Source organism: Gambusia affinis, linkage group LG09 (genome assembly GCF_019740435.1).
Source record: "Gambusia affinis linkage group LG09, SWU_Gaff_1.0, whole genome shotgun sequence".
In the NCBI taxonomy this organism is placed as follows: Eukaryota; Metazoa; Chordata; class Actinopteri; order Cyprinodontiformes; family Poeciliidae; genus Gambusia; species Gambusia affinis.
Genome location: NC_057876.1, coordinates 16,599,487 through 16,865,128, shown reverse-complemented (window position 1 = coordinate 16,865,128; position 265,642 = coordinate 16,599,487). Strand labels below are relative to the sequence as shown.

At 38.1% G+C, this 265,642-nt stretch overlaps 4 protein-coding genes and 2 long non-coding RNA genes across 16 annotated transcripts; all 6 read right to left on the bottom strand.

The window, feature by feature from the left end:
• Positions 1-5,992: 5,992 nt before the first annotated feature.
• f8 (coagulation factor VIII, procoagulant component) lies at positions 5,993-23,069 on the bottom strand. The gene is made up of 27 exons (XM_044126930.1): positions 22,844-23,069; positions 22,615-22,715; positions 21,772-21,894; positions 20,470-20,682; positions 20,152-20,334; positions 19,933-20,036; positions 18,389-18,509; positions 18,059-18,299; positions 17,810-17,975; positions 17,627-17,714; positions 16,269-16,486; positions 16,038-16,182; positions 15,718-15,927; positions 14,404-15,068; positions 14,179-14,321; positions 13,812-13,977; positions 13,402-13,632; positions 13,078-13,321; positions 12,811-12,993; positions 12,071-12,187; positions 11,188-11,259; positions 10,926-11,011; positions 10,678-10,833; positions 9,298-9,442; positions 9,059-9,207; positions 7,507-7,689; positions 5,993-6,548 (listed from the first exon to the last, which is right to left on the bottom strand). Exons 1-27 carry the CDS (start codon positions 22,996-22,998, stop codon positions 6,378-6,380), a joined length of 4,779 nt encoding a protein of 1,592 aa, XP_043982865.1. The 5' UTR covers positions 22,999-23,069; the 3' UTR covers positions 5,993-6,377.
• A 1,333-nt stretch (positions 23,070-24,402) lies between these two features.
• On the bottom strand, positions 24,403-43,217 carry zgc:152774 (uncharacterized protein LOC553526 homolog). Of its 3 annotated transcripts, none has more exons than XM_044126921.1 (17): positions 42,925-43,217; positions 42,726-42,798; positions 40,622-40,754; positions 40,165-40,385; positions 38,056-38,203; positions 37,335-37,488; positions 35,008-35,136; positions 34,343-34,462; positions 34,125-34,228; positions 33,885-34,007; positions 32,090-32,206; positions 31,773-31,850; positions 28,081-28,120; positions 27,687-28,003; positions 27,015-27,486; positions 26,568-26,683; positions 24,403-25,648 (listed from the first exon to the last, which is right to left on the bottom strand). In XM_044126921.1, exons 1-17 carry the CDS (start codon positions 43,099-43,101, stop codon positions 25,492-25,494), a joined length of 2,679 nt encoding a protein of 892 aa, XP_043982856.1. In that variant the 5' UTR covers positions 43,102-43,217; the 3' UTR covers positions 24,403-25,491. The 3 variants fall into 3 exon arrangements, with proteins under 3 accessions (XP_043982856.1, XP_043982855.1, XP_043982857.1); XM_044126920.1 differs by having other exon boundaries at positions 24,856-25,648; positions 26,568-26,686; XM_044126922.1 differs by having other exon boundaries at positions 24,856-25,648; positions 26,568-26,686; positions 40,165-40,371; positions 42,925-43,057.
• A 3,019-nt stretch (positions 43,218-46,236) lies between these two features.
• pmt (phosphoethanolamine methyltransferase) lies at positions 46,237-54,830 on the bottom strand. Of its 5 annotated transcripts, none has more exons than XM_044126928.1 (13): positions 54,421-54,572; positions 53,423-53,594; positions 52,832-52,987; positions 52,338-52,474; positions 52,109-52,260; positions 51,818-52,006; positions 51,109-51,198; positions 50,923-51,012; positions 50,665-50,787; positions 50,385-50,516; positions 48,187-48,303; positions 47,938-48,063; positions 46,237-47,398 (listed from the first exon to the last, which is right to left on the bottom strand). In XM_044126928.1, the coding sequence occupies exons 1-12, from the start codon at positions 54,428-54,430 to the stop codon at positions 47,953-47,955; spliced, it is 1,479 nt and encodes a 492-aa protein (XP_043982863.1). In that variant the 5' UTR covers positions 54,431-54,572; the 3' UTR covers positions 46,237-47,398; positions 47,938-47,952. The 5 variants fall into 5 exon arrangements, with proteins under 5 accessions (XP_043982863.1, XP_043982861.1, XP_043982864.1 ...); XM_044126926.1 differs by having other exon boundaries at positions 53,423-53,621; positions 54,421-54,571; XM_044126929.1 differs by lacking the exons at positions 46,237-47,398; positions 54,421-54,572 and adding an exon at positions 54,815-54,830 and having other exon boundaries at positions 47,436-48,063.
• Positions 54,831-91,419: 36,589 nt separating this feature from the next.
• mid2 (midline 2) lies at positions 91,420-250,320 on the bottom strand. Of its 5 annotated transcripts, none has more exons than XM_044126916.1 (11): positions 249,845-250,320; positions 169,726-170,612; positions 136,607-136,672; positions 133,977-134,072; positions 123,502-123,609; positions 118,437-118,585; positions 116,499-116,626; positions 115,615-115,758; positions 108,478-108,639; positions 95,404-95,611; positions 91,426-95,113 (listed from the first exon to the last, which is right to left on the bottom strand). In XM_044126916.1, exons 2-11 carry the CDS (start codon positions 170,554-170,556, stop codon positions 94,690-94,692), a joined length of 2,316 nt encoding a protein of 771 aa, XP_043982851.1. In that variant the 5' UTR covers positions 170,557-170,612; positions 249,845-250,320; the 3' UTR covers positions 91,426-94,689. The 5 variants fall into 5 exon arrangements, with proteins under 5 accessions (XP_043982854.1, XP_043982851.1, XP_043982850.1 ...); XM_044126915.1 differs by lacking the exon at positions 249,845-250,320 and adding an exon at positions 199,609-199,879; XM_044126917.1 differs by lacking the exon at positions 249,845-250,320 and adding an exon at positions 199,367-199,500.
• LOC122836931 lies at positions 161,844-162,356 on the bottom strand. The gene is made up of 2 exons (XR_006371669.1): positions 162,240-162,356; positions 161,844-162,146 (listed from the first exon to the last, which is right to left on the bottom strand). It is a non-coding gene; the product is annotated as an uncharacterized LOC122836931 (long non-coding RNA).
• LOC122836933 lies at positions 166,809-167,373 on the bottom strand. The gene is made up of 2 exons (XR_006371670.1): positions 167,205-167,373; positions 166,809-167,111 (listed from the first exon to the last, which is right to left on the bottom strand). It is a non-coding gene; the product is annotated as an uncharacterized LOC122836933 (long non-coding RNA).
• Positions 250,321-265,642: the final 15,322 nt, after the last annotated feature.

Below are 265,642 nucleotides of genomic sequence, written 5' to 3'. Positions count from 1 at the left end.
GCTCCAGAAGGGGCCTGTGGAAAAGACCTCAGTCTCCCCAAGCATTTGCACATCCGAATGGCTATCCTGGGAGATTCAAGAATTAGAAAGACTCGAGGTGGAACAAACATGATATCATGTGGGTATATTTTGTTGAGAGAATAACCTTGTTACATGATATAAAGCTAAAAAATTTTTTTGATTTTGCAAACCCTCTTTGAATGTAGCTCTCTTTTCCAAATTCTGCACAAAATACTCCATAATGAGAAAGCGGAACAGTTGGAAATTTTGAAAGGTTTACCCAACAAAAAGAAAGAAAAACATACATTTTCACAGTCTTTACAAAATACTTTGTTTAAGCTACTTTGGTAACAGTTAAAGCCTCGTCTTTGCCACAAATGTTGATCATCACCTGTTCTTTCCAGAACCTGTCCTGGTCCATCAGGTTAGATGTAGAGCATTACCGTATTGTAAGTTTCAGATCACCAGAAATGTTCACTCAGGTTAAAGTTTTGGGTTCTACCACAAAACGATGTTGGATCTTGCCTGGTTTCCTCCAGACATGCCATGAAGCTTGGCATCCAGACCAAAGTGTTCAGTTTCCCATTCATCAAACCAGGCAGTTTAGTTCCTCTTTGAAAACCTCCAGGTCATTCACTTATTACTGGGACGGGAGTTTCTGTCTGACTACTCTGCGATTCAGGCTTAATTGGTGAATTGGTGCAGAAATGGTTGTCCTTCTGGAAAATTCTCCTCTTTCCAAACAGCAACGTTGGTTCTCTGTGAGGACGACAGAAAACTAGAGGCGAGTCTTTCTACATCATGTCCAGGCATCTGAATATGCCAGAGGTGGGCTCAAGTCAAGTTTGAATCAGTGGACGTAGCTCAAGTTTCCGTGTTTTAATCCATTGTCAAAGGTTGTGAAAACGTACAATATGTATAATACGTGGGATTTTTAGTTTTTGTCGCTAATTAAATGACTAAATTATCAGATTTTTCTCTTGTAGAATTCATTGCAATGTCTTTGGAAATAAGGCTGCAACATAAAAACATGAAAACCTGAAGTGCTCTAATTGTTCTCAGGAATGACTTATACATTTTTCCAAAGACTAATTCAAACTTCTGCTCTGCTTCAGATGCATGGTGAATGTGCGGTCAGATGTATAATCTGCTCATTACCACCACAGTAACATGGCTGAGTTCATTCAAGCATTAATTCCTTCCTCAACTTCTGGTTCCCCTCAGCGTTTCACACCCAGGCGTCCAATCCTATTGACTCGTGGAGAGCACGCCTCAGTGCATCGGCTCCTGAAAGCAGAGCTCTTTATGTACACACAGGCGGCTATTGTACACGACTCACAAGTAAGGAACAAGGAGCCCAGAAAACAAAGTTTACAGCATATAAAAACAGCATCTATGAAGCCTGTGTCTTTAAAGTTCAACAATTGTTCCTCTGTTACTCTATACCTTCCTCCTCTACTTTGAAGAAACTTCTGTTGCCTTACATAATTAATTATATGTGTCAACTGTTGCTGCAGATTAAAGTTTAAAATGCTAAACATGATTAAACATGTAGCTAGAGGAGTTTAAAACGTTAGACGTGGGACCTTCAAAACTCAATGTGAAGCATTGTCTCCTGTTTCAAATACCACTGATTTATTCTTAGGTTCATTTAACATTTGAACAAGTCACTTGATAAAATAGCAAGAAAACATGTCCATTTTTAATTAAGAGAAATTAATGAGCAATTGTTACTAACATAACAGTTTTACTGAATTTCTCATATTCTACTTTATTTGTCTTTCTTCAAAAAAGATACATTTCTGCTTATGAATGCGGAACAAGTACATGTATTATAAAAATAAATATTCTATATGAGTGTTGTTTTTCAGCTGCAGGTCTCGATTTTCCCTAACAAATAATAATGAAAAAAAAAAGTAAAAAAAAAAAAGTAAAAAAAAAAGTCAGATTTTTGTAATACTCCTGAATGTCCAGTAGGGGTCATTCCTTTCATGTTTTTTGAAGATTTTGCACTTTAAGTTGTCCAAGGTGAAAACAAAACAAAATCTGCGGATTACATTTGTGCTACTGCTTATTTATAATTTAACAAATAAATTAAATTATAATTAATAAATTATTTAAATCATTTATTTAAATAAATAAATAATGATGTACTAATTCAAATTTTATATTACACTGAAGAAAATGAGAAAAAAAAACAACAACCTTAAATTTATTCTGTGGCGGGGAGGGGAAAAAAAAAAATCCTACGTTAAGAAAAAAAATATACATTTTCTTAAAATGCACAGCATAATGCTTATTGACTCTCCTGCTGTTGTTGCTTTACTGCATTTTCTATTATCCAGGAACTAACTCTCTTTTTGGTCATCCATTTAGCCAAATGTTGTGCATCATTATGCTACAGAAAGAAGCAGCAATTACGCTTTTTTTTTTTTTTACCCAGATTTTACTGTGGTCAGGTATTTAGAGTTTGCAATGCAATGCTTTCTAACATTGTTTCAATGGTCTTTTGAAGAGAAACGGAAACCACAGCATTACAGATCCTCTGGCATACTTAACAATAGCCATGAGGTGTTTTTTTAAAATTCCCATTCTTAGTCTCATTTGACCAGACTACATGAGTTTAGTTAAAATTCCTGTAGCATTGTTCAGCTCCACGTTTATCTCGGCATGCCTCTCAAACATCTGGTTGCAATGTAGCATCTGGACTCGGTGACCTCCACATGCCACTATTTTCTGCATGTTGAGAAAATAGTGGCATTCTCTAACCTAAAGACCTGAATGAATATCAGCATATGATGCACGTCTATTCCATTTAATCAGAATCTTATGTGATTTCCACATTTATCACAAGTTCTTTTTTTTGTTCTGTTAAATTTCATGTAAAACTACAAGGTTTCTATTTCTAGGGGTTTCTTAAGTTAACTGGTGTCATCACTGTGGAAACTCGGAGAATCAGTCATGAACCACCTCGAGTCTTTCTAATCGGAAAATACAAAAAATACAAGAGTGATTCATCTTTTATGCTGAAAGCTCATTTCTTGCAAATTCTAAAAGTCCTCTTTGAGTTACAGTTTGATTTCCTGAAAACAACACGTCAGCGTTTAACTTTAAAAATCAGTAGGAGGCAGATAAAATGAAATTTTGACATCTACCACATTGCTGATGCAGGAAGTGATGAAAGGCATTTTGAACAGCTTCCGAGCATTATTTTTCATAGTTTCATTCCATGCCAAACAGCACATAAAGAAGAATTTTTCTCAACCTCTGGTTGAACAGCTCTGCGTGGAAATCAGGTCCAAATTCACAAACCAGAGTCCCTGAAGCATCACCTCATCGACTGATCATGCTTGGAAAGTTAAGAGTTGCACCAAAAAGAAACAAACAGATACCGACAGAACCTAAATCCTTCAGACCAGGAACTTTACTATTGGAAATATTTGAAAAAATGTTCTGGCAAAGCCACGTCCTTCCAACTGTTTACTGCCACCCAAGTGAATCAAGCGTAACACCTGAGCGTTTGTTGTTCATTTCTGCTAATACCAATTAGAAGAAGAAGAAAGCAGAAGCTGAATTCCTTAAGAAACATTTGTGGTTTATTGTGATGTTCTCTGGTAAGCCACAAACTTACTGAAACTTAAACGTTTCAAAAGAAATAATTTTGTATTCTTAGGAAATCAGTGACTACTGAGGAGTATATTTGCTGAACAAGAAACATGTGGTTGGTGGATTAGTAAGAGGGTGCAGCTGTGACAGAAGGCAAAGCTGGCAGGCTGAGGGAAAGCAGGAAGATGAAATGATGTTAATAAATCTCCTTTCAGATGCCTTCATTTTAGTATCACTCTGTAGTGGAAACTGAGTCAAATTACTCCTTGATAAAACTGAAAAACTGTTAAAATGTGCTTTTATTTTTGTATGTTTTTTAGCCAAAGAGCCTCTTGCTGCATGTCGCAGACCTCTGCTCTAGACCAGTGGCCCCCAACCACCGGGCCGTGGACCGGTACCGGTTCGTGGACCAATTGGTACCGGGCCGCGCAAGAAATAATTAAATATGTCCGTTCTATGTATTGAGTCTGGAGGAGCTTTTATTTTGAAAATCCTAAACCGGAAGCTGTCGGTTACGTCTTGCGGGCCAACATGAAGCAGAATGAGTAAGAAACAACGACATCGGTCTCGAGCCTCACAACGTGCAACTCCTCCCTCTCCCTTTCCCCCTCCGCAGAAAATTAGGGGTTGATCGATCCGCTGTACTAAAAAGGTTGGGGACCACTGCTCCAGACAATAATGAACACATAAAAATGAACACAATATGGATACACTATAAACATATGAACAAGCCACAAGAAAAAAGGATGGAGCTAAAACAAAACCCAAATACTTAAAAGAATCTGATAATTACTAAATTAAAGCCATGTTGGCCTATTGTTGAGCTTAATTTAAGGTATGCTACATGGCACAGTCTATCCCTTGTAAATTACCCTAGACTCGGGAAAAAAGTTTTCTTAACATTCTTCCAACGCTGTGTTTATTGTACCTTGTTTTTAAACCAAAACTTTTTCCTTCCACTCAACTTTCTATAAATATGCTTATCTACAGTTGTCCTTGAACTTGACAGTGAGAGTCTTTTGGTCCAGTTGATATGTGTTGGATGGCTGTCAGAGCAGCTGTGGTCTCTGTTCCTGTTAAATTAATCATTAAAAATCATGTTAAATTCATTTTACTGACCTTAATCAAGACTTCAATTTTCCTCAGTTTTTCTTAGCAATAAGCTACATCAGTAACAGTAACAGATATAATAGCTTGTAATGCATTCCACTTTGTGGAATTAATACAAATCTCCTATTTTAATTTGGAAAATTTTTTAAAAGAACATTTTAGATCTGGATTTAAAGGGACGCATGTTTTTTCGAACATTTGCTGGTAATTTTAGCAACATTACAGTGACATTAGTTTAATCGGTTTATTATAGTACAAATGCACACCACACTGATCAGATGTGGTAAATGTGGGGAAGCTAAAGTTTGCCAATGCATTTCCAATGCTGTGTAATGAAAATGATGTAATTCCCAGTGCTAAAATGTGAGACTGGTCTGTGTTTGTTGTTGCTGCTGCTTTCACACGCTGGGAGCAGCAGCGCGGATCCAGATAAGTGATCGCATCTAGGCGACAGCCTCTGATTTGCTCTGATTCATCTGCTTTCCTTCTTGTGGCACAGCCAGCGATGAATACAGATGCCGTTTGCGTTTTTGAGAGCAGTCGGTGTTTTCAGAGAGATAAAGCGTGACAACCAGGTACAATGTGCTCCTGCCACATGCCTGCCGACGCAGGTCCTGTCTGCTCTTAACCTCCAAACTAAACACAACACCTCCCGCCTGCCTGGAAACTTCCTGACAGATAATGAGGTGACACATTTTGGTCAGGTCTTATGGTACAAACACTCTCACACACCGTATCGATCTGACCAGTTGCCTTCCAGTCCCGCAACCCAATTATCGTGTCAATGAACATACTCGTACTTCCTCTGGGCAACAGAACTGCATAGTTTAACTTATAACAGAACAATGTTGGAACTCAACCGTCTCATTGTTTCTGCCAGAAGGGCCTCTCGGAGGTGGATAAGAAAAAACAACATTTCAGGACTGAATGAAGAGCGTGGGAAAAAAAGGGGGAAAAACATGTGAAGGCTTCTGGCAAGAAGAAAAGAAAAACGAAAATAAGCAGTGGTGTGCAGGTGATTGAGTGGGGGGAAAAAAGAGCAACTTGTGCCACAAGTGGGATTTTGTTTTTTTACAGGAACAGCTATGACTTAATATCTATAAATCTATTAATAATCAATAGCCGTATGTTATTGTTTGGCGACGGATAGTGCACTATTAAAAAAAAACAAAAAAAGATTTCAGAAGGGCTCTTTTTTGTGCAGAAGAAACAGAGCAGGTACTCTAGCACCTCCTAGTGTCTATCTGTGTATGTTTCTGACAATAAGTGACACATGTTGAAGGTGTCGTGGAACTCATAGTTTAATATCTCAAATAAAGCAGAAAAAATAACCCTTTTTCAATGATACACAAGTAGTCAAACAGTAAACGGCAACCTAAGTCTGAAATATTTACACCTGATTACATTCAAAATGTTTATTTTAGCACAATCAAAATCAAGTGTTCCAAAAACACCTACTTCCCTATGAACTTAGCATAAGTGTGCCATTCATCAAATATCACAGTGTCAAAAAGAAAACAAGTGAAAATGTAAACAATGTTCTGGCTACAGAGGGAATAGCTTCAAATTGTAACTTAAGTGCTCTACATTATCTCATACTCCAGCAAAATTCACAGAAAAAAAAAGGTCCAGTTAAATCCATAAAGCTGATGCTGCAGTTTTTACTGCCGGGGCAGTTCGACCCCCCGCTGGGTGTCACAGCCCAACACCTCCAGGCGGAGGGCGATGTCATTGACCCAGCCCCGAGGATGGATACGGAGGTAGCGGGCAAACAAAGGAGGCTCAAAAACTGTGAAAACTTCCTCATCCGGATCGTTGTTGCCTGTGAAGATCTGATGAGGAAAGGGAAGAGTAAGAAGTCAGGAAACAGCACAGAAAGATGGCATTTATCATGTCAGTACATGCAGTTCCTCAGAAAAATACTCTCAGCTCTTTAAGTTTCTCACATTTTGTCTCATTACAGACACAGAACAGAAAAACATGAAACAGTGCATCACTGTGAAACTGAAGGACAATGATGAAGCTGCACATTGTTTTCAGGTATCCTGAGTCAATGTTTGTAATAATTTTTACTTCTTTGGGAAATAGCTCAAACTTAAACAGATTGGATGGAAATTGTTTTTGAACATACAATTTTCAAGTCCCAGCACATATTTTCTATTTGATCCAGGTCTGGACTCTAACACATGAATATGGATTGATGTAAAAAAAGAAAAAAAGAAATTGCATTGTATTTCTGGGTGGCTGTTTAGGTTTGTTGCACAGGTTGTAGATGAGATGTGACATTTTAGTTTTCCACCACAAATAGTAATTTGCTCGCAGAACAAAATATTCAATTTTGGCATCGTCTTTCACATGTTTGCTGTGACCCCTGCATGACCTCTCTTCACACGTTTCAAATTTAAATCCACGTATAATTTTCCTTCCACTCCACTACTTTGTGTTTGTCTAAAATCCCAATGAAATGCAAAATGTTTCTGCTTGTAAAGTCGTAGAAGAGCCTGTGGTATTAATACTTATACATGACACTGTATATTAACTTAATCCCAAAGACCAAATCATGTGGAAATAATCTCTATTTTTTCTTTCGCCAAAGATGTAGTTCAACATTTTTCAAGACCCACACTAACGCTGCAAAAAAACTGTGTTGACTCACTTACCGGCAGTCTCAGCTCTGATTCACCGAATAACTGAATAAATATTAGAGTTGAGAAACCTGCAGAGTCTGCCTGGCAGCTGTGACGCAGGCTTGAGTGTAAATGGAAACCGTTTGTGAATTTTTCTGCACACCTTTTCTCTCCGGGAGTTCTCCTCCAACACGCTGCTCCAGGAATGTCGGTCCTGACTGAATGTGACCGAGAACTCTGTTACCATCATCTGGGTCAGCATCGACCGTGCGCCTTGCGTGATGATGCCTGTGATCCGTTTGACCTTCCCCAAATCCACCTGCAGCCACTCGTGGGGGTTGTTGTTCTGAGGCAAACAAGATATTGAAGCATCTTCAGATTTCAAGAGGATATTCACTGTGTAGCTCAGTGTATGATCAACAAAACCTGGTGTTTTTAACAAAATTTGTTTTCAAAAAACGCAATGACTTTCCACAATCTGTGAAACCATCAATTTTGTTCCTGAGCATTCTTGGTAAAATGCTTTCCTGACATTGGTTTGTGGCTTTAAATTTAAGTTCTCCTGGTTTATGTAGTGGGATAATGATCCACATCATAATAAAAAGCCCAGTGACTAATAGGTCACCAAAACAAATCAAGGTTTTTAGATGGTCTAATCCAAGTCTGGAGATAAATTTTAAGAAGCAGTGGTATGAACTTAAAAAACAAGTTGTGTATTCTGGAAAACCTTCCAATGTGGCTGAATGGGATAAAACCCATTAGTTATTACAAACACTTTATGGCAGCTGGCGCCCAGGATGGCACAATCATTGGGGTGATTACTTTTCCATATAGATCCAGATTGGCTAAGACATGAAAAAAATGATTATGTGTTTATTCAAATTGTCTTGGCTTGATATAAAAATGTGTTTTTAGATCAAACAAAAACTTTGTTTTATTTGGAAACTTGTTGACAAAAAAGGCAAATAAAGAAGAAACACTTCTTCTCTATTTTCCTGCACAAACTCCAGAAAGATTAAAATACATATCTTCACTCAACTAGTGTTGTATAATTATTTGTCTTGAAATATAAAAAAAATAATTCGCTCACATATTTCTTTTAAAAAAAACAGCAACAAACTAATTTACTCTTAAGTTTAGAATATGGTTGTTGAGACACTGAAACACAGAAAAACAATGTTTCATCTGTGCATCATTTATTTCACTACTTTTCACTGGCACGATGTGGAAACCGGTTGTGGCCAAAAGTTTCAGCTTCAGTTCCTTCACTGTTGAAATTCTTTTGGTTTTATGCAACATTTTTGCTGTTTGTTCATCTTAGCCTAGAACTATCTTATAACCAAAGGTCGGCGCAGAGAGATTGACCTCTGTTGTTCTCCGGTGCCACAGCAGCTCAATGAGCTGCCACGAGGACAAGTCACACGCCTGCAGTTCACTTCTGGAAAGTGTTAAAACGATAAGCTGAAGAGGAGAGGAAACAGAAGCTGAAGCCAAACATGATAACGGAGTGTGAAGAGAGAAAGGTTAATGGTCCGCTATGAGAGCTTCACTGCTTCTTTGCCATTTGATGGAGACCAAATGTCACAGATAATGCAGACAAAAGGTTATTGATGGATTAAATGTCTTGAGTGTTGTCATTGATTAATTTCTTTATGCAGCGTGCAGTCGGCATGGTAATCAGTATATATACTTGCACTCGCAAAAAGTGAACACACCTTTGGCCTCCAGGCGTTGGCTCCACCGCTCTGGTGCAGGCGTGCGAGGAAGGGGCTCCAGCTTCTCAGGAAAGACGACTGAAATGATGAGGCGTTAAAGCTGCTGTCAGGAATTCTCCCCTTCTCAAGTCCCAAAGGCAGAGAGCAGCCTGCTCACACACACAGACACACATAAAACATACAGTCTGAGTCATTTCTCACTTTCTCCAAGTACTAAAAAAAGAGTTGAATCAACTCACTGTTCAGATCGCATCCCAGCAGCTCCAGACGGAGAGCGGGTTTCTGCTTGTAGTCGTGTGGATGAATCCTGATGTAGCGAGCCACTAATGGCGGAGAGAATCTGTTTTCCTTTGTCTTGGAGCTGTCCAGGTTGCCACGAAACTTCTGCAGCACAGTTAGAGTAGTTTTGGATTTTTCATTGTTTCATTAGTTTTATTTAGTTGTGACTTTTTGATGGTCTAATTCAGTTTGTTTTTTCATTAGTTTTACAGTGGATTTGCTAGTTTTTATTAATTATAATTAGTGTAGATATTAGTTTCAGTTAAATTTTTATTAGCTATGTTGGTAGTTTTAATTTTTTCATTCTTTGGTTAATTTTTAGGTGGAAAATTCAAAAAGGTCAAAGTATAGTGTTGTCATAACTATGCTTGTCCTTAAACATCAGCTGGGTAATGTATACTCAACAGATGATACAATTTTCTAAAAATTAATTAAATTATTGTCAAACAACCAATTGTCAAATATCCCAACTTTTGCAGTCCTTAAAATGATGACTAGGAGTATCGTAATTTGATTACAGCTGACGTAAACTGCATGTGCGAAAAAATATCAATTTTACATCAAACCGAAAGGCTAATAAATAGATTAATTACACAAAACAAGGATTGCTATAGCTCTAATTTCAGTATGTTTTAGTTAGTTTTATAAACACATGATATAGTTTGCCTTAGTTTTTGTGTTTTCCCCATTAATTACCGTTTTTATTTATTTTAGTTAACAAGTGACACAATTCCTTTTTTTGACGTAATGACACCCAGGCCATTTGGATATCCGATACGTATCTGACCTTTTCAAATGTGACCTGAAGCTCAAGGTCAGGTCGCGTTCATTCGACGTTAACGTCAGTGATTCTCAGCAAATATCGCTATTCTGCGTCCTGAAACTCGCAAGCGGGAAGAAAAACAACAATCATGACGGACTATAATGAGGATGAAGTTGCTAGTATGGTGGCTGCAGTCGGACAACAACTTCAAATGTGTATGCTATGCTCCACCGTTAGCATTCATGTTTACTTCTGCAAACTCTGAGCACTACTTCTTTTTTATGGCGGTTGGCAAAACACTATGCGCGACGTTATTGCGCCCTCTACTGCGCATGCGGGACACTTTCAGGCCGTTTGGCATTCTTATGTGGAAGTATGAACTATGGCAAAAAAAAAAATCCGCTTAGACAAAAAATCTGACTCGGCTCACTTCATGTTGCAGTGTGAACCTAGCCTTAAGTTCAGCTTTTTTATTTTGTTCATTTTGGTTTACTATAATAACCTGTTAGAGAACAGTTCAGACTAAAGGGACTATGAAGATTATCACACAGCTGTTTAGCCTTTGCTGTGGACGCACCCTGGTGTTAATGGAGCTCTTTCCCCTGTAAGTGGTCCAAGTCTCTTGGTTGAGGCTGTAAGACACTTTGAAGGTGGCGGTGTAGTGGTCCCTCAGCTTCGAGCTCACCCCCTGTGTCTGGATGCCATGCAGCAGGGTGGGCCTCAGAAGATCAACCTGAAACCACAAATTATTTTACACTGACTGTTTCACAACAATACCTGAGCTTTGGCTTTATGTGTCAGGTGTAAATGCTCAGAACGTCTTACCTGCAACCACGACTTGATGCCTTTTCCCATCCAGGCGTTGTAAAAACCAGTCATATCGAGTCTTGCCAGCCTTGGCTCCCAGTTACCTGGAAACAGAAACATAAACCAACATAAAGACTATAACCCCATCTTACTTCCTGATGTTTGTATTTCATAAAGCTGAGGTATTTTCTTTAGATTGACTGATTATTGTGCTAATTCTTTTGGTACTGTCACTTTAAAAAGCCTGTTGCATATAAAAGAAAAACCCAGCTGGTCTTACCACTGTGATCTGATGCTGTAATCTGGGAGTCTTCAATCCGCCCTGATTTCATTCCCAGAGGTAAAACACACTCTGCATGTCACAACATCGAAAGAAAAGTTTAGTAAAGTGTGTCAGTGTTCCTAAAATATAAAATACACACAAAAACACATTTAAAGCAAACAGCTTTAAAGCAAACAGCTTTAAATGTGCGGTATTTAAATTTCAGTTGTGAAATGTGTTTCAGCATTTTGACCTTTTCTGTAACTGATGAAACTTTAGATATTACCCTGAGAAATGAGGGGATTCTGGCATAACTCAACTCTGAAATTAGAGTGGACATTGATGAAGGCCATGACTCAAATATTGTAATGAAACGCTTTCTGATTCATATATTCAGCTTATTGTTCCATCCTTTTTATTTCTAAGAAATACAAAATTATTTTTTAATTAGTAATAAGCGTAAAACTCTTATTACCATTTCCTGAACTAACTATCAGTCTGGAAAATATGGCCTATCAATTCAAATGTTACACACTGTGATATATAGCAAATCAGGCATTTATTCCTGATAAATGCCTCACTTATCAGGCAGTTCCCAGAAAATTTTAATTTTATCTAAGCCTGATGAAAAAGACAGGACCTCCAACAACAGACTAAAGTTGTTCTAACTTTAGTCTAGTTAGAACAATTCTGACATCTATGGCACAAACAGAACCATAGATGTCAGCATAAAAATATCAAGGATTCAAAAAAACTGATGACAAATCTCAAAAACAATCCAAAAGTTTGGGGAGTTTTTCTTATAGATATGCATGTCCCAGGATAGACCCAGTAACACAGAACAATTCAAAAGCATCCAATTCAATCAGTACTTCTATCAGTAGGACATGTGTGCACCTACGTGGATCATAGACCAAGAGTCTGGCTCTCATCCCAGCCAGCTGGTATTCGCCGATGGTGCACTCCACTAACCATGTCCCAACCGTGGCAGGTTTCATCTCCACCGTCCCAAAAACCCCTTCAGGAATGAGAACAGAGCAATGAGTGAGACAGAGAAAGTTATGGAAAATTCATGTTACATAAAAATGTATTTATTTCTTAATAATTAATTAATGTTGCTTATTAGTTTTTACAGACCAGATGTTTTATTGTTTTTTTTTTCTTTAGACTTTGATTGATTGATATTATGCTACTGTTTATTTATAAGTTAGCATTCAGTGCTTGCCAAAATAGTTTAAGACAGTTTGGATGGTTTGGACAGCAGCAAGAGTCGGTAACATCTGAACAACCACAGTAAGTACAGAACAGGTGCACCACAAGGTGGGTTGGTGCCGATATGCAGAAGTCATTGGGCATGTGCTTGGGTACAGTCTGGACAGGACGCCTGTCCATCAGAGGCCAACACAGAAACAAAAAGGCTAAACAACCAAAGGACAATTTAGAGAGACCAGTTAACTTTACTGTCAGGCTTTTGGACTATGTGAGTTCTCTCTAGGAGCCCCTAGAGAGAACTCACAAATGCATGGGGACAACAACAGAACTCCAGACTATCACTATTAATTATAAAAAGACATCAAGGGAAGACATTTCCCTTCTAGGGAAAGTATGGATACAAATGTGTGTTTGAGTGTGTGTTTTTACCTGGAAACAGGTTGAAGACACCCATACGATGTTCTTGTTTAGAATGGACAGTGAAAGGCAAACCATGGAAGTGGACGGCATGGTACTCTCTGTCGCCTCCAACATTAAGAAGGTGCCACCTCACTGGCTGATGCTGGGCCACAACCAAACCGGGAAGAGTCTCGGCCACATAGCCATTTATGGCTAAGGAAAAATATTTGTTGCTTTTGTTAATGGACTCATTATCGAGCAGAAAAAGCAAGCTTTACAAGAAACACAATGAATCACCTGCAAACTTATTGCTGGTGTGGTACCAGGGATCCTGTGTGTTGGCCTGGCAGGGGGGAGAGCAGTACCTCAGCAGGTTCTCCTCATGGTACCAGCTTTTAGTTTCATCAAAGGTGTGGAAGAGCAGGGAGAAATCCTGGATGTCTGGTTGCATATTGAGGTTATTCTGCCATTTGTAAGTCTGCAAGGTTCCAGGCTTACAGATCACAAGTGGACCAATCAGACCAGAGTGAAGGTCCCTCTCCTGTATGAGACAAAGAAATTAATCGAGAATGTTTGCTACATGAATCAGTTTTTGAATGTGTCAGTAACACAGCAGCAGACCTTGTCCACAGTGGAGTAGTAAGCTCCAGTCTTGCAGTTAAACTCAGGATCAGAGGGTCCTTGTTTCTCAATAATTTTCCAGTTGTAAGTCCGGATCTGTCCCGGAGGAACAGGTTCTCCAGGAATACCAAAGGACGCACTGCTCTGTCCGGGGCTAACATGCTGGCTGCGGTAATACACTCCATGAAGATGAAGGGAGTAGGGTCTCTTGGCATTGTTCTTAAAGGTCACCTGAGTTAGGACACGGCATAAATGAGAAACATTAGATTTGACTTCATAATCAGAGGTATTTATACTCTGGTCATTAACAAACTTGACCTATTTTCTATGACAGATCACAAACAAGCAGGAAGAAGAGGAACAGAAAACACTTTTCTTATACTTCTTTCCATTCAGAGGAAGAAACTCACTGTGAGGAGATCGTTAACTTCAGTTCTGATGACAGGTCCCAGGATTCCCAAGTGTTCCTCAAGCTCTCCTCTGTTGATGGGCTCTTTGAAGTCTTTATCCACGTAAGCACGATACACCACCTTCGTATAATAAGGAAGGAACTTCCTCATCCCCCGACGCATGTCTCTGATTCGAGGAAAATCAAGTATTAAGAACTGCTCTTTCAGTGAGTGAGAAGAATCACTGTTTGTACTCTTGTAGAACCACTTTTCACAACAATTTCAATTGCAAGTCTGCAAAGTTATGTCTCTACTAGCTTAACAATTCTAGACATTCATACGCTACTTTGCAAAAATAGCCCAAGTTTGGTCAGACTTTTATTCCCACCTGGGTTTAATGAGTTGATTTGGTGTTTTGATGCCATAATCCCATGTGATTTCATCTGCGGCGATGTAGTAATTACGGGGTTTGGTTTCTCCAGTGCGCGGAACAACTAAACCGGTGCCAAATATTTCTGATGAACCGTTCACCTGTTGAAACAATTAAATATTTATAGCAGTGAAGCAGAAGGTTTTTATTCTCCTGAATAAGACAAAAACTAAACATGTGTACCTCACTGTTGTAGTCATCATACTCAAAGGACAGATTGACCTCTGTTGTGTTGTCATCAGTGAAGTTATATTCCAGATCCAACAGATCATCTAAAAGACCCTCATATTCAGAATAGTTGTAGTTTTCATCCATCTCCTCCACTGGAGAGATTAAGTTTTCAGAGTGGACCTGTTGACTTTCTGATGCATCGCCATTTAGTGTGATGTCATTGTTTTCTGTCCAGTTCCCAGCTGCCTCTCGTTTCTGTCTCCCACCTCTGTTTAGTTCTGCTTCAGTCAGATTTTCAGGAGTTGCCCAGCCCCCATCTCTCTCTACTTCTTCCAGGACATCTTCTGGGATTCCCACCTCTGAGGGAACTTGTTCCCTTTTTACTGACGCCACCCGCACTCTCTTCAGCTGACACACGCCATGTGCATCTTCTCCCAAAGTTACATTTTGATCAATTGTGTTGTTGGCGACAGGTTTTTTGCACACTCGAACCAACATTGTGCCATTCTGAGGTCTCAACCCCCTCGGTTGCAAAAGTGCGTTGTCCATATATTCAGAGATATCTTCATCATCATCACGGTCGACCAGAGAAAACTCTCTGCAGACACGGACAGTGTAGCGGATGGTCATTCCTCGACTTCTAAGCTTGCTGTCAAAGGCACTTATCTCCCACTCACCTGGAAGAGAAAGTCAGGATGTAGTGCCAAATAGCTGGTTTAGATCAAAGCATACTGATGTGACAGAATGGCCCAGTCAAAGTACAGACGTAAATCCAATTGAGAATTTGCAGTAAGACAAGGACATTAATGCTCACAAACACTTTCCGTTTGCACATGTAACCTCTACATGTGCAGAGGCTACATGAACTCTGCACATGTACAGTTCAGACTCTACATGTGCAAAGCTGCAGCTGTAACCACAGCAGATTATCGTTCTACAAAGTATGGACTCAGGTGACTATATAAAAACGCCTGCTCCCAGTTTATGATTGCTAAAGATTATTTTCCATTTCTCAGTTATGTGTTACTTTGTCTTGAATTATCGCTTAAAATCCCAAAGAAATACATTAACGGTTATGGTTATAACTGATAAACCTGTATAAAAATTGTTGATAAGAACTGATAAATGACTCCATGTTGTCCAAACCTTATATTTCAATCCACGCCTTATGAAATGAAGAGTATTTAGGAATATTGTGTTGGTCATGGGAATCATCTGAATGGCAACTCCCATCACTTCAAATACATTTATGTATCGCCAATTAAACTAGAATCTCTGAACACGTTCATGTTAGGAACGGGGTGTAAATGTGAGCTTTTCCCTCACCGATCACTTCTGCCTCCATGGGAATAGTTACAGCCGTCATGGGGAAAAGGGTGAGAACAGACTGGTAGACGCCTTGGTACTGAAACAGGTTTCCAGTGAAATAGACGGAGAGGAATTCACTCTGGGTTCCCACGTTGGCCACGTGCCAGAAGGGAACATCCGTGTGGCACATGACAAACTGACGCCCGCTAAACATGGTGCCGTTTATACCTGCAGGGGGAGGCACATTCAAAGTACATGTTTTTGTTTTCACACTATCCACTAAAAAGGCTGTAAAAATCTACAGAGACAAAAAACAAATGCAAACATGTTGAACTCACTGTAGATGACATTGGACTCATAGAACTCAGGGTCTGAGGTGTTGTAGGAGCTTTGAGTTGACCTCTTCATGTTTTCCTGAAAGTACCAACTTCTGTTCTCATCAAACACAGCAAAAATGAGACTTTGCTTCTGGTCGGGGCCCAGCTTCAAGGAAAGAGCAAACAAAAAAGCGTTAAAGCCACTAGCACACACTAAGGAGAGTATATGTCTGATGTGTTTTTTCATCTCACCAGATTTCCTCTGCGGTCAATAGCGTTGGGCTTGCAGATGAGTAGCGTCCCCACCAACCCAGAGGCCAGGTCCTGCTCTGGGGAGATGGTGCTTTGATACAGCTGAGTCAGGCACTGGGGGTCTCCATCCAAAGGTCCGTCATCTGAAGTTAGCTTCCAAATGTAGACAAACGTCCTGTTGGGTGGGACTCCCAATGTACGCAGGTCACGCAAAGCAGCTGTTTAGAGAGATTTGAGCAGGTTGGAGAAAAACTGATACTAGTGAGAAGATCTTCAAAGATTTATGAGGTTCTGCTAATTTTACTGAGCTGTTCAGGATTTTACATGAAAGATGAATGCATAGGTGAGGCGGAAGGACAGTAAGACGGAGTTACAAAAAAAAATATATTCTAAATAAAAATTTGAAAGATTTTTTTTTGCTTTTGAATTCCAGACTCGTTTGTTTTAATATAATTTTTTTTTTTTTATAAAAACTGCCTTTGGAAGCAAGTCATATGTAGAGATAACCTTTCTTAGAAATTTTAAATGATCAAAACTTTATTCAAAGTTAAGCTTCTTGGTTGGTGTTCACTTGTTTATTTTAAAAGTAAATGTTTACTATATAAACCAGACAATCATGGATTTGCAGAAATAATTGAATAATTTACAAATCAGCAGTCATCTGTCAGTAACTACGATTTACTACTAAAATAAACAGATATCTACTTAACATTAATGAATATGTATATGGTTATATGATTTGTTGAAGGCAATGTCATAAAAGCAAAAACAAGTCACAAATGAAAAGACAGGGAGCTCAAAGAGATATTATTTTAACAGGGATTAGCACTTAAAATTATTTTACTGAAAATTGGGGACAGATTTAATTTAGAGCTTATTGATTTATGGCACAGCCAAATAACATTTTTTAAATGATATTTCGGGTCTCATCTGATTTTCTCCATTGATATACTGCATTGTAAATAGTCTATCTTTTTTACTGTTCAATATACATGCAATGCATGTTATTGTTATTGCTGTTAATCTTGCTTCTTATGTATTGTTTTCTTTAACACTTTGACTTTTGGTGTGACCGATTATATCTGTTGCTTCTGTTACACTTGAATTCCACAATAAAGGCTGATTCTATTCTATTCTATTCTATTCTATTCTAAATTCCCCCTCGACTTGCCCCTGTGAGAATGTGCCACTCTGGTGGTTTCTGTGATTGCAGGAGATTCACACTTCCTCCTTTTCCTTGTTGCGTTACTGCTAACACAAACTTGCATCAGCACCAAGCGGACATCCAGAGCCTGAAGACATCTCTGTTATTCTCCACTAACACAATGAATGCAGATTTCTTTAGAGCTTAGGCTTACCATGATTGTATCCCGGTCCTGGAACGATCTCGGTCAGGCCATTGGGGTAGATATTGAAAGGGCGACTGGCTAAGTTTCTAAAAACAATCTGGAACAAATCAACAAAAGGCAGATAAATAAAAATAAAACAAACAAACAAACAAACAGAGCAGATTGTTAGCATGCAATCTTCAAACAACTCACAGAGATTTGATCATTGACTCTTCCTTTCAGTAGGGGACCCAGCAGAGTCCGAGAGGGATTCTTCCTCACAGTGAAGGAGCCATCTGTGTATTCAACATACACAACCTTCTTATATGTGTAACCAAGGTGATGGGGAGAAGCAGGCAAATATCTGGACTGTAATTCACTGATAAGAAGAAAAAGAAGGGAAACAATTAGTTTAGCAATAAATATTTATGCTTTTTCCTTTTTCCTTCCACATTTCCTCACCTGTCTGTGGGTTTCAGATGAGGAGCGTAGTTCCAGGTGACTTCCTCAGCAGCAATATAGTGGGTTAAGAACTGGAGGCTCGGTCCTCCGCCAGATCTGGGTTGGACTTGTGGTTTTTTTGTTGGAGATAGCTGTATGTCGAACTCATAATCATGGTCAATTTCATCTTCTTTAACCTTGCGCAGTTCCTTGGTGACAGGCTCTGGGCATTTCTCCACCGTAAACAATGCATTCATGCCATCTATGGAACAGTTAATGTTGGTTATTCCAAACTTCAGGAGTTGTGATTATATTCTAATAAGGTAAACTAATTTCTTTTTTGTTCTTTACCATATCGATGAGCGTGGATCTGACAGCTGATGAGAAACTGGCCCTTGGTTGCCGGTCTCATTTCTGCAGTGATGAATGTCATTGGAGTCACTTCTACTGTGACTTTACGATGGGTCAGTACCTGGAAATGAACAATTCATAATACATAGATTTCATTTAGATATTAGACTCAACTAACTGTTAGAATAAAAACTTTAGACAAAATTATAAAAAACTACTTTCCAGATAACCTTTTAGCCAAATGTGTTTAAGCTTGATACCACCTGTTAACCTCAGAAGTTCTGGAGCCCAAGCCGGCTTTATGTAAATGTTGCTGGATGTTTGTAGTTCTGATTTCCACAAATTTAAAAGCAAAAACCTGCCTAATGAATAAGGAATAACTTGTGTAGTATTAACCCATTTTTTTACCTTAAAAATGTTTTTGTGTGTAAAAATGAGACATAAGAAATAAAAAATTGTCAGTCTGAATCAGATAGATAGTTTTTACCATGTTTATTTACAATAAAAATTGGAGCAATGAGTATGTATTGCTTTGAACTGATGCCTCAAAATAAAATTTGGTGCAACATTTTCATAAAACCCAAATAACTTTTTTTATTGGAGAAAAAGTTAAATTTCTTCCTTCCATTTCACATTAACTTTTCATAATATGTGAAAAAACTTAAGTGGTTTGAATGTTTTTCCAAAGAACCATAAATGTGATTGTATATTGTCCCTCCAGGCAGCCATCCATAGCAGGTCCAGCCTGTTCCAGGAGTTCACAAGCCAATTCAAACATGACCTGGTATAAATTAAGTTGCCCCAGCAGACTGAGTTCTTTTGAACAAAAGCTAAGGAGGAGTTTATCATGCAGTATAACTTCTGTTTATAAATGCAATTAATCAATATCTGTTTGGAAATCCGAACATCATGTTTAAATTTGCAAAGTCTCTATAGATACGTGATAAAATGGGCACACAACACCAATAAGCAAACGCAGAGTCTGAAGTTTCAACCGTCTTTAAGATTTAAGGACGAAAACTAATTAATATCTAATTCTCATGAAAAATTAGATCGGATCCATAAGTGCAATAAAATTGTCTGTTCTATTTTAAAGCAAACCAATCCTCATGTTATCCTATTTTAACATATGTTACAGACAAGAGTGGTAATGATGAACTGATTAGACAGTAAAATAATTTAAGGATTCATCCTTTATGGAAAACACCTTGCTTTATTATTATTATTATTTTTTTTCACATTTAAAAGCTGCCTGTAGAAAGAACAGCTCCACTGTTTTCAGAGTTCTCGGGTTTGTATGTGCAGCCAACAAAGATGCTGTTATGCTCTTGGATGAACAAACACAATCTCACATATAAAGGTCATCTTTCTCTAGTAACTTTGGCTGTATCATGCAGTTCTTGACAGAAATGCCAGAAGGAGATCTGCTAGACCTCCAACACTGCAGACCTGAAGCATTTCCTGAGCGCCCTGCAAGCATCTTATCTGGCAGAAATCCCTGACCGGTCTGCTGTGACTGACTCTTATCTGAAGTCTTTGTTTACCTGCAGTGTGTGACCCTGGAAGCGAATGGAGTGGATTTCTGGACTAGTGCCCAACCCGATCATATGCCAAGACACCGGGTCATTACCCTGACACATTGTTAAACCTGCACATAGACAGAGAGAGATTCAGTGGAATCACTGAGCAAAGCGTTGGACGTGCTTAACATTTCAGCATGCATGTAAGCAGCAACGTCTTCTACGGTGTGTTAAGCAGCTTACCAGGCAAAGTGGCGTTGACGTATCCATTGATGGTGTGGTATTCCTTCCTGCCGTCGCTTCTCCTGAACTTCTCCCTGCCCGTCCTCTGCCCCACCTCTCCATACCAGCTTTTAGTCTCATCGAACACGGCAAACAGAAGGACAAATGCTGGGAATCTCCTCTGGCCGTCCTCTGTGAAAGCTCCTGATGCAGGATTTTAAAGTTAAATGACTTATTTGGTGAAATATCCAGGTTTTAAATTTCTTTCTAAACTACCAGCTTCTGTGAATCAGGAGTACTTTATGTATTTTTATGAATCATTTCCAGCAGCTCACTGACTTGATTTACAGATGAGCAGGGCGCCGATGAGTCCGGAGTTCATGTCTCGCACCGTGTCCACCTGGGAGGAGTATGAGTATGTGAGGCAGTCAGGGTCACTGATGGTCGGGCCGTCACTGAGGCTGATGTCCCAGATGTACTCATAATATCCGCCGGGCTGGACGGCATCATCCTCCTTCTCCTGCCCAGTGGTGGAGTCATCATATCCAGCTCCTGGAAGGAGAGGATATTGCATGAGTTGTTTTAGCTACCAAGGTGGATCAAAAGAGTCAAAGCTGCTCCCACTAAAAGCCTAAAGATAGGAAAAAGGTCAGGAAGTATTTAAAGTTCTTTGGGAAGCAGTGACTCACAGCAAAAACATTAATCAGACAAATGGACATCAAAACAGCTGAAAATGTTCTTTTTTCCCATCAACTTTAAAATGATCCACTTGTTCGTGCTGGTCTTTCAGATGAAATCTAAATAAAATGTGTTACATTTTGCAGTTGTGATGTGATAAAATATGTAAATAGTAAAGGCAGAATGCTTCTGAATAGGCTAAACCCCGAACGTGACAAAAGCAGCTTTTCAGATTATAAAGTCAGTTATTGGGATCGAGCTGTTTGCAGGAAGTGATGCTTCGGGACGTTTAGCAGCATTAGACTCTAATCCAGTGCTGTCTGTGAATGGGATTAGCTATGAAGCACCACACGTGGGTAGAAGAATCTCATAAGAGCCAGAGAGATGAGCAGTTTGGCTCCCGCAACCCGCAAAAGATCTGCACACATGAGATAATAGTGACCGTTGTTCTCTGGCACTTCTTGAGAATCAAGAAGTTGTTTTTTTATGGGGGTTCCTGTTCATTGAAAGCATTTTTTTTTTTACAGTTTATTGATAATAATGTTATAAAAACTGCCTCATTTATTACATGTCAAGTTCCTTAACCCTTTAACTGCCATGAGGACGCCGGTGTCACCACTGACCCATTGACCTGCATGTGACATTATTTGGGGTGACAGTTAAAGGGTTGAAAAAGGAAACTACTACGCAGTGACTCAAACATTTAAATAATCCCACTTGGTAATGTAACTCACTGAAACAGTAAGCAGTCAGTTTGCAGCTAGTTCTGTCTGAATTTTCCATTTCCTCATCTGCACTGCAACAGGTCTTTAAATCTTACCATGAGTCAACCATCTGAGTCAATTTCTTGCTCATTATTTGACCAAGGAGAGGGGAATGCTGCTCACTGATGTTTTACCCATGTTGCTGTGTTCCAGGAGCAACTTTGAGGACAAAAAAATGCTGGGTATTTTGGTGGCTGACCTTCAGACTGCTTCCAGTAGGTGATCCCCACGGGGCTGATACTGTAGGGCTGAGACGCCAGGTTTTTGAAGTGGACCACCACTCTCTCCCCAGCCTGGGCCACAATCACTGGGCCCTGAATACCTGCCATCACATAATATGAGATGATAGAATATTAACATTTTCAAACAGATATGATGTTTGTTAATGAGAAAAAGTACGTTTATGCTAGATACAGTGACAGCGTATGAGGAGGGACGATCTTCTTCATATTATTATTACTTGTATTATTATTGCAGTAATATATAGTATAATCATATATTGTTTGAATGTATGAGAGGAAATAAGAAATATTGATGAATTGCAGCATTTATTGCTTTATAATTAATAGAATATTAAAATGCTTTATTGTTGTCTCTTGATAAGAGTTTTCCTCCCTCGTTTTTTGGCTCCAAGCCTTCAAGTAATATCAGACGTACACGATAATGTTAGGAGAGTGGCAGAATTTTAAAATGTCTGACTTTTGGGAAATTTAAAAAAATACACATATATGTGTGTCAGCATATTGAAATCAACTGCTTTGTATGAAGATGTGTACCTACTGATTATTAAGTTCTCTTTTAAATAATTAGATAATTAAAAAAAGTAAAATCTAACCACATTTTCATTTTCACAGTCAATTTAATAAAATTCCTGAAATTCTGCGATAGGGTGTGACACCACAGAATTATTAATGCTTTTCCATTCACAAAGCTTTCAAGAGGCACTGCTTGCTATTCATTCATTCATTCATTCATTCATTATGTTACTGACAAGTTTCCTGCCGTCATTAAGTAAGTGTAAATGAAAGTGTGCACCACCCACCTGTCCAGGCTGGTCTGGGTCTGGGCACAGTGAATGTAGCATCTGTGTACTCCCTGTAAACTGCCTTGATGTATTTTTGAGGAATGGTTTTGAGGTTTCCTCTAAAGAAAATTAAGAATTAGTTAGCCACAAGACCAACTTAGGATCAAGGTACAGTACTACACTTTTCTCTGATCATTTAGATGAAACTGACCGCACATTTAAAGCAACTGCAGTCGGAGTTGCTTACCTTTGCTCGGATGCGCGGCCCCCATCGTCCAGGTGGATGTAGTCCCATCCGATCTCCACCACTGCTATGAAGTATTCTCTAACCGCGTCCTGTTGGGCCTCCCCGGCGGAGCAGCGGAGGAGGAGCGGCAGCAGGAGCAGCAGCTGTGTCCTCATCCCTTCAGTGTGCGCACCTGTTAGCTTCACTTCAATGTCCCGGTGTGAAACACTAACCAGGCTCTGCTGCGCCTCCTCTGGGCTCCGATATTTAAGGGAGGAGGGAGGAGAGGAAGGTCAAGAAGACGGTGAAGGGAGAGCACGTGGGCGAGGAGCACGCAGTCGTGACATCACATTAGTTTCTCTGGAAGATGAGTTTGTGTTGGAGACGCCTTAGCAACTCTGCACTCTGACCATTAAAATGACGGGGTCATAGCTGGAGGTTGGCATCATTGTAAAGGTTTAACAATTTAAAAGAAGTTATCAATGAATAAATGAGAAGCTATTTATGAAATAAAACATAAATAAGATGTGTATTTATCTATGTATGAAGTTACTTATCCACTCAGAAAAAAGGCTTCACATTAAAATGTTATTGTTAACTGAGTTTTTTTTTTATTACAAACAAACATAATTGAAATTAGGCAAAAAAAAAAGAAAAAAAAAAGAAGAGAAGTCATAATAGGCAGCAACATTAAAATAAATTAAGCCCTTCAGGACTCCATTTGAGCATCTTTGATCGTTCAAAACATGGTTTACTTACACTTACTTGAGATTTTTTAAAAACAAACTTTGACATGAAAGACATCTAAATCTAAAAACACATTTTAAGTAGAAGTGTGAAAAGTGCAGTACATAGACTGGGTTAGCCAGGGCTTAATTATTTTTAAATGTCTGTTCATTTGGGAAACCTTTATGTTTCATGTAAAACAAAGGTGTAATGATGTTAAGGAGGATTTTATGCAGTGGAAACATTATTTCTCAGAACATTTAGAATGTTTCTGACATCTTGGATGGTTCCACAATTACAGTGATGAGAGTATGAATGCCATGCAATGGGTAGCAATCAAAATCCACAAAGAAGAAATGTTTTAATTTGTGTTTTAATATGCAGAAAAGTCATTTTTATCTAACAATAGTTTAATAAAGCTTTATGTCAGTTTTGAATCTCTGCTTGGCTTTCAAACTACATCAAACTATTGAGTTGAAGTCTAAAGTGACTCATTTTTAATCAAACTGGCCGGATCAATACAACTATAAACCAAAAATATATCGTTTTGTTCCAAATATCGTTCTTTTGGCCTAGTTTTCTAATTTTCCTGCATTTGTGAATTTTGCATAACAGCCAATAAAATAAAGGATTTTTTGTGGAACCTGCTCTCATCAGTGCCTCCTCATTAGGACGTGAGAGAAAAATATTTTACCTCAAAGCTTTGCTGCCACCCTGTGGCAAAACTACACCACTACAGCACTCCCAAAGCCGTTTTTCAATCCGGAATACAGGCACTGCGCTGTAAAATAACACAGTGCTTGCATAAAATAAAATACCGTAACATAAAATAAAAATAGAGACGGAACACAATAAATGGTTTCAATATTTACTTCAAACACACAGCTTTCAGTTTTGACACATAAAAACAAACTCATTTACAGAGCTCCATGACAAATAGATGTTTCAGGTTTTAAAAGTATATGTAAAACAAATAGGCCAAACACAAACATTAAAATATGGCATGCAGTTTTAGGTAAAAAAGAAAAACCTTTTTACAGTAGATGGGCTATGAACAGGGAGTCCACAATATTTAAAGTAACATTTCCACAGGTTGCAGTTAAATAAGTAATACAATTGTACACAAAAGTTCAATAAGTAGAGTAGACTTTAATCTATGTGAAGAAAAACAGACATTACACTACAGCAGGGGTGGGCACTCCTGGTCCTGGAGGACCGGTGTCCTGCAACTCTTAGACGTCTCCCTGGTCCAACACACCTGAATCCAACAGCTGAATCACCTCCTAAGTGCAGTCAGGTTCTCCAGAGTCCTGCTGATGACCTCATTATTTGACTCGGGAGTGTTGAAGTAGAGACACATCTAAAAGTTGCAGGACACCGGCCCACGAGGACCAGGAGTGCCCAACCCTGCACTACAGTGATTTTTGCAAGAGAGCGTTTTATGTAATTTGTCCCTGCTTTCAACAGAAATATTTCCATCAGAAAGATTCCCTATGAACGGCTACAAAGAAACCTTGTTGCAGCTCCAGTAATCCGTATTGTACAGTGACGGTATTTATATGCAACAATGTATAACTCTGTATGATCACTTTTAGTTTCGACGAGGAATAGCATCATCTTAATAAGCTTATGCTGCAACACGACCTTCTTTCCCTCCTGTGTTGAATGGTTAAGGAGTTGGAGAAGAGCGCAAAGTCTATTGGAACAAATTCCTAAATACATCATGTAGTTTAGATTCTGAACTCTTTGGTTTTTCACATATGAGACACTGTCTACTCCACCATGAGATGCTTCTTTTCAATAATCCGGTGGATTCGGGAATCTTCAAACGAGCTGACGCCATGAGGTAAGAAAATAAATGGTATGAAGGAAAAACCTGGGTGTTTAGAGCATTCCTTTGCAGGACACACAGGAGAACCATCTTGTGCAGGACTTCGAGGCGCTCATAGTTTCAGTGAGTTGACCTCTATGATCTGCTGCAGGATGTTGTCCACGTCTGCTGTCTCTAAGCTGATACCGGCCAGGTCCAGCTGGGGCAGCAGGGCTGTGAGGAGCACCACAACGTTATTACGGATGTCACGCAGATTCTGCTGAGACGATCTGATGGGAGAAAAGACAAATAGTCATTAAAGGTTGAATTGCCAACACTTTAAAAAATCAGTTTTAAGCATCAACTTAAATTTAAAATTGAGAGACTTTTTTAACAGGGGTTTCCAAAATATTTTGTTACAAGCTCAAACTTCAAACTGTTTGATTTGGATTGTCATAGATCGACACAAAGTAGCACAAAGTTGTGAAGCTATAAAAAGGTCTCTTCTAAGAAAACAATAAACATTTAAAAAATTCTGCCTCCCTTATTTGGAAATCTCTAAATAAAATCCACTATTGCTAAATGCTCTTAGAAGTCTGATTAAGGTCTCTGGTTTGTTAGAAGCCATTAATGAAAAAACACAAAGCTGCAGGTTTTCTGGGTTATGGCTGCCAGCTGCTGTCCATCCTTTTTAAGGTCAGACGGTTTGGAGTATCTGAGACAATCAGTTTTCAAGTCCTTTCTCAGATTCTCAATTGGATTTAGGTCTGGATTTTGACTGGACCGTTCCAGATCATGATTATTCCTTACTGTAAATCACTTCATTTCTTGTGTGTTCAGTCTCATTGTTCTGACGGATGGTGAACCTTTTCGCCAGTTTTTTGAAGCTTCTTACAAGTTTTTTCTTCCAGATACGGCATGTTTTTACCTCCATCCATCACCTGATCAACTTTGACTAGTTTCTTTGTCTCAACTAAAGGAATGTCTCACCACATAGAACCTGTAAATGTATTTATTACTTAGACTGAATTATACACGCCAAAGCTTTCAGATTTGAATAAAAACAACACAAAACAAAAAGCTCTAAAAGCTACCTTTTTTGGTATGCCATATAAAATCCCAGAAAACACAAAGATGAGGAGGTAGAATGGTCCATGTCTATTTTGTGTGTGTGTGTTACTGCGCTGTCAGAATATCTTGAATCCTTACCTGCTGTCGTCACAGGTGTCACCATCACTTGCTCTCACTCTGCTCTGACCTTCACTTCTTTCCTTCCTCGGTCTGCTCTCCAGCGCTGCAGCCACGTCCGGCACTGAGGTGGAGCACTGCTGGACACAGAGCATTTACAGGTTGCTGCATGAGGCTTCCACGTTCCAGTTTAATACTTTCCCAATTAGCTTTTTAATTGACACTACTTTTCTTCTTGTCTAAATTTGAAAAACAGATTTTCTGGAGTCAAATTACAACATAAGCACAAGGAAAATGTATTTCCTTTAGATCTGCTAATGATACCGGATTGGTTAAGTGGGTTTGCTCAGCCATTCTGAAACAACAAAAGAGTAAATCAAAGGAATGACATGTTCAAAGAATAACTGAACACACCAAACTGACTACATAGATAAAATTGTAAACATATTTCTAATAATCTGTGCGGACCTCAACCATGACTGTTTGGCAGCTGACGTCCTTGCTGGTTGTGGATGCTGTAGGTCTCCCTATCCCTTCTTTCTCAACAACGCCATCAGCTGTCGTCATGGTGCCTTGCGTTGTCTTGGAGACCTCCAGCCCGAGAAGGCTCCGTAGTCGCTCAGCTTCCCTCTCCAACGCGGCCAGCTTCTGCACTTTAGCTTCCCGCTCGCCCAGCTCTGGAGGCAGCACCTTGCTCTGCGGCCGTTCTGTCCTCAGCGGAGACACCATCACAGTCTGGGTGGCCAGCGGCAAGTAGGTCCAGGTGTTGGACGGGGTTTGCTGCAAAGCGTTTGACTTCTCCACTTGGCTGTTGCTGTCCTTTTTGAATGTGTTCGTTTGTTTCCCAGTAGGAAAATCCTCCGTGGGGTTTCCTGACTGCTCTGGTCTCCAGCGCTTTTTCGACATGTAGGTGAAAATAGGTCCAGACTTTCTTTTGCGACTAAAGAACATAAAGAATACTTGGTTACTGTTGCTGTGTTTGTAAATTTATACACACATTTGATCTTTTCTTCAAACTCAACCTGAGCACTGTTCATAAATCTATAAATCAAATCATAAATCAATCTACATTTAATTACCTGACTTAACATGTTTTTTCATGAAAACAGCACCCCCTTGTGGTGATTCAGTTTTTCCCACCTGAAAGTGTCTGTGTGCTCCTCTTCATTCTCCACCGTCTCCTTCTTTTTCTCGTCCTCCTTTTCTTCAAGCCTCTGATCATTTTCCTCTTCATTCTTCTCTTTAATGACTGTATCTCTTCCAGAAGCCTTCTCTTCTGTGTGTGTTTCCGACTGAATCTTTGCATCGCTTGTGTGAGTGTCTTTATGCAAATCCGCCTCGTCCTGTTCCAGTCTCTGTTCATGCGTACTGTGCTCAGGTCTGTGTATGGACGGGGAACAAGGCTGCTTTGATGAAATACTTTCATCCTTCGCCACTTGTTCCTCCGAGTGCCACGCCTGCAACACAACCAGGTATGCTCATAAAACCTTACAAATGCAGTTTGGGAAAAACTGTTGCTAAAAATATCACGCACCTCTTGTGATTTTTCTCGTTTTCTGCTTTTGGAGTGCTCTCTGGGAGGAAACAAAAGCACAGTGAGACACTGGAAGCACGGTGAGTTTATGCATCATGGTTACATGCAAACAGAGATGTTCACAAGCCAATTTTCCCAAGAGTCTGAAACAAGCTTTTTCTTAACAACTGTGCACCATTTAGTTTGCTTATGACACATAATTGCTGTAGGTTAGGAATTCAAATCCTTTCCTTGTCCTTAGTACTGTTGTAGTCAAGACCACTTAACCTCTGTTTTGGTCTTCTAAGATTTGTTTCAGCATGCAAAACGTTTTGAGGAGCAGCAAATTAACCTGAAAATTAAATTAAAGTCTAATATTTATCCCATTAGAAACCCAAATGGACAGTTTTGTTCAAAGAAAGTAATTTAGGATAACAGTCGGTGTTCAGGTCTTTGTTGTTAAAGCAAGATAATAAGTATAGCCTTTATTTATTAACCTTAATAGTCAAAATATTATTTTGGAAATAGTAGGTGGTTTTAGGTCTTCTGTTGCATATAAAAGAATTTAATCTTGTTTTTTACACTATCTTTCATCCAATGGGAAATTCATACCAGGTCAACTTTACTCTACTTATGCTGAGCCACTGCTAGGCAGTTTCTCAGCTCTAATAAAAAATCCTAAGATTGTAAGAATCATGTGAAAACCACTGATATTCCCTCCAATTACGGACAAAAGAGCTGCGATTTTATCTGTATCTAAAAGTGAAACACAGCAGAAGTTATGTGAATGTGCTAAAATATGGAGATGTTTCTCTGAGTCTAAAAGACTGCTGCCATATTTTCTCACTGTCCTGTGACAGGAGGCTCCATCTGCAGAGCGTGCAGATCAGGACGTGCAGGTACACCGAGCTAGCAAGAGACAGCCTGTCTGGTACCTCCGACTTACATGGCTGCAAGGCATCCACTCCTGTTCTCATTATGCAACTTTCACCATGTAGTGGAAGGATCAACTTTTGACTTTATATTTCTTTTTCCGCCTGTGATGGTTAATCAGTATGTAAAACTATACCTTTGCCGGTATCTAAGATATCAAACGAAGGGGTGTAACTCGGAGCCTTGCTCCAACTGTTGGTAGGTGAAGGTCATCTTGAGGAGTGGAACTTGGAAGAGGATGCATGGTTTCAAAAACAGGGTGCAAATTTTGTGTCTGCCTGCGAGCAACCAGAGGAAAGTTGCTTGTAAGACATTTCTCTCCTTAGATTTAATTTAACTCTCAAAGACGAAAGATTCAGTTTCCATCGCCTCTCACCTAAAGGAGATATAGATTTGTCCTAAAGGCCTACAGATTTGCTATTTCTGATTAGATAAAAATAAAAAATACTGCAATATAACACAAATCTCAAATGGCTTGCAAGTCAAACCATGGCAATCTGTTCTGTTCCGAAGTAAAATATCTAACTGGATCAAAGCCAGCAAAGGCAGGATAAGGCATGATCATTTTTAAATTGTTTTCTGTTAGCCCCACTAAGTTATCCTATTCCTACGTGGTGTTTCAGGGTGCAAGAACGTAACCGTTCAGTAGACAACAATCTAGCTTTGCTTTTCTGTACTTCTTATGCTGTGGCAAATATGACCTAATCTCAAGCAAAGCAAAAGAGGCAGATTTATTAAAGCATGACCAAAGTTGGGTAATTTTCAGCACACAAACTCAAAAATCCAATCTGTTTTCGGTGAGTGAACGCACCATCTCTAAGCCCCATAGCAATACTTATCTGTGTGAAGTTGTTAGACAGGCAAAAGACTAAATAGTAGTTGGTTATTTTCTTGTGTTAGTAAAGTGTATAAAACCAAAGTCAGAGGAAACAGATATAAAAGGGTAATTTGAAAGAAAACAGAATTTTCTGAAACGCATCTAGAAATACCTCAATAAGGTTGCAGGAGAACCAGAGAGAGCCAGACTATCAATACACACATATTACAGCAAAATTATTCTGATTAAAATGTTTGAGCTTTCATCCTGTATTTTATGAAACATGCAAGTTTGAGAACATTCTTTTCACTCTTGTTATTAAGAGAAATGACCAAAAAGAGATCTAAACTAAAGTATGATAAACATGTTATGAAGGTAAAGCTATGCCATGCTCAACACCGCCATGAGGGACTTTCTGAGAAATGCTAAATTATCTTTGGTCAATTCAGCCAAATGGAATAAATTTTGGCGGAATTGTGAGGCATGTGTAAACATTTTGGTGTGGAGTTTTGACTCCATGGACGAAACTAATTTTCAAGAAGGAAACAAAGGATCCAACTCTGGAATTTGACCTCAGGAAACAGGCTGAAACACAGTCTGAGCATGCTGAGCCTGTCCTGCAATGTTGTTATCTTATCGGGTTTCTCACACCACTCCGTGACCTCCTGAGCCCCACGCACCTCCAAATATGGTCAGTTCTGCTCATCTCACATCCCTTACCTAAATGTTGAGGCTTAAAAACATGAGGCCACAAAACCACTAGAGTGGGTTACAGCGGCAAAGCGCATTTCCCATCCACACTATGGAACGTATGCTTCTTATGCACGTATGTTAAAATTGAGACACTTTTGGAAGGAAAGCCACAAACATACGGAAAGTCTGAATAAATCACAGTCTGTGTGAGGATTTGAGTTTTTCGGTGTGTTTATTTTAGGTTCCTGTGTCTCTTGAGTCTCTGTGTTTTCCTGTCTACCCCTTGATTGTTCCCAGGTGTGTCTCTTTCCCTGATTTCCCTCTGTGTATTTAATGCCACCTTTGTTTCTGTGTCTTTGTCGGGTCCTTGTTGATTCTGTCTCGTTCCTGTCGCGTCTTGGTTTTTGTTACCAGTACTACCAGTGCTGAGCCTCTTCCTGCTCAAGCTGTGCTGCCTGGACTTTGAGATTATTTGTGCATTCTTCACCATTAAACCGTCATCATTTCTTTCAACAACTGGTTCCACTATGTCTGCCTCATCACCTCACACCGCAGTTTCATGACAGTCTGCATTTCATTTAAAGCAGATTAATCATTTTAAAACCCACTATTGTGGAAATAAAATATACTTTTTGCACCATTCCCACTAAAACAGGAAGTTACTACCATATATGGAGGATGACCTTATGTCCTCTATGATGTCATGTTTAAGGTTATGCCCTTCTGTTGCTATAAATGGAATATGATCTTTTGTCTGGACTAAACATGCTTTTTAAACAGTAATATGTCCAGTGTTTGTGAACGGATGGAGAACTAGAGCTACAAACACTATTTATGCAGCAAACACAGGTGAGATCAGTGGATGTAAGGATCATTTTTTTGTTGTTTGAACACTGTGTTATGCATCAACACTAGATTATTTTCTTCAGAATGTAACATTGTAGCTCTCTGACAACCTTTGGCAGCAAAAAACATGAAAATATTTGCCTATTAGCGCAGAGATAAGCGATATTCACTCCACCACTTACATGTTGTGTATGATGAACTCACTGAGTCACACTTCAGTCAAATCTCACAGCGAAAAAAAAAAAAAAAGCTTTTCTGTCTATCAGATGCATGTCCTGTCACATGGAGAGCCTAGCCTTCACTTTTAAGAGCAAGAAACCGAAAAATGGAAACCGCAAGATAGTACACGCATGCATGCAGGAGCACAGGAAGGCAAGTCGTGTGAAAAGGTCTGTGTGAGAGGTCTTATGAAAAAGGAATTTACAGTTTCTTGTGGCTTTTCTGGTAGCTGGGTGTTAACTGTTCCCCGCTCTCCTCAGCTTCCTCTGGCGATGAGCAGCTTCTGCAAAACCATGAGGCCCAACACAACATCAGTCACTGCTAAAATACAGCTTGGCTGAAAGTCACCAAAATAAAAAACAAACAAAACAAACAAACAAAAAAAACCACTGGCTGTCAAAACATCACATGCAAAGCAGCAGAAGTTGCATTCACTTTTTAAATTAAGTGGATTAAAAGAAAACAACAAAAAGTCTAATAAAAGTGACTATTCCCACTGGAAGCAATGTAAAAATGCTCCACCTGTAACGTGGATTGGGATTCTGGCTGCAGGTCCAGTTTTCTGGCATCACCTTGTAATGGTATGGTGGGACACTTCGCCATTTCAGACATTCCTCACACTGCAGCCACACAGGACCCCTGCGAAGACAAGCAAAGCTGGTGGTTAGCTGAAGAATTATGATTATAAATATTATAGCTCAGTATTATGGTGGAACAGCCACAAAGTCTTTTTTTTGTTGAATTTCCAGTGTGTTTCCCAATATTAAACTGGTCCTTTCATCCTTCGTTTTCAAGCAGAAACCTGGAGGTTTTGGGACAAAACTGACCAGGATGGATTCAGCCAATGGATGGACAGACGGAGACACTTTCAAGAGTCCCCTCTTATTTAAGATCATTTAAAGTTTTTCATTAACCATATCTCACAATCTCCATTTGGGAAATTTGGGATATAGGTCGAAAAACAAGAATATAAATTTTTCATTTGCTTATAGAGTTGACATGTTAGCAAAAATGTCACAGGTAATAAACATAATCAATACACTGAACTTGAAGAAAAAGAACTTGCACACAATCTTATCAGAAATTCTAGACAGATAAAGAGATAAAGAGATGCATAAAAGTTTAAAGAGAATAACTTAATAAATAAGCAAATTTTGTTATTGTAACTAGAAAAAATAAAGAACTGAATTTATGTAGATGAGATTACATAAATAAATGAGTGTCTGACCGTTTGGTGCTTCATATGTAATGATTAATATTTTAAAGAAAATTCTGAACTCAGAAGGAAGGCAGTGTGATGAATATAAAACACATTCTCTCTTGTTTCAACTCATTAACATGGAAACAGAAATCTGTAGGAGTTGTGAATGAGAGGCTTTGTCTAGTTTAGTAAATAAGGCAAAGGAAGTTTATTTGCATAGCGTCACTCCTGCACAAGCCAAATCATAGAGCTTTGGAGTAGATCGCATGAAATACATTAAAATAACAACTTTGCTTAGAAAAAATCTCCGTACGTTAAACATTTAAAAGCGTTGACTTACGTTATACAAATATTAGAACACATTAGTTTGTTCTCACACTTACAAGATATGTCACTGATCAGGCAAACAGTTAATTCTCAGATTCTTTGATTGAAGCACCAGAACGTCCTAAGCTCTGATTTAAAGGAACCAACAATTTCTGCCCTTCTCAGGTTTTCAGAGAGTTTGCTCCAGAACAGAGAGCATTAAAGCTAAATGCCTCATTGTCCTGGAAACCATGAGTAAGCAGCTCTTTAAAGACCAGAAGGCTCAAAATGGTTCACACTTGACAAGCAACTTGGTGATCTTGGCCCAACACCTTTCAGTCGCTTTTAGACCAATAGCAGCATTTACCCTTTTTCAAAATGGGAGTTAGTCCATTGATTTAAGAACGGATGTAACATGATCCAGTTTCCTGTTAGTAAGGACTCTAGCAGCACCATTTTGGGTGAAATGCAGCTTCCTGGCTGACAAGCATGCACTAGTTTCCTGTCTTATTTTGACAAAAAGCCAAAAGATAACAATCAGTCACTCCAGTCAAGCCAATTCTGTAACTTTTTAAAATGCTGTGGCTTAAAAGACAAATGAAACCAAATGAAAAATGGGAAGAAATTTAATCAAAAGTCTGAATAATGTCTGCTTTAGAGGGTAATAAGATCAAAATAACAATGGAGTGAGAATAGAGTCTTGAATGTTGATGAGTCCAGAGCTCACAGGTGTTGTCAGCAGTGACGTAATAAAAATGAGGTCAGACATATTTCCACCTGCTACACAGAAGAGGTAAACCAAAGACTCACACGTCCGCCTCCTCTTCGCTGCCTTCTTTGTCTAGAGCCTGAAACTCTCGCTCCCTGGCCCTCTTCTCTGTGACTTCCCTCCAGTAGTCGTTAAGTTTAAGACCCAGAGCACCAAGGGTGAGTCTTGACAGCAGAAAGAAAACAAAGTCACCTATTTAACATTTTTTTCCCCCCAATTTGCTAAAAACAAAAACACAGAGTAAAAGCAGATAAGGCAAACTAAGCTTTGTTTTAATGTACCTGTATTCTTTAGTGTACTCAAAGTCCTGCTTGTTGTGAGCAGGTTTGAGAAAATTACACTCAATGATGCCGATCACCCCGATGCCTACCCTTTGACCCGAGGCCTGCATAAAAAAACAAACAAACAACAATGAGGTAGAATAACACTTAGCACAACATAACATCCATTCATCTATTCATAACATGCCAAGTATATAAAGTATTATAATTTTTGTCACCTTTAGCTGGCAGCCCACTTTCTCGTAGGCCTTAATGAGTCGGTTCCTGTGGTACATCATGATGCCATAGTGCTCCTTCTTCTTAGGGTTTACGCCAAAAGTCACCTTCACTTTCTCTTTCTGATGAACACCAGTTAGGGAGAAACAGCACTACGCATGGGCACGCTTCAGATTTTTAAAATAAAAAAACAAAAACATGATTAAACTCACATATCTTTGCTCACTAAGTAGATGTAGGGCAATGCAGAACTCAGTGCTTCGTTAAAATTGATCAGTCTGGATTATTCATTTTCTAACCCTTTTCAGCCTCTTTGTATTGAATAGAGAACATTACCCCAGCAAAGTGCCTTAAAATCATTAAAGGAAGGCAGAGTGTTGATTATAAAACACTCTAAACAGAATTAAATATTTTTATTCACTGAAGAAAACTATACCATTATTAAGGAAACAATTGTGACTTCCATCATTAATAATAATAATAATAATAATGTTATTAATCTAAGCCTTTTTTTAAATGAAAATTTTCCCTTTTCAGCTGTATCAGTTCATTTTGTAATCCATGGTTCCCTGTTAATAAATATAAATGATGTGATTAAATACTTGAGGCCAAGCGCTTCCGACTTCTGGTTAGTTTGAGAATACATATGCAGATAACACGAGGATACGCTAAACTGAGGTTTGTAGACGTCATGTTCGATGTGAGTCAGACTCTTGGACACCAACTTGGCCAGGACTTTCTTCCCTCTTAGAATGACCTGCGTCCGTGGCTTCAGGTACAAGATACTGAGGTAGGCCTGAGAAAAACAAGCAAACAAGAGAAAATACAAATACTGACATATTTCAAATTGATTTTTTTCAGGGTGATAAGTTGTTTTGATTGAGAGCAAAAAAAAAAAAAAAATTTTTTTAACAAACTTTAAAGTTGTTTCAGAAATCTAAATCCAACACGATTCTTGCAATTTAAAACAGGTAAAGCAGAGCTGTATTAGTTAAACCCTCCAGGCTGCTTCAAAACGGAACTGGGGCAGGCTTACTAGAAAACCGCAGATGTCTTTGGTGGTGGAGAGGTTCTTGGTTTTGACTGGAGCTCAAAATGCTACACTTACCCTTTACTCCCTCATGTGCATTGGGCTCACCTTCACCTGAACCACAACCACTGCACCTGTTTCAGTCTGAGCCTGCTCAAAACTCAGTCCTCAACTCAGCTTTGTGAGCCACCCAGGGCTGTGAAGAGGCATTGCCCTCTTACAAATTTCTTCTGTTTTTGATTTTTTGTCAAACTCTTGTCAAATGTTAGGGTTCATTTTCATAGGAACCCCCTGCCATTAAAACCAGCCTGGCCTATGAAGCCTGTTCCACCAAACCAGTCCAAACAGCTGGTCACCAGTTCTTTGGATTTCTAACATGCCAAGCTTTAGCTCTGGTCTGGTCCTAGTGCCAATCCAGGACAAGTTTGCTGCTGAACCAATTAGTGGAATCAAAAAAAAAAAAGAAAAGAAATTAGTGACTTAAAAAATCTCTGAGCATCTGAAGTTGTGTTTTTGCTGTGATATTTTTGTCTGATATGAATTAGTTTCACACCCCGAATCACTTAATGTGTATTTGTTTTTCTTTGAAACAATTGACACTGTTTTGTAATTAACACAATTTGATGCAAAGTGAGTTGTCAAGATAACCAAGTTGGCCAGAGCTGCTTCATTAAGCTCACTTTCTGTCCATAATAAGAACAAGAGAGAGTGCTGAAAATAAACAAAGCAGGCTAAAGCGCTTGCTAGCTGAGCAGAAACCAAGGGGTCTTAGAGAAGAGCAACCCTCACCCCTAGCTGCTGCAGGAGAATAAAACCTGCCTATTTAAGTGTGAGAACATTCGAGTAGTTAAACACAGCTGGACAGGGACGGGTTGAGTGTTACCTAGCAACCGGGCGCTATTTTTGTGAAGGCCAGAACATTCGGAAGCAAGATGAGGAAGTGCAGCAGATTGCTTCAGAAATATCTCCAGCAAAAACTTGACGATCTCCATGTATGATTTGATACATGAGCAAAGCAGCAGCCCCCTCCTTTCCCTTCACTCCTGTTTCTGTCCTTTTATTCTTCCAGGTTTTTAACTTTGAGTCGTATTTGATGTTATGTTGAAACTGAGCTAAACTGAAACAGGAAATTACTGTGGCAGAAGCCGAGGGGTCTTTTCAGTCAGGATGTACGTAATCCTTACACTTACTAAGAGGAAGTCCACAGAACGCCGTTAAAAGCAGCCAGCTCATCCAAAAACAAGAGTCCTGATGAAAATTAAAAACAGATCACATTTCTCCTGCTTTAGCTTCCCTTCATTGGCTCCCTGCTAAATCCAAACACAATTTAAAATCCACCATCTTACATGCAAAGCCCTTAATAATCAGGTTTCATCACACATCAGATAACTGATTGGGCCAGTGATTATCTTGATCTGTCTCGAGTTATGCTGCTATAAGTTTAGGCTCCTGGAGGACAAACTCACACTGCTACTTTCTTCTTCTTCTACTCTCAAATTTGCATTATCTGCTGTTATTTCAACTGTTACATTTATGTTTCTGTGTGTTTTTCTCTTCATAGAAGCTAAAACTGGCTTGGCGCTCTGAGATTCTGCTTTAAGTAGACTATTCCAACTTTTCAAAAATCTAAAGAACACTAATAAGAAACCCAGTTTAAGTACAGCTTTAGGTTAAACATGCTGCTTATTTACTTTGTTGTTTGGGGGGCAGTGAGTAACTCCTATTCTTAGCCAAAAATGCAAGGTTGTTGAGCTATGAGCAGTATTGTACTTAAGATTTTATCTGCTCAGTGAAATGCTGTTTTTTGTGCCAAAGATTGAACAGCCGTAATGGGTTTCACAGCTGTAACATGGTCAGTTTGTTCTGAAATGACTCTTGATGTGCTCACACCACGGTAAAATAAACACAATGCTCCAACAAAGGCTAAACTACTAATTCTTAAAATAAGCAAACGGCTGGCTCACCCTTAGGCTGTAATACATTTCTGGGATGTTTTGCTCAGGTCTCAGGGACCCGTTGTTCCTCAGGCCCTGCTTCAGGTCCTCGAAGTCGATCTCAGGCAAACGAAAGTCGGTTGAATCGGTGTCAAACTCAATCTCAGTTTTACCATCTTTGGCTCTTCAGGGACACAAAACAAAGTAAGTGTTAGAAAATGTTTCCAGCTCTGAAGCTGCTTTAAATGAGCAAAGAAGGATCTGATATTTGAAGTTAAACGACTGTAAAATCAAGTTTGAATTACAGAATCAACTTTTACTTAAAACTCTGTCTAAATATCACATGGCCATTTTTTCTAATCTGGGGTGTCTACATGTCTGAGGACAGCGAATATGATCAAGAGGAAGCGAAAAACCATGAGAAACTTAAACAAATAATTTGATTACCATCTTTTTTTTTTTTTCAAGATATTTCACAGGAAGTGAAAAAAAAAGACTTGTACTGCTTGTGTCCCAGTAAATGGAGGCTTGTGATAAAGTTTATCATCATCCTTTAAATTAAACAAGCCTATACACATCTGCTTCTGTATGTATCTGAGTAAATTAGTTATTCACAATAAAATGCATTTAAGCTTCATTTGAAACAAACATCTAACACTCAAGTGAACCCGAATCAAAGAAACAATTGTGACAATCTACGATAATGCACATATTTCCCTAAAAACAACACAGAAATGTGTCTGTTTCTGACCTGCGGATATTCCATATCAGTATCTTGGTGCCTTTTTTTGAAGGAATGGAGTCGAAGTGGGTGAGTATCTCCTCCTGGGACTTGATGATGGAGTGTTGCAAAATGGCTGCCAGGCTGGCCTCTGAGTCTTCAGTCACAACCAGAGACCATAGTGCTGAGTTAAGGTTCGATCATGTGTTCAAGTTTACATCTGAACAAGTGGTGGCTTTTGATAAAGGCAACACGGCTTCCCGCCCAGGGCAGACCTAACTATGGGGCGCCCTGATTGGGATTTCTGCTGTCTTGTATTAACCATAAAATAATAATAAAAAATGTTTCCTCTAAATAATTGTCACTCTTACTTACCAAGCAGTAGCTAATATTCACACCTTATTAATTCTAGCAAGAATGAGAACAGGAAGCTGGCATGTCACACGTACACACGGTCCGCTCTGACTACAGAAAGAGTCACAAGCTTTTTAACACCAGCATTATCACTGAGGGTTACCAAACACACCAGAAGTCTGGGATCCAACATCTGGCTGGGATCAGAACCACTGTAACCTTTCAGTCAGGATGCTGACAAAGCCTGAACCTCGAACCCAGAGGAGCGCTCTACCCTTATCTATGTGGTACCGCCGGGTTTCCCTAGAACCTCCTGCATGGGAGGAAAAACACAATAGGATCACACTTAATCTGGCTGCTGCTGGGGCAGGTGGGGTGAATACTTTCATTCAAACCTGAGTGCAATTACACCAGTCATGTCTACACCAGATTGCAAAATCCATTTGGCAGAACTTGTCTGACAACATGAAGTAGGTCAAAAAGAACATCATGTCCTGATCTAAAATCTGACTGAGCCAAGATAATTTGTGATAAAACACAGGACCCGGGAGTGGGAGAAGTTAGTTTTTCTTTTACTTGCAGGTTGTCTTGCCCTTAATGAATGAAATCATCTTGATTAAACTTTGAGAAAGTCTGTTTTCTCAACAGTTTGCATAGTTTAGGATTCACTTTATTATCGAACAACTGAAGTTCTGGTTGTCAATTCCTGTATTTATAAATGTCAAACCTAAATATCTAAGGAAGAAAAAGTCAGGTTCTGGCTTTTTTATCAACTTTTGATGAAGTAACAATCGCAGCCTCCCAGACCTTACTATGAAAGATTTACTGTTTTCCTTCAAAATAATCTCCCTTACACAGGGGGCCACAAGAGAGCTATTGCCAAATGAGGAAGGGGACCATGTCTATTTTGTAACAATAAGGCTCTCACTGGCAACTCCTGCATGCACTGGACGTTGTCCTGCGTAATAAAAGGCAACGTCTTCTTAATAGAAACAGACTTTTTTCTGTATCAGTGTTTGAAGAAGATGTCTTCTAAAACATTTTGTTTGGATTTAGAGAGATCAACACATGGTTCATCAATCAGAGCATAACAAAATTGGAGAGTATGTTTTCAGATATTTCTTAACCCAGCTTTGATGTTTCAACATTTTTGTCCTGTTCATGTGTGGTCGAGTTTTAAACTCCCTAACCTTGGCCATGTCTCTGAGCCCTGAACACCTTGGATACAACAGAACTGGAAGAAAATGGGTTTGTGGTGGCTTTTCTCAAATCTTTGTCAGTTCATTTACATTTGTTTTCAATGTGTCATCTGACCCTGTTGCATATTTTTAACAAGATATTTGATGGTTCAGTGATCGCACCCCAATATCTTTGCAATTTCAACAGTTCTGCATCCTTGTGAAACATTTCTATCAATTTTGGACTTTTCAGAGCCTGTCAGGTCTAATTTTGTGGTTTGTTTTGCCTGAGGACTAGTAGCAGCCTGATAATTATGATTTAAGGTGTTGATCTCTTCAGACCACAACCTCAATATACGAGCCCATACAAGTTGGTGAAAACTTGGCATAAGTTACAAAATGATCAAATTTCTCCCTTGCTTCATAACTACGCAACAGCATACTTTATTACACATTTACATGCACGATGGGCCCCATGGTGGTATTTATGCTAGAGCTATCGCTATAAGTAGATGAGAAAAAAATCAAATAAAGCACACGTATTGTTACTAATCATAACCAACAAACACAGAGTGTGTTGCATCTTAGGTGTTTTTAAAAAGGATATTGGTCTGTTGATTGAAGGGGACTATGGGAACAATGACTGCCTGCGCTTTGATGTTTTGCAGGTAGGTCTGAGAGAGCAGACCCACAGTCTGACAGCCGCCATTTTTGGTGAAGATGAGCGCATCCCGGCCCAGACGCATGGAGCCGGACTTGAAGCCGTTTCCATACAAGCCGATGGCCTGCTGGCTGGCTTTACCTGAGCCTTTTTCTGTGAACCCAAAGCTGGAATGAAACGGGACGACAATACTGATGACACACAATATTTAATCATTCAATTATCAATCAGTAATGTATTAGTACGTTATTGTTATTATTTTTTAATTGATGTTTAGATATGCTATGGATTCTTGTGCTTTCAACAAAAGTTAAAAAAATAAATAAAAAGAGCCTTTTACTGTGTCTGGAAACACACGATATCACACTCATTCACCACATACACGTCTTGTTTCAATTCTCACCTCAGCATCTTGTGCAGCTTATTAGGTGTCATCCCGCTGCCATTGTCTGTGAAAGTCAGACAAAGCTGATCGTCGATTTTAACTACGTCTATCCAGATCTGTTTGGCACACACACCGGGGTCTGATGCATTGTCTGGAGGACAGAAAAGGAGAAATTGCAAAACTTAGAAAAGAAAGAAACACACAGGAAGGGGAGGACTGAGATTACAGAGAAACAACTGATAAAAGAGTAACTTCTCCTGCAGATGCTGACAGAGGAGCACAGTTTGGCAACTGATAGGTTGTCCTGTAGTGTTTATAAACAGTGTTTATGTGGCCAGAAAAATCCTGCAACTCTTAACCAGATGGGAGTCCTACGGGGTGCACAATCAATCAACATTTAGATCTAATCTGCACATGTAAAAAATGTGCAGATTAATTCTGCAAAATGTTAAAATCCAGGGAATAGCTTCCTAACAGCATAATCAAAAACTACTAATGCAGGTGCATGTCAATCGGAGCCTCCAGATGAAAAGAAAATCTACAGATAGATTGGTTTGTTCATCCTTTTGAACTTTCAGTTGTCCTGCACAAGACTTTCGAATGAGTCTTTCAGATCTCATCAGGTAAGAAAAGCAGCCATATGACGTGAATATCTGTTTTAAAATCTGTTTAAAATCTGATTTAGCAATCAGTGATTATTTATAGTAACATTCTGTAATGCACTCAAAGTCTCAGACACAAAACTCTGGCTATGTGACTTAGACATATAATATTTATCAATAGAAAGTCAGACAGTTTCTTTTGGCTAAACATCTATCCCCAAAAGAGATCAATGTTATAATACACACTTTTGTTTTTTAGCAAAATGTTTATTATAATATTTTCTAAATGTAATATTCTGTTAAAATTAAATTGATGTGTTATTTGACCAATTTTTATAATTATTTGCTTTCCAAATTTGTTATAATACTTAACAACAAACTGATATATTCACCAATCAAAGAGCAGTCATAACTAAGAACAACCATTTTCTGTCTTCTTGTAAATTTATTCACATAAATCGTTATAATGGGCCAGATTTGGCCCGGGGGCCTTGAGTTTTACACATGAGGCTTAACAGTTTGTTGCAATATGTCATTAAATGTGACAACAGTTTAAGAATCAATACAGCAGCACGAACACTTTGACACTTTTGAGACTGTAGTTGTTTTAAGACGGTACAAGTCTGCTCTAGTTTTGGCATGATTCAGTCTAAATATCGGTTCTAGCCTCAGGGAACAACAAATCTGGATTTATATTAAATCAACATGTCAAGAGATTTGTCTAATTCAGGTAAGATACTAACGCCTCATAAACTCTCAACAGAGCCTCAGCTCAAAAATCCTGAACTGTCCCTTTAAATGTGTGCAGATAAAACGTGGGGGATGTAGTTTTGAAGGGAAAACGGGTTGGAAGGCAGTTCAATACGTATACTGTACCAAATATTTACAGATGATTTGAGCACATCTGGACTGCAGGGGGGTTAGGTTTAGCTCAACGACACTTTGCAATGTAAAGCCGTCCTATAGCTCCCGACCGGACGATGCATTACCTAATAATGACACACAGCACTGATGCAAAGTTTACTGATCTAACAGGACGTCTTAGCTGCAGCCCTGTCACAGTTCCTGTTAAATGCCCTGCAGCCAAATAATGGCGGTTGGGTCTTAGCCAATGAGAGCACACAGAGTGGAGGCATGACAGCCCAGAGAGACGCTACAAAGTCACGTTGCACCCCAACAACCGCGTTTATGCTTAAAACTCCTGAAAGAATAACACCAAACTGTTCAGAAAACATTCCTCCAGCAGGGAAAGGTTGCTGAATTCACATTATTTTGAACGTTCGCAGATGTACACACTCGAAAATAAAAGAAAGCGTGGTTAGACTGATGAAGTCTGGAGTCAATAAGAGGAAGTCCATCGCTCCAATTTAGAACAAAGTTTGCGAAACGCGCAGCTTTCAGTGTGCGACGGCGGAAGAGAGAGCAAAATGAAACCAAGAAATGTTGCAACAGCATAATAATACAGAGTGCAGGTGCGCTGTCCTATAAAGTTTCTATGTAATCGTGTCATTGCAGTTTACCTATTAACTCTGCCACCGCGCTGAACGGCCAGGTATGACTGGTGGAGTTGCTGTTTAGAAAGGAAGGGCTCATCTGGAAAAACAAAACACAACAAAAAAACAACATAACAATCAGCCAGTAACGTTTCTTCTGTTGTTCTTAAATCAACGTGATTCTTTGGAGCAGAAATACATGTTTGTAATGTTTGAAAAAACTTACGGAACTGAGGCGAATCCCCTGCTCGCTTAACCTCGCCATGTTTTCTCTGTGATAATATTGCTTCTGAGAGCAGGTACGTAACTTCACACGGCAGAGTGGGTGCGTCCTGTGGGTCGCAGACAGAGGAAGTGCCGCATTTAAACATTTAAACCGACTTCGAACGAACTCACGACACATCGTTCACGTCCGAGTGCATCTTTTCTTTTAGGTGTCGTAACGGATGAATCACATTGCAGATCTTTTCGCTCCCCGTTTGCAGTTATCGTGTCAAGCTAGGGCATGCTTGTGGTTTGGTGAGTGCTCTTATTTTCCTATCTGTTGCAAAGTGAGTCTGAACTGCATGCAGCTGGACACTAACAAATCCACAAAACTGATAACAAAAAAAAAATCTTGCTTTACCTCTTGGATTAAAATGAAACAATCTAGTTTCAAAAATAGAATATTGTAACAACTTTGGTCTGTGTAGTATATTTTAGAAATGCACCAAGAAATAACTTTTTTTAAATAATAAAATGAAATCAAGAAAAACCCAAACAGATTGAGCAACAAAAGGTTCAAAATACTATAAAAATAATTACTACCTCCTGTAGATAGATAGATAGATAGATAGATAGATAGATAGATAGATAGATAGATAGACAGACAGACAGACAGACAGACAGACAGACAGACAGACAGACAGACAGACAGACAGACAGACAGACAGACAGACAGACAGATGGATAGAGTGCTGTAACCTGCCATATTACCAGAAAGTTAAGTGGAAGGAGAAAATGTGGGAAATGTTACATCTCAGCCTTGGAAAAATTGCAAATCCCCAAACTTACTCAAGAGGTAATAGTCTCAAGGTGTGGGTTGTGGGTGAAGTCAATGTTTTAAGATTCTCCAAACACAAACACTTCAAAGCCATAAACTACAACTATTTTATAGCTTATGTTAAGTCTTTCCAGGAAAAAAGAGAATAGCAGAACCGTCTCACCTTTGCTAAGGAGAAAAAGGATTGGATTTTTGCTCAGAGTTGCATAGTGATCTTTACATTTCATTTGGAAATCAAAGTCCCAGCTTGGCAAAGTCCAAGTTGATTAAGGTCCTGTGTGAAAAGTGTACGTTCAGGGATGAATAGAGTCGTTTTCTAAAGTCTACTGTCAGTGTAGGAAATTTAAGAACACTGAGTTTCCTGTTGACTAACAAGCTTTTCAGAGACAGAGGTTTTCTTTTTCCACAGGACTTGTCACCTGCCTGCATGGCCAAAAGCACAGATACTTTGTTTGTTCTCCACAGAGTCAGTGAACTTGACTGGCCAGCAAACCCTCATGACCTAAACCACCTGGAGAATTTAAAGCTGAACTAATGGGTTTCATCAACTATAACAAATAGTTATAAAAATTATATATAAATATGTCACGCGGTGTGTTATTAATATATGCATCTACATTATACATCTCATTTTCTAAATTAAGTTATTGAATCGAATCAGCTTTCCGTAATGTTATATTTCAGCAGTAGTGCAGTGCAGTTGGAGATGTAACAAAGAAACAAATACTGTGCATAAATAAAAATACTGTCCTAATACTGTGCATAAATTCAAGGTCAACAGATTAGGCTTGTGTCTCCAGATTACCTCTGCCTGGACAGGAGAGATTAAAGAGCAGTTTGCAAATGATGTCTGCCAACTTTAATCTATAGGAATAAATACAATCATTCTTATGTGCAACTTGATGAACCAGCCATAAAAAGAAGATAAATACCTTAAGACTGGAGTCTCTAAAGGCTCACAGGCCTTTGGATTGCAAAGGCCTGTGAGCCACTCATAGAGCAAATCTGTCCCTCCAGCAATGCAGAGGAACATGTTTTATATTTTTTATTATGAGATTTTCAATTACAAATTTGTATCTTCTTAGAAGGAAAGTGATAGGGGAGAAACAAAACAATTTTCTTTTATTTGGCTTTATAATAATTTTTTTTTTCATTTTAAAATCATTAGAAGGGCCATACAGCAGCTCATTACAGAAAAACAAACTAGGTCACACCTATTCATTACACTTTGTTACACACAGCAAATGTTTTTGTAGAAAGTTCTCTTATTTGCTGGGAATAAACTAAAAATTAATTCTAGGCTAACAAAATAAAAGAAAACGTGAACAAAAAGGTTTGGAAGCTGTCTGGGGACTTTTTATAAACATTTAATAATTTGTTCTTGCTGTAACAAAATATTGCATGTTTGATTGTTTACAGTGATGCACATGTAATGTTTTAGTTATGATCAATTCATTTGTCTTTACCATAGGGAAAGTCAACGTCCCTCAGCAATCAAACTTTCCTCATAGACAAAAATCAAGTTATGGCAATCTTACAAGTGTCATACAAAAAAAACCTAAACAAAGTTTTATTTATTTCATGAGTCCTACTTTTCATCAACTCAAATCCAGATCATTCAAACTGCACAACAGAAAACAGTGATACTGAATATTGTAAACACACATAACATCTTTGGTCCTTCCCTTGTTGTTGTGTATTCATTGGTGGTTTTCTCTTGAAGAAATAGCTTGAGGATTTATAACATACATTATCAATTCTTTTCAGAGAAGCCTAAGTTGTTTACCTATGAAAGTCAAGTAAGTCGATACGTCTGCTCAAATGACTTACTGTGGACAACTAAAATGAGATCAAGTTGAATTATTTGTGCTCCTAAAAAAATCATACCGTCTAAACAAGTTATTGCTCAGGCTAAGATTTTCTTGCCCTTTAGTGCTGCTTTTAAGAACCTGATAAACCTCATGCCTCAAATGCTAAGGAATGTGCCATCAACATCCAAAGAGAAGATTTTCACCAGCTTTCTCTAAAATTCAACTGTAAGGACATACTTTTCTTATCCTAATTCACATCCACCAAACACATTATTAGATAAATATAGCAAGTAATGAGGACTTTGTGACGTGGTGGATTATCCCGCTGCAAGTTAGTTTCTTCTGTGGAACCAGATCCCAGATTAAATTGATTTTCACAGGGCACCTTTCCAAGTACAACATTTATAAGAAAAACCTTTGCACTGGAGGATTGATCAGAACGTTAATATAACCTAAGTCCTGCTTTTGTCTGTCTGTCTGTCTGTCTTTTTCTTTGTTTCTCTTTATTTTCTTTGCAAGACTAAATACTTGGCTGTTGTGGAAAACTGCCTCATACTCAGAACATTACTCAGCAGCTAGGCGACTTATACTTGGCTCTTGTTAGACTTAGCAGTTATCCAAGTGGCTTATTATTATTATTATTATTATTATTATTATTATTATTATTATTATTATTATTATTATTATTTCATTCTATTCAATCTAAGCTGTCTCTTTGTCTCTCTCTATTGCGTACCTCCTTTTGGTCGTGATGTTCCTCTAGTTAACCCAGAAGTGCAAATGCACACCACATCTTCTCAGAAATGTCATTTGTGAAACTGCTCAACTGCTTGTTATTAAAACTACTTTCATATAAAATCCAGATGAAACATACAACACAATAGATTTTGTAGTTCACTGAAGAAAGATCAATGGATTGGAAATATTTTCAGGTACTGGAAGCAATGACATGTCAACGTGTGGATAGAAACGAGGTTTCATTTGAGGGATGATTGTTATGATTCAGCATGGTCAACTATTTTAATAAAGAACGTTAACAAGAGCTATATGCTATGCCTGGTAGTTTCTCTCTAGGTTGTGAATTTTATGCTTTTAATAATTTCTTAGCTGTTTTTATATGTTGTATAAATGTATATATGTGAAATGAGGTTTTATGTAATGCTGTTAATGTTTTTTGGTACATATTTCATTGATAAAACTTTAAAAAAATGTACATTCAACTTAGTTTCAATAACTCAGCCTTGTGAATTGATCCACAAGCTAAAACACACACACACACACACACACACACACACAAATAATCAGCTTCATGGATCTAGGTGACTCCCTGCAACAAAGAAAGCTTTGAGACTGCTCTTGTTCAGCCAGACAGGTACTTGTGGATTTCCCTGGAATCATGTCCTGTCTGGGCCTTTGCCTTCTGGTTGCTTTTGGACGGGTTAGACAGTTGTATTTTGAGTCCATTATGACGTAAATAATTTAAAATTAAAATAAAATAAATGATGGTTTTCAGCCAGGCGTAATGACTTTCCCTGTAATTTACTCTTTTGTCTGTTAAGTGTGCATTACATAATCCTTCATAGTGATCATTATCTGTAACAGAGTCATTTATTTCCTGGTACAATAATCAACAACAACACTGCAATGTTTGACATTCTAACATTCAAATTTAGTTTGTTCAAGTCAAACTGGCTGAGCGGCTTCTTGCAATGAAAGATGTTTCTGTTACGAGCAGCAACTGGTGGGTTACTGCTTGGACATACGTGTTGGAAATAGCGCTGATGTGAGAGGGTGGGGCCTTGGAGGTTGAAGTACAAGACTGACAAGCTTTCACCAATTCTGCTGTGCTGGAAGACAGGATTACACAAAAAAAATCACACGTACTTTAAACTAACCAAATATTTATTAATCCTGCTTTGGTAAAGTTCTGAGAAGATTTGAGAAAACCTTGAGTAAATCATGCAAACTGATGATTTGTTGCTCTGAACATCACAGTTCAGAGCAACAAACGGATCACAGAATTACATTTTGTCTCCAGATTTGTACAGTTCTTCAACTAGAGGAACACTCATGCTTGTCAAAAATTAGCATGCTAACAAATACATGTTCAAGAGGCAAATTGAAAGAGTTACTGATGCCTTCATGCATCATAATAAAGCAAGGGCAAATATTGCCCAGACTTGAGTCTTGCACTAAAAAACGGCAGGATTTAACATTGCCTGGTTTGTATTTTGATCAAAAATGTTTTTTTATTTTAAATTTATTTTGCAAACCATTAAAATCGAAAGAAGATATAAAGTTTTAAAAATGTTTTTCATAAATTAACATGTTGCTAGACTTTTCAAAAAAGCAGCCTTAATTTGTATCCTTTCACTATCTCCTTCACTTTTTGAGAAGTCACTCAGTTCCTTGTTGCATGAAAGAGTCCCCATCGCTGGTCTCCACTTTTAGAGCGATCCAGCTTTTCCCGCCATCCGTTAACTATTGCAGAATAGTCCTCCTCGGAAAATTCCTGCAAAGTAAGTAACAGACCGAAGGGTATTAGTTAAGTCCTCCAAAATTAAAAAAAACTTGCGCAAGTAAGTAAATCACCTCTCCGTAAAAATGTAGTTTTCAAGCTGCTCTGCAAACTAACCTGGATAAATTCCTCTTTAATGTCTTCTGCTCTCTGCAGCTCAGTCTGGATCACTTGGATGAACTGGGCTGTTCGGTCTTCTACTCGAACATTGCAGAAACCAGCTTCCTGAATGAACTGCATCAGAGAGAGAGAGAGAGAGAGAGAGAGAGCGGTGAGTAAGAGTGGAAACAGCACCGCCTCCTGGATAACTGTAGCATAACGTCAGGTAGAGAATGAGCAAAACTGTTTTTCATTAGAGTCAAGCAAAAGTCCCGTAACACATCTGTATAAAATGTCTTTCGGAGGATCTAAAACGTATTTGTAGGTTTGATGTTGTTGTAAGTTGTTTAGGTCTGATCCAACGTTGCCTTTAGGCAGCAGTGTATCTAGCTGGAGATTAGTCTGTACAAGAATTTCACCAAAACTGACAGATAGTGGTTTTTGCTTCAGTAGCGCCCTGGGCAAGCTTCTCCTCCTGCCACCCCCAGAGTCTACTGTAGCACAGCTGGTGAAAACACAATAAAACACTGTTTCTTCACTTTTCTTGGTTTGACGTAGATAAAGGTAAGACACAAGGTAGCTGGTGCCACAACAGAACCTGATCCATTAATTCTCAGGAAGTGGGACTGCCTGCTCATATGACACATAAATAAGTAGTTTTTTTAAAAAATATGATGCATTCCCTATTTTTGTGGCACTCTGGGTAATTGCCCATATATCCTGGTTCAGAAACTCCCACTGCATGTAGGAGAAGCACAGCTTTAATATTTCAGCTGAAACATGAGTTTGGAGGCGATAGAAACTGAGAAAACTGAAAGAGTTAAAAAAAAACAACAACCCTGAAATGCTTGTTGTAGTGAAAGCCATATATGCACCAGCTTTGATCCACACCTGGTTAGTGAGGCTGAACGAGAAACTGTGGATGTAAAATATTATATCCAGACAGAACAGTCAGACAGTGTAATCATCACATTTGTCTTGTTTGTGTTTAAGTTTATTGCTTTTTTTATTTTTAGCAATTTTGTGGGATTTAATAGTTTTTAAAATTAATATGAAAGAAAAATCTGTTTGTTACATTGTTGACATAAACAATGAAATAAAGCGTCTAAATTATGCCAAATATCTTTTAATTTCTATGATAAATATTGGTAAATCATGTAAATGTCTATTTTTCAATACAACTAGTATTCACATGGATCTTATTTTGATGCCTAAACTTTCCTGCAGATTATTACCGCATACAGATATGGTAACTCTGACCCTATAGAGGCAAAATCAGATCTCAACAAACTGATTGGTCTCTATTTTTAATGACTGTAAGCATAAAAAATAAGACTCCCACTCTGCTCTACTTTTTAAAAGTTATTATTATTATTATTTAGAGAAATCATATGCACCAGTACATGGACTGTGTCCCATTTTTTCATTCAAATACATGCAAATATTATATTTTGTTGGGATGAAAATAGTTTGACAATTTTACATTTTCATATTTCTGTAATAAGTAGTAGTAGTGGTGGTAGATCACTTTTTTTCCTACAGTTTCCTACAATGACATGTGATGACTGGTGCAGGATTTTGAATAACAGGAAAGTTTCTATTCTATTCTATTCTATTCTATTCTATTCTATTCTATTCTATTCTATTCTATTTCTTCATAGCAAAAAGGCCTAATATTTATTCATTGCCCTTTAGACATTAATGCTGTCACTGTTAGAACAATGAAGCTCATCCTTCAGTCATGAGGATGAGAAGTGCATCTTCTTATCTTGATCAAATCTAAACAAAATAAACTGAAGACATAGGTTAAGATGTTGAGTGAACTGGCACTCAACAAAATTTGAGGATTTTTATTTAGATTTCCTTGAGAGTAAAAATACATCAAAATTTTAATCATTACTGTTTAAAATGCTAACATGACATTATTGCAGCGTTGCAACCTTGGAGGGAGTCTCAGGGGTTGATGGAGATAATGTGTCTTGAACTTTGTCTTTATTGCTCTTTCTTTGCTGATGATTAATAGATTCACTTCATTTGAAATGTATCATCTTATTTTTCCAGAGTTTTTATTATTGCAGCAAGAATCTAATCAACCACTGATATCTCAGAATGACTAGTTTTAAAATGTGCTAGTATGTCATAAAGGATAGCTCTTCTTATATTGAACTAAACTACACATCGGTGGGAAGTGCTAATATATAAACCCTCTGGTTTACCTTGCCATACTCTGACGGTGTGTAGAGGATGTAACCTCTCTGTTTGACGTAGGCCTCAAATACTGGAGTCCACGGCTTCTCCCCGCAGCAGTAGTCGCTGATTAGCAGCTGACCTCCCGGCTTTAACCAGGACTGGATGCAAAGAAGCAGAAAAGTTACTGATCATATGGCAAAAGGAATAAAGGAACAATTGTCACATAAACTTAAAAATTTTTTCACATGTTTCTCTCACAAACAAATCAATCTAAATATAAAATAAGAAAATGATTAAAATTCTTACATGGAAGCGTTTGAAGAGATCCAGTTTGTCATCTATGTGCAAAATTGTGTCTCTGCTGTAGATGACGTCAAATGAACCTTCTGGAAATGTCCTCTTAGTAGCGTCTGCCACCTCAAACTGCACCTAAGGAAATGCCAACAGCTTAGAGATATTTTGTTTTATGGTTGTATAGTGGTACACCGTTATAACAAAGGAGCTCCAGAGGCGACGCTCTGATTTTTAATATGAAAAGTAAAAGGAAATAAACATGGTTCATACTGATGGGAGCTTCTCTGCTCTCGCTCTTTCAATGGCAATGTCAACCATGTTATCGGACAAATCCAAGCCAAGCACTTCCACCCCAAACATCTGCAGAATAACATAACATTTGCCTTCCTTTTAGTTCTTGTAATCATTTTTGATGATACAGTGGGCTGATACTTCTCCTGGTCGTGTTGGTCTTACCTTTGCCATGTAGAAATCTCCTCCTCCAATTCCACAGCCTACATCCAGAACCTTCTGTCCACGCTTCAGGTTCAGCAGGTCCACAAACTCCTGTTGGGAAAATTATTAAATCTTAAATTTGCTGAAATTTAAGAATATGTGATATATACTTTTATTGGTAGTGTGATCATCAGCATAACCAGAAAGCTACAGATTTCTTTAGAACTGTTGAAAAAGGATATCAGTTCTGTAACTCAGCTGTAGCACACATATACACCACCACTATAAAATTTACAACAATGCTATATGGCGATGACAATAACTCAATTATAATGCTTACTCTCAAGAATACTGATAAAGTTTAACTCATCTCATTTGTCCACTCATGGACACTCAAAGACCTAGACGGGGTGGTCAGGTTTAATTTCAGGAAAAGATCAATACTCTCTGAATGCTCAACGTTCATCCAAAAATTTATTAATTTACATTAACAAAGAATAAATCAGATATGACAAAACTTGTTTTTATTACTACTATCTACAACATTAATATCCCTTCCAGTAAGAAGAAACAGGTTGGGAAAATTCACAGATTACTTTCAATCTAAATCTGCCAGAGGTATGAATAATCTTGGCTTTAACTGCATCATCAGTTTTACACGTTTTGATTTCTTCCAGCATTTTGCCTTCTTTCTGAAATTGCCTTATTTATTTATTTATTTATTTTTTACCTTGGTTGTGCTGGGTCCACCTGTGCTGACATAACCAGCCCCAAACATCTTTTCATAGCGCATGATGCCTCGTCTGGTGTACTGCTGGTTGTCCAGGAACTGCTGGAATGTGCTAAAACCACTCTGGGAATTTGAGGAGCGAGGAAGCTTCTGCAGAAGCCAACACATCTGGTTCGGATTGTTTTTCATCTGAGACAGCAGAAGGATGAAAGCAAGAGAAGACGATGAAAGGAATACATATCTTTGTCTAAGTATCACAGGAATTATCTGGAAATAAAGACTTAGCAATACCTCAATATAAGTCTGAACTCTCTTTTTAAAGACAATATCGAAACCAAAGTTTTGGCCTCCCTCCGATGCCTCCACCTGGACCGAGGTGGCCAGGTGCGTGTACTGTGCCTCACTGCGGTAGCAGGTGGGATCGAAATCTCTCTTGCAGTCCCCTTTAAAGAATAAAAAGGAATTGTAATTATTTCTGTTGAATAAAAAAATTCTGGAACGTTTCCTGTTCACTCAGTACCTGAGCGGTAGTTGCAGGACTCTCTGAAGAAGAGAAAGCCACCAGGCTGCAGCCAGTTCAGCATTTTCTTCATGAAGGACTTCAGCTCTTCGTCACTCAGATACATCAACAGCCAATTGGAGAAGATAAAGTCGATACTGAGGAAGTAGTTATATTAGTAACTCCAAAATGTACAGCTTGGCAGGAAAGATATTCTATACAGGAAAGATATTAATGAGCATCGGTCATGGAAAGTATGTATGACCTCCAAGAGGCACTTTAAGGCACTTTTTATGAAATTTTTGTTGAAAAATGAACTCAAGTCAGTGAGACTTAGTCACAGTTTGCATTTCACCAAAAACTGTAGGTATAAGCATCATCTAATTGTGTAACAGCAATAGTCAGAAGACCATTTCTGTTGGTGCCTCTTGTTTCACAACTGATTCACGAATGAGTCGAGATTTCTTTGAGCTATTCTGCCTAACTTTCAACAAGTCTGTACTCTTCACCCCTACCTGTGCTGGGGGATGTCCAGCTTTGTGACGTCAGCTTGGACGAAGCTGACGTTGCTATGGTGACCATTGTTCTGCCTGTTCTTGTCCACAAAGCTTTGCATGAAGTCCACTGCGGTCACATGGGCTGCCTTGGTCAGCAGGTGGCTGGTGAAGCGGCTGTAGAGGAACATGACAGTTTTTTTTAATGAAACATAAATTAAGTTTGATTCAAACAACTTTCACTATAAAAATGGAGCATTTATAATATTTCTGCAGCAAAGATTTATTTTACATGCTTAACAAAGCTCTGCAATCTGTTTATAGAGACAAACTTGTTTTTCAGATAAAAATCACTTCATTGCTTTGTGTTTTATTTGTATCCTGGACTAAATACTTTTCAAGGTTGATAGATAAGTTTTAACCGTGTAGACATGCAGGTCATCAATGCACCATTTATTCAATGTTTCCCGGAACAGAACTGAAGAAGACAAGGTACCATTTAATATTCTTCCTTCTACTATTTACAATATTCCTTCAGATAAGGGCTTCAGCGCCCTCATCTAAAGGGCTCAGTTACTCCCTTTACAGAGAGCAACTGAGCTTTATGCTCACCCAATCCCAGCTCCCAGCTCCAGCACTCTGCGTCCCTCCAGGGCAGGCAGCATGGACAGGATCTCGGGCAGCTCATGCTCAGTCAGCTCTTTGGCTCGAGAATCCAGCATCATCTCCTCCACGGTGGCGGCTTTGGAGTGCTCCTTCCAAAACTCTGTCATGTTGCAACGAACTGTTGAGCAGACTGCGTGAGTTGAAACTGAGGATTGGAAAAATTGTTAGTCAAATGAAAAGACAAACTTCAGTCAGATGAAAAGGCATTTATTGCCACATCAATATTAAGTTGTTGTGTAATTTGAACTATTGAACTCTTTCGTGAGTCACCTTTCACCAGTTCTTGTGTTAGTGTTCAGTTTAGTGATTGTATTTAAAACAGGCGGTTCTTGTAAAATGTTTGAGCTAATGTCTTTTAAACATAAATCCACACTAACTCCCTGTGCAGCGCACAGATTAACCTTTAATTGAATGGATTAGGCAATCTGAAAACAGGACAGTGATTTTCTGATTATGTGGAAAAAAAGTCATTTTAGATTTTCTTTTTTCGTGGTTTCTAAAAACAATTTCTGAAAAATAGTATATGTGCCAAAGGAAAAAAAAATGGAGGATTTTAACCAAATTTATAAGATTTATAGACTTTTAGTAACAAAAAATTCAAAATGTATCACAAAGGAATTAAAAATAGTCATAATTTATTCTCTTTTGATCATCATTTGTTTAATATATATAAAAAAAAACTTGATTCATTACAATTAATTTAAAAAAAGAACAATATTATCCGTAGAACTGGGATAACTACATGTTAACTCCTGACAAAGCTTCAGGGATGTTTTGACAGTCCAGTACTCCCAGTAGAATTACTTCCATCAGCGGAGTGAATAATTACAACAAAACCACACAAGGCAACAACTCCAGCTGGATCCAAACTTTGGTTTCATAATTTCAAGAAGACTTTCTGAAATCTTCCCAAAGAAAGCAAGACTTGTCTGTTCTCCTCATACCTTTTTCCATGGTGGTCTCTGGTTGATTAGCGCAGTAGAAAATAACAGGAATTAATCTCCAATGTCCATTAAATATGACAAGTAATGATAAGACTTTTTTTTACAACGTGTAGCCCCTCCCAGACAAAGTGCAGATATCAGCTTCTGTGGTCGCTCTTTAAGTAAAAAGGTCAAAGTGGCGCGGTTAGGAGGTGGTCTACATGTAGGCACCTGACCATTAGGAGGCGTCCAGTGCAATGGCGGGGGAGGGTGTGCACATGAACAATCAAACAAGGACACGACTCACCACAGGGTGAGAGGCTCAGACTTCCCACCATCAAAAAAAAAAACAAAAAAAGCACCTGTGATAGCTGTCAGCCTACGGCAAGATAGAGGCTGGGTGATGCACACTTACTTGTCAATTTGAACAACGGTCGGTCTATGTGATGTTTCCCAGCGACGGTCTGCCTCACTGGTTTTGTCTCACCTCATCAGGGTTGTGCTGACACCATAGGAAATGTCTCGTGGCATGTGCGAATTACGCAATGTTGCCTCATCCAGTTCAGGCTCAAAGCCAGGACAGCTGCACCGAGCCGTGTGAGGTTAAAGCTGCAGAATTTGCTAGAAAGTTCAGAGTTTTTCTCTTTGGATTTCTTATAAAATAAGAAACAAATCAACAAGAACAAAGCAAGTTTTTCACTGTTTTGTTCAATCTGTTGATATGGACTAACCTAGAGTTATCAGAGTTAAACAAACAAACAAACAACAACAACAACAATAATAATAATAATAATAATAATAATAATAATAATAATAATAATAATAATAATAATAATAATAATAATAATAATAATAATAGTTTCATTGAATCTTCCTCAGGGGTAGGAGATTAGAAGGGGCAGAAGCACTCCACACTTTTCAGATTTATATTTGTAAAGAGAATTAAAAACCAGTGTCTATTTATTTTGTGTTGGTCACATACATTTTCAAAACATGTTTGTGTTTGTAATATCACAAAATGTGGAAGAGTTCAAACTATGTTCATAAATACTTCATTGTGTCTGAGTTTGGAAAAACTAGGAACGTTTGGATGCAGCGATGAGTGAAGAAGGCATTTTATCTGCAGTGCAGGTGGTGTGATAATTTTTCTCCCAGCTCACAGTTGTTTGTTCGGACGTAGCTGTAAATGTTTCACATTTATAGACGTATTATTATCTATCTGTGCTTTAATTTCAACTCTTTTTTTTTTTTTGCCTTGTCATGTGTGACGTTTTCACTGTGATATAAGTCTAGTTTGAACTTTGACCCACTGAAAGTGAGTGTGGCTTTGAACTTTGTCATTGTTGTCTTTCTGTCATGTTTTGTTGAGAACAGATCAGACAGTCATACCATGGGACGTGTTCTGGCCTATTTCTAAGATTTTTGTTAATGCTTCAGAACAAAAATGTGTATCAACTATTTTTTTCCTAATGTGGATGATACGACACATACAGAGTGACTCTGCCAGCATGTGATTCATTGCTAGAGGATCTTTAGTCATGCTGGCTATTGATGATGCAACATTTTCAGAAATAGTGAAAACTAATGTCATCTAATCATTTATCTTCTTGTTGTACACAAGTTGAAAATGAATACAGTACCCAACTTTTAAAGTGTTCATTGACATTCACAACAGCATCTTTTCTAACTTCCTTTTGTGCCTAACTTTACTGCAGTGTTAACATAAACCACTGCTTAAACAGGAACAATAGATTTGTGCTCTTGATTACTTGTGCTCTTTTTATTCCCTTTTATGGAAATTAAGGATAAAAATGGATTAGTGGGGCGTGCTCCGGTGGCATAGAGGCTAGCGCGCCCCACGCTCGGAGGCCCTCAGTCCTCGACGCGGCCATCGTGGGTTCGATTCCCGGACCCGACGACATTTGCCGCATGCCTTCTCCTCTCTCCTTACCCCCTTCCTGTCAGCCTACTGTTGAGTAAGGGACACCAGAGCCCACAAAAAGACCCACTGGTGGGGAAAAAAAAATGGATTAGTACTTGAATTCTTTTTTTCAGAAACTTAACTTTTTAAGTGTAAAGTTTTTGTTTATTTAGGTTCCCGTGTCCCTGAGCCTGGAATAAATTAATACTATGAATATTTTGTCTAAGAAATTTGAATTTATTGATATTACAAAACATTATTTTCATCCTTTTCACTTTTAGGCAGCAAAAGTGAAACTGTAAAATTATACACTGCAAAATGTCAGATTTTACAGTGTACAGTTTGTTTCCACAAGTTTATAATCTGACCATTTGTCTTGTAGTGAGGAATCATGAATTGTGGAGTTTATAGCTTATGACCTCCTAGATAACGTATGTAACTGTTTGTTTTAGCGCAGCGAGAGCTCACTGTACCAACATGTTAGCTCCGGTTAAATTCAGACTGATGGTCATTCAGGGGTCACTGCTTGTATTTCTAGGAAAAGATGACTGATGAGAAGAAATTTGATCAATACTTAATTCGGTTTTGACCTACTCTCACAGCACATATTATGTTTGAACTCACTGAATGAGTAACATAAGTGTAAGATTTAAATTTAAAGTTTCATGCATGAGTTTATGAGCAATCCTACAATCTCTATCAATGAATGCTGTATTCAAATAAGTAATTTATTATAATTCATGACATCCCGCAGAATTCAAAACATTCTGCGGGTGCTAATGATGAATGTTATAAATTCTTACACCCACTTAAATGTTGCCCAATGCTGACTGTCTAGACTTTGTTTTTGATATTTCCTCCCAAAGTACTGATACTTTGCATCTAGCTGTTTCTCTTTCCTAATATAGTAATTTGCTAAACAAATGTCTGATCTATTCATAGTGGTTGATTGTGGAAGATAAGCACTCAAACTAAACCTGGTTCTGCTGGAAGTTACTTCATGCTACCAGAGGGTGGTTCCTCCCCACTGTTGCCCCATGCTTACTCAGGATCAGCTCAGCTGCTTTGATGAATTTGACTATATTGTGTTATAATTAGGATCAACTTGGCAAGAAAAAAATGATATATACAGATATATAATGAGAGAGGTGCATTGGAATTACTGCTAATATACCAGTCAAACCTAGATTTAAAAAAATGAGAAAAGAAAATCAATGATACATTACAAATTGGTTAAAATCCAGACATTACTTAAAATTAAACAAAAATGTGTGTAGTTCAATATAAAAATCTGTATGACTGGAGTAGTTTGAAAATATGGATTGACTGTGTTAAAGATTTCTATTTCTTCTTAGTATGACTAATGATGATGAGAAAACTTATTGTACTTCAGCCAGAACTTTGAACTGCGTCTGTTCAAAAATTCCCAATATTCTTTCTGCACTGCTGTCTGTGTGTGTGTGCGTGTGTGTGTGTGTAGGCTGATAAGCTCAGATGACCTTCAATGCTTGCAACTTCTCAAGATGGTTCAGAGTTATCATGTTGGGATTTTTATCAGGAAACCTCAGAGACAGAAACCATGTATCCTCTTTACTGGAACCTGCCACTTCTCTCAGCTTGAAAGCTTAAATAACACTGACGTATTTATTTTTTATTTATTTTAATCAATGAAGAGAAACAGTAACAGTCTGCAACAATCCGAATACATTTTAGATTTAGTTAAGTGTGCTTTTTTATTTTCATTTGTTTTTAACCACTCAATTTCATTAAACAAAACTGAATTAAACTTCCAAGAAGAAAATCTATGGTATCTACAAGGCACATCCTTTTTATATATTTTCTTTAACTAAAAAAAATAAACATAAATTTATATGTTCTTTGCATCTAAAATCACACAAACAGACCAATGCCGAAACCTTATTAAATTTTTTTCTGACATAATTTGAGGTATTCAATTTAGAGCAGTCTCATCTTAATCCACTAGATGTCAGTATATCTCTTGAACATGTAAACAAATTGTAGGTTAAGATGCTGAAGCATCGTTAAGCAAAATTATTGCATTTCAGAAATCAGACATTATTGAGCTTTATATATAACATATTATTTATACACTTAAAAAAAAGCATTTTCCTGGCAGATGAAAGCAATGCTGATTGATAGAGCTTCATAATAAGTTTTTCATAATTTATGTCATAAATCATGCTTGAATGAAGACAAATTAACTAAACTTCAGTTTAGGAACATTTAAACCAAATAATAATGCGACTTTAAAACCCCCCCACATTTATTCAACATTTCTCATTTTTTTTGTTCCTGCTTTGGTTAAGTAGCAAACATCATACATACATTTATTGCAAAATGATAAATAAATAAATAGATAAAGAAACACATCAACAAAAGAAGATATTCAATATTTTTTGTATTTTAACAAGACAGCACCAGTGTCATAGCTGCTGTTGAGAGAAAAATAATTGACATATTAAAGATGAAATTGAGCAGATCTGTGATTTATGGAGCTGCAGCAACATTTGCAGACTGAAACAAGGTGTGATGATAATAACAGTCCAAGGTACAACTCTCATAAATATTCACAAGGCCTTTGATGTAGAGATGTTTTGTTTAGAGAGCTCCAAAATTAGTATGTCTTGGGACAGAAGAGCATCTTTGTTCGTTTTTCTTACGGCTGCTGCTAACAGAGAGAGACAGGTGCTGCTGCTATTACACATGCAGAGCTGAATAAAGAAAACATTTGCATTTCCCCGTGAAAAATGGAAAATTACCTGAGACGTATTGGATGTGCTCGGTCCCCAGGAGACAATCAAGTAATTGCTCTTCATTTGGACGTGAGTGCTCAGAAGTCATCATCGGAGAGAGGCAGAGAAAAAGTATTTTAGCTTTAAAGATTCATTGGAAACCTCACAAACTGCCTTTAGACGTTCCACATTTGCAGATTCTTCAGGGAAAAATCTTGGAAAACATTCAAGATTTCATACTACATATAATGTGTTAGATGTATGTCTTTTCTGAAACATTTCTTCTGTCTGTACATCCATTTCTTCTTCTTCCATCTCCATCTGAATCCTACTTAACACTGACTGAATTCTCTGCACAGCTTCATTGAATCCAACATTTTTCTCTCCTGTCAAGTACCAGTAGTTGTGTCAAGACACAGAGGTTGTAAACAGATCCTGCAGAACCACAACACCTTTCAGAGAATGTGTCAGTATGTTCATTTATGAAAGGAAAAAAACAAGATTTTTCTATTATGTTGGTTTCCTTTGAATACAGTGAGTTTAAAATGGACAGAAATAACATTAAGTACTGATGAATGCTTGATCTTGGGATTATGATGGATCAGCAGAATGGAGACTTGAGTTATATTTTTCAAATTATATTAATGTGTGTCACTTGGAAGGTTATAATAATAGATCCGTCTCTTGTCATCTTCTCTTTTTATGACTTGATGCAATCTGCTCCTTACAAAGATAACTCATTGGCGTTAGAAGGCCAACTGACTCTAATTGTTCTCTCTCCCATGTGAGCAAAAATGTTCAAACAAAAAGTTTCATTGTAACAATCATTTTTACATGCAATAAACTAAGTATATAATATTTTTTAAAACAAATTGGTCTGATTTTTGTACAAAGTGCATCTCTAAATCACGGCAGAGCTGAATGCTGAAAATCATATGTGCAGTATTACATGAAAGGCAATGTTCTAAATATTTACTTTTTCTTTGTCTAGAAATGGCTTTTTGTTAATTAAGCAACAAGAACAAGATATGGGTCAACCTTTCTTCAAAATTCTTGCAGTATTCAGTAAGTTGAATAAGTTAGAAACTTCCAAGATAGCTTTTTTATTATTCAATTGATGTCACTGGAAAGCAAAACACACGTTAATAAAACATGAACACATTGTGTTGTACTTGGGATTTCATATTTTAAGAAGAGTTTGTTTGTGCTTTTTAAGGCTCACATATGTGAAAATATTAAACTAAAATTGTTTAAACAGTGTTGATTTGAATAAAATGCCTGCACTGGCAGGTCATCATCTTTGATGTGTAGTCATTGGCTCCACTAATTTTTAGGAGTTAAGAATTTGTTGAGAGATAAATACATAAATAATAGTTCAGCAAGAACATTTCCAAAAACTTGAGAAAACTGACAGAAACCAAATATTAAGCTTTTAAAAAATCCTTTGTAAGAGAAGGAAGCAGTACTTCTAGACTTGGTCCACAGGTCTTGGTTATTATTTGATTTCTCTTTGAGAGTTTCATCTTTCATGTGTAAAAAATAAGTTTTTTTTCCCCTGAAGATGCTAGTAGGATTGCTAACCACAGCACTGCAACCATTAAAACATATCAGCTGTAATTTGTAACTTCCAGCTTTTTAAATATTCTAGCAAAACAGGAAGATCTGTTTACATTTAAAAAAAAATCTAATTTTATAAGATGTTAAAACATGAAATAGCTTTGTAAATGACCAATAAATAATGTATGCTAAAAGTAAAATGTCAAAAACAGAAAACCCTCTCTGAATGAGGTAAACATGAATTCCCTGAGTGTGTGCGTAGTTTCTGAATTTTAGAATCAAAACATCTGAGCTCAGGAAGAATGCCCTTTTGGCTCAAACAAACAGAACATGCAGAACGCTGAAGTATTCATAATTAAACCTGAAACCATGTTAGTCCATCATCTGACCTTTATGAAGCATTGCTGCACCCAACAAAGACTTCAGGTTTGGTCCCTCTCCTCAGACACTGGAGACATGCTGAATAGAAAATATAAATCATTCAGAACACCTATGGCAATGTAGGAGGAAAAACTTAGAAAAATGCAACAACAACAAAAAAACCATCTCTGGTGTAAATTTTATGAATCTGCGGCTGAGACACCTGAAAAATGAATGCTGAAGCCACCTGAGAGGTACCATCGAAGCGTGTGAGGTTGTTAAGAAATCACGGTGACAAAAGGTTCATGTTATACAGCAGAGGAAAGTTGCAGGACTTTCCCCCCGTCCCTCAGGAAGCCGATACGCTATGTGAGCATGAACCGATACAAAGAGCATGTAGTTGTGCTGGCAGATCCTGCAGAGAAAGTTATAGAGACAGAGAGATGGCACAGCCGTAATCAAAAGAAACAGCAGAGCTCAAACCAGCAAATAATACTATTCATTCTGCACTCAAAAATATCAACGATCTGCAGTAAATGTCTCTGTATGATAGTGAATTTGGCAAGAATTGTTTTAGCAGTAGTTATTTTTAACGACAGACTAATAAAATAAAAAAACACCCAGGGCTAAAACCATTCAGGTGAAAATGTAAGATGTAAGTTTTTTTTGGAAATTATGGGTTTATAAAATAAATATTTGCTTTTTTTGTGTGATGTTGTTAATTTACCAAAAATAAAGTGAAAGGGAATCTTACTGTACTCTGTTGGAGAGTTCTAGATAGTTTCTGGATTATCAGTTTATTCTTTTTTATATGTTGAACATATTTTGTATGTTAGGCTCACCAAAATTAGTCCTTTACACACCATCGCCAGATGATGAGAGAAACCCTTTTGATTGTATTATCATACCTGTTGTTTAGAAGTTCATTGATAATGACAACATTACACAATTAAATAGTTTGGGAAAGCTAAGAAGTTAATGTACAATTCTTGATGTATTTTGCAAAGGATAGAATACACCGCTTCCTTGTATGAAACCAGGGCGAAGCTAAAATAAATCTGGAAGAAACATTGTGAATATTATGTTAAATCTGCAGGAAAACAGAAGTGGCAGTGTCATGCTGTGGGCTGGTTCATTGTGGGAGCCTTTAACTAAATAAGTTGAATCATGGGAAAAGAATAAAGGATATTGAAGCACCATCTCAAAATATGTGGTGGGAAGTTAATGGGTTTCAAGCTAAACCTGAGCATATCACCAACTCAACTGCAAAGCGGTTTAAAAACAATGAAGTCATTGTTTTAGTGGTCATTACAAAGCCTGAGTCACATGGAAAACGTGTGAGCAGAGCTGAGAAGGTGTGTGTGTGTGAAGAAGTCAGCCTTTCTTACTACAATTCTTGCAGAAGAGAATGAGCTACTATTGTGAAAAGTTGATGGAAGGACACAGAAAATCGAGTGCAAGTCGTAGAAATTAAAAAGCCGTTCAACCAGATACTGTAGAAATAAATGCAAAATTACTTTAGGATTTATGAGCTTTAGCTATTTATTATGTCATCCTATATAATTTATGCAAATATGTGGTTTAGCACACATCAACCGCAATATGTCTTTACCAAATTACATTTGCCCACACATATAAGTTTTACTTTGGTTTGATACTTTGGCATCGGTGTAATCTTCAAGGAGTAAGTCAATGTGAAAACCTTTCAGCCTCAAACACAACACATACAGTACAGAACATGCTCTGTTCTCCACAGGAGGATATATATATATATATATATATATATATATATATATATATATATATATATATATATATATAGACAAGGAAAACTGTACAATAAATATTGAATGAATTAATAAGTAAGATACACACTACTGTACAACAGATGGCAGTATGGACCTCTTAAACTAAGCTGTATGATGTATCTGAAATACAGAATTGCCCGAGGTATTTACTTCTCAGAATGAACCAGTTATTAAATATGTTATAAAGGTTTTCTTCCTTTTCTCTTTTAATCTCTGCGGGAGTAACTGCATCAGCAACATCCCCTGTTTTACTGAAAGATGAGTTTATCTGTCCTCCTGAGAGGAGAGTCATCTGATAGTGGAGTTTCACCCTGATATAAGAGCTACTCAAATTAGATCAGTCATCTCAATTTCCGTTAAAAGTTTAGTAAGGTCAGAAGCAAAGTAAATGATAAAAATTAGTTTTTTTGTAATTTATCTTTCCCTTGAAATTGCTAGATTTCTATCAAAGGAGACTCTTCTTTTGTGCTTTTAAAATAATAATAATAAAGTATTCCAAGAAGAACATATGAAAAGATAAAGCTTCAGCTGATTTCACTTATGTACTCTGGTGGTCCTTGAATATTTCCTTTGTTTCTGGATCTGCTGAGCATTTGGAAAACAAATCAGATATTTTTGTCCTAAAGTGCCTGAGGGCACAACATGCCTGAAGCAAAAACTGATACAGACAAGGATGACAACAAATGAGCTAATTAGTAAAGTTAAAAAAAAAGAGTGTTATTAAGCCATGTCTGTAGAAATGTAGATACCAGTCTTAAAAAGCATGCAACATATTTTTCAGAGTATTTACAGAGATGCATCAGCTACCAAAGCAGGAAGTAAATCTAACACTTATTCCCTAAAAACATTCTTCAATTTTTTCTCAGAAGTGACAATATTAGTGGCCAGGTAAGCCTGAAAAATGGGAAAAACATTGTAATATATGATAAATTGGTATTAATTTTCAGAAAATTTGGTGTGTTTTCATAACTATGAATTGTTCCAACTATATCTCCTAAAAAAGAAAATTGTGCCAAAAAAGTACAATTTTGAAAGTCAACTCAAAATATTTTAGCTTACATGGAATATTAACTCAATAGTGCTTAACCCTGATGCTAAAGTTCACTAAGTTCAATAAAAAAAAATACTTGCACAGTTTACTTTGGCTTGACTGTATATAGGAGTACACAGTCATTTTCTATTTTGTTGGTAACAGCTAAAGAGAAATTCTCATGCCCTGTGGCTCACTAACCCCACACACAACCCAGTTAATAACTTTAACAAGCTATTAAGACTAACAAATCTATAAATTAGAGAAATTCCCTCGGATGATTATATAATCAATATTTTATTCTGTTTTGTAACTGACTAGGGAAAATAATTTGTTTTCAAACTTCCCTTGTTATTATTCTGCCAGGAAGTTGACTTTTGTTCTCCTCATTTTTCCCTGTCAGTATTCCTTGTCTGTCTCTTCCTCTCTGTGCTGCTGCAGGTGTGGCCTCTAAATCCCAACAGATCCTGCTGACAAGCTTGATCCTTATCAGACTCATTAGCAAGCAGTAAATCTTCTGAGGATTTTTTCTTGACTTTCGCCAAGATTCTTGCATTCACCAGCTGTGTAGGTCTCAGACCAAAGCCTTGTTTAATGCTAGTCCGTGCTAGTTGTGTTTTTAAACCTTATTATTTACATTTTCTTAGATCAAGCTGTCCTGCTTGTCAATTTGCTATTAAGTCTATGTTCAGCAACACCCTGACCACCAATGAATTGATTTCCCAGATAATTTAGCAATGCCACAAAGTTGAATTATTGAAAAGCAAGCAAAACTGTGATGCATTAGACACACAACCCACAAACTTGTACCTAAAACAAGACATATATAAATTTTTGCTTCAGAACTTTATTACAGCATGTGATCAATGAGGTTTTTAAAGCCCTGAGCTAAAACGAGTCTTACTTGTACTTTTCATTCCACCTCTACCATTACCTTTAGTAAAACGGGACATAACCTCAGGGACATAACCTTTTTTTCCCCACTGGGTGCAACTCAAACTTGAATCTATATTCATATTGCATCTAATCGTAAAAGTCAGCTGCGACCAATTTTGCACAAACACTACAAATCTGGATCTGCAATTACCAGCTTTAAAACTTCAAAATCTCTTTTACAGGCCAGGGCCACTGGGGCAAAAGTAATTACACAATCTGTGGAGGTGTCATCAGCACATAATTTCTGTGGTCGCTCAGACATGAAGGGGACCTTGAGAGGTGTGTGTGTGTGTGTGTGTGTGTGTGGCTGTCTGTGTGGAAGAGGATTTGTGTGTCCCTGCACCCCTCATAGGGCTTTGCAAGCGGCTGACTGTCAAAGTGTGGAAATGTGATCGGTAATGAGAGACGCTGTTCTTAACATGATGGATTTCAGATGCCCTTGCAAACAATAACAGTCAACAACAAACTGATGTATGAAAGAATGATGGTGGAGTGGATGAGATTTGACAATTTACTGAAGCCGCTCTTATTGACTCAGAAAACACTGTGTAGAAAAACAATGGAAACAGGAAGCATGCTGGATGGGAATGAACAAACCTCATAATATGGCAAATGCTTGTAAGAATAACGACAAGTAAGCCTTGTAGTAGCAAAACTAAAAGGAGATGTTTGTCGTTTACTTTCAAAGTGAGTGCATTTTACCATTGGTATATTTGATGGTTGTTTGAAACACATAGTAAAAGACAGGTTTACATTAAAATATATTGCAAAAGAATGACTCAAAGCACAAAAATGCAGTTGAAAGTTTATAGTCATGCTGATTTATATCTATATTTAATTTAACTTCCAGAGCTCAGAAATTAATTCAGGAGCATAAAGTTTCTTGTGATACCAAGAGTTTCAATTTTCCAAAATTTTAAATGTAGTTTTCATGATGAGAAACTTTATAGATTTATATTTCAATAAAACCAAAATATGTCCTTGTTGTAACAGTAAAACTGCAACACAACACGGGATATTTGAGTGTCAACAAGATGGGGGATAAGAGGGAGACCCTTTATGACTTAATGAAGTCATAATGTGTCACAGGAATGTATTTTAATATCTTGTTAAAGAGAGAATACTTCTCATTATGAAGAGATACTGCTTCTGAATTTATTTCTCAACTCTTGCAGTTAAATGTGTTACATTGCTGGGAAAATGTATAATTTTTTTTTAGATCTTCAGATGTGAAAAGCTGGGAGAAACAAACTCCAAAAGACTTACAGCTGTACCCTCAGAGAAAGGTTATTTTACAAAATGTTCACTCGGGGACTGAATATAACTGTATGTCAGCCAAATTAAATTACATTGATGCTCAGAATAGTCTCATCATTATCAGAAAAACCAAATAATGTTGGGTGGAACACATATTTGATGTAACAATTGTGTCATATAACTAAATTTACACACTTATTTTTAGACTTTTGACAATCTAGCTGGCTGCAGCTGACCAAATGCTTTTCATTATCGTCTTACTTTCAATATAAAAGTTTTTCTGCACCATCAGCTCCCCGTGGTTCAGCGCTTATATTCCCAGCCTTGTCTCATACAGCTCTATATACTTATCTCAATAACATTGGGAGAAATATATATATATCTATATTTCGTCTTTTTTAACCACAGTTTCAAAAGCTTTGGTACTCAGACAAATGTAAAACCATGTTTGATTGATTTCCCATTTTTGAAACGGTAGACCACACTCAATCTCTTGTTTTATGTGAAAGATCAATCTTTGGAGTGTATGAAAGCTTTCAGGATTTATTAGACTGCATTGTAATCACTTCTTCTCCCAAAAGACTACTGAATTACAAGGCTTTATAATAATTTATGGCCCTAGCTCTTAAGGAACCTTTATCCATTCCAAGAGTTGGAAGTATAGAGTAAGGCAGAGGTTTTAGCCGCAGTGGTTACACTGAGAAAGAACAATCTTTTAAAAACTGTTTCTGCCTCTATAGTCACATAGATTAAGATAAACTGAGGCCAGTGTTGCTAAAATTCATTACTGAATGAAAGAACCAAATATCCACTCAAAAAAATTGCACATAGTTAGAGGAGACATAGTAACCAGTCTTTTGCATCGTATTTCCATGTCGTTTTACGTCCAGATGAACATATGTGATGTGTTTTTTTTTTTTTTCTTTTTTAAACTTTAGCTGATTTTTTTATTTTTTATTTTTTAGTTTTCTGGTATATCAGAACCCAGGTCTATTGCAATGGAAACCTTTACACAAACATAGGAATCATTCACAGAAAGATCCACTTTATGATAATAAAAGACATGCAAGCTCTGAAAAAGTATTTTAACGTATGTTTATTATTATTGTTACAAAACTTACAATTCACTTGTGCTTGGACATGTAGCCCACAGTACTATTCATTTCATGTCCTCAGTTAAAATAAACATAGTGATACGTAAATTTAATCTTTCTACAGTAAACAGAAAACAGCAGGGAACTTGACTGGAAGCAACCAAGGAATAATGATGTGACATTTGAAACCCAATAGTTGGACACTAATAAATTCAAATAAGCCCACTTACAATAAAATTAGTGATGGCAAATTCTCCAGCTGAATATCTCACTATCTGGTGAATTATTTAGTGAGGGGGAGAAAGAAACCCTGCCTAAGAACAGTACGTTTGATGGCTAATATTAAAAGTTATTTTGTTGTCAATAAAATATTTTTCTCTTCACCTCCAGGAACAGTAGTAGGGTTCCAGATGGCATGGCCATATATTACATCAGCATCTAACATCCCTTTGAGAGGACTGGGATCCAAGTCAAGTTTTTAGTTCATTCAAAACAGGATAATGTTCTGACTTTAATATGAATCAAATGAGATATTTATTTGTTTTGGATGTCAGACTTACTATGTGTCGTCTTAGATTATGTACAGGCTACTGAAGAACTGACTATCAAACAACAGACAGTGAGCACACAAATATTTAAATTGATGTATATCTCTTCCACATTCAGATTGTTTTCCTAAGAATTAAGGAGAAAAGATTGAAACTGGCTGAAAACCTTTAACTGTTCATCCATTTCAAAGCTAATTTAGCTTGATACTAAGTTTCTTCTATTAACCTTACATTTACTGCAACTACAGCTCAATGGTTTAAAAAGAGGCGGTGGTAAAAACGTAAGTGCTCAACAAGTTCATGTAGAGCTCAATGATATTTTTTAAGCATTGAAAGCCGAAGCTTGGAAGACAGGTGGAGTTTGTGCTTCTCCTCCCTGACACAATACACCGGAGCTTTTCTTCACGCCTAAGCTGACACCTGCAGACTTAGGCCAGGGGATAATGGCACACTGAATCAGACACTGAAGCACCGTAAAGGCATGCCCTCAAGCCTGCCTGTCAGTGTAAATCAAAAACCCCTGAGTAATTATTTTTATTCTTCCATCAGCTCAGATATTAGTACCCTTGAGGGGGCTTCCTGTCTGCCTCCTCTGCTCAACCAACAACAGATCTACAATCTGGCCTGTTTTCACTCTGACATTTCAAACAACAAATCCTGGTCAGGGCCTCCCATGGCTGATGGAAATGACAGTTTAGTATAAATCAGAGGGGCTCATCTGAGAGTTATATAAACATCAAAACAGGCTGAAGCATCTTAGAAACATGTCAAAACATACCAGGATTAACTTCTTGTCATGTGGGCAGCGAGTACTTTAAACAGGATTTTAACTAGAACGCAGAGCAATCTTAGCGAATCTATTAAGTTGGGAGGACAGCTGTGTCTGCACAGAGTAATGGGTGTAAGGACTTGCACTGCCTTTTTACTGCAAGACAGTGTGTTCACTCTGTCTGGTGTTCAGATCATTTTAAAATGACTCAAAGCAAACTCTGGTCATAAACTCACATCAGCTCTGCTTCTGTCCATTTTGTTGCCAAACCGGAGCTGCTTTCAGGTCTCTGTGCACAGTGCAACAGCATTGCAGCAAGGCCTGTAAATCACTTAGAGCTTCTTAAAAAAATCATAATTGGACAGCACCATAAAAACCTTCATCATCACTTTGCCTCAAACGTAACATTTCATCTGAAGCTTTTTTACGATGAGACCATTTTCCTCCCAGCAGCCAGAGTGTTTTAGAAAACTGCATCTATACCTCTGTAACCTTTTTATACACTGTTGTATATCAGCAAAACAGAAACACACGGTTGGTGTCAAGCAATATGTGTGTTTCAGCTGAAGATTGCAGTTCAAACATAAGAACCCTCAAGAATTATTGCCACCACTGGTAAATGTGGATAAAAAGCATTAAAATATTTAATACGTTTAAGTTTTCTGACACTTAAAACCTTACAAAAATATCCAACCTTTAATTTGAAAACATGCATTTTGAACCCAGGACTAGAGCTTTGGTGGCTCCTTTAGATCAGGATGGAACTGATCTAAAGGAGTAGATCAGTTCTGTCTTGAATTGAAAGCCAAGAAACCATATATTTTGAAAACATTCCTTCTCCTAAAAACTGATTATTTTCAGAACATATTTTCCACAGCTGAAATCCAAAATAATTCCTGCTTACTTTAAGTTCAAAACAAGGTTGTTGTCTTGCCGCAAGTGTTGCAAGTTCTTAGCATCCTTTTGAGTGTTTTATTAGAAATCCAAACAATCTCAGTGGCATCTGCGGCAAGATTTCCTATGATTTTGGGAATTTGCAGGCATGTTCAAAAAGGGACAGTAGCAGAGTAACAAGCACGCAGCCCTGTGGTGCTCCTGTGGTATTACTAGAGGAATGCTAGCTCATTTTTCACCATGTGTATTGGAGCCCAGCTCAAAAACATAATTCCTTGAGCATTGTGGGACCTCAGTGCTCATAGAATCATCAAGGAATAATTAGCCTATCAACATTTCCAAGTCCTTACTCCTAATTCATTCATCAATCGACTGGCATCACATCATTCGTTCTCAGCTAAGAGCCCAATCTTTCTATGAGCTTGTTTGTTAACAGAATATTGTCTAAAAAAGATTGGTTGTCTTTGTGGAAAACCTGGGCAAACAAACAGTGTACATGAATATTCAGCCTCATTTCTCTGACATCCCTTTATCACCCAAATGTTGCCTTATTTGCTGGTTGACGAGATGCTTGTTCATGTGTCGTTGCTGTGATATGATCATCTGCTTGTTATAGTTTGATGAACCACAAAATGGTGACATGCTGCAGTTCAGAACCACTGCATTAGAGTTGCCTGAGAATTAAACCGTGAGAGATAATTGAAGCATACAACATGACCTTTACCACAGTCATCTGAGCTCATTTAATGTTCACGCCACAGAGTAAACAGAATTCAATTAGCCAGTGTGGCAGTGTGTAATTTAAGATAAAAATATGATGAAAAATTAAAGCATGTAGTTAGATAATAAATAAATTGCTATGTGTTTTCTAAGAGTTTTGTGTGATTTGTTTTTAAGCATTTCTTTTCATTTCATTTAAAGCTTTAAGCTGGATTTCTTATGCAGAAGTCAACACTCTCTAAGAGATGATGGAAGGAAACGAAAATATTTTGAAATCTCACGTTCCCAATAATTACCACTTCCCTTCTGTCTTCTGAATAAAAGAGTCTACTCGAAACGCAACCACCAAATGTCTCTGTGACTGAGGTGATGTAGAGAGTTATTTTCTGTCCCACACGATGTTAAAAACTATAGAAAACCTCCTTCTGTGTGTTTGCTGCAGCTTCATATGACCGTTAACAAGCTTTAAACAAGGTTTCTATCAGTTTTCTTTTAAAAGTTACTTTTTGTCTTGCGACTTTTCCAGAAAAGTCAGATTTGTGTAGTCCAAAACAAATGGCTGTCCTGTCAGCTGACTCTGTCCCACTTGAACGGTGGATCTCGGCAGCGTCTCCAGATCGTCCATGGAGTGAGCTGTTTCTCAGAGTAAAGCTGCCCTTGCCTGGTCTGTAAGTTTCAGTACACAGGAGTATTCACAGACTTCAGATATTCGTTGGCAGTTGTGATTTCTAGCCTCCATGAATACTGGGATCCTCTGAATAATACATTGTTTGTTGTTGTAATGCGACAAAAATGCACATATTTTAAGAAAATGTTTGCGAAGGACTTTAGAGAAGATGACAAAGAGATAAATATTTGTCCTATGTGTTTTGGATTATTTTGGTTAGTGTTTTGTTGCTCTTTTTTCCATAATTCTTTTCTACCACTGTCATTTCTATCTCCCATTTGCTCTGTGTGCGTTTTTCCCTTTTCCATATGATGCATGATAGATTGCAATAATCATCTGCTTAAGGAAGATGGTGATACTGTATACGTCTTCTGGCCTGTGGCAAACTCCACGCCTGGACAACTATGGTTAAAAATGCAGTTTTTCTATCTGACATGTGCTGCTCACAAGCGAGACAGAACATCGATAAGCCCAAGGCATGGATACACAACACACACACACAAACACACACACGCTGGGGACACGCAATGGTTCAAAAAGCTTTCATAAATGTCTCATAAATTAAACAATAATTGCTCAGTGATGCATTAATTGTTTGTAGCTTGTGACAAGCCACGATAATTTTATAACTGATGGAAAATAAATAAATAAAAAGCAGTTGATTTAATCTGGATCAAACAAACAAATCACTAAAGCCCCCAGTTTTTCAGCCATGCTTGCAGATGTTTGCAGAGTGTTTCAATAAATCATTATTTGAGGCTTCTGGAGCAAAAATAAACTGTTATTGTCCAAACTAATGTTGCGTGCTGTCTGTGTTTTCCAGACTCATTTATCAGTTTCTCCTTTATTTTGTGTCTTAGGGAGGGAGTGGGATATAGTGCTGAAATTACACAACAGACACATGCCTGCACATAAAAGTAGTCTTGTTTACATAGATGTTTTCCATATACCTCTGACTTTGTTCTTGAAAGGTGATCAGTAATAACAACATTTTGAATCACTGTGACATATGTAGAATAAAAAATTTCAACTATCCTAGTTTAATTCAGGGAATTGAAATCAGACAAGGCTGATGCTACACAATATGTCAACTTAATTATAGCCTAAAGAGCAAAACATCTATTTTAAGCTGTATAATATATTCACAGAGGGACCTTCCCTGGATGCAATCCTCTATGCAGCCATGTGAAAAGCTTAGAAATTCCTACAATAATATGTATAATATCCATTCATCCAATCCAACATATTTGGACATACTAACATTAATTTTTACTTTTTTTTTTCAGAAAAAAATGTAAACAATATAAACATCAGAAAATACAGTTTTAATGTTTTTGGTAAAGTTCAACTGCTAGAGAACAATAAATTGGGACATCCCACCACTTACAATTGCTAACATACATACCTGTATAACATCTGGGAGACACGAAGGGAAGGAAACCACCCAGCATTTTGAAAGAGATTGGACCATGACCTTGTTAGTGTATTTTATAAACAAGTTACCAAGTTTTGTTTTAGTGCGATAGGAGTTGTGGTTTTTTTGGACATGTATGAAATGCAAAGATATGTAATTTCATTTCATACTGGTTTTTCAGCAATTCACCATCTATGGTGCATTATATTTGGCTGCCATCAACCTGTCCAGGAACAGCTGGTGAAAATTAGCTGTTTTTTTGCTACAACCTGGTACCATACACCTTTCTTTAAAAAAGGTCACTGAAATGTTTTACATTGTCTCTGTATAAAAAAATAAACATGCTCTTAAGGTCAGATATATTTTTCCTTAAGACTATTTGTTGCATTGAGTTTTATTATATGTAAGTATGCAAGTGTTTCTTTGAAGAGGCATGGTTTCATTTTATGCAGATGCTGTCAGTTTACTTGACACGGAATCAGTAATTTATTTTGATAAATTAAGTGCATCTGAATCTGCAATGTTTTAAAATAGCCCAGCTCAAAAGCACTGACTGATATCTTGTTACGTTAGATTACTGCATCATTACATAAACAACAGATGTACATGAATACACACAAGGATGAATCTGAATGGCATCAGACTAGGCGGCAGAGATAAGTCTATTGACAGAAATAGATATTAAATAGAAATTAATTTTAACACAAACTATTCATGAATGCACAGAGCTAATTTTTCCTGGTCAGGTGTGATGTAAAATTACGTAAGCACAGATTATTGTTGCCTAAAAAAATTAAATACAAAAATAAAAAAATTTTGTTTGACGCAGAAATTTTTGTGTCACTTTAAACTTTCTTTTTCAAAAAAATTTTGATTTGCTTTTCTAACTTTCTGCCCACTTCTAAACTAAAAAAGGATGATGGAAAATTAAAGAATGACAGTTCATTTGTGTACATTTTGTCAGAGGGGATGTCAGTTTCACATCATATTAACATCAATCATAAAGAACTTATGAAATCAAATTGAGAGACTAACATGAAGTTCTCCATCCTCAGGCTTTGCTGCTCTGAAATAATTAGTTCCAATGTTTTTAAGTATAGCACTAAAATGTTTCCAATTTTCCAAACTGATTAAATGTTTAAAGATGTTTCTTTATTTATCTTCATGTTTGTTCTCAAAAAGCATTTTAAAAGTATTCAAACCCCTTTTCACACTTTTTATAATTTGTCAATTTGTAACTACAAACCTTAACACATTTCATTTGAATTTTATTTGATAGACCAACACAAAGTCTTGAATAAGTTTGAAGTGCAAGGAGAAAACTGCATATTTTTTCTCAATTTTTTAGAACCCATAATCTGGAAAGTGTTTTTTGGTACTTAGCCTGTCTGAGTTATTTCTTTGTAGAGTCATATTTCACAGCCATTGGTGAATATGTTTTCATTGCAAGTCACTGTATGTTTATAGTCACTGGCATAGAATGTGAACAACTATCCCAATTCTTCTGCAGCCTCTAATACAGGGGTGGGCAATCCTGGTCCTTGAGGGCCGGTGTCCTGCAACTCTTAGATGTCTCCCTGGTCCAACACACCTGAATCCAACAGCTGAATCTCCTCCTCAGTGCAGTCAGATTCTCCACAGTTCTGCTAATGACCTCATTATTTGACTCAGGTGTGTTGAAGTAGAGATACATCTAAAAGTTGCAGGAGACCGGCCCTCGAGGCCTGGAGTTACCCACCCCTGCTCTAATAGCTGCCCCACAGAGCATTGTATTTAACTTCATAATTCAGACCATCTTCCTAGTTCCTGCTCAAAAAGTGCTTCCTCGCAGCAGAATACTGTAAAAGCTTGCAGTCAGATGAAGAAACCATGGAGCTTAAATAATGTGATGTGATGAGTGATATGGAAACCAGGTGAACATAATCAACAGATTGCAGAGCAGATGGGATGGGAATCTAAGCATGAAACCAAGTGAAAGATTGATAATGGGCGCAGGAGAAAATGAATGGAAACAGAGGATCTGACTAACCAAACGCTAAGGCTAACATATGAAATCAAAATGTACAGAGCAGGACACAAGAAAGAACTTAGAGACTCATCTAAACTAATGATTAAATATGGAGAAACACCACTGAAAAGATCAAAATACAAACACAGGTGAAAATCAAACCACAAACAGATGGGAACTGTGACAATCCCTTCATAAAAATTAAATGCTTCATGTGGTTGAAAAATGTAAAAAACGCTAAATTCCCAATTTGTTGTTGAAATGGGCGACCCAGTAAATATTTTGCATGTCTGACTTATTGTCGTTTTGTAAGGCTTGTCCATCAAATAAATGAATGAAAACTAAAATACCACGTTTAAATATTCTCGTTGACCGTATCTGTACTTAAAGGGAGGATTTTCTCTGGCAATGTCAACACTGTAGTGTATTTCCATGACTGAAAAAGATGTTTCTTCTTTCCCCAGCTTTCATGAACTCATCATCACAAACCCCTTCAGAAATTTTGTCTCCTTGTGGACTTGCCTTACCTCTGATCTATTTTGAAATGGCTTTTACATCTGGTTGATGTGTGTGCAGAGAGCTGCATAGACCCAGAGCCTTACATAGCTAGTCTGCATAATGCATCATAATGTACAGTGGGGTTTGAATACCCCTGTCCTTTTAAAAGGACATCTGTTACTTTGCTTTTAAAAGAAGGAGGAATAATACACTTATACACACATCAGTGCAGACATTAACATGAGCATACATATGGATACATACATAAACTATATAAACACAGTAGCTTAAAGTCACGAACAAGCAGCACATGATCTCTGGTAGTGGTGCTTGCAGTTAGAAACTCTGTGCAATACCTGCTCAGCCAGCTGCAATGCACAAAATAAAGTAGGATTTTCAATTAGACATACGCAGCATAATGTAGGTGTGACAATATGAGCCAGTAATGTTGTTGTCTGCTGTGATAAAAGGTATCTTAATTAGCCAGAGTTGGCAGAGGTAAACTAAATGCTCCAAAAAGCCTTGGTGAATGAGAGTTTGTGTGTGCCCCATGTTAAATAGGAAAGGACTGGTGCATCATTTGAGTTTCTTGAAAGGGAAAAGGAGAGATGCAGAGCACATAAAGTATGTGTAGATATTATTAACTGATGATATATTACTTGTTTATTTAAATGTAATTCTTTTGAAAAGATCAACTTTTCTTAAGAACAAAGGTCTAAATCATGTTTTCTGATTAGCAAAGGGATTATCTCAGGTTATCATTCCTTAGAAAATCATACTTTTTGGTCTTGTGTCTATTTCCTTCTTGTTTGGTTATATTCTTATTGATTTAATAATAGTGTGACAGAGGAACCATCACAAGCTGGGAGTAGTTCTACAGTAAAATCTGTGTCGACATACAATCACACAGAAGACAAACATGCACATCCGACATGACTTACTTTTTGCTTTCAGCTCAAACTGGCGCAGTTCGTTGTGAATTAACATGCGATGTTCTTGCCTCAGTTGTCATATCCATGCTCGCTTGTAATTTTCACTGTCAAACATTTTCCCGGTTCAGATATTCAAAAAAATGAAGGTACTGCTGTTTTTTTTACCTGCCTGGATGTCCATTTTAAATATGCTGCACAGCTTTTTCAACATTTTCCACAATAAAACCATCTAAAATGAACTATGGCATTGGCCTGTTATGTTTCTGTCCAAGTCATGATAGAACCCCGCCACAAATAAAAATATCAGTCTTCAAAAATTATTTTCTAAATGCTGATGCATCTCAATAATCAAGAATGCAATTAAAAACTCTTATGATTACTGTTATGATTCTATTTCTAAAGTCAAACTCAGGTGCATAGATTTATCTCACACAGTGATGCAGTTCAAGTGTTCGTTCCTTTTGTTTTTGACGCTTGTGACTAATAACTATGATTATAGCAACCCAAATTGATTTAGTCACTGTTTATCCGTTTTCCCTTCTATCTTTAGTTTGATGAACTTCACAGTAGAGAACGGATGGTCCAGTTGCAGTTATGCCAGACTATGAGACAAAACCTAAACTTGAATTGCAAAATCTCACATGGTGACATTTCAATTTTGGCAGCTGTGAAATGTCAGTTAACTGAGTAAAGCTGCGAGTGTTCAGGCCTGTGACTGCAAATCCAACAGCAGGAGATGATATATTCATTGTAACTACAACTATAAGAAATGCTACCTGTTAATCCTACTCTGATAAGGTATTCTCCCACTGAGGCAGTGTTCTGAAAGGAGCTGCCCACCGTTTTTCTGCCCTGTCCAAGTCAGCCTACAGACAAAGATGCAGCAGGCGGGAAACATCTTCAATCCCAGGTTCATTATCACAGAGAAAGGTTTATCTATTTATAGAACATCAAAGGCAGATGGGAGATATTGATGCATAGCTCCATGGAGCGTTGCAGCCTCCAGGATAACAATATCATCCCCTCTCCCAGGGATCCTGCTGTTCATGCCTCGGAAGAGATGGAGAGGATAAAAACAGGGCGAGGGCCTCATAGAGCAACACTACCAGCAAGGATAAGGATTTTATAAAAGTTTTGGACCATCCATGAGATCTGTGATTCACTTGCCAATGTAACATGACCAGGGATGAATCACCATGCTGTTTGAAAAGAGGCAGCTGGCCAAAAGATCTTGGATGCCTGTAGAAATAAACTGGCAAATGCTGAATTTTGTTAGCAACAGCCTGTGGAAACATCAACAGAAAAACAAACAGTATCAACATCATGCAAGTCAATTCTCTTCTTTATGACATGTTTGTGGGGTTTTAAGCAACCAGAAAGGCTGAATTGTTCTCTAGCAAAGCTTGTTTGATCTCCTAACAAGGTATGTTTTGTAGAAAACTCACTGTTGATCTTAGATCAAAAATAAAGGGAAAACAAAAAAAGGACGTATTTATTGAACCACTTTGTGATTTTGTCATGAGAATTACAACAGACGTTCAGGCAAAAGATTGTTAAAGTCAGCTTGCAATCTTCTCAGGAATCAAATGAGAATGGTCAGGAATTGATGTGAAATGTTTCAAACTGCTGAAAACTCAGAGACAAGGTCATGCATTTCCCTCAAGGCCCCAGTCTCCAGTAATTGATATGTAATTAGTTTTGTTGTGAAAGCAGAACTGCTGGAAGCCACAGACATGCAAAAGTGGGATTTTTGTCATGTGAATTGCCATGGAAGTTCAAGCAAACAGCTGTTCATAGGTATTTACAAGGTTCTCAGAAATTTGACGGAAATGGTCAGGCATTAACATTTAATTTGGGTTTCAATAGTTTGAAATTTTACACACAATGGTAGGTATTCCCCTCACCTTTCCTTCTCCAGCCTGTTGTGTAATTGGTGAAGTGCAACAGTTGGAATCCTTAGACTTGAAAATCTGAATCTTAAGGGCTTTCACTCAACGCTGCTGCTTCAGAGTTTGATCTCACCCTGCCCACTTCTAAATCCTTACTATTGATGTGACTACTGTCACCTTTTCTGCTGTGCTGCTTAGTTGACCGGTGGATGTTAACCACACATCATTCACCAATGTGCTCTACGGGTTGATAACAGACGGAGCAAGAAGTGGCAATTCCATGCAAACTTGTACTGGCTTTAAAAAAAATCTTTCTGGGTGGAAATGAAGCCTTCAAAACTCTTGGTGTTACATGCTTGGATGCAGTGACTTTTGAAATAATATAAATCCCCACCTTACATAGACGTGCAGCTCTTGATTCATATGGAGGAAGTTACGCTATTATATGAAGAGTTTGGATGTAATGGCAAAACTCTGTTATCAGGTTACCTTCAAGTATATTGTTATGTATTTATGATTCTGTCTTATATCTCTTTTATCTCAATATTTCTTCTATCTTTTATGTGCTCACATGCACCCTTAAGGTGTTCTGACTGGAGTCCAGCGCTGGACGGTGAACGTCACGCTGTATCTGTTTGTTTTGTATGACTTGTAACATTTGATCATTCTTGGCAATGAAGCATGTTTTATATTTAACCAAATCCTATTATATTTCAAGGTAATGACCCTAAGGGGTTTTGGTCGGGTCTCGAAACTATAAAACAGACTTGGGTGGTCCACACAGGGGAAAATAGGTGCAGCACAACAATACATTGTCAGCATTTCACCACTATCAAATGCATTCGCAATCATCGGCTTAAATGGGGGCAGTGGCACCACTAAAGTGACAAGTCTTTCTGCTGACATCATAATGCTTTACATCATACATATCAGTTGAATAATTATGTGTTAAATGCCAACCATGTGTGGACTTAAGATGCTTTCAAATTCTGCTCCAAATCCAGATGCTCATGCAGACAAAAGGCCACTACATCTTCTAGTTTTCAACTGCCTGGGCTTAGTCACCCTATTACACACACATTCAGTTATGTAATCTATTATTGTGGTTTGTGGTTGTTCTTTGATATTATTAGATACCCATAGGACTTTGTATATTACTTTTTGTTTGATGTTAGATGTTGAAATCAAAAAGGGCTCAACCCAAAGGACCCACCAATTGTTACCCAATGAGTGCCTAATGAAAATGTATTGTGGTTAAAGATATTTGCAATCTATCAAAATCTGTAATATGTTAGTGTACTGGCTTATTCAGGATGATTTAGTTAACTAATTCATTTCCTCAGTAATGCATTTTTTTTTTATTTTTTTTTTTTTGCTTTTTACAATTATTTTTATTTGTTACGCGTTTATTTTGAAATACATATTTAAAATTTTGACTGGCACCAAATGGCACGCCTTGCCATTTGGTGGCGGTAGTGCGCCATTAAGCTGTTTACCAACTACAAATAACTACCATGAAAAGAAAAGAAAAGCCACTCCAAAGAAGCGCTTTGAATTCACCATCAAATAGTTGCCACTGGTTTTTCCTAACTTGCAGAACCAGTTTTGCTACACATAAAGCTGCATGGCTTTTGGGATATTTCTCTACCAGCTTCCTGAACACATGGAGACCTTTCTTCTTTGGCGCATTCCCAGTCAGATGCAAATAAACGACCCGCTCATTCTCTCCTTGGGTTGGTTGAGTCTTTTGAGTTGCTTATATAATTACTTCGGAATGAGTTTCAAAACTGGGTTTTAGAAAATCTTGAAATGCGTAGACCACAACATTCCCTTGAGGTCATCATTGTTTTTCTCTTTCAACGAAGATGGCTCCGTTCACCTCTTTCAAACCATTTCTTCTCTCTGTCCAGATTCTGGGCATCATTGTCCTCTTTTGCTCTCTATGTGCAGAGATATAGCTAAGTCTTGCCGGTGGAATTGACAAAGGCTATTGGATACGACTCTCCCGGGAAAAGGAAAAAGTTCTGTTGCCTTTGATTGTTGCTTGTTATTCTATATAGGACTTTGATGACACAGATTACACAAACATGCATAATTTCACCCATTATTCTTTGAAAGCCAATAACAGACAAAATGAACATAGTCAAATGCAATTTTAACTTTTGAGCTAGATTTTAAATTGGCTATAGATCTGGACTTTGAGTAGGCCATTTTAATATATGCCTCCATCAAAACTATTCCAATGAAGCTCAAAGTACATGTTTAGAATAACTCATCTTTTGTTAGGTGAACCTCTACCCCAATCTTAAGTTTACTGCAGCCTCCTAAAGGTTGTCCTTTTATTTAGTCCCAACCATTTTCTCATCAACTCTGATTGCTTTCCAGTCTCTGCTGAAGAAAAACATGCCGCTGCCACCACCTTTTACTGTAAGGACACTCTATTTGGGATGTTATACTCGTTTTTTCCTTCAAGTTTTTTTCTTCTGCCACTCTTTCATGAAACTCTGATCTCTGAAGGAAAAAACTCACAACTCTGTCTCAGCCACAAAAAAGGACTGAGACAGTTTGCAATGAGCAACCAGGTCTGCAGAGAGGATCTTCAACTCTAGTCTTCCCACCATTCAAGAGTCCAAAGGGCTAGGGTCAGGAAATGGGCCATAAATATGTCATCTGATCCCACACATCCTGTAAACAAACTGTTCAGATTTCTGCCCTCAGAAGGAGCTACAGAGCCATTTGCAGAAACCAGAGACAGACAGCTTATTTCACAATGCTGTCTCTCACATGAACACCTCAACCAGATTAAGTCATGCAGATTACTGCCTTCAAAATGGGTGAATTGTCATGTTGACAAATTCTCTCACCTGAACTGCAAACCCTTGTGACTCCTCCACAGTTGCCTTGGGCCTCCAGGCTGCTTCAGTTATTCCTTTTGACGCTGCTAAGCCATTTGTTTTTGTTGTTATGCAGGCCTTTGTTTAGGCCTCTGTTTATTTCTTCGTGAAACTACATCTTGATCTTCCAGCTGTAGGTGTAATATAGTCTTTTAGTTGCTTTATTTTGTCAAGGACCTTCAGAGACGTTTCAAGCCAGTTTTCAGAAGTGGGAGTAAATAAAACAGAATAAAAACTCTTTTGTGTTCCCTGGCATTTCCATGCACAGCAAAACCCTGAAAGAAAGGTGTTATTTTTTTGGCTATATAATTAAAAAGTATTTTTTCAGGTCACAACAAGCACAGGCATAATTATACAAAATATTTGCTATGCAAATGCAATCAGAGTGCTATTGCAACAAGATAAAGTAAGAGTTTGTCAGTAATGACCTTCCCCTTCCAGGAAATGTACAGAAATTCATAATTTGTGCATTTCCCTTTACTTGCTGGTAGAAAATTAAGATTTGCAAAAAATCAGGCAGGATCAAAATGAGGAACTTAAGTTCAATGAATCAAATATATGTGATACAGGAGTAGGAATCGTTTCTTAAAGGACTATTAGAATAAGAGCTATTTTGTACTACTGTCACATTTTATTGGTTTGATGCCATATTAAAAAAAGTACCAAAAGAAATTTCAAGGGAAAAAACATACTTCACACCTGTAATGAAGAGATCTTCATTTACATATGTCACTTTATAGCATTTTAAAAGCATTTTTTCCACTTTATTAACAAGCACTTTATTTAACACTGCACTTAAAGCATAGATTTGCACATCAATAACAATTTGCACACAAGAAGTTTTAATTGTATTTATTGAGTATTTTAGTGATTAGCATGTTCCCTCTGTGTGGGGAGCTATTCTAGAGTAACTCACCTGTCTTTTGTGTGTCTTATCCAGGGTGTTTGGACAAATACTGCCCCAGGGGTCCAGGTACTATATATAGTTTCTGGGAGAGGACATTGAAAAGTGGGGTGGGGGGAATTGTTTATGGGTTTTGTGGTGTCTCATTATGGTGTAGTGATAAAATCTAAAATATTTATAAAAAGTAAATGGAAATGTTTGTATTTAATAAAAGGTATTTTCTGTAAATAGGTGGAGATTGATGAAGGTGTGATTAAATGTGGTTTGGTCCGTCACAGCTGGGACTATTTAAGGCTGCAGTTTCACCTGTGAAGTGTTGTTGATTTTTGTGAAGAATAAACCACTGGTGTTTTCCACCTGACTCAAAGCTTCATCCTCACTGTAAAATCCAACCGCAAAAGGTCGTCTTGTTACAACACCAAAGTCATTTTTTCATGTTTTCAAAAACTGACATTAAAATTGGCATCAATACCAAGAACAGTATTAATAAGATGCTATGAATCCATTTAAGGCAATACATGAGAAGCTTTCCAAAGACAAACATCACATAGTAACATCTCATTTTGGAGAGCAGAATTCTTCTGTAATATGAATTAGAAATTGTTCATATTTGTAAACATCTAACTGGACCAAGGTTTGCACATGAAGCGTTCTTCAATTCAATTGTTCTCCCGTGCTGCTGCACTGCTGTTCAACACTTTGTTCACATGAAGATTAGCAACTGTTCTCCAACAGCAGAATTAACCTTACATAACATCAGATGAATACAGTAGCAGCTGGTGGATCCATTTATAGCCTCACAGTAAGAAATTTGGAGAAAATGTTACCTGTCAGACCCTGTCAGAGCTGAAACATGTTAAAAATGGCGAGTCTGGGGAAAACACCTTAAAGCCAGACATTTTTTCATTCATTTGAAATGAGTGTTTGTGAGATTTGATTTTTATTGACATTTTTATTAACATTGATTTAACAAAATCAATGTTTTATTTAGAAAGCCACAACATTCATAGAAGGTAACAGATTTATTGTAAGATGACGTTCTTTCCATTTGCAGATTACGTATTGTCATTGGGACATTATACAAAAGTATAACTATACTTTTAAATAGTTTGATATGTTTTCTGACAGCAAGAAAGACAATACTTACAATACTCTATTTTTATCAGAAACCAACTAATATTAATTGATATTTATAGGAAGGAAATTTCCTTCTGACAGATTTCAGCTGCCTTCATTGCTTTTTATGGCTTCTTTGTGCCATAAAAAGTGCTTTCAAAACATATTCTTTTTACAGTGCCACTTAATTTTTTTAATTTTACATACAATCTAATTTATTATAGAAAAATGCAGGTTTCTCTGAAGTTTTTAATTGTTTTTACATTAAAAAAAAATCAAAAACTTTTGCAAGATTATAAAATCTGAAAGAAAAGCAGATCATACTGGAAAAATGGCAAAAGTATGAAATTAAATTTTGTTTTATCTCACAACGGTGTAATTGTTGAGAGTTTTATTCCTCGTCTCACTGCACTTCCTTGTCTGTGATCATCTCTCACACACACGAGTGAATCATGAGCACCAAGAACAGCTGTCATGTCCTCTAGCTAATGAAGTCAACATGTCAAGCTGTGAACCTCTACATGTAAAGAGTTTCCATCGGTATGAATGATACCTTAATAAATAAGATACAGACGGCTGGATATTAATGAAAACAGAATGCATCATTTAAATGGTGAATGTTCTTTGCCTCCTCCATCAACCATGTGTGCCTCAAAGTGTTATCACGGTTCACTAAACAAAATTATTAAGGTGCTTTTATCATCTCTCCCGGGGAAAGAGTCATGTTGATGGCTTGGATAATAAATAAGCAGCCACTTATGCTCTGTTGCCTGTTTATAGCACTTATATGTCTACAGGGAGGTTCTCCACATTACCTTCTCCCTGCAATGCCTGTTTCTGCACCAGACTTTTTGATGTCAGTTCACATTTTCTGGTCCTACCACAATGGTTGCGGATATTATAAATAAAAAGATTGTTTGCAACTGCCTCCGAGTTTCTGTCACTTTCAGTTGGAGTATAGCATAAACTACTTGAACACGAATAGCTGTATTACACTTCTGCTATATGCATTTGGGTTAATATACTGGAATAAGTGCACAAGTACTGATTCTCTTTTTCTCCCACCATTAGTTTTAAAGTGTGTTAAAAGCAACTTTGGACTGTTAGAAAGTCCTGAGGGTATTTATTTGCTTTATTAACAGGTAAAAGTGAGTGTGTGTGTGTGTGTGTGGGGGGAGGGGGGCGGGGGGGGGGGGGGGTGATTAAAACTCTCGTACTCTCACATTCTCACTTCAATCTCTGAACACCAGCATGTGTTTTAGACAAATATTCATGGAACAAGGATTAAGAAGTTGGATAAGTGAAAGCTTCTATCTGATTCATTCACTGAGCCCTTTAAATACTGTGGCATGCAGAAGTATGGATTCTTCAATAGTTAAAGTAGAGCACCTGTAAACATCAAAACTCAAGACTAGCTGCAGATTTACAGTTGGATTATGTTCTGCACATTTTTATGCAAGAATATACTTTGACTTTAATTGGGCCACCATGTTTCTTGCTGGGGATGGTCTGGTCTGGTCTGATGTAAAGTGTTTGTTTCCAGCACCACATTGTGTTTGCACACAGACCAAAATGTTTAGTTTTGGTTTCATCCGGCCAGCGCGTCGATATGTCTGTAACGTGAATTGTTACAAACTGCAGCAATGGTTTTGATGGTTTCATCATGAATGTTTTTGTTTTTTCTCTGCCATAACAGTCAGATTTGTGGAGTGCATGACTCACTACACACCCATAAACATCTGTGCTGCTGATCCTTGTGTTATATTATGGTTTTATTTATAGATAATATACACTGGCAAATGTCATTTTTAATGACTATGTGAACTTAAAGTCATTTGATTATATGACTTAAATAATAGAAAACAGAATTTAAACAAGACAAATCATAGCAAAGCCTTGAGTTAATTAAGTTGGTTTATGAATTAAATATCAGCTGCATTTGGGAATATGTCAGTAGGAACCTGTTCCTTTAATGTTTCAGATGGATCTGATCAATAAATTTTTGGAAATGTCTGTTTTAAATGGTTCTTTCTCAAAATCAACTTCCCAGTTGTTATTTAGCCAATTAGGGTCAAGATGTATGATTCAAAATCATGTTAAGATTTCTGGACAGAATGCATGCTTGTGACAGAAGACTGTCAGTGTTAGATAACTCAAAGAAAGGTGAAACTCTAATCCAGTCCAAGTTTTCTTTAGATTTACAGCCAACACTGTTGAGAAGCACCTGTAATGATATCTCTACAAAACTAACAGCCTGTCTCCTTCAGGAGTTCAGATAGAAAGATTTAGATTTCAGCAGATATTCCTCTGAAGCACCAGGACGTATCGCTTTCATTCAGGAGGACAGCCAAACCACCAGCGTTCCTTGAAATGACAGCGGGGAGCGGTGATTGATTCCACCTCTAGAGGTTCATCTAGATAGTGATGGAGTGGAGTGTGAGAGCAAAGAGTCGGAGAGACAGATCTGATAGAAGCAGAGGCAGTGGGGTTGGGTGGTCCACAACCTGCATGGATCCTCATTTCCTCAGGATCATCACTCCTCTGTCAAGCTGTCAAGGGATTGCACACATTTCTCTGTGACGAGCTATGCATCTTCATTACGTAGATTAAAATAGCCACTGTCTGTCTCAGCAGGTCGTAAAGCAACGAGTACATGTGATATCAGTTTGAACTGCTACTTCTAACGTTCACATGGTTTGTTTGTTCAGTAAAAAGTTTCTGAGCAAAGGTGAAGCAGCTGAAAATGAAGTAGGGAAAATAAAAACAACCTTATTATCAAACACAAGCAGCCACCCACAGACAAGCAGGCGCCACAGAATTAGACTAAGGAGTTGGCACACTTCAACTCCCACTCTCTCTGTCAAACTCTCCCATGCGAGAACAGATCAGTCTCTAAATCAGCCAGATTTAAATAGAGTGGCTGCCTCTCTGCTAAGCAGATCGTAATGAAATTACCACCTTTTGCGCGGATATCAGTAAACCTTGAAAGGTGCTTTGGGAGCAACAAGACCAGGTGTGTGTGTGACGGTGAATCTGTGCTCAGGGCTTCATGCAGATTTTTGCTTCATTACGTCCAGCTGCACAGTTTTAGCAGTGACAAACCTGCACCCCAACGACACAAATCTGACACACAGATGGCCACTCACAGAGGCTGACATATCTCACTGCGTTTCATCAAGGGGTTGGGATTAACTGAATGCATATATCACATTTCAACACTGAAAATAAAGAGCTGGCTTCCTGAAAATGATGCAGTACTTGGGGCGATTTGCATTAAGATCAGCCAAGGGAGTTGTGCATCAAAAAAATTAGGAAAGTAATACAAAATGCTAATCAAGACTTCTTGACTGTGGGTGTGTATTAGCTTTGCTAATTATTGTTTGTACAATTTATTGGGTTATTAGTGGGAATGCTGGTAGGATTAATGCTGCAGAAATGGTGTGTGATCTATATTTGTGTTATTTACAGAGCTACTAGACGAAAAGCTTCCATGAACAGTTAAACATTGATGGCAGAAGTCAAACAAAAAAGGTGGAACGTTGGAAATTATATTATTTTCGTGCAATTTTATGAGGTTAAGAGTAAAATGTGAAAAAGCAGCTGGTGCTTTCTCACAAACCCTTTTTATTGGTGTGGTAACTGGAACTTACTGCTTTAATTACATTCTGCTGGATTCACAGAATCCTGATCACAATAATGAAAGAAAATAAAAATATTGTTATTTGTTTACACCACAATAGTTTGGCACAATTACTGTCTTACTGTAAATCTCTGGAAAGGTGCCCATAAGTGAAAAGCATCCTTCACTCTATTTTCTTTATGACTTGCTTTTGAATACTGTGTGAAGATATGTGGTTTTATGTATAAAATGCATAAAACCAAATGTGTAGACTCTGTTCTACACATTTGACACTGCAGGATACACAACCTGACCTCCAGATGAATTAAGGTGCTTTAATATCAGTAATGCAGATGTTATGTAAATTTTATGGAAATGTCATAACAAGGTTAAAGAAGTAACCCTTAAGCTTGTGCTGCTCTATGCACATGCTCTGTCTACACATAGGAAGATTAATTTACCCTGTCTTGCTGAATTCTTAAAGTGGCTCCAACTGAGAGCAGCTCAACCTATTTTCTGATTAATTCGGAAGGTAATTGCTTGGTTTCTTGGGGCCACTAAAATCCTTAGTATGGACCATTTAATGTTCATCCCCAGATCATTAGGCATGGAAGGAGAATAAATAAAAGTCATTAATCTCACAACAAAACTAATCTAGTCTTTCCTGTTGCAGGAGCAGACTGTATTTTGAACAATTTAAAATTAGTACACTGATGTTGCTCATGTTTTGCAAAATGCAAAACACGAGCAACACACATGCATAATTGTGACAGGATTTCATAAAAAAAGTGTTTAATGTCTTCATTTTTCCATTTATGTAAATGTACTTTTACCTTCACCAAGATAAGAAAGAGTGCAGCATTAACAATCATAACTGCTAGTTGTCTTCAAATATTTTCATATTCATATTTTACACTATTTTGACATAAACAGTTTTAAGTAGTTTTTATAACTTTGCTTAAACTGTACTTTTCAAAAGATTTGATCACTCTAAATATTAATATAATTTATCATCTTTAGTCACAGATGTTCAAGGCCATATCTTTAAAAACAAAGCTTATGGCCCTGCAGTCTGACGTAGTCTGTAAATCTCAACATAAGAAGAGAATGCATTTTTACTTCTTGATTATTTTTCGGTTCTTGTATTGAACACATTACAGTACAACTATATAATTCAGACACTTGCAATTATCTTTTGTTTTTGACGCTGAATGTTCTTTTATCCACAACGGTTTTACCAAGCACTTTATGGGTGTTTCTTTGAAATAAGCTTTCAGGAGTAGGAGGCTAGATTGATCCGTCCATTAGAGGAAACGACTCAGTGTCACCACCACAGATTTGTTTTGTACCTTGTTTTTTTTTTTGTTTGTTTGTTTTTTCTGTGATTTGAAAATCACATTTTGCCTCAACTCCTACCTTCTTCGTCCCATTCATAAAAACCCCTAAGACTTCAAACTGGCGAGTTAAAGGACAGGATTGTCTATTTTTTCACAAAAACACAAAACACGTTTGGATGCAGAGTTGCATGTAAACTACAATAACTGCACACATTAGAGTTTGTGTGTTTTAACTGTAAATAAGACACAATAAATCAAATCAACAAACATTTTTAAAACACTGGAAAACTGTAACCAGATACTCAGTCACTGACTCTTGTGAGGTGGCACATCTACATAATATATATCCAAACCATGGATGTAAAGAAATAAATAATTGAATAAAGATGTCAAAGATTATCCACCTATAGCTGCATTTGTAATTAAGGTCTTGATGTGAGCCAAGTTGACAGTTTTGGTGACAAATGACTTAATGAGCTACACAGGGAGTCCTAATTATTCTGCAATTAGAAATGTAATTACGAGTTACTTCAACAGCCTGCTTGCTAGCTGGCTAGCTATGTAAGGAAGCAGATGCAGTGTGAGTATCACACTTCACTGCCAGCTAATCTGCTACACATGGAAAGGTAGACAAGGCTCCAATCACAGGCCCGCCACTAAAAATAAGTCTAATGAACTGGATGGAGGAGACCTACTCAGGCTCGTATTCCCTCAAAGAAAATCAAAGCTGTCTGTAAGGTGGTATGGAGCCAGAATATTCTGTATGTCATCTAATCTTTGTGGATGTATTTACCAGGCTGTGAAGAAGAAAGTTATGGCTATAAAAATGCATAGCTCTTTTCTAAGTAAATGCTATTACTGTGTGTTGAAGTTTATGTCTAGTTTTATTATTTTCGCTCCATTGTGGCATATTATTTTTGTTTTTTTCCCTCTATGTTGTAGGTTACTACTGTTTCTTTTACCTCAGCATTTCAGTTTCCCATGTTCAGCTATTTTCAACCTGCTGATTTACTTCTTTGTGTGACATTCAGTAATAAAAGTCAGTAGTATAAATACTCCTTGGTTCATTTACTCCATGTCAGATCTTTTGTTGTCCTTGTGCTCTTTCTTTGGTTTGCTCTGTTTATTAAATTATCCTTTTCAATATACTACCACTTTCCTCATCTCTGCATTTGGATTCCCACCAACAACAAAACATAATAAACACACACACACACACGCACACACACACACACACAAAAAGACATTTAAATGCTTAATGCTGATCTTGGTATCAAAAAGTTCACATGTGATGTGAATAGTACTCATGGCAAGTTTCTCGATTGACCATTAACTGTAGTGATACATTGAGTGAACTAAATGAGGAAAACAAGGGCTCCCCCCTGACACCCGCAGACTTTGTCCTTTATTGAAAGAAGGGTGTAAAATCTTTATAATTTTAAAAGTTTAAAACTCCAGGGCCCGATGGTGTATGGTAAGGTGCTAAAAATGTGTGCTGAGCATAATTGCTCAGCACAACAAAAGAGGGTTTCTAAGGTATGAAAAAAGTAAATTATTGCTCCAATTTCAAATACTATAAGCCCTGCATCACTAAATGAGCATAAGCCCTCTCCTTTAACATCTCTAGAGAAGAAGTCATTTGAAAAGCCCATTAGGAAAGATATTCTGCTGCAAGTCGAAACGTTTATTGATCTGCTGCAATTTGCATGCCGGCCTTGCAGGACCGTTGAAGATGTTGTGGTCACTTTACTAATTTTCCTCTAATGTATTGACTTTTCTTCAGCTTTTAATACTACACAATCACATCTTTTATCTGATAAGCTTCTCAACCAATTAAAACTTGCTTTAATTTTGTCGGTTGGCTTTCAACTGATAGATCCCAGTGTGTGAGAGTCAATGGCTCTTTATCCAGCCAGCTAATTTCTTCTGCTGCTTCACCACAGGGGTCTCTCTCCCCTATTCCTATTCAATATTTTACATACTAATGACTATCGTTGTTCACGGTATAACATTAAATATGATGATGATCCAGTCGTTGGAAGTCTTCTTCATGGTGAATCGTCTGTTGTGGATGAGTTTGTTTCATGGAGTCGTAAGTCATTTGTAAAGACCGACACTGAAAACTAAGGACATGGTAAATGACTTTATGAAGTCAGTGCCCCATGATGCAATGACAGTAGTAAATGGTGCTGTCGCTGAACAGGTGGATAATCATTAGTAGGATCTTAGAAATGAGCGAATACAACACAAACAATGGAGGGAAAAACTAGGGAATACTTTCAGGAATTCCATGAAATATTTCTTAAAAAAAAACAAAAAAAAAACAAACTCTTTCAGCAAAAGCAGAACCAGATAATTGAATTCTGTAGCACAGGATCACAAAGGTCACATACCTCTTAAATATTTGACCCCTATATAAACCACATGGGACATCCGTCTGTCTGCAGACTGATTTTATGTTTCAGCAGCAGCGCAGTCCGTTGCACAACAGTTCCCTTGTAGCTGCATTAGGATTGTTGTAGGGGGCATAAATAAAGGGCATCATTGCTGCAGGATTGGACTCATCCTCACAGCCCCATCATTTTGGTAATAACCAGTCATCAAATATCTGCAAAAGCTAAAATCATTCTTCTGGACCACTCTGGCGTTTGTCAGCCAGCAGCAGTTATAGCAGCAGCTGTGTCACGAGATGCCAAATTAATTCACTTTTTTTTTCATTCTCTGTGCAAAATCATTCTGCTGTCTGCTAAACATGTAATAGAGTTAATTTAAATTCCAGCATCTGCAAGTAAAATACGTTTTTAAGCACAGATCTTATGAGGCTTTTATCAGGCATTTATTATTTGTAGATAGCTTCTAATTCATTGTTGAAATATGCTGTAATACATTATTTTGCCTGTGTTGTTGATCTGTGGTTGAAGTTTGCTGCTGCTAGCTGTAAAAAAATTCTGTATTTTTGAAAGCATTACCTGCCAGGATACAGGATACTGTAAGACTCTTCAGCAAACAAACTACACACTTCGATCTTTGCAAAAACCTTGTTTAGAGGATCAAATCAAAAACATTGCATTTCTGAAAATCGTTATGCAGCTAGAATATGTTTGATTCCTCTGGATAAATTAATGCATATTAACTGCAAAAAAGGGAGCATATTGGTTATCAATGTCACTGTGTTCCACGCCTGCAGGCACTGTTGGGAATCAGGCCGTATAGAGTGATGGCTGATGACGAGTAAGCAGATATATCCCCTCTAACTCAACCTCGAGCTTTAGATGACCTGCCAGAAGCTGGCAACCTGGTGGCCTTCAAACTCTGTGCTTTGAAACATTTAAACTTATCAATGGCATCACAGGAGTTACCATATAAGAAATGTGTTTGTGAGTGAAACGCAGCTCATTTTCTATCACCCGAGTCTTTAAAATGATTTCAAATCACTTTAAAAATATTAAGTACTGATCAGTTACTCAGTACTTGAGAAGCCTTTTTATGAAATACTTTTTTACTCGTGAATAATTTCTTGAACAATTAGTTTTTCCTTTTAGTTGAGTAAAAAAAATATGCTGAAGTTGTGCAACTCTAGTTGAGTACAGTGTTTGGGTTCTCTACCCATCTCTGCACACAAGTAGTAAATCCGGTCCACCTGTGTGTAATTATGTATTACAGATATTCTGTAAATTTCCCAGAGGCTTGTTTGTAGAACATAAGTGAAAAACGGGTTTTAAATGCAAAACAAAACGTGAAAAGGAACACAAGCACTGGACATCAGCATAAATACATCTACATGGCTAAGCATGGCAGGATCTTAACGGACTTTTCTTTACTAGGAAGGAAAAAAAAAAATCAATAACTTAAAAATTAGGTGCTACTTTGTGTTACTCTATAACACAAAATCACAACAAACACACAGCAGAAGTCGTGATAGTATGTGACAGGGATAAACAGTTGATGCATTGTAGATTTTTAGCTCCAGCGATTAGTATTCTACAGAAATACTTTATAATTTGTCTTGCTTATGATTAAATATGAAAATATTGTGCTTAGGGAACACTGTTTTTGTTAATAAGACTCAACATAAAAGACAAAAGACAAGAAGAGTTTTGGGATCAGACTTTTTATTGGACTCAAATTCACATAAATAACATTGGTTCATATATATTTTGTACATTATACAACTTTATATAATATATATTTCCCCCTCTGATTTACATTCCTCTCTGGCTAAAAGTATTTCAGTTATATCTATGGAAACAGAAAGCATTGCATGAAGGCAAAGCCATTCTGTTTGTGCTGCTTTTTAAGGTCCCAGTGCCATGAAGGAGAGGAGCACTTTTCTTTTCCATTGTATAAAAGAAAAAACAAAAAATGTCCCAAAGCTACTGAAAAGGAAAGCAAAAAGAAGAATCTATTGCATTGTTTCTAGGGTATAAACACGGCACTACAAGGAGTGGGAAGCTATTGAAAGTCATTCACCGTAAATATATTTTACTGTACTGACTTGTGACACAAAAAAGAAGCACTGCAAACAATCTGATATGCACGGCGATGACAGCTTTGTGTAGTTGTCTCGTTTCTTTCTACCTTAAAAACAAAAAATAACAATAAACAAAGATTGAATGTTTGATTTGATAGAAAAACTTTTCTGAACCTTCAACAAGGTCACATATTCATGCAGTAACCTGGCCAAGTACACACACTGAGCTCGTCCTCCCAAATCAATGCGCGGTCAAGTCTGTGAAAAGACATTATTTAACAAGACTGATGGATATTTGAAAATCAAAAGAAACTTAGCAGAAGCCTGACAGAATTCCCACTCTGCTGTATGTATAGTGGGTCGACTCTAACCATCAAGGCATTCTTTAAATGATCGCTCATTCGGAGCAATTCTGACAACTCTTGAACAGCTGGTTGGTAAACTGCTGGATGTTTGTGGTTCCATAAAATCAACTAAAACCCTTTTAAATACATGAGATGGGAAAACATTTAAACCAATGTTTAAATGGTTTAAATGTCTTAAACCATTCAAGCTTTTAAATGTCTGCGACATTTAAAAGCTTGATGTCTCAGACTTTCGGACACAATGACATCAAAAGTTGCCAGAATAGAAATGATTTATGAGAGTCAATGCAAAATTCTCATATGGTCTCATATCAGTTTTAAAAGACTACATACATATATATATTTTTTCATTTACCCAACATCCAGTGTCAGTTTTTTGTCAGCTTTTTCCTCCGTGCAACCTCTTTAATCTGCCTAAACTACAGTATAATACACATTGATTGTCTGGGTCAGCACTGCTACCTGAATGTCAAACCAGAGGAAACAGTCACCCACACTAAGCCTTGAAACCTAACCATACAATGAAACAAACAAAAAAAATAAATAAAAAAAAAACAACTTATGAACACCTTGAGTTATAACTAAATGTGAATAGCGAAGAATAACTGGAGTTAATCTGCTGTACGATGACCAATGAAACTACATGTAGTGAACTTCCCAGTGAGCTCCTGTGATCTGATAATGCTGCATGCACTGTTTGTGACTCAGAGCGTTATGTGGTGTTAAAATGTGCACATATGCGGAGGAAAACACAGTCATGCCGTGACACTGCAACAAATAGCAAGTGTTAACCCTCTTCAGCCCTGAAAACTTAATATCAGAATAAAACAAAAGTTGTTAATTTATCACCATTTAGATAAAAATCACATCCCTTTTCCAAAGAAAGCTAACTTTACTGTATGCTGTTTCAAAGTGCAATGAGGAATTAAACATTTTTTTATTGTTATGTTTTGCCCTGGGCAACAATAAGAGTTGCCTGCAAAGTTGTCAGCATTTTGCTGCACCATACTCATTTTAATAATAGATATAATTTAACACAGTGTTTTCTTTCACTTATCCTCCCCATTATAACCTGCCACTCACTTCTAGCTCTACTTTACAACACAGAGGGCAAATAATGTCAAGTTCAAAAAGTGCATCATGAATATTTTGTAAAGTTAAAATAAAGTTAAACCATCTTCCTTTCTATAAATACTACTTTTATTTTCTTGTGTCCAATAAGTCTCTTGTCTTACAACTAGAGTAGTCACATGATGCAAATCTGCTCCCTGTGATGTTGTAGAAACAAAATCTGGGAGCAACGTTAAAGCTTCCTGGAACCTGGAAGTTTGAACCCACTCACACAAACAGGGCTGGTGGGATAAATCTAAGAGGAAGAACAAGGAGAAGGGTTTAGGAAAGCTAAGTTACAGCTACCAAGGACACAGAAAACAAGTATTTACAAGTAAATTGCAATCACTTCTTCAAATCAGTGTTATAAATTTGCATCCAAATCCTGTATTACCAAAACAAACAAACAAAAAAGGTAATCTTTTTGTGTGTGGAAGAATATGCTTATTTTCTGGAAGCTGTACTATACAGGTGTGTCACAGTGAATTATAACATCAGTGTTGTAATTGATGTTGGAGAATTTATTCCGGTAATTAAAAACTAAAAAATAAAAAACCTGAAATCAGACGTTTTACTGAGGTCATCTCTAAAGCTCCACAGTGATGATTTGGTGGCTGAGCAAACTTTGAAATCCATACGACTTAATTACTGTTGGCTTTAGGTTTAGAGGAAGATGATAAATATCAGGCCCAACAAATCAGATGAGCTGAGTTCAAATATGCATTACAATGCATTTCTTCTCAGGAGGCCAAAAATATATATTTATTAAAGCTATTAAAGATTATCTACAGTAATGAGAGAAAATGGGCAGAATGAGAATGGGGAAGAAATCTGCAGCCATCCATTTCATGCCGCTCACTGCTCCAGGAGGAGGCGGCAGACATTTATGTTTCTAGAATTATTTTAACTTTTTAAAGTGTGGTGTTATAATTTACTAAGATGCACCTGTTTGTGGTATGATGCTATATTTGCTCCTGTTGCACAAAACTTCACAATTTAAAAATAAAACTTTTCATGATTAAATTCATGAGACTTAATCCCGCTAGTTCTATCCTGCAACTTTAAACTTGAACGATTTTCACCTTGATCTCCTGCCCAGGGGTCAAAAGAAGAAAAGTAAATAAAAACAGACGGACCTAAAATGGTTCTGAAAACCAGGAATCCCGCCCTGCTCAAGTTGCCTTTGACAGTGACTGCAGGGCATTTGATGAACTTAAAATGCATTGATCTTTTCAGTCAAACAGACCTTTCCTATAAGCTAAATGAATATGCAAAACACAGAGTGGCTACAAACTAACAGGAGCAACATTTTCCAACGCTTTCAAACAGTAACCGATTCCTTCTTGAGGATCAGAGCAAAGCTCAGTCAAGCCGTCAGTGTCTGTCAGGTCCTAATCCACTCTTCTGTCACAAGCTTAGTCAGTGGCAGGTTTTCATCCCCGTCAAGTACGGCGATTCCTGTCGACACAGACCCATTTGCTGCTGCTGCTGCTCTTGGAGATCTGTAGCCACCCCATCGACAAAATCTGGGACAGGTAGTCCTGAGAGAATCATGACTGACTTGTTCCAGATCATAAAAGTGGGTACAACAGGCAGGAGGAAGGAGATTTCGAAAGTATGAATGTGCTGGGAATTCATGGCGTCGTAGAAGGACAGCGAATTGTTGTCGTAGTCCAGGAGGACGCCGAGCCGCCGCAGCTGCAGGCTCGCCTCCACCAGCATCTCCTTACCATCGTGCCGCACCATGAAGTTGTTGTTGCAGCGCGAGAACACCCACGAGGACGAGTTCTTGCCGCTCCACTCATTTTTCGGAGCTGATTTGTAAGCAACGCCGATGGCATACCTGGAAGAAAGGTTTCTTTTTAATTTTAAAACAGATTAGAATTAAGTGGTTTCCCTTTACTGACTTGCACTTAATCTCAGGACCTTGAACATAGGAAAGACTCTTCACTGAGACCTTTCCTTTACAGCCAATTAGCGAGCGATGCAGATATTTACAAGAGCTTGTGTTAGGCTCTGTTTGTGAGTGAGGAGTTTGCATAACAGACTAGATTTAAACTCCCCAAAGATGCCTGAGTTTACTGAGCCTACTTGCAGGCTTATATAACGCTCTCGTGCCAGAGCGTGTCTCACCATGTGGATGCTCCCAGCAGCACCTCCCAGTAGTGGCAACCGCTGTCAATGAAGACGTTCCCGGCAGCTCCATACGAGCCGGTGCCGCTGAACCGTTCTGGCGTGTGGCTCTTCTTCAGCGAGCTCTCGTCCTTCTCCATGGTCAGGCAGTCGTTGGACAGGCGAAGCTTCTTGTGGGCGGTCTTCGGGTCTAACTTGAAAGGCTGACCTGGAGACACAGAGACGCTGCTCAGTAAAAGGGTTGTTACAGAACAAAAACAAGACGACCCAGAATATTTCAGCAAAAATAAGTACAAATCGTTTATTAAATGATCAGGATTGTGACAATATGTGGTAAAAGATTTGATTCCAATTTTTTTGCCACATCTTTTTAGATTAGCTTTAGTATTTTTATGTTTATTTATTCCTTCTATTTTCACTCTATTTGCAAATTTATATTGACTTCAACTTATATTTTCTAATCTGGTTTATAGATTTTACAATCCAATGAAGACAAGTTGCTTAAAGTTAGTAAAAACAACAACAACAACAAAAAACAATTAGGATTTTAATAAATAAGGTTGAAAAATAAATGCATGCAATTTCCATTAAAGTTCTAATACACATGTTGAAATCATAAATAATACTCATAATGCTTCAGTACAAATTTATTTGAGCATTAATTGCCCCTTGGTTTTATTTTGGTGATCAAAATTTTATTTGATTTGTGTAAATAAGCCTAATCCAAAATATTACTATATAGTGCCTTCTTTGCAAAAGCCTCAACATAACTGGAAGCAACAACATCAGAGGTAAAGCGTGCTGAGTGCACTGTTCAGAGCTTTTTTAAAAGAAATATTAGAAAGTCATGAATCATTGCCTTTCCACTTTATAAATATGCATTACTTTGCTCTTGGCTATCACATAAAATCCCAGTAAAATACACAGACATTTTCTCATTGTAAATAAAAATAAAATATGTCGACTGTTAATGATACAACAAAAGCACCGTCAGCAGCTGAAATTATTTGATTAAAGTGCACTATTGAAAAAGCAACTTTAATGACAGACAGAAGCACAATGTCATCAGATATATCCAGTGCCTCGTCCCAGAGGAGGACAGTTCTCGTTTTCTTGACCATTTCTGTCAGCTGCACTGTATCAGTAGCACTTGGGATAGGTGGAAACAACCAGACATCCTTCCTGTTGATTTTCTTTGTTACAAGGGAGACTTCCAAATGCTTTAAAAGGGAGCAAGACAGGAGCTGACAGAGCTTCTCTGAGGAATTCAGAGGTCTTCAAACAAAAGCAGTACAAGAAGCTTAGAAAAAGCTTTGAAGGATGTTAAATACAGCATGAACTGTGTACCTAGAGTCTTTTAGTCTTTTAGTTATGAAGGAACTCAAAAGAAATGCAATATTTAGTATATAGAAAGACAGACAAGAAAAAAGTAATGTTGGGCCACTGGGCTAAATATTAGTCTACAAATTAGTACAGTGATCAAAAGTCCCTTTGAAAGCATGCATGAGAGAATTTTAAGCAAATAATACATCTACAAAATGCATTTATGCTGTACAACTCCATCTGTTCTTACACAGACAATACTAAAATTGTGTACATTTCTCAGATGTTGATTATAGACATTTTTAGGTACTTATGAAATGTTTTTACCTTTGTGCTCTTTATATTTTAGATAGTTCTGGTCATTCTGTCCCTTTGGCAGATCATAACTGCACAGTTTTGTACTTTCTTGGATTCATAATAGTGCTGTCGACAGCTGGATGTTTCATATGAAACATGCATTAGTTACTATCTCTTTTGACAATCAATAATTCAAAGTAATATACTGTTATCTATTGGAGATTTGGCTCCAATAAATAATAATAATAGACAAAATCCTGTAAAATTGTGAACTGGCAAAAAGAGAGGATAACCTACACTTGGCTAAGACCAAAGAGAAATTGTTTTGAAGCCGATGTGTTTCAAAGTAGTAGTAGTTACTAGTTAACAGTAGTAATAGCAGTGGTTAACTTTTCAGAAATTACTTTTCTGATCCCTTTAACGCAATAACGCATCAAACTCCTTCAGTTCTTGTACTTTAATTATTTTGTGTCTGCTCTTTTAAGTACCAGGTCGCCCAAGATTGTAGAGTTAAAAAGGACCAGAAAGAGAAAGAGCCATGAACCAAAATAGAAACAAGAAGAGGAATTTAAGTTTGAGCAGCAGCGCCAGCAGCAGAAGTGAATAAACAAAAAGTAGGGTGAGAAGTGCTTGCAGAGAACTCACAGGGAGAAACAGAAGAGGAGCCTGTTTGAATTACAAGGGCGAGAGAGTCGAAACTTCAAAGGCCCGCTCTGCCTTTGGTGAAAACATTTCATAACAGTGAAGGAAGTCACCCGGCATCTCCCTCTGTTCCTCCAATCACACAGACTTGGAAATTAACTGAAGGAAATGGCCTTTACTTCCACCACAGTTGGTAGGAACTGCTGCAATTCAGTGGAAACGCTTCTATCCGGCTGTAAGTATTCAGTTTGCAATGACACCAGTAATTTGGGTGTAATGGGTGGAAAAATTGAGGGGGCCAAACTAGGTGAGTGGCAGAGAAAAGGAGACTAAAGAGTGAGGGAGAGGGAGGAAGCTGAGGGGATAATAGGAGTCTGTAGAAGCGACAGAGGAGCCCCACCGAGGTACCTCTGGGTGTCCGTGTCAGTGTGTGTATGTGGCTTCAACTAAGTCAGTCACATCCCTACCAGACCTGACATTTAACTCTGACACCTCTCGCCTCATCTCTCAGCCTCTCAGAGTCTCCCATGGCTTAATGAGCAACACAATGAGGACCCCGACTCCTCCTCTCCTCTCACTATCTGCCCTTCCCTCCTTCTGTCTCTCTCTCTCTCCCTCTCTTTCTCTCTCTCCAATTCTTTCCTTCTCATCCTTTCTATCCTCTCACCACTCTCAGACACTCGTCTCCAATAATCTGCGTGGTGAGTGTGTGTCACTGAGTGTGCATATGAGACGATGAGGCCAATGTGCTGCTGGCACCCAATTACATTAATGCGCTCTCTTCTTTGAACTGCTTATCGCTGCCAGCGCAGCCATTTCCAAACACTGGGGCTCTGTCATGCCTTTCCAGGGGATGACTCCTGAGAGCTCAGGCTGGCCCTGAGGTTGGGTAAGGGGAGACGCACATGACATTAGAGGACAAGCAGACACACATGCACACAACATCAACTATGTGCAAATGTATGTATATAGTATAGCAAATTCCCAAGGGGAAATGTTAGGAACCAGCTTGTTTCTTGAAATACAGAAAGTCGATCAGAGCAAATTTCCACCATAAGTTAAACAGATGAAGATGGTACCGCTAAGAAGTGTTTGCTATGGTGATGGTAGATTGTTAACTCCAGTAAAAAACTGTGAAGGTTTTTGATCTATGTCTCAAACTGGATAACTCCACATTTCCACTTGGTAAACTAATTTCAGATTTAGATTATATTTCACCATAACCACATTTTAAAACATGTAGAATTGAAAGTGGACACTTCCAGCAGTGAACAGAATAAAAACATGAATATTTAGTTAATTAAATGTTCTCCTGTATTTTCACATTGTAAGGGCCTTACAAAATTAAAAACTTTGGCTTTTGTGTTACTTGAAACTATGATTAAGAAAACCAAAAACCAAAAAAGATTTCACTTTGTAATTTTTGCATGCCCACAAATTCTCTTCTCATTGGCGCTGAAAAGGAAAGCAGTGAAGTGTGGAAACATTTTTCCTTCCTAAACTCAATTCCTCTGTCCCATCCCTGATAGCAATAGGCTTCTTTCACATACAAATGATAAAGAGTTGCACTTACTTTGGGTTTGAACATGGAAGGGGAGAAAAAAACACAGAGGCAAGATGCAGAAAGAGTGCGAAGATGTTGCTAAAAACATCTTGTTGTACTAACTGATGCCATCGTAAACTGACTGGTCGCAATCTGTCTTCAATCTTGCGTCAAAAGCTCCCAATGCTGAGACACTGCCAGATTCTCCTCTGTGGCGGCCTCTGTTGACATCTAACATATTGTCTCTGATTTGAAGCACCCAGATGGTATCAGAGTGTTGTGACAAATATAAAGTTATCTTAAGCCCCGAGAAGGCTCAGGGCTGCATGTTCAACAATCTGAGTCTCTCAGCTCCGCTATCAAGCACCACCGAAGTTCACACTGCTTCTTATGAGAAAACAGACTTAAACTTCACTTATTATCTCATAAGGTTCATTAGATTATTTGCCATTCTTTCCCTTCCTACTTACATTTCATACCTGTAATCATACCAAATAAAACAGTAACTGGTTTTTATTTTTGTCTGTGTTTATCTGTTTGATGGTATGCGTTTCTGTTTTAATGGTCTTGTTTTTCTTTTCATTAGTTTTGGTGTATAATATGCTAATTATGCTCCTACATAATTATAAAAAGGCTAAAATCTTATATAATTTAATTGGGCTCAATTAAAAAAACCAAAAACTTTATTTTATATCATATTTCCAATCATTTTCGATTCTCATATCTGTACGCAACTTGTTGCTTGCAAATTTATGTAATGAACTTGCAAATTGCAAAGACAGGAAATTACTTAAATGCTTAGGCTGAATAATTAATGGGGTGGTAGATATAAAACATTCCCAGGAAGACAAAGTATTGTCTTCCTGGGAATGTTTGACATTTTTTTGACCAAAAAATGTCAACTATGACAAAGTCAGAAGGGTGAAATTGTCATTTTTATTCTCTAGCTAACAGAATAAAAAATAAAGTCTAAAAGGTCCAACTTGTTCCATTGTCATCCAGACTTGAAAAATTATCATATCAAGTGCTAGACTTTTCCAGACTGTATAGGAACCTTGTTTCTTTTCCTTTGAGCTGAGTGCTGGACTTGTTGCAATAAATATGTATTCCTATGATTCTGACTGCTTCTTATGTCACCGGGGCGCCTTCATATTTGCAGAGCTGCCATGAAATGAACAGATCTAAACTCACAGGGAGGATGCTGGTGTTTGCAAGCAGCACCCGGAGAACATCCCGAATGTGATTTCCTCTGGTGTGCTGCACGACTGGAGGCACAAAGAAGGGATGTGTGGATGATATACAGCATATTAGAGAGAAGGCTAGCACAAACCCAGTGGATGTTCAAAAAAAAAAATTGATTCCAAACCCTTTTCAAATACTCTTTTTATTGTAAACAACACACACATATTTCCTCTGTAAAAAGCGAATTAGTGCTGATAGCAACACAAGCGAATCAATCATCCTGCTGCACAGTTTTTGCTCCGAGTTTGGAACAAAAACAAAAAAGATGGGAATTTGGAACAGCATATTCTGCAATCTGGACATTTGTTCATGCACTATCATTAGTCTGTTTCCACTTTGCAGTAATACAGCAGTAATTAGAAGTATATCTGGCTGTCTGCAGAGGTGATAACAACTCTCTTATTCTGTCTTGGAGCCCTGCATTGTTGAAGACTCAGAAATCCTAAATGGAAACTTGTCAAACACACAAAAAAAGAAGCCACATCGACGGCAAGGAAGAGATATGAGCTGAAAGGGGCCACAGCTGAAGAAACACGTTCGTGCTGTAATTCCATTCCAGGCTCATTCTGCTGGGAACATGCTGGAAATCTTGCAGTGGGACATCCTATTAGTAACTGACTATTTCATCTGTGTAATTTTCCTTCCTTGCATTTTTGCTAAGGGATAGGTTAAGCTGCAACTAACAAGGCTGAGATTGAAAAAGCGATCAATTTTACTGCATAACTATACAATCGCTGCAGCAGAAACAGCAGCAGGAGGAATTTGGAGCGTTCTCTTGACACGTGCAAACTCACACCGGTTCCTGAATCACTGCTGAACTCACAAATCCATTCATGTAATTAAAATGCATGGCTGCCTGCCAGTTGTCTTCTGACTACCTAATTCATATGTAACGTGGTATGTAATCCAGAGGCGCTCCAGATGAAACGCAGCTGCACTCTAGTGAGATTGTAAATTAATCAGTTATAGAACAAGGTACAGGATGGGTGTGATTAGAAAACTTCCAGGGGATCTGAGTTTATCTATCACATTTTCTCACTGTTCACTGCTAAATCATGTATTTCTCTGTCTGATAGGAAAGAAAACCCACTGAGAAGTGTCAAGCGAAGACAGCTGTCCATCGTTATTATGTTCTTCTTCAGCTGAACCCTGTAACGATCCAGGAAGGTGTTGTTAGGGAGCGCTGCTAGAAGAAAAATTACAAAAACTTTTGATAGAGCCTGTTAGAAAAACTTAAAAAAACTGAGGTGACTGTTACATTTCTCGGTGGTTTAAGGTTACCACATTGGACTTGAAAGCATTCCTAATTAATATCCAGCTTCTCTATATAAGATGACTGGCCTTTTCTGAAGTGTACATTGTCAGCCTTCACACCTAAAGGGAATGTCACCTGAATGAATGAATGTTACAGCTTTAAGTTAGGAAATGTGGAAAGCTTTTCAAAGTTCATTCAGTATAAAAAATTACTGCTAATGGCCTGACCAATCACCAATTGCATTGAACAGGAAATGGAAATGTGTCCCGGTTCCTAGACTTTTACATTTTTATTATTATTATTATGGCTGCGTCTGTATGTGAAGGGCACAGTATATATCCAGCTAATAAGGGAAAGGATTTTCAGCGAAAGCTGTGTATGTATACTAGCTCTTGATATAATTAATTACTGAGACAGATAATACAGTAAAAAGCACAGGCAAAGCGCAAATTAATAAAAGCCATTTTGAATAATGTGGGTTGTTTTCTCAGCCGTTGCCTTAATAAGCTCTGACCGAATTCATTTACAAGTTTAATTCAATTTCATGCTTATGAGCGCAAAAAATATGGTGCTTTAATACCAAACTTATGATTGTTATTATATTGGCTTTTGCTTTTATTTATTTTTTATTTTTAAAGTGCGGTGGCAAACGTTCCTTCCCTAATCTTACATACATTGAATGGATTTTTCTACATTTATTTGAATAAATTGAAGTCAAAGCTGATGGAGTGAAACATGTAAAACATGGTATAAACAGTAAACAAATTCTTTATTTTTATAATATCTTTATCTTTATTTTGATAACATTACTATTTGCTTAAGTACACCCTTTTACTTTTTTGTAAATTCCTGGATTTTGTAAATGGCTAAAAAGCAACGCAATGATGGTCCTGAACTCTCCAAACCCACATCTGTGCAAAGAGCTGTTTGCTGTCTTTTATTCACTCAATGCTCTTTTTTTTCTCACTTTTTCATCCACTTTCATACTCCCTCTTTCAGTCTCTTTATAGCTCTCTCAGCTCATTTCTAAAGACAGTGATGTAGAAAACTGGTCACGGTTCACTCTGAGGTAAATGCAGGAGTGCAGGCGCGCTGATAAAAGGTCACACGCTACCACACATGCATGTGTGGACCCTCGTCTCTACCACATTCTTATTCATCATGCGTTATTCATGTGTTTTTCAGGAAAACTGAGAGTTACTTTACATGTTGACCATGAGGACCTAGCAGCTCACTGATACTTCCTCTAAAGGACGGCATTAGAGCCACTGCTCACTTTGACTGACCCAAAAAGCTGCAGAGCACACCCAGACATGATTGTAAATGTTTCAATCAGTCACTGAATCCCACAAGATGGGACGTAAAGCCCCCAGAGGATTTTCAAAACAAAAAAAACGACAGAACCTCTCAGTTGGAACCAGTCCCGTCCTTTTCCTTTTTATAAAATGCAGCACATAAAGCGCTGAAACCTAATTCCAATGTTTGATTTTTCTACAATGCAATCATTGTACTTGATTTAAATGCTAAGCTGCACATCCAGCTGTTTTCAGACATCACTAGATGTAATTTATCAGTTTTTATTCAGAAGCACCTGCCTTTGTACTCATTCAAAAGACCAGTAAATAAACTCAGGTGTGCATAATTTTACTGGGTCTCACTTAATGCTCTTGGATTTCATGCGCTTGTCATGAAGTCTTAAGTTTTGTTGGCTGGTGTTGTGTAATAATGTAATATTCAGGTATAAAATGGGATTCAATGACATCAACAGTATTGATTTGAATGTCACCATCTAAAAAATGACTTCAAAAGTGTGAATTGGATAAAAACGCCTTTGTGAATGAGGAAAAAATTTCACATTAAATCTTCTGCTTCAATTTCCATCATTTTCTAACCATAACACATTTTGTTTGACTGTAATTCAAAGGTATAAACCATTATGCTGACACGATGACTAAAACTTGTTTGGTCTAATGTGCAACTCAAATCTCTGTTGTCTGGCAACTTATCTGTTGAACTGAAAACACTTTAGTAAATTATTTGAGACAAAATGATCAAACTAACCATTTAATTGGCTCTGTGTTTTGCGGGAGCTCTGGTTAAACCTTAAGTCTGTGTTCAATCTAAAATAACATAAAAATAATCTGCTAAAAATAAAAAAGAAAATACTTTTTTTACAGGTGATATATTGACAGAAGGTAAAAATTAAGATTTAATAGCGCTGCATACCAAAATACATACTGGTGTCTAACTGGTCAGCCCCCATAGCTGTCCAGTATATATAGTATTTTTCTTAAACTGAAACAGATCATTACTGTGCTGTCCTTAGTACATGCATACATTTATGAGAAAAATACATAGACATAGTTATTATCAAATGTACCTTTGTGACCCATTTTAATCTGACAAAATGCCTCTTCCATTTAAATAGAAATACTCTCTAAAAAAGCATATTTAACACTAAATAAGTACTCTTCCTGTTTTTTGAACAGTTGCATAGTGTGTTGGAAAAGACACAATGGTGTTAACTTTATGGTAGCATGATACTTCAGTTTTCTGTGTTGATACTTTTACCACATCATTTTAATACACTCTGAGTTGCTGCTCTGAAAAGACAGGACTGTGATGATGCGTGGCTGTTCAGCAGAGCGTCATGTCACAATATTGTTTGCTTTGCATCTTTTAGCCAAATAATGAAGAGCTTAGGCTGAAGGCTTCCTGAGGCAGCTAATCCCCCCAATCAGGCTACAGACAAGATGAGAGGAAAGAAACCTGCTATTACAGCAGAGCCTGCGAAGCAGCAAGGTGCGCAAGTGAGATGTTTATGACCTTTGTGACCCGTTGTAATCCAAGCTCAGCTTTTATATGAACAGATGGCTAAAGCTGATCAATCTGAATACTGTGATAAAATAGGAGAGAATTGGAAAGAAAACAGAAAAAAAAACCATGTGAGGAGATGGAAACAAACTGCAAAATCTTGAGGATAAAAATATGCATGTTTTTTTTTTTTCTGTTATTTTGATGGCTTGTCTAAATCATCACAGCTTTGGGAAAAAGCTGCTTGACAATCACAGGCTCATAATCTCGACTCACGTTGGCTGTGGGTGGACAAGCTTTCCCTTCACATCACTGAGTACAAGAAGAAGTACGGAGTGGGAATTATCCATCAGCACTGTGCCATATTAGTACTAGATGTTATATAACCACATGGTAAATATTTTTTCAGTAACTTTAGTGTACTATTGATATATGTTTTGACTAGTTTTTTTTATCCATTTTTGCCCCTTGTGCCATTTATTTTCCTTCAGTATTAGACTCCTACCAAAAGCATTATTTTATTTTCAACAATTAAGCAAATCTTGTGTTTCATAAGCAGAACAGAATTTATATTAAGTAAAGCATTTATAGAACAAGCAAATTTCTCTGGAAAAATATAAAATAAAAACATTTTCTGTTACAAATATATTTTCTTTTTTATTTTAGGGAGATATGAAATCCAATCATCAAAAAATGGCTAAAAACCCAAAAGCTGCAGTTCTAATTTAGAGAACTTCATGACTGGAAGAACGGTTGCTTACATGTGTTACAAGGACGAAGACTATTGATTCCAAGAGAATAATATAAAGACCCAAATTAAACTAAAGATTTCACCTGAACACTTCAGTATCCTTTGTTTGAATTGATCAAACAAAAATATAAATCTTTGACCCTTAAGAACGTGTTTGGAGAAAACCAAGCACAAAATGTGTGCACAAACAACAAACACACTGTCAAGCATGGTAGTGGAGGAAGGTTAATTTGGTCTGGTTTTACACTGATGGCAGCTGGCCACCTTGGAATCATTGAGGCGACAATCAACTCTTCTGATAAAGTATCTAGAGTCAAATGTGAGGCCATCTTTCTGAAAGCTAAAACTTTTAATTTTTTATTTTAGAAACTCATTTATTTTGGGTATTTTATAGCCTAGACATACAATCCAGACAAAGTTATTCAAAAAATATATTCCAGTTTTCACTGCATGCTCTTAATAAAGCATGATGCAGACATTACAGTATGTAGTCATTTAGAAATCACATGGACTTTGAGATCTCCAACTGTTTCATCTGCTAGGCCAAAATCAGACTTTTATTAAATTCTGACTCATGTAGAATAAAATGTTAACAGCGATATAACTGCTGTTTTGCAAACCTAAGGGGAGTAGGATCAAATTTTAGAAACATGACTGCCTTCTTATTTAAGAGCTACATGTTCACATATCCATGAGGTTTGAGGTAGCATGATGAACTGTTGTAAGCCGTGTGCTGAGTAGAGTCTGATTTGCCACTAGCTTGTTACTTTGAACACAGAAAGCAGAGCTGAAGGATAATAGCTGCTCATGTTTTACATCTGTAATTGCACTAACATCTTTTATTAAGCCAGTCTAGACTCATTTTGTTTCTGAAAAGCTCTTATCATAACATTTATCAACAACCTTTTTTGTTCTGGACGAAAAACAAAATGAAAAAAATAAATACATGTGAACTCTGACTTATTTGTTAAAAAAGCAATTTTTTTAACAAATAAAATCAACCTAAGATATGATATGAAGTGCTATATCTTGTCAGGTGTTTGTGAAAATTATCTGCAGCATGATAAGGTTTTTCAAATTCCAGATATCTTACATATCAAAGCAGAAAACGTAAACATAGAGCAAACTCAAAGGTTCCAGACGCATTGAGAAAAAAATCAGATGGTTGAAAGAAATAGTATTTTCCGCTGCCAAAAATGACCTTGGCGTTCCCTTTGAGAAATTGAGTTTTCGCTCTGAAACAGGCTTAATTATCTGCAACCATTACCTTGAACACCCCTTCTTTTCTACTTTGTAAAGTTGATGTACAAGTAAATCAAATACGTTGAACTTTTGGTCCTCCAATATAGTCAGGCTAAACAGAGGCAAGATGTTAACATTACAAACTTCATTATTATGTGTTTGATCCCATCAAACTGGACACAGGTCACTCCTTCCAATCTTTTTAAATTCATGCTAAAAACATATATATAATTATTTGATTATGTTTTCTTCTTGTAACAAATAAACTTCTGAAAATTACATCAGAAAGTGACCTCAATTACAAAGCCAGCTAGTTAATTAGTGCCGTTAGTGTATTTTTTTTTTACCAATTACTTCTTCAGTGACTTAATCCTCTTTAGTGGCATAATGACTTTACCATGATGTCATGCTGTTATGTAAACAAAACCACATGTCACCCCCTGTTTAATGTGGTGTCATTAAATGTTGCACAAGTTTTACAGAAGTTAGTGTGTAGTTGGGTTTCCGTTGCTTGCTCTCAGTCGATAACAACTGAAGTCATTGATATTAATCCCTTGAGTCAGTGAGATGAAATAAATGATGGCAAACAAAAACGTCTTTAAGAAGTTTGTGCTGAATTGACAATGCAGAGTTGGTTAGGAAAGAAAGATCATTTGTCAGAGGAGGAGGGAGAAAACCTGCCTTCACTTTGAAAGTTTTCAACACACCCATTTTACAAAGCTGAGCATTTTCCCACTGCAGTTAATCCTAAATGCCACACACAGGCTCCTGATAGAAGCAAGTTTGGCTTTTACCTCTCTAACATATGTATTATACATTAGGTTTCATAGGCAGAGTGTATTAACAATAATATTAACTCATATTGTGTCCTGAGCAACTATTTTCCTGTAATTAAAAATAAGTGATGAGCGGGTTTTCTTGAACATCAGAAATAATTTTTTCTTCTCATACTTTGCTCAGGTTATCATATTGTAATTTTCAATGATTTCTTGTCATTAGACAGAAGCCCAACAAGATTTCCATCTGTACTATACCCAAAAGGCTGTTAGTATTTCTGAATTTATGCACTTTATTGACCTACAGTTTGTGAGATTTTACTTCCTTTGCTTCTTCAGTCTCCCATCCTGCAAACTGATAACAAGGGGTGGGCACAGAACAAAGTAAAAAGAAGTTCAATACAAGGGGATCATAATTCTGCAGGAAGCAAAACAGCTTTTGGGAGAAAAAGATAAAAGAAAAACCAAAAACACATCCGCAATTTACAGGGGAGCAGCTGTTACGTCAATAAAAACATTTATGTTAGAAAGAAAATATCTATCGCATATTATGTGCCGGTACAAAAAGAAATAGATAATGCTGCAAAGACAACTTTGTCTGCTTCAATGTTAAAATGCAGCAGCCTTTTCTGCAGAAAGAGTAAATACTGAGGTGCTGTTTGTTTAATACAGCAGCAATGCGGATCCTGCAACATCCACAACGGTGTGATAGAAAAAAACTGAATCTGGTACTAACTCACTAAAAGTATCTGTGATTAACAGGAAAAAAAAAAGAAACTCTGTACGCACTCTTTTCTTGATCCTTCTGCTTAGCATGCTTTGCATTGCCACTAGTTCCAATTGACGCCCAAACAAAAAACATAAAAATCAAAAAGTGCTCAAGTGAAGGTAACACAAGATTACTACATACCAATTTTAAAAATACAGGTTTTTATATAATCACAAAACATTACAAACTTCACTATTATGTGTCCGATCCCATCATCAACCTGATCCAAAACTTCTCCAAACTCATTATTAATCAAACACGAATCTCTGAGAAACGCTTGTGAGCATCTGCAGGTTATTAAACACAAATGACATCGACAGAAGAAATCTTGCAGCGGGTGTAGTAATCCAAAACAAAATTAACAAGGCTTGTAAATATTCATAGAAAACCCAAAGAAGTATCACACGTGCTCCGACTTACTGTTGGTTTTGAGGCGGGCCGGCTCACTGTTGCGGCTTCCCGCCTGGTTGATAGCCTTGACGAAGAAGATATAACGGGTGCCACTCTGCAGGCCATGCACCGTGTAGTGGTTCTGCTTGATGTTCGGTACAATCATCCAGCTGTCTGCTGAGTTGTACAGACCTGGTGGAGGTCACACACATGCACAGACGCAGAGTGGATCAGTATTAAAGTTTTCTTGATGTCTCAAAGTTGCACAAAGTCTTGGTGAAAATCATTTTCTACTGATGGTTAGAGCAACAGAAACATTCTCCCACTCATCCAACTGGAACAGAGCGATATTTTCTGTCTGAAAACCTGGAGTTAGTTATTGCACAGTAAGAGGTGAATCCTAAAAGTTATGCAACATTTATGTGCAACTACACACCGGTATATATTCCATTACAATTCTAAAAGAGTTATTGCGACAAGTACCCAAGAGGGAATCCAGTGTGTTCACTAAGCTGAAACCATGCGGCAAAAATCTGTTCAAAGTATCAAAGGTACTATAAGTAATCGCCTCCAGGCAGCAGCGTGTGATACCTTTTAATGCTTAAATGTAGGAGAGCAGGGGTAATACCAACATGACCACAGCTGGTGGATGCTTTCATTCAAAGTGAAGGGTTAGTAATCATGGTTTAGTTCCACATCCACCTGTTGCAAACAGTCCTTTTGGTGTTTGAGATGTGATCCTTTGTAAGTAGAAAAAAGAAATCTGAGCTCAGAGCTAAGGAGAAATGTAACTTTTAAAGGGTTGTTCCTGTTTCATGTCTTTTTGTAAAATGTAAGGGAAAATATTTCACATCTTACTGATGTTATGCGACAGACTACTCTTTATCATAAAAGAGGATTTTCTGCCAAAATGTCAATTGGTTTTGGAGCATTTTTAATTCAAAATAGTGTTTTATGCAGCTTCATGTGTCTTCCAATCAACTCGACAGCTTTGTGTGTCTGCTGACATAAAGAATCCTCCCAGCATGCTGCTGCCACTACCATGTTTCATGTATTGTGTGTTGAGAGTTATGTGCATCGTTATTTCAAGTTATGCCCAAAGATGTAACTATAATTAAACTGACATACTCCCAATTCAACATCTTTAAAAACATCTTGATTGCAGCATCAGTTATAAAAGGTTTGGATGTACCACAAAAGAATAACTCCTATAATGGTCTAGTTTGTGCTTGCATTGTGCATTTTAACATAGAAAACTGCATTGTAGCATTAAGTTGTGGCACAGCACCATTCATAAAAATAGGTTAGATTGCTTAGAAATACTGACAAACATTTACTTTTGTATAAATCTCACACATGTGAATGTAGTCAATAAATGCAACAATACATTAGGATTAAAAAGCACATTTCCTGGAGGGAGCACTCACACAAAGAGCCAGAGAATCCTGGCAGCTCATTTAAACTTTAGTAGTCAAAAAGTGAAATAACTACCAGATGAACTGTCTCCTCTTTCTTTCCTCCTGCACAATTACAGAGAAATATAAACTCTGAGAGGGGTATAGCTCTCAGGACCATACTTACTTTGTCCCCTCTGGTTAGGATGCGTTGTAAATTATTGAGCCAGATGGAAACAGCATGAATAAGTAATAGCAGAGAGTCTGCTTGTAAATATACATACTTCATGGGACGCAAATAAGGCCTTTAAAAGTTAGCCGGCTTTAAGAATGAATGAGAGGCGGGGTGAGAGGGGCTCTTAAAACTACATTTTTATCTGGGCAAAGAAGGATGCAGGGGTTTTCATCTTCCTTAGAGATGATGGAGGAAGAAAATAAAGATGCAATGTCAAACTTGAACGATGCACAGAGTTTTAACAGTTTGCTCCTTCCCACAAAGAGAGGGATCCTGTGCACAATTTATCATTTGTCAGCATCTCCTACAGATAGTGTCATGTAGACCTTCAAAAGATAAAAGAAGAATGGAGTAGAGGAACGATTAAACGTTTGAACTCTTTGTTAACACTTCTGATTTCAAAAGTTTCCATTTTTGCTAAATTAGGTCAGAAGACACCAAGGAGGTTTCCTGACTGAAGTGCTCCTCCTTTAAAGAAAGCTGTACTTGAAAGCAATGTGCAGAAATAAAGAAAAGAGAAAATAGAGAAAAAAAGAGCAATGTGCATCCAAACACCAAGCACGTGTATTTCTCCAGTACTCTGTGTGTGTGTGTGTGTGTGTGTGTGTGTGTGTGCCTGTGAGGAGGGAACTGCAGCACAAAGTATCCTGGGAAAGGAAGTCGGTTTTTCTTTGATGATGCAACACAGAGTTAATAGTGGCAGAGTGTGCCTGCATCTGAGCGTGGACGTGTCACACTTTCCACTTCCTTTTGGAGAACAACACTGCGCTTGTTTGGCCACAGTGATTAAGATTTTCTCCACTGGTAATTGTGTTAATAATTCAACAAATCCATGGACTCTGACAACACATGAAACATGGAGAACACACGCCTAACTTTAACACTGCCTCCTTATAGGCCCCTAGGTTACTGAGAAATATTTCATAAAGTGAAATTTTAATTGATAATAAACCAAAATATCTGCTGGCAAAAAAAAGAAGAATGACTCAGCAAGACATGAGCCTGTTTTCCCAAAGCTTTTGCATTGTATGCCACCTTGCTTGTCATGCCTTTAAGATACGTACTGGTTTTTATCCACTAAGCGACAACAGCATTATCATTTTGAGCTACGAAAACCTCGCTTCGCATCAACTTCGACTCCCTTTCTACCTCTGCTTCTTCTTGAGAGCCCACACAATGCTCCACGTTTCACAGACCACAGTTAGAAGCAACACCGCATAACTTATTCTTCTTTTTATGCTACAGCAGCTTGCAGAAATAGAAAGACCGCTTGACGTTTTACGAATTTTCCCCTTGGGTAAAGAAGGCCACAGGTTTGAGTACAAGCCTGGGGTGTTTCTGCAAGGAATTTGCATGTTCTCTCCTCACATGTGTACGTTCTCCCCAGGTACTCTGTCTTCCTCCTGAAGGTCATAAATATCACTGTCGGGTTGAATGGTCTCTCTAAACTGTTCTTAGGCATGAGCGTGTGTGTGTGTGTGTGTGTTTGCTCAAGATTACAGATATAACATTTTCTTTTCCTTTGACCTTATTTTCTACTGATCCTGTAAAACGATGTTTTGACACATTGACCCAACTCCCACCTCCCTTGAGGAGCTGAAGCCTGGGGCGAGGGGATTGTGGATGGACATCAGCTGGGAGCATTTAACCACTTGGGAAGTTTAAGAGAAAAGCTATATTGGAGAACTCAAGTGGCATGGCAGACTTAATGGGTTTCTCTCTTTCTCAGTTTCCACTATGAATCTCAGAGGACTCTGTGGCAGCAAAGCGCTGAATTTCTGAGTCACTCGGAGTATCATGGCTGAAATGTATCCTGATGTTTCAAATGGCGAGGGCACTTGAGTTGCATGGTTAGATGGAGAAATGTCAGGCTACAGAGCAGAAGAGTGGAAGAGTTGATGAAAGGATCAAAGAGTAAAGATGCACAGGTGTGTGTGTGTGTGGGGGGGACATGCATGAATATACATATTTATGTCCATTAATAATAACCTCCTCATATTGGTAAGTGGTAATTTTCTCCAGCCCTATACATCCATTATTTTCCCCTGGTCTCATATTTGTTTCCTCCCCCACAACAGATTCTTTTCTTTCTGTTCAAAGAAGTAAATCAACTTAGGCCCAGTGTGTTGCTTCATGCCGGCAGCTCTACTGATTAAGATGTGGTTTATAATAAAATGCACTGAAGGGCATTGTAAACATGCTTATTTGGGAGAGCAGTACAGGGACTGGATTTATTTCAGAAGAGGTTTAGAACATAATTTCTGTCCCAAATGCAGGTTTTTGGACCAATATGGCTCACCACCATGGGTGGCATTAGGTGGAGGGAAGGCACAAGCACTCCAGGGGGGAAAATAAGTAACGTTGTTTTAGCACAGAATATTTTTTTATTTACATGCCCGTTCCACAGGACACCCATTTTGTTGTGTGGTGTAAGCACTGTAAGGAAATATGGCTAAACAACCTGACTGGCTGATAACTCTGAAACTCACACTTCTTTCAGGGTTCCTGATATGGTGCCAAATTAAAGTCATATTTCACAGTTTTTATTGGAATCTGGAATGCATTTGTCCAAAATCTAAAAACAGACTGAATATGAGTTGGATAATTTTACACTAAATTATTTACAACACAGTTTCAAATTTCTGAAATCTAGAATAAAAAGGAAAGCATAAATGAGAATTTAATTCTTTTATTTGGGATTAAGAGTATATTAGAGTAAATATTTTAAAGAATGTGTCGGATTCTTTAAAATGAAACTTTATCTATTATGCTGCATTCAGTTTCAATGTAATGTTTTAGCAGATACTGTAAATCAAGAATCACAAATCCTGTTTACATCTATTGAGAACAGCTGACACTATTAAAACAAAAACAGTTATAGTTGGACATAAATGTTTAATTTCTATTAAACATTTAGCATGTAAACAAAATGGCTGAGCAATAGTGGGGTCCTGTTGCTTTATTCATCTTTGTTCAAACAGGTCAGTAATTGTGCCATTAATATTTAATGCAAGTAATACCAGAGTGGAATCTTTGTGTGAAAAACATCAGGATCACGATCCTAGGATGCCTGAAAATGCACTTTACATTAACAGGTTGTAATTAATTTTCTTTTATTAGAAATTATGTGATTTTACAATCCCATTAACAGATTTCAGCAGATGGCCTCACATTTAAACTTGCAGTTCTCTGGTGTAAGGAGGAGCTCATGATCAACATAATTACTGGACGGCGTCCAGCTCTTGTGGCTGTAAAATGAATCCTAATCACTGGTGCTCCACATAAAACTGAAACTTTTTAAAATGCTTCTGTGTGTTTGATGATCCCGGATGACAGCTGGCCAATAACTGAGTGAGTCAGCAACACATAAGTCTATTTTCACACAGTTGTTGTGCTGTATTTCACCTTTGTTTTGCTTGTCATCCCTGTAAATACCATCCCGGTGTTGTGTAATCAGTTGAGTGACAACAGCATCGGTATTTGGATTGGGTTTGTTTTCACTTCATACACACCCGTCTGTTAGGATGTCAGTGGTAGATCAACTTTGACCCCCATCCCTGCCTCCATTCCTCACAAAGAGGCAAATGGTTGTTGAACTGTGGCATACCACATGTAGAGGGCAAAGTTTGCAGAGAAAAAAATCTTGTTTTTTTGAGGGGGGGGTTGACATTGCCTACAGCTTTCCTTGAAATCTGACCTTAATTGCCAGCACTATTTTCTACTGCTATGCCTGGATGATCCTGCAAAAGGCACAGTTCATAAGACACCATGACCCAACTTCTACATCCCATGAGGTATGAAAACCTTCAGGGAAAGAAAAAAAGCAGGATGGCTCCTAACAGCAAGACTACTTGGAAAGATTGAGTTATTGGAAACTGTGTTATAAATCACGATTAAATAGCTTCCTAAAGCAACCCTAAAGTATTTTTGTGCAGATATATTCAGTTTTTACTGTGTAAGACAACCATATGGCTCCATATTGAAAGACAAATCTTCCTAAAGGAGATTATTTTAGCCTTTATCATTCTTTTTTCTGGGAGTTTTTTTTTTTTTTTTTTTAAACCAGTATGTACTAACATTTTCTCTTCAACAACCCTTCCAAATAATAGAACATGCTTAGTATTACTTTGGAGTAAACTTGCAGGCGGACCATCTCCTAACACATGGTCAGCCGTATTAGAGCTAAACCACTGAATCTTATCAGCCAATCAGAAACAACAGCTAAAGCACTGCTGGCATTCTTCCATAGCACTATATCAACATACCCAGATACTTCAGAATGGCAAAACCCGTCTCCTGCTTTTGTAAATGGACTCACACCTGCTGATGATTAGCTAATTAGGAGCTTCTGATTAGCAGCACCTGGCGGTTTCCCACATATTTACTCCTCTACAGTAAGCTTTTCTGCTTTTGCAGTTTAGCTTAGTCATAGAAAATCAGAAATTACATACTGTTGTTTGTCTGAGGTTTTTACAGGGATTAATTTCAGAAAAATCTACTTTATCTTCTAACAGAACCCCTTGGAAATAAAACATGCACAGTGTTTGTAAAGTAGTGTGTGACTGTTTTCTTCTCAGATCATCAAAGATGAATAAGACATTTACTTGGGAGGACTGTAAGACTGTCATTGAAACTGTTTCTGTAATATGGAGAAGCTTTCATTTACCATTCAGAAATGTTTGTTGGAAAAAATAAAAAAACAAAAAACAAAAAAGAAACCCCTGAGAAATAAGTTTGTGTATTTGATAAAGAAATTAACTTTGAATTTTGTACGCTATCTAACAGGTACTTGCATAATAAAAACTACCCTTGGTTTTAAACATTGTTGAGGGAAACCTGCAGCCCAACAGTGTGCTTGACTTGCCAGGGAAGTCGAAACTCCAATCTGGGAATGACGCCTCTCCCATGATGAATGGGTTCCAGTTACAAGTTAGAACACCAGTGGGATCTGCTAATTGCTGTGGCCAGAGAACAAGCTCTCTTCCATTAGCAATGCATATTGATAAAAAAAAGCCCTCACTTCTATTGATTTTAGGCATTCAAACACTGACGCAGCTTTTTCACATCAAGGGGTTGTGAACAGTCCTGTGTGAGCCAATGGACTGATGTCTTATAAACTCAGAAGTGCAAATAAAAAAGATTCAGATTTACAGTCTATTTTGTATTTGTGGCAGTGGAATGAGACACCGATCTTGGAGGAGCTCAAGTTCCAAGTGAGTAGAGCTTTGATTTGATTTTTGCAACATTGGTTGGTGATAACTGAACTTTTGTCTTTTAAACACATGTAAAAAATGGAATTAAAGAAAACATTTTTTTTTTTTATTGCAGGTTCCCTGGAATTTGTAAGCTATACAAAAAAGTGTTACTATTATGAAATCTAAACTCTTCCTGTCATTTGAGAAGATCTCCTCAGCCATAACATAATCCGACTGTGAAACATTTTCTGGTTTGCGGCGCAGTCATTTATAGGCTCTACAGTCTAAACATCTTTTCTTCAACAAAACCGTTTGTCTGAATGCGTGTGTGCTTTCGACTCACTGATGAAATTTGTCTGGCCAGTGTAGATGGTGTACTGCAGCTCATATGAGGTGACGCTGAACTCGTCTTCTGACGTCCAGTGAACGGTGATGGTGTCATGGGAGGCGGTGCACAGTTCATCCCTGATGGATGGCGGGTTGGGCGCTGCATGTGGAGAGAGAAAAAAAAAATCAGGATTTACTTCTGAGTGATGCTTCTTTTTAAAAGATGAAAAGGACAAAGGAGTAGGTGGAAGATATTTACTGATACTTAGGAAGTCTCTGACGGCTGATAATCAGTCTGTGTATAAGAGTTCCTCTAAACTGGACAATCCCGTAAAAATGTATTCATACCAATTGAGCTACCACAACTTCAAATGTATATCTATTTTACAGGGAATTTACATCATAGACCAGCAAGTAGCACAGTTGTAAAATGTAAGTGAAAGGATACATTGCTCAAAATGTTGCATAAATTTATATTTAGTGCAACCTGTTCAGAGCAAAGTTCAGAAGGAGAGCATTTATCAGAGAAGCTCCTGAGAGGCCAATGATTACTTTGGAGGAGCTTGCAGAGATCAAGTGGGAGAAGATGTTGACAGGACAACTAATAGCTTTGAACTTAACTGTGCCCCTCAGGTCAGATTAGAAACAAGAAAGCTATAAGAAGACATCTAATCAGCTCTATTTGTGGTTTTGCCACAAGCAAACATGTATAAGAACATTTTCCATTCAGTTTTTGGCCCAGCTAATGCGGTTAATAAACATTACATCTCACAGAGATTCACCCTGCATTTTACAGCCTCATTGTAAAGAATATTTATAGTAAGTAGAACATTACTGCAATGAAACTTCTACTGATGATCAAAAATAATAATGCTTTTAAATTAAACCAGTAATTCTTACCTGTTAGGTAATCTAGACCCTCTAATATCTTCTTCTCTCGGGAAAAGTCAAGAGCAAAGTTATCAAATGCTTCATTCAAGTTCACATCAGGGATGAGTACCTGGGAGGAGGCTGTCGCCATCGCTACCCTGTAAAATGATCGGGGCAGAAGAAAGGGGACAAATCAGCAAAGGGGGCAAAAATACAAAAGTTCAGGAGGTCACATGGGTGTATGAATGGAGGAGAGAGGAGGAGTGTGAAAAGATGAAAGGTGGTGGAGGTGGCTGTGAAGCAGCAGAGTGAAAGAAGTGAGGTGATGGGAGGTGAGAGATGGTAGACACAAGAACAGGTGTGGAAAAAGCCCCAAAGAAGACCTCTGCAATACGTTCTGTATGCCTCTGTCGCTGTGTTTCGAAACAGATGTGAGGCTCGGCATAAACTGAAACCTCTCACAACTCTGCAACTCGACAGAAAGGCACAATTGCTTTGAGGATGAGTGAGCAGCTCCTGGCAGGGACCAGAGTTGCAGCAGAGTTACACAGCAGGCTATAGAGTAAAGCATGAAGCAGTTCTAGGCCTTCAAATTCCTGGGTTTCAGTGAAGTCGGTGAGGGTTCAACAAGACTGAGCAACATTAAACATGCAACTCTGGGTGAAGACTCCTCGACAAGATCTTTGTCTGTGAGACAGGGTTTAAAACTCCTCAGCTCAATGTGGGATTAAAGGATGTGGGTAATGAAGACAGAGCTGGCTCTTAAAAGATGCATGATTCTCAGCAAGGGCTTGACATTGATTGCAGGAGCCAGGTATGTTTGATACGATGGTGAGTTTATCAGCAGCCCTTCAGCTGGATTTCAGAAGTAAAAACCGAATAACGGAGAAGCTACTCTAGAGTGAAAGATTTGATTTAAAAAGTAAAAAAACTTCTATTTTCAAAATACTCATTATAAATGAGTATAATGAGAACACTCATTATAAATGAGTATTTTGGGAATATTCCAAACAAAATTTGATCTAGAGCAACAAATGTATGTAAAGAACCCTGGATGACTTGAATAAAGTTCATTCTCACCTCTTATCTTTCATTTACAACCACTTTCCTGTAACTAGGTGTTTAGACTAACTTTTAGTTTGGTGCTCTGGTCACACCGGTGCACCAAACAGCAGCACAAAAAGTTTTTCCTACCAAGGGATTTAACATAGTATTTTTACAGACCTAGTTTTTTTTCTCATCACTTTCCATAAAGGCAATATTGCCTGGTAAATGATTAATTAGTCCAGTAAACATTAACTATTTTCTGATAACATGGTCTATTGTGAGTCTGTTGAACCACAGAGAGATGCCCAATATCAGAGGAGGCTTCTTGTTTCCTGGAATGACTGGTCACAATGGTATGACAATGGACATGGTTTTACATGCACTAATGAAAACTCAAGTTGCATTAATAAGTTGGTTGATTTAAAGAACAAACTGTGAAACTATTATTCACATAGTTGCACAGTTTGTTCTTTAAAGCCCACATAGGACGACTGTGGCTGTGTGGTAGAGTATCGTCTTGCGATCATAAAGTTGTAGGTTTGATTCCAGCTTCCTCCTACCACATGCTGATGTGCCTCTGGGCAAGGCACTTAACCCCAAATTGCCTACCAATCTGCGTATCGGTGTATAAATGTTTGTGAGTACGAATGGGTGAACGTGACTCTAGTGTAAAGCGCTTGGAGTGGTCAAAATGACTGGAAAAACACTATATAAGTTCAGTCCATTTACATAAGCAGTGGCTTATGTGCTTAGTATTGTTATCGATATATTCACAATCACTTAAAAAAAAAAATTCTTAGCAAGGTCCGAGCTCTTTTCAAGCGGCCACATATTGAATCTTCCAATTGCTTTTGGCAGATAGAGATAAATATTATTTTTTCCACCTTCTTGTGTGTGCAGAGTTTCTGTGTCATGACCCACCTCTCTGCCACGTTCCTGGCAGACTGAAGGAAGCGTGCATGGTCGTTCTCTTTCAGGCTCTGCTCAGCCTGGGTGATGAGGGCACTGGAGCGCTCCAAGCATTGGCGGCAGTTTGCAATCTGCTGAGCCAACTTGCGCAGTTTCATCACCTGAGACAAGCACGAGCACAGCTAAGATTGCTACGTTCTGACACAGTCGCAGATTTATGTTCATTTGCACAAACTGAATCTTGCCAAGATTAATTTCTGTTATGATCACTGTTACAATAACAAGACTGTTTGTGGTTTTTCTTCCATGCTGAAAACGCAGACAACAATGGCGACTTTATAGTGTGTTGCCTAGGAAATGTTTGACTACCAAAACCTCTACAAGAAGCTTCAGCTGTACACAATCTGTCTTTCAAGATGATTTTAGTGTTGTCATTGTGGAGGTGTCAAATCTAAAAGCCGTTCATGCTTGCAGAAGCATTTCAAAGGACCATGCGAGGTACATCATAATAGCGTAAACAGCATGAAACATAAGTTTCAAGTAATTTTCTTATAATTCCATTAATAATAATAACTAATATTAATTCCTTAAACAGTCATTTGCATATGTTGCACTTTGTAAATCCATTAAAGAACACGAGAAAAATATTTTCTTTTCTTTACAGATAATTGGAACCAGTTGCCAATGAATCTTCTCTATCTAAATGTAAAATCACAAACATGAAAAATACTTTTATTCTACTATACAATTACGTTTTCTCAACTCAGGGGTGTAAAGACAAATCAAAAGGTTATTTATCTTTTAACAAATTGCAAAGTGCTCAGTAATGTGATGTATTCATAAAATGCCATAAACATGTCTTTTATTTTTTTTATCTATATATTTTTTTCAAATATAACAACTAAAAAAATTAGAGGGTTATGGTTCGAACGGTTTCACAACCCTTGTCCTCAAAGCACTGTGCACCTTTTAGAAGTTTTGAATACTGTTTCATAACCTTCCTCTAGTTTACACTTCTCTAAAGCTTCGTCTCTGACCTATGTGATGTGTTCCTTAGTCTTTGTAAGGATCATCACCTTCGCAGTTCTTATATATTGAGATTAAAATTCACTTTGGTGGCTTCTGAAAGAAACTGGTTGCGCTATTAGAGAAAAGATTTTTATTGGTCAAATAGCCTGAAACTTACACTCCATGTTTCTTCCACTTCATAATTTTATGCTAGCTTGTGTCAAATTAAGTCTCACATGAAATAAATTGTTTGTGCTGGTCTGCAGGTTTCAGATGTCCATGAAAACACCAAAGGTAGGAAACGTGATTACGGGCAATCACTATTTACATCCAGAAAAACTGAACTTTCTGTCAACCAAGAGACATACCAGGGTTCAAGTAAGGCTTCTGCATTTTGTAATGCTGTTTCATTCAACAGCTGTAATGTGATTTTCCACTGTGAATAAGGAAACCATTCAAGCTTCATTTGAAGTTAAAGTAATCTGTTTATCTTTATTCAGGCTTACATCCTGACTCTGGATGTGAACTCAGTTTGGTGAAACTCCCTTAATGAAATAACCAAAGGCTTTTCAACAGTAAGAGGAAACAAAATGACACAAATACACAAATACAGTGCTTCCTATATGGGACTTTCCCACTGTAACCATGATTAGTTAGGGGAAGGTTAAAAACTCATGTGTTCCCATTACCTTGGAAAATGTCCTAATTATAATGAAAAGCAAAAAACCAATCCACTCTGGCATTTTGGGTCATACATGGTATGACTGTAGCAGATAAGGCAACATCTCTATGTTTGCATAAATGCTTTCACTGTGAAATGTTTCTCTTCAACTTCAGTGTCAGAAACATAAATCTGAAATGAAGTGAATCATTATCCACCTTTATTCAGCAGGTGATAAAAGGTGCTGAGTGTCGAGTTTTAAAGCTTAAGACCTAATGGGGTGTTTTACGGACGTCTCAGTTAGTCTTTCTCTTTGGCCCTCATGAACAAAATTTGAGCTGGTTGGTGACTGGAAACAAGCAAGATGGCCTTAATGACGGGATATTATTTGGCAACATCTGCTGCGAACAACAATTTTAGAGATGATTACTCCTCTCGCTCAGAATAATAGACAATATGGTCCAGGCTGAGAGTGTTTCTGTACGAACATCTGTTTTATTTAAACAGATGAATCCATGTGTAATAGAAAAAAACAAAAACAAAACGCACACAAGTGGAAAATTGTTCATTGCTGCAATATTCTCAATGTATAATTGATTTAAACAAGTAAATATTTAGATTATATTGATTATCAAAAATAGATTTTAGACAAATTTTCTAAATATTACTCATTTTGTGTATTCAAAAGCATAAACCGCATAAGGTCACACAATCATTACATTGCACAATGCTGTTCTAATTTCACTGTGTCAATATATTTAAATGTTTCTATTTTGCTGCTGAACTAATGCTAAGGTTTTGTTGACTAACAGCTTTCCACTTCTGGACTGATAGATGAAAAAGCAACCAAACGTGGAAAATAGAAATTTAAATCAAAGTTTAAAAGTAAGTCTTGCAGTCTTGGTTCAATAGTTCATTAAACTGTAATATATTTCTACACTATAAGTTCAGTATGCCCACCTACACATGCCGTCCTTTAAATGTTACTTAATTTTACGAATGAATAAATAAATAAATAAATAAATAATTCATAAGCCCACATTTTAAATTTGATTGGAATCTTAAGTTCTTTATTGGATTTTAGTTGTCCAAATAAAGAGGAACAAACAGTAGTGCCCTGGAGAAAAAGTCAATACTCTACAAAGTACATGAGACAGGTGTTTTATAAATGGATGTAGATGATTCATCAGATGCTGTTTATTTGCAGAGGCACTGCTTCTTTGTTCTGAGTCAATAAATCATGTGCTTCTGTAAAAGCTGCATATTTTTATTCTCTCTCCTTCATGAAATTTAACAGTGCTTATTGATTCAAGGCAGCTAAAGTAGGATGTCATAATCTCATATCAGGGATGGAGTCAGGGCTCAGATCAGGACCTTATTGAACGATTGATATTGGAAAACTCTGAGTGAACTCAATTCCTGTTGCTGGTCTACAACATATATCCTATAAATTATTTGAAAGGCTCACATGAAATTTGATTGTTGTTCATTTCCAGAACAAAACCCATTAAAAACATGTGAGAATAAACTTTAAAAATGATTCTTAGAGGCAGCTTCTAACAGTAGTTCTGGCAGGTAAATAACAAAATCTAACCTGCCATTTTGAGAATTGAAACTTATTATTATCTTGCGATAATAAAGTATTTGCCTTTTTACTCCAGTAAATAAATACATAGGAATGTGGCTGCGCAGTATTAGAAAACTTAATTGGTATTTTACTTCTTTCAACTCTCTCTGTGACCTGTGTTACTTACTTGAAGGTGCATTCTATTAAAACTCTAAATTACTTGTATGTATTGTTTCAGCATGAGCAAACATTTATGCACAAATGAAAGTACTAAATTGAACCACCCTGTCAGAGAAATCAGAGACTCTGCAGTGACCTTCAAAATAAAATCCTGGACCTGGCTCACATAGCCCCCGCTGTCCTAGAGATGCACAGACCACACTTTTTCATAACTTCTATAATGTTTAATTTAAGGAGGTAACTTTATACAGAATGTTTCCTGCAAGTTTTATCAATAGATGACAAAGGAAAGGATCAATGACTGAAATTACAACAAAATAGTAAACATGGAGGTGCTACCTTTGCTCTAATGGAAAAATGGTAAAAAGCTTGAAAGACCTCTTGCTTTTCTAGAGCTGGAAGTGAGTTTACTGAAGACTAAAGGTGGATGAATCCAATTCGTAATCAAGTGAACAGCTATGCAAGACATTTTTAACAGTATAGAAGTTTTACTAACCACGTCGCCTAGATAGCATTGATTTTAATTATGTCTTGGACCAGGTCTCAATATTATTCGAGTTTTAAGTGACTTGGGTTAGTATTAGGGGCAAAAACTCAGCATTGGGGCTTCCCTAGTTTTAATGTTCTAGGAATCGTTAAAAACAGGAAGAGAGGATGCCTGGCAGACAGCCAGTCATACTGTCCAAGCACACACATTAGACTATGAGAATGTGTGTTTTATTTTGACAAGTTGTGACTATGACAGCTTAGTAACCCTCATGAGATCCAGAGCCCATTAGAGGGACTCGAGTACCTGAAATTACTGCCTACAACAAAACACTGGATCAGTGGTTTGTTCAAATATGTAAGACTAACTGTGTTTCCCTGATAATGCGTGGTCATGTGGCATATTCACTTTGCACATTTCATTCCTTTTCATGACCCTTCCAGGTATTTTCTGATGTTCTACATTTTCTTTGTTTTTGACCTATATCTTATCATCCTCCCTTTCCTGTCCTCTGCCAGACTGACTGAGACTCTCGGGAGAAGAAGCTCTGCCTTTTGTCTGCAATCTCCAGGAATACACTGACACGCTTCTTTATTCTTCAAACCATACACACCAACAAGCCAGTTCTCTCCTTATGTTCACTGCCCAGGAATATAATAACTTTTCTGCCATCTTAAAAATACTCCAACCCTCAGCGAGCATATATCCTCTGGGACAGTCTCTGTCATGAATCCCTAAATGCTCAGGTAGAAAAAGCAGTCCTGTTATATGAAGGGTTAAGGTTAGACCACAGACATTTCTTTTTAAATCCTAGACTTCTTTTGAAAACTCAAGAGTGAAGTTCCAAAGTTTTCTACATTTAGGTCAGATGCCTGTATCTCAGCGGTAGAATACTGAAGAAGAGGCCTGACAAATATATTCAGTCCACAGCAGTTCTGGTTTATTATGGGCTTTCTTGTATAAAACCAAAATGTGCTTGCAGACTAGGACTGCTAGTGGCCTAGTCTGCAAGCACAACTTTTTAAATGGTGTCAAACTCTCAATTTCTAGTCTATTCATACGGACCTGTAAACATAAAAGATGCATTTTCCTAAGCCCCTATCACACACAATGTTCCAAAATACATACAACCCTAATTTTCTGACTTATATCCCAATATTCTAATAAAATGTACCTTGGACTCTTTGATCTTGACAGCGATGACTTGTTTTCTCTGGCGGATGATTTCCACCAGCTCATCACACTCCTCCACCAGCTTAGCTTCATGCATGGCTGTATTTACCTGAACAAAAAAAGGTAATAAGCTTAATAAAGAATTATGACATCTTTCACACATCTTGCATTTCTTTACACTGTTAGAAATGATTTCTAAAAAGCTGTTTTTCTTAGTAAATTATCATTTTAAATCCTCAAAGGTTTCATTCATTTATCTTATGCCTTATGCAACCCGTACACCTGGAATGGATGCCTCCAGCAACATAATACACCTGGTATGGGAATACTTCTGACAAATGCAGCAACGATATGTGATTTAACTCACTAATTGCTTTCACAGGCGCGATCATAAATCATCATATTGCTAAACTGATGTTAGTCCAGAAGGAAAAAAAAGCATTGGAACATTAAGTTTTAAACTTGGAGTACTTTGGACGTGATGGGGAGAGAAAAAGGACAGGTCAGTGTAGACAAACTTGTTCTATTCAGCTCGTAAAATGTACAGCTAGTTGTGGAGGAAATGGTTACACAGTTTTCCCAAATGAAACTACAACGTGTTCTTTTATGGAACCTGAAAAAGTATTCCAAAACTCCAGTTTGTAGAAATCAGTCTTTTTTTTTTTTGGAAAAAAAAAGAAAAGAGAGTGATTGTTTGGAATCCTACAATCTTCACTGGAAGAAAAATCCCACTGATAGCCGTCTGGGATTTACTGGCAAAATATGCTTACATGGTGCCAATTTAATATATTCTGTGATTATATTTGGGCCAAAGCTGCCGAGGCAACTCAGCATCACTTCCCTGTATGAGTCCAACACTGTTTAAACAGCCAACTGTAAAAGTGTTTTTGCTGAGTTGCAACAATGAGCCCCCAGCAAAAGGTCTGCCAACTACATAATATAATTACACTGAAAGCTTCAGAAACACTTACGGCAGGAGTTTAAATGAAAAAAGTAAAAAAAGGACAGATCTAACTGTACTGCTGAGGAATGGAGATGAGAAACTGAGCTGCAAGCGAGCAACTGCTACACCTGTCTTTTTTAATATGAGGAATAATATTAAGAACTGTCAAAGATCTAAGGTTCTTAAAATGTACTTAAAATGTGTACAAATATATGAGTTAGAGTCCGCATCTATCTCCTCTGAGAAGCGGAACATGATTGATGAGATTGTATCTGATTTCTGTTCTGTCTCCTGCATGAATTTAATTTTGTATTACATTAAACAAGTCAAACTCTACACTGTACAACACAGTGTGGAAACTGTATTTGCAATAAAGCAAAAATAAAAAGCTGCACTCATCTTCTCTTGCACTGAGCCCTGCTGATATGTTTGCTGTGTGCAACTCAAGGGCTTTACCTCATGATGACTGGAGACCCACATTCTGTTAGTAGGACTGTGTACATCAAAGAAATTACTAAGTTTTCTCAAGTACACTTGGGAAACAAAACAACACAGTGCAGTGAGAGATAAAGGCTTTAACCGTTTAAACAGCCATATTCAGAGCTGTCCAAAAAATGCAGACAAGCAGCAAGAAACTTTTCCTCGCAAAGACGCGTGCCATCAAAGATGTTCTCCAATGCCACAACATCCACAAAGCACAGTGTTGCTTTAACTGCATGACTGAGTCCTAGAGTATTTGTTGTCAAAACAAGCCATGCGTGAGGCTATTCTGCTGTGTACCAATTCATAATAACTTATACAGCATTGGAGAACAGTCTAGAAGGAGAAAGCTTTCAGTTTTTAGTCCAGAGGAAAAAAAAAAAACAACAACATAAAATGTAAAAATTAAATGAAAGGTACCAGAGGTATGCTGTTAAAATGCAAAGACTTTTCTTGTCAGGTTAATTTTAGATATTTACAGAAAACGATAAAATTATTTGTAATTTTTTTTTTTTTTACATTTGTTCGAAGATCTTTAAGTGGATGTTAGAACAACTAAAAATTACTGAAGTGATTTATTAATTCATTTGAAAATGGTAAACCTATTTTCATTTATTACAATGTTGAATTAATCAATCGCATAATTTTGAAGATTATCACTTACAGACAACAAAAACATGAAACTGTGTTTCTCAAACAACTAAAATAGCAACTAAGACCAATGAAAAATATTTTAATAGAGAAATTCCTTGTTATGTTCCACACATTGATAGAGAAGCTGGCGATCAGAAAGTAATGTAACCAAAAGCATGTAAGGTTTTGTGGAAGAAAAAAGTGTGGTAGAAAATGTTTGCACAAACAACTGATAAGTGCAGCCTGGGTGGAAGTTAGAAACAAAGTTAATTCAAATGTTTGGGGCAGATTTCCCAGATACAGGCTGCTAGATACTAGAATATGTACTTCATAGACAGACAGACAGGACATTGGCTGCAACAGTCATATTTATTGTTCTGAGTCCCTCCCGAACAAATACATCACAAACATCTTACCTGAGCTAAGAGGAAAAAGAACTGACATGACGCTGCTTATTATGAAAGTAAATTATTTCTTTAGGAAAACAAAGTCTCAGAGTAGAGAGGAATAGTGTAGGGGTGCAGTCAGTGAGCTCTTCGCTGACTGAAGTTTCTACAGTCAGGGAAGATTTCATGTGTTGTTGTTGGTCCACTGTGTTTTGTCAATTTAAAAAATGCATTGCATGGCTCGTTCTGCTGACAAGCTTTATGAAGATCCTGCTTTGTTTTTCTAGCAGCACTTTGCACCTGACCCCGCTGCCAAAACTAACAGTTCCTGGTTTTAATTAGAATGGATTTACTAGGCTGATTGACCACCTGACCCAAATCTCAGAGGTTATGGGCTATTGTCAGGAGAAAAGATGAGAAACACCAGAACAATGCAAATGAGCTGAAGGCCAATAAAGCAGCAAGAAAAAAAGCTCAACAGAGCCATGAACTGATCTCCTCTATGACATGCCTCATTGATGCAGTGATTGAAGCAAAAAACCCCAGACCAAGTATTGAGTGGAAACACTGAACCGTTTAAGGCTAGCATTTTTATATTAAACATTCCTTTCTCATTGGTCTTCCATCCATCCATCCATCCATCCATTTTCTATTTACCCTTTGTCCCTAATGGAGTCGGGAGGGTTGCTGGTGTCTATCCCCAGCTAACGTTCCGGGCGAGAGGTGGGGTACACCCTGGACAGGTCGCCAGTCTGTCGCAGGGCAACACAGAAAACAGACAAGACACACAATCATTCACACACACACTCACACCTAGGGAGAATTTAGAGAGACCAATTAACCTGACAGTCATGTTTTTGGACTCTGGGAGGAAGCCAGAGAACCCAGAGAGAACCCACGCATGCACAGGGAGAACATGCAAACTCCATGCAGAAAGACCCCGGGTCGGGAATTGAACCCAGGACCTTCTTGCTGCAAGGCAACAGCTCTACCAACTGCGCCACTGTGCAGCCCACTCATTGGTCTTCATAATCTTTACATTTTCAGAAAAACTGAATTCCGGCATTTCAAAAGTCTTTAAGCATTACTGTTAAAATAAATAAATAAATTCCTGAAACATTTAAATCTGTCTGGAATTACATAATTATGTACATTTAAAATGTTTAGAAGTGTATAAAGTGTGTATGGTTGAAGGTCCAAATAGGCTCCAGCTTAGAGAGCAGATTGAAAAAGCAAAAGAAAAGTAAAGGACTGTCTAAAGTAATATAAATGTCCAACACATCTTTTACTTTTTTTGTGTGTAATTATTTGCTGGAATAATGGGTGCTGAGTGTTTTAAAGGTGGCCCATAAGGCTTTTTTCCTTTAGTGAGTTGTAAACTTCTGTACAGCCAACGTAAAAGCTCTGCAACGGATTCAAAGCCAAAACAAAATGACTTTTCTCCCCGGAGCTGCTTGTAAGGCCGCATTTACACAACAGGATTTTCTTCCCTGAACAGGTATTAATAAAACAATAAACAATAAGAAAAATCGCTCTACCATACCTGGAATTTTCTAACATTTTTTCTCTTCCTGCTTTGTCAAAAAGTTGCAGTAAGACTCTAAATGCTGTATTCACATTTTAGGAAAAGGCAATTTTAATTGCTCCTTTCACTCTTCTCATATCCTGTTGTTTTGAGCACTTTCTGTGTGTTTGACTGATTTGGCTATTATCATCTAAACCACAATGTGGGCATCCATTACAGAAAGAGGCCAGCCAAATGGACACATATATTACAGCAATGAATAGATGCATTTTGAAATATAACAGACTATCTTGTTTTGCCTGTCGATATCATGATGATAACACATTTTTGACTCACTTTTCTGCAGAACTGAACCACCTGTGGATGGTTCCCATCAGAATGGCTTTGAGATCTTTTTAAATTGTGTATCATATATATATGCCCAATTTAGTCAAGGAGAAAGAAACTTTGTCTGCCTTAATTAATATGTCTGTCTGCAGTTCAGCCAGTTCACTGAAAGTGATATGTAATTATCACATAGTCTGACCACATAAGATTGCCGTCAGGGGACGTTGCTGACTGGGTGCTTATGGAGACCTGACACTGACACCCTCAGTTGAAGTCTGAAAGGGGCTTATGAAACTACTTACTGTAACAACCAAGTTCCACTCATCGCTCCACAAAGCTCATTATTACCCAGCAATCCACTTAAGCCTCTTTATTCACAGCTATTCACATAAACACACACACTTATTATTACTATCTTTGTAAGGACACTCACTGAAACAAACAGAGCCCTTCAACCTTCCCTAAACGTTTGTCCCCAGCTAAAACCTAATCCCAAACTTCACTCTAAAACTGAGTCAGAGGCTACCAGCATCTTTTGGGGGATTTTTAACAAATGCATTAATTCGTAGATCTACAATTAAAAGAAACACTTTCTTCAAAAATGAACACAGAAATATGATTATTGTGACAAACAGAAATCTTACAGGTAAAAGGTTGGTAATTAAAGCTGAACAAATAAACTGGCGAGGATCACTGTGAACTGAAACAAGGATTGTTACATAAACAATCTTCTCTGTGGTCGTTCTGTTTATTCAAAGGACTAACACCTTTTTATGGTTCTGACACTAATATCTATCTCGTGGGAAATTTCTATCATTGATTTCCCTCTTTAAAAACTGTAAAACTTCCAGGAGTAATAGAGTTTCTTTTACAGTACACCACAGGACTAAGATAATCTGTGCATGCCTGGTTCAATCTAATAAATATACATTTGTTCTGGTTCAGGATTGTAGAGAAAGATGCAGTGTAGTTCACCATCCACATGTAGTTATAACCAACTTTTTTTAAAACAAGTCTTCTTTTACATCTTTCTTACCACATTGACATTATATTTTAAAATTAATTTTATCACCACAAACATATCACAGATTATATGCTACATCTTACATCTACAATATAGTAAGTCCTTGCAGATGTTAAGCTGCCACAAGTTTGTTGATCCGGTTTCTTTTTATTGCCATAAGCAAGTTGGCATTTCTAAAGTCAAGGACAGTATCATTCTCATGACATTCAGTTCAGCTGCAATTGTACTCTCTTAAGTTCAACCATTGCACATACAGTGTCTTGCAAAAGCACTCAAACCCCCTAACCCTTTTTGACATTTGTGACCTTACAACCAACATCTTGAATGTCACAGGATTTATCTGTGACAAACTAACACAAAGTAGTGTAAAATTATGAAGTGTGACGACGATGGCTCATTGTTTTCAATTTAATTCTAGAAATTTAATTTTGACAAGTTGACAATTAGATACAGTCCCACAAAAATCTAACTTTGTAGAACTGCGTCCCACTGTAATTTCAGCTGGAAATCTTTTTCTCCCAGGTTGATTACACACTTAGAATAAATGTGCAATATACTTCTTGTAATTAATGCTCTTCTTTCCTGAACTATCAATTTAGATGGATAGCCATGTCTTGTTAAATCTCTAGTTATTGCCTAGTCTCTCCATTTTCAGATGACAGATAACTCTGAACTGTTCAAAGGTTCAGCTCTTATTTTATATCCATCACTTCTTTATATGCCTGACTGCCTTATCTCTCATGTTTCCTGTGTTCCTTGGTTTTCACAATGCAGGTTGTTGAATAATATTCTAACAAATCTAGAAGTGACTTCTGAAGAATGCTGGTAACAAAGTAATTTATTTGGCTGCTGGTCTATTCCATAAAATCCCAGTAAAATACTCTGAAATTTGAAGTGTAAAAATGTCTAAAAGGAGAAATGTCCAAGCTGCATGAATACTTTTGCAAGGTGCTGTATTACAAAACTCAGATATTGCGATACAGAAATGTGTAAATTGATAAAACGTTACAATAACACCTAATTATTATAATCACACTTATGTTTAAATGAAAAATTAAGAAATTGGCTTAATTGAGAACACCATAGACAAACACAAAAGTACAATTTGACTATCTACTAAAACCAAAGAAACTTTTAAAAACAGGAAGGTTTTATTATGTGACATTTTCCTACTGCAATTGTATTGTTACACTCTGCTAAAAGTGGAGCTGCTAATGACACATATTGCTGGCAGGCAGCTCTCCCCAATGCTCCTGTGGAAAGGTTACAGACGGTATCTGAGACCTGAAACAAAATATCAGGCAGCACTGCAGCCATCTTCCACTGCTGATTCATATTCTGCACACAGTTGGATCACTTTCAGTGTACACACACACCCAGACAGGCCTCGACTAATGACTTGCAGCTCACTGCTTAATCGGTCGACATACACGTCTAAGCGTTTAAACCCAGTAAGCTTCTGCCTGATGTGTTTCTTTCACTTTTTTCCCCTCCATCAGCTCTAAAGGTTCACATAAAACTTTAACTGGAAAACTTAGGGTTGGATACATTGGCCGCTCCCTTTTCCGCTTTCTAGATAAAAAGCTTACTCCGCAATAGCTGTGTCAGAGTGAAGCTTCCAAGTAATTAACACATTATTAAAAAGTTTCCACTTCTTAAAGCTTTGGCCCCTAGTAAGAGAATAAACTGTGCTCTGTGAAGATAAACTGTAAGTGAAGGATGCTAAAATGTAAATCACCACCAGGTTTCTTGGAGGAATAGCCATTGATTATTGTATAAGAGTGAAGGCTCATTGGGAATTTAACAACAATATCATAAGAACTGAGCTCAGTTTTGATTAGGACTTTACTTAGTTATTCAATATCAAAACCAGTTAACCGTGGTTGTCACATTTAAAAATCAAGAAATCAACTTCAAAAATTTCAAAGAAAGTCCTATAATATAAATTATGAGGGTTTTTCTACTTTTTAGCCTGACTTAATTGAGCATCTCCTCTTTGACCAGTACAGAGCTTAGCCAAACAATCATATTAGGAGTTTATATAAAACACCAACAGCAAGTAGTGCATAATTATAAAGTGGAAAGAAAATGCTTTAAGATTTTTTCTATTTTTTATTAATAAATGCATGAAAACTGGGGTGTACAATTGCATGCAACTCCCATTATTCAGACTTTGGATGTCATTATCCTGCAGATCATCTGTATTAATGTTAGTGCAAATATCTTAATTCTGTAGGAGGCCTCAAAGTTTTATTTGCCTCATGAAATACAAATATCACCAGAAACATCAGGGATAATGCTTTAAAGAAGGTTAAAGCAGGTACTTTGGAAAACGCTATGCATGGCAGGAAACTAATAAAGCACATCTCCCTGTTTTAATCCATTCCCCATTAAATACAGGGGTGGCAGCATCAGGCTGCTGGAAAGCTTTTCTTTGGTAAACACCAAGAAATCGCTAACAAGGTTTGGAAGATAAAGACAGGCTACAAGAAAACCAGTTAGTTTGAGACTAAAAACTAATACATGCAACAGTTGTTAAGTTTTTCATTTTAAATATCATTTTAAAACACATAACAGCATAAATACACTCCCCCAATAAAATGCATGAACTAAATCTGAAAAAGGTCAAGCGCTATGAAAAAACAAAAATTCAAACACTGAATAAATCCCGCTGATCTGTATCATCTTAAACAAAATCACCATCTATTTGAAAGAAAACCTGAACTCAACTCAGAATGCCATTAAGCCGGAAGAAAAACAGCAAATATTGCGTTATAGCTAGACATCCCTGAGGACACAGGCAGCCTGCTCACAGTCAAGTCAGCACATCCTTTCTACAACTTAAGAAAAGCTAATTCCCCAATGAGAAGCCCTCGCTGCTGTGTGTGCTGACACACTAGAAGAGAATTCGCACTATGTTTGATCGTGTCTTTGGTGCCAATACAGTACGCTGGCAAACAGAGAGCAGAGAAATCCAGGTCACGCTCAAAGCCCTTCAAAGATTTCTTATTTTGCACACAGTTGTCTCACTCCGCTAAAACTCCCATTTCCTTATTCCCTTTTTCTGTTGCACTGCATTATTACTGAGCATTTTCCTCTGCATAGTGCCTCTGTCTGTTCTGGTAATCATTGGTAGTCACGCTAACATTCAGAGTATGCCCTTTTTACCCTTTACTCTGTTTGCCATGCTGACCCTTGTTTTTTGTTTTTCCTTTTTTCATCCTGTTTTTCCTCGCAGCTTTTCTCCTATATTTGGATTCCCCATTTTCCCTTCATTAGTCCTCACTTCCCTTTTCTCTTCCCTTCCCATTACAATTTAACAACCTCTGCGCTTTAATGCGGTTTCGCCTAGTAAATAATTAATATCTTGACCTCTTACCACTAAGATCACATCAAACAGCAGGTTTAGGGGGGTTTCTTTAATATTCTCCTTAAATGTATCTTTTTCAACCATCATATGGTTTTAAATAGTAAGTATACATTTTTGAGCAGGATCCTTGAATGCAAACCCGAGCGAGAAGGCGCTCGTTGTCTCACTGTTGATGAACATTTTGTCTGTACTCAATAAATCCCACAGCGATCATTTAATTTTTGATTGGGTTGCATGAGTTTGTGCTTAGAGACCTTGGAGTGACTCAGAGAAAATGGAGTCATGCCCCGCTAATAAGAAACATACTATGTGGAGAAAGATGGCACAACTGAAATGCATTTGTCCTCGCCAGCCATTAATGTCAAATCTTCCAGAGAAATTACGACGATTATTAAAAGTGAGTATGCAGACAGAAAATATATGCTCACATGTGTGTGACTCTTAACTACTGTAGAGAGAAGAGCGAAAAAGCGGTGGATGAATATTAGCATTCTCTGAATGTAGTTGTTAAATCACAGCTTGAGCTTAAATGACAAAAACCGGCAGACAGCTCCAGGTATGGATGAGGACGACCGGCTGTGAAATAGTCCTGTGAACTTGTCACAAACCTGCATCAGAGTAAGATGTGACACATTACTGAATAAGTTTGTGACAAGTTACAGAGGTATATGTCATTTGACATGTAATCTTATTTAACTTCACAGGGACCAACATTTGCATGTGTCAGTGGTTCCAGAGCAAATTAAACTCCTGAGTGTTAAAACGCCGCTTCATCTTAAAAATGAGATTTTGGTGAGATTTACTGAAAACTGGAGTTAGAGTGGGGCTTCATGGGTTTCTGGAGACAATATTCTTTACCAGTAAAACATTATAGGCAACTGCCTTGTCTTTCCCATCCATTGTTTCCAGCTTGGTGTCTTCCAGACCCATTAAGTCTTGTGATGGAGCTCACAAATAAGAATCAAGCAACATCTGAGACAACATCAGCTAGTTCCCATGAATAATTAGTCACAGTAAACTGCAATACACAATTGTTGAAAGCTAAAGGTCATCATTTGGAACTAGTTTAAATTATTCATTTAAGTAGCAATGGCTGATTACAAATATAGTCAAACCTTAAGGTTACCAGAACAACCCTTTTAAATACTTTCAAATGGAAAGTATCTAAAGTGGCTGTTTCTTCATTTAATTTATAATCCAATTTAAATTTAAGACGTCCAAGAGCTTTTATGACATGCAAACACTTTGTTTACTTGTTCTATATTATAGATATGGGAGGCACATGTCAAAAAGTACACATGATTGCCATGGGAGAGATGAATTTCACTGCTTCCTTTTACAATAAATTATCATATTTTCTAGTCAATAGCTTTAGTGTTTTGAAGGACTTTATAACTGTAATAAAAATACATAAAAAAAAAAAAGCCCCCAAAAACACTAAATTTCAGGTTAGACACTAAAAAGAATCAAAGCAGCTAAAAAAATGAGTTCTTACTTTAATATGATTATAGTGGGGGTCATAACACAGGAGGAGGGAGGGGGGATATTAAGAGGAGCTTTAACTAAAATCTAGGGTAAGCCTCAGTAATATGGTAAGATAGACAGATTTGGTCAGCCAGCTGATTGGGGTTTTACGTTTGCTGGCAAAAAAAATTAAAAAAATTACAATTAAGATAACATGAGCGCTTAAAGGTTGCGATCTTGGAACCGAGGTTTTCTATTAGAGCACGGGGAAGAATGAGCAGTCTAATCTTACTGAAGTTAACAACATGAATACATACGGCATACCTCAACCTGCTGGCAGATCTGAATGAGCTTGGCCATTTGATTCTCCAGTTCACTGTTCCTCTTCACCAGGTTGGTCAGGTTGTTCTCCAGAGTTTGCTGTTTGAAGGGAGGAGGAGGGGAACAAAAGGAAGAAAAGGGGAATGAGAGAGAGGAAGAGATCACTAATGATGTGTGTCTGAGTGCCAGATCTTCTGGCAATTCTTTGTGATAAAATTATGACATTTGTGTGTAATGTGAAGATAAATAATGTGTCTTTTTATTTACTAGGTAATAAGAGGGTAATACATCTGAGTTGCTGAGTTTCCTAAGACATAAACACCAAACCAGAGTAGCATTTTGACCTAATGCTGCCAATTAATGTGTTGGTCACACTTTTTCCTGCCAAAGCAGCCCTGACCCATGAGGTACAAATATTACTAGACCCGGAAGGCTTGATGCAGTATCTGGCACTAAGATGTTAGCAGCAGATCACTGAAGTACAGTGAAGTGGGCCTCTATAGATTGGACTTCTTGCCAGCACAGATGCTCAATTTAATTAGGATCTGATCATTTGGAGGCTAAGTCAACACAACAAATCACTGTTGAACCATTTCTGTTTGTGGCATGGTGCATTATCCTGCTGAAAGAGATTAGAGCGATCAGCAAATACAGTTCACCCAGGGTTTCTCAGCAGAATATTGTTCAAAGCAGAACACTGGCTCGGCCAGGTCACCGGCTTCCAAAAAGAGCCCCTCCTTTTGTACTGCAGTTATAATGCCAACTGTGTTTGCTTTTGGCTGTGGCCAGAAATCTGACTGATCTGCTGCTTTCCAGCCCTATAAGCAGCTGTTTACTGAGTATTCTGCCACCTTCCTATTTGAGATATAGTAGTTTGTCTGTAGGACGAGGATCTGACCCTACACTGCAAAAACACGAAATCTTACCAAGTATTTTTGGTCTGGTTTCTAAAGTAAATATCTTAATATACTTGAAATATGTCAAAACTAGCTTAAAAGTAACTTTTAGCAAGATGAAGAAGCTTGTTTCAAGTCCATAATTCCTTAATGATGAAAAAGTACTAGTTCCATTGGCAGATTATTTTACTTACAATATGGGAAACACCTTCAACGTTGGGAGACAATCTTACCCACCGGTATAAACTTCTCAAAGTTGCCCTCACTGAACTCTCTCAGATCCTTATTTGTAGCCATTTATTCCTGCTTTCAACAAGTCCTCTTTGAGATCAGTGTTCACTTATTGCCTAATACATCCCACCCATTATCAGGTTCAGTGATGAAGAGATAATTAGTATGAATCATCTGTCGGTGATCAAACGCTGTACCTGATTAGTGAATGGCATATAATACCTACATTAGAGGATTTGAAGATTTATACATGTTGAACTTAGACAGTTTTTTTGGACGTGTAATGATTATCTGTAGTGCAGCTCAAACATAGAGAGCTTAGGGCAATAACAGTAAAAGCTCTATTGACACTTCCAGGTGTCTTTTGGGTGGGATGTTATAGTAAAGAACAGCACAACGCTACATAGGAAAAACTACATGGACAGTCATTGCTATGATGTATCTTATAGCAGAATAAAGTAATTAAAACCCTACCAACTAACAACTTTGCCTTGGATTGTATAAGGCTAAGGCTTTCTATTTGATCATCAAACAAATATCTTTTCACACTTAGAGTTTGTTCTTCAGTAAGTAGGTGCAGAAAATGGAAAAGATTACTTGAAACTTGTTTATTCAATACTAATCCTAAAATAAGAGTCTCTGAATGTTTACTTAAATGGAAACAAATGTTCTTCTTCTGATTTTTTTATCTTGTCAGGTTCATTCTACATAGTCCCACAATAAATCTCTATTAGTGCAAATAAATGCAACAACCAAAACAGGAGATGATGCAAGAGCCAACAAACATCCATTTGTGATTTAAGTGTCTAACCTTATTTCATGTTACATCAAAGCCACGGAAAGAACACTGTGATCTCTGAAAATAATCAGCCTTCATTAATAGTTCTAATGATCAAACACTCAATTACACCCCATTGACCGTGGCTGCTTAACCAATGCAAGACAAAAGACGATCTCACAGAAAAATAAACTCACTCATAACAGTACAAAAGATAAAAAATGGAGATAAGCAAATGAGAAGGCACAAAAAGGAGCTGCCATTCCAAAAGAAGCAAATCAATGGTGGTGGCATCAAAAACAACATTTGCAGCTGCAAAGAAAACAGTGGAACAAAGCAGCAGACAAGCGGCGGGCGTTTGAAGTATCTCTACTCATGCAAGTGAAGAGGGGGAGTGGATCTGGACGAACACCTGGTCTGTAGGTTGTTTGCCTGAATGCAGCTCTATCTGTTCCCCCTTCAATCAGGGATCCTTAGTGGTTTCCAGTATCTCCTCAACCTGTCAGTCAGCCTGATATACTCTGTCTATCTGTTGTCTGTTTGACTTTGTGGCCACTTAATTACCTATCCGATTCCTTATCTTCCTTTCTGCATCCTTTCCTTATCCGGCCAAGTGTCTACCTGTGTGCCTTATTGTGGCTCTGTGGGAATAGCGAAGGAAGGCGGAGGGTGTGTGGATGGGCACAGGGGTTTCAGGATTCTGGTAAAAAGGCAGCCGGGAAACTCACCGCAGCGCTTGTCTTTGAAGCCTCCATTACTGCATCTGACACTCTGCCCGGGCTCACCTGATAAGCCTACAACACACACACACATACACCTACATAAGTGCACACATAAACACACACACAGACAAGCCTGATCGCACAACATCTGCAAGCTTAATGCACAGCAACCGAGGAGAGACGCTCCACAGAAAGTTGAATGCAGATGAGACAGACGTTTAGACTGGCTGTTGACATTTGTTCCTTCAGAACCAGCCCTGAGCTTAGATCATGAGAGAGAGTGTTGGGTTGTCTCAGGGAGCCTGAAGTGGAGCCACAGTGAGTGGGGACAGATGGGTCATTAATTAGCAAGCTGGGGACCAAGATGATTAATACATCAGAACACAGCTGCCCCACCTGAGACTGCAGGGAAGTAAACTCCTCTGTCCGCGACAGACCTACATTCATGCATGTATGCCATGATTTATGTATGTGACTCACTGGGTGTTTCTTTGCTACAAATATGTGTCTGAATATCACAAGAGATGGACTTCTACCCGGGTTTAGACACAAAATGCCAGCACATTAGAAGGCGACCACATTGAAAATCCCAAAGTGCCTACTAGCCCTCACATAATTTCCAACTTGCAGCATTAAATACTTAAGCACCAAGAAGTCGGCTGATGACCAGAACAGGTAGGCCATGATATTAAAACTCTTTCAAAACAATGAAGACAATACTTGAGAGCTACCAGATCATGCTAAGAGCAACAGTCAGTCCAGTAAACTCATTTAACTAGTTTCAATATCAGTTTAGCTTTTAAGACCAAACGTTATTTAACAGGAATCTGTACGTTTTATGGCAAGACAAGTTAAAGATTAATACAGGCTGCAAAAGTGAAAGAGACTTGGACTTTAGTAGAAAACTGTCTGGGTGAACAGACTTTAACAAAAATGCCCTGTTTAGTCATGTGGAGTCTTCATCCTGCATGTCTCATGGGTCGTGTTGGAAAATGTTGGCATCCTTTAAAATTCTGATCGGTGCATCTGTATTGAATATCCATAATTTCAACAGTTTAGAAAAAGAGTAAAACATTTTTTTTCTCATCTTCAAACAAAAAACCTTATGTAAGTCATGAACAAATTCAGTGACTTAGCCTCCCAGACATGTGTGTTTTAGACTTATTTTTTAATTATTATTAATAATAAATAAATACACTTATTAATATCAATACATTTCTGCAATACAATTAGGTCAGAAGCAAAGCAACAAAACACTCAACTTCTAAAAAGAAATAATCAAAAGTTTGGTCTTGAACCTCTCTCATCTCGAAAGTGAACACAACTCTGTAGACCGATTCAAAAAGGACAGTGGACGAGGATCTCAGAGAGCTACAAAAATAGAAAAAAATCTCCCCAATAACCTGAATAACATTGTTTCAAGAACAACAGTGGTCAAGCTGGAGTAGAACGCTGTATGAGTCAGATGGAAATGACTAGGCGTAGTCTCAAAAATGTCTTAGAAGAGGCAAGACTTGCTGACTTGAATAGCATCTGGGATGATGCCATAGCCAGTGCTGGTCAGTGAGTAATACAGTAATTTATGCATGTCTTGATGATCAAAGTTGCAGAAATAAACCAGAGACGAGTACCACAGCAGTTAGAAGAAATCACAGGAGTCGGAAGGGATGCTGATTTATATACAATCTGATTTTTCAAGTCAGTGAAAAAAAGACAAGAATGAGATAGAAGGTTATGTAGTGCCTTGCAAAACTATTATTATCCCTTCAACATTTTCACATTTTAAAAAAAAATACAACCAACAGCCTTTGTTTATTTCATTGGGGTTTTATAAGGCAGACCAATAGAGTAACACATAATAATACTGATAAAATGCAAACATCCCTGGCCATTGCAATCCATCTAAATATAGTAAGTAATTGTGGAGGAACTGTTGTGAAATATAACTTAGGTGAAAGAACCTGTTGATGAGTTTAAAATCTGGGTTATGGTAGTAAACATATGGAAGATGCTGTTGTAAGAGGAGACAACTGTTAAACATTTATTGCCAATGGGTTCAAAACAGAAAACACTGTGCATCGTCAAGAAAACGTAATGCTCCTGTAAAACATGGTGGTGGGAGTGCCTTATATTGCCTTATATTAAGTAGCCAAGTTCCCCTTCCAACATGGAACGAGAGGTGAAACGAAACACAGGGTCATCCCAGAAGAAAAAATCTGTTAGGCTGCAAAAGTCTTGAGTCTGTAATGGAGGTCCATCTTCTCAAACCATTGAGCCAGAGAAAGTTTTTAGATCAAATCTCATCTATATTGTCCATCAAATCTTGATCTTGAACTATTTTATGTTTTATTTAGTGTCTGAATGACCAAAGTTAGTCAAAAAGAACTAACTTTTCGACTAACTTTGACCTATAATTGGGAGTTCATGATGTGAGATTTTGCGAGAAGCTTCAAGTGATATTAAGTTTTGCAAGGTAATTTAGTTTTAAAAAAAATGACACATATATTTGTTTTATCTTGTCATCCAAGATATTTTTAATTTCTTTACGTAGATACAGGAACATAAATTGTTATTTCTGTTCACAAAGTTTTGGTCCGACTTCTACTGTCAGGATCTTATAGGATCATAAAGGATCTGCCTTGCAGGGAAGATTGGTGACAGAAAGAGTGAAGCAGGAGCAAACCTCTACAAGAAAAATAATTCCAGCACCCAACAGGCATCGAAGATAGCTAACACCACCCAGAGACAGTGAGCTGAAGCAGAAAAAAGAACATAAATAGAAAAAGGAAATATCGACAGAACAAAGACAAGCGGAGGTTGCAACCAACCAAGTGTTGAATGGATGGTTTCAGGCATGGGGTAATATCAGTCATCCTCTGATTCAGCTCTGGACATGGCATCTTATGACAGCGAATACAGAGAAGGCCACTGAGATGGAGGGGGTTGATGAGATGGAAATAGGTCTGAGCCCCATGCTGTGAGGGGCAGCTCGGCTGAGTAGTTCCCGTCTGGCTCGCCCTCCGACCCAGTCGTCTTTCCCATCTCTTCTCCTCTCTTCTTTTCTATTATTATTCATCTTCCTGCCATTCACTGGGTTACACTTTTCCTTATACAGTATGCTTTTTCGAGCTCTTCAACCTGTCTGGCTGCTTCAGTCCTTATTCTGTCTGCCCGCAGCACAAGTACATCCGCAACTGCTGACAGCCTCTCAACTTGGGTTACATCAGCCGCCTGCACCTGACATCATTGTGTTTAGGGGCTTCTGGATTTCATTTCCTTACAGATGATCCATGTCTACTAAAACAAATTCCTATTTATGTGACAATATCCACAGAAAGAGAAGAGAGGGATAATAGCTGTAAAAATGGACAGCTCTTGGTTATCCATTTTCACAACTGTCACAATTCACTGTGTTATTCACAGTCTAGAATGTCTCTTGGGGTTTGTTTACTTCAAAGTGCTGCTTAATAACAAAATCACACATAATTACATCATCTGGGCTGTGCATCAGCGCAACGTTGACAATAATTATGAATTATTATTTAGATTTTGGTGAAATATTATTATGCTAATCCTAATACAATGGCCACGGAACTTATTTTAGATGAGGTTTCAATTAAACCTCATCCAAAGCAATTAATCAATTAGTCTAGAAGAATTTGTATCCATTGATTGCAGTAGTGTTGTTTGTTGAACAAATACAGGACAAACATATCGCATAAAAAATGGTAACATGAGGATGGAAAAGTGAAAAACATCCAAAGGTAATGTAAAGTAAAATTGATTTTAAATAGGTGAAATTAAACTCAATCAAATTCCCTGAAAAAAACAAACACTGAATTTATTAGATGGAAGTAAAGATGGGCATCTTTATTAGTGCTTGATGTAAAAATAGCACAAACAGTCAAAAGTTTAAAATACCAAGAGAGTCTTACAATAGGTTAGCTACACACTTAGAAACAGCAAAAGATAACATCTTACAAATTTCCACTTTTTGTCCCAGAGGACGCAATTTTAGGCTGAACTCTGCCCCTGTTTCATTAGATGACACTCGCCAACCATTACAAGAATCATAATAGCAAAAGTCCAAGACAAACGACAACACAGATGGAACAAAACTCCCTAAGGTCAAGGGTCTATGTTCTAAGTCTTGTCTAATAATTTAATCAATACTTTTCCCTACCCACAAGAGAAACAAGACATTAAGAGATCCAGAAACAAAAGCAAGAGTTTTAGCTCACACAAGAGCGGAACAAGCTCAGTTTACAGAAGTTGTTAAAAAGGTTTGTCAGAATCTGGACGTGTCGGTAACTTAAGCCTCCTGGGAAACACTGTTATTTGTCTAAGGATGATATTTCATAGAATAAAAACCTTGAGAACAACCAATTGTAGCAGCTTATTTTAAACAGAGTCATGCTTGTCACACAACCTTCAAGCATGGAGCTCAATTAATGAGGCCAATAGGGATGCAGAAACCTAGTGAAAATATAAACACATTTTTCTTGTGTCTTACTTAAAAAATATGAATATTAGACTATGGTGGCCCCTGTACCAAATCCATCAAGACAAAAGTTTTCCGCTAAGAAATGTATTGCAGAAAAAGAAATACTAAAATGACAACATTAAAGTTAAAAGCATACATGTTCACTTATTTCCTCAGACTTGTTGGAAAAAGCTAAAAAAGAGAAAGCTTTTACCACGGTTTCCAGCAGCCTTCATCCCTAAACACTTATTATTGGAGGATGGAACCTTAAATGGACACAAATCCAATAAAAATTGTAAGTTTTTAGCTGCATGAGGGGATTAAGGTCAAGCCATTTCTCACTGGATTTGAAAGGGAATAATGACTGTGTAGTTAATGTCATAAACACTGAGCACCAGTGAGAAGGTCTGGCATTTAAATTTGTTTATAAGACTATTTGATATTCATGGGGGTGTCTGTGCTTTTAGCTTCCCAATTATTTGTTAAGGTCTGCAACAGTATAACCTGGGACTCCTGAGGACCAGTCGAATGCATGGAGAGAATAAAAATGAATAAAAAATGTACAAAGCACAGGCGTCACCTTGGCCACTTTCAGATCCTGTCCTTTATGAGTTGTTTACCACGAGATTACAGACAAATGATACCAAGACATTTGAAGTTTAAGAAGATGGGAAATTTGGGCATTGAGAGAGGTGCCTGGGTTGAGATAAAATAGGCTAGAGGAAAACAGTTATATGGTTGAATGGGCTTAAAAGGATCCCTGTTTTATTTCAATCAGCCTGCAATGAATTCTTGGAGGAGAAATGCAATTCCGTATTAACAGATTAAAAATGGAGGAATACAAAAACCACTCAAGTGGCTTGATTGGTGTTCCAAATAATCAATATTTTCTTTGAAAGAAAAAAAAACGGTGTCTCCGGCTCCCTTTGTTGAATGCTCTTTCTTATTCTGCCATATGTGTTTGTGTGTCTAAAAATGGGTTTAGAAGTAAATAACTGTGCTCCTGCATAAGTATGCATTTTATTGCAATGACAAATATGTACAAAATATATGTTGTGTCTGAGTTGCAAACCTTTTTTAACTTCTACAATAGCTAGGCTTGTTCAGATATTAAATATGCAATAGTATCTGATGTGTAGAAAGGTTATGATGATTTATTTACTTAAATAAAGTACACAAGGCGCATATGCAACAATTTGACAAGGGTATAAAGAAGGTAAAAAAGGTAAAAAAAAAAAAAACTAAAAAAAACTGTGCTAGAAAATTCTGTTAATTTTTGTTCCTGCTTAAATCAAAAATGGTTAACCCCAATTATTAATATGAGCACTTTTTGTTGCATCAATATTTCTGCAGTATCTGAATAATACACCCAATGGAAAAAGTTCAAAGACCAGAGTGAATAAGTGCCTCACAAAAGGTTTAAGCCCAATGCAATCTATCAGGAAAAAGATTGCCTTCTGCTAGAAATGCATGAAAGTGAGTGGCTTTTGTGCAGAGAGTTAAAATGCTTTCAGGAATGGGCTGCAAGAGCTTTAGATTTTGCTAGTCAAAAGGGGGGCATTAGTGATAAAATTTTGAAATTTCACATTTTAGAGAATAATGAGAGTGTCAACTGTTTTCTTTTTTTAAACCTGAGGTACCAGAATACGGTGATGGTGACATTGTTAATTGGTTGAAGAAAGGCGATGGTTTAAGATTCTGTGTTGCTGAGTCCTTTCTTGGTTCTTGATCCTCTCTCAGTGGTTTTTCCCAGTACACTTGCTGTTCAGTCACAGTGGAAACTCATTTTTTGTGTTGGGTTAATTGGGGGAATCCAAATTTGCCTGTAGGTGTGACATGAGCATGCAGAGCTGTCTGTCACTCTGGGTTAGTAATGTGATGACAAATTCAGTGAGTACACCCACTGGGATCACTTCCAACAGCCTGTCTCCCACTAAAGGACGAAGATGGACGGATTCCCAGATAGAACAAATGACAGAACAAAGAAGAAAAATTAACATTAAATCAATCTAATGGCTACGAAAACCAAAACATGCAATTAACTAAAAAAAAAAAACCGGACAGAAATCAAAGAGGGCTGTGTCTAGACTGAAGTATGACTGAAGTTCTTCCAGCTTTTACTCGATCTCTGTGTGTCTCTTCCAGTTTCCAGTAGCCACAAATTGTCCATTCTGCTAACATCAGAAATTGCAGCATCTTAACAATTTTCAGGATGATTGGTGAGTATGATTCATCAGCTGAGCTGGATGTTGTGCCCCACAGTGCAGGTCTTTGTTGTCTGCATCCACCGTGTCCTCACTGGATGATACCATTAGATTAGAGTGACCAGCTGAGGGACACGCAAGGAATGCTGATGTTTTAAAGATTTCAGTGGTGCCTAACCAGTGTGATTCCTGGCAAAAGCCCATATTATCCAAAACCTGTGAGGTTTATAGAGATAAGCGTCTGTAGCAGAGTTCGGATAAACAGGCAGCAGGATTTTAATTAGCTACCAATATGTCAGACAGTTTTAGAAATGAATTTCAGGTCTGAAAGAAATAATCAAGAAATTATCTGCAAAATATTTTTTTCCACTTCAGTTCATACGCATTCATTCTTTTTCCTGCTGATAACAAAAGTAAGTACTAGGGTAGAGTTTGCTCCCAGATTCTCAACAATCACAACTTTCTAAGCATTTGGTTTTTACTATATTCTGGTGGGCCTTCTTGTTTTGACTGGATTTTTTTTTGTTTGTTTCTTTGATTAAACATAAGCAGCTTATTCAAAGAACTTTGCACATGTTGAAAAATCACCTGAATGTGAGCAAAATACACTTTAGTGAGGCTCTTTAGAGCAAAGCAACAACTAAAACTGACAGAAACAGCTGGCTACTGCAAAATAAGATGCAATTGCATGGCTATTAGGGTGGGACATGAATGTTATCTCTGATTTCATAAGAAATTTAGACCAAAATAATCAGCTCTGCAGCCAAACATCTCTCACTAGCTTATTTTCACTTGAATAAACACACTCATGTTGTGCTTCTGATTAGGTGGCCTGTTATAATCCCTTTCGAGCTTGAGGACCAAACAAAAATTGTCACAGAAGCGAGATAACCACAGCTTTCAGCAGCGGCTGGTTAGCTAATCCAGAAGAATGCTGAGCTGAAACCCAGGTGTTGTTCTCACTAAATCTCCTGTAAGCCTGTAAGCAGAAAGAAATCCAGCCTTATGAAGTAGTAGAAGAGTGCGGACATGTCAATGGAGTTGCATTTAAATGGAGAAGATAGTTGACTAAGAACATAACAAGTCATGAAGCTATTCTTGCCTGATAACAGAAATGTCACCTTGTCACCATTTAGTTCCAGATTCAGCCTGACAGTAGTTAGAACTCTGTGATCCTCAGGCTGAGTGCCCCTGACTCAAAGGCCAATGTTCACATAAAAGATGGAGAAGATGAATACAGAAGCTCTTTGAAAATATCATGCTATGTTTCAGTAAAATCTCAAAGCTACTTACAGTGGAAGAAGGCAGTTAAACTTTCAGTTAAATTGATAATAAAATAAGACATTTGTTTTGCCTTTAGTACATCTTTACAGTAGTTCTTCATTTTGTCTTAAGTATGTTGAAATTCCAAGTTCTCAGTTGCAATTGAATGCAACATTATAGTCACATTAGTTGAATGTTGTGTTCTCTTAGAGGTGTAAACAATGGAAATCAAGCCTACATGGTCTGCTCTACAGTGATCCCACCTCCTGAATGGGTTTAATGTCATACAACCTCCCCATTTCTATCATTTCTGGAGACACTAAACATTTCTGAGCTAAACTTTCCTACCAATAAAGTATGGCTTCTTTTAAAATTGATACAGCAGCCGGGAAAGTCAATGATTCCATTATTAGAATTGACCAACTCATACAGGCATGAAAATACACTGTCCTTTGGAAAAACAGATATTGCAGAAGACAAATTGGTAATGTTGTGTGTCTTGCTGACTCCAGTCCATCATTGTAATATTTTCTTCAATTGTGTTCTAGAATATTCCGTGTTCTCTAAAATATTCTGGTCTACTTATCTAAAAAGACACAACTATTTTTCTTAATTTTGTCAATATTAAATCTGAAAATAATATCATGTGATGTATGAAAGAGACAGAGATTATTTGTGACTTGAAAGCCTAAATATGGGGAGACTGTGGCTCAGTAGTTCTCTTGCAATTGAAGTTGCAGGTTTGTGTCTGTCTTCCACCTGCCAAACAACGCTGCTCCCTCACTTCAAGGCGCTTCAGCTCAAGCTGCCTACCGATCCTCATATCAGCATGTGGATGTGTGCAATTATGAATGCAAGTGGGTCAATTTGGAAAGCGTTTTGAGTGGTAAATATGATTATAAAACGCTAATATATTCAGTCCGTTTATTTAAAAATGTTGTAAACTTTCAAGCCCAAATATTTTCCACTTTCTGTCTCCTTTGGTTAACATCCGACTTGGTCTTCTCTTGTTTGTCACTTCCATGTTATGCTTGCTAATACTTGTTAGATTTAATCTCTGAGGGACACACAGTTACCAAAAGCAGCTGGGAAATACTGAGATGGAACAGCTGTATTTTTACTACCCTGAGAAATCGAGATTGAAAGCTTAGCACTCTTTGGCTGTGAAAACACAGTGAGTAAGTGACATGGCAGCTGAGAGGTTTCTCTCAGCGGCTCCGCGGCTTTTGAGAGTCCTCTGCGGTGTTTTACCATATCGCTCTGGGCAAAGTGACGTATCAGATAGTTTCGCATACAACGCACGGACCGGACTACATTTACGCTCCTAGAAAATTCATGTGCATTTCACAAATTTTGCATGTGCAGGGCTTTCTGGTTGAGCTGGTGCGCAACTCCAATCCATTTCCCCCATCTGAAGGGAAGCTAAATGGAAGCAGCAAGGGATTCAGGCTGGAGGCAAAAGTGAAGTAAATTTTTTTCCAAGATGGTTCTCCCTCCCATTATCATCATTTTTGCCATCTGTCCTTTGGTGCAAAAAAATGAACAGTGTCACTGCCAGCTGATTTAGATTTTCTTCAGTGCCCTCTTCCAAAAAACAAATAAAACAGCATTTAAGAAGGATTTCAGTGTATCCATATTTTCCTTTTAGGGGTTTGCGAGAGTATTTATGCTTTTTATTTTTTCTATATAAATAAAAAACCAAAAAAAAACAAAAGTACAAATTGATTCACAGCAGCTTTTGTCGATGTTTAGTTAATATATGACGTGAGGAAAGTTTAATGAGTAAAAATACTTTTACAACACACTGCATACTACATTTTTAAGAATACGTTGACGTGTCAAAAATAATTTTATTATCCTTATGCTAACTCATTGCTATCGCAAGTTCTGACCTGACACAGGATCACGTAAGGATGTTTACACAAAAGGAAAAAAAAAACAAACAAAGTAATTGAAATTGCTACAGGCAACCTCTTATTAAATGCAAAAGCAATTTTCGTAGCTACTGTGATGCATAATTTAGTGACTGAAATGTGTCACTTTCCTTTATTGGCTGAAGGATCATTTTAATCCTTGCATTGAACGTCTGATTGTTTATCCCAGATAACAAGCTTGTCAAGCGAATACTTTAAATCTAGGGCGTAAACAATTACTCCCTGTAAGTGGGATGGATCTTCTGAGTCTAAAAACAAACAAGCTGCAATAAAATGGGCTGCACTGACAGCTGATGCCTAAGTTGTGGGTTTGTTGAAGCCCTGGTGAGTGCAAACGAGGACTTGCCTATCAAACCTTGAACAATGATGAATGAAGACCCATCAACGTTGCCACTGCTGAGTCCCATCATCGTTTCATTTCCTTTCTTCTCCTTCTGCATTTTTCCTTCCATGACACCTCTGATTTCTAGAGTACCATTTCCACTGCTTCTCTTCAGATGCTTTTGTCATGTTCTCATGTCATCCCTAGTTATTTTTCTGACCTCTTTTTTGGTCTGTAAGGATGGAACAACAATGACAACAAAACCCGCGTTCTGATTGCCCAATGGTGACCCTGCCTTTTGTTTAAGTTTAACAGGCTTGATTATGACAGTTGCCTTAAGAGAGATAGCAGACACGACACAGGAAATTTCAGCAACCACAGAGAAAACTGCAGCAGGCTGAATTTGAAGTGACATTTTTCATCTGACCTTTAATTATTTAAGGCCTACATATTAATCTATTCTCTCTGTAGAGTCTTTCATCTGTAATCCTAAAGGTGCTGTAAACTTTTAAACCTTTAGTTACTCAGCAGAAACAATAATCTTTTGTGATTATTGAAACATTTCACAAGCCTAAAATATGCTTTTCCAGAAACTGTCCACTTCAAAAGCATTTATAAACTTTAAAGTTTATAAAAGTTTTATAAACCTATATGAACTTTCAAGCTATTACCATGTTTGCAGTGAAGCTCAGGATTATTTCTGGATATTTAAAAGACACAGTCTGAGAAAAGAAAATGTCCCCCTCTAGTTTGTCTCTAAATGAAAAGGAGTTGTACAAGGTTTTGCTAGAAGGCATAACCAGTTAATTGTGCCCTGCAGTAAATAACATTTGGGTACGCTCATTTATTAAGAATGAAGATTAGTTAGATCTGGAGGCTGAAGGTAATGGCTGGTCTGAAAGGGGCACAACAAAAGCAGAAATTAATTCAGGTGAACACTATTTTAGAAAACTTTAAGTCGTTGTTACTTTGTATTGGGTGTTTATTTGCACAGATAAAGGTGGATATTTACATATGAAATGCTGATTGGAGGCAGTTCTACACCAGTAATCGTCCTGTATGAAGCCTACACAATGAATGGGTAACCTCATCTTCTTCAGGTCAGAATAACTGTCTAATATCAATGTGAAACAAAAATATAGCAATTTAGGAATTTTGTGATTTTCATGCTGACATAATTTGAGGCAGTTACATCTAACATGTTTGGTTCTTTGTGCCTTTTTTAGATTATTGCACCAACCTTCTTTTTCCATATTAATGATATTCCTTCCCCTATGTTGTTTATTGTTTACTTCAGACCTGGGTTTTCAGGGAAAAAAATAAAAAGGGACAAATAGGTTTGATTAAAGACACTGTAGATGGATATTTGCTGCTGTCCTGAATATGAAAGTAGACAATACCATCATTACACTAGTTTGACACATGGACAGATGATTGTCTCAAGAATTTTATCTTGGCCAACAGCATGTCTAAAGGCCCAGCAGGAATTCAAATGTAAAACTGATGAAGATCCTGATTCTGATAAAGACCCAAATTTCAACAATGTTGCACTTGGTGATGGTCAAAGATAACTAAACCCAATCCCAAGCTTTTCCCCTTCATTCATGGTCTCGACCAGCAATGCAGCTTGATGAGACTCTATAAGTCCAAATTCCTTCTTTCAAAATGTTTTAAAGTGATTTACTCCATCTCAGATGAACTGTTACGTTGTAACAAATTTGGTTTTGGAAGCAGATTTTCACATATTTATAGAGGAAATCATTTGAGTCTAGTGCTGATGGCAACACCTACATGTTCTTGTTTCCCTGATGGTGGCTTAATAAAAGTGTTATAACTGTCATAAACAGTACAGAAAAACAATTAAAGTCACCCACAATACTTTTCTTTTTCTGCAAAGTGCTTTCAGATTATATATTTTTTGAAATTGTACATTTATTTGTATTTATTACAGTTGCTTTATTAACCCTCCTGTTATGTTCCAGGTCAAATTGACCCAATTTAAAGTTTAAATTTTTTTTTTAAATAGTTGGAAGTATTTTTTTTGCATGAAACTTTTTCTATTTGTCTTAATAGGTGCACTCTACATATAAATGTAAAATTTATAAATTCTGCACATTTGCACCAACCCCTGTGTCTACTTTTTACATAGATATTGTTCAGTTCAATTTGACCCGGCAGTCAAGTTAAAGTGCAAAAAAAGATTAAAAAATGCCCAATTTTATATGTTTCCTTGCAGCTGTGAAGCATATTTCACCACACACACACGCAACACACAACGCCACACACATACATACGCATGTGCAAGCACATGAACCCACTTTCTCCCTATTCTCTTTACTTCACAAGGAAACTGCAAGAAATACAATTTATAAAGCCAACCTTCATACAATTTTAGACGGGAATCTTTTCTGTTCCTGTGGATAAACTCCACCCACACTGAGTGACACTCAGCAGAAGTGGAGGAAAATATAAATACTCTCTGCATGACTCATTTGTCTGGATTTTAATCAGCAGGTCAATTTGACCCTGAACAGTATGTGTGTCTCAAGTTCAATTATAAAGATCACCCATTGAAAAAAAAAGTGCAATATAAAAAAAAAATGACCACAGATCCATTTTGAGGAAATTATTGTTCTTTTGTGTCTAGATTTTTTTCAGTGGACATAAAAAAGAGAAATTTCATTTTTTTATGTCCAAATGAGTAAATGAGTAGGTTGTCGTCAATCATCCTTAATTTATGAGAAATAAAAAAAAAAAACATCTTTGCACAAATATTGATTGAAACGAAAAATGTTTTGGAGGAATTTTTTGGTTTCTGACACTGTTGCATGATTAAACACTCCCTGGGTCAAATTGACCCACTGACATTTTTGTTGTACCTCAGAAACAAACATAACAGGAGGGTTAGAGAAGTAGTTGCTCTTTTACATCAATCTGGAGAGGATTATCAAGATATTTTAAAATATCAGTAGTTCTTGCTTTGAGACAGCAGCCAATTTTCCCAGAAATTACTGTTCCAGCAAGTTCATAATGAGGTCTTAAAGTGTCATCTTCAGATAAAATGCTGAAAAAAAAAAGGAATCAAGAATAGAATGAAGCTATTGTACGGGTTAAGTCAATTCCAGACCTCAAGCCAATTAAATTGGTGTGGTGAGACCTTAAAGAGATGTGCAAAATGAATGGCTACAAACCTCAATGAACTATGGCAGCACTGTAGAAAAAGTTCCTTCCTAACAATGTGAGAAACAGACATGGCCAATCTGAGTGCCATTACTCCCAGTTATTGCTGCAAAATGTGGTTTTACATGATCTTAAATGAAAGGGGGTACACAACTTTTCACACACTAGCACTGCATTCTGGGTCACACACTTCAATAAGAGATAGGTTGTTGTTCATGTGAACTTGTATTTAACTTTTTACAGCCTGGGTAAATTCTTTTTTTTTTCTTTTTAAGCACTTAACTAAAGGGAAAACATTCTGGAAAGGCAATAAACTCATAACTCTTGCTGTGGTTCCTCTTTGGTCCCATCTATGTGTGTGATGTGCACTGTGAGAAATCACAGCTCAGTGTCTCCAGGGGGACAGCAGCTGATATGAGAGACAGCCCCTTGATTTCTGCATTTCTGTGTGGGTTTTCTTCCCACTGGTTGCATCTGCAGGACATTCCTCTTCATGTGACTCCTCGGGGGAACTAAACTTCCTCTGTCTGACTCCAAACAAATAAGCTTACAATAATGGTGTTGCTGACAGATTAATAAATTTAGCTGTCAATGTTCCTAACCTGTGGAAAAAAATAAGTTCTGAACCATGTTGACAGCTGAGATCCAGGCAACGTGGAACTGATGGGATCTCTCTGAACCCAACATAAACTAATATCTGCAGACTGAGGGCTTAGCTTTATAAGCAACACTTATAAAGCTAAGTGTTGCTGTCACCTCTCTCAATCAAGAGACAAACAGCTCTTGATTTTTATGTACAAAGACCATCCTGTTCAGTAGATTTAATGAGTTAGCCAAAACAAATCCTAAATGTAGTTGTTAGAGAGGCTCACTCAAAATAATCACCTGTTTCGGTAAAGAAGGTTCAGACTCAGTAATAACTTTTTGTTGCAAGTGGTGCATAGTGGGCAATTGGTAGAACTGTTGCCTTGCCAGAATGAAGATGTTTGTATAAATCCGTGTCTGGGACGTTTCTGCCTTCTCATTGTGCATACACGGCTTCTCTCCAAGTTAATTAACCTAACTGACTGTTAGGTTAATTGGTCTTAGGTCTGTGGAGGTGTGTGGGTGTGTGTGTATGTGCATGGTTATTTTACCTGTGTCTTTCTAATAATGGGTGGATAGAATTTGTTACTTTTTCAAGTAACAGATTAAGATTAGATTAAAGTGATATTGAAAAACTCAATTGTGTCTTGATAGCTCTTAATTTTTTAATCAGCTTTATTACTGTAGCATGAGTGGTAGTTTTATTACTTATGGTCTGCAATTATAAAGAGATGATGGGTTCTTTTTATTTAATTACTATTAAGTATAAGTTCTTTTTTGTTTGCTGTTGTACTTGTTTTGTTACATGTCTAATAAAATAATTCAGTGTGACTTAATATTGTGGAGAATGGGAGATGAAAAGCCACAGAGCCCATGTACGATTTCACACAGATTCCTATTAAAAGCCGAACTAAAGGAATATGGATGAAAGTAGATTTTACAGTGCTAACACCTCAACATCCTAAAGAAAAATCCCAAAATAAAACAGAGAAAACACCATGCATAATCCAAAATAGACTCTTCTGCAATCAGCTTTTAAAGGTGTGTGGACAGTTAATTAATAGATGTTATATCTGCATCTACACCTACATACAAATGATATATTTAGGGATCCTGCTGCCAATAAACACAAGAACATATTTTAAACATTACACACTGTATCTGAACAAATGGAGTATATCTTCATGTTTCCATTGGACGACAGCCTCAGGGAACAGGGTGCTAGCTGCTGCTGTCACCACCATTGCCTCAGAAAGGAAAGGTGATGTGTCCCTTTTTAGAAGCCATAAAAGGGTCCCTGCATGCTATTAAGCATGCATCAGCGCCCTCCTTTTTTATCAGCTTTAGAAGCAGGACATTGGGGGCGCAGTGCCGTTAACTTGTGTTCCCAATCTCTCTGTCAAGTGGAATCAACAACTTCTGTGGGAACATAAGTTTTCCCAGTCGATTCATGGTCTTGTTCAAAGTGTAGCCCTTCTTTCACTGTGGTGAGCAGCTACTGAGGGTGGATTTAAAAAGAAATTCTTCCTAAACTCTTGATGCCAAGTAGTGTGTCCTTGCACAAAAAAAAGCATATTTTTTTTAAAATAGTCAAGCATAACCTAAAGTAAAATAAATACTACAAACGTCACTGAGCAACACTTCCATTTATGATGGACAGACATAAAAATGGAGAACTGATGTCAGAAAGATTAAATGTCATCACATCTTTTTAGTTAAAATGGGTCTAGCCAAGCTTAACCAGCATCAAAGAAGGTATGGAGGCATTAAAACAAAACTGGCGGGGCGATGCGGTTGGGCGTTGCTGTGTTTAGAGGCCTCAGTCCTCAACGCGGAGAGTTCAAGTCCTGGGTTTGAGTCCTTGTCAAACTTCTTTCACAAACCACAAATCTGTGTAACCATTCTCAGTTTTATTACCACTAGAGTCAATAAAACCTTTTAAAATATGGTTCTATTGTAGATATTTTACTACACTGTGCAAACTGAATGACAGATGTTTCGATTGGCTCCAACTGTCAGCTGTCTGATGTATTTTTTGGATTTTATTGTGTCTTGTGAAATACTTCACAAAATAAAGTTTTGCCCTCTTTCGCAAATTTGTGACTGTGAATAAATAGCAACAGCAATGCCAGGGTTTCCTTTTTAACGGGTTTGAACTGGTTCTGACCCGGTTCATTGGATTTAATTCTCTTTTCTATTCAGAATATTTTTAATCTGCAGAATCCCAGCAAACATAAAAAAAAATCAAAGAGAATATTATGTAATATTATGTTTAGCAAATACCAAGAACACGTGCAACCTTTTCAGAAGACGTATTAGTCATTCATCACCGCTTTGGTGATTTTTTTATGGACATCTAACTTGTATCATGAAATTTTAAACAAAAAAGCATTTTTAAAAATATGTTTTTTGAAGATTATTAATTTCAAATAATACTGATGGCTGATTGGAATTATTGGACTGAAATCAAAAACTACCACATTTATTACAGATCAAGCAGCCAATCCTTGTTAGTCGTTGCAATAGCAGCAGCACACAGGGAATGGGAGAGAAAATGACTGATGTCTGCCATGTTTCATACTTTATGTACTTTATGGCAAATTATAACAGACATGTCACAAATATATCAAATTGATTTATTTTTAATACAAAAGGTAATGCACACTACCCTGCAAAATCAAAATTGCAGGGTAAAGTCTATAACTTTTGAGAGAAAATCTAGAAGTGAATCTAAAGAGAAGTTAAAAGACTTGGGGCTTTTACAAAGAATTCATCAGAAAACATGTCAGTTTCACCATTTTGTTCTGTTTTACCTCCATAAATCTCTAAAATGACTAATTTCTGAAGGCCTAGCCTCTACAGTGAACCAATTTTTCTCTGTCAGTTCCATCAGACTTTTTTTTAGGTCTACAGCAGCGCATGGCCTTGTGGTAGAAGCAAAGAAAACTTCCCTTCAGGGAGTTAAGAGCAAGGAAAGAAAACTATATGTGGAAAACTTAGTGTGTTTGTAAAGTGGACACACAAGCTTGATCTCTCACTAACTTGAGCAGCCATGTGTAACATGGCCTACAGCCAATCAAAAGCAGGAGCCATTGGACTGTTCAGCTCCCTGATCAAAGGGAGATTATGTGTTTTACTTTGCAAGCAGATGCAGCAGTGAAACAGCAAAAAAGGAAACCCTGCAGCCAAATTCTAACAAAATGAAGGAACTTCTATTCCAAACTGAAAACTACTCATTTTGTGACTGCAATAAATTTTTAATGACATTGTGAGTAGGAAGAAGAGTCTGAGAAACAACAGCTTTTAGATGCGCACAATTTTGCTAGCATCCCTGCTAAATATGTGAAAGAAGGATTTAAATCAAATCACTTTAGATTACAGTTCCATAATCTGACACTCAAAAGAAAAATCCACTCTTAATTTTGGTATATTTCTTCAGAGGGTAAAAATTCCAAGACTATGAAAATTTAGTTTGTTGTGATAAAAATAAACTATTATGGAAGTATTTTTGAGATTTACTCTTCAGCTTTTTAAGTCGACCAGAATTTCAAGAAACTTCATATTACTGGTCCACTGGCTTTTATTTCCCTGGTGGGAATATGACTTTACACAAAGACTCATTTCTTTTCACCACTGGCCACCAGAATGGAGTCATTTTTATCTAGCCACCACACCAATATAGGACGGTAAAGGAAGTCAGAAAGTATTCAAAGTTTACAGCAGCAAAACGTTGCATCTTGGCGTTGGCAAATGGCTCTTTTCCACTTTGCAGAAAGGCATGGGTTAGTGCGGTTTGTTACGTTATTTCATGGTCTGGTGAATTCAGGGGAATGTTTCCAAGGACAGTTTGTCTCTCACTGGGCGAGTGGGGTTAACCTCAAACGCCTAATATTGCGTCAGACCAGTACAACAACAAGAAAGCAAAGTTATTGCCACAAGCAGTGATGTTTTCTCCACCCTAACTGTACTAGAGATACAACTGAAGGGGGATAGGAATGGTGTAATACAAGTCGGTTGTATGGGATGCTTTTACACTGGAGACAGACAGAATTATCCATTGAATCACACCGACCCCTGAAGTAACGCCCAGTAGAAACGAGGCACAGATGAGAATAACTTTGTGCATTTAAATAAAAAAGTTCCAGGTGCTTCTGAAATGAAGGATGACTATGTGGAAAATTCCTTGTGATGCTCTGAGTCTGCTTTGCTTTCAAAGAGCTTAGGAATCTTGTTGGAGTAAAAATCCAAGAAGCCTGAAATATAGCACTCTGCTAGGATCTGACAGAAAACTGAAAATGGGTCATCAATGGGCGTTTAACCAGAATATTGAGACAAAAATTATTAGGATAATATAGAATCTATGTTGAAAATAGGAAGGATAACACTATCTGTAAACATTTATTTCTTAACATGGCATTTTTTCAAAGTGTGATTATTCTACTGCAGTGAAAGTTTAATTTATTTTAATGCGTTTTACACATTTTTGCTAAAACAGTTTGTTTAGCATCTGTGACAGAGATCTTGTTGTTATCCTTTTAGGATTAGCATCTTCTTTAAAGGGAAAACTTTAAAGGGCAGTCTCCATATAAATATGACTAAATCAAGAGATCTAAATAATCTTGTCATGAAGACTTGTTCTTGCTTTGATTAAACAGGCATATACAACATTTTCCACTATGTATACCACTTAGGTAATATTTATAGATTTTATTGGCATTGTATTTAAGTTAAAAAAATAGCCATTTGACATTAGGAGTTATAACTATATTGATTTGAGCTGCCATCAAAGCTGATAACAAAAGAAAATTCATCATAAAAAAAATACCATTTATAGGTAAGGAAAACATGGAACAAAACTTTTATACAGAGAAAACAGCCAGTCCAGTTCACTCGATAATAGAGCCGGATCAGATTAAATCTGTTATTAAAACTATGATCATTGTTCACAATGTGAAGCTACTAATCAAGACTGCTATTTACAGTTTAAATTAGAGGTCTCCACTCCTGTGCGGGTGAAGACGTGCTGTTCATCACACACTGGAGTCCTTCATTTAAACTAAGCATCTTCCCACGGCGACACGCTGTTCCTGTCTGGCTGCCTCACAGAGCGGCACGCTGTTTTCCTCACGCAGACAGAGCACAGGAGAAGGAAGTGTGCAGGCAGTCACCAAAACTTTGCACAAACAGACCACAACAGGCACTGACTCAAGGTTCCTTTATGTGTATACATGTGTTGACCAAAATATGTTAGTGTGAGGAGGGAAGAATTTCCAGATTTAGGACAAACATTCCTGTTATGGTATTTTGTCCTGTCCATTGTCTGTGAAGCACAAACAAAACATCATCTAGGAAATCCAGGAAAAGATAGTCTTAGAAAGATTTGTTGGAATAAAACTTGTCAGTATGAATATATTTAGCTTCTAAGCTTCATGATAATGTTCATACATAGGTTGAACCTATGTATGAAGGTTGAACAATGTTCAACCTTCATACCTTGTTATTATTATTTAACAACCTGACTTTCTACTAACCAATGATACATTGATTTATTTAAAGATTTCAGCTTTTGTAGCAAATTTGCAAAAACAAATTTTGGAATTACCCAAAATGTCAACCTTCAGCTGTACAATACAAAATCCTCCATAGAACACATTGCATAGGATAAAGCTTCAAATAGGTTTCTCACAAACAACTATCCAAACTGTGTATGACATTTACCTTACAACTATTGACAGGTTCTCTGTACTGTCTGGCTTTTGGCTAAAAGAATGTGAAGAACTATTAACATGCCTAAAGTACACCATCCCAGTCTGCCCCTCACATATCCCGCTCAGTGACATCACAAAGGTGGATTTGGAAATGAACAGATACTACGGCTTTCTTCAACCTCTAAGCACAAGACATTTATATGGGACACTGTAAATATGTAAATGATTTCTTATAAGCACAAGCTATAAAGTAAAGTCACTTTGCAAATTGTAGTCTTAGTGAGGCTGAATACAAATCCGTACCACACATTTCCAATGTTTATTGGAAAAGTATTTTGAAAAACATGGATCATTTTTCGTCATCTTAACAAATATGTATGATTTACTGTAGGTCTTTTACATAAAATCATCTAAAATATGTTGAACTGTTTTGGTTATGTGACAAAACATAAAGACTTTAGAGCAGTATTAACACTTTAGCAAAGTCTCATGAAACAAAATAAGGTTATTATTATTATAGCAGAGAGCGCGTCCTAAAAACACCCAACTTATGCATTCTAAGTTTCTTTTCTCGTGAGCATAACTCATATAAATCCAAAAGATGTATTTAGAACATCCACAGTTAAAATGATTTTCTTTAAGTGTCAAAAGTGTCAGAAGCTCAGCTAAGCTCTGCAATGTTGTCAGCTTCTTACAGCTTTACCCTAAAATACAGTCAAGCCTTCATGTGCCTGACTACCAAGATTAAGCCTTGTAACTTTAAAAGAAGAAGGCAGCAAAACAGAAGACGAAAAAGCAGGAGTGTGGGGCCCCAAACAGCTAGTTTAAAAATGTACAGAATTACAATTAAAACAATGGTCAAGTCCTGTTTAATACACTTTGATAACCAATTTATCAGCTATTACTAGATGAGCAATAGGTTTCAACTGTAGTGTATAGTAAATACAATTGAACTAGAGTGTCTGTAACTGAATCGACACAATTTGTTTTTATTGCATTTGTCTTGTCAAGTGTTGAAAAAGTACAATTATTTGAAAGTTCACAGTAATTAAAGGGAAAAAAAATCATTTTGTGAACTAGCTATTTCCATAGAGTAATTCACCTTTAGTAGGCAGTAGTCGGAACGATGTAGGTGTGGAAAACTGGATTGCAATAGAACAAGCCCCGTAACGAGGCAGTAAGTCTGGGGCCTCGGTTTCACTGGATATCAGCAATCTAAAAGAAATTAAACTTCAACAAAACAGAAAAATGTGTGTTGTATTATCACCTATAAGCATTCAACTGTCAGCAACATGCTGATTGTGCACAGTTAAACAACAAGCTACTCCACAGAAGATATATTATATTTTAGTAGAAAAGTCAATGAACCAAGAAAATATGGAAGAAAAAGTATTTAGGCTGTTATGTTACAGAGTGCACTTTGATACAATCATATAGATTGCACATCCGTGGGTGGGAGAAGTGTGTATTGATGTCTCAGGTGACTGGTTTACCAAAATGTTTTGATAGGTGTCAAAAAGAACATCCATTTTATGATGTTTGTGTTCCTAACAGATCATTGCACTGGATCAAGCTGAGCAGTGTTACTCACTTTTACCTGTCAGCTGTTGTAATCATTGCAAGTATGAGGATAGCAGCCTGCAGGGAGATTAATGACCCAGCAACACAAGCTGAAGGCTGCTCTCACAAAATGGATATAATGGAAAAACTGAATTGATGCATCTTTACACTGCTTTCAATCCTAAATATAAATGCAACTAAGTTTTCCTTTGCCTAGTTTTAATGGTTTTAAAGCGTTCCAGTTACTTTCTTCATAAGCACTGTATTAACTGAGTGGCATCCAGTGATTTGACAGATCTTTTTTATTAGTCCATTACTATGTGTATTGCACAAACCAGCGAGGTTCATTCACATCCTTTATCACAAATTGCACCTTTTTCCAGACTCAAATTGAATCTTTTTTCAGCACGTTATAAAGTTTGGACATTTGTGTATAAATAATCTCAGAGCTTGCTTGAATAGTGCTCCAAAACCTATCTGTAGTGAATTAAATCTAGTGAATTTAGGCTTTGAACCGCTACTTTATGTGGAATCTCAGCCATCTTAGATCAGCTTTATTCCAGATTATATAATTCTAAAGGACAGTCAGTAAGATTAGGAACCACAGCAACGCCATATATCACGATGTAGTGTGAAGAACGTTTGAGTTCTCTGGATTTGATAAGCTACTATACAAGTACAGGCCATTGAGAGAGTGAAAATAAAAACACTAATGGGTAAAATCAAATGGTGATGTGCAAAACCAATCAATCAATTTTAAACTGATAATTAGGTCACTAAAGAATTAACAGACTAAAATTGAACAAGAACCTTTTTGATACTCAGTTTTCTTTCTTTCTTTTTTTTTTTTTACTTATCTAGACCTCAGAAATTCATGGCAGTATTTTCTATACTTTGTCAACCTTTTAAAGGCTACGTAGGAACCCTGAACCCGTCTGTAGTGTGTGGAAAAGTAAAGAGACTAACCATATAGCGACGCTAACGTGTGTAGGCAGAAAAATGATGCACGGAGCCACTAAAAGCTCTGTGCTCCATCTTTGGTTTCTCCGTCAGCGTGAGCGAGAATGCTCCGTCTCACTCTGTTCTCCAGAAAGAGCTTTGATTTCTGAAGGCAACATACCACTAAGCCCACAGTCATTCTTCACATGTTCAAAATTATATCAACCGCTCTGAGACACATGCACACCTACATCTGTTCGTAACCTGTAACTGCTCTGAGGTGCACATATTTGAATGCAATCACAAAGCTCATGCACACAACCACAAAGGAGGGCTGCAGATCTGCCTTCACCAGCTACAAGCTGCAGCAGCATGAGTGGGTTTGTGGGTGAATGAGGGCAGAAGAGAGGGGAGGCAAAACAAGACAGACTGACCGGGGGCCAAATGAGGCAAAGGGAGGTGTGACAAACACACGGTGGCAGAAAGCATGTGGGATGGAAGACGTTTATCTGCCTCTATGCAAGAACAGAGGAGTGGGAGTAATATATTGACAGTGATGAATATAGTGGAAATGCGTTAATGATGGAAATGTAATAAAGAATACACTGGTTTATTAGAAATGAAGAGAAAAGAGCGAATGCATTCGCTCAGTGTTTGGTGTACAATCAGATCAGGTTTGCTCAGCCTTAAGCGCCAGTAAACTGGCGGTCCGCTTGCAGGTCTTAAAGTAATAAAGGTTCATATGGCTCTGCAAGCGTGCCTCTCCCCGTGTAGATCTGCATAAGCTCGCCTCAGGATTTAGCAAAGCAGAACGAGTGTAAATACAGCAGCAGCGGAGTCAGCAGCAGGAGCAGACATGAAGCAGCCACCACACTAAAAAAGTTAGACAGAGCCTCAAGGAGCTTAGGAGGGAGGGTGGAGAGGATAAAATACGAGTAGTGAGGGGAAGGAGTGAATGAAGAAAACAACAGAAAAAAGGAGAAGCAAGACTGGAGGCAATGAAGGAAATGAAGCGATGGAGGACAGGAGAGGATGGGGAAGGGTGGGGTTGCTGATAATATGCAGGGACTTGTTTCTGTCTTAACAAAAATTAATCCCAGGATCACTGGAAAGAGCTTTGAATTTTCTTTTGAACTTATTATTTGCATAACATATGGCTAGTTCAAGCAGGAAGACTTAGAGACCTGTCAACAAATTACGGACACACACACACACACAGTCCTACTACCGTACAGTGGGACAGCTGAGAATCCTAAACCATAAGGTTCATCTGTCACAGTGATTGACAGCTCTGAAATAAGCTCTTCCACCACGTCGGCTCATTAGAACTTGATGCTGTGACACGTACTCACTTTAAAGCCCTGTGGAGTTTGTGAGTCAGAGCAAAATGAACCAGCAAGCAGCACAAAAGAGCACCATGAACTTCTGATTTATTTATCATTACTTCTCACATTTATCACTTTCTCTCAGCTCTTACCATCTCATTTCTTTTCAGACTGACAACCAATCACTTGAACACATCTGGCTGCCTATGAGACATTGGACCACCAAAGCAATTTAAGTTATCAGTCACAAATCAACTACAGACTAGATTTTTTCATCTCTTAGCACACAGGACAGTAGTGAAGCAACCAGGTTATGTCTGTGTTGAATTTGTTGTAATGTCATTTCTGGATCATTACTTCAGACTTGTTATGGGATTTTCCATCACTAAAATATTTCAGTATAATTACTCCTCAAACTTTTGCCAAATTTCTTACGTTAATATTACAACTTTAATGTTTTTCTTTGATGTTTTATTTGTCTCAGCAACATACGTAAACCTCCTACTACACAAATATGTAGTAGAAGGAAGACAGGTATAGGGTTCTTATGAATAAAAAACTGAAACATTTGATGTGCATCTTTTTTCTGATAATAATAAATAAAGCCTTTATTAGAAGTTGTCAAAGGTTTGGCAGGAAGCATTTGTGAATAATCAGCATTATGAAGACCAATAGACAGAGAAGATAGGTTAGTCATAAAAAGGTGAAGAAGTTTAAAGCAGGTTTAGGTTAGAAAATTACATCACAATCAATAAACACCTCAGGGAGATCTGTTTATATCATCATTAAAAAAAAATGGAAGAATTGGAAGGGCAGAACCTATAGAAACCTGCCAGTAAATGGTTATCCACCTAAACCAGTGCTTCTCAATTCCAGTCCTCAGGCCCCCCTGCTCTGCATGTTTTAGATGTACCTCTATTCCAGAACAGCTGATTCAAATGATTGCATGACCATCAAGTGCTGCAGAAGCCTGTTAATCACCAAAATATTCAATCCAGGTGTGTGGCAGAAGGGAAACACCTAAAACATGTAGGACAGGGGGGCGTGACGACCAGAATCGAGAATCACTGACCTAAACTGACAGATCAGCCAACTCTAATCTGAGAAGACGCACAGAAGCTCATGTTTACAGCTTTTAGTTAACTCCACAAAGTAGCAATCAGAACTCAATAATTTAAAAAGAGTAAAGAGGAGACTTGTATGCAACTTGCCATGAGTCGTGTAGAAGACACAACAAATATAGAAGACGATACGCCAGCTGGATGTAACATTCAACCTATTGTTGATTGTAATGGCAGCAAAATGTGATTCTACTCAGAGAGCAGAATAAAAATGTATGTCAGATTTGAAGGTTTTAGTTTGTAAAATATTTTTGAAGAGTCTGTATATCTCCACTCACATGTGTGTATGTACTTTTTAAAATAAATAAACAAATAAATTCAAAAATAGGGAGACAGTAAAATGAAAATCAGACCCAACCATGAAAACTCCAGTTTCCTCATCCTCAATACTGATTATGGTGTGTTCAGTTATTTTATTATGAATATTTATAGTGATAGACAGAATTTTAAACTTACTCTCACATGCAATCAGCTTCTTGATTTTGTATAACCAACCTCCAAGAGGGGTAGTTAAGCTGCCCCCAAATTGATGTAAATGACATTTCAATGATGCATCAGGCTGTCATGTTGGACGTTAATCGTCTAACCCACATGCAGAACACAAACAGGAGGTGAGGAATCAGATTAATAAGTTTTATTGTTGAACAGATCGAAAATGAGTTGTTTCTTATCCTACTGGATCCGGAACGCCAGCGATCTGAGGACTGGGGAGATGACAGGTAAGCGGGTTATCTGATTATTGGAGGAGGAGTAACGGAACGGGCTTACTGAATGAGATGAGGTCAGCCAGACAGGGAGGGAAAAGGTTGGACGCTGGAGTCTGGGTCCTGATGGCTAAAAGCCTCGGCCGGTGCCAAGGGAGGCGCGTCGGAGGGCGGGCAGACAGTCGGGCCGTCGTCGATCAAGCTCCACGAGGGGATTTCTATGGGATGATCAGAGGAGAAAAACGAATCAAGTTAGGAGATATTTTGGATAAACTCTCAGAGATCAAAAAACTCAGAGGGGCTCAGGGTACCAAACAGGTAAAACACTCCGGCCCGGAGAAACGGTCAGCCGCTCCTCTTAAGCTGTTGCAGATGGGGCTGATAACGCACAGGTGCGTGGAAACGCCCTCCTGTAGATGCCGTCTCGTGGCTCCCCTGGTGGAAAAAACAGCTCCTGAGTGCAAAAACTCCAGCATCCAACAGTACCCCCCCTAACGGCCGCCACCCGCGCCCAAACCGACCAGAAGGCAAGGAAGACCGGTACGGTGATCAGAGCCGGATCCAGGATGAACGAACCCGGCACCCAAGAACGGTCCTCCGGGCCATAGCCCTCCCAGTCGGCGAGGTACTGCCACCCACGACCTCGCCGACGGAGTCCACGACCACCGGACAGTGTAGGCAGGGTGCCCATCCACATCTGGGGTGGGGGGGGGGTAGTCGGGAGGGGGACAAAAGGCACTGGTCCGAACTGGTTTAACTTGGGAAAAGTGGAATGTGGGGTGAACACGCATGGAGGAAGGCAGGCGAAGACGGACAGCTGTGGGACTGATTACAGAGTCAATCTCATATGGGCCGATATACCTGGGGGAGAGTTTCTTAGACATTGCCTTCAAAGGAATGTCACGAGTGGAGAGCCAAACCTTTTGTCCGGGGCTGTAATGAGGGGCGGGAACTCTCCTCCGGTCGGCGAAGCGGCGATTTTGTTCTGCGGTGCGATTCAAAGCGGAAATGGTCATCTGCCAGATTTTTATACAGCGCGGATGTGATGTTGAACAGAGGTGACAGCTATCTCCCCCTCATCAGCCTGGAAGAGAGGAGGTTGGTAACCTAAAGCGGCCTCAAAGGGCGAGAAACCCGTGGCTGTAGATACGTGCGTGTTGTGGGCGTATTCAACCCAGGGCAGGAACTGGCTCCAGTCAGATGGATTGGTGGATGTTAGGCACCTCAGGGTTGATTCGAGCTCTTGGTTCATCCTCTCAGTCTGCCCATTAGATTGGGGATGATATCCAGAAGTTAAGGTGGGTTTAGCATTAAGTGCTGAGCAGAAGTGTCTCCAAACCTGTGACGTGAACTGGGGGCCACGATCTGATAGGATCTCCCGAGGAATGCCGTGGAGTCGGAATACATGTTTAACAAGAAGTTGTGCCGTCTGGAAAGCCGTGGGGAGTTTTCTGAGAGGGATGAGATGGCAGGATTTAGAAAACGATCTATCACAGTGAGAATGGTGGTCATACCTCTGGAGACTGGAAGTCCGGTGACAAAATCTACGGCGATGTGCGACCAAGGGCGTCCTGGGGTGGGTAAAGGTTGGAGAAGACCGGCTGGCGGTTGGTGAGTGGGCTTATTTCTGGCACAGATGGGACAGGCGAGGAATTCCCTAACATCCTTGTGTAAAGAAGGCCACCAGAAGCGACGATTTAAGAGAGCTGTGGTACGACTGATCCCGGGGTGAGCGGCAAACTTTGCAGTATGTAACCAATGGATGAGGCGGGCACGGATTGAAGTGGGAACGAAGGTGCGATTAGCGGGACCAGTGCCGGGATCAGGTTCGGTTTGCTGGGCGTGACGAATTATATCTTCCATCTCCCAGGTAACAGAGGCAACAGTGCAGCTGGGTGGAAGAATGGTGGAGGGAGTCTTACCAGAGTCGTCAGGAGAGTACAACCTGGACAGCGCATCTGGTTTAATATTTCTGGAACCGGGGCGAAAAGAAATTGACAGGTTAAACCTAGAAAAGAACAACGACCAGCGAGACTGACGGGGATTGAGTCGTTTAGCGGACTGGAGGTAAGCCAAGTTTTTATGATCAGTCCAGACTAGTACTGGGTGTTCTGCTCCCTCCAGCCAATGCCGCCACTCCTCTAGCGCCAACTTGATGGCTAGCAACTCACGATCACCCACATCGTAGTTTCGTTCAGCAGGAGAAAGTCTGCGAGAAAAAAATGCGCACGGGTGAGTCTTGTTGTCAACATTGGAGAATTGAGAAAGTACGGCTCCAACTCCCGTTTCAGAGGCGTCCACCTCCACAATAAACTGTTTAGCAGAATCGGGTTGAATGAGAACCGGAGCCTGAGCGAAAAGTGATTTGAGGTGGAGAAAAGCCTTTTCAGCCTCGGGTGTCCATTCGAACGGCGTTTTGGTGGAAGTGAGAGCTGTGAGGGGCAAGGCTGTTTGGCTGTAGTTTCGGATGAAACGTCTATAGAAATTAGCAAAGCCCAAGAACCTCTGTAACTGTTTGCGGGTCTGCGGCTCTGGCCATTCCAACACCGCTTTGATCTTTTCCGTTGTTGGCCTTATCTGCCCGCCCTCGAGTATGAATCCAAGAAACGTCACTGATGTTTGGTTGAACTCGCACTTTTCGGCCTTAACAAAAAGTTTATTTTCTAAAAGGCGTTGAAGAACCATACGGACATGCTTCTTGTGTTCTGCAATGTTCTTGGAAAAAATGAGAATATCATCGAGATAAACAAAGACGAAAATGTTAAGAAAATCTCGGAGAACATCATTAACTAGAGCCTGAAAAAACGCTGGGGCGTTGGATAAACCAAAAGGCATAACTAAATACTCGAAGTGCCCTAAAGGGGTCTTGAAAGCGGTTTTCCATTCGTCCCCCTGGCGGATGCGCAGCAGGTGATAAGCATTCCGTAGGTCGAGTTTAGAAAAAACCGTGGCGCCGTGAACAGGTTCTAGAGCGGATGACAGAAGAGGTAATGGATATTTGTTTTTTACTGTAATCTGGTTCAACCCCCGGTAATCAATGCAGGGCCTTAATGATCCATCCTTCTTTCCCACGAAAAAAAATCCAGCTCCCAAAGGAGAGGATGAGGGGCGAATGATGCCTGCAGCCAAGGAGTCCTTAATGTAAGTCTCCATGGCTTCTCGTTCGAGACGGGAGATATTATAGAGGCGGCTGGAGGGTAATGGAGCTCCGGGGAGGAGCTCTATAGCGCAGTCGTATGGTCGATGGGGGGGAAGTGAAAGTGCTTTAGCCTTACTGAAAACGGGTGCTAAATCTTGATATTCCGCAGGGATTAGGGACAAATCGGGAGGGTCAACCTCCTGTGTAACTGCCGGTGGTGAACTTGGAGGCACTGCAGAGCGGAGACAATCCGAGTGACAACGGAGAGACCAGGATTCGATATGCGAATCTGCCCAGTTTATATAAGGGTTATGTTTCTGAAGCCACTCGAACCCCAGGACAATAGTAGCGGTTGCTGACGGAAGAAAGAAGGAAATTAGTTCACTGTGGTTACCCGAAATGACCAATTGCAGAGGCTTAGTTTTGTGGGTTATCTGGGGCAGAGCCTTACCATCCAGGCGGTGGCGGAGAGGAACCGGAAGCGGGGTGGTTTCGATTGCCATCCGTTTAACTTAGGTGGAATCTATGAGGTTTTGTTCGCACCCAGAATCTATGAGTACGGAAAAACTCAGAGAATCATTTTCAACAAACAGAGTGGCAGGGAGAAGTAGTCGAGGAGAAATTTTCTTTTCTTGTTTTAACTGGCCCGCCAGCCTCCTCTCATCTACTGGCGGGCCTGGGCTTTTGCCCGACTAGGACAGGCAGCAATGTAATGGCCTGGCGACCCACAGTACAGACACAGATGGGAACTTATCCTCTTCTGCCGTTCCTCAGGAGTTAGTCTAGCTCGCCCAAGCTGCATGGGTTCAGGCTCAGACTGAGTCTGTGAGGGAAACGGAGGTTGAGATAATTGTGACACTGGGGAGAGAGCAACCCTTACAGGTGGATTCTTCCTGGTCCTTTCCTTATTACGATCCCTCATGCGGTTGTCTAAACGGATAGCGAGGGAAATTAAATCATTCAGAGTCTTAGGTTCATCTGTGGTTGCTAGCTCGTCTTTTAGTGGTTCATTAAGGGCATGAAAAAACATGCTTTTCAAAGCCGGTTCATTCCATCCAGATGCGGCTGCCCTGATCCTGAAATCTACAGCAAAGTCTGCCACAGATCTTGGCCCTTGTTTAACTGACCATAGATTTCTAGAACTGGATGTGTTATCGGGTTCCTGACAAAAAGTCTGTTTAAACTCCACCAGGAACTCGTCAAACGAGCAGCCAAAGTTGGTTGGATCCTTAAATCTAGCCTCTGCCCAATCCAGTGCTCTCCCTGACAGATGAGATATGATGTAGGAAATTTTTACTCCATCATGTGCAAAACTCCGTGGTGAGTTATTAAAAGTTAGGGAGCACTGTAGAAGGAATCCCCCACAACGATTGATCTCACCTGAGTATTTCTCTGGGTTCGGTGGGCGGAAACTCAGAAAACCCGGGATGGACATGAGGTGCTGGATCTGGAGCCGGGTTAGGAGCAGGAACTGGATCTGGAGCTGGGGCGGAATCTGCAGCAGCGCCCTGCTGAAGAGCCCTTTGTAAAAGGCTAGCCAGGTGGTCCAAACGCTGGTTGGTTTCATTCTGCTGGCTGCCAAGAACCCTTAAAGCTGCATCATGTGATTGAATGAGTGAATTTTGTTCCACTAATGTTCTCCTGAGTGCTTCTGCTGGGTCAGTATTGTGGCCGGAGTGTTCTGTCATGTTGGACGTTAATCGTCTAACCCACATGCAGAACACAAACAGGAGGTGAGGAATCAGATTAATAAGTTTTATTGTTGAACAGATCGAAAATGAGTTGTTTCTTATCCTACTGGATCCGGAACGCCAGCGATCTGAGGACTGGGGAGATGACAGGTAAGCGGGTTATCTGATTATTGGAGGAGGAGTAACGGAACGGGCTTACTGAATGAGATGAGGTCAGCCAGACAGGGAGGGAAAAGGTTGGACGCTGGAGTCTGGGTCCTGATGGCTAAAAGCCTCGGCCGGTGCCAAGGGAGGCGCGTCGGAGGGCGGGCAGACAGTCGGGCCGTCGTCGATCAAGCTCCACGAGGGGATTTCTATGGGATGATCAGAGGAGAAAAACGAATCAAGTTAGGAGATATTTTGGATAAACTCTCAGAGATCAAAAAACTCAGAGGGGCTCAGGGTACCAAACAGGTAAAACACTCCGGCCCGGAGAAACGGTCAGCCGCTCCTCTTAAGCTGTTGCAGATGGGGCTGATAACGCACAGGTGCGTGGAAACGCCCTCCTGTAGATGCCGTCTCGTGGCTCCCCCTGGTGGAAAAAACAGCTCCCTACGAGTGCAAAAAACTCCAGCATCCAACACAGGCACTTTCAAAGAACCAGTGATGAGATATTCTTTTCTACTCCAAATCTTGACTGGGAGCGACATTAATGCACCTGATTTTCTAAAAACAACCAAACAATCTTGGCAGCAGCTTCTTAAAGCTACATTAATTTACTACATCAAAGTGAAATACAAAGATAGAAGTCTCCAAAAGACATGAGACTAATTCATCTGCATGTGTGTAGACAGAATCTGCTTTTCAGCTGAGTATGGAAATAACTCACCTTCCTACAGTATGAGCTGCCGTTTAGCACTTGTTGACATTTTTGCTCCTGAAACATCCCTTTCTGCCTGAGGGAAGCTTCCCTTTTCCTTTAATGTGAGTGCAATCATAGTGACAGTGAGGCTGAATGGAAACTCCAAAAACAGAATGGTTGAAGGGTGACCAAGAAGTCAAAGATTAATCAGGGTGAGTCAGGAGTCAAATAGGCAGATGAGCTAATCTATTTTCCTAACAGTGATACAATATGAAGTCAGCAAAGGACCAGAATCGGACAATTTGCATCTAGATCAATCCTGAGTGATCACCAGATTCACAGTTGGCTAATATCAGTATCACTGGTGTTTAAAATAAACAGGGTAAGTAATATGGTATTCATGAGGATATAGTACTTTCTACCAAGACATGTCTGCCCTTTAGGCTGCAAGAGAGCAAGATTTTAAGCAGATAACAGGAAGGTGGGATGGAGCAACAAAAGTGCTCTGTTTGGAGCTTTGAACCTCTGTCAGTCATAAAATTAGAGAAGGAAGAAACACTTGCACTGGTATGAGTCAGAAAGTTAAAAAATAGCTCCAAATGCCACTGGCGAGTTAACTGAAGCTTTGGCTTGGATAGCTCTCCTCCTAGATTTGGGGCAGATTCAAAGTCTGGGAAGTTCAAAGCCCTAGGCTGGGCAATGTTCAAAAGAACCACAGCCAGCCAAGGAAGTTGAGGGAAAATGAGGGGAACCGCAAACAACTTACAGCAACCCGTCCCTCAGCCGGCAGAGAACGAGGTGGCTAACAGCAGGGTAAATAAGCCCTGCGCTCAGTGAGAGGTGCTGAGCAAGAGTTTTGCTGACTAAACTGAAGGTGACATCCGCACTTCTAGTTGCATCAATAATACAGGATGTGGGAGCGCATTTTCACCAAAATGAAAAGGATGCTCTGAGACGTCGGCAAGATTACAGCTACTGTGTTCACCCCTGAAGCCCGACGGATTGGAATTTTGTTCCACGCTGAGCATTAACAATGTAAAAATGATACACTGTCATCATGATTTATACCTACACTTTCATGCTGAAGAATGGCAAAAAGTTCTGACAATTAAACAACAGATGTGATTTTCTCAGTGAAACAATATCTCTGCCCCTGTAAGGTGTCCATTTGTTCTTTTGTTTTTTTTTTTCACAACACAATCCCCTTCAGTAGAAATAACTGAACCACAACTTCACTTTGCCAAATAAAAACATGCAAGCACTTTGTTTAGATGTCAGAACAAAGAGAGAGAGAAAGAGATGCTACACAATTAATATGTTGTAAAAAATAAAAAATAAAACACTTTCTCAAAAGAATATGTCTGAGTGTGGTGAAGGACCGACTCCAGCTGCAGAAAATATTCTACAAATTCTTGAATGTAGATGATGTTTAACTTGATGATATTTTAATGTCCTAAGTTCCCGATTTCATTATCCTTCCATGAACACAATTTTTAAAGCCATTGTGAGAACATAGATCCACTCCTTGTTCCTCTACATCCAATAAAACCACTCATGTACTGCGGTTAACAAATGTTTATCTGCCTTAATCTACATATTTGTTCTGGATAACATTAACGGCACAATTTTAATGTCTTATTTTTGGTTGCTGTAAAGATGCATAAGGCAGTTCCTGAAAAAGATGTTCGAAATCTAAACACAAACAAAGCCAGTCATCCATGCAGAGTATTCATACGCTCTGCAAACACTAAAGATAAAAGTTGGTCGGTGCCAGCTCACTGCTTTAGGCCTTTAGTGGTGGAATTAGCTCTTGCTGTTGCCTTCCTCTGTTGTTTTTCAGCCTGATTCAGCAGTCCCGGTTTTTACAAGTGAAAGCTTAGCGGCCACAGGGAATGCCAGCTCAACGACTATCATTATGAGGGCCCTCCCTATTGGTCTCCATTTCTCTTTCCTCTACCATCCAAATTATCTCTTCTGATTCTCTGTTTGTGATCCGTCTGTCTTGCTTACAGAAACATTGTTATGAAAGCAAAACAGTCGGTTAAAGTTGTGGCTTACTGTACCATCCTAACACAAAGACAAAGAGTACATAATGGGTACACTAAAGGGTATACTGAAGGACTAACCTTGAGCTTGTCAAAGCGATCTGTGAGCGAGGACACCTGGTGGTCTCTATGACGACCCACCAACTTGCAGAGGGCACAGATAAGCTGGTCATCCACCAAGCAGTACATGTTGACCTTCTCGTTCTCGTGTTCCAGGCAGGTCAGGCCCCGGAGGTGAGTGTCTGGTACTGGCTCCACCAGGCGGTGGCTGGTGAAGGGCTTTTTGTTCGGGTGTGTTGCACGCAGGCATCGGTCGCAGTACGACACCTCACACGTAACACACGTCTTAACAGCCTCGCGAGGCGGATCCTGTTCACAGAACTGGCAGCTGATCCTTGGATCCATCTTCACCACAACAGCTGGGCTGTGGTTTGCGTTCGTGTGGTTGGCGTGATTGGTGTGGTTGGCGTGCGGGTGGGAGTGGCTGGAAGTAGCTGGGCTGCCACGGGCACTTCCTCCACCTGTTCCACCGCCGCCGCCGCCGCCACCAATCGTTCCAGCTATTGTGCCACTAATGGTGGCGGTGTAGGGCCGCTGCGTCTGCAGCCGCCGGCTCTCAGTGGGGGAATTGGGGCCGCTGAGGGAGGCCTTTTGAAAGCGGTCAATGATGTTTTGCAACGTCACATTGCGCTTAAGGCCCTCCAGCCCGCGGTGATTCAGCGTGATGACGTAACGACACGTGGGGCACTGAAAGGCGGAGATGGACTCGAGGGGTTTGCTGGTGGAGCAATGAGACACCAGGATGCGGTGGGCACAGTTAAAGCAAAGGCTGTGGGCACAGGGCAAGAGCAGAGGATCTTCAAACAACTCCAGGCAGATCGGGCACGTCAGCTCAGACTCCAGTGTTTCCATCTTCAGTTAAACCAATCTAAAGGTAACATCAAATCCCACGGAAGCTGGCCAGTTACCTACAAGAAAAGAGAGGAGAAATTTACTGATAGTGTTGTTATAAAGATTGATTTCCTGTTTATTAAGGGTGTCTTTATTAACTAGTCTGTAGGTTTAAATATGTTGTTTCGAATTTGTTTTGTAAGTTGTTTATGCATTACATTGTTTTCTTTTGTTCTTCTTTGTTACTAGCAGGACTTATGTTAATTTTGAAAACTTTGTCTTTCCTACAATGCTTGAAGATTCAAATTTTATGTCGATTTTAGATAAATTCTAAAGGAGTATGCAAAAATTTTGTTGTACATTTTTTTAGTGTAATGTCGTTGACTGATCAATTTATGAACATTAGTCTAAGTTGATTTTCTTTTAACAACAACTAAATTTGTTAAGCCTTTAAGTCTTGAGCTATACTTTAAGAATCTGTTTACAGCACATCTGATGAGAGATATTGGGTGCAGGTAACTGGACCACCCAGTGAGGATTTAGCACAGCTAACATTTGCACTTTCTTGTATAGGTGAGCTATAAATCCGTCTGTGGGCCCAGCTTATTTGTTCAAACCTTTTCCATGTGATTCTTCTTTTAGAGCTGTATGAAAAGCAATGACTGAACCAACTGGGAGAAAAAGGATAGAGGTTGGCTTATGTTAGAAGAGAAATAAAAATCAATACAGAGAAAAACAAAAAAGAAAAGGTGAGATACATTCTCAGCAGTTGAAGGAACAGAGACGTATAGAGAACATTTGCCTTTTTTTAACACATTCACTCTACAGATTACATATCTCCAAGTGAAATCAGCTTGACTTATTGAGCAATAAACATTTAGGTACATGGAAAATCAAACTATCCAAAGCAAGATTACAACAACAAATTCAAACAGAGCAGCTGAACAAACACAGGGTCTAAACTCAGCAGGAAAATTGATTTCACATCTTTTCCCTAAATCTCCAAGATTTCTCTGCACCTTCTAGACTGCATATCAAGCTGCCTTACCCTCAAGGTGGCCTTAAAAATCACTGACATGTGAAATCAGTAATAACTCCTTTCCCCAACACTGCCACCTTGCTGATTTAAGGCCATAGGTGAGCAGTTTGTAGACCTGCTCTATCTTTTAAAAGAAACCAGGCAGGCAGCGTGAAACAGCTGTAATAAACCAGATGAAAGACACTGACAATTTCATTACATATCTAAATTAATGATAGCATCTGTCTCTCTCATGCAGAATTCACCCTTGAGTTGCTTTTCAGTTGCATAACTGAAAAACCAAAACATGTTTTAACGTCATGATAGAGAAGAAAAACAGATGATTTGCATCTAAGAATTTCTTAGATGCACAAAAAGTTGACAAATTAAAACAGATGTTTAATTTGTGCATTGGCAGAGTCAGCAAATCATTATTTAAGATGCTTAAAAATAGTCAATCAATTTTAAGACACTTTAAACAGCCAAGAGGACTAAAAAAAAATATTTCTTATATTTTACATGTTAAAGCATTTCATTTGAAATATGCCCATTCACACACATTTTTTGACATTCATTTTTTTGTTTTACTGAGTTAAATGGGCTGGTTTAGCTTTGTATTGCACATATTGTTTATTGTGCAGTTAAAATGACTTCATGTGCTGACAGGAACAGATAATCAAATTCTCAGCTTGTTTTCCCACACATCTGCATTGTCTTTGTCCGTCTTCTGTTTTGTTTCCACACTGAGAAGTGATGAATTTCCTGCAGTGGCCCATTTGCAGCCCAGCGATTTCACTAAATTTCTAAACACAAATAAACTCAGGAACCGGAGAAAGGAACTGCTGAAGACCGGTTTGCATAAAGACACAAACAGAGCTGAAAAAGCCAAGACTCATTTGTACTAACTGAAGTCTCCTTCTGCTGTACAAGAAAGAGACTCTAAACTCTGAGCTGTAAGAGTGTACATGATTTGTTTATGCTTGTAATGTTTTGAAGAGAACAGTTACTGCAAGCAATTGCATTGCAGCAATTTTAAAGTCTGGAAAATAGTATAAATCCCTACCTTTCGAAAATCATGCAGATATCATGGTAATAAAGGGGAAAGAGCACCGTCCTTGTGCAGATACGACTACTTGTTTTTGAAGTTGCATGGAAGCTAAAGGTCGCAGTATATTTTTTATTTTGCTGTCTTTGCAGACACGCAATATCCTCCTCCAGTATTCACCCTGGCTGCATTTTATCAGATGCTTTATGTGATTGTTATCAAGAGGCTGCCTCTGTTTGGCACAATGAAAGTGAAGGTTCAGGAGCCGACCTCCACTAACAGAGCCAACATAAGGTTCGGCTCATCCCAACAAAAGGTCTAATTTGTCTGTAGTTTATCAGACAGCTGACAACCAGAGGCAGACAAAATGAAATAATCAGAGGAGTTAGATGTGAAGGCAGACGCAATGTCATGCTAGCACAACCTTTGTAGGAGTGAGCTGCCATTTCTGTTTCCTTAGTTTTCTCATGTTTTTCTTAGGGAGATAAGATTTTGTCATTTGGTTTATTTATTTTCAATTAAGTAAGTTGGTTAATATTTAGATAGTTTCATTTTGTTTGCTGTTTTTGGCATTAGCTCTCCCTGAAGCCATATGCCCCACTTGTTGTAAGATCTTAATCAAAAATACATCTTTTTAAAATAAATAACATTAAAAAATGTTTAAACTTTGTGTGTGTTGGCTGCTTGGAATCTGAAGAGGATGGGTCCTTCATGTTATGATCTGGTCACCCCTGGACGGGGCATAACAATTAATAAGAAATAATTCTGCAAAGCATATTTTGTGAAGACTGATGAGAGTTTTTGATAAAGGCAATATGCCTTGCCACCAAGGACATCCTAAAGTGTTAGGCTTCAAGAGCAAGCACTTGTAAAATGTGTTAGTTCTGTCAGCAATGTGTCAGCAACTTTCCTATGGCTTTTCTGCACTACAGATAGTGCAGCATTTTGGGTACTGAATAGATACACACAAATGGTGAGAGAGTGACAGGCAGGATACTAAAGACAACTCGCATAAACACTGTAGGCATATTGCCATTGGCTGTTTATTTTGTAATAGATCAGCATGTTGCATGTCAAAAGTCATTGTTTGCTGCACAACAGACTTTATGGTTGGCAGGTGTGGGTTGTATGGGATTTAAGAGAAATGGTGGGCCCAGGGTGCTGATAATACAGGAACACCCACTGGTTAATAGAAACATTTGCTACACAACCTAAGATAAGGACATCTAACTAATTTCAAGTATTGCAACTTTCTCATGCAGATTCAATAACGAATGCTGAAAAAATATATTGAGGTCACTATTTTTATGAGGCTGACAGCAACAGCTTATCTGCATATGACTCCCACCTGAGTGACCTGTCTGCAATATCAAGACACAAAAGTGACATTCATTAAGTGCTGCTAAACACCAGCTCATGCAGAACGTTATTAAATCAAGTGAAGTTTATTATGAGGAAAAGCTGTTTGCAACAAACAGCACATCATCAATGAAATGTATAAAGTGGGCCTATTTAATTTTTTTGCTAACTAGAATTTGATCAATCTGAAAACTGCTTTCCAAAATTACACATTTTGCAAGGAAAGCTAAAGATAAATTATAACGGTCATCAGATCAACAGAGAGCAAACGACCACTTTACAGTTCCAAGGTTAACTGAATCAAGTTTGCTGGGCCTTCCCATGTTAATGTGACTGTGTTTAACGGAGCATGGTGTTATAATTAACACCAAGCTTTAACACACCATCACAGAGCCCATTAGGCTTCAGCTATGTCACCCTGGGGAAACGTATGGGCTATGATGGGAGCCACTTAGGGACTGAATCACTAGCCTCATGCTAGACGGAAAGTCTGCTCTGGGGCCAATGTGGCACGGACAACACTTTATAAAACTATAATATTTAGAAACAAAAATGGTGTTGTTCATTCATATGTTGTTATAATGAAGCGTTGCCACTACGGATACCAGAGAGAGAAATCTAAATACATCAATGTTTTCTTTGACATAAGGCCGACCTTTAAAATCAGATCTTAAAAATAATTTTTTTGATGGTTGATTACTTAGATCTTTAAAAAACAAAAAAAGAGTTTCTGACACTTTTACACTTCTTCTCTGCATAGGCTTTCGTATCCACTCCTGGTTTGCAAAACATAACCCTAGAGAATGCTCCAGAAGAGAAGATATTCATGTTGTTCTTTCTGCTGCTTTGTAATCTTGCAAATAATAAAAGCATAAAAGAAGCTGTTTATCTACAGGCTCACATTCACAGTCTCTTGGCTGTGTGTATGTATGAGTCTGAATTCACTGCTGCAATGCATGCATCCGTCACAAGCAGCGAGACTCATGAAACAAAGATGATTATCCCTGTGTAAACAATCCGCTGGCGAAAACCAAATTGTTCCCCAATGAACTTTAATCATACAGCTGCAGGGCCATGAGGGGGCGGCTGATGGACACTTGATGAAGCAGGAACATTGAAACAAAGCATCACACTTTGACCTTTGGGGGAAGACTCAGCAGCTGACATTTTTATTTTAAATTGTGACTTTCAAATCACAAATGTCATATTCCTACAAGCAACTAAGTATACTGTTTTAAGACAACATGTAGGCATGTTTATCTTAGGAAACATGTTAAAAATGGTGCTTAGAGGTCTATTTTTTCCTTGTGATGGTCTATGTCCAATCTAATCTAATCTAATCTAATCTAGTCTAATATAATCTAATCTTTTAAATTATCCTACTCAACTCCAAATTCTTAGAAGTTGAATAAGCTATCTTAACAAATAAGTAAAACAGAGGTGACAGTTTGTATATGTTAAAGTCATTAATCTGAAATGGTTAAAAGAGGAAATCTACACCTTGACCTTTAAATCTGCAATATGTAAATTTTATGAACCATATATATATTTAACATATTTGTTTAAACTGTCACTATGTTGCAATAGTATACCATGAGACAAAAAAAGCAGGGAGGAGGCAACAGTGTTTGATGTTTTTCCAGGGAGCAGCTATCTCATGTAATGACATAGTGACAGTTTTCACAAATATATAAACCTGTTATTTATAAAACTTACATACTGCAACTTTTAATACCCCACCACACTGTTTTGTGTCACTCTCTTGTCTCAGTGTCAACATCTCAAATGACATTCCCACATTGCAGTCATTTCCATTTGTTAGTGTAGCATGTGCAGTTTGATCAGTAGATGAGTTAGCCTGTCACACAACCATCACAACTCCTGAAAAAGAACTACATTTTCTCCAGTGCAATGGATTTAACAAAGCAGTAACTCATATGTCACAACAATTTCAACATCACTTAATCTCACACAACATAATGCTGATACTTTACTCCCCTGCAGCATGTTGGAAGCTTGAAATTGAAACCCTTAACTCTGATATATTTAGACTGTAAATTGTCCATCTAATTGGGGATGTAACAGCAAAAACGAGGCAGTAGCAAACCAGGTCATAACACAAAGGGACACTGTGAATTCAAACCTACTGACCAGGTTGAATAAACGTTTTTTCACACTGTTAGCAAACGTAACAGATGTTTTTCATAAGTGCAGCATACATGGCAAGATAAGAAACAGTGTGACATCAGCTGAAGTTAATCCAAAATCAGTATTAGGTAGTGCTTGAATGATGTGCATTGAAATCCATCCACTGAATGAATGAAAGCAAAAACTGAAGTGCAACAAATAGTATCACAAAGTGTAGATCTGCCTTAATCAGCATTTAAGATCATCTGACATTATTATTATTTCCTACCTCTGATAATTCAGATGCTTTTGATTTTTCAAACTATCACAAATATGAAATTTATCTGGGTCACTTGGCTAAGCTACTAACCTGAACTACTGCACTGGTACATAACCACAAGTATTTCACAGCATTACATAACAAGGATGGAAATGGATTTTGTAGTTTGCTGTGAAGCCAACAGTTGAAATATACTATCGCTCTACCCACACATTCAAGCCTACAACCGGGGATTTACTTTCAGCTCTTTGCCATGCATCAAGCATCAGCTGATTGCACCAGTTACAACTGACTAGGACAGACCATGGTTGTAATAAACGGCACATTTTACTGTCAGATTCTGTGTGTGTATAGTATATCAGTCCTCCGGCACAACAGCCCACCATGCAGTCCCTCCATCTGTATTCACAGTGCTCTTTACAAGTGCAAGGAGTAGTGTTAATCTATCTGTGGTAGCTGAGTCTATCCATCACACTGGAAGCTGCAAATGACAGCCTTATTTTAGTAAAGGAGCAGAAGCATAAAATCACATGACTGAGCTTTTGGAGAATACAGAAAAAAAAGAAAAAACTATCAGCAGGAGTGTGATGGAAAACTTTAGAAAGAACATATAAAATATAAACCAACCTTTAAACTAAACTTACACGTTCCTCTTGAGAAACCAGAGAAAAAGACTTTTGTAATCTTTAAAGAGAAGATTATATTTGCATTTTTTAAGCCATTGCTCTATCTCTCTATCTATCTGTAATGTGGTTGTGTATGTTAGTTGCTGAATGCTGCAGGCAAATCCAAAAGAGCATTGTGTCTGAATTAAGACATCTCAGCAAAGGTATTTTCCATAAAATAGAGCAGAATGGAGTTTTTTTTTGTCTCCACAAATCAGCTACAAACAAAAGTGATCAACAGACGGACAATCTAAAAGCTCTCAGATAATAAAATCTAACTGTATTTTTACTAGACACTCATTAGATTAGGAGAACCGGAAATTGTATCCACGTGTGAAAACAGTGTATAGTAGCTCACCTTTGAAACTAAAGACAGAGTAAAGATAAAGTGATTAGGAGACTTTTAACACTGTTTAACCAAGCTTTAAAATGAGGCAGCACACAAAGTAACCAGGAAGACAAATGAGCAGTCTAGACAGCAGAGACCAAGCTAAAAGCGATTTCTCTGCTATCAGCCTGTGTCTCTTTTATGACCCCCCCAGTATAGTCTAGTTAAACATACCTTTGTGGCATAGCTCCTCTCCTGGATATTTTTGTTTTTTTATAAATTGATTAACTGTCACTGGAGGGCACCTTAAACCAGAGTGACAGAAACCTACAACTTATGTGTGTAAACTAAACTTATATACTTGAGAAGAAGACAGGAGCATAAAAGCTTGCAGCATCTAATGTCTTTGTGACAACAGAAGTATGTTAATGAAATAGAAGTAGGGTGTTCCTGAAATTATAATCAGAGATCATGACAGAGTTCCACTCAGCTGGCTAGGACACAAAATTTCATTACCAAATCAAAGACTAAGCTTAAGAAAAGAAATTCTTGTTAGAAAGGCTTACCCCACTGAGCCATTTTGGTATCTTTCTGGATCTGTGGATCCCTTAAACAGGTTTAATGGTGGAGAAGGTCGAGGAGAAAAGAAGCTTCTGAAGGAGCTTAAAATGAGAAACATGAGTGTCTCCCACTCAGAAGTCCTTTGAAAGTGGCAAAGCATTAAAACGTTCTCCTCACACACGCTGAATTCATTTAGTAACATTGAAATCCCAGATAAGTCATTCAGCGGTTTAGCTAATCTAACTCATGTTTATTTCTGTCAAATGGTGAAAGAGGAGACAGAGTGACATAAAATAGTGTTGACAAAATTACCTTATACAATCTCAGAAACCAAAGTATCAGTTACAAAAAACAAATGTTTTTAACATATGCCTTCAAAATATTCACCTCCCCTCTAAGTAAGCTGTATTATGGAATACTATACATTTTTGTTTTTAATAGATTAAAAAGTATAGCAAACATGTACAAGACATTTCTAAACTGTAGCAATGGTATTTTTGCGAGGAAAAAGAGTAAGTACATTCTCTCAGCCAGACTTTTAGTAGGTTTTTTTCAGCACTTTCTCTGATATTCAATGATTTGATAAAACCCTAAAAATGTTGCCATTTTGTTGTTTATTAATTTAAAAAAAGAACTTACAAATGTTAACTTAAAGATGTGTCCAACATTGCAGACATGCTTTTAGGCTCTAATACACAAAGGAGATGGTGTATAAGAAAGAACACGAATATCTACACCAATATTATTATACATAACATAAACATATCACCAATTCCAAGGTTACTATTATTAAAAAAGTTAACCTAGAAATATATTTAAGAAAGTTTTTGACATAACCACATGCTACATTTGAAATCTTTGGAAGAAATATAAGAACAAATGAACCTATTAGTATGCTACTCTGCCCTAACTCAATTTGGTCTCCAATCCTCACAATGTTTTAATCAGTACAAGAACATTTTGTTCTTACTTTCTTGACAGTATAGGCTTTGCAAATTTAAAACAGATTTCCCCAACAATAGTGTTGGGTAATTTTGCTTCAAAAAAGCAGTAAGTACTCAAATAAATTTGCAACAAATAGTTTTTTGGTTTTTTTTTTTTTTTCCAGAAATAACTGAGTCTAGTAACAACCTATTAACACCAGGGATGTTTCACTCAGTTGGATAAAAATGTCGCCTTTCTAACCTAACCCCATTCTGGAATAGCACAATGGTTGTTAGCTGTCAGCTGATTCTGCAGGTTAAACAAAGACACATGCTGTTCAGCTGTCAAGCCTGCAGTCTCTGACCTCAATCTGCTGTGGACTCATTTGTTATTCAGATTTCACCAGCATCTTCTCACCAGGTAAAAGGTTAAATATGCTGAAAACAAATTAAAAAGATTTCTTGCCTTGCTTGTTCAGCAGAAACGTCATTAATTATTCACTTGGTTGGAAAAAACGAGGGTGTTGGAAGTGGCACAAGATGGTGCTTTCTTATATGTATTTGTATCTTAAAGTGGATTTCTCACTGAAACAAGGAGATTCCATTCATGCATTAAAGGTTCCACCAAACATCGCAGCTGTAACCAACACGTCTCCACAGAAAGAGGCTCAAGTATAACTCATAAGGGTTCATTTAAGCAGACTTATATATAACTGCTATTTGAATGTTTTCAGAATCAACAAAATTTCCAAGCACTCTTCCTATGGTTTTAATACCCCAGCTGAGGGTTTAAACCAAATAGAAACGACACATTGTGTGAATGGAATCACTGGAATCCAGTGCCATTAGTGGACTGAATGGTTGACATTTCTCTGTGCTGACATTTGGATGGCAATTCATTTAAATCAGTGGGGTTGAAATTACCAAAAAGATTTTTGCAGCAGAGTTGTGCCACACACACACACACACACAGCCTATAGTAATTTAAAGCGCAATAAACTTTAATATAAAGTGCAAGAAAAATGTGGGCATAATTACACACGCTGATGTAGATTGTGATTTCTCTTTAACATTTATTTATGGGATAAGGTAACTGTTTAGTCCATGATAAATGAGTTGGGCCTCCGTTGGTCACCACCTCTATTCCTGACATTTTTCTCCATATTTTTCTTTCCTCTTCCTCTGTTCTCAAGTCTCTTCCCTCCACTGGATCAGTCTTTCCTATCTGCCACAGATTTCCGAGCCGGCTGCTTTCAGAAATTCCTATTCATAGAATTTAAACGCTTCTGCAGACAAGCTGGTGTTTCCATCTCACTTTTAGCACAGATGAGAGTATGGGCTCAATGCTTAACCCTCTCGTCGCTGTTTCAGGGGAAAATCTGGGATTCCAAATTGCCACAGAATTCACACCTGTCTTGAACTTTTTCACATTTTTCCAAGTTATAGAAGCATCTGTGTTTTACACGGATTTTAGTGGTGAAGTAGAAGGAAAAAGGTACAACGTTCTTACAAATAAACAAATTCAAGCTTTTACTTTTTAATAAAATGACAAACATGTGCTTTTGTAGCTAGACGTTCTTTGAGGTATGTCTCTTCCAGCCTTGTACATCTGGAGATTGATATATTTGCACTTTCTTCATCCCAAAATCACTGACATTCAGGCAAATTAGATGGAGAGCATCTCTGAACAGCAATATTCAAATTCTGTTGGATTTCAGTCTAGAGTGGACAGCACCAATCTAATTCATGAACATGTCTTGATATAATAACTCATAGCTGGTTGGATGTTTTGGTTTGCAATGTTGTTGGAAAGTGAATCTCCATCCCATCAATCAGTCTTCTGCAGTTTTTTAACAAAGTTTCTTCCAAGTTTATGCAGTATTTAGCTCCATTCAATTTCCCATTCATGTTAACCATATTGCCCACAGCATGATGCTGCTGCCACCACATTTCACAATGGGGACAGTTGTGAAATGTTCATATATGGTGTTAGTTTTCGGCCGCATGTAGCATGTAAGCCAGAAAGTTCAGTTTTAAACCCTGACGATGAACTTCTTTGACATTCTCCTTACGTTGCTTAAGGCAGGGGTGGACAAAGTGGGTCCTCGAGGGCCCCAGCATCCTGCATGTTCTAGTTCTCTCCCTGGTTTAACGGGAGCCATCCAATGATGGGTCATTACAAGGCCTAAGAAGAACACTGACATGCTGAAAAGGTTGTTACTACCACCAGGGAGAGAACTAAAACGTGCAGGATGTTGGCCCTCGAGGACCTACTTTGGGGACCCCTGGCTTAAGGCAAAGGCTAAAAGGAATCTTATTTGGCTGTTTTTCTTCTTACCAGCATATAAAGGGATGCTTTTCTATACTTTTAATACACCCCTAAAGTGAAGTGCATGACAAACAGTTGTCCTATCAATGGTTGATTCTCTGATGACTTTTGCAGCAAATTTTATTAACACATATTTAGAGTAAATGAAGCTTCTGAATTTTATTTGTAAGAGTCTTTGAAACACAATTGGTGTCTTTCCTCTTTAAAAGTATTTGCCACACACAAAATCTTCATTTTGTGTATGTGTATTGAATTTGTGGTTGTGACATGGAAAAAAGAAGTTGAGATGGCATGAAAACCTTTCAAGCCAATGTATCTCAGAATCTTGTGCCAACTAAAGACTGTTTGAGATTAACATTCTAGATCCTTTAAATTATTAGATGTTGGCCTAAAACCCCTCAACCTTTAGGATACACAGGTTGGTTGCTTTTCACACTACATTTATCTTTAGAGGTCGCAAAGCTGTGTTTAAAAGAATTAATTAAAGCTGTGTCCAATTAGTTTAATTTCATGGACGCAAATACACATTGCTTCAAAATAAAATCAAATAATTTTGACAAGACTGAGCCCTTTTACATAGAAAACAATATTGTTTTAGCGCTGATGAAGGCTCCGCCATGTGTGAAGGACATTTGCTGATGCAAGACAATGAAAAATAAAATAAACAATCAATTCTTGTCAAGCTTATGGCCAAATCAGACTTGCTAATTAGCTTAATGCATTTATACATGAAAGCAGACCAAAATTAAATTTTAACAGAGTTGTGACAGTGAATAGAGCGCACCTCCCCTCAGTTACCATCGACTTAATAATTCTGTCTGTTAGCAGCTTGACACCCTGTGGGTAATAAAGTTAATACTGTCACTGGGTGTCTCGTCAGCTCTGTGCGGTTCTTTTCCTGCGGTGGAGCGCCTTATCAGGCCTCAACAGAGCACTGTGGCAACTATGCCCCGGCCTCACTTCATGCAGCTTCCATTATTCATGTGCTTTTGCCCAGGTGAGAACAAACCAGGGATCAGAAGTTGGCAGAACGGCTTATGAGACACTTAGACGCAGCTGTGCATGCTGGGGTGAACAAGGGATGAAGAGAGAAGGGAATAAAGTAGAGCTAACAATGTACCAGAGCAAATTATCTGTAAAAAGGCTTCAAATATGTTTATACTTTCAACCATGTTCATGTCTGTCAGCCTCATTACAGTCTGTGGTCAAGTGGATATAAACAAGTGATTACAGACTTTTTTTTTACAAAATAAACTAAAAAACAGCCAAAACATATGTGGTTAATTATCTACTGTAGCTAAATATCCGTAAGGAAATTAGAAACATGGATGCACAGAGAAATGCGGTAAACCAGTTGTGCCCATATTTACTATCCTATTTCTATAAAATATAGTTTAAAGCTATAAAATATTTTGATGTGATACATAAAATACATTCTCTCAATATAAATCTATAAACAGTTTGTTTATTGTCAGTTCTGTCAAGGTGCAGAGAGACTAAAAAATTGTTTCTCTTTTATATTGGTCAATTAATTTAACTCTACATAATTGCCACTGTAAAAGATATAGTTTGTTAAATACTCTGTGTGATGGCGCTATGGACATTGTGATGTTTTACAAACAAACACTGCAATTACTCCAGTTTTTGTCATTTGTTAATATTAAAAGCACATATTATGTTCAAGCATATGAGGCCAACACCAAAAAACACACAATCATTTTCCACACAAAGTACCAAACATAAAAGTCCTGCAGTGGAGAAACTGTTTCTGTGTATAGAGGATTTAAAATGTGGGTTTTTCTCAGAATGAGTTACAGAATTACTTATAAGTGAGAAGTCAAAGCTTCCAGTAGACAACAGGAGGGTTACACAGAATATAGTGAATTTATCCTGTTTTGTCCTTTTGGGTTTTCAATCTTTCATTGAACACGTTGGATTTGGAAATATTGGTGACTGCTGTTCTGGTACTATCTGTGCTAATTTTAAAAAGCTTCTCAGTTTAAAAAAAAATAAATCTAATCATTACTCTTGTCTTGCAAAAGGCTTTACAATTTTCTTTCACATAGAAGGCACGACATCATCTCTTCTCCAAATATAAATAGTTAAGGATCGCTGATTAGACCAAGGCTATAAAAACGTTGTTCTTACACCTTGACTATGACTTTCTAAAGAGAAGTCAGCAATAATCATATATATACATTGTATGGACTGGTCAATATTTTAGCAGACTATTAACCACTAATTCCTGTTCTGCATCTCTAATAGAGTTGTACCGGTTTTATTTATCCATGCAGTCATACAGTATTTGTGGTTGATGTTTATTTGCATTTTTGTATTATAATGCATATTGCATTATTGCATATTTGCAGTTCTGTCTGATGAATCCTCAAGGAAAGACAACATGGGCAAAAGGGATTTAATTTTTTACCCAAGGACTGTTCTAAACTGGAATATGACAACACTATCACTAAGCAACAGGCATCTTGTGTTTCTTTTCTCATGTTACTTCACTTTTTATTCTTAAGTGAATAAAAATATTGTGGATCAAACTGTTCTCTACTTTCACACATGAAGCTAAAAATTTGTTAAAAAAGCTAAACAAATGAGCTAAAAAAGTTCATCCAGCAAAACTTAGGTAAAGTATTTCCTCACAGAAAACCAAACTTCTTTACTAATACTTGACACCAGTATAGCCTCATTTTTCCATCCTTTTAATACATTTCACATAAGTGCACTAGAGCATGGTGCAAAGTTGATGGCATACCTGTAACTGGAATTTTCTATAAACATGCAAATGCGCTCCAAGTTATGTGAGAAAGCAATTTACCCAATGCATAAACAGTACACTCTGTTAACTAACAAAGGGCCTCTCAGAGAGAAACTGTATTTTCAGCTCCTGTACATGTACAGCATGAGGGGTTTGCCAGTCATAAGACAAATGCTTGCTGTTGGAAGACTGACAAGAAATTCCTGAGAAATGTTTGAATCCTGATGAAAAAAAGAAAACAACAGATAATTGTTAACCACTATTGAATATGCAGGGTTTAGCTGTTGCTGTTGTTTTGCACCAAAAATGTTCCAGGTTCAAACTCTGGACTGTGGATCCGTTAGCTTGGAGTTGCTTTTCATGTTTCATGTCAGGATTCTCCTCACGTCCTTCAGAAATATGAACAGCTATTGTCCTGTTTGTTTGTAACTCTGTGATTTACTGGTGACCTATCCAGGGGCGTACCCTTCAGCACAATGAGACAGGCGCCAGTCCCCGGTGACCCCCGAAGGATAAGGAGGTATAGGTGGATGCTAAAGCTGAATCAGTGAATAACAGGATGGTGGACATGATTAGGGTCCCACAGGTATTAATGTTTTGTAAAATAAATGCCTCAATTTGCTATCTATGCCCTAACCGAACATCACAGAGTTGGTTTGTTGGGGAACAGTTGCGTTTTTCTGAATTTTACGTCATCCACATAGTTTCCTAAATCTCTTTACACCTGCCACTGGGGTTCAGTCTGTCAAACAGTCCAGTCTTCCAGGTTAGGGAAACAAAATTACACAACAGATAGAAACGATAACACAAATTAAAGACTTGTCAGAGTCATCTCGATTGAATCACGCACAATCCCAAAGCAAACAGAAAGAGACACTAACCTCGTTTTGTGGATGACTGTCTTAATCTCACCTTCCCTTTTCACAGGAGACAGAGAGAGGATAATAGTGTGAAATGAGAAAATAAATAGATCATTTATCAAGTTAAATCCTGGATGAATTTTCCTATTCTGCTGGATGCTTTTGGTATAAAACGCCTCAAGCTGCATGTTGTGTGGGACGTTCATGACCATAAGTAAAGGGACACATCTAGAAACCAACCCTGTTTCACGTTGGGTCAAAATCTGCACCATCTCTATCCAAAAAATCCATTTACCAGTTCAGCTTCAGTAGATGGTACCATTAATAAAACATGAGGTGTTCATAAGGCGTTACTTGGCCATTCGGTTATTCACAGTGGCCGGCTGTCCAGTAGAAAAAAAAGATATTAAAAATACAGAGGTAAAGCAAAAAAACAGCAGAAGGAGGTAAAGAGAAATTGGCTACGAAATATATCATACTCTGGGAAAGTGGAGAGGGAAGAAAAGGTGGGAGACTTTGCCATCAGTGTGTCCCCAGGCAGGGGGTTCCTGTCCTCTATCTCGCTCTGCAAAGTCAGAGCCTTTCTATTTATACAACGCTGTAATGTTTGGCATTTCCTTCAACCGGGGAGGTTATGGCCATTGTTTTCTTTGGCTGCTGTTCGATTGGCTCCATGTGCTGAAATGTCAGCTGCTTGTGGCTCTATTTGCTCGATTAGCTTTATTTATCAGTGAGAAAATATTGTTTGTTCTTTCTTATGATGGGAAATCTTGTCTGTGGTGAAGCAAAGAGTGGATTCAGGGATTTGGGCAAGAACCAATGAGCTCAAATAGGAATTTGATGACCTGAAATACCCTCTCGATCTTTTGTAGGATGCTAATATACAACATGCTACAGGTTACAGCACAACTATTGCAGTATGTGACAAAGTTTTGCTTATGGCATCTGCAGAAAACATAAAGTTGTAATGATGTGCAACATATCATTACAGCCTAGTAAGCTAATCTGTAGTGCCAAGCAGTACCTCATCATTTAAGCATAAAAGAATCATTACTGTAGTAATGAGCCAATTCTTTATAAACCCAGAAAATAGGGAAAACAAAAAGGTAATAAGGCAATTATGCTGTTTGCCAGCCAAAGTTTATGTATTTTTTGTTATTATTGAAACCCATTAGCATATAATAATTCTTACAAAGTAGTTCTAAAGGCTCTTAAAGGGCAACAAGGAGAGGAGACTTAGTTGCAGGAGAACATAAATGTAACATTGATAAATATTGATATAGAAGTCGAACAAGTGGAGGGATAAATTTAAGGATCATAGACCAATTAATAGGAAGAACAGACTGCCTCCTGACTTCATTTGAGATCAATTCATCTGATTTTGAAATAGTATTAGAGACCATCATTATGCTGTTTAAAGGGACAACTCCAACTAGACTTATGGTGTCTGGATCTGTACTTCTTTCTGTCCAGACAATGCACAGATGTGTCACACATGGTTCTACTCAAGCTGAGAAAGCTTCAAAGCTATAAAGGTCACCATATGTGCCTTTTGTATGAACTATAGTCAGCTGAGCTTACAGCATTAGGACACAAAACAGACAGGAAAAATATTTCCAAAAGTCTGTTTTAGTTCAGAAACACTCTGAAAAGTGCTATGCAGTCCAAAAAGACTGAGATAATTAATTTATCAGAAGGCAACTAGGGAAGTATCTATGCCTCTTTCACATTTCTGAGCTATTGCAACCGCAAACTTGAATGTATTTTGTGTGATAGGGTTGTCCGAAGTAGAGAATATTTGTGAAGTAGAAGAAAAAGAAGACATAACTTTCAAATGCTTAAAATAAAGTCTAGAACTTTGCTTTGCGTTTGTGTTCAGTCTCCTGGCAGTTTTACATATTTGGTGACTGAATTTTTCCTCAATCTTCTTTATGAAAAAAATAACTCAAGAGCTCAGTCAAATTAGATCAAAAACAACAATGAAAAGCAATTTTAGATTCTAATTTGGATTTAGTTCTGGACATTGACTGGTCCATTTTAACATAGGAATAAGTCTTGATTAGCCATCCCTCTGCTCCAGTTTCAAGAGTTTGCAGCACCTAACAGTTTCTCACCATGTTAATGGTGAGGTTTGATTCTCACAATCTAGTTGTGGATCACTGCAACTCCTCCAGAGTTTAGGTGAATGCAAGGATTGGACTATCCTCCATGAGATCTTCAGATCATGGGGTATTGTTTAATGCTCTCTCTCCTACAACTTTTTCCATTTTAATGAAAACATTGCTTCTCTTTTTTGAATCAGTTTTAACTTTTTCCTTTATTTGTTGGATAGTATTACTCACACTAAAAATAATCTCAGACTAAGCAGCGTTTTAAAACTGATAGGGATCAGATTGCTCTCCCGCAAGTGATAATGTAGGCCAAAGCTGTTCTTGCTGACCCACAACAACTTATTAATAATAATCACACGTTCCTGGCATCTGCTCAGAAATGCATGAGGGAAAAGTGCAATATAAAAAGGAAAATTTGTTAATTTATCCCTTCAACTGCCAGTCTTATCAGTAATTGAGAACCCAATAGAAACTGTAGCATCGTATCCTGGTAAATCTTTTTAGAACAGCTGTATTTATACTAAGATTAACTTATAAGGTGTTGCACTTCAGTGCTTTTAACACCACAAAACAGTATTCATTCAAACAGAATGATTACTGTAGTTGGTCAAATAAATATGCTGTACATATTGTGTAAAACAGTAAATGAAAGTCAATATAAAAAACTAATTTTGGTGGGCATAAAATCTCCAAAATATTCTGGGATACGTGGGAAAACAAACAAACAAACAAGCACACACATATTTAGTATTGTCGGTGTGGCCCTACAACTGAGGTCAACACAAATCAATAGCTAGTTAGTTTAACAACAGCTGCCCGGCCTTGCCTGCATTTTAAAAATAGCTGTTTCCCAAGGCTGTGCAAAACCAGAGTATAATGGTGAAGGTCAACAATGCCTACTGCCTCATCAGTACTGACCTGAGGTGATCTAAAGACTTAAAAGCCAAATAAACTCACTGCAGTCCAGCCACAGTAAGATAGATTTATTCTCTAACACACAGGTCCAACTGATTTGTTAAATTCACAATCCACCTTCATGGAAAAAGTGAAACATGGTTGAAGAACATCATATTTTAGCTGGCTGATAGAAATAAAATATAACCTCCTCCAGGAATTATACAACAACACAGAAGAGGATCTTATGAGAATATTAGAAAATTCAAACAAGCAAAATTCCTGCTGGTGCAAATGAGTCTATTTCAGCTCAACGCTGTTAAATGGATAAAAATTAGGTGCGACAGAGCTACAGGTTTTCTTTGTGCTTGGAAACCTTTATGAACACAGTCTGGTAACGCAATAATGCATAAAGCAAGGAAGAAATCTCATGCTCATTTTAAGTTATGCAAATTTAATAACCTTTTGGATGCATTATGAATTGAAATCCTATGAATTAAAAACTACATTCGGCAGCAAAACCGTGAGGTAGTTGTTTTCTTTATGACTTTATCAGCCTCAGGTTTCAGAGCAATCCCGGTCCAACCTTCTATACAACAATGCTGGAGTTCAATAAGTTTTGAAGGTTTTCAATGATCCGTTTATTCATAGCTTTCCCAAGTCCCATCCCAGGTAATGACAGCTTTTGACAGACTGCCCCAGGACAGCTGTGGCTACAGTCCAATAGCTTCCCACCGTCAGTCTGCAAATGTGTGTGTGAAGGAGTGAATGACTATACACAATGTTAAACACATGATAAAGTTACTATTTTTACCATTTAATGCTCTGAACTTTGACTGAGCCAGTATAGCAGCTTGATCATTAACTTTTTCAGAAATGCTGAAAAAGTAAATTCTTTAGTAATTGACATTTCTTTGAATATAGTTGGGCTCACTTGAAAACAAGCCCAATAAATAGCCCTCCACCACTGTGCTTGTGTTTGGTTTTTGCTGAACATGTTTCTGTGCATCATGGCCAATCATCTCCACTTTGGTTTCATTTGTCTGAATTACATTTTTCTGGAGGTTTGGTGGCATAGGCAGCTCTTCAAACCTAACTGCCTAACAATATTACCTTTAGAGAAAATATACTTTCTCAGAAAAGATTGTTCAACCTTTCTCTACTGTACTGTTATGAAGATTTAACATGGTAAACAGAATCTGCAGAACCTGAGATTGAGATTGAGATTGTAATTTTCTTGAGCACTGACGTGGTGGGAAACCAGCTGGGATAACCAGACCAGAAAAGACTGCCAGCAGTCTCAAATTGTTTCCACCTATGAATAATTTTTAGAACAGACTATTGGCTTTAGATAATTTGAATAGAAGCTAGTAGTTGGACAACAATTATTTCTGTAAGGCTACAATGTCTGTTAAGCCACATTTACATGATCCAGACCAACAATCCACCAAGATTGTGTTTAGGGAGGTGATCATAATTCCTGATGTTCACTTTATTAAGGAGTTTTAATAATCACTATTTACTGCTACATTTCCCATCAAATATTATGGTAGCAAAGTCTGTCACTAGTCCTTGCTCTAAATATTAAGCAGATGGGTAGAGTTGAACTCTAGGAAGCAGTGGCTCATATTTGCAAAATCTTTGATTAGGACACTACACTGTGTGCCTAGCAAAACAAAAACAAGGCTGTGAGATGATAGTGATGGGTGGTGAACACTGATTGTCTACCGCTGCTGCCTCAGCTTGCCTTAGGTGCTTGAATTTACAACAATGATTAGACTATAAATTTTTGCTTGTTTTTTTTTTCTCTGTTGGCAGAACACACACAGAGAGCGATGAATCTAGAAAAAAATGAGAGAGAGGAGCTGGATGTAGCCAAGAGAAAACCAGACATAATGTCAGAAGATGAAGAGAAAGTTTGTCATTATGTCAAGGTCACTCTTGTTACACTTACTTTGAAAACAATAATTTAACATAATGAAGTATATAGAAATAAGGTTGCTGAACAGAGTCAGTGATTTGAATATTATAAAGAAAAAGAAGCCCAATACAGAATAAAGAGGAGACAAAAAGAGCTGAATGGACTGAAAAGCAAGAGAGAAGTGAAAAAAATTAACAACATAAAATTGTGGGAGCTACAATATGTCATAAGGTGGTGTGGGTGGTGGTGGTGAGGCAAGCGCAGCAGACCCAGATGTGGTGTAGATGAGGAGTTTAATGATGAATGGAAAACAAAACAAAAACAGTCCACAGACCTGGCAGCACTGACGGAGCGGAAGGCTAATGCTCCCAACAGGTAGCAACAGGATATAACGAGGACTCGACGTACACAGACTGACGGAGACGGAACTGAGACGTTACAAGACGTTCACTGACGTAGGACCCGACGAAGACAGACACACACAGGTGACACTAAATACACAAGAGGGTAATCAGGGAACGAGACACACCTGGGGACTAATCACGGGGAGACAGGACAACACAGAGACTCAGACACAGGAAACTTCAAAATAAACCCAAAAAACACAGATCACGACAGTACCCCCCCCTCAAAGGGCGGCTCCCAGACGCCCAAAACAGAAAAACACAACAAGGGTGGGTGGAGGGGAGCTGGACGGGGGGCCAGAGTCCAACACAACAAAAAACAAACCCAACCGGGTGGGCGGAGGCACACGAAGGCCAAGAGTCCAAAAACAAACAAAACAAACCCAACTGGGTGGAGGAGGCGGAAACCACGGAGGCGGTCCGGCGGCCGTCCGCGGCGCCGGAGGCGGAAACCACGGAGGCGGTCCGGCGGCCGTCCGCGGCGCAGGAGGCGGGAACCACGGAGGCTGTCCGGCGGCCGTCCGCGGCGCAGGAGGCGGAAACCACGGATGCGGTCCGGCGGCCGTCCGCGGCGCCGGAGGCGGAAACCACGGAGGCTGTCCGGCGGCGTCGCGCGCAGGAGGCGGGAACCACGGAGGCTGTCCGGCGTCGCCAGCGCGCAGGAGGCGGAAACCACGGAGGCTGTCCGGCGGCGTCCGCGGCGCAGGAGGCGGGAAACCACGGATGCTGTCCAGCGGCCGTCCAGCGCAGGAGGCGAGAACCACGGATGCGGTCCGGCGGCCGTCCCGCGGCGCAGGAGGCGAGAACCACGGATGCGGTCAGCGGCCGTCCCGCGGCGCAGGAGGCGAGAACCACGGAGGCTGTCCGGCGGCCGTCGCGCGCAGGCGAAACCACGGAGAGCTGTCCGCGGCCGTCCGCGGCGCAGAGGCGAGAACCACGGAGGCTGTCCGGCGGCCGTCCGCGCAAGGCGGGAACCACGGAGGCTGGCAGCGGCGGCCGTCCCGCGGCGCAGGCGAGAACCACGGAGGCTGTCCGGCGGCGTCCCGGCGCAGGAGGCGGAACCACGGAGGCTGTCCGGCGGCCGTCCCGCGGCGCAGGAGGCGGGAACCACGGAGGCTGTCCGGCGGCCGTCGCAGGCGCAGGCGGGAACCACGGAGGCTGTCAGCGGCGTCGCAGCGCGCAGGAGGCGGGAACCACGGAGGCTGTCCGGCGGCCGTCCAGCGGCGCAGAGGCGGAACGCCACGAAGCGGCGAGCACAAAAGGAGTCTCTGGGGCGCGCGCAGAAGCGGCAGGAGCACAAGGAGTCTCTGGGGCGCCGCGGCGGCGGCGACGAAGCACAAAGTCTCTGGGGCGCCGGGCGGCGACAAGGAGCACAAGGAGTCTCTGGGGCGCCGCAGGCGGCGGACGAGGCACAAGGAGTCTCTGGGGCCGCACGGGGGCGGCGACGAGGAGCACAAGGAGTCTCTGGGGCCGCACGGGGGCGGCGACGAGGAGCACAAGGAGTCTCTGGGGGAGCACTAGGGGTCTCGGGAGGATCACTAGGGGGCTCTGGACTGACACTAGGGGGCTCGGGGAAATCACTGGGAGACTCGGGGAACTCACTGGGCGGCTCCGGCCGCGGAAGCGGTGCTGGCGGCTCCGGCTCCGGCCGCGGAAGCGGTGCTGGCGGCTCCGGCTCCGGCCGCGGAAGCGGTGCTGGCGGCTCCGGCCGCGGAAGCGGTGCTGGCGGCTCCGGCGCCGGCCGCGGAAGCGGTGCTGGCGGCTCCGGCTCCGGCCGCGGAAGCGGTGCTGGCGGCTCCGGCTCCGGCCGCGGAAGCGGTGCTGGCGGCTCCGGCTCCGGCCGCGGAAGGGCTGCTGGCGGCTCCGGCCGCGGAAGGGCTGCTGCTGGCTCGGGAGATGACGGAGCTGGTGTGGTGGAACGGGAGGACAGAGATTCGGGTCTGGGAGGCAGCGGTTCTCCAGCCATTACAGCTAGCGCTGCCTCACGCTCCCACTCTGCCTCCCTCTGCAATTCCACCAGCTCCGGAAGCGGAAAACGTGGAACCCAATAGTCCAGCAACAGACCCAATCGGATGGCAAATCCGAGCCTTCGCCAGGCCATGTACGGCTTGGCCATGGCCTCCTCATACTCGCGTATGGTGTCTTTTAACTCCTGCATCTCTTCTGGGTCCATGATGGTACAGCGTGCCTCACCGTTCTATGTGGTCGGGTCCTTCTGTCATAAGGTGGTGTGGGTGGTGGTGGTGAGGCAAGCGCAGCAGACCCAGATGTGGTGTAGATGAGGAGTTTAATGATGAATGGAAAACAAAACAAAAACAGTCCACAGACCTGGCAGCACTGACGGAGCGGAAGGCTAATGCTCCCAACAGGTAGCAACAGGATATAACGAGGACTCGGCATTACACAGACTGACGGAGACGGAACTGAGACGTTACAAGACGTTCACTGACGTAGGACCCGACGAAGACAGACACACACAGGTGACACTAAATACACAAGAGGGTAATCAGGGAACGAGACACACCTGGGGACTAATCACGGGGAGACAGGACAACACAGAGACTCAGACACAGGAAACTTCAAAATAAACCCAAAAAACACAGATCACGACACAATAACCTGGAACATGTTACTATTCATTTTTGAACATAAAAAAAGATCCCACATCATGTCTAAATATGTATTCCTCATCATATTCCATTTGAAAATCTTTTTCCCTGTGAAATAAAAATAACATTCATCTTTGCAATATTGATAGAAGATGTCATTTGAATAATGATGGGCCAGTAGCACTTTATTTCCAGGAACACTTTTGGCTCGTATTATACAATCTATTTCTAGGATTGCATGTTCTCTCCTAATAAGGGCCATAAATCAGCTTTGCTTCTGCCGTTTTCCCATTGCTTGGAAGCAAAATTTTTTGCTCTATTTATCCACAAAACATCTACTAAGGATCCAGAGAAATGACAAGAGGTCAGATCTATAAGGATGGTAAAAGAAGTGAATTAGATATTGATAACCATGTGCACAATCTTCGAATTGTAGCTTTGACCAGTTAAATACTGCAAAAGTGAACAGTAGTTTAATTCCCCATTGTACACCACAGTTTATATAACAAGTAAATAAGATGAGAAAAGGAGAGAAACGTGGGGAAAAAATCTGAGTTGATTAAGCAACTGCAGGGCTTTGCACAGTAGAGCAGTGAATAAAAACAACTTTTAGTTTTAAATGTATTGCCTCGCTAAGATGAGTTCTTTAGTAAAGTTGAACACTTACTCAAGGCTGAGAGTGTTGTCCTAAGCCTGCAACATGAAAAACTGAAAATGTAAAAACCTTTGGACAAAACAGAGTTTGATGTAAAGAATTACATTAATATTTTATCACAGCTCCTCTTTCAACTGGAATTATACAATGTGCCGTGTGAATTTTCTTTTTTTTGTAATTTATGACTGTAAAATTATGGTAAAAGAAGTGCTATGTTTTAATATCTTATGTTATTGACATAGTAAAGGCTGCTGAAAAGACAAAAAAAAACCCCCAAAAAAAACATGCCATCTCCTCTCTACGGTGGGGGAAGATGATAGGAAACAAAGGAAGATTTGAAAATAGAGTTTATTTTCTATTTTTGGAAAATATATTTCTAAAAATATATTTTTAGAAATAGAAAATCTTTGATTAGAATAAGAAGAAATTTTAAAAACTATTTCAACCATTCAAAAAATAAACAAATTTTTATTGATAAAAATAAAGCATGTCTGTATAATAAGGGAAAGCCTTTTGATAAATATACTTGTTGGACAGAGAAATTGGTGCTCCATTGTTCTACTTTACCATCTCAGAAGTAATACTCAATATTCATTAGTCATCAGGGGGATTTCTTTATGCAGAATTGCTTTAAAATTCAGGTTCAAAAGTTTGAAATTGTCAGATGAAAGTAAAAGAAACAATCCAATCTGCACTGAAGAAAACTGAGTGGAAAACTTGTGTAACTTTTGAGACCCAATTTTGAACTCTGGATCACAAGATTATTCTTTGTCCTTTTAGATACAACAGTGGGAAGAAAAACAAGGCCCTCAAAGTTTCACAGTTTAACTGTCAAAGATGTCCTCTGTGGGTATATTTAACAGAGTAGTATTTAAAAAACACTAAGAATGTCACAAATTTAGAAAAATTGGCAGCTAAAATGGATAAAAATCCCTCTGAGGAAAAAAAAAATAAAGATTCTGTCTCGCCTTAATAGTCAATTACTTCTTTTATACTTTCGACCAAACCTAACCTTCCCATTCACCAAAGAAAGATTTAATTTAAGACAAAAATGCAAATGAGACTGGTTTTAGAGTGCTGGGATGTTTGGTGCATTGCTTAATAATTTCCTAATGTGTGCAGTGAACCCCCTATAACTCTGGTGGTCCAGAATGCCCCTTGTTATGGACGTTGACTGCACTGAGTACAATGAAAGTATCAGAACAGAAATATGTGGGCGTCTACCGCATCGTATATCTCCATGGTGCGTGGGTTTGAACTCCCACAGCTATCCCCTTGATCAGTGCTTCAGATTGAAACCACGTCCTTTATTGAATGAATTTGGAGTTTTCCTTTTCATAATTTATTACAGCCAGCTTTCCATCATAGAATGTGCAACTTCTCCTCAATATACAGTTTAGACAATTAATATGATTTCTTAAATGAATCTGGGTTTTAATAATTTGGATGCTGTAAAGTGATCACCTAATGTGCACAACTAGGGTGCAAACATATTCCTTTACTCATCTTTGAAGTCGAGTTTGACACTTTCCATTTAATGCAAATGGAGGCAGACTGGAGGCAGACGATAAACGGGTCAATCATCCAGGTCACTGGCAAGATTGAAACCCACAAATGTGATCTTTTTACAAACCATGCGAAGTGCAATCAAGGTGCCCTGACAAAAGCTTCAATGTGGATATCCACTAAGGGTAGTGGACTCATCTTAGCCGGTGCTGGGTAGAACTATAGAATTTTAGAAAGCTATTTTGTTTGACATGTTGAGTCAAGTTTGTGGTTCATACTGGCTGTGAGAGAGTGTATTTAACTAGATAACAGGAAGGCATAACAGGAGGACAGCAAAACTGCTCATCTTCATCCTCTGTCGGTGATGGAAAAAAAAAATTGAAAATGTTGGCAGCATTTTGGCAGTCTCTGAGATGCAGAAGTGATTATTTTTTCTAGAGAAGGTACACAGAGACATCTGTGATTTAGTAGACCTGCTGAGAAGAATTAGTGGAATTTCACTTTTCTAGATTTGTTGCACAAAGCTGGAATAATGTCACTAATGGCAAAGCGTGGAGCAGAGGGCAATGATTTAAAACCACAAGGAGTTTGAATGCATAACTTCTATAGGTATGTGCCTTGACTGCATAAAGCTGTCCACCCACAGATTAACTGTATTTGGGTCCCACTTGCTCCTGCCGTGATGTTCGAATATTATGTTCTTGTAAATATGATCCTGGAAGCTGGCAGAATTGCCACCTGAAAGTTTCCTCCATGTAAAGGGGAAGATTTTTTGGGGAAGGACATTTTAATGTCAGATGGAATTAGACATCAGACTCACGTTATATCTGAAATCAAGATGAAAAAGGTCTTGTCAGAAAAAGGTGGCCTCGCTTGAATTAATTAATGTAGAAGACGGGATTATCCTTCAGATTTAGTGTGCAAGGACATTTGAGGACATAATTATGTGTGGAAAAGAAAACTTGATTTATGATCTGACAGAAACCTGAAGACAGAATGCCAAACTACGATACATGCCATAAATTATTTAACAGAACAAAGAGGGAAATCAGAGATATTTTTGACAGCCGACACTGTGAAGAGTAAGGACGTACTGCTTTGAAACTGACTTTTCACTATCTCATTATTTTATGATCCTTTGTTATAGAAATGTACAAAGACGTCCACTGGGTACATGCAGCGGCCTATCTTTTGTTTGATTGACTATGACCAATAATCAGCTGCCCTCTCTCTTGAAAATCTGATCTTTGTTCAGTGACCACATAAAACGTAAGAGCTACCAGACTATGATGAACAGAAACACTTTTCACTCAGTTACTGAGAAGAAGACTAAGAATAAAAAGACTTGTTAAATGGAAATTGTATTTTGTACCACATGTTGAGACATGTGAGTCAATCAGACCAAGAGAAATCAAGAGAGAAAAAGATGTCGAGCAGATAACAGGAAGGTTGAACATAAAGTACAATTGCTCTGTTTTATACTTTTGAGGTTCTAAGCTATGCTTGTCATTACAGATGTTCAATTTTGAAATGATGGGAGCCTACTGGAAATTTGATCAATAAGCTGCTGCTTTCTCTTACACTACACAAAGAGTTTGTTTTAACAATGAACACCATCAATCACTAACAAATCTGTCAACACCAAAACAGTCTGCTTTGAGTTTTTCTAAAACAGGATTTAGTGATAAATCAGGGCAAGAAGATTAGGCATTTGACATTGCGAAAGATTTTCTTTTAATATCATAGATTCGAGATCTTAAAGATAACTATAAACCAATTCAGTAGGTCATGATTCACGTTTTATTCTGAGTGAATATATGAGCATTAATGTGCAGAAGGAAAGACCAAATAGGTTGGTTTTAAAACTATAACAATTCTATAGAGGAAAGCGTGACTATACCTGGGGGCTCAAACAGAAAACAACACTCACTTTTCCTTAGGGTAAAGACAGAGATGGATAGAATGAGACAGGAGAGAGGAAGGGAGGAGGAGCGGAAAGGGACCACAGGAAACAAGCCTATAGATAGAAAGACTGTCAGCAAAGCAAATGTATGGCATTTGAAGGTTTAAGCAGCAGCCTGGAGCATTGATTCTGCTCTTGTCTCTTTGAGATGGAAGCATCCACGAGTGTGCTGATGTGTAATCAGTCTGATGAGATGTGTTGTGCAATGGTATGAGACAGTAAGCTTCCAGACCTTCAGAAAAACAGAAGTAGGGAAAGTACTTAAGCTGGTGTAGAAATGCACTGATAGTGATTTTCCCAGCCAATACCAAAACTCAGGTTTTACACTGCAATCTGACATGACAGTTTCGATTTAAATTTTATCTGATTTTTTATCTTATAAACACAACACGTTCTTTGACTGAGGTAGTGTTAACACCGACCAGAGGGGCTCGAGCTAATCCCTGGTTGACTGATTGTGGTGCATCTCCGTCCCAGTGTACTGACAAAGCATAAACTAGGATGACTTGGTTTGTATCTTAGTTCATCTTTAGCACATTGTGCTCAAACAGGTGCCACAGACGCAATGAGAAAGAGAAAATGGATGAGTTATTGATTCAGACAAAGGTGGCTGCCAACGAAAAGCCAGACATTTTACAAGGCCAACATTATCAAATAACATGAGAGGTTAATGCTTCCCGCCGCGCAGCACATACAAAGGGACTCAAAGCAGCATGAACAGCAATCGTGCTCCCTCACACAGTCAGCTGAGCTCAGCAGGATTAGCAGAGCTCAACTGAGTTTTATGTTTGGCATTCAGCACAAGCCACAAATAAATTATAGGTGACAGCTCAACACCTCTCTGACAACTTTGTGCATTTTATCACAATTTGACACAGCCTTAATTTTGGGGAAGCATAGCTCACTTCACTGTTCCAGAAGAAGTACTGCAGAAGTTTTCTTATCTTTATAACCCCTTTTATAGTTTATCAAGAATACTAAAACAAAATTGAATGTTTTTTTTTTTTTTAGCATTTGGTGTGATAGCCCAATGTAAATTAGTATATAATTGCAATATGGAAAAAAAAAAAAAACAAATATATAGTGTGCAAGTGTGGTGTACATATAATAATGGTAATTGGGAGAATTAGTTAATAAAGTAAGTACAGTCCTTTATAGACTGGCAAGAAGAAAGTCATTGCTGATAAAGAAGTCGTGTTGTAGTTTGTCATGTAGGGAACAACAAAAATGATAATCACAGGTCTCTAACTCCAGTCCTCCAGTCGCTGTCCTGCAGTTTTTAGATGTGCCACAAGTACAAAACACTGGAATGAAATGGCTTAATTACCTCCTCCTTGTGTAGACCAGTTCTCCAGAGTCTTGCTAATGACCTAATTATTCTATTCAGTTGTGGTGCAGCAGAGGGACATCTAAACGTTGCAGGACACCGGCCCTTGAGGACTGGAGTTTGACACCCCTGATGTAAATGAAGCTGCTCTGGCCAGAAGAGTGTCTATGTGTACTATGAAACATTATGTGGCATAAAATTTACTTTACACATGACCCTTACCTCACCATCTCCATCCTAATCCAACAGCATCAGCATCATGCTGTGGAGATGTTCTTCACAGCATGACGCTGTGAAGAACAGTTGAAGTTAAGCAGAGTTTGTGGGAAGATTGTTGAAATTGAATACATGGTAATTCTGGGAGAAAACATGGTAGAGATACCAAAAAGATGGGTGGAGGTTCACTTTCCTGGAGGACAATGATTCCAAATGTACAGCCATGGCCCAGTCAAAGTTCAGATCTAAATCTAACTGAGAATCTGTGTTGTTTTCTATGCAGCCTGGCTGAACTTCAGATGGTCTGCAAAGAAGGAGAAAAATATGTCTGCAGCCTACTCAAGACATGCAGAGGATGTGGAACAACAATCCAAAAACATGTTGCTCTGACTGAAGCAAAGTGAAGTTCTCACAAAGAACTTCTCAATCATGCAGTGCTTTGTGTAGATCTATCCCATCAAACATAAATAAAATCAACTGAAGTTGTGGTTGTAACTTGTAACAAATTGGGAAGAAAGTTAAGGGAAATGAAAACTTTTGCAAACCACTTGAGATTTGACTTGTAGAATCAGGGGTCTGTGTTAATTATTTTGGTGTAGCAACTCAGAAAAAAAAGTGTTAAATCATACATTAGAACAAGGAAGACAGTAAAACAGATGTAGTGTATTGGCATTTAAGAAGCAGACAGCCGACGCATTAATTTTCATTGAGATCTAAGAACCCGACAAAAAGACCAGCTGTCAACAGTTCAGCCACTGGATCCTGACCGGCTTTTATGCGTCTTTTAATGTTACTGTCATCACCAAAATGAGTGGGATCCGACAATTCCGTTGCACACTTTGATAAACTATTACATAAACAGCAAGCACCTCCATTTAAATGCTATTATTTTCAATTATTTTCTAAAATAAAAGGGGAAACAATCAGTCTCTTAAGTTTCATCAGTAATTACCAGCAGCCTACCTCAGACATGGTCATACGCTTTCGACTCGTGTCCACTCACGAGAAAAGCATAAAGCCAGACGCGTCAAGTTAAAGAAAAATCCCCGCTGACAGTGGGAAAAAATAACCACCGGCTCCTGTTTCTATTCCCGGGCGTCTCTCCGCCTGTGTGTGTGCGAGCGCAGCCAGAGCTGAGCCTCACTTCACACCAAGACCGAGTCAGACACCTCCAAGGGACAAGGGGAGGGGTTTCAGACACCTACCAGCTTTACGTGCCCGACGCTCTGTTCCTGTGACATCTTGGAAGTATCCCGATATGATTTAGGGAGAGAGAAAAAAAATACAGAACTCGGTTAAAGAGCTAGTCTGGGTACTGCAAATGACTCAATTCCTTCTGCTGGAGACCCCGCGTAAAGAACTCCAAAACGACAGCCCCCGGAGCGCTCCGTCTGTCGGCCAGACTCAGAGCAAGTCAGCTGTGCCGCTCCGCCGGCGAAAGCTCCCAGGCAAAGCGAAATGTTCAACTTTGGAAAAAACGAGAGAGGGAAAGAGAGCAAGAGGAGGAAGGGAGGGAGGCGGACAATCACAGGAAAAGCGGCTCCTCCTACCCTCTCAATACAAAACGCAGAAGCCAGCAGATACAAGGTTTCGGCGCGCCCCGCCTGAACTGCGGAGCACAAAGTGTTAACGCCTAGTTAACTCACTGAATGTGTGCTTTAGCAGAAGACTGCAGGTCACAGTTTGAGGCGGATTTATTTAAAGAATTTCGAGGAGTCAGACAGTGAGGTCACATAGGGTTAATTCACCTTCATGGAGCCGTTTTCCACTAAGCATGACAAATGTGGCCACATTTTCTTTTTCCACTTTCTTACTTTGGAAAATGATGTAACCCTGAGCAATAAATGCAGATTTGTAATTAAACATCATAGACTTTTCATTATTATCATTTAGTAAAGCAGGAAACTAGAGAAATTAGAGCCTTAAATCCTAAATGGCCCAGGGGCATCAGTTGAAATATTCATAGATCTAGACTTAAGCAGATATTTTTTAATAACAGCAACATAATGCTTTAATTCTATCAACCATCCTTGTAATGTGGAAGGGACAAGATGCATAGCATTTCTACATATAAAAATAAAATCGGAGAAATTTGTTGTGCATTTGTACACAACACCATTTGTGATGCCCCTGAATAAAATCCAGAAGTCACCTAATTAGTACAAAGAATCCAGCTGTGTGAAACAGTGTTTACATCTATAGCTGTTCTGTGAAGGCCTCAGAGGTTTGCTGGAGAACATCAGTAAACAAAGAGCATCACGAAGACCAAGCAGCACAGCAGACAGGTCAGGGACGAAGCCCTGGAAATGTTTAAAGCACATACAACAAAATCCCAGCTTGTGAACATCTTACAGAGGATTGTACAGTCAATTTTCTGAAAATGGAAGAAGTATTGAAGGCAAAACTGTTTCCATGAACTGACAGACTGGACAATGGAATTAGTAAAACAACAAAAATGCCTGTGGTTACTCTGGGTGGTTCGACTGAAATGTTTCAAAAAGACAGTTTTTGTTGGAGGAAAGCCATGAGATGGCCCATTTAGCAGTGGTGGGTGTTGACAGGATGCTTTACTTCAGCAGAGGAAGGGAAGCAGCTCAAACTGGATAGGAAGATGGAATTTGATATTCACGGATGCTTTCTATTTTATCTGGCTAACCAAAACAACGACAAAAAAAAAATCTCTGCCAAAGTCAAAGGGTTGGTCCTACCAACAAAGCTATGGCTCAGTGGGATGAAATACAATTGCAGGACACATATTTAGGATTTTTAATTGCACAAAATTTTGAAAACCAGGTATACCTTTCCATAGCTATGTGCTACTTTGTATTGGTCCATCATCAAACATTCGGTTTGTGTTTGATAGAACATGGAGAAAGTTCAGGAGGTATAAACACTTTCACAAAGGACGACGTCCCAGGGCTTTCTTTGAACTTTGTTCTTCTGATCAGCTGTTCATGTTTGTTCTGCCACTTGAACATGTGTGTGTTTAATTGGAAACAATGCAGGGGTTAAGAGGCAGACTGGCCCGGCGAGTCGCTGCCGTTTGCCTGTCGTGACCTGCACCTGTCTGACCTGCGACAGCGTGGCACGTATTTCTTTTTTGTGTGCGTCGTCTGATGCTTTGTTGCTGCTTTTGCAGTGAGGTCACCCTTTCAAAATAAACACAGGCACAATATAATCTACCTTCAATAGTGCAGACATCACTTATTATTTTACCATGAACATAAAACTATTGTATTGAAAAATGTGTCAGAAAAATAGTCACGTACCAGTCTTTCAACGTGAATAGAGTCATTGGTGCAAGGTCTGATTAATTAAGCAGTGTTACTTGCTGACTAGGACAGAGGTTAGACTCAGATTTCTGCTTCTACAACACAACAGGGAGAGCTGAACAGTGCCAGACAAGGTGTGTCCTTACAAGCAGGTGTGTCCTCAGACTATCAACAAGATGTAACCATGCAAGGTGTCTGGGGGCTCGCTCACAACCTTTAAGTTCACAACTCACCATATTTGCCCATCTGTCTAACTTCAAAGTCTCTGCAAACACATTTCAAGGCAATAAAACCTGCTTTTTGTCCCTCATATTCAATATGGGGGACAATATTCAATATTCAAAACCTTGCATGTGAACAATCAGCTGAACAGCTGTGCTTTGAGTTGACCGTATCAGGTTTACTTATTTCTGTTTACTTGGCTCCTTTGTTACATAAAGAGCTGTAGTCGTGCTACCAGACAAACAGGTTGACAAGAACTTCAGTCCGATCAAATGATAAGAAAAGTTATGCACACCATTGTGAATCAAAGTGATTTCCACTTAAGCAACTTTAAGACTTTTGTTGTGATAAAATACAGAGCTGAAACTGTACCTTATCTTGTTCTTCCTATTTAAGCTGTCTCTGTAAGTGAAGTTATAAAAATAACATGCTGCACTGAGTACACTGTAAGACCAAGTTACGAGTGAATATCGTGCCTATTCCCGGCAGGAGGTATTTTGAGTTTTAATAGGTCTTTTACCCTTTGAGCCTGAAAGAACGCCTGGCTGATTGACTGTGCAAGCTAAGCCTGGATTCAGCCTGAGGCACCTACCAGTGCTGTCTTCACTTGCTGACCACATGGACATCTGAGTTTTCTGAGCCAGGCAGTAAGCAGCACTGAGCTGAAGCTTTTAGCATCCGGCACTCTAAATGGACTCAGTGTTTTGTGGGTTGGCGAGCATTAATGTATGTTTACTCACCGTGTGTTCAAAGCATCTCCTTTCTTTACCGCAGCGATTGGTCACAGGATTGCTATTGACATTTTGTTTGAAGCCAGCTTCTTTTTTAATCTCTCTCTTTTTCATTCTGAGCCACTGAGACTCACTTCCAATTATGCTGTAACACCCGTGTGATTACAGCAACCATATTAGCAAATATACGGCTGATAGCAATGGATTACAGTCTTAAGATTCTCAGTAACAAAGAAACCTTTTGGCTTGGGCAGACTGGAAATGTATGCAGAGAAAGTTGGCAGATATTGTACTACTTCACTTGACTTACGCTGAGCTTACTGATGCCAAATGATGAAGCAGAATCGTTTGTCATCTTTAGGGATATAGCAATACAGCCAGTTTATGAGACAAAACAAGACACGATATTGGGCTCAAAATGCTTAACAACATTTTTGAAGATATTGTTGTTAAGCAATCTCTTGTTTAACATCAAGTCTAGCAATGGTTTGCCTTAACAAATGAAAAGTGTTTAATCAGTGCATGATAATTCATTCTATATCTGACTAGACTATATATATGGATTTTGTGCTCGTCTATGTTGGTCCTCAAGGTAAAAATGAGTTAATATGAACATTTTGTGTTATCACAATCTTAAAGTGGGTTCTAACCCTTCTCTGTTCAGTGAAGAAAATCAAGTTCAGGTTTGACCAACGTATTTTAGATTTTGAATTGAAGATGATCAAATCCTGGCTTGACTCCTTGAAAACTTGTGCTGTAGGTTTTTACTCTTAGCAGTGATACAAAGATAGAACGTAGATTCTAATTCTAGCACTGGTTACCTTCCTGCTGTGGCGCATTCTCTTTGTAATGAAAAGTCAGCTTGTCCACATTTCTAGTTTGAGTTGAGAGTTGTTATATGCAAACAAATCAATATTTGATTTGTTTGCATCAAATATTGCTGCCATACATCAAAATCAAAAGTTGCGAGCCTACATTTGGATCTCAGGTAACTACTATCAAATGTAACATTTTACAGCCTTTATTAGTGAGTGTGTTCTTTTACTGGTTGAATGCCTAAAACAGAGAGACGTACATTAGCCTTTTTAGTTCATACTTACATGCATTTAATATGCTTCACAATCAACTGAAAGGTCCCAACATGGAATGAAGAATTGAAGGCAATCCACATTATGCTCCTGATCCACCTCTGGAGGTAGTCATAAATTCATAATCACTATAAACTGTGACACGATAACATGATCTCACGGAACGAGTGTCATGTAGTACAAAGCAATAGATCCAGTAGCTGCAGCACCAGGAGTTTGCTGATCCACACAGAGCAGTGACATCATCATCCAGCACCAATCTGATGTAAGAAACATGCCGATTAGCAGAATCTGAAGCAGATAAGACACGCTGAGGTTGATACACAACAAAATGCCTGTTATTTAAAGAACTTATATTGAGACAAAGAGCTCAGCACTAGAGAAAATCCTGCACATTAGATGAATGCTGCATGTGTTATGTCACACCCCACCAAAATCCACAAAAATGCTTGGATGATAAGAAAGCTTTTTTGTAGAACTATAATCCAAAAGGGTCTATTGTCATAACTCTGTTTTGCTATTAGTGATTACCAGCACAACAATTAGGAAATCTCACTGGTTGTCAGCTTTCTTCTAGAATGAGGTTAAGTCAGACAACAATGAATACCCAAAATGCTGCCTCAAAAAACTTAGTTTTTATTGCAGTTTTTGCTTCTAATACAGAATAACCAAGTGTTGTGAGCCAGCCCAACAATCAGCCTTTACTAGGCAACAACAGGCTTTATTAGAGAAAATAAATAATTTCTCCCTTTTTTAGATCAGAACAGAGTCTCAAACATAAATATAGGTGTCAAGATTAATGTACTTCTTCCTGGAGGTTTTAATACAATTTTCCACTGATACTGCGGTTCCATGGTGCAAATCAAGACAGACTTCAATTAGAATAGCAATATTGTGATGTCTTATTAATAAGATCTATATCAATGATCATCAGACCTGGAATGATATTTACACAAAGTTGTGCAGTACTGTTTGAGCTGTGATGGACCATTTTCCAAGTTTTACTGCAATATTTACATTTACTGACAAATCCATGAAGCTTATAACTTATACATGAGGCACATATCTCCATCATGCACAAGTGACAGCAAGAGGTATGTGTGTGTGGAGGGTGGGGGGAATGTTCAGTCTCTTGTCCATCAACAATAATAATTGTGTGCAGGGGAGAAGAAGGAACTGAACCAACAGCCATCTGACTAATTAAACATTTTTAACCAACAACAGAAGTGAATGTATGTCTATGATATCTGCACAAGTTCACAGAAGCAGCTCATGTTTGATGGTATTTATATAAAAGAGGCTCTTTCAGCTAACATTGGCATTAGGAAAAAAGTGATGAATTCATATGAAGGACGAAGGGTAAGTGACAGAATGAGGACAAGCTGAAGGAGTGAGGCTGCTGTTGACAGCAAACCCGTTGGACGACGGAGACTTGGCCTTGCCATTGTGCTGCTGTGGCCCAGGCATTGGGGCAAAGCACATATCAAATTACCATCAGCTTAACAACACTTCTCTGGGTGTGTGTGTGTATGTGAGTGCATGTGCAAGCTCGCCACATAAACAAACGCACACAGAAAAAATACGTTCATGGACGTCAACATGCATGCTGCCATGAAAAATGACCAGTACCATCAAACAGCGTGAGTCCAGAGGATATGCATCAGCTCCTCTCTTTCCTCTTTCCTCTCCCAAAGCCCACTGCTCATCAGAGACTCATTGTACTCGTCTGTCTGTGTGCTGCAAAATGAGGTGATCAAGAAAAACACTCAGAAAAAAACTCTTTTGTTTGCTTTTGAGCACTGAAATCTTTAGGAGCTGAAACCTTAAAGCAGGTGTCTACATTTGTTTTATGCCACTGTTTTTTCTACTGTGGAGAATAAATAACTAAAAAACTCACTAACTGTAAGGGTGATTTCTATTTCACTGCTGTAGCCTCAGTCTTAGTCCTAAATCCTACAGGTTGTGTCCCAAATCTTTCTGAAGAGAAGGGCAATGGACATTTAACTCCACTTCTCTGCAGTCTAATTGTGGTGGTTTACAAATGCTTTGGAGGTATTTGACCATCCAAAGTTTTGCATTACACTTGATTACAGTATCAATAATGTTTAACTGTGAAATATTTAGAGATGAGTAAATTTCATCACTGCACTTATTGCACAGGTGGAATCCTGTCATTATACCATGTTGGAGTTTTATTTTATACTCATGTGATTATTGATTATGAAAAGTCAGCTTGTCCACATTTCTAGTTTGAGTCTCACCACCAAAGGTTGCAAATACTTTGCAATATAATCAAAGAAGAAAATACAAATGTAGAAATCTTTTCAAGTGAAAATGAGGAGTTTTTGAATGATGGCATTCTGACAATAATAGTACAGATAGAGGAGGATTTACCCATAGAAAACAATAATTATCTGCACAGATTGCAGTCTGTGGTTTTGTGTGCTGTACTGTTGTTAGAAAGTGGGAAAGGTTGCAGTTAATGAACACAGACATACAGCCTCAAGTAGAAAAGCTGAATCCATTAATTTTTGCATACTCTCGCACTTACTCCAGCATGCACATCAAATAGATTTAGACAGATTTAGATTAGAGCCGCAGTGGGGACGGGGTCAGATCTGATTGATACAGAAAGATTAGATGTGATCTGGCAGAGAATTAAGACCAAGCGACTGGAGTCTGATCAAAAAAAAAAATCCATGTTCAATGAATGGCAACAGCTGCATGAACACGTGTTGTCAACAGAGACAGTGCCTCGACTTTCTTATCACAGTTGCATTGCCTTCTTCACCCTTTGGCTCAACACCAAGACAGCGTGGAGCCGAAAAAGACAGACTACTTGTGGAGATATACGGCAAACTCTGAGGACTGATGGCTGCTGCTGCCAATGGAGAGAGAAACACATTCTTTATGGGGTCATTTGGATGGATATCCCACTGACCCATGCTCTGCGCTGTCATTTGTCATTCGGCACAATAAAATAACAGACAAATCTGTACAGAAACATGCACAAAGGAAAAAGGAGAATAATTAGAAGCAAACTATGTTCTGATAAAAAGATCACATTTAGTGTAGAGAAGGCTGTGTATCAATTTAAGAGAAAAATTTTTGCTACCTCATGGAAAGTTCACAGTGAGATTTAATGACATTCCTTTAAAAGTCAAGATGTCAACAAGTTGCCTTGATGTCCCATTTCTAACAGAAGTAACATGCTTTGATCACAATATCACTATGCAAAATATAACATACTTCTGCAGACCAAATCACAAATAGAAAATCTGCACAACTTTCTCCATTTAATTAATGTAATTTGAATATTGTGGTGATGTTAACTGTGTAGCATCTGTTCAATAACGGAGAATGCCAAAAGCGGCACATTACATCTGATGGGTTTTAATTGACTATGCAATATGAAACCGTGGCTTGATGTCACCAGAATGTTTCGTTAAACTTCAGTTGTAGTCTTACTTTTCTTAATCTGTTTCCAACAAATTGCAGAAAACTGAATTATGTCTAATAACTAGACACATTTTCTCATTGTTTTTAGTGAACTGATAGCACAAGAATAGATGCTGGATTAATAATCTAAAACATATTTGTCTCTAAGAGTTAATTGTTTTTTTTCTAAAAAAATAAAACAAGGAAAATATAAGAAATGCCACAAAGTTCTTTGTCTAGCACCACAGATAATGACATTTTCACATTTTCTGTGACAGAATTTCTTACTAAAAATATTTCATTAATGCAGAGAGTTAGGAAATTCCACCAGAAATTAGAAAGTAAGACATTTACTTTCTAAGTGGAAATAAAAAACAACATAATCTATATGTAATAATTACTGGACCCAAAAAGCTACTATTAGTTGTTTCAGTTTTGCCAGTTCAAAAACATTCAAATTGTATTAGTCGGGCATTCTGGCACATTTGAGCACCTAACAGGTTTCTGTGTCCCGATTTGTGCAGCTGTTGTTGAACTTTCTCCAGCAAGTCTTTGAAAGACATGATGTTAAGTTCCACTCAGACGGCTGCTTTGTGGTCAGTTACAGATATGGTATATTATTCAGACTGTGTTGCTCACATTTCCCAGACATGGTGCATGTTTTTCATGATTACAGGCATTTGAAATCATCCCTTATCTCAGTCACAGTGGATCAATACAGCCCCCGCTGCTGGGCGCATTTCATTTCTACCACGGTATAAACCTTATGCATCCTCTGAAAGATTGCCTGCTCAAACCGATAAGTCAGTACATTGGGCTGGCTGTAGTCTCAATGACATTTTCTTTCTATTTGGATAGCTCCACTGGGCAAAATCTAAGCGGCCTGACGGTTCTCAGACTGGTAAATCACAAGAAGGGCAGAAATCACTGAGGGTACGTTTGATCACAGATCACTGACATGATAATCAGTTTCTGCATATAGATCAGAGGCAATGGAGAGGAAATTAAAGTCTTGCTGGTTTTACAGCATATGCTATTACTGATTACTGTTTAACAAAGCTTGCACATCCTGTTGCAAAAGGCAGGCCACTGAGGTAGGAGAGAGGGAGGAAGTGAGGGGAAGAGTGAAGACAGAAAAAGCAAATAGGAAGTGGAGGGATATAGAGAAATATGGGTCAGACAGAGAAAGACAGTGAGAGCTCAATGTAAATGAGAACGTGTAAACATGTACAGGCTAATCTCATTATCCCTCCTCCATCCTCCTGGGCCTGTGATCAGATGCCCGATTAAAGCAGGAGATGAAAGAAGAGAGGTAGAGGATGGAGATGAAGGTAAGGAGGGAAAGGAAATATAGGACGCCAGAGGTAGAAGATAGGCAAATTGAGAGGAAATAATTACCAATTGAGAAACAATGTGCAAGAAAATTCAGTGTATAGTACATGTTATCTGAGCAGTTCATTTAGGTGAGCACTGTAATGCACTGAAGGAGCAATAAGTTAAAATAAGCAGAAGCTTAAACTTGCTGTAGAGATGGCCTCAAAAAGGTAATGCCATCTCTAGATTACAACTTAATATTTCTAATCATAAACAGAAGGTATGGAAATTTATGCAGGTAGTTATATTTAGTTCTTTAGATTGGAAGTTCAATAGGCTGCAAAATCTGAGAAAAGTGATGCCAATAAAAGGATATGACAACTAAAATAAGGCTCATTAAACTCCATCGGCTGAATGAATCTCTCATTTTTTCAGTCTCATATTTCCTGGTTTAGGAGTAAAAGGTTTATGCATTTACCATTTTTCTTAACCCTTCAGTGGTGTTCTGCTTACTTGAACCAGGTTCCATTTTTACTGGAAGAAAAACATGACAAGAAATTGAGTTTTTAGTTTGAGAATGGCTTGGCTTCGTTTTATGATACTTCTGCAAGAGCATGTCAAGCAGCATATTGCTGAAAGCGCTCAATAGATCCATGTGTGCAGATATTAATAAAATTGTGTTCAGGTCAGCTGGACTCGAGGGCAATAAAAGTGCGGGAGTTGTAAGTGAGACCGTGGTTTGGCAAAAAGCAAAGCTAAATGGCTTGTTGTGAGCTATAACTCTATTTAGTATAAGGATTCATATCACACAGATTGACGATACCTACAGCAAAGATAAATTTTAATGTATTTATTTGAATTACATGTGGTAGAAGTATAATTGTAAAGTGGAATCAATATGAGTCATGCTTTTCTTTTATTCAGAATGAAAATGTGAAGAGTGCGACGACATGTCAATGCTCTATACGTGCATTTTTTAATGCACTTTTAATGAATCGTCATTTGGCCTTTATACATCTTGAAACAAGGCTTTTTTGTTTTCCAAGTTCCCCTGTGGAAAGTGGCTTAGGCTCTGCTGGTTTGAATGGAGAGCTCCTGTGAACCTTACCACAAAATGTTCTCACTGAGTAAAGGACGAGTTTTGACTGCTGGAAGGAGAACCAGCTTCTGACAAGTTTTCTTCCAGGACTGCCTGTTATTAAGCTAAATCAATGTTCCCATCAACTTCCTCTAGATTTCCTAATCCTGCTGAGGAAAGCACTCCCACAGCATGATGCTGCCATTACCATGTTTCACAGAGGAAATGGTGTGTGCTGTGATGGGTGGAAATTCCACATTGGCCTCATTTGACCGTAGTAGCACCTTGGTACAGATGTTTATCATGCACTCTTGTGCATGATGAGTATGTGACTTCCTGATCATTTACACCAGATTATTGGGGAGTTTCAAAGTCAAGAGAACTGAGTACAAATGCTGGCTACACTTTTCTGACTTTCATTTATAAAAGAAATTAAAACATGTACGCTCCCCATTAGTTGCTGAAAAACACAAGAAAAATACATCTCCCGTTTCCCCATTCTCCCTCGGGCACCAGTTTGTTTATAGCTATGGTACACATACTTTGCACACTGCAAAAGAGAGTGAAAGAGTGAACTGGGCTAATGATTGCTGGCACGAATGGATAGCTCTGCTCCTCTTTCTTTTCTCTCTCTAGAAGACAGTGACGGAGTTGGAGAAGATGTGAGTTGTCTTCTGTTAACGCAGCAGCTGGTAGACAGATATGTTTTAGTTCTAACAGAAATATATTTCTTTTTAATAAGGAAGAAGCTGACAGCCAAATTAAACCAGGTTTTACAGGTAGTGCTGTGCCATTTCACACTTGACATATTTCCCGCCGCTGTTAGACCAGACAACATGAAATAGGTACTAAAGGTGTAGTCATAACACTGCCTGTGGCTGCCTCTAATAGAGGACTGTTAACATGCTGTTACAATAACAGTAGCCACAGGAAATAAAAGCCACAATCCAGGTAATGGAAAAAGAAAAAATATCTTAAATATTTTTCCTGTGGACTGTTCAACTTTTTTTCCTTGCACTTTGAATTTTTGACGTCACTGACTTTTATTAAAAAAATAAATAAAAATCATTCATTGCCCAATCCAAATGATTCTTTTCTGTTCTTTCCTGATGATTCTGGTTTCTTGTCTTCACAGTTTATCATCACCTCATCTCAACTCCCTCTCTCTACTTCCACATCGCGTGTCCCGTCCCCCCCTCTGCTCAGTCAGAGCAACAGCGGAGCTCTTCATCAGGCAGATGTCAGGCATCTGTCACAGTCCAGGCCAGTCTTGGCATGATTGATTTTTGGCCCACCTGCGTCTCTCGTAATGACCAACTGTCAGTTGTTTTACTGCCTGCCCTCTCTATATTCTGCGGCTGCAGCATCTAGGAGTTAAATCTCTTAGCTCAGACCTGCAGCGCATTATTCCGCTTGTCTTCCAATAAAATTTATGTGTGTATAATGCAGAACCTTCCTGTCTCCCCTGTAATCTTTGCTGAGATTACCTTTGTGTATGGATGTTTCAGGGCAGCAAGTAATTTTAAACAAGTGCACATTTCTTTTGTAATAAAGTTGTTCAAGGATTTGAGTGTACTTGGAAAAAGAAGCTGATATCTCAGTTTTTGAGAAGAATCCTCAAAATGAAAAGATATGAAAGTACTGACATGATATGTTTCCTGAGTAATAAGATTATTTCATTTTCAGCTGAAATATTTATGCTTTCTATCGATTATGAAAAGGCAAAGTCACAGCTTATCCCAAAACAACTAATAAACTAATGGAGACAGAATGCTTCATTGCAAAAATATAAAGCATATCGACTGCGGCCACAGAGATGTTATCAGATTTCCATCTTATAATTAGAAGGACCAACAGAAGATGATTAAGTTGTCAGGTTCATTAAGTGGTAGATCGAGATAATTTGTAATAATATTTATTTACCAGTATTGTGTTTTGATGTCTTCTTGTATCCTCAAAAAATAAACAAATAAACACGAATGCTTTATTTATTTTTCATGACAGGATTTTAATAGAGATGCGTTGAGAAATTGGCTTTGATTTGATATGATTGATCAGCCAGAATCCGTCGCAAATGTTGGAGCCCAATATTTATCCAATCAGTAAATTACTGTGTAGAAAAAGATTCAAAGTAAATTGTTTTCTATATAAAGGAGGTCTTTAAAAAAACTAAGCCAGTTAGCCATGAGATAAAAGGATACTTAAAAATAAAACATATTTCTAAACGTGCCAAGACGTCAAAAGCAATAATTACAGCAGATAGTGAGGAGAATCACAAAGTTGCTCTGTCTGTTGCCAATTCAGGTTTTAAACCAAACCTTACTGGATATCAATGGAACATGTTCAAATCTAAAATATTGGAAACCATTTGGAAATCTCAAACTTGAATTTAGGATTTACATTGTCTAGGGAATACACACACTTCAATGCCAACTGTACTACTTTATATGTTTTAAAATATAAGCATCTTGTCAATCAGGGATTGCTGTGTCACAAACACGGTGCACCTCTGATCCTTCTATAAATAACCGCTGACAGCTCCTCGCCAGATTTATGTATATATATTCTTCTCCATTCATAATAGTTCTTAAAGGGAAATCAGAATCACCTAAGATTGTTACATCATATGAACATCTTATAAAAACCAGAAAAGAGACATCTTCACACATCTCTGGCTTATTTTTTCTTATTTCTTGAAATAGCATCCTTTGCATTTCAAGTTTTTCTTTCTAATTTGCTGCATCTGGAGCCTAAAGGGACATATTTATTCTCTCAGTGAAAACATAAAAATAGATTTCTTTAAAATAACGTTAAATATTAATGTTTTCTGTCTTCCATCATATTGTTGTTGAACTATTGCAGCATCCAAGCTGTTCTCTTCTTGCTACCCCCCAAAGAGAACAGTAACGCTTCTGGGCTGTCTATGTGGGTAAAGATATGATGATTATGGGATGAAACATATCTGGGTTAAGACTGTTCTATGGTGCATGTAAGTGCTTGTCATCAAATAAGTACTTCACAATTTCACAATTAGCTGTGATTTGTTTTGCTTCTTTCAGTCTTGATTATGTTCAGTTATCCTATAAAAAAACCAAAGCCCTCAAAAGCAAGGATAATGTAAATGCACCAACAAAAGCAATAAGAAAACTTCACTTGTTTCTGTGTATGATCCTCAAAATGTACAAGTACGTATAGGTTTACAAGTATGAATATCAGAGTATGTTAAAGTTATAAGAAGTTAGAGAAAGAGCAATGACATTAATTTAGGGCTAACATGAGCTGTAACAGGGTGATCACGTTAATGCCTGTTCTGCAATGAATTGTGGTCTTTGTTCTGCTTACATTGCTTGTAGCTTGAGAATCAGTCCATGTCAACTTGATACGGGGTTATGTTCCAGGTGAAAGAAGGAATTTTTAAAAGAAAGCTTACTTACAAACAATTTCAAGCTTGAAACCACATGAGCACATTCATCCTGACATGACTGGACACTAAAAGTGGAGCCTTAAGGGAGAAGGTTTGATGGATTTTTTTCAGGGCATACTATGTTCTTTACCTGAACTCAATCCTTTGCCTGAATCCAAGACATCTGATGATTTACCCATGCCAAGAACATGTCCAAAACCTCCTTCATGTCCCTCAGCGGCCGTCAGACTGAGTAAGAGGAGCTTCAAGCTGGAGGCAGAGTGAATGAAGAGGCACGGCGTCTCCCTCAGCTGCGCTCACCTGGATGTCAAGCCTCTTTGATGAGATGCTGTTCTGAGGCAAGATACAACTTTACATTTGAAGAAGGGGCAAGACTCTATTGTCTATTGCTGTTTGTGTCTTGCCGCCTTTACTCGAATCTTTGTCTTTCCCCATTCCTTATCCTTCTCCTGCCCAGTTTTCATTCTATCTGCCTGATCTGGGCTAGAGGCTGTCCAAGGAGAGCTGAGATGCAGCAGAAGGCATCTTTGAAACAGAGATCTGGCAGCAAACCTTTCATTTATAGTGCTGCACCTGGCCAACAAAGGCTGCAGGGTAGTTCTGCTGTCAGGAGGCATTTCACCAGAGATTGGACAAAAAAGTAGAGAAAGAAAATAAAAATGCAAAGAGCGAGAAAGCAAAAGGAGGAAAAAAAGTTTCTTCAGTATTAATAACCTATTTATACTTTCACTGAGCCCTGAAAGGGAGACGTAAACAACGATAAATAGGAGACATCAGAGAAAAAAGAGGCAGAAACAAGAGGAGGAAAGCAAAAATTGGAGCAGAATGATAAAAGGACGCAAGTCTCAAAGTAGAATGAGGCCTCTTGGAAAGTCTTCTCCAAGGCAAAAAAACCCCCAGAAACGTGTTGAGAAATTGGCTGATTAATTATCAGATTAATAAAAGTACAAACCATACAGCATCAGTGAGCCACCAGGTAGCATAAGCAAGTTGTGTAAGTTGTAACTGAGAAAAAATGTATACAAACAAGGTATATATATATATATATATATATATATATATATATATATATATATATATAGATATAGATATAGATATAGATATGCATGTCTATATAGGTAAGGTTCTACTAAAGTAGGAATTTTGCATCAAGATTAACAAATGTGAGTTAGAGTGCTGCATATCACACATTGTGCGCAGTACAATCCATAATCAACAGTATTCATCTCTGCACTATGACAAAATATAGGACCTCATTCTAGCAATTTCTGTTCATTCAGAATCTTGATTTTGTTTTTTATACCCCGATATCGCAATTGTTATCTCAGCATGACAGCTGTTGACCTCTTACATCTTCTGCAAATTAAAGCTTTTGTGACGGGTAAAATATTAAAGGTGAACGAGTCAATTAAAGTGACTCGAGTCATGCGTGACAATAAGATAGACATTGTGTGTATGCATTTGAGAGTTAATGACTTTTAAAATCTCCTCACCAACCCTTTTTAAAATTATCAACACGTTTTCTCCCGTAAAGCACATAATAACTCAAAAGTGCCCCATTGACAGCTGCTGTCTATAGCCGTGAAGGACTGTTAGCTTGATAAATGGATTGTCCCAGAGCTGTCTACCTGGTCCTGCACGGGGCATTCAGGCAATAACGCTGCCAGGCAGGTCTGTCCTTAGTCCTAAATGCCACGTCTGGGAACTCAGACAAGGATTATTACCGAGTCAGACCGTTTAAGGTTGACAAAATGCTGTTTACTTTAGGCACAGCTCGCATTTTCCACTGTCTAGATCAAATGGGAGAAAATGGAAACTTGTCTGCGCAGTGAGGGGGTATTTCAACTAAAACGTTTTCTACAGAAGCAATCTGTAGAAAATCAGTGCTCAGAGATGAGCACTGATTACTAATTGCCAAGTTTGGAATCAGCTGATTCCAACTAGAACTGTTTTATGACAAAAATAACAATAAGCATGATAATGGGGGTTATATTAAAATACAATTACCCATTGAACTTGGAAACAGGCAGTTAAATAACCGATTATTACATTTCAGTTTATTCCATTTATGTTTTGCATTTTTAGAAATGATTTCCACTTAAAGGATCGTATGTATGTCTAAATATGTGTCTTTGATATCATGATGTAGATATGATATAGATGATATAGAATGTTTTACCACTCAAAACTACATAACATACATTTTACTAATTTTAAAAAAGTTATTTGAAAATACATCAGCTGACGTCTGTATTTCTAAAACATTTCAATTTTTTTCTAAAATTTTTCATTAAAGGTTTTTTAAAATCTACCAGTCAGTCATTTAAGGATAAATGAATGAAATTTAATCTAACTTGTTTAACTACTACAGTAATTATCTTGCCAGTACATCTAAAAAAAAAAAATAAGAATATTGTAAAAAAAACTTTAAAAAAATTGTCATTCATTTCAGAAAGTTAAATACAGATTCCTTATTATAATATTCATCATAATTTAGATGATCATGGTATCATGTCCTAATCACCTAATTAACTCAAATATCTGCAAAAATTTCCTGAGCTAAATGTCCTTTCAGGTTGGGTCAATAAACTTTTGTGTAGTTTACTGCTCAGTTGACAGAAAATGGTCACAAGGAAGGTAAACCACAAAAGGACATTGCTTAGGAAACTGGTTGATGATTTGGTTATCAAAGCACATTCAGCAATAAGACTCCAAAACTCTTATTGGAAAGTCTTGCTATCTAGGCTGACAATTTAGTGCTTTTCCAACAATTTCATTGGAAAACCTGCTCTGTGATGTCAACATGCTTTCCTCCCACAAACAATACAAATCAGAGATTATAGAAAATATCCAGCTGTGAAGGTTATGTGCCACTACGTTTTCCCATGAGATCATGCACTGAGATGGCAAATGATCGCAAGGCTGAGGAAGGAAGCTGACAAAGACCTGGAATTCAGCCACACAGACCAACAAGAGCATTATGTTTCAACTCTGTGGGGGGCTTCACATGGCTGCCAGGCTGCAAGACACGGTGGCAGTCTTACAAGGCAAACCATTTAAGACATGAATGAGCAAATCCCCTGAAGACACATTGTCAGATGTAATCAGGGGTTTAAGTCGAAATGGCTTTTAGCAGGTTTTTGTGGTGTTTGTCCAGATACTGTCAGGGGTTTGATTCCTGATTGCTGCACTGATGTATTCTTCTCATTCACTGTCACACTCTTTTACCTTGACTCAACACAATACAGGGGAAGCACCAAGCGATTGACTGTGGACTGGAATCAAATGGGGTTTTTTTGTTTTATTTTTTTAGGTTCTGGCTTTGTCAGCTGTCAGAAACTCAAAAATGTGATCGTTTTTCAATCAGTAAACACACCTTGTTTAAACATTACTCGGTCTCTTTAACAGCAACAACCTTTGGTGAGGAAGGTGTTACAATAGGGAGAAGACTAACATTTAGACTAACAGAGGAAGGGCAAAAATTGTGAGATGCTATTGAAAAGGAAACTATCTTTACAGAAGCATTGGCTGCCTGTTGCTGGTCATTTTGATACTTTACCAACTCATATATTTGTAGTTGTGATCACTTTGCACCTGACTTTTTTATAAAATATCTGCCACAGGACATCACTTCATATCTGCTTTTGGAACATTTCCTTAAACCAGCGAAAAGCTAATTGACGCGGATCAGGTCAGAGATTTCCCAGGAAAAGGTAATTCTCAAACTTATTTCAAACATTTTATTAATAATAAGGAAAAAGAGGAAGCTGTCATACACCGAAGATAGTCCTGATACTTTTATGAAGAAATGCAAATTTCAAATCCTCAAATCCTCCATTTTTCTGACATCAAAGGAATAAAAAAATGTATGGGTATAAATTACTAAACAGGTGCTGGCCTACTCTCTTCAGATAGTTGGCTGGAGAGATACTGAGGCTGGCGACAGATGAAGGTTTGGATTGGAGATTGAAAATCAAGGGGAAAGATCTTTGAGAGTGGAGTTAAAAATAGAGCAAGACGTGAAGGATAGGTTGAAGAGGAAAGGGAAGAGGAGGAAGAGTAGGAGGAAAATAAGGAGGGGGTAGAGGAGGAAGAGGAAGAGGAGCAAAAGCAGGAGGAGAAGGTGTACCTGTGGTCTTAGATGCAGACTACTTAGCACTGAGCAGGACCACGGTGGGCACTGATGGCCTCCAAAGAGAGACAGAATGAGAAAATGCAAAAGACCAAGATAAGTGAACAGAGATGAGGGAGGAATGGTGACAAATGAGAAAAAAAAAAAAAAAGAACTAAAGCATCAAGCAAGGCAAATATCAGATGAAAGACTAAATGAGCAGAAAGAGGAGGAGCTGGGGGAGGCAGTGAAAAAAAGAAACAAGTCAGATTAGCATGAAAGCCCATGTTTGAGTCCAAAACAAATGGTAATTTCACAGTAGGCTGTGGATGGGAGCAGTAACTACCAACAGAGTGTGACAGATACACATGCTGAATGGGCACGCACACTCTCTCTCAAACACCCCTACACACACTCACACTGAGACGCATATGGTTGCTTGGTATGACAAGTTTGTAGAGATTGGGTCAATAAATATTATTTGTAACAGCTATGTTTATATAGAAAACACCGCTCAGTGCAATATATTATAGTACTACATGTTGCAATCTTTACAGCCTCTACAGTTTTGACAGATATTTCAGTTTGGTTCAATTTAAGTCACAGATTAACATAATTACTGCACAATATGCTTTTTCCATTTAGTAGTTATTTACAACTGAACTTAACTACAAAATCATGCTAAACTTACTGGAAGAAAGATAGAATAAATGCTAACTGAATAAAGTATTAAGCAAATTTGGGTAAGAAGACAGGTCATGGTATGAGATCTTGTTCTGTTCAAACAGTAATATTTTCCATTCAAGTCAAGTCTGTACCTTGAAGCACTTTTTAGTTTAACATTTCACTGTGCAGCAGTGATGCCTGATTCCCTGTGATGACTTACAGTGGTCCTACCTCTGAACCCCTGTGGTTGTACAGCTTACTGTAACATGGCAGGTTGAGTACAATTACATATCTCCAACCTTCTGGACTTTCTTACTGACTTTCTGACTCCACTGTTAATAATATTTTATATTAATTTTGTAGGGAAAATTTTCAGATTGATCTGGGTTTCTCTGGTAGAGTTTGGCATATTTGGTGATAGACAATCTATTGTTGCCTATAAAACAGAGAAACGATTCCTCTTCACACTAAATGTTGTTTTCTCACAATTGCAAATTAACTTGATAAAGCAAAAGTGCCGCATATCATGCAACAATTTCCTACCTCCGAGAATTTATGCAGGTTTCCTGAAATATTTCATTATCTCATTGTGGCACTTGCATAAAGAGAATTAACTAAAATTATTTGAAGAAGAAAGTGACTACATTTACGTTCACTTATTCTCCTTTAGGTTTCTTTTCTGTAGACTGCATAATGAATTGTCTGCATTGAACAGTCTGAAAATAATGTATTAATTTTCAATACAGCTCATTATTTAGCAGAACAATTTAACAAGAGGTGCACTTAATGAAGTATGATGATTTACTGACAAATGGCTGCTTTCTACAAGTCTTTTCTCAATTTTGTTTTCTATCACTTTCCTCTCAAATGTGATTATTATGCAGTTTATCTTGCATTTTCATCTTGTGACGATATAACAGGCAATACTACTGGTTAGGTTCAAAACAATGAAATGCTTGATTAGTGCATTTTTTCTGAATATTAGAACTCAAATTTAGCTTCAAAGGTTTTTATTGATCAACTTACAATATATTTAGTGAATCTTTCTCGTAAATCTCATATAGTTTATGACAGGTTGTCAATATGAATTAAGAACTGTACGGCATTTGTTTGTGTGTGCTATTCTTGTGATTTCTGGTGTGACATTTTCTCCACTCTCTAATATATTCAGCAAAAGAAATATGATTAGACCTCTCAACATATCCACCCACCCAACACTGATGAAGGTGCTCTATTCTCAGTCTCAGTGTAGAAACAGATTTAAAGTGATGTATGAAAAAAAGAAAACAGGTGTAATTAGGTTGACAAGGAGTTAGCCATTTAAAAAAATGTACATCCTTTTCCCATTATGCTCGTCACACAAACCTCAAAACTGCAGTAAACAGGTATAAAAAGGATTATAAAATGATTTAGGAAAGACTCTCTTGCACAATCAATATGATAATTTTTTTAACTAGAAGCTACCCCATGGGGTGAATTGCTGATTGATGCCATCCATACATTTCCATTTGCCCAGTTGGCAGCTGGTTAACACATCTGTTCCTTTTCCCTCAATGTTACTCATCATATCAAAGCTGAATTTTGAAGCACATTAGTTATTCACTTTTTCAGTGTGCTTGGCTTCTATTCCTGACCTACAAGAACCTTCAAGACTATAAAAACATATCTTCATTGTCAAATAAAAGGTTAGGTGAATCATCATAATGTGTTTTTACTGAAGTATAGTTAAGTGCTTCTCACAAGAGAAACAGGTGCGGCCAGAAAAAAAAAGACTTTATGAAAGAAGTTCTTCCCATGCAAAGGGAAAATTTTTACTTGGAAACAGGTCTGTCATCAACATGAGAACAGCATAACAACATGACTTCCTCTCTCGCCAGCCTCCACATTTTTCCATCACGTTCCTCGTTCGCCTAAATGTTCAAAAGCTGCTGAGAAACGTGGTTGTATTGGCCCGTCAGAGTCTTCCTGTGGGAGTCAGAGAGGAAGCTAATCAAGAGGACACCCACAGAATAAAAAGAAAAAAATAACTCAGGTATTATGTCCTATCTCTTAATGGTCATTTACAGGTTCATCTAAAAAAAATAATAAATTTTTGTGTAAAAGTGCAATATTTCCTACCTGTCTTCCAGAAAGTGAAGCTATTATTATTTCGAGATTATAAATTATTACACATAAAGTAAAACAATTTCAGTTTTATTAACTATGGCATTCAGGTCAAGTAAATCTAAAATTTTGTGTATCGGAAAATAAAAATATCACATTAGATCAAAAAGAAAAAGAATGCTTTATGGACTAATCTCCTACTGTTGAAAAGTGTGTACATTAGCACTCAGTACTTGGTTGGGTCCCCTCTTGCATGAATTACTGCATCAATACTCCATGGCAAAGAGGTGACCAGCCTGTGGCACTGAGGTGTATTAGAAGCTCAGATTACATTGGTAGCTGCCTTCAGTTCATCTGCCTTGTTGGGTCTTTTGTGTTTCATCTCCCCTTTGTTAGCAGTCTGTAGATTGTGTAAATCTATGGACAGAACCAATGTTTCTCAGAGCAGCTCAAAATCAAATCAATCAATCAATCAAATTTTATTTGTGTAGCACATTTCAGCAGCAAGGCATTTCAAAGTGCTTTACATCAAATCAAACACAAAAACACAATGTAACATAGAATCAACAATAAAAACAGAACATTAAGTCAAATTCCGTCAATAAATTTGCAATTGATTACGTTTCAAATACAACTCTAAACAAGAGGGAATAAAGTCAACAGGGTAACAACCCATGCAACTTGAACATTTTTGTTTGGCTGCATTTTTCATATGGCTGCACACACACACAAGTTTTGCATAAATGTCAATTATCAGCATTAAACAAATCACTCGTTGGACTTTATATCTGCAAAAAAATTCACTCATCTTTGCTTCCTGTAATGTTTCCAAGAATGACCTCATTCACAACAGGATGCAGTCTCCACCCATCCATCAATCATCAGCACTTTTCCCAGCATGAGGTCAGTAGTAAGAAGTCTTCCTGTTAAAACACCTCCACAAGCTATGAAGTGTTTGATTGTAGAATTTTAACCCCTTAAGTGTCGTGAGGACATTGTTGTCCTCATAAGCCTACAGGATGGCATGTAAGCATTTTCAGGGTGACAGTTAAGGTTAAGGCCTCCAAGTATCTTCTAATAAATACAATTTTTACTTTTTTAATGTTTTGCTCAAAGTTTTTTCATTAGAAATGTATGTTTTTTTGTAAGGAAAACAACCCTTTATGGTCACAAGAACAGGCAAGGATGCTCTATAGTTTTTCAAATTGCTCTACAATATAGAGACTGATTAAGATTTATTTTTTTATATATTCTAGATTTGGGGGGGGTTGAAGGCTAAAAAACATTATAATATTTGTCTTGTAAAACGAGCAAGACAAAAGTAAGTGCATGAGTAAATGCACTTATGTAGGAGTAGGACAAAGCAAATTGACATAAAAACTAAGATACAGGTCACAGACTTATATGTTTAGACACTGAAATGTGGTTTGAAAAATAACAGCCAGTCGTTAACAACAACTGGGACGTTGTAACAAGTCTAACTAAAAAACACAGCTTGTGTTAAAGCAGTAGCAAAATTTTATTTCTAATCTGTCAACTACTTAACTGGGGGACTTGCACATTTAACAAGGATGAGGGAGCAGGATTCACAGACATTTTTGTACTGACCTATATTTATAAAGGTCTTCTGGATTTATGACACTTCACTTCTGGCTTACAGTATAACCAACTTTTTCTATAATTTAGTCTTTTATGGCTGCCCCCTCTGTAGAGTACCCTGAGTAGTTGTGCCTCTGGTCTTCATGAGTCATTTATTTCTTTCCTCTTGCACTTACATTCAACACCACCATGTCTCTATATTATAGCTGCACTCTGAAGATATTTCTTGCCTTTTAACTAAGGAACTCCAAAATTATAAAGTTTGCTAAAAGTCTTAAACTGAGAAAACTTTTTAATTGCTAGATTTATCTACACAGCTGCAGCGACTACAGTAACTTTTTCACAGCAGTCTCCCTTTTGACAAATGGCCAAAACTATTTCAGAGCTGAAAATCATTGTACGGGCCGAAGAGAAAGAAAGACTTATCATAACTATTACATATGTTTTATGACGTCTAATGTCAGTTTTGGTGCATTTATAAAGAACCATTCCCAGTTTAGCTTCCAGTATCCACATTTTTTATTACTAATGAGAAAATCCTCTGTAGTAGTTTGACCTTGAACAGTCGATTGGGGAAAAAGTGTTAATGTAAACTTGGCTCTGAAAGCCATGCATCATCTTCATACAGATTGCAAATGTACAGATGGAGAGCCTGCAGGAATTCTACAAGTTGCTGCATCGGCACGTGCAGCATCATCTATTTGAAAAGCTCCTTCCTTCAGCAAACAGATAATATATGCAGCATATCAGCAGCTGTCTGTTCCTTGGAATAAACAGAGGGATTATCAGGATCCACAAACGTAGCCTGGTGTTTACCTCACTGCAGAAGGTGCATATTTTGGCTTGTTTAATGACTCACACAACCTGACAGTAACAATAGCTGCTTCCCAAGCCACTGCTCCATTCTCCGTGCTAAAACTCTCAGTGGGGCAACACGACTGTGGAGCATGTTTGTATTCATCACCTCCTGAATAAAGCATTAGTGTATAGAAGTGGTAGGCAAGCACACTTAAATGAAACATATTGGAATAACATAAATTAAGATAAACTACTACAAAAATATTAGAACATAATCAAAAAATAATTTTTATGATTCAATTCAAAATGAGAAAAATAACATTTTTGGTTAAGACAATTAGTTGAAAAGAAATATTATTATTATTTTACAACTAAATTGGTGTTATAGAGTCATAAAATTGAAGTGTGATTACCTGTAAGCCACAAATAATTTGAAATGCATCAATATTCTAATAAGTCTGTAGATGAGTTTAGCTTTTTGATTACAACTTCTAAAAGAAAAATACTTTTTGATAGCAATCAAATGTAAAATTAAGCCTGGTTCGGTTCTGCTATATTACTGATACAGTTCTAATTTGTCAAGGCCATATTAGCTTTATTTCTGTTAATAAACCAGATGTTTTGCAACAAATAATTAACTAGCTCTTCATCATTTAAAAATCTTCATTATAATGAAAGAGCGTTAAAAATAGCCGGGAAGGAGATTAGACTTAAACATTTTGGTCAACAAGCCTTTACTGAAGAAGATGTTTGTGTGTTGAATACTAAAGGACAGAAATATGCAAAAATTCAACAGTGGAAATATACTGTTTGAGTGAGGAGTTCGGTCACATCACAAAGAGAAGCAGAGTGGGAGTTAAGTTTCTTTTCTCTCTATGTTCTTCCTGCAGCTCCTATCTTTTGTTCTGATCTGGGTCTCCCGCTGTTTTTTTTCCACATTGTCTAAATACTTAATATCTTGCCTGCTGTTGTTTAAGGCTTGTGACCTAGACTTTGATCAAACATATTGTCATTGATTTGCTGCTCCAGCAGAGCGCCCTATTGACTGTTTCATCACAGAGGAAGAAGCAATGAAGACAGGCTCAACGAAAGACAAACTGTTAAATAATGCACCATCAGCTCTTGTTCAGCAGTCGTATCATTATTAAAAACCCTACAATGAGAAGTTTCATCATTATGAGCTGGTCCGTGCAGCTATGGATTTATGAATCCATGCTAGAATAAAATCATACAATGTTTGTATCCGTGTCCGTAGAGCAAACTACTGAATTTGTTGTAAGTTACTCAATAAAAACCAATGACATACCAGCTTTGATGTTGAAGCCATGCTCCCCACAACTAGGACTGTACATTTTCTATAAAGAGGCCTAAAAATGGAGTCAGGGTAAATGCTGCTGCTGCCATAATCCTTTGGGTAATCATTTACATTTGATCACTACACATGAATATGAATGCTGCTTTGCGTCCTTGAAAACTCCCCTAACTTACTGCAAGTTTGGAGGGGTAGAGGGACTGCTGTGAATATTGTCTCCACTACCTCTTCAATGTCACAGCTATTCAAACAGCTTATTTAAACCTCCAGAAAAATGACTAAATGTCACATGAAGTCATGTGGGACATGTGTTTGTTATGTATTACTCAGTCTAAAAGTGACACAAGTGAGGCAAAAGAAGAAGAAATGAAGGAGAAAGGGAATCATACCACAACACAATACAAAGAGGGAGTTTCCAGATGGCTAGTCTTGTGCTGGGGAGTGAGCATGTGCATTTGTCCTGTGAAGGGTTAGAGTGACGCATCGAGATGCTAGAAGATGGACTTGGCAGAGAAAATGTGCTTCTGCACATGGCTAATCCCATGAAAGACTAACAATGTTTAGTGAAGCAAACATGCATTCTGTGAACATCAATTTTAAAATTTTGCTCCTGATTCTCCACCACATTGAGGTCTGGACAACGACTGAGCCAGTCCAACACATTGATCTGCTTTGATTGAAACCATTTCCTTTCAGCTCTGGGTGTATATTCTGGTGAGCAAAAGGTGAGCTTTCGCCGAAGTCCAAAGATGTTTTTTTTTTCTGGCTTGACTTGTTTTAAGCTCTCTCCATCTTTTAATCCGCTATGATCAACTTCCCGATCCCTGTTCCCCACAGCATGATTGCATGATTTCATATATCATGTACTGTCATGTACTCTTTGTCATTTCTAGTATTTTATCTCTACCAAACGATAAGTCTTATTTTTATCTGATCAAAGCAGTTTCTTTTACTTGTTTACTGTGTCCCAAGGCCATTGTAAATCGCAAATGGGAATTTTTGTTACTTTTCCCCCTCAGATTTTTCCACCTAACTTGGGGATCTCTGCAATTTCTCCAGAGTTTATCCAGAGGCATCTTGGGTGCTTTTGTGATTAAAGCTTTAAAAATAATTTAGAGCTTGAATGTGTCAGCTTGAGCTCGATCTCAAAAATTTTTTTAAAGTAAGCCATGTCTGTGCAATGGAAGATGCTTTACTGCATAAGTTATCACAGCAAAATCACCTCAGACAGGTCAAGATATCAGTCCAACAATAAATGGATAGAAGATTATGGGTATTAACGTGATAATGATTGAAGTCAGACTCCATAGCAGAGGAGGAAAAACAGCAGCATTAACACTCACCATTGGGTAAATGAGAACAAAAATTTTACAGCCACTGGAGTTGCAATAATTCCAGACTATTTTCAAAAAAATATCTGATACTGTTATATTTATTACAGGATATCTTTGGTCACACACAGTACCTAGAATTTAAGTTACTGACCAAAGACTTTCTCACAATTCTTTCACAACAAAAGATTTTGGCTTAGGTTGCCTTTACGTGAACTCGACCCTATCTTCTCCTTTTTTGCCCCATCACTTTATTTGGACAGCCATGGTTTGCATTTCTGTATAAACTACAAGAAAAAAGGACATCAGAAGCAAATTTAAAATTCTGTTTGTGTTAAGTATAATGACAGAAATTCAGTTAAAACCAACCCATGTGGAGTTCAGATCCCAGTAGGATACTGAGGGAAGTTAGAAGGAATTTTGAAGATCAAGTAAAAGTGTGAAATAGAGTTAATCTCTTTGCTGAAAATCTAAAATGCAAAGACAAGTCTCTTAGGGAACAACATGCAGCATTTAAGCTTTAAAATCACATCTTGCTGCTATCTTTGTAACATACAAAGATAAACTGCAGCTGAGTGAGTGAGAAAACAAATTAGAATGCTGCAAATGCAAAAGCAACCTTCAGAGATAACTGGGTATTTTTCAGGAAACAAGGCAGAGGACACACAAAGCACTACACAACCAATCAAAGATCTTGCAATACATATGTGAAGGAAAACACTTTTCTTTCACATATCCATTAGTAACTAAATTAACACAACAAAATAAACAGTTAGTATAAATGCTCTCTTCTAAAGTAGTGCAAGTTCCTTCTTTTCCAAACTTTATGCATAACCTTACTTTTGAATTGGTTCATAAAAGGCTAGCTTGGACCCCTTGTATTGAGCTATTTGCTTTGCACAGAGGGTCTGGGTTTTTGGCTATTAAAAAGCAATTGCTTCTTGGAGGCCTGGAGAGTGTTGAGGTTTTAAGTTTTACTTGCTAATGTTTGCTTGTAATGCACCAGATTGATACGGCGAAGTTTCCTGAAAATTGCCTGTGCCATAAACAGCCATCCTCCACAGCGGAGAGAGAAGTGCCAAGATGAATAAGGCGGCTGTTAATATTAATTCAGTATTTTGAAGCGTGACCAACACAGACGAACTGGCTTTGTTTAGTTCCACTGCTACCATTGATACCATTGCTAAAACTACAGACAGACTACAATTTTAAACAGTGCAGAAAATCGACGTCATTGTTCGGATAGAAAATCTACCAGAGGCAATACAAGTGAAGAGGAGAAAGCCCAGATTGTGCTGTAAGCCAGATCGGGCAATGACAAGGCTAATGAAAGGGTAGCCTTAAGTAAAATTGAAGAGCTTCTTGAAAAAGATTCACAAACCAAAATAAAAACTCTTGCAATGTGTTGAGTCAGTAATGCAGTTTTGCTTTGTCCTCCCACAGATCCAATAAAAAGAAAGTTTTAATTCCATCAATCTGTGTTTTTTTGTTTGTTTGTTTGTTTCAAATACAGGACCTCCCACATCTGACTGGAGTCTCTTAGCCCAGGAACATCTCTATTAGAAGCTGCAAAAGGCTTGATAGTGGGGAGGAGGTTCACCTTCTAACAAGACAACAACAATAAACAGATAGAGTAACAATATGATGGTTTAAACCAAAGCATATTTGCATGTTAGAATGACCTAGTCAAAGCCCAGACCTAAATCTAATCATGACAGTGTGGCAAGACACCTCAAGATGCTGAACAGAAAACCCGGTCGCCATGTACTGTACAGTGGGTATGAAAAATGTACACAGCACTTCACTTATTCCACCTTTTGATATATTCCAGCTTACTCTAAATTATCAAATTCATGACAATTTGAGAAAAAACTAAATAAATTATTAAAAATACAAAACCAAGAAATAACAGTTACATGAGTATTTGCAGCTTTTGCCATGAAGCTCAAAATTGAGCCATTTTCACTGATTATCCTTGGGATGTTTCTATATGGAGTTCAACTGTGGTACATTCAATTGATTGGACTGTATTTGGAAAGGCACAGACCAGACTATATAAAGTTTCACAGTTGACAGTTCATGTAGAGCGCAAACACCATGAAGTTGGTTCTTGGTTCAAGAATTGCCTCTTGACCGCCGAGATAGGATTGTCTTGAGATATGAATCAGGGGAAAGATGCAGAAAACCTTCTGCTGTTTTGAAGCATCCATCATTCATAATTAGAAGACTTTGGAACCACCAGGACTCTTCTTAGAGGTGGCAGGCTGACTAAGCTGAGGGCTAGGGAATAGAGGGTGATGGTAAGGGAGTTTAAGGTGGGGATTTAGCCACGGAGCAGTGATGTGCAGTCAGAGAAGGCAGGTGAGGCACTAATTAAAGTGAAAAAGTTGCAAACAATGATAAGAGCATATCAATTTGACTTTTCTATAGATGTGTCTAAATGTGTCTTTTTTTAGTGGGTATATTAACATTCTTCAGTTTCAAATCAATATTTTCTAGACTGCATCAAGTTTTCTGTGCAGTTGTGTCAGTACAACCATAGAAGTTATCAACCGAGTATCTTCCCACAGGGAAGAAACTGACCACAGTTTCTGGTAAAGCGCCAGGACTTTGCTACAAAGCAAATTTTCCCTTTGGGTCGAAACTCAGTTAAAGCTAAGACCAAACCTGCAAGAACTCCACAATCATGCTGTCTGCTCATAATGTGGGAAATAATACTACGATAGGACTGAAACCAGAAACATGACACTCTCGAGTCACAACACTACTTGGTTCCCATGAGTCAATCCAAGGACAAAGAGCCCCCAGCGGATTGATCATAATGCACACCTCTACTCGCTCAGTCACATTTTTGATGTATAAGCTTCTAAAGAGCTGAGGGTGGAATGGGCCCTTTGTGCGGAACAAAGTTTTACAAAGAACACTGTCGAATAATATCTGCTGGGTATTCCCCTGGAGTCAGGGGGGGTGTCACACACAACAGACATTCACACACACACATACCAAAATGGACAAAGACAAGGGCTTTTCAACTAGAATCGTGTGCAAATATTCTCTACACTTGGAATTTAATGTACCCTCACACACCCACTTCCTTTCTCCCATCCACTCTCTTGTGACAGAATATGCCCTTTGTTCCATGTTCTAAGAGAGAGGGTTGAGGCGCTGGGCTGCTGGGGCTTTGGGAACAGACATGAATAAATGGACTGTCCTTCATTGAAGCCTGAGGAGAGCGGCCAAACACCCCAAGCAGGAGATCTTACATCAGTTATCAAAGAACATTTTTTTGGGAGAATAAATGAAATTTCTACCAACGGAGTTTGTTTACAGGAGCGCGTAGCTCCACATCCATTTGCATGAGCTTGTTGTGAACACCATCTGGTAAACCTGAGAATCCCAATGTCTGGACTCCAACTAACAGCAATTTAGTCTGACTCCGTCCACACCTTATTTTTAGGACATTATTTTCATGTATTGAAAAACAAGCACAGGATTGCTAATTTGGCCCAAACAAACAAAAGAAGACATGGAATATCAAAGGATTCGATAATATGTGGAGTTGATCAAAAATAATGTTAGTGATGTTTGCAGTAAAGTCATGATAAAAGATGATTTCTGTCTGTTCTGTGTGATGTGATTTGTTCAGCCATGACGAAGAGACCAGACCTAAATACAACACGGTCCAGGATCACTAGGCAATGGAACCACAAAGACATGCAAAAAAGATCAACAAGTCATATCAGAAAATAAAGAAGATGCTTTCAAATGTTGCTTGTTATTTAATTTTAAGTAAAACCATTACACACTTGTGGTAAAATTGAAACAAAGACTGTATACAAGGACCAGAATTGCACTGAAAGTGTCTCCACATCCATAATACACTTAAAGAAATAGATAATACCATGGACAAAAGGCATGAGCAGTTATTAAAAAGCAGTCTGTCAGTGCAGAAAATGAACATTTCATTTAACAAAGCTACTCTAAGGAAGCTGCTCTGTTTTTGTATATAGTACATTACTAGAACAAGTCCCCCTTTGGGTTCAGTACCTAAAATAGAAAACTAAATTGCACATAGGCTTTACAACATTAAGAAAAAAGTAACATATTCCCATTTATTCCCCCAGAAGGCCTGTATTCAACAGCTTTGGTTGCACAGTGTGGAGTTAGTCTTACAGTGTTAATGCACTGCCACAATATGAAATGTTGAAAAATTTATTCCCCAGTAAAACCAATGCGACTCTGCTTCACGAGCCACTTACATCATACTGAATGAAACAATAAAAAGCACTTTTGGCTTTCTTAAATGTTTTACAATAAAGAAATTAATTCTAAGAAATGGTGTTAATATGTAAATTCATATATAGGTACTCTCCAAAATAGAATGATGTTTCTATGGAAGACAACCATCAGGATCTTGCAACAACAACAAAATAAATAAATAAATAAATAAATAAATAAATAAATAAATAAATAAATAAATAAATAAATAAATAAATAAATAAATAAATAAATAAATAAATAAATAAATAAATAAATAAATACTTGGATTGGTATGTGCTGTGGAAAAAAAATATTTTACCAAGCATTGTCAGGTGAAATCACTCAATCAGGTTTATTCATATATTGTGCACAATACAGAGAGCTCGAGGACAATCAGTAATGAAGCAGGTCAGGGTGAAAAGCTCTGCCAGGCAGATACAACACTTGAGTTTTATACCAAGGATAAGGAATTCAAAACAAGGGGTGATACAGTAGGGCTGCACAGTGGCGCAGTTGGTAGAGCTGTTGCCTTGCAGCAAGAAGGTCCTGGGATCGATTCCCGGCCCGGGGTATTTCTGCATGGAGTTTGCATGTTCTCCCTGTGCATGCGTGGGTTCTCTCCAGGTTCTCCGGCTTCCTCCCACAGTCCAAAAACATGACTGTTAGGTTAATTGGGCTCTCTAAATTCTTGCATGGTTGCATGGTTGTTTGTCTTGTATGTCTTTGTGTTGCCCTGCGACAGACTGGCGACCTGTCCAGGGTGTACCCTGCCTCTCGCCCGGAACGCAGCTGGAGATAGGCACCAGCAACCCTCCCGACCCCATTAGGGAAGAAGGGTGTAAAGAAAATGGATGGATGGATGGGTGATACAGTCTGGTTCTGATGCAGCTGTGGAAAACAACTTCCAACCTTGTACATGTAACCCAAATAGTTATTTTGGTGAGAATTCACAAGCATTTAATATAACATGATCAGCAGATGTGAACTTGCAGTAATTTTCCACTACAGTATGCAACGAGAAAGTGGCTGAGAGGTTTTTTTCTGTAATGCTGCCATGCTAACATCAGTGAGCTCTGTGAAGTTTCAAAGTTTGGAGTTTTGTGACTCAAATACTAAAATAAATGCAACTCAGAACAAACTGAACTGTTTTTTCCTCAAAACAGGAATATCCATGAACATCCTATGTATGCTTATTGAAGGTTGGATAATCCTCAATCAGCTTCAAGAAGCAGGTTTCTCTGTATTTAACTCAAAAAATTAAACAATAGTGTAAAATCTGTAACTAATGCTTCCATCCAAATTTAGAGTAAACTAAGTCTTTGAAAATTAGACTAGGTGGTTAGATTGTTTGATTAATTCTGACAACCTTTCATATTTACAAATCAGGATACATCTAATTGTTAACGTATGACAATAAGAGAGGTTTTTAATGATTTTCAATGTGTTTAAGATTAGTTAAAATAGATCTGTTTGCTTTTTTGAACAGCATACAGAGATCACCTTTGCAGTAAGTTTGCTGTATTAATAGCATTTAATTAAACCTGCTTCAATTTTAATCTGGTTATTTTAATATTTCTATCAGTTTGCAACTAATATTTATTTTTTTTAAATAAGAAATATACACAATGTGCATATAAAAAGGAACAACAATGCAAGATGCATTTTACATACTCCCATCCCTTGTTGAGCTAGTTCATCCAAACAAATAGCTCATTCAGAGTAGAAGTCGCTGTGTGCCATACTCTTTAAATCACTTATTGAATGAGCACATCTTTTACTACATTGTTATAATTTACAGAATAAAATAGAGCTCTTTACGTAGAGAGTGATTAAGGGACCTTTGTGTTTTTCTTTTTTTTTCTATGTCTAGTGGTCAACTGTAGTGGTCGTGCTGTGCGCTCTATCAGTACACCCCCATGCAGACACGGATATACACACACTGCCAGGCAACTCTCTTGACAATGAAGTGTTCTAATTAGTGTGAATAAACAGTGGACTTGAACAAAGAGCTTGTTTAAAGCTAATACTCCTTCTGCCGTGATTGATCTGTTAGTTCTGGTTTGAGAAAAGGTCACAAAGAGGTAAACATCAACAACTCTAGAAAATCCCACCTAGAAAAAAAAAACAGCAGAAAAGCTGCAGACCCACCTGAGTGTTTGAAAAGTGCTCTATCATTAAAATTGATTTATGGATTGAAATATGCAATGCAAATACAACAACTTTGTTTCTGATTGATGCTGAGAACTTGAACATCAATCAGAAATGATTTATTCAGTTCCAATGCTGTAGCATTACAGGAGTGCATTTTACTCATAGTTCAAGATGCACAGAATCTAAATATAATATATGTTGAGATACAGGTCAGACAGCTGGTGCCAAGTTTTCTGGTAAAAAAAAAAAAAGGTTTGATCACAAATAACTAACTTGGCATTTCTTCCACTTTTCTATTCTTAAAAGAACATTTCTCTCACTTCTTCAGTGGCTTAGAAAAAATTCTGTTGCCTAAATGAAAGAAGCAAAACTTTTTCTTGCATTTGTTTCTCCTAGAGCCGAGCACAATATTACTTCAAGCATCATGTTAAATGTTTCATTTTGGGGTTTATAGGTTTAGAAAAATACTACCCTGCAGCTGATTTAAAGTTGGCAGCCAGTCAACAAGCATATGGGATTAAAATATTACCACACAGCAATTTAAATGTGCTGTTTCAATCGCCTCCATAAAAACAGGCACATATTACAACATATTCATAGCTTAACATAAACAGTGATTTTAAAAACCTTGAAACAATTCCTAATATAATATTTTAAGTACGGGTTAGTCACTTAAACCCGTACTTAAGTCACTTAAACCTAAGTTTAAGTGACTAGCTTAGGTTTAAGTTTAGTCACTTAAACCTAAAAAGGTTTTATTTTTAGAGCTACAGGAGTTACAACAAACTGTGTAAGCAGGTTAAATTGATAAATTATATTCTTAACATATGTAGTTAACAGCTATATAGAAATGTAACTATCAATGGGCCAGAAATTGGATTTATACTTTTGTCCCCATTGACGGCCTCTGATTGGTAAAAATCAGGTCAAATGCAGAAAAAACTGATTTTTCTCCGGATTCAATAACTGCATCAAAATGAATCGCCACTATTTTGGTCAATAAATTTATCATATAAATTTATTGGCCCTTTTTTAAGTATAGAAAAAACAATGACTAGATTTACTAGATTGGGTACATATGATGTTATACATAAATCAGAATAATCTTAATATCTTTTATCTTCTATAAAATTTCAAATACAGTACAGAGCAAAAGTTTGGACACACTTTCTAATTGAATTCAATGAGAAGGTGTTGTCCAAACTTTTGGTCTGTACTGTACCTAATTCTACAAAGGAAGCTGCAGCAAATTTTCAATCTTTTATGTGTTATTGAAAAAGCAAAAGTGGTATTTCTCAGCATGTGACAGTGATAGTGATGCAGCAAAGGACTTAAGGGAATTTCATTAAATCAGAACAGTAATGTCATGTGGATAGATCATAGGAACTGTATGACATATGTAATATTAGTAAACGTGTTATCAACAAGAACAGGTATGAATGTCAGACATCAATATCAGCCTAAATCTTCATAATGGTATCGCCCTAAATATAAGATTAATTTCATTGAAGCAAATCTCATTAAATACACACATTTTTCATGATGATGGAACTAGTAGAGAAACTTTATTGGATGAAACACTTTGATCTTGAATCCCTGAGCAAATTACAAAGCCAGTTCCTTCAGCAGAATTATTTCAAATGTTCATAGGTCAGAGTGAATGTAGGCCTTTCAGTAATAACACTCCCAGTTCCTCAGGCAGAACCACAACCAGCATAACAAATGAATGCCAGTGCATTTCTAAAAATATAAATCAAAAAATGAACAGGAACGTTGGTGAAAATAGTAGTAAACATACAAAATGTAGAACTTTAAGATGTAAACTCAAAATAGCAGGGAACATCTGGATGAACTGCATGCAAGACAATTGAAAGCAGAAGATTTTTTTAATGAATTTTTAAACACCCTCGGAAAATAAGGGGTCAATAAACAAAACAGAAAAATATTAAAATGAATTACATAAACTCTAATGTTTACGGTCCGGGATTTGTATGCCTGTGCCTTTAGGCAAAAAAACAAACAAACAAAAAAAAACTTTCTCAACTACTGATGCTGAGGATAGGAAAAGCTGTGAGGCTTGCAAGACTGCAATGATTATAAATGAGGGAAGTGGAAACGGAGATGTGGGGTTTATGGAATAGATGAGACAGTGACTGAGAGGAACACCGGAAATAAAGATGACATATGAATATTAAGAAGCAGGGAAAAATAGGATGCAAGGAGGGGAAATAGATGGTGAGGGAAGGAGAGATTATCTTCTCTGTGTGGATGGGAAGGCTAATCCTTAACATGGAACAGATTAAATGCATGACACAAAATGCACGTTCATGAGGCAGAGCCGTCAGCTAAGGAACACTGCTTAAAAGGATTGCACACAAAAACACATCCTGCAGAGCATATGATAGTACTTCATATAAAAAAACTCACACAACCTTCTTTTTTTAATACCATGGCAAATGAAAACAGGATTAAATATGGGCTTTGCAAAATGTAGGCATCTAATATTAGCACATTTAAAGCTAGTCCTGGCATTCTCTAAATATACAGTTACCTGGTTATATTTACAAAAACAAACAGGCATTAATCTGACGCAATAAAAAATTTGATGCTTCTGGCATAACTGAAACTCTGGAAGCTTGATGCAGTCAAAAAAAAAAAGACAACAAACAAAAACATGGTTAAAGAATCCAGCTTCCCTTTATAGCGCTTATGAATATGCTCCCTAATTATCTCATGTTCTAAATAACAATATCCCGTTTGTATTTCCTGTTTGGTCTATGAAAATTAGGGCGAGAGAAGCAACAGGATTTCTAGGGAATTATATACACCCATAGTGCCATCTAGTGTCTCTCGAAAACACATGAATACAGACCAGATCCCAGGCAGATTAGGTCAGGTGTAACGAAGTCAAGCTAATGTTAGTACAACCTCTGCAAAGCTCAAGTAGGATTAATGCTGACACAAAAATGTAATTTAAAAGGACACGGAAGAACAAAAATTCAAAGGAGTTTTACATCAGAGGAAAGTGAGGAAAGAGCTGCCGTAACTAAAGATTAAAGGCCATCAGCTGTCCTCACAGCAACTGACATATGAGGATAAATAATTAACAACATATAACTAAAATGATTTAATATGTCTTACATTATGGATCAAATCATGAACTCATTAAGTATGATTATGACTTTTTATTTGATCAGTGAGTCAAAACGATAATCACACAGATAATTTATTCTAATTTAAATATTTTAAAGCTCTCTGCTTGAGATGAAATCCTAGTTGGAGATTAAAAAAGGAGATGGCTCAACAGGAGCGGAAAATGTAAATCATTTAATTTACCTCCTGTGAGTTTCAAGGTGTTAATCGTAGTGAAGATACATCGTTTGACAAACCATAACTGTATGACTGACAGACAGCCAGGAACAAAGTGTGTTGATAATAATGTGAATATATTTTCATCAACCAGTGCAAATCAGTTGAAAAATCGAACAAAGCAAAGGACCGTCACTGCATGGGCATAATGTAAAAACAAGCAACCATGAAACAAATCCATTCCACAGCAAGATTAAAACCAGAAACTACACAAAGAAACTATGCACTAAGCAAAAGTGTGGCATGTATATATAAAATGGAGTGGGGAAAAAATACAGTTCTGTCAGAGAAATCAGTAAATTCCACATCTTTCCTCATTTCTACTGCAGTATTGGATAGCAGTGCAATATATCTGCTGTTGCTGATGAAATTCAATATACAACAGATGAATGAAGCCACGTCCTGTAAAATCTATTACCAAGCACAGCAGAAAGGCTGCAGCTTTGCGTGTCGATTTGAGTGAATACTCCATAACAGCGTACACACTGAATAAAACAAACTGTCCCTTTCTCCCAGATCCTCAAAAGAGTTGCTTCAGGACTTCTGAGTTTGTTTCTCCATCTGCTTCACTTCTCTCTCCTTCAGGCTGCATCCATCTCCAGTGTGTACTCCCCTCTGCTTCATCAGCTCTAAACAAGATTACAGTTGCCGCTTTTCAGCTAAATAAATTCTCGCTAACAGTAACATCTCATCAGCCAAGACGTGATAAAATAGTTCTTGTCACTATTTAGTTATCTGCAGCCAAATAGTTTGTCTGATCACTTAGTTACAAATCGATGTGCTGCTGAGACAGCTGCTACATTTTTTCAGCGCTTTCATAGAAATCTTTGATTCTATAAATCTACACTTCCTTTTTTTAAAATTTTTTTTTAGATTTTGTCACATTCTAACTTTAAACGTACAATATGAAAGTGTGTTATTGGGATTTTCATGTGATAGAAGCGCTGAATAATTGTGATCCGGAAGGAGAAAAATATGTGGTTTTGAAATTATGTGTAGAATAACATTAATTTTCCTCCGAAAGCAAATAATTTAGAAAAAGACATTTCACAGCAATTACGACTATCTTTAGACATGTGTCTCTAACAACTATGGACATTTGGTTTAAGTGTAGTCTGACTAGATGAAGAACATCTGTAAACATCTTTCCAGTCTTTTCAAATAGTTTTCTAACAGAACTCTCCTTCATGTAGACCTGTCCATCCTTCCATCAATACTTCCCTGGTGGAAAAAAAAAAAAACCTGCCTATAGGATGATTGAGAAAGATGTAGAATGAATCTCTTCATTTTTCAGTGATATATCTCAAACCTGAAGCCCCATTTGTGCAGCCAACCTCAAGGTACTAACCAGTACTAACAAGTCAGAAAGTTATGTCTCATACATGTGTTTTATGAATAGGATTTCTGAATTCTACAAAACATTGTAGACTCACCTAAAAATATCATCTGTGATTTATATAAGGGCAACATTGTGACAAACAGAATTGCTAGAATTGATAGAAATGATCTCCCCATGATCTCTGGTCTTCTCTAACACAGGTTGCTATATTTAAATTGACAGTAGAACTGAGTGCTCAGATTGTGAATTTGGACTGATGACCTGTCCAGTACGTAACCTGACTGTTGCCCAGTAACAGCTGGGAAAGGCTTCAGCACATCTCCAGGACTGAACAAGACAAAGTGACTGTGAAAAACAAACCAGTGACTTCTTCTAGAGTAATATATTTTCAAAGCCAACTCTCCAAGGAGATTATTTCACTTATTTTTTTTAAATTCAGAACTCTTACCAGCTCTATAACAGGCTTCAATTGAAACTGGGTCAAAATATTATTTGCAGGCAGGGTGAGAAAAAGATACAACCCATTTTAATTCTTTGTAGCAAAAAATGCTCTGATTTTATGACAGATTATCTTTGAGAATAATCCAAGCCATTTCAGGCTCTGTTTTTCAACCCTGTTCAGAGTCTTGAGAGGGGCTTGAAAGAGATTTCCGACCCGTCATTAATTATTTGCACCTCCATTGTCAGCTAAATTCTGAGTGAGATGGAGAATAGGTTTCCATTTCTGTCAAAGTAACCCAATTTGAGAATAAAAGTAACTCAGCACACCCGGGGAAAACATTATCTGAATATTGCATCAAAATTGTATATTCTGAGGGAGGCTGTGAATAACTTTAAGTGATTACAGGAGAAGCCCAAACTGTGAGAGAAGAAATATGTCAGAATCTATCCAGGGGGCTAAACATTGAGACTGTGAGACTGCAGATTTTGTTTTGCAAAGTTTTTTTCATCACTTTTATCCCAAACACACAAAAGCAATTTTAAAGTCAAAATGTAAATATACACGCATACACAATCGGGGAAAACTACCTTTTAAAAAGCTTTGACTTTCCCCCTAATATTTGCTTAGTTGCTAACTCTAAAAACACACAGACTTGGAAAATATATACACAATAAATGAAGAAAACAATAAGACATTTAGAACACACTCAGAAAGTATGCATGTCACAAATCTTCTTGTATGATTGGATTACTTGGTCTTTTTCATGTGTTGTGAATTGGTGCAAAATAAATAAACTGAACACAACTGCTTTTTTTGCACTAAATCTTAGCAACAATCATCATAAATTTGCAAAATTCCCCACTGGCTGCAAATGCTCAACAAGGTCACAAAGAGGTAGAATCTTTTAATAAAGACTGATATTTGAGGTTTCTGTATTACTTCCTGTTTGATTTGCATCTGCAAATCTGCATTTGCATGCCTCTGGTCTGTGCTCTCCAAGCAAAAAAAACCCCTGAAAGTCTAATTACAAGACATAAGAGGTCCAGATACAGTATCCCCAGCCCCACTTTATATCCTTTGGGAAAGATAAGAAAAATCTAGCTCCACTTCTCTGTCCACTTCTCTTTAAACCAGTGTCACTCTGTGAAGATTTCCTGCCCACATTAGCCAACAACTTGGCATAGTTTTAGTTGAATTGCTGCCAGGCCTGCTGATGCTGTTCTGTTAAAAAATTACTGTATTCTTTGTTGTTTTCTGGATGTGAAGGTGAGGAAAGGATGAATCAATTTCGATAGATTCTGTAAGATTTCATAACTATGTTTTAGCTACAGTAGAAATACCTTTATGGAAACTTTTTTTTCTTTCTTTAGATATTTCATAAAACTGTCACTATGTCATGACAGTATACTATGAGACAGTTTATCTGTGAAAAAAGAGCTCCTATTCCTTCTCCCCATTAGAAGCAACCAACCAGGAGCCAGATCTAAGCTTTGTCAATAACCCTTGTGTATGGGCTGCTCACAAGCTCACTGATTGTCGTTGTGCTGCAGCTCCTTCCCCACAATAGATCCTGCTGTGAAAACTCACATTTTATACTTCTGGTGCAAGGTAGCACTGTGGTTATGCTTTCAGCATTGGCTATAAATATAACTCATTTATTTGGAATTGGGGCCTTTCTCACAGCACCTTCCTCAAATTTGCATAGTAAACTGCAGAAAGTTCATGCTTCGTGTGTTTCTCAGTCCTGATCTGCCACATGCGAAGGAGCCCAGGTAAATATTACATTCTTACTAAGAGCACATCACCCCAGTTCTGATGTCCTTACAATGGCCAAACATAGAGAAGCAGAATCCAGTTATTAACATAATCTGTAACAAACATCCAGAAAACTGCAGAAATACATAGCTCCATTTAATCAAGACTAAAACCTATTTGTTTAGGGTTGCCTTTGATGAATCGGAACTGAAATAGTAATTTTATTTTTTATCCCAACTTTTCTTTGCTTTCCTTTATTTTGTAACTGGAATGTATTGCATCTAGCTTGTTGTTTCATGTTTTCATCATGCAAAGCACTTTGAATTGTCCTGTTGCTGAAATGCGCAGTACAAATAATCTTCCCTTTGTCTTTACTCCTCCAACAATCTCACTGTGATATGACATTTTTCTAAAAGAGATAAGAAAACAAATGTTAAAACTGTCACAGAGCCTCACTTCAAACAATCCAAACCTTAGTTTCAGTCAGCTGAATAAGTGAGCCTATCATAAGTTGTTTGACACAAGGACTTATAAACTGCTACATGATTCCAATATTTGATCTAAAACAGCAACTGTGCTCCTCTCAGATTCAATCTAGATTTGGACCATCCCCAGCTACAAATTATGCAATGCTTGATTCAAGGTGGACCTTCCAAACAACAGGTAAGGAACTGCTTCATCTTCCTTTGCTATTAAACTGGATTGAGTCATTGAATTGTTGGTAGCTTGGTCAGTACAAGTGTAGTCCACTAAAATGTAAAATATGTGGCTCTGAAACCCAGTTGCAGACAACAAAGCTGTGGCAGAGAATTGAATCGGTGTCAACAACAGAAACAAAAAACATTCCAGTGTTAAAATACGTTACTTATTATATTGTATATAATCACAGTCACACTGAATCTTTTTCACAAGCAATTTTTGTTTCACTTTCAATATAAAGTTGATGTTGATATTTGCAGTTTCAGTTATGTTTTGCCATGCCAATGTCTTTTTCACTTTTATTTTAAGCTGTCATTGCTTTATCCCCATAATACCATAGCAACAAAGTAAGTGAAATGAAATGTCTTTCTCTTCAATACAAAATGAAAAGGGTCTTAAATCATGTGTGACAAAAACTCTTCAGCCTCAGCGAAAGACCTTTTTTTATCATTCCGCCTGCAGGACATGAAATGAACAAGAATGTATTAAATCTCTTGGGAAAAGAAAAAAAAAAATCAAAGAAAAACAACCAGCAAAAACCCACTTGTGAAACTCAATTCAAAAGTTAATTTGTATAGAGTGAGATTATGTCGATACTCAGAACAGCAGCGTTGTGATAAGATTTTCACAAAAAGTCCTGATGTAATTATCCGGACTCATTCAAACTCAGTCAAATTCGTTATAGTTTCATATCTCAGTGTAAATAAAAGGCAGAAAGACAACTCCCAGCTACATTCAGAGGGGACCACGGTGGTTTTCCTGTCCACCAACCAAACAAAGTTGCAGAACTTTTTGTTAATGTTAGATCACCTTCTAAACACAGCTGAAGAATGCTGCTGAGTGGCAGCAGTGGGGGTAGAGTGGTTGGGGGCAGGACTGACTTTTTTCCCATGAGGCCGAGGTTGGGTTGCATGGGTTATGAGAGTATTGCTTTTGTTGGGGTTTTCTAAGAGCTGACTTCCTTTCTCGTGAGATGAGGAATTCAGTAATGAGATCTAAAAATGCCATGTTGCAACAGTAATTCTTTATTTGCTTTATGAGAAAGCCAGTGGTGGAGGAGGACAGCAGAAGGTTGGAGTCTGTCCAGTGTTCTTCTGTACGCGGAGGGCTGATCCAATATCACTTTTAGGGCTTGAATGTACGATAAAATATTTTCTCACTGGTCCACATGCAAAGCTTTTCTCTAAAAAAGTCAATTATCCAACAGTTTTCTGTAAAAAAAAAAAATAATAATAATAATAATAACTTAATACTTATGAGTGCTTATTCTTCATCAAGAAGTCAACCCTGTGAAGGCTGGGAGCACTTTAGCAATAAAAGTGATAAGCTGAGAAGTGCAGCCTTAGGTCGATGGGGGTTTTGTATCTGATTTGATCCCCAAGGTCAGAGCTAAATCCTTCGGCACTCTCAGGTTTAACCTGGAAATGTGAAAAATCTCTTATGACTTCAGGGAAGTACAGTGTCGTGCCCTCAATTTTAGCAAAGTAAAACTTTATATTGTTCAGAAAGTCATGTCAAGCCAAACCATTTCCAAGGTAAAATCTAAGTAAGGTAATATTTAAGATAACCCTCAATATAAAATAGCGATGCATCTTTTGACCAGATAAAAAATGTCCCTGGTTTGTGACTTCATATCTTCAGGAAAACTGACGATAAACTTTCTCCAATTAGAAAGTGGCAACGTGAAATTAGAAATCCTTCAATCACAGATTTACCATTTTCCCATTATTATAACGCTCTGACCTGTTGATGTGCATTCTGATCTCTCTTTGGATGCTGTAATTAAACTACATTGAAAGTATTTATTTCATTTCAATTCAAAAATACTTTACTATGGGAAAGTTAAATAGCCTTTCTTAAAAGTAACGTTGATAGAAGGATGGATAAGCAGAATGGATGTATACATGGTTGGATGGACTTTAAGCTGTCTATGTAGAATCTTATATTAGTAATAAGAGCTCCCCTGGTTACTAAAACATCAGATTCAATATGTATTCCCTTTGTTTGTTTCATGACAAATGAATAAAACAGGGCAATGTTTTTGTAACATGTAAACCTTCCTGTTACTTTCTATATGTTTTATTCTCTCTTGCTCTGTTACAGCCCTAATCAACAGAAGACATGAACTGATGTGTGATGTTAGTGTTGTTGATTCTGTGACCTTTTAGAGCTTGCACAAAATGCACAAATGGTTTGGAAAACACATGGTTTTTAAGTTTCATCAGTCCTGGCAGAGTTGAGGTTTTCTCAATTTCTCAATCATTAGGGTGTCTGGTACAAACAACCCAAAAGGCTAAAATACCCCAAAGAACAAAACCTCCAAAACACACTTAAAGCAAAACAGAAGCCAAACAAGAGAGTTAGCTCTTCCACTGCATACATTCATTGTGTGGTAAGTTCTGAAATTACTGCTGGTATATATTTAAAAAAGTGTGATCTTCTAATTTAAATCAAGATGCATATGACAAATAGTTTGTTCTCTGCAACCTACCAATTAACATTCCTTCCAACACTGTGGAGGACACAAAGCAGATAATCTGGTTCTAAACTGGCAGAACTGAACGGGCTACATAAACCCTGCGAGGGAGATGATTATAAACTACAAACGAGAGATTTAGATCATGTTTGTCAGTAGGAGGGGGTGTAGATGTGTCTCATAAATCTAAATGAGAAATCCACAGTAAGTTAAGAAGGCTGAAAGGAGAGAAGAAAAAGAACCGAGTATGATTGTGCCTGTATCTCTGCAGAAATCCGTACCTTTAGTCTGACAGCAGAGGTCAGCAAGACAGAAATTAGGAATGATATTTCACAGTAAATTAGGTAAAGATGCCAATCCGTGCACCTCGCACGACCTTTAATGTTTCTAAGTAACAAGTGGTGACAGCAGACATGAAGAGGACACTGTCTTCTTCAATTATCCTCCGAACTGCCTTCACAGAACAGCCTCAACTGGATGCTTTTGTTATGCCATTAACAAAGCAAAATATCTGACACTAAATTAAATACTGCTATTACAGATGCAGTACATAGCTTTTGTAAAAATACGTTTTTGTTTTTGTTTTAACCTATTTGTTAAAACTGTCGCTTTGCACACAATGAGACAGAATTGGTGAAAAACATCAAACTCTTCTGCCTCCTCCCTGTGGTGATGCTTCAGCAATACAGGAATGATACCGTTGATGTACTCACTTTATGCACAGCTAGCTGCTAATTTTTGTTTAGAATATAACTTTACCCCTGTGTGACATGTCATGCAAAGCTAACTACACCCCCTCCTCTGAACACAGGAGACACGACCACAATCTGCTCCAGTTTAAAAGAATAACACTGCAACATTTTACAGCTTAACATTTACAAAATCAACTAACTCTGCAGAATGACATCAATTTGTTGCATCATAGACATGGTTGCAGCTTGTCTTGATTTGTGTTTTGATTGTGGACCCAAACTGTCTCTTTTCTGTCCCACTAACAGAAGAATTTGTTGTTGTCAAACTGTGAAAACCTCCATGGGTATGAATACTTTTGCAAGGCACTGCCCTGTCACAGCCAGATAAGAAGCTCAAATCAGCCTAAAAAGAAAAGAAAAGTAATGCTTCTGGCAATATTGTGAGTTCATCTAATGAAGAATCCAACAGATATTGTTTAGCAAGTTTTAATGGTTTCCTGTTCTACACCACAGCCATCATGAAAATGACATTAAGGCCATATTAATTTGACCGAGCAGGAGTCTGCTGTAGATTGCCAGTTAACTTTGTTTTGTCTTAAGTAGCTCATTCATTGCAGCTTCATTGCTTCAATTTATAAAACTACTTTCCTCTATTGCACTGTATTGGAAAGAAATGAATGGAAATGAGCATATGTAAACAAACCATCGCTGACTAAAACAAAGTTAAAACACAGAGAGAAACTGCAGCTGCCAACATGAGCACATAATTGAGTAAACAATAGAAAAAAAAAAGATTCAATTATCTTTATGAAGCTACTCTAATGAAACTGTTAGAAGCTCATATATGAAAATTGATAAACTAATCAGGCAATAAACAATTCATAAAGAACACATCAAAGTATGATTATTAAAATCAGACTAAGTTTGTGTTCTGCCTTCTTTCAGCCTGTTGTCATTTCAGCTGTTTGTCATCATTCTTCACACTAATTGAAAATATCACGCAGCAGTTTCCTGAGGGTCAATCTCATAAGGTCAAAGTAAGGTAAATTCATTCAACCAAACGTGGCAGTTGTACAATCACAGACACATTTATGCAGATCTTTATTTACTCCTGACAGCAAATGTCTACTACAAATTCATCTATGGGATCTGTACTCTGCATAGTAAACCATATGTCCTTGTTTTTCCACTTCCGATTAAAAAGAAGGGGAGGATGTGTACGTGTGTGTTTGTGTGTGTAACTGTAGCACATGTGCATGAAGGACATGAAGGACACAGTAGTTTCCCAAAGGAGGGATTTATCTGAAAACAGCCTCTCGTGAGTTGGCTTCATCTCACCCCTTCGTTCTTCGGGGGCAGGCTGTGAATGCCTGTGTATTTTCAGAGTTGGCGATTTGTAGGTTTTTCATACAGCTGCACGCCCTTTGATGCCTCTAAGTGCTAATCTGACTGACAGCTTGGTCCAGCTTTCAGCTCAAGAGATGGCCCACCAGCAAGGTCTCAATACCTGTCTGTCGAGGAACCTTATCTACCATAAGATGACAGAGGAGAAAGACACTCCTCTCCCAACAATCTACTAGGGCAAAAACTGAACTGTCTTGCCTCTGTCAGCCCAACACTGGGAGACCTGGGCTTCTTTAGACTCAGCTGGACATGGCAGCTTGGCACAAAGTCACAGTTACTCTCTAAGAGGCAAGGGGATGACACTGTTATTAGGCACTCTGAAAGAACACATTTGGACATTCATTTTATTTCTTCTATTCTATTAAGCATGATTTATTTTTTAAGAAAAAGTAAAGACTTTTCAAAGGTAGCCCTTCAAACTTAGTCTTACTGGTCCCACATCCTCACATGTTCTCCTGTTTCTAAATCTAATAAATGCACTAATTAGATAAAACTGCAAAGAACTCTTGACCGCATCAGTAAAGCAGTCCTACAAGCCATCTGTCTTGTTTTTCTTCTTCTCTCAGGGGCAAACTGTGAGCCTATTAAGATAAGATGGCCACTTATCGATAGGTGGGGACTTCCATCAGTCTTCTAAAAACAGCTTGAACAGGAGGACCCTCATAATTGAATATTAAACCCCTGATGAGTGCTGAGATTAAATAGTGTGATGTCAACTGGAGGCTTCAATGTGTTTTTGCCAGTGTTGGCAAAGAAGCGACTGACTGACCTCAGTGTCCCACCGTCTTACAGTAACCCATTGTTTGGATATAAAAATTACTACTGGCACAAATTCATGCAGAAGAAACTCTTTGGAAATGACCTAATAAATTTGATATGATTCAGTTCCCAGTCACTAAATTATTAAATAAGAAAATATCAAAACCCTGTCTTATAGTAAATTTAACATACATACAAACTAAAATAAGTGTAAGCAGACTTTCAGGTGGTTCGGCACAACAGTGAAAGGAAACTCAAAATTAGGTATCCCTAATAAGACAATCAAATTTTATTTAGTTCATTTGCGCCAAACAACTGAAAAAATCTAAAAGAACAAAAACTCAACATTTATTTTTTATTTGTCTTGAAACTAAAATATGCCAACAGCATTCTTTAGTGTTTGGTTTTGGCTACTGAATCCATTATATTGATGCCAGCAATGGTTGAGAGAAACATGAGTATCTGAACATTAGGCAGCGGTTATTATTATCAACACAAAGTCTATTAACCTACAGCAGAAGAATAGGTCACAATGAAATAATCAGATTAAAAGTAAAGTTGCATAATGTTGGATTTTTCATTATACCAAATATGCTAATGTTTTCCAACTCAATCTATCTGCCAGCGCTGACAATGATATATTCATAGATTTTTTTTTCCTCTCTAACTCCATCAAACCCCTCCTTACATTTGAATGAACATTGCACCCACTAATATAATGCCCCACTGGCATCTGCCACGTTAGAAACAAAGCATGTTCAGGCTGCAGCTGTAGTCTGCAAAGCAGATAACCTCACATTTATGTGTAGGATGCATTCGGATGGAAATTTCTATCATTTTCTACAGCGTAGTATGTTAACTTTTAGGATTGTGACAAAAAATTGATTCACAGGAGAATCATAATTCTTATTTACAGAATCAACATAAAATACTCCATATTGTAACTATATAGGACATCCTGACGCCATTTCACAGCCGGTACTGAAATATACGCATGCATAGAAAGCACAAAAACAAACTACAAAAACGAAAGAGAGAGATTCAACCACCCCTGTGTTCATTGAAGGCAAACATTTGGACTCATTTTGGTTTTAACAAAATGCCTGAGCAGATCGAGCTTCACATGAGTTTCACCGTGGTTTGCAAAATGAAGACACTGCGCTTTGGGAACACCGCAAATATGCAGAGCCAAACTACAGCTGATCCAAGGTAAAGCGGAGCCTCCTGTGCAGAGCTTTGTGTGGTGTGATGTGTGACTGGTCAGACGTTGTTGGCCATGTTTTATGCAGAAATGCGTTGGGAAAGCAATGTTGATCTTTTGCTTCAACTTTCGCTACCTCCACTATGTGATTTTGGATCCGTAGGAGACGTGGATACTTTTAAGAAGCATTTATCTGACAGTGTAAATAATTATGCACACTTATATAACTCTTCACTAAACTACACTGTGAAATGGCCAAAACCTTCTGGTTTGAAATTTCCCCTATCGTACACAAAGGAGACTGTTTTGTTAAAGTAAAATGGAGAATGCAGGGAGGGAGTAAATCCATCTAAGAATGGATTAATGTTTAAAACCCAATAAATGTGAAAAAGATACTTTAATGTCTCCATTTGTCATTCTGCCCTGCAAGGCACACAATAGTAGATCATAAAGATCCTTTGCACACTTATAAATTGAAGCAGAAATCATTATGAATAATCTTTTAGAATAAAAAGTTTGATTTTGACTTGAATTGTGGCCCCAAAACGCTGATTATCAAACTGTGAGATAATAAAAGATTCCCACTTCTAGTAGATATATGGAAAATAATCTCAACATATTATTTTAAAACCTTATTGTGCTTCACCTTTAATGGAGGCGATAACATATGCATCCACAATTTCAAAAGGAGTAAGTTCAAACATCAGCTGTGACAAAACAATGTGACATTTCTGTGAAGTTAATTATCCTACCAAAAATATTGAAGTAAAAATTAAATAAACATGTGCACTATTTTTATGTTTACTAGCTGATACATTGCATTTTACCAATATTTCCTTACAGCCAAAAGAGGAAAAATAGAGAAGTCATTAATAGTTTTGTTCTATCAGGCATATCCGAGTTCTGCTAGTGAGAGATAGAGCATCCTTCAGGATTATTGCCATAGACGGGCGTACAATAGGTCTATAATAAATGGTTGTTAAGAAGACTTGGTGCCCTCAAGATGCTGCTCTTTGCTACATTTTTCTAGCAATGAGCTTTGAAGATTTATTTCTTTTCACCATCTTGTTCGTTGTGCATTGTGACAAGATAAACTTGTGTCTTCATCCAGCCCTGTTTTTCACCAGTTGCAGTTGTTAAAATATTGTTATTCATTCTTCTGACTGTAGATATGGGGAACTTTAGGAACCTAGCTAGTTTCTTTGAACTATTTATAAAAGCACAATATATGTACATCCATCCATTTTCTTACACCCTTGTCCTTACTGGGGTCGGGAGGGGTGCTGGTGCCTACCTCCAGTGAGACATTTCAGGCGAGAGACCCTGGACAGGTCATCAGTCCATCACAGTATATATGTACATATTTCAAGAAAATAAAAAAGAACATTTATTTTTATTTCCCTTCTCATATTCACATATTTAAAATACCTCAATTGAGAACAGAATGGAGCCAAACTCAAATTCCTTGTCTTGTGTGCTCAAACTTGATGAATAAAGCCGGATAATTCAGATTTCTTTATGAAAGTCAAAACATATGAAAAAAAAAGTTCTCTTTGAGAACTTTTTCCCCATTGAGAAGATTGGCTAAAAAAATATAAAATAAAGTCAGAAATAATGAGTTGGAAAAGTATAAATAGCTAAAAGTTTTATTTTACTGTATAGGAAAAAATAAAGATCACCAAGTGTCATATTGGTGAAATATACTGTTTTTCCAATGTGGTGTTGTTCAACCTTAAATTAATAAGATATCCAATTATATTCAGTAGTGCAATACTTTTTCTGTATGACAATATATTAATGCAATAAATGGTGCATTTCCTTTAATGCTTTCTACACATCTTTATCTTTAGGGAGAGTGGTGGATAATGTTTACGAAACCAAACAGGTACACTACTTAACTATTCTTGGAAGTCATTGCAGTTGCAACAATGATTTCCAATCCCCCGTCCAACTCTCTGCAACAATAATAATCATCCCAGCAGGTAGACACAGATATCCTGTCCTTCCAGCAGAAAAGGCACAGCTTCTGTCATCTTTATAATGTCTTAATTATCATCACATGAGGCTGCAACTGGGGAGCATGAGAGAGAAATAGGAAAAGCCTGGATAGAATGAGAAAGCAGGCAGCACCCTGTGGATGTTTGATGAATGAGCGTGTCAGCTGTATTCACCCAACTAGCAGCCTCGTCTCAGAGAGTGTCAGGCCCCATGCACTGAGACCTGTCTCATTAACTACTTTGATCAGGCAGTAACAAGGAAGACATAGAGAGTCGGCTCATTCATCTTTATTATAAGACGGTGAAACAACAGTTCATTAAGTGTGGTTTTATATCCCACTACTGATCAGCGTGAAAGAGACAAAACATCATATTCTGGATTGGGACGCAGATCTGTTTGACTGTGTTTTACAGGATGAGCTTACACTAACCAATTATTTGTTCTCTAATTTAAAACACAAAAAAGCAACACTTCCCGCCATCTTTCCTCATACTTGCATTGTTCAGGTCTATTGCATAATGGATGGGGAGCTGACATTTTACACTATGCATTTTTGACGGCAAACCTTTTCCTGGTTTCTAGTGTCACCAGCAGCATGCCCTCAACAACACACCAACAAACTAGAGCCAAACTGATGAAATATCCCTAAAGGTCGCCCTGTCATATTCATCTTACTTTGAATAATTACTATAATGACTACTCTTCTCTGACTTGTGTTTTTTTCTGCATAAGTCAGAGAAAAATATGTGCATAATATATATGTAGAATCCATTCTGGACTTGTTTGTGTCTATTTTATCTCACAAAATGTCATTCTCTGTCTGACTGATGCAGTGGGTGGGATGGGATTCAGCTAAGGCAGTGTTTCTCAATTCCGGTCCTCACGCTCCCTCTGCCCTGCATGTTTTAGGCGTTTCCCTTCTGCCACACACCTGGATTGAATCTTTGGGTGATTAACAGGTTTCTACAGCACTTGGTGGCTGCAGAAGATGTCATGCAATCATTTGAATCAGCTGTTCTGGTGTAGAGGCACATCTAAAACATGCAGAGCAGGGGGGCCTGAGGACTGGAATTGAGAAGCACTGAGCTAAGGTGACTTTTTTAGGAGTAGATCTGGATATCTAGATCAAGATGTATCTAGATTTTAAAAATTAAGTGAAAAAATTTCTGAAATTTTCCATAATACCAATACCATCAGTATTTGTTTTTTTTTAAACGTGACTTTAAGTCACCACAGGTTTCTGTATAAAGAACAGGGTAATGCAGCTCTGCCTCTCCCCACCTGTTGCTGCACACAAACTGGCAGCTGGCTGAAAAAAGATGCTGCTACACTTTGCCCTCACAAAATAAAGATTCTGCTGTTTGGAAATAACCCCAGTTGACGAAAAACAATGTGAGGTCATGGCGTGGAACTTAATGAAACACCAACATTTTACATTTTTGTTTAAAGTTATAATGTAAATACCACTCAAAGTTATAATTCATAACTTTATCAATAAAAAAATCACTCTCTTGTTTTCACTGATATTTATGAACAATGTCTTTACCGTCTTTACATTTTTATATATATTTATTTAAAAATGTATAGGTACATTTACAGGTGTCGGAACCAGAAAATGTTTTTGCCTCCCCATCAATTTTTTCTCTTAACTTTTTGTCACAACTAAATGCTACAAATCAACCTGATTTCCACAAATATTACTAAATTTAATTAAATGATTCCATTTCTTAAGGGGAAAAAGTTACACAAACTATAACATTGAGTTATACTAACGTTTCTGTCATAACATTATAGAGGTTGGCCCTTTTATTGATATGAAATACAAAGTGTTAGAGCAACCATTGTTTTCTCAAACTATCTGATGTGTAGGGTGAGCAACTCTGCCTCCTCCCAACCTGGTGCTGTGCACTGTCAGTCAGCAGGCTGAAAGATGGCTTCTATACACATTCCTCTTGCATTCAAGGCAGATTCTACAGTCTGAAATATTTTCAATCATTGTGTGAATACTAAAGGAGGACTACCAAATTAACATCAGTGCAATACCATAATAAGGTATTTTAACTAAAGCTCATTTTGTGAGACTCTCATATCAGCTCATCCCTACTGCTAAGCAATACTGATGAGTTCAGGACCAGTTAAATATTCTTGGAAAGACTAATTCTAATTTAGTCAGTTTCTTTGGAAACATTTGGAAAGATGCTAACTATTGTGTTCCCAATAGACATTACAGTATACTGAGCTTATGCAAGAGTTCATCTGTCCTACAGCACTCACTGTTTTGTTGCTTCATGCATCAAGAGCTTCCCACTGGCAGCGTTTGCACCGCACAAACAAAATTGATTATTTAGCCTGTTTGAGTCCTTATGTGCATCCCACCACAATAAAGCAGAGGAAAGAAGCGCATCCTACCTCCGCTTGCCGTGACAGCTCTGGATGTCGACTTGAAGAGGAGGAAGAAGGAGAAGAAGCTCGCCGTGGAGATTACAGTTGCACTGGGAAGTTTTAACGAAGCAGTGACTTAGGGATCACCCACGTAGTAGCAGCGGTGAGTAGACCCCGTGGAGAGTATTATTATTATTATTATGACTACGCCCCAAAACAAAACTGGTCGTGGTTCCTCCGCGTCAGACCGTCAACGCTTCTCGAGGATGTTGTTGCTCTCCAACTCAGCTGTGCGCAACGGTGCGCTTACACTCTCTCCCGACGTGGTCCCCAAGCCAAACGCTCCCCGGAGGACACGTGACCAGCCCACAGGGGGACAGGAATAGCTCTCATTCCCCTCCAAGGCGGCAGCTGGGATCAGTTTCACCGCTGCTCCATGCCCGCGCACCAAACTCGCGCTGTGCGCACCCATACTCCTCCTTCTCCATCCGCCCTCTCACCCCCTGTGGCCTCACGGTGTCGCTGTCATTGGTATTTATTTCCACTTCAAAAATACAGTTTTTTCCGTTCTCTACAAGAAAGGATGCTGCCAAAATCAGTCAGATGATTGGCAGTCCAATAAGTACGGAAGAGGATTAGGGCCACTGGAAAAAAAAAAAAAAAAAAAAGAATTCTGACTTCAAAGTCAGAATTCTGAGATTAAAGTCAGATTTTTTTGTTTTTTTTTTCGGTGGCCCTAATCCTCTTCCGTAAATAAGCATAATTTGAAAAAGTGTCATTATTTGAAAACCAGCAGTGTAAAGTCATTCTTAAAGTAGCCTGGGAACAGTAAGTGTTTGCTTGATGCTAGATATACTTACACAAAATCATTTAAGCTACTTTTATGCTATGCTGTACATTTATTTTAGTTCAGGTTTCTTACACAAGGCTATATGTTCTAATTCAGCTGATGTTTAATATTTGGCCTTGGGTTTCAAAATTTCCTCCTCCAGATGTACCATTTTTTAATCTTATTTTGGGACGTTTTTGGAACTGCAAAATGTTTGCCCCATCTGCCCATTGGAGATTTAGTTTGAACTTAATCTTTTGATTTTATCAACATTCTCTGATCGGAAGCGACATTTAACATGGGTCCAACTTTAATCTAATACAATCTGTTGAGGCTCTGCAGAACTAAATATGACATTTGTTAAGAAAAGAGGATCAATAATATTTGATTAAATGTTGGCATGACTTTAACAGTCAGAGGAGAGCATAATAAATGCAAACTTAGAGGAGATTGAAAGTTAAAGATCGAAAAATAAAGCATCTAAAATTACTTTAGTTTGTATAACTAAGCAACCCAAATCTTGGAACAATACTGCAGAGCACATTTTCCACATCATATAAGTAAAGAATATGCCAAAATTCTTATTTCAATAATTTCCTGTAGTTTTTCAAAATGCATAACTTGTTCCTCAAATATTCTGCAGTACCTTCCTGACTTTGAAATTTAGCAGAACCCCCGGGGTTATTGTTAATTTAATGAAATTAAATACAAACTACATTCTCTAATAAACGTTGAGGTATTTTAAACTGCTGGCAGGACAGCCAACATAAGATTTCATTTGCTTTGATCGATTGATGAGTCATCAGTTGATAACCTTAATCAATAAACAGAGCTATATACATTAAATTAAAAAATTTAAGTCAGCCAAAAAAATCAATACAAGTCATATAAATTGTTGGACACTCAACACTCAAAATCATGCTTATATGTATGTTTTTGATCTGTCCCAATGTAGCAGATACTTATGGATGTAATCTTGTAGAAGGAGAGAAAATATAAAACTTCAATAAATAAATTCATAAGCCTCCAGAAAATTTACAGAAAATAGATACACAGAGCAACTCAGTGGCCCACATACTGTATCTGAGCTATAAAACAAAAACATCCCTGTGTCTGGCTGATTCTAATCAACATTTCCTCTGTCCTGGAGACAGAGCATCCATACCTATTGCCTTCTTGTCTTTACAATGTTTCTCTAGGAATGCCCTGTAGTTAGCTGGTGGGAAATATTAGTATTACTTAAAACTGCAGGCAAGATAAATTTAGCAATTTAGCTTCTTAACTTCTTTAAATAAAGATAATCCAATACTTTTGAAGATCAGGATGAGAGAAGCTTGTTCTTTGCCTGCAGGTGAGAGAATGTTGGTGTGTTTCAGCTGCATAAGGAACAAAGATTTATCTGCTGAATTGCTGCTTTCAAGCAGCTTTTAAATGCTAATGTGGTCGATGTCTAATTGTGGCAGAGCTGCACTGATTGTTGCCAACTTAATTAGTTCCTCTGTGACAAGTTGCCTGCTCGGTTAAGATGAGAAGGACAGCTTAATGCTGAGGGGAGAGCCGATAGGTGGTCTTTGTGTCTCTCTATCAGATTCGCCCAGCCCCCCTACAACACAAAGTGACCTTCATTATTTCACCCCACCACAGATAATCATTGATTGGATTTTGAGAGATGTGCCATGTTTGTTGTGCTTTCACCCGATGTGAACTTTCAGGCCAACCTCCAGATCAATGTCCATTTGGACCGTTGATGATTGTCCTGTAATCAGACAGAGGATCCTCAGTGGAGCGGAGGCAAACGGTATTTAGAAAAGCTCAACAATCATCCTCCCAGTTTGCTTTTTCAATATTTGCTTGTGAAGAATGAAGCGGTGGAGCAGCTGGTGAGGGCAGGAGGCGTGCTGTGATTCCTTCCCACCTTCCTCTGTATGCAGGTGTTAAAGTAGAGCTCCAGGGCTCAGCATGTCCTCAGGACTGAATAACAAAAGTGGATGGTGGAACTTTGTGGTGGTGTGGAAGGACTGCTAAACAGCCTGCTCCTTTGGGGACATGTCACTGCTAGCTTTGCAGATTTCACGTCATGGCATTTGCCTTATCAATACACACTGACAGATGCACAGAAGATTGAAGTTGCCGTACTTGTTACAGACACACTGTTTTGTGATCTCACATCGTCGCAGTTTGTCTGGAGTCCTCTTATGAACCTTATGCAGAATTTCATTTCTGTCATCCCTAATTTTAAACATCAGTTGCTTCAAGGTCACAAAAGGCTTACACGTTTTCACCTCTGGTAAAGATGTGAAAAAAGCCCTAAAATAAGTTAATTTGGTAGCATGGGCTCCTCTTTAAAATTAGAGAAAAAACCAACCTGAATTTGAATCCATTTAATCAGCAGAAAACGAAAAGATCTGGCATTAATAAAGAACGTTTTCTTTTGTTTGTGTATTTGGAAACAGAAACACCGGTTGTTGGTGCCTCTACACTAAATACTCAGTAAATTATCCTTTTGCAAAGACAACATTAACATTTCTCAAAGTTGGAGAAAAAAAATTAAAATCTCTTCTGTATAAACACATAAACTATAGAGGTAGACTTTTAAAGTACTAAGGTCTATTTGGAATTTAGCCTTACATTTACAATGACTACAAATGTGAACAAACCCAAAAAGAGTTAACTAACAGCCAGTTTATGCTGTTCATGTCTCCACAAACTAGAGCTGTTTATCTTCAATCTATGATGTACATCAAGATGTTTGGTTTTGATTGTTGCCGTGTTTTGTTCCTGAACAAAAAACTATTTTTTCCATTTCTCTCCCATTCTACAAAACCTGCAACCACATTTTAAAAGTAGGCGGTGGCGCAGTCAGTAGAGAATACAAGCCATGCACGAAGGCCTCAACGCGGCCGTCACGGGTTCGAGTGCCGGCCTGATGAGTCCACACTTAGATTCCACATCTAAGTGTTTAAACATGACCAGCATGTATTTTCTAGCAATTGATCAAGTGCTGGATGGAATGAACCAGAGCTGCTTCTTGTGTCAGTTTTAATACTGACACATTTATAGAAACCTTCTGTCTTTCTACCTTTGTATGTTCAGTCTTAAGTTGCTCCGTAAAACCCTTTATCAGTTTTAACCTTTTGCACCCAGATTGAGACTATGCAGTAATCTACACTCCAGATATGGGCGCTTAAAGTATTAAGAGATTGTATCCATGAAAGTGGAGTAATGACATGAAAGCATTGAATGTTTTCCTGTATTTCAACCCAGTTCTCACTCCAAGAGCACAGATCTGTAAAGGCTCCAGAAATTTTCCAACTGCAAATTTGTAAACTAGTCATAAAATGCTAGCAGACATGTTTTACATAAACATATTTCTCCAACAGGACTGCCCTTCTGCTTTCCACCTACTAATGAAAGGTAAATGAGATATTTTCTTTTTAAAGGAAATATCAGCCCTAACTTAATATGAAACCTTGGAGATCAATGAAAAAAAAGAAAAGCATTTAGCGTAGTGTGGAGATAAGTTTCAAAATGCATTATCTCCTACAAAGCTTCCTTAATTTGCATAGAGATTACCCCAAACATATTGTTAATCATTACGGGGCTTATGAATGTTTAATGGACGAAGTGTAACTTGAGGTTCGAGGGGAAGTAATAATTGATGAAGCTGGGTGCAGATGGGACAGTGTGGGATACTTAATTAAATTTTGGCGCAGGCAAATGACCCATTTCTGAAGTTGCACAGGGAAAACTCAAGTTTTAAGCCTCCAGAATGTTTCACTTAAACAAGATTCAAGCTCAGTTCAGTCTCATCTCTCAGAAGAAGAAACCATTTATTTATTTAGACTTTCACTTTTAAGATATTTAAAAATAAACGGCAATACTTTCACATCTTTACAGATTACCCTACATGTTTTTTGTTTTTGTTTTTATTTTGCTGAATAATAGGTTCAGAGAATCCATTCATGCAGCCCGTCACAGATTATGTAACCATTTGTGACTAATCGCTGCTCTCCAACTGTATATGAGCATTTCAGCAAGTTTTTAAACACATTCCTTTTGTTGAGCTGCTCTGAGGATTTGGCTGCTACTTGTCTGGCTGTCTGTTGCGTTTGAGGATCAGCGCTGATATAAAGAGGCTGCCAGCTGCTTTCTTCCAGCTCGCTGTCCAGACTGTGAGCCAAATGCGGGTAAAGCTGTACAGATGCACCAATACTTAAAAAGGAAGAAGCGTGATAGTGAAGAGTATATATGTATGAGTAAAAAAAGCCCAAACACGGCGAACTCTATAAGCACATTTCTAACAAGCAGAGATATGCATGAAAAAGTAGCCCATTGTGAAATGAAATACTATTTGTTCATACTGATCACTTTTGAATTATTATTTGTAATATAAAAAATATGTTGACAGATTCTTTAGCATTAATTTTCAGTTTTCTGTGTTTAAAGATTAAATTAAATCTTAAAAAGAATATATCTTGCCGCAAATTTTTGAACTAAGTCTAGTTTTATTAGTCAGACATTTATGCAAGTTTTGCAAGAATAGAGAACACTTATCTGACTCTTCCGAAAAGAAATCTGTTTTAGAACCAATTTAAGGCACTCTGGTTTTTTATTTTTACATCTTATTTTTAAACAGAATAAACAGAAGTTAAGACGCCTATCTGTTGTCCTGTGTAGTCAGGATGATTATCTGTAGAAGCTTGAGAAGTGGCCTTGTGTCACACAATCCTCAAACGAATAACCAGGCATCTGTTCCTGCCAGCCAGGAGGCGATGCTAGATGAGAAGAGCCGGAGGGGACTCCGATTATCCTGCGGCCCTGTCTAGAGTCCAGCCTGACAGCAGCCTGAAAAACAGAGCAGCAATCCTGAAATTGAATTGGGAGGGTTTAATGGGGTTTAAGGCTTTTGCTGTCAGTGTGACAGAGTTAGATAACTGAGGAAAATGTGAAAATGAAACCGACAGACGGTTTGAATGTTGATGGCAGTTGGAGACACAGGAACAAAGAAAGAAAGTAAAAGAGAAGAAAGAAAGATTAACTCAAATAAGGCAACAAAAAGGATTTACAAAGCAAATGAATATGACACTTTTTTTTACTAGATTTTTAAATGCAATTCTGTCAAAAGCATTAGTAACACCATAAATACAACCAAATTTAACAATCAAACCAAGATTATTCTTGGAAATAATTGCTGCTGCAATCCAATATGGTGATTCTATTTGTGCTTTAAAGAAATTTAGAGGAATAAATGACTTCTAATTAAAAGGTCCACTTGTAAGCTTCTTCAATAGGATGATGTTGTTCATTAAAAAGTATAACTCTGGGTTTTTTGTTCAATTTGCACACCAGGGTTAGCACAGACCTGAGAGCACAGTTTACTGCTTTGTCTCACTCTCTGTCTTTCTGAATCATCAATCAAAAATCAGATGAGGTGAGCTGAATGAATTAAATAATCCTGATCAAGGCAACTATTATTGCTTTCTTTGACTTACAGATTGGTTGCAACTGTGTGTTAATGAATGAATAACATACAACAAAGTTTGTGGCTATAATACAACAAAGTGGGAAAAAGCTGAAGGTGCTTGAATGCTTTTTCCAGGCTTTTTACTCGACATTGAAAGCCACCACAGAAATTAATTTGTTTTAGCTTTCACTTAAGACTTTCTCTGTTCTGCATGACCTAATTGTGCAAACTGCAATTTGTATTTCAAATAGTACTCTCTCCTCTAGTTTAAAAAAAAGAGCAGCTTTTCTTCTAATGTGCTGCTGTTTTAATTGTCCACTTAAAATTTGTTCATCCTACAGAAGTAAACTTCTTGACCTTGTTATTTTTTCAAACATTTCAAAATGATCCGTGGAAAGAAAACTTAGTGTTACCTTTGCATATGAATGCCCCTTGGATAATGATGATAGTGCATAGAATATGAAAAACTAAATTCAAATGTGATGCTTTTCTGTGTGAAATCAATCATAGTAATACTGCTTTGTAGCCACAATAGGAATGACTGAATCGGCTTCTTGCAGTAGGATGTTTGGCTCGTTCTGTCTTGAGATAATTTCTCCTGGGCCAAGCCTGGAGAGTCGTGACAGCCAGTGGATGGATCCCTAAGATTTCCCTAATCTGAAGGTCCTCTGGGACACACTGACTGACTTTTATTTGTCTTCAGAATCCTCTGGCCTCAGGCGTGACTGGAAGGCATGCTTCAGAAAAAGATGTGAAGCTAAGATGGGGGTGAAAAAACAGAAACAAATAAGTATGATGATGATGCTTAGACCCCTGAGCATCATTTTTTTAAAAACAGCAGAAAAAGTTACAAAAAAGTGAGCAAATGACAGAACAGCAGGAGGCAAATAAATAGCTCAGAGGATATTTTTGTTAGTGTTTTATAGAAGCACACCTTTTGTGTTTTTTTTAAATATGTGTGAAAAAGAATTAGATCATGAGCTTCAAGGATCAGCCAGAAGTAAGACTGAAAAGATCGTTTGTTTGAAGTGGCACTGTGATACAAAACAGACAAAGATGAATTTGATTGTGACTGTCAATCAAAGCATGAAGAGAGATAAAATGGAAGTGTCCGGCACAAAAAATGTTGTTTGCGACCAATCCAACGGCACCAGCAGCTCACAGAAGAACATCCTGCTGGGCTGTTGGACAGACATCAAAGTCAGAGGCCTAGGATAGTTTCTCTGTCACACTGAGTGACCCAGCAGCACTTCACTTCCTCCATATGTACATACAGCTCAATATCTATAAGCCCCATGTGCACTCAAACACACTCGGATTTATGTTGATGCACTGTGCAAACTGTACACTGTCACATTTAACTTAGACTCAGATTCATTTACATGTAACTTGTCACCCAGATACCATTTCACATTAGCAGACCGGAGTCTGGAGACTGAAGATGTTTCATCTAGAAAGGCTTTGAAATATGGCTTCCCAGTAGTACCAACACTGGCAACCCCATGACGCGTCCCGTTCCTGTCGCATTACCACAGATATATGTGGAAATGATCTCTACGGTGTTTAGAACTAAAACTAGGTTTGTATAAGTAAGAAGCTAAACCATAGAAGAAGAAATAAGAAGTACATTACACATTTAAAGTCTCTGGATTTTATGCTGTCTTTCAGAGGGATTTTTGTTCATACAGCGCAGACAGACATGCTTTGAAAAGTTGATTTTCTTTCTATGCTCTGGAGCATATGTGTGTAGACTGTCAATAAAAAAGTTTTTGTCTATTTTCAGACGAGTAAAAAAGCAGAAAGCTTTTTGGGTTGAAAACACCCCATTAGAAGTGTATTCTTAAAAATGTCAGGCATCCTTATGTGAAAGCTGGAAGCAGAGAGAAATCAACTAACTGCATGACACATTTATTTATTTACCTTAAAACTCCGCCGGATGAAGCAGAGAAAACAAAAACATTGACAGTTTCCTCTTTAGATATGTTTCTGGGGACCCTGACATGAAAATCATACACAATATTAGTGACATGTTAAGTTACCCACACATAAAATTATTCAAAATAAAACTTTTCTTAGAATAAATAATGCATTGTGAAGTGGAGTGACTCAGGATATTAAGTATAATGAACACAAAGAAGAGAAGCTGCCACAGAGAGCCCAGATAACCAATGGAAATCTGTCAGTATTTACCAAACAATCCTGGTTCCTGTCAGTGCAAATTGACATCAATTGCTTTAGTCTTAATTGACTGCCCAATAAAGACTTCCTATTACAAAGATATCACACTAAAGCATACAATAGGGGTTCATAAAACTAATGAATGACCATTAGAAAACCATGAAAACTGACAGACTACAAGGTTGAATGACTCAGTTTTCTTCTAATTTATTTTTACCCTCTTCTGTAAACACATTGCCTGCTGATTAATAAGTGATATTCACTGTCATTCAGTAGTAAACAAACAGAAGTGAAAATAATTGTCAGAATGTGGGAAACACTAACGAAAACACTTCTCTCTTCTTCTGTATTGCCCAAGAATGAGTAAAACTAAATTTCTGACATTTGATTTAATGCTAATTAGCTGAGGAACAGGTCTGTCTTACACTCTCTTGGAGATTTTAAAAGATACATCTCCCCAGATGAATTGCCTGATTGCAGCTTATTTAATTCAGGCATGAAAAAGACCATACACAAATACAAAGAAAACAAAAAGACCACACTCTTAATGTTGTTCAAATAAAGATCAAATGGCTTTTGGAACCAGTGGGATCATATTGTTTCTCCTCTGGTGAACTCACAATTTATTAACTGCAAAAAAAAAAAAAAGAAAAAGAAAATCTGCATTGTCCTCTTGAAAATTTTCTCAAAGCAAACAGACTTTACGCCGTTTGTTGTTTCCAGTTTCTTTGTAACATTTCTGTCTTTCTTTCTAGTGACATGCTAGATTAGGGACTGTAGGCAATCTTTTAAAAAAATATATGCTTTAAGGAAGGGTTTGCTCTTTTAATACAAATGAACGCTAATATTTAAAGATACTTAACCTAACTGTACTGACTGTGCTGACCTCTAATATGAATAATCAAAATAGCAAAAAGCATGTTAAACACTACTGTACAGTGTAATTAATCAATGCTTTAACATAACAAATAGCAGCAAAACAGATTGTTTTAGTCTTATCCACAGACTAAAATGCATTTGCATTTGATATTGGAGAAAATAAATGTATTGCTTCTGATGAGAAAAGGATAAACGTCATTGAACTGCTGTTGATCTGTCATGCAAAACAATAAAAAGATTTGCTGTAATTCATTTTAGTTGGACGCTATCTGTTGAAAAAACTCTGTCCAATAACCTGAATGATTTTACTGTAATTTTAGCTTTTAACTGGTGCAGACACATTCTTATGACTTCTGATAAACTGGAAGTTTGTTCTACTTTAAATGTTTTATTATTAAGAATTTTATTGTCTTAAACCACTAAAACTTTATTTTTAAGCTTCCTAAGGTTTTTAGATAGAAAATAAATTTGTACATTCAAGCCAGGCATCAGTTTCTTAAAGCTGTCCATTTTCTTTTTCTCTCACTTAGTAATATCCAGTTTGAAATAAATTGTGTTGGTCTGCAATGTGGACCTGCATGAAACTAGACACATTTTGAATCTATCAAAGAATAAAAACTTGTATTGTAGGTCCTGATGTTCATCATTTTTGACTGCTTATAGATTATAAATGTTTCCTTTCCTGGATCTTACTATGATCTGTGGTGACTGTGCAAATATCTCAAGATACCTAACTGTGGGATTATCATTTTGGCATGACATAAAATATCAGATATGCTTTTAATTGCTTAACGTCTGCTGGTGAGGATCCTCAGAAGTTGATGTAATTCCAATCTTTCAGAATTGGAGTTACATTCTTTTTGATTTAAAAGGGATCCCATTAAAATTGAAGCTGAGCCTGGAGAATAATCAGCATACGCCTTTTTTCCCCACATGTTTCTTTAAAAAGAAATGTCTTACCTGAATTTAAACCAGAAATGTTATCAAGGGTAACAGACTCTTTTCAAGTGTGAGCATCGTGATTTACCGTTACACAAACTGCAACACTAAATCCAGAAGCATAACAAATCATTCCTTCAAAGAAGGAGAGTTGGAAGTCAAATGTACTGTACATGCTGCTGTCGAAAGGACACCGCCTGCTGAGCCAAATACCCATTTGAACCTCAAATAATCAGCAGAAACATACAGGAGAGATCAAACATTTGAATCAAAGTAGCAGCACTTCAAAAATTGACTGCAGGGACAAATGAATTATGGGAAAGCACAATCTTCTAAAGGAATATCCCAAGGTTGTTCGAAATTTTTTAACACTTATCAAGAAACTTATGATGCATTATTCCATCTAAGATCTCAGTGGGGAATATTTGCTGTATGTTATACAATGCTTTGAAGTTGATATGGACTTCAAAGCAGGGCTAAAATATCATTTTTTTCATATTTCAGCTCATTAAAACCACAAAACTCAGTATGTTTTAATAGGATTTTATGTGGTTGACAATACATTAAATGCGTAGGTTTAATGGGAGGGGAATGACCTGTGGATTTTACAACTCAGCTCCCTCCAGTCATTGATTTTAAAAACACATTTCATTGCAATTACAACTGTGATTTACAATTGCAATTAATGAATAGATGTTAACAGACGTAATATCTACATCAACTTTGCTACCCTTTCCCTGCCGAAGAAAAGCAAAGTATTTTGATCTGTATTTAGCTTCCAGCTTCCTCCTCCCTGCAAAAGCAAGTATCCCACTGCATCATACTGCCACCTCCATGTTTTATTGTCTTTGTGACCCCCACACAAGGCACAATATTTTGCATGTAGGCCAAACACTTTTGTTTTCGTGTCAGCTAACCAAATTTAATGCATCTGATGTCTCTCCTATATTCTTGTGGCAAATGTTTTGTCTTTTCTGCCAGTCGTCTATAAAGGGCAAATTTTTTAAACATGTGGCTAATAGTTTATCTGACAACAGATTGTACTTACAAACACCAACATTTTCCTCGCATGTCGCATTAACATTAAAAATATACCTCCATGTCAGAGAAGTTTTATCAATGAAACCAGACAACAAAGAAAGAGAAAACATTGTAGAAGGTAGTTTATTTCATGTTTCCTCAGTGAGGAAGACAAACTGCTAGATAGAGGAATATGTAATTTAAAAAGAAAAAGGAAAATTTGGAAATAAAACTGAAGTTGAGTAGTGAGGAAGGTGGTAGAGCAGGGCACTAAGAAAGTGAAACCAGGCATGTTGGGCAATGAGCTCAGAGATAGGTGTCCTGACAATTACTTCTCCGATTTAATATGTGGCCTAAATCAACTTTATGGCAAGCACATGCTCACCACTTGAGTTCAGTGCTGTATGCTCCTGTGATGAGAGATTGCCTGCTTAACTTTTTTTCTATAATCCAAGGCTAACCAGAGCTGGTGCATTTCTTAAAGATGACTGGACAGCAAAGTTAATCCTTAGAGGGGGTGAGAAGCTTAAGATTATTTGCCATATCTTGCCAACCAAGGATATAAGTCTGTCTGGGTCTGGTGTCTTGACCAATTGCAGCCCAAGGTAGGGGATCAAATTCACAGGCGAGAGTAGCAGTAAAGAAATAATGCACTGGGATGGAGACAGTGTCATAGATTGATTCTGTATTAACCTATAAAAAACTGGACTCCAAAATTATTCCATGACTTAAGAGGAGGCTCACTTTCTAAACAACAATGCAGCATTATCTGTTTATCTTTTTTTCCATGCTCTTTGATCCTGACTTTGCACATTTCTCTAATGAAGAGCCCAACTCTACAAAACTACTAGAATGTAAACACAAGTGGTACACTGAAAATGCCAGCTCCAGTTATAAGTGCATTCTGCAACTTGTGAAATGTTAAGCAGAAAAAAATAAGTTATATTTCCCTTTAGATGCATAATTAGTATAATGCAAAAAAAGCATACTTCATGTTTAGTTTGCTTTTACTGCCCTCTAGCGTTACTTAAGTTAATTTGTAACGTTAATGCCATAGCAGAGTCAATTTGTTTCATCACTGTTTGAAAACACAAAATGCAACAAATTGCTTTGATATTAGCCAGCATTTCTAACAGTGTTTAGAAATAATTGTGGTGATTACTAACTGACTTAAAACAGAAAATATTCAGCCTTGCTTAATAATATAGGTAGCTCTGTGTTTTTATGTCCAGTGTGAGTCAGTTGTTTTCTTTTTCTTTTACTGCAGTTTTTACATTTCACAGTTCAGACACATCTCATCTTCCAGGCTGCATATGAGGACGCAATCTCTGCATTGAAAACTGTACACTGGTGGAAAGTGCTTGTCCATATTACAATATCTACAAAACAGTGTTCCATCAATCTTCTTCCACAATAAAAGACTGCAAGATTTTTACTGATGGACTGAGGCAGGTTTTATGTCAATCATCCTAATCACTGGTTTCACTCAACAAAGGTTTCCTGAAAGTCCTTCCGTATCCAAGAGTTTAGCATGGTGAAGCAAAATGACTTGTGAAGACCAAATTATGAATCTGGACACATTCTTGGTTTTATATTGAATATCTGTCATTAACTAAAGGGTTCTTTATAGACATATACAGCTTAGGTCTAGTCATGACTTTAAGCCTGGTAATACATGGCATTTTGTTCCATTTTTGAGCTTAAGTTGCTTTGAAACTTAAATGATATCAAATATTTTAAACTTAATTAAAGTCATACCAGCTGAGCTTTTGCAATTTTGCAGCTTGACGCAAAAGGCGAGGACATGTTTTATGTCAGGACTGAATTATCAGAATTATTTGAGGAAATTTTGGAAGCATGCCACCAGTAACACAGAACATCCACTATCCTACTTTCTGTGACCTAGTTTAGACAGCTTTGGGACTCTATCTGTAAAAAAGCAATTCCCCACCTATCAATGTTTTACACAAATTTTCTGCGCCATTTGGCATGGTGCAATTTAAATGTCCAGAGACTTAATTTCTGTCCAAGCAAGTGAAAACAAGACCTCAAACAAATCATAACGGGCAGAGGTAAAACTCTCAATATGCATTCATTACTTGGTGTCAGTTTCTGTGTATTTTTTTTTTTTTCAGACAGAAATTCATTCAGTTTAAACATTTTGGATTTAGGCATCTTCTAATACTATTCTAAGAAATATTCTTTTCCTCAATACTTCTGATTTAAACCCTGTATAGGTTACCAGTTCATTACAGGGCGACATAGAAACAAACAAGACAAACAGCCTTATGCACACAATTTAGAACCATGTGGTGTCTAAAGTCATGTCTGAAGAGCTAGTGTCCTGCATGTTACCCTAAATTAATTTATTGCTTAATTATGATGCTGGAGAATGTCTAGACATGCTTGTCTGTCCTGCAAGCATTTAGCCACAAAAAATAAGACAGCAAAACTTTCACCTCTTGTTATTGTCAAAGTTACTTCTCACAAGACATAAACAAAAGATTCACTAAAGATCCAACAGAGCAAAACCTGCCTGATGTTATTTTTGCTCCTTTCCTTCTTCAAATACTTTCTTAAGTGTGAAGCCACATTGAATCATTTTCTTGCATTTTTCATTTCACAATTCTCCTCACACTCTCGAATCAGAACATGTTAGGACTGAAACCAGGTCATACAAGTGTTTGTCTTTTCTTCTTTCATGTAATGTGTGCAGAATATTTTTCTTCTTTGTTTGCATTTTGAACAATACTTGGACATCAGTTTGTTCTGAGTGTTTTCTGCACATTTCTTTTAATACTGCCTCCCAGTAGGGTAACTGATCTTTTTACTAGGGCCCTGATAAAAATTGTTATGAAAAGAATAGATTTCTTGCTGATAGCAGCATGAATGGTCAGAAGAAACCCTATCCATTTCATCCCAAAACAAATAGAAAACCAGGTCGCAACCAGAGGACCCATCACATCTTTACTGTTATGGTGCATACAAGCAGTCACTGAATGCAGAAATGCTCAGCATTGCTTTTAGAAGAAGATTTCAGTAGTAAAGTATTATACAATTTATGAAAGTAATCCCATACTACGGCAATTAACAAAAAATATTTCCCAATGTCACTCTATGCCATTTTGGTTTAACTTGAATCCATTTGACAACTTCTGCTAATTCAAATTATGTGCAAAATGAAGAAGTATGAAGTGTATTCTGGTGTAAAAACAGGAATGCAACATTGACTGTTAAACTGAAATCCATCCATCCATCCATCCATTTACCGTTTACCCTTGTCCCTAATGGGGTCGGGAGGGTTGCTGGTGTTTATCTCCAGCTACGTTCCGGGCGAGAGGCGGGGTTCACCCTGGACAGGTCGCCAGTCTGTCGCAGGGCAACACAGAGACACACAGGACACACAACCTTTCACACACACACACACTCACACCTAGGGAGAATTTAGAGAGACCAATTAACCTGACAGTCATGTTTTTGGACTGTGGGAGGAAGCCGGAGAACCCGGAGAGAACATGCACAGGGAGAACATGCAAACTCCATGCAGAAAGACCCCTAAACTGAAATCCCCTTCTTCAAATAGCAGTTAGAATCATTTACTTGAAAAGATCCAAAAGCTGTGAAGCTGCATACATTAATGTCTAGAGAGTTGAGCTATTTTAGCTAAATCTGAGGTGCCACACACAGACTCATTCAACCTGCAGCTAGACTAGAAAGAGTAGAAGCAGAAATAAACTTTTGCTGAAACTGTTGTGAAATAGTTCATTTTAAAGCAATTCTGCAATGTTTCCTATTTTCCACTAGATGGCAGCCTACACCCAGATTAGACTGCCATTCTGCTCTCACCCAACCAAACTGAAGCAGCCTTGCTGCCTGAGGACATCATTACACACTCAATAAAGCAATAGTCAGTCATTTTCTCTGCTAAATTGATCCCCCTGCTCCCCTACAATATGTGCTGTGATATATTTTTTTTCTGCAGCAGAAACAGCCTGACGCTTCAGAGTACAATTATCTTGTTGCCGTGTTCTTGCGTGACCATCCATCTGTTGACAGCATGCAGTACACTCGTTGGTCAGCGGCCGAGGTCAGCAGTGCCATCATCCCGGAGCATCAGCGCGGTTGTAATGACACTGTGCTGGTTTGTCCTAAAGCTTGTGAAGCATGTTTCTGCATGTTTCTGCAAGCATGTTTCTGCAGGGCATGAACACGACACACAGTTGCGCAGTTTTAAAAGAGATACGAAAATCGACAAAACTGCTATCAAACACAGTGGGGGCCTGATAAGATTATGGCTGTGTGTAAGTTGAGAAAACGGAGTCTCCTGCTCTCACTGACACGCATGGTTTTATACACCAAACACACACACACACACGCCCACACACACCCACACACACACACACACAATAAAAAACTAAGAAAAGAACATCTATTTTGGCAAACAAGCTCTTTAATGTCAGATTCTGCCCTGAACTCATGTAGGTTACCATCAGTTACCATCAAATACAAAATAAAT

What these genes read in the sequence shown, in the direction of transcription:
- f8 (XM_044126930.1), bottom strand. Translation starts at nt 22,998, where the DNA reads ATGAGGACACAGCTGCTGCTCCTGCTGCCGCTCCTCCTCCGCTGCTCC. An exon ending in GAGTCAATGATCAAATCTCT is followed by an intron (nt 17,715 to 17,809) that starts GTGAGTTGTTTG and finishes GATTTGTTCCAG; the next exon opens with ATTGTTTTTAGAAACTTAGC. An exon ending in GCTGGGATGCGATCTGAACA is followed by an intron (nt 9,208 to 9,297) that starts GTGAGTTGATTC and finishes GTGTGTGAGCAG; the next exon opens with GCTGCTCTCTGCCTTTGGGA.
- pmt (XM_044126926.1), bottom strand. An exon ending in CACCGTCAGAGTATGGCAAG is followed by an intron (nt 48,304 to 50,384) that starts GTAAACCAGAGG and finishes TCTCTGATGCAG; the next exon opens with TTCATTCAGGAAGCTGGTTT. An exon ending in TTAAAGAGGAATTTATCCAG is followed by an intron (nt 48,064 to 48,186) that starts GTTAGTTTGCAG and finishes CTTACTTTGCAG; the next exon opens with GAATTTTCCGAGGAGGACTA.
- mid2 (XM_044126916.1), bottom strand. Translation starts at nt 170,556, where the DNA reads ATGGAAACACTGGAGTCTGAGCTGACGTGCCCGATCTGCCTGGAGTTG. An exon ending in GCCAGGAACGTGGCAGAGAG is followed by an intron (nt 116,627 to 118,436) that starts GTGGGTCATGAC and finishes ATCATTTTACAG; the next exon opens with GGTAGCGATGGCGACAGCCT. An exon ending in CTGCTGGGAGCATCCACATG is followed by an intron (nt 95,114 to 95,403) that starts GTGAGACACGCT and finishes CCTTTCTTCCAG; the next exon opens with GTATGCCATCGGCGTTGCTT.
- zgc:152774 (XM_044126920.1), bottom strand. Translation starts at nt 43,101, where the DNA reads ATGTGTCGTGAGTTCGTTCGAAGTCGGTTTAAATGTTTAAATGCGGCA. An exon ending in AGGGGATTCGCCTCAGTTCC is followed by an intron (nt 42,799 to 42,924) that starts GTAAGTTTTTTC and finishes TTGTTTTTCCAG; the next exon opens with ATGAGCCCTTCCTTTCTAAA. An exon ending in AACGAGAAAAATCACAAGAG is followed by an intron (nt 28,004 to 28,080) that starts GTGCGTGATATT and finishes GTTGTGTTGCAG; the next exon opens with GCGTGGCACTCGGAGGAACA.